The sequence below is a fragment of the Callospermophilus lateralis genome, chromosome 4, assembly GCF_048772815.1.
Source record: "Callospermophilus lateralis isolate mCalLat2 chromosome 4, mCalLat2.hap1, whole genome shotgun sequence".
NCBI classification, from domain to species: domain Eukaryota; kingdom Metazoa; phylum Chordata; class Mammalia; order Rodentia; family Sciuridae; genus Callospermophilus; species Callospermophilus lateralis.
Genome location: NC_135308.1, coordinates 34,473,130 through 34,761,487, shown reverse-complemented (window position 1 = coordinate 34,761,487; position 288,358 = coordinate 34,473,130). Strand labels below are relative to the sequence as shown.

The 288,358-nt window shown below is 40.7% G+C and overlaps 1 protein-coding gene and 1 pseudogene across 1 annotated transcript; both read left to right on the top strand.

The window, feature by feature from the left end:
* The first annotated feature begins 161,366 nt into the window (after window positions 1–161,366).
* Enpp6 (ectonucleotide pyrophosphatase/phosphodiesterase 6) lies at window positions 161,367–264,169 on the top strand. Its single transcript, XM_076855261.1, has 8 exons — window positions 161,367–161,616; window positions 203,800–203,979; window positions 227,172–227,283; window positions 237,897–238,038; window positions 238,928–239,107; window positions 242,658–242,795; window positions 258,249–258,372; window positions 263,961–264,169. Exons 1-8 carry the CDS (start codon window positions 161,376–161,378, stop codon window positions 264,167–264,169), a joined length of 1,326 nt encoding a protein of 441 aa, XP_076711376.1. The 5' UTR covers window positions 161,367–161,375.
* Window positions 264,170–285,191: 21,022 nt separating this feature from the next.
* Window positions 285,192–286,001, top strand: LOC143398193 (thymocyte nuclear protein 1 pseudogene; annotated as a pseudogene).
* Window positions 286,002–288,358: the final 2,357 nt, after the last annotated feature.

The following is a 288,358-nucleotide window of genomic DNA, read 5'->3' as shown; positions in this document are numbered from 1 at the left end:
CAGGGGCACTTAACCACTGAGCCACATCCCCTATTTTGTATTTTATTTTGAGACAGAGTCTCACTGAGTTGCTTTAGCGCCTTGCCATTGCTGAGGCTGGCTTTGAACTCGTGATTCTTCTGTCTCAGCCTCTCAAGCCACTGGGATTACAGGTATGCGCCACCATGCCCGTCTCTGTGTGATTTTTAAAAAATCTTTTTTTTATAATGATTGAGATATAATTTATATACAGTACAAATAACTTTCTAAACATAATAATTTTATGTTTTTTGTCAAAAGTACAGCCATGTAAAAAAATCACCTCAATCATTAATTAGAACATTTCCCTCCTTCCAAAGATTCCTCTTATGTCTCTTTGTCCCTTCCTCTAGTCCCAGACTCTGGCATTCACTTATCAGCTTTCTGTTTTTAAGTTTTGCTTAATCCAAGATATCACACAAATGGAATTATATAATATGTAGCCTTTTTGGTCTGGCTTCTTTTCCTTCACCTAATGTATTGGATATCCATCTGCGTGGTCTCATGTATCTTCAGGTCATTTTCAATTACTGTATTATTCCATTATATGGACATGTTCATTCATCCATTGAAGGAAATTAGAGTTGTTTTCAGATTAGGGTGATGATGAATAAGCCATTGAAACATTTGCATTCTAGTTTTGTGTAAACATAGCTTTTATTTAATTTGGGTAAATATATAGGCGTGAGATTGCTGGGCATATGGTAAATGAATCTTACGGACTCAATATGAGGACACAGCAAGAAGGTGGCCATCTGCCACCCAGGAAGAAAGCCCTCATCAGAAACCACCCTGATCAGAACTCCAGCTTCCAGAATTGTGAGAAATACATGCCTGATATTTAAGCCAATCCGTGCGCAGTACTTTATTATAGCAGCTCCAACTTACTGAGAGGGTGTTTAACTTTATCTAAAAAGACCTGCAAACTCTTTCCCAAAGTATGGCACCCTTTCACACTCCACCCAGTGTGCATGAGTTCCCAGCATCCTCATTAACACTTGGTGTTGCCTGTTTATTTTTCTTTTTCAAGTTATCCACTCTAAGAGGTATGTTCTATTTTTAATTTGCACTTCCCTAATTACTAGTGATGTTGATCTTTTTATGTTTAATAGAGCTTTAAACCAATCTAAACAGATTTCTTTACCACAGAACTATTCAGAGTCTTTATTAATAACACAGTGTGAATCCCTGAGGGACAGATCCTGGGAACTATTTTCCCATGGTCAAATAAAGATTATAAGACTAGAATTCCAGTGACTTAATTTTGGCAAATGATGACATCCATGATTGAAAGGGTCCAGAATATGCCAACCCCAAATCTGCCACTTTAGCATGAAGATTATTTTAGGGTGAAAACAATTGAAAATTGGCAGATGCAGGAAAAGTTCTTTGTTCTCTTTTTCTGATTTCTGACAGCAGAGCATAAATGTTCTATCCCCAGTCACTGGACATACAGGGGAGAGGAAAAACTTTTCCTCCCTGCATGATGAAAAACTTAACTCTTCCGGAGAGCTTTTCATCTGTTCTCAGTTAACGCACTCAATATTATTCCTTCCTGTGTTTATTCATAACAGAAACATTTTTGGACTACCTCTAAGCCTTTGCTCATGTCATTCCACCTGTGTCGAATACCCTTCCGTTCCCTTTCTTGTCCCTTACCCTACTCAGCTTCTCCAGTCTAGTTCATGCCTCTTCTGACCCACAGTGCTCTGATTTCTCTCATCTCCCAGTGACTAGGCCACTCATGGACGCTCATGGTCAGACCCTGCCTAGCTTTTCTTCTGCATTTTTCCAAAGTGGCTTTGCTCTATTTTCTAATTAGATAGTGGAAGGCCCTACCACCCTGGACTTTTTGTAAAATCCCTCAATGCATTGAGCTTTGTGCATAGCTACGGCTTATACACACTTGTTGAATTCATATCAAGTAAATCAACAGGCATTTATATTCAGCTGGCTTAAATGTTAGCTCTCCATTTAGCCAGAAACCAAAAACAAATGTCAAAAAGAGAGCTTTGTTTGTGGTTCTTGGCTAATTGGGAAGAAGACATTTAATTGAAAATATAGAGCCCAATGCTAGGTCTCCAGGAATTTGTAAGTGAAACTGTAAACTTATGGTCAAGCCTACCATCAAAACCCTCAAACCACTTCTTCTTTGACATGTGGTTCATGAAATCCATAAGAAATGAGATCATCCAGCCAACGACATTGGATGGCACCTGTGATTGGAAGGAAGTGATGCACTTGGCATTCAGACTTCATACTTCCCTCCTCTCCCTGGCTCTCTCATCTGCCTCAGCAAACTTCCCTTACTGAGCTCCTTAACCAAAGGGACTAGCTGGGCCGGGCAAATGTTGAGTCAAGAGTGCTCAGGTGCCAGGCATGGTGTCGCATACCTATAATCCCAGCAGCTCGGGAGGCTGAGAAAGTAAGGTCACAAGTTCAAAGCCAGCCTCAGCAATAGCCAGACACTAAACAACTCAGTGAGGTCCTGTCTCTAAATAAAATACAAAAAGGGCTGGAGATGTGACTCAGCGGTTGAGAGCCTCTGAGTTCAATCCCCAGTATACCCTACTCCCCGAAAAAAAAAGAGCGCTTAGGTGTCCCAAGGTGACTGTCAACGGTCGTAACAGCTGCTCGCCACATCTTGGACTTTTTGGGAGCACCTCAGCCCTGCAGCAGCATTGGACCAGGTAGAACAAAATAGATGGTAGCTAGAAATCAATCAGTGGGAACATGATGCACACAGTTTCACAGTCTTCTAAAGCTTCCTGTCATTTATTTGTTCAAAATACAGAAGGAGCACCTACTATGTGTTGAGCACTAGAGGAATTCCTGGGAAATTCAGATAAGAATATAACATAGTTTGGATTCAAGGTACTTATATACTTGATGGGAGGCAGGTATGTAAATAAAACTTGTAGCAGAACTCCAGATATATGCCATGTTTCCTGGGGTATAGCTTGGTGGTGTGAAGGGTAGGTCAAAATAACAGCTACTCATCATCACAGATTTGTACTGCTTTGACTCCCTCTGCTAGAGCTTAAATGTCCCCTAAAAACCCATATGTTAAGGGGTTGGTTCCCAAGATTGTACTATTGAGAGGTGAGGGAACCTTTAGGATGTGGACCTTTATGTTATTTGGGGCACCCCCCCAAAAAAAGATTGGAGGGTCCTGTTTTTTTTCCACTCTCTCTCTTGCTTTCTGGTCATGAGGTGAGCAGTTTTGCTCTGCCATATGTTACCACCATGATTACTGCCAAAAAGCAGTGGGCTACTCAATCATGGACTATCTCCTTTTAAGGCACATGCCCCAGTGACCTAAGGACCTCTCACTGGGTCCCACCCTGGGGACCGAGCCTTTAACACATGGGCCTTTGGGGTATATTCAATATCCAAACTGTAGCACTGACCTACAGAATCTTGGAGCATGATAAAATAATTGTTGCTTCATACCACTAAGTATTAGGACAGTTTATTATGCAAAAATAGCTCAATGAAACTGCAGTCTCTTTTCAGTTAATCACCTCAAATTCAGTGTTATATTCTGTACTTCTATGTGGTGGTGTGTTAGGCTTGGGGTTCCGGAAGGGGAGATTCATTTAGTGCCTAGCAGTGATGACAGAGGTATAGTACCTACAGCCATTCTCTGTCTTCTCTGGCATTTCAGGAGTGCTTACCATGAAGCTATGGATGCTTAAACTACTACAAGTCCTTGACTTGCTTGGGTTTCTTCTAAGACCCTAGGAACGTCTTTCAAGTGTGTTCAAATGGTCATAACACGTATAAAATTTGTAAAAGTAAGATATTTAAACAACAAGTGAAGACTGCTGCCTTTTTCTGCTCTGACTTCCTCTCTGTTTCTATTTTCCTTTTGTTGGTCTTGGGAGTGGTCCTCTTTTTTTTTTTTTTTTAATTTGCTTTCATGGAGTATGGATGGAAATAGATTTAGTTTGGGTTAAATGGGATATATTTATGTGGTTTTCAGACAATTTGACGGAGTTATGAATAGCCATCATGATGAGGAACAACTTCCAGGAATACTCCCTGAGACCACAGAACTGATTTACCCAGTGTCAAGACATAAATGTGCAGGGCCAGAGAACACATGGCAGTTTGCACTGGCCCTGGAAGAAATGGAGAGTGGGGGAGAAATAGTGTTTGAAATGTGTGCAGCCAGAAGCCAGTCTGTGGGAAATTCTTCCCTTCATCAAAGTAAATAGAGAATTTAGTTCTCAATGATGCCTATTCAAAAGTGTAGTTCTTTCCCATCAAGAATAACCTTGGCAATGAGGAATATGCTATTTTAAGCCCATCATGTTTATTTTTTAGCTGTAAATAGAGTTTTTTATGAAACAGAATTCGTCAGACTAACTGTTTTTTGGAGACAACCTGTAACAGTTCTGTGAAGGGTGAATGCGTCTATAACAAGCCCTGTATGAAAGAAAGACCATAAAGGTTTTCCCAAACAAGAAAGCAATTTACATATTTATAGGACACTATCCATAACGAACTTGTGAAACTGAAAGAAACTTTCCCAAGCTTCTCAATAATAAAAATTTTTTTTGATCAACTATATAGAGAAAAGTCAGCATTATAATTCTATTATTTCCATTAAAAATGTCATAAAACAGGTAGCTAATAAATGTATGGAAATTCTTGAAAAGAAGTGTTTTAAGCAGTTAATGAAAAATCATAAGTTTCTGGATTTTATAATGTTTGTGTTACTTGTTTAAAAAAGATATATATTGTTTTATGTTCTTCGAAATTCATACCTACTTTTTAAAAAAAATATTTATTTAGTTGTAGATGAACACACAGTATCTTTATTTATTTCTATGTGGTGCTGAGGATTGAACCCAGTGCCTCACATATGCGAGGCAAGAGCTTGACTACTGAGCTACAGCCCCAGCCCTCATACCTACTTTTATATTTATAATCTTCTATCCTTTTCCTTAGTGGTCCCACAAATCTTAAATCCAGTCTATCTCTTTCTCTCTTGAATTTCTTTCTTTCTTTCTTTCTTTTTTAATACCAGGAATTGAACTCAGGAGCACTTAACCACTGAGCCACATCCCCAACACATTTTATTTTTTTCTTATGAGACAGTGTCTCTCTAAGTTGCTTTGGGCCTTGCTAATTTGCTGAGGCTGGCTTTGAACTTGTGATCCTCCTGCCTCAGCCTCCAGAGCTGCTGGGATTACAGGCACATACCACCACATCTGGCTATCTGGAATTTCGATTAGTTCCTCTTCTATTTCTTCATCCCAAAGATTTGAGTGGTAAGAAAGAGCTTCTTTTTTTTTTTTTTTTTTGGATTGATACAGCAGGAATGGGAGCCGTTTATTGTAGGACAACATAGGTATTTATACATTTTGCACAGCTTATCTTAATTAGCATAAAGTAGAAACAGCAGTCAACCAATCAGGAATCTCCACACTTAATGGCTCGCTGGCGTTACTTTACAAACCACTCCCTCTGGCATCTTGCCAGGTGCCATCCAGACTTGTTTACAGACTCTAACATTTCCCCCTTTTGTTTAATTTAAATAACGACCATAGTGGTTTTTATACAAACACCATAAATAATCTGCTACAAGTAGAAGGGGAGGATACAAAATGCCACAATACCAAGCCAATTGATGGCTCCATGCAAGAAGCCCTTGGAAAAATTATACCAGCAATGACACCATTTGCAAAGATACCAAGTTACAATTTGTTGTAAATTACAGTTTGTTGTCTCAGTCCAGATAAAGCAGTGTCTCAATAGATTAACTCACAGTCCAGGTAAAGCACAGTCCAGGTAAGTTCTGCAGGCAGCTAGCTTGATCCAAAGTCTCGTCCGGTTCTCAGCAACACTGGAAATTCTTCCACCTTCATCTTTACTTGCACTGGGATGAAGGCAGGAACTCCGGCAATGATGTTAAAGAAAATCCTGTAGTATTTCAGCAGGCGCTAAGAAAACAACTGTATCAATCTTCTCCATTTTCTCAAAATGGCCATTTTTCCTCTCGCCCTATCTATGGACGAGCAGATTTGCTCCCGTCCTATCTATGGATGGGCAGCTTTTTTTTTACCCCCGAGTGTCCCGGGGCTCCCCGTACGGGTCACCATCTGCCGCAGTCCGGCTGCAGCAAAATAACCGGGTGGTGACGAACAACTTGTGTGGATTGATACAGCAGGAATGGGAGCCCAAGAAAGAGCTTCTTACTTAGGCTCTTTCCAAGCTATTAACCACAGCAGGTTTGTTCCAGGCTTTCTCTGGATTTGGTCTTTTGAAGCTCAGAACATGAATGAGTTTTAATGTAGAGGGAAGCCATGCTGTTGGAAAAGGACTCTTGCCTGTCAGTTCTTTAGTAGAGAAGTGGGCAACACATAGGTCTGGAAAGACTTTAAAGAAGCCAATTAAGACAACTATTTCCTCGTGTTTTGGAACAAAAAGGATAACCATCTTTGTATCTCATCTTCAAATCATTCCATGCACTCCTGACAAAGAAATTCTGACAATGTGATCTCTTGAGAATAGGGAACAAATTGGCTTTCTTTAACAGAAAGAACTAGGGAATAGGATTATTTGATGAATTTTCCAAAACTATAGTGTCATCAATATCTTTCAGGAACTGAAGGATGATGTTAAATTATAGGAAGATTTTTCAAAATCCTGAGAACAGGAAGAACATGCTGGATTACCTCAGCTCCAGCTGCAATGAAGTTAGGTAAATGAGGAAAAGGTCCACAAGCTCAGAGCTTGCAGTTAACATCCATTTTTTTTTTTATGATTCTCATTACACCCCATAGCCTGCACTGGTAGGGATCAAATCCTGTGGATATTATTGGGAAGGATAAAAGAAATTGAAAAGGGGTAGCATTTCCCACATGAAGTCACTAGCACATAAAATCCCTACTCCTGAATGCTGCCAGAATGGCCCCAATGATTTTAGGGAAGAGGAAGAAATTCCTGTGATCAAATGGCTGGAAGATCTTCCAAGGGAGGGCAGATGATTTTATAGCTCCAAATTGTTAATGGTGTGAAGGGACTGAATAATGAAAGTGAAGAATTTTATGATATATGGAAAATTGTCAGCAAATTCTTGAAGCTTAAAGAAAGGGAGTTTTGTGATCAGTGGTAGACACAGAGATGGGTAGACTTTGGGCCTGGACACAGTGTGAAATAATAAATGGCTATGGGTGTAAATAAAGAAGGAAATTGTACATAAATTTTTTTTCTCTCTTCTCAAAGATTCCTTAGATGCCTCAGAGGAACAGAAAGTTCAAAGTGATGCTGAAATTTTGCTGTGTCTCAGGTGGTAATTGTACATTTGGGCTAGATGTGTTATTCAGAAAAGTGATAGAGCCTGTCTTGGGATATAGAGAGACCTCAGCCACTGATGAACTCTGTGGACTTAACCTTTCTGGATTTCAGTTTCCCAATCTGTACCATAGACATGAGAATCCTTTTCTTCACAAATGTCAGGATTAAATAAGATAATACCTGTAGAACATGACAAGTTGCAAACACTAACGAATTCGTGGCATATCTTATGAATTCATTTGTGTCTATAAATTATTAAACCCTTGGTTACATATAAAATAACATTTGTAGTTTTGCAGATAAGCATGTTCATCTGAAGTAAATGAAACATTTTCAGAGAGTTTGTTATTTTGACTTATTTATTGTGTTTGAAAGGCCCTTCATGTAATTCCATCTCTCTGCTTCCTCTGGAAGTGGTTGAAAATCTGAAATAGATGGCATTGAGATCCACTTCGTAGGACTGAGATCGCTCTATCATATTTGTAAAATTACTTTTTGCCAACAAATGTCAGCCGTGGAATTTTCCTTATTAAAAACTCATTCCAGGCTTCCTTGGAATTCTTAAATAGCTCAGCAAGTATTTGAGACCTAATATAAGCAAGGAAACCATTTGTTTAGGAAGAGATAAACCACCTTAAATGTGTACACTCACAAAACAGCCATTGAATGCTCTTGCCACTTTAGTATTTTGGAGGTCATCCTTGTTAATCAAATGCTACACAAAAAGTCCTTTCTCTGAAATCAACCTCCAGGAACGGATTAACACCAATTCTGAGAGATTCCATTTGTTCTGTTTATAGTCCTTGAGCAATGTCAGAACACTGCGTTCCCTTTCCTATAACTGCGTAACAGCGACACTGCCACGGTTTCAGTACCCCATGCCAGGGTTTCCTTCTGGCTGACATTGTTTGCAAACAACTCTGAGATCTCCAGGTAGGGCTGGTACAGAGACAAGAGCAAACCTGAACACAAGTTTTTCTGCTGTCGTTTGCTATGGGCTTACTTAATCTGAGTCTTTGTTTGTTATTGCTTTTTGTTCTGTAAAATGGAAATAATAGTATTATGGTCTTTGTAGATTCATTGCATGGATTGAATAAGACCATGTGTGTAAAGCATTCAGCACAATACCTGGCAATATTAGATACCACAATAAGTGAGGTCATTATTTTAATAAGAGCAGTAAAGGAATGTGCATTGAACTTTTCTTTGCTATAATCTTCAACACCGAAAATCTCTGTTTGTGCCTAAAGTCTTCAAAGACACACACACAAATGTTTCACTGGAGAATATGCTCCTCTGAGGTGGATTCTTGGCTGTAGAAACTTTCTGAAAATCTGTGGTTTGGCAAAAAGACTATTGGAGTGACAAGTTGGTCACTCTCTGAGTCAATGCTGCTTTTGTAACATCTTTGGAGAAATAAAAGGGATACATACATTATTGATTTATTTTTTATTTTTTAAATATTTATTTTTTAGGTGTAGTTGGACACAATACCTTTATTTAATTTATTTTTATGTGGTGCTGAGGATTGAACCCAAGATCTCACACGTGCTAAGCGAGCGCTTTACTGCTGAGCTACAACCCCAGTCCCACATTATTGGTTTATTGACTGTGAAGGAGCAGATATGGGAGATGAAGATAAGTGGCTTCTGTTTTGATGATGACGTGAACACTTACAAGAATCCAAATCATCATTCGTGTCTTTGCAACTTATCCTAAACATGGCTGAAAAGGAGAAGTTATGACCACAGATTATATTTGTTGATATGCAGTTATATATGATGAACACTTACTCTTCATCAATGTATCTTCTTCAAATTTTCTGCACATGTTTCATGGTTGCACAGAGTATTCTTAGAGGGCTTACTTGGGTAGGTCTTTTTAAGAAGGGATTGATGGGTAGATTGTTGCCTTGTGTTGAGCTGAGGAACTGGTGGTACTCGTGGCATGGAGAAAGGAGAATACATTTGAGAGTTACAGGATTCTGGACTCAGGTTCTCAGCTCAGATGCTCATCATTCACCTTGAACGAGCTTACCAACCTTGCTGAGGTACCTCATTTAAAAATGATAATGTCTACCTTGCAGAGCCGATGTTGCTATTAAAAAATTTTTTTTAATTATACTGTACTTCACACAGTGCCTGGTGTAATAGGATAACAATAAATGGTAGTTTATATTGCCATTACTTAAAAAATAATCTAAATTTGCATGAAAGGAGGATGACGGGTCCATAGAGCAGGCCAATTCATTGTGTAAATGAACATTCTCTAAACACACTTGCTTTTCCTCCACATTAAGTACACCCATTATATCATAACTAGCTGTCCACAGGGGGAAAAGGACAAGTTGAATTTATTACTAAGTGAAATTATAGCTAGGGCCTAGTCCATAGCAAATCTTCTTGATGCCTGGTGCCAATGTCCCAGAGCTGCCCAAGGGGTACTGCTAATGTTAATGGGTTCATCTATCATTGAGAACTAAGGAACACAATTCTCTTACATAAAGTCCTTTGGCGTTTGGTGGACCTCTTTGGGTAAATGAGCCCTGGAAACACAAAGGGTCATAATGTTCCTGTACTCAGTGTGAGCCAGGCAGGCATAACCTCATTCATCTTTTCCATGTATGCATGGAAGGCACCATCTCTTAATTCTGTAGAACTCCTCCAATCTAACTGTAATACAGAACAAGACAGCTATGCAGGTCTTGTGGATCTGGTAGGAGTTGGCTTGATTTAATAATTGATGGCATCTATCCCAAAGCTTGGGTGGGCAGAATTTAGTGTAAATGATAAGTGTGGCCACGTGGGTTTATTATTCACCAAAGAACACTGCTCCCTTTCTGTGTTGCTGGAAAGTGGCTGCTCAGCCAGGGAGGGCAGTGGCCGGAACCACTCCCATCTAATTTGAGCCAGATGGCTTGGTTCTAGCTACTGGAAGGTGGGCAGAAGCGATGTACAACTCTTTTGAGCCTGTCCCATAAAACTTGGCCCTTGTTGACCTGTGATTCTTTGCGTTCACCATCCTGTGCTTTTGCTGGGTGTCAGTGCCATTGGTGGCATTGGGAGTCACACTTTAGGGTGGCATCACCTCTCTCAGCTGGGGTCTTCACAGGATTTTGCGGAGTGGAGCTTTTCTTCATCTTGTACTGTTTGGACATGACACGAATGGAAAATATATTTGGATAGTGTTTTGTCTCTGAGGTTTGAGAGTAAATGTGCAATAACAGTTAATACTACCTTAATACAAGATTATTGTAAATGACTTTTTCCAGCATGTCAGCCCAGGTATGATGGAGATCTGGCTATGTAGTGACCAAATAATTGAGGGTGTCTGGTAGGTGATTACACTAAGTAAGACCAAGCACCCTCAAACCAAGACCCAGTACCTGTTTACACATTTCAGGATATAAAGGGAGCTTGATATTTTAAATATAAGGGTGGGTCCTTGGAATGTGTAGTAGATTTTTAATGCAGAATAAATTCTACTCCTCAGAAGGAAAATCTATCTATCTATTTTTTTGGTACCAGGGATTTAAATCAGGGGCACTTGACCACTGAGCCACATCCCCAGCCTTATTTTCTATTTTATTTAGAGACAGAATCTCACTGAGTTGCTTAGTGCCTCGCTTTTGCTGAGGCAGGCTTTGAACCTGCAATCCTCCCATCTCAGCCTCCCCAGCTGCTGGGATTACAGGCGTGTGCACCTGGCAGAAAATCCACTTATTACATATTTTAAAAGTTTTTTTTTTCCTTGGGGGTGTCTTTATCCCAATGAACATTTTTGATGTTAACTGCTCAGTAGTAAATAATAAATACTCAATAAATAATTATTGATGAATTAATTTAATCGGAGAAGAAACATCAAGGACTCTATTTTGTCATTACAGTTTAGATAATATTCTTTGGACAGGTTAAGCAAAGGAAAAAAATAATTCAAAAATTATTTTTGATTAATTGGGTTCCCAAAGGTCTTGTACAGTGACCCAGAGACTACGTCACTGACAGATAATATGACAAAATTGACCTAGCTTTTTTTTTTTTTTTTTTCATTCTAACCCCTCCATACAAGGAAATATCCTTGAATGAGGACTTCTCTTCCACACTTGAGCCACTTTGGTGGGGATTATTTCCCTTTCCTTCATCAGTCTTTCTTATAGATTTAGGAAGTTTGCCAAGTTCCTCACATTTTAGCCACATAAGGCAGAACTCACCGGAAGTGTGCACTTCCCTTTTCTTCCCAGCAAGAATTACTACACCCAAGCACCAGGAAGTCCTGTCTCACTGACAGCTGTGCAGAGTCGGTGTGTGTGCGTGTGTATGTGTGTGCACACGCGTGCGCTACACTGTGACTTAAAAGACTAATGCATAAAACCACAGAGAAGGCTTTTCACAGGGCTGTCCCTCACCTCCTTGATAAGTGTCCTATGGAGGCCACTCTTGCCAGAATTGGTGGTGGTCTTCCCTGGGCTCGGGGCAGTTCACTCTGGGGGATGTGGCAAGTAGATAAGTGCCTTTTCTCAGTGATCTCTAGGCACCAAAATTCGGCTCACTTTTCTCTTGTAGAAACGTGGTTTGTTCCCAGAGAATATTTTTTCTTGCTTATAGTAAAATAATGCTCTTAGAATTGATTTTGTCATATTTCCTCTCATTTATTACTGTGTCTGAGACTCTGGAGAAGCCACTAATGGTCTTCTAGTCATCCCAGATGCTCATTTATCTGTTAACATAATGGCTGTAGTCATAACTCTAAAAAAAAAAAAAAAACCTTCCCAGACAATGAATTCAGTGAAAATATGTCTGCTGCTTATAAATAAAAATCAGAGGAGGCCATTGTTTGGAGGCTAAGCTCCAGTACTAGACCCCAACAGACCAGGCTAAAAGTCAAAATGGAGTCACACACACTATATTTCATATCACCAACTGAAACTCACCTGTTTATTTGACCTTCCAAGGAATCAAGATTACAGAGATAACTGACAAATTTCCGGAACAGTACAGTTTCAATTGGCATGATAACAGAATTCCCTCTGCCCTAATCCTCACACACACACAAAAAGATAAACTAAAGCAACCTGATATTAACCAACCAGTGGTTTGATTTTTTTTTTATTGTCTAATCTCCCATTCCCCACCTTACAAGGGAGTAACTTGGAGTGACAGATCGTAGTCCATAAAAGTGTGCAATTGTTTTATGTCAATTTAAAAAAATGAAAAAGAGAGAAATGACCCGTCCACTTTTTTGTTTGTTTTTTGTTTGCTTTTTGTTTTTATTTTCTTCAGCCCTTTTCTCAGTATAAAACCAATCCCCTCTGCTCTGTAGGTTGGAACTCTAACTCTATTTTATGAATGACATTTTGCCAGACTCTACAATTAAAAAAAATAAAGCCAATTAAGATGGTTAAACCAAACTGTTGTTGTTTTGTACTTTGGTACTGCTCCTACCTGGTGCCTCAGTCACTATTGCTGCATGAGAAGTGACTTCTAAATTTAGAGGCTTAAAGCGACAATCTTATTTATGCTCATGGAATCTGTGGGTTTAATCATTGGACCGTAGGAATGACTTGTTTTGTTCCATATTTGTGACCTTGATAGCTGGGAGTAACACAGCAGTTGGGGTATATTAAAGACTCCTTCCCTCACTTATCTGGTGCCTGACTGGACCATTGGAAGATGAGGGCTGATGACTGGAGCCCCTACCCAGAGTCTCTCCATGTGGTGTGATTTCCTCACAGTATGGCGGCCTCGGGGCACCTGGACCTTTAACATGGAAGCTCCGTGATCCAAGTGCAAGGGCTCCAGCAAACAAACAGAAAGTCGATGTCCTTTTATGACCTAGAAGATATGGAACATCGTTTCTAGAATCTTTCAATTATGTTACCTTGTATCACAAAAGGAATATTGCAGATGTGATTAAGTTAAAAATTGGAGATGAAGAGATGATTCTAGATGAACCAGGTGGTTTTGGTGTAACCTAAGGGTCCATTAAGTGAAACAAGCAGGAGAGCTCAAATGATATGATGTACAAAGATCTGGCCAGCTGTTGTTGGATTTGAAAGGTGGAAGGGAACCGAGGAACTAAAGCAGTCACTAGAAGTTGGAAAATATAAGAAGGAAAATAACCTGCCTAGGCCTTGGTTTTAGTCCAGTAAAAATGAGCGCAGGTTTCTGACATTGGGACTAAGGTAACACATTTGTGTTGTTTTAAGCCACCAACTTTATGGTAATTTGTTACAGCAACATTAGAAAACTAATGCAAAGAGTAAAGTTAAGTGATACAAGAAACCAGAAAAAGTGTCAGAGGTCAATATAAGGCAGAAATTGCCAAATACTGGAGTTTCTATTGTCCCTCCATCTGTTCATCCATTCCATCCCCCACACCCTAAGTTTCACTTCTGCAAAATCAAGTATGAATAATGATTAAGATGAATGGAAAATTAAGACTGAGGAATAGTACTCAAAATTTAAGAAATTTATAACCAGAGCACTAACAAAAACAAAAATGCTAATAAAAAAAATATCAGTACAGTTAACTTTCCACTGGCATTTCATCTACGTCAGTTGGTCCATTCTTTGAAGTTTTATACTCTGGCTCATCCTGTCTCCTTGATAATGGAATGTTCTTTGGGATATTTTTTTTTAATAGTGACCTACTTCATTAAAATTAAAAAATGTAATCCCTAAAGTAGCCTGCTTGGTCATTCATTTCTTTTTATATACCAGGAGATGCATCTTTGCATATTCTCCATTTTCACTAACAACTTCTGCAGATGTAGTGGAAAGTCCATCTTCTTGAAGTCATGAAACTAGCTCCTATTTGCATTAATAGATGATACTTTGGCTGGCTGGCCAGACTTTTTTTTTTTTTTTTAAATTTAAAGATTTAAATGCCATGCCAAAGCTTTCAATTTAATTTTGAAAAGTCTAATTTTTCCTTATTTCAAAATATTAGTGTGCTTGGAAAAATTGAGTAAGAGCAAACTATAATTGGTAGAAGTAATGAGAACTGTGAGTTCAAACAAGGGTGAATGTGATCTTGAGTTCAAGAATGAAAAAGGAAAAAAAAAAAAAAGAAAGAATACAGCCGTGGAGGATTACCTTCAAGGTGAGAGAAGAAAACATGGAAGCCCATACAACATGGTGGGCTGTGGTGTTAGGTGGGCTGGTGAGATGTGTTGGGCCTGGATACCACTGGCTGGTGCAATCATGATGGCCTGAGGTAGTAATTCACACACATGCCTGGCTGCTGCTCTCATGGTTTTGGACTCTGGGCATTTAAAACCTTCTCCCCAAAAGGCAGTAATGCCCCTGGGCTCAACCTACAAAAACTGCTGCTTCCTCGCTTAGCCTTCCAGCTGCCTTATCCCTGTAATTTACCCTTTAACGCATCCTCCTGAGTTTTTGTGGCATTGGGACTCCTGGAGGTAGTTCCAGAGATGCATCCTTCAATGACTTTAATGCTCTGCCTCTCACAGGACACTGAGAGGGAAAAGGCCTCATTAACATAGCACCAAGAAGATAGGTGGATTTTCAAATCCATACCCTGGCCCCATAGATACAGGGCCTTCTCTATATTAATGTGTGCAATGAATTTCTACCTGCTTTTCAACCTCAGATTTACTCTTTAAAAAAAATGATTTTTTTTAGTTTGATGTATTTGATGTATTTATTTTTTGATGTATTTATTCGATGTATTTATTTTTATGTGGTGCCAAGGATCGAACTTACTGCCTCACACATACTAGGCAAGTGCTCTACTACTAAGTTACAACACGAGCCTTCAGATTTGCTTTCTTTCTTTTTTTTAATATTTATTTTTTAGTTGTAGTTGGACACAACACTTTTATTTTATTCACTTATTTTTATGGGGTGCTAAGGATTGAACCCAGGGCCTCAGATTTACTCTAAAACCCCTCTTATTCTCATCATCCATCACCAATTAGTTTTTTCCCTGTCTGCTTCCCTCTCCTTCTCTTCCCCCTGTTTGTTTCTGAGTCTCTTTTTTTCCTCTCCCTTCAAATTTACCTTCTACATATGAAGGTGACACTCCTGGAGGGAAGGAACTTGTGTGTGCACTCTGTGGCTCCCTAGCTCCTCCCGGCTGTGCACATTGAAGACACTTTGTGCTGTGCTTCTGTCCTTGCCATTTGCTGCACCTGTCCTCGCACGCACTCTTGCTCCTGGACTCAGGGATGACCTTGGACCCTTGTTGAAGACCTTGGACCCTTGTTCCAGAAGCACCATGTGGAAATCACTTTATTTTCAGGTTTTCTCCTGCTGCCTGATGTTCACTTAGAAATAAACTCTGTGATCAGTTGTGCCCAGGCTAGACCACGCCCAGCACTGCATGCCATGTTGTTGGAAGAAACAAATCCTCCTGAGGGTGAAAGGATAGCCACAGAGACAATCAGGGAAACTGAGGCCCCATAATGTGGAAAAAAAGGGTGGGATGCTGGAAGACCTGTAAATGCTGTTTTTCTGCAGACAATGGGGAGCCCTTTCATTTCTGCATAACAAGAAAGATATTGACAGTGTGTCAGTGTTCATTGAAATTTCCCCAAGAAGAGAGAGCTCTGGGAAGGTGGGACTAAAAAAGAAATAAAAGCTGCAGCGTGCTCTATCGCCGTTACAAAAAGATTCAGAAAGAGATTTGGGAATCAGGTAGGCATGTGCAATTTTTTTCCACTCACTCATTTAAGAAATAATCATGAAAAATGAGTTACATGCTATGGATTAGTAAGTGCTGATCAAATTCAATATATAAGTGAATTGGATTTAAATTACTCATTAAGGAGCTCTACCAAGGGCAATTATGAGTTCTTTGAAAGGCTTTACAAAAGAGGAGCAATTAAACTTGGTTTTAATGGGGAGTTTGTTCGAGGCAAGAGGAGTAAGGAATCGAGAAGGTAACTTCTCTTTTCTCCCTCAGCTCCAGCTCCATGAAGCAGCTCTGGCAGGTGCAAATATTTACTTGGTAGTTGGTTTCAGCAAATCATTGTGCTGCCACACCCAACCTGCTTCCAAGGTATCAGATTTTATGCTGGGGCGGTGAGAATGATATCTGGCCTTTGTGTTTTAAAGGAGTGGCATGAATTACAGTGGACCTTGACCTTCAATTAACACCATAATCTTCATAATCCACTGAACTCCAGTCATGCTACTGGATTAGCAATCCTATAGGGCAGTGTTTTTCTGTGTGCCTTGTATTTAAGGACAATCCTTTAGAGAAAAAAAACCTTGGAAGCTGACATAATATAACATGGTAGGCAGGCAGTGGAGAGAAAAAGATAAGGTTGTTTATGCAACTTTGCAACTTCTAACATGAAGGGAGGGAAGACTGAAACCAGAATTACAGTCAGCAAAGAAATACCCAGTTCACTGTGGCCAGGGGGTGGGGAGACTAACGAGGAGGGGATTGAGGACATGAGTGTGCATAAAGTAACAATGTGGGGTGCATTGCTTCTCTAAGACTAGATGTCTCATTTTATTTTTTTGTATGGAGTGAATATTTATATTCAGAGAAACAGTTTATCTAGCGAAGCACAGGACTACCAATTGAAGTCTTTTAATAGACTTCCCAGCCCCTGGGTGTCAGATGGCTCCACTGCCGACCTCACATTGATGTCTGAGTCACAGGGCCTTGTCTCTGGGTAAAAGGCTTTGGGAAACAGTGAGGCCAGTTGCAGAATTATTTAAAAAGTCAGTCATCAGTACAATTCCTGACTGCTACCAGGAAATGACCTGAAAAATATAAATAAATATTTGTTTCAGATGTTGAAACAAATCTCTTGCTGAAGAGTAGTCTGGAAAAGTTCATTCACTGAAGGTGTCAAAATGTGCTTTCTCTGTGAAGGACCTCCTCCCAGCTGCTCTGAGTTCTAAGAGTTACCAGGCCACACCCAGGGACTTCTATCAGGCGAGGCAGCCTCCAGAGAGGGAAGCTGTTGCTTTGATAATTTTGTGGAAGCAGAGACATTGGTGAGAGGTTCTTTTGTAATGCCAGATTCATGGGACCCCAGTAGAACTCCAGGAGCCAAATCTGATGCAATCACACAAGAGTCTTTATTGCAAGCTTGAGCCTGGAATCGTGACCTTTCTGACACAGTGGTCCCAAGGAGTGAGTGCCGGTCCTTTGTTCAGTGAGATTTTATAGGTTTTTCGGGGGGATACTCTATGTGTCACAAGATCACACAGCAAATCATTTCACACTGCGGGAAAATCAAACAACAACTCATATCATTGATTAGCACATTCATTGGCGGGAACAAGTTGGTTAGTATAAGAGGGGGATTCATTTGAACTGATTGGTTTAAGCCATGAGGGGTGGACGTGCTGAACGACATGGTTTCCCAACATGTTATCAACCACCATAAACTACTGGGGGGTCATCTGTCATCCCGGGTATTTTCCCTGTTTCATGCTGATGGGTGGTTGCTAGGGGGTTGCTATGGGTCCTCATCTAGCTTAACTGAGTCAGGGACACCTGGCACCGCAGATCTCTCCTGTTACTTACAGACAAACAACTGAGCAGGGTGGCTATGTGCCTGGGAAGCTCTGTGGGTTTTTCCAAGAACAGTCCTTGAGGTAGAAGCTGTTTTCTCAAAAATGGAGTCACATCAGTTTGTCACTTTGGCCCAGAGAGCAATTCTTTTACATATAACTCACGTCCAGGAGCAAGCAGCACATATAATTCAAGTCCAGGAGCAAGATCCAAGGACAGTAGCAACCCCACTGGGCTGTACTTTCTTGAGGAATGTATCACTAGGTAAATGGACATAGCAGCAACATATAGGACTGGAGGTGATACGGCCGGTTACCAGTTACCTTGAGGAGTCCTGCTTCCTCAAATGTTGAAGTATAACACCGGAGAAGCACGCAGAGGCAAGCGGCAGGCATAAAGTAGAAAGTAAGAGGCTTTATTTGAAGGATAGTAGAACAGACTTCTCCCCCGGTGGAAGAAAGGGACCCAAGAGGTGGGAACCGTGGGATGAGGAAGTGCCATCCCATCTAAAGTTTTCTTTGTCCTTTTACATTCCTCTCTGTTACCTTGTTCATTTCCCCTCATCCTGCACATGTAATGGGGTGAGGGGGGTGCCAGTGGGAAGGTCTGGGAGGAGTGATGGGGCAAGAAGGGGGCCCAGGGAGAATTAATCAGCAATTCCCCCTTTATTGACAATTCAGGATGGGCAGTGGAGGCCTGGCTTTGGCGACATTAACATTTCAATCTCCCAGGGGCAGTTTCCCATTTCCTCTATCTGACTCGATTGAACTCCATTTTCTCCATCAGACCTGAGTTAGCTAGCTACACTACCTGTCTTTAAATCTGGCTTCAGAGGTGTGAGTCTCAAACCCAGTCTCAGGCAGCATATTTCCCAGCAGTGGAAGACACCACTGACTTTGGTGGGTTAGCTGCCCCGGGAAGATTCTAGCTCTGGTGGTCTGAAGTGTCTGAATATTCACGTAACTGGTAATGACATTGGGTCCAGTGCACCATGAGACACTGGGAGTTCAGATTATTAAGATTTAGATATTGGCCAAATGTTTATCTGTGAATTTTATTTTTAAGTTATGACTTCCTTTCTGCATACTGCAGAAAATGTACAAGATAGAGGAGGAGGAGGAGGAGTAGGAGTCGGAGTTGCTCTCCAGAAGATGTTTCCCAGGTTATTGGGTAAATTCTTCAGTAATAGAAATATGGAATCACAGAGAAGGACAGAGGGCTCTCAGGCCCAGAGACAGAAGGTCATGCACTTGCCACCCATCTCCACCCATTTGGAGTTGAAGACTCCAGAACTGTGGGGAAATCTATTCTCTGCAGCAGTGTTTGTTGTTCCACAGTGAAGAGAAGAGCTAACATTGAAGACAGGAAAGCAATATTTTGAAATGTCTATGGAGTTCATTCAGAGTTAGAACCAATCCATTTTTTAAAATATTTAATTGATTTTTATTTTTTAAATACATGACAGCAGAATGCATTACAATTCTTATTACACATATAGAGCACAATTTTTCATATTTGTTTGTAAAGTGTGTTCACACCAATTCGTGTCTTCATACCTGTACTTTGGATAATAATGATCATCACATTCAACCATCATTAATTACCCCATACTCCCTCCCTTTCCCTCCTACCCCTCTGCCCTATCTAGAGTTCGTTTATTCCTCCCATTCTCCCCCTGCCTACCCCATTATGGGTCAGTCCACCTTATATCAGAGAAAACATTCGGCATTTGTTTTTGGGGGATTGGTTTTTAAGAAATCGCCACTGAGGTGTATTAATTCAAGCTTTTGAATGATCTCTATGCACATGTTGTATAATAGATGGATCGCAGAGCACCCCTATTGCTTTTCTTTTCACTTGCTAAAAAAAAAGTGAATTAATTTTGAAATACCAAAAACCAGCACCAAATTCCTCATTGAGAAGAAATTCCTTGGTTTTACCTGCTTTCTATATTTTTTTTTTCCACAAAGTGGTATTAAAAACACTTTTCTAAAAGTGATATTCAACTGGAATAGTTTTTTCTATGACCTTAGATCCTCTTTCTCCCTTTCTCTCTATACCGCCCCCCTTTTTGAGTTCCCTTTGATGTAAATGCTTTGACCATTGGGCTCTTTCACAGAAGTAGGTTAGGAGGACAAAATGTGGAGGCAGAAGGAATTTTTAGCTAGCAGTTTCCCAATAGTACCCTCCCAGTTTCCCAATAGTTCCCTCCTTCTCTGCCTTCACCTCCGCCTCTTCCTCCCTCCTTTTCAGAAGAGAAGGAGGAGGAGGAAAGCAAGGTTTGGAGGATAAGGACATAACTCCAAGATGAAGGCAGAAAATACTGTCTGATGGCACCCCATTTTAAAACTCTGAGATTTTAGAAAATGGCAATATATTTATTGCTTACTTTCATTTTGTTCCTTGTCACTGACTTGTTAATGTTTTGTAGTTGCTCAAAATGTAGCTCACATATCCCAAGGTGAGCCCATAAAATTGTCCTCAGCGCTCATATTTTTCCAAAAACACTGGAGATTTGTTTATAAAAAGGTTAATATGTTTTTTCAGTTGGTCAGGGGCTATTTATAGATCAATCCCTGGGTACACAGTGATGTAGTTGGTCTCTAGGAATACCATTAAAGAGCAGGCGAGGGTTCCGCCTTACGATACTTATAACCTCTTGGAAAGGAAGGTCTTGTGTGTGATGAAAGGAGCTTTCTCAGAGGAGAGTTAATCCTACAAATTGGAGTGCATGTAGGAAAAATGGGCCCACCTGGGGGAATCAGTAGAAAATTAGGCTGGAACCAAAAATTCAAACTTATACTGCCTTCTTGGGAAAAAAAAAAAAAATGGAAGTAGCTCAGTCCTCTCTCAACTTCTGAGAGATGTTAGCAGTGAAGTAAAAAACAACTGGGACAAGTACATTGTCATCCCAGCCCCAGGGCTCTCCTCCCTGCTTCTACACCCTGTGTCCAAAGAAATTGTCTAACCCTTGTCCCATTACCTGGCACTCCTCCTGATCTTAGTTACTTAACATCTTAATTCCAACAATAGATCAGAAAGAAAGGGACTTTGGCTGAGGATCACAAGTTCAAAGCCAGCCTCATCAAAACTGAGATACTAAGCAACTCAGTGAGATTCTGTGTCTAAATAAAATTAAAAAAATAGGGCTGGGGGTGTGGCTCAGTGGTCAAGTGCCCTGAGGTCAATCCCTGCTACTGCCCCTGCCCCTGCAAAAAGAAGGATAGACAATTTTTGAGGAGACACTGGGAGAATCTTTTGAGACCATTTAAGGAAGACAAGGAGTTTTTGTATCTGTTGCATGAGATGCCCTGTGTAATATATGCAGTGCACTTGGTATTTAATTAAGCACTTTCAAGTAGACAGTCAGGAGACAAGATAGAAGCAGGAGACTAGAAATATCCCACCAGTATTTTATGAAGTTGACTGTGAAATACAAGTTTTTTTTTTTTGCCAGAATTTATATATCATGTGCCAAACCCAAAGAGGAAAAGAGTAAAAGGCCAGAAGGAAGAGGGTTTTGATCATCGGATGGTTAAATGTGGTGTGATAGTGTTCTATTAGAAGTTTTGAAACATTCAACCCATGTTCACTTCACTTCAAACAGACCCAAATGGAAAACATCTGGAGATACACATATGCAGCAGTACTATGGGAAACATCTGTGCACAAGTCACACTTTGTGCTGGTTAGTTAGCTGCCTGTTGGCTTCCCCAGTGTATTCCCACTCTCCCTGCCCTTCTCCGGAAGGGTTGGAAGCCTGCAAACTACATTTCCCATAATTCCCAGATGGCTGTCTACCAATGGCAGAGGCTGGTGAGAGATAGAAAGAAGGTGGAGGGGAGCAACCTATTTTTATTTCTTCATCTGTTGAAGTCTTTGGCCGTGGCTGCAGCAGCAGTGAGGGTGAGTGAATGTGAGTTTCTGCTCAGGTAGGAGAATTTTCATAGCCCGGAGGCTGGGGTGCTCCTGCAGCCTCTATAACACAGCATTCCCTGGCTCTGGGTCTGGCTGCATCAGCATCTGTAACAGGCAACTATTGATTCAAGTTCAGCTTCCTGGATTCCTGAAAGTTTCCAACACAGCGGTGGGGCAGTGGGTATCCCAGCAACCTCAGCAATCACGGATTCTGGATAACAGCATTTCTTCTTTGGTTCGGTAGTAGTTTGGTAGTAGCTTCCTGCGATTACTAATCTCTCAGTGATTTCTGCTCCCCCTTTGTTCTCCTTCAGAACTTTTAACACATTTGAAGCCAATTTCCTATGTTAACTTCCCTCTACTGAAATTCCTAGAGCATTTCTGTTTTTCTGATTGGACACTGGCCAATGTACCACATAAACTAGACAAAAAGAAGTGAAGGAAAATAAAATTAAACATTTAGTGTGTTTAGTCTCTTCCCCTGTTTAGGGGTAAGCAACTCTTTACCCCACAAGTTCTAGAAAAAACTCAGTTCCTTGTCATGTACTCTGGAGACTCCTTCAAGGAAAAGGGGGCAGGCGACACTGCAAATATTCTAGACAAGAGACTTTCCCTTCAGATAGCCCTGTTCATAATCTTAATCTATAATGACATTTTAAAAAAAGGACTTTTCACCAACTATCTTTTATATGTTAGGCATTTAAAATATTATTTTATTTAGTCCATAATAATCCTCGAAGTCTTATCACTCTCATTTCATATTCAAGGAAAATAAAGTATTTTGATAGTGGTGTACTTCATCTGGTGGGGTCCAAGAACAAAATTTCAACATCCAATTTCAATTGAATTTTTAAGATCTCGTTGACTTTATTAATGATTCACAAACCCAGCAGCATTCAGTCTATAAAATAGACAGGAACTCTGTGGGGGTAGATAACAGTGAGATTTTGTGAGGTAGTTTGCACAGGAACCAGGAAACAGCGTTGTACAAAAGTAGATTGATTGGTTAACATCAGGTTACTTCAGGTTAATTCCCTTGTATGGGTTGAAGCAGAGGGAACCTCTTTATCATGTCAGCTCAGATTGACTGAGCTCCTTTTGATGGGTTGCTGTGAATTTCCTCTTTTTTTTTTTTTTTTTTTTAAGCTGGGGATTTTCCTGGTTTTAAAGTTTCAGTTTGATTATGTGACATTTAACACAAGCGACTCTGGTCTGGTTTGGTCTGTTGGGACCTAGCATAGGAGCTCAAAAGAATGGCTTCCTCTCCCTCTCCCAGCATGCATCCTTTTTGCACTGAGACTTAGCTATTCCTCCCAGGCAGTGGTGCAGTCTATTCTTTACTTTCTGGAATCTAAGATGACTTACTCTGGTCTGTAAAATGTGCTGGAAAAGATAAAATGGTTTCTACAGGTCAAACTCGAAAGGTCTGGCAGGTTTTGCCTTCTTCCACGTGGAACACTGCTGTAATGTCCCTGAATGCAGTAGATCTAACCTGTTGGAGGGTGAGAGGTCGTATGGAAAAGACACAAGATGCCTCAGCCAGCCGCCAGTACCAACCTCCAGAGGTTGGAGTGTGACTATCCTTGAGCTTCTAGTCCAACAGCCTTTCACTGAAAGCAACTGCAGGCCAGGCAAAACTGGAAAAGGAACCACCCAGCTAACCTACAGAGTTGTGCAAGATAGGAAATCATTGTCTTAAGCCACTAAGTCCACTGTGCAGCAGTATATAGTTGATAAAGTGGTTGTTTGCTGGGGATATTTTTTTTTTTGCATTCACATTCATTCTACTTCTGCTTGTCAATAGTTTCCCAAATCCCTTTTATTTTATTTTATTTTATTTTATTTTATTGTCTTTGCTAATAAGATGCTCATCTTCCCTAGTCAAAGAGCAGGCACAGGACTCAAAGTGGTCCAACTGGATGCTCTGTCTCTGGAATTTGATTTATGATCAGAGGAAGGAGAATTCCAGGTGAGAGTATAGATTGACTACCCCTTAGCTGAAATACTTGGGCTTTGGGAAGTATTTCAGATGTTAGACTGTTTTCAGATCCTGGAATATTTGTATACTTATAATGAGATATCTTGGGGATGGGATACAAATCTAAATGTGAAATTCATTTGTTTGATATTTACCATATACCCATAGCCTGAAGATAATTTTATATAGAATTTTGAATGAGTTTTCACATGAAAACAAGTTTCATGATGTGGAATTTTCCACTTGCAATGTCAATGGTCAAAAATATTCCAGAGTTTGGAGCATTTTGGATTTTCAGATTAGGGTGCTCAACCTGCCTTAAGATCTGGATCTGCTGTATGGAGATTCCTTAAAAAACTTGGAATAGAACAACCATTTGACCCAGTTATCCCACTCCGTAGTCTATACCCAAAAGACTTAAAATCAGCATACTACAGTGACGCAGCCTCATCCATATTTACAGCAATTCAACTCACGTTAGTCAAGCTATGAAAACAACCTATGTCCTTCAACAGATGAATGGATAAAGAAAATGTGTTATATAAACTTGATGGAATATTACTCGGCCATAAAGAAGAATGAAATTATAGCACTTACCAGTAAATGAATGGAACTGGAGAATATCATGCTAAGTGAAATAAGCCAATCCTGCCCACCCCCCAAAAAAGGCTTAATGTTCTCTCTGATTTGTGGATGCTAACCCAAAAACAGGTTGATTGGGAAAGGGAATAATAGAAATTGGACTAGACAAAGGCAAATGAAGGGAAGGGAGGGGGGAAGAGAATAGGAAAGACAATAGAATTAATGGTCATAACTTTCCTAGCCTTGTATTTATATATTTGTATACACGATCAGGGTAACTCCTTATCATGTACAACCAGAAAGAGGGATCCTAAATAGAATAAAGTATACTTTCTGTATGTATATTCTGCCAAAATATGTTCTACTGTCATGTATAACTAAAAATAAAAATAAAAAAGAACACATGGGGGCGGGTGGCGGAAAGACCTGGTTTCTGCAATGGAGATCCATTGGAGAGGCTGGTTCTCATTATGTTACAAATCTCATTCTGTGGCACTCCTTTTGGTCCTGTTAGCTGTCTCATTTTCTTTTCTTTTCTTTTTCCCTTTCTGTAAGTTCCCTTTTGGCTCAAGTTAGCTTGTATCGGTTTCTGGTGCAGCACTACATCTTGAACCCAGCTGCCCCACCCATGTTCTACCCATCCCTGTTGCTTCCCTAATCCTTTCTAATCCAGTTTCTGCATTCATGTTAGCATCTCAAAATGTCTGACCTTTCTTAATAGGTACTCAGAAAAGTCTATAATCAAGCTGGGAGCTGCAACTTGGTATCAATACTGGGTATGTTAATTAGGTCTTTGTGCTGTGACCCAAAGACCTGAGAAGAACAACTTAAGAGGAGGAAGTTTATTTTGAGCTCAGGGTTTCGGTAGTTCAGTCCATGGTGGATGACCCCATTGCTCTGGGCCCCAGGTGAGGCAAAACATCTTGGACAAACTTGAGACAGAGGAAAGCTACTCAGCTCATGGCCACAGGGAAGTAGAGAGAGGGAGGGGGTGGGGGCTCCGGGAGATGAACTCATTCAGGGCATGCCCCTAGTGACCCATTTTCTCCAATCACAGCCCATCTGCCTACAGCTCCCACCCAGTCAAAATAGGATGGACTAATTAGGTTATAGCTCATGTAATCTAATCATTTCACCTCTGAATATTCTTGCATTAACACAAGAGCTTTTGGGGGGATACTTCATATTCAAACCAGACCACTGGGTCTCTCATCCAATAATCATGTTGGCAGTAACCAGGGAAGGAAGTTTTCCAACTAGAGAAATGATATATTGAGCAAGAAGTAGTGAATTTTTTTAGGTTTATTGGAGTATAATTGATATACAATTGAAATGTACAATATTTAAGGGAACATATTTCTTTTTTTTTTTTTTTTGGTACCTGGGATTGAACTCAGAGGCACTTGCCCACTGAGCCACATCCCCAGACCCAGTTTGTATTTTATTTAGAGACAGGGTCTCACTGAGTTGCTTAACATCTTGCTTTTGCTGAGCCTGGCTTTGAACTCACGATCCTCCTAGTCTCAGCCTCCCTAGTTGGTGGGATTACAGGTGTGAGCTACCACGCCTGCTAAGTGAACATATTTCAAAGTTTCGATTTAATAAGTTTTCTCATGTACACCCATGAAAACACTACCACACATAAGATACGGAGCATCTCTATGAACCCACAGGTTTCCTTCTCTCCCATTAGGGTTTGGTTCTTAAATAACCCTGAAGGCTCCTGTGTGGAAGGCTTGATTTCCAGCCTGTGGCACTATTGGGAGGTGGTGGCACCTATAGGGGGTGGGGCCTAATGGAAGAAGTGGGGCCATTGGGGTGTGTCATCAAGGGGGGTATAGGGACCAGGGGCCCATTTCTTTCTCTTTGCTTCCTAGCCACCATGATGAGTTGATCAGGTTTTCTCTGCTGGGTGCTTCCTGTCATGATGCACTGTGCTTCCACAGGCCCAAATCAATGTGGCCGAGCAACCATGGACTAAAACCCTGCAACCATGAGTCAAATTCAACCTTTTACCTCCTTTGAAATTTACCTCAGATATTTATGACACAGACAGTAATCTGACTAAAATGTGACCCTTTGTAATCCCTTCCTCTCTTTTGTCCCACAGGTAATACCTGCTTATATCAATTTATATTTTCTAAAATTTTATGTAAGTGAAAAACTACATGAAAACCTTTTTTTCTCCAGCCTATTTCACTTAGCATAGTTATTTTGAGATTCATCCATGTGGTTGCATGTATCAATATTTCACTTCTTTCTGTTCCTGGGCAGTATTCCTTGGTATATGTACACCATGGTTTGTTTATTCATTCACCTGTTAAAGGATGTTTAGGTTGTTCTCTGTTCTGGGATATTACAAAGTGATAAGCATTCATGCACAAGCCTTCATATGGATACGTTTCCATTTCTCTTGGCTTATTATCTAGGAGAATGACTAGATCATAAAATAAATGTGTATCTAAATGCTTAGGAAATGGCCAAAGAGTTTTTATAAAATAGTTATGCTATTTACATTCTTTTTTTCCTACATTTTTATTGGTACATTATAATTTTACATAATGGTGGAATTCATTGTTATGTATTTGTACAGGCACACAATATAGCAATATAATCATTCCCTGGTATTTCCCTGTTCTCTCTCCTACTCCTTCTCTCTGGTCCCTTTCCTCAACTCTGTAGATCTCCCTTTGATTTTCATGACACCCCCACATTTCTTTTCCCTTTTCCTTTCTAGCTTCCACATATGAGAGAAAACATACAGCTCTTGATTTTCTGAGTTTGGCTTATTTCACTTAACAGAAGGTTCTCAAGTTCTATCCATTTTCCTGCAACTGACGTACTTTAATTTTTCTTTATGGCTGAAGAAAATTCCATTGTGTATATATGCCACATTTTCTTTGTTCATTCTTCTCTTGATGGAAACCTAGGTTGGTTCCATAGTTTAGCTATTGTAATATTGTGAATTCATACATATGTGTATGTGTGTGTGTGTGTGTGTGTATATATCCACACATATATGTGTATATATATGTATAAAATAGATTAAAAGATAAATACAGATATATAATCTTTAATTCTATTAAGGGATATATATATATATATATATATATATATATATATATATATATATATTTCTTAATTCTTTAGGATAAATATCAAGGAGTGGTATAGCTGGGTCATTCCTAGTTTTTTGAGAAAACTGCATACTGATTTCCATAGTGGTTGTAGTAATTTATAGTCCCACCAATATTGTAAAAGTGTTTCTTTTTCCTCCACATGCTTTCCAGCACTTTTGTTTTGTACTTTTTTTTTTTTTGGTACTGAGGATTGAACTCAGGGCCTTGTGCATGCGAGGCAAGCACTCTACTGACTAAGCTATATCCCCAGTCCCTGTTTTCTATTTTTAATGGCTGTAATTCTCAATGGAGTGAAATGAAATTTCAGTGTAGTTTTGATTTCCATTTCCCCAATTGCTAACAATGTTAAACATTTTTTCATATATTTGTTAACCATTTGTATTTCTTCTTTTGAGAAGTGCTGTTTAATTAATTTGCCCATTTATTACCTGAGTTATTTGTTTGTTGTGTCTGTTTGTTTTTGACTTCTTGATATATTTTGGATATTAGTCTTCTGTCAGAAGAGTAGATAGCAAAGTTTTCTCCCATTCTGTAGGTTCTCTTTATACTTTCAATTATTTCCTTTACTTTTCAGAAAATTTTAAATTTTGATTCTATCCCATTTTCTAACTCCTGGCATCATTTCCTGAACTTCAGAGGTCCTATTGAGAAATTTGTTGCCTGAGCCTGTATGTTGGAATATTGACCCTATGCTTTGTTCTAGGAGTTGCATAGTTTCTGGTCTAATTCCTAGATCTTTGATCCATTGAGTTGATTTTTGTGCAGAGTGAGAGATAAGGATCTCATCATGTTCTTCAACATATGTATAACCAGTTTTCCCAGCACCATTGGTTAAAAAGTCTGTCTTTTATCCAATATATGTTTTCAGTACCTTTGTCAAGGATAAGATGACTGTATCTGTGTGGTTTATCTCAGTGTCTTGTATTCCATACTATTGATCTATGTGTCCGTTTTTATGCCAGTAACCTGCAGTTTTTGTTATTATAGCTCTGAGTATAATTTGGAGTCAGGTATTATGATGCGTCCAGCATTGCTATTTTGACTGAAAATTGCTTTGGCTATTCTGGGTCTTTTATTTTTCCAAATGAATTTTAGGACTATTTTTCTGATTTCTGTAAAGAAAATCATTGGTATTTTGATGGGTATCACATTGAATCTGTATATTGCTTTTGGTAGTTTGGTGTTTTAACAATATTAATTCTACCTTTCCGTGAATCAGAGGTCTTTTCATTTTCATGTGTCTTCTTCAATACCTTTCTTCAGTCTTCTATAGTTTTCATTGTAGAAATCTTTCACCTCCTTGGTTAGATTTATTCTTAGGATTTCTTCTCTTTCTTTCTTTCCTTTCTTTCTTTCTTTTTTTTTTTTTTTTTTTTGAGGGACTATTGTGAATGGGATTGTTTTCCTGTATTCTTCTTGGCAGATTATTTATTGGTATATAGGACAGCTATTGTTTTTGTATGTTGATTTTGTAACCTGCCATTTTGGTGAATTTGTTTGTTATAGGAGTCTTCTGGTTGAAATTTTTGGGTCTCCTAAGTATAGGACCACACCACCTGCAAATAGTGATAATTTGACTTCTCGTGTTCCTATTTTTATCTCTTTTATTTCCTTTTCTTGCTTAATTGATCTGGCTAGAATTTCTAGCATTATATTGAATAGGAGTTATGAGAGTGGGCATCCTTGTTTTGTTTCAGATTTTAAAGGAAATGCTTTCAGTTTTTCACATTCAATATGATTTTGGCTTTGGGTTTGTTGGATGTAGCCTTTATGATGTTCAGGTAGGTTCCTTGTATCCTTTTATCATGATTGGGTGCTGAATTTTGTCTAAAGGTTTTCTGTGCATGGTCTACTCTATTTGGGAGACTTTCAACTGAACATTTTGTTTGATTTATTGTGTCTTTCATTTCTGTTTGGTTATTTTTTTGGTATTTCTATCTTTTTTTTCTAAAATTTTTTTAGTTGTTAATGGACCTTTATTTTATTCATTTATCTATATGCAGTGCTGAGAATCAAACCCAGTGCTCACACTTGCAAGGCAAATGCTCTACCACTGAGCCATAATACCAGCCTCAGTATTTCTATCTTAATATTAATTTTTTCATTCACATTCTCTTCTGAATTCTTTCATTAATTTAATTATTTTTTCTGTTTTCTCTTGGAATTCATTGGTCATTTTGTAACCATTCTTTTGAATTTTTTATCTGATATTTTTTTCCACTTCAATATCTTTGGAGTCAGTTATCTAGTGAATTAACTTTAGGAGACATTGTGTTACCTTGATTTTTCATATTTTTTATATTCATGTTTTAGGTTTTATGTGTCTGCTGAGAGGGATTTCTCTTCCACTATTATGTGCTGGCCTTTGTAGGGCACAGACTTCTGTTGCCAAAGTGTCATAGAATGATCTAGATTGAGATCCTTTATAGAAGCAATATGCACAGTCTTTGTTGTAATTCTCTCTTTTTACTATGTAAGAGTGAATGTCCATGAGTGCAAACTGAGGGTCCCCCATGTGTTCCTACTTGGGGCCTGGCCATTAGCTGTCATTAGTTTGGGGTTCTTGTCTCTATATTCTTTGCAATTACATATTGCTAAAGTTTGAGTGTGATTAATTTGTGTGTGGAGCAAGTTGTGCTGTCTGTTGCCTGGGATTAGTTCAGCAGCAGAGTCCCTTGCTTGTGAACTTGGAGTGTTCTTGTAGATTTCCCAGCACCTCATACTAAAGGGGGAAATGAATAATAGCAACAACCAAAGCAAATGATATATAGCATTAGAGTAAATACCAGTGCCTATTATGACATTTACAACACTGATTACCCAAAGAATAGAAATGGAGGGGTCAGTAACTGCCAAAAGTAAAAGCCAATAAATAGCCACGAACTAGATCTGGCATTGAAATAAACAGCAGGTGTCAACTATGCCAGTACTAATAACTGCAACAAGATGAATAATGGGGACAGGAGTTATAGAAACCAAATAATTCTAAGTATTGTAAAAACACATTTCATAAGATGAATGAAAATGTGCCAGGAAGGTAAAGGAAAGTTTAGAATGTTCAAAACGTCGACAAAGAATGCCGAAGAGATGTAGCAAGCGATGACTATAAAGAAGGAAGAGAAAAAAATAAAATAGAAAATTCAAAGTAAAGGGAAAGAGAGAAGAGAATTTGATTGTTAGGGGAGAAGGAGACAAAAAGAAACAAGAAAAACAAAACAAAAGTAAACAAACAAACCTGAACCCTGAAATGATAAGAAAAAATATCTATAATAAAAAATGTTAAAATGGGGGGGGGAGGGAATATGCATATGAATACTTAATGAGAAATAGAAGAATTGTCTCTACTGAGGTGGTCATAACTGTTAGTGAGGATGGATGATCACTGTGCCCAACTGTCCCTCTTTCCTTTTCGCTCTTGGCTAGGCACCAAAAGAAAGAGGAGGGGGCGTGGGTAGAGGGAGACAGAGACAGACAGATGCACATAGAGTGAGTTAGTTGGGGATTGTTCATCTTTTACTCTTTTTGGGTTGCTCATCGCACAGCCAGCGGGAGTGGCCTTAACTGAAGCAGACTGAAATATCTCCCAGCTTCCCTTCTCACCTGTATAAGGTAGGATAAAGTGTGAAGTATCTAGATTGAAAGTGTTGTCTAGACAGACCAGTAAATTCCAGAATGGGGCTGCAGCAGAATTCTTAGACAGGAGTTCTAGCAGCAAGAGCTTAGGTCTAGTCAGGCCTTAGGGACATTGCTGGGTACTGTCTTCTTTGGAGAGAAGAGATCAACACATGCCTATGGCCAGGCAGATGCTGTCCTCTGCTGGGAGTCTGGATCTCATGAAACCTTCTACAAATTCTATCCATGGGTGTTCGCAAGCCAGCCATGGCCTGAGTGTGTGAGCTATGCACATTTGTGCGTATGAGGGCTCCCTGATTGGACAGTGCGATGTATGTGTGCCTTTGAGCTCCATCTGCCTGTGATCCCACACAGCACCTGAGATGGGTGTGACTCTTCAAGATGTCAATCAAACTGCTGACCAAGACATCACCAAGCAAGACTCCACCCTCTGAAATCCAACCCCTTGTTCTCTCTAGTTTCACCCCTTTGCCTTATTTGGATGGAATATTCTATCAAAAAGCTTTTCCCAATAAAAACCAGGGTTGGGGCGTTCTCTCTCTCTCTCTCTCTCTCTCTCTCTCTCGCCTGCCTCTCTTGCCTTTCTCTTGCCTCCCTTTTGGGAGGTGAGCCCGAGGAGCCATCACTGCACCCCAAAAAAGGTATTTTCTGTGTTTGTGTGTTGTTTTTTTTTTTCATTGCCAGCCAATTCACACCGAGTGAACCTGATCCAGTCGCGTGTCACAGCACATGGAGTAGGAAACCAACCTTCCACACGTCCCACACACTCGGCTGCCCAGGAATACGGCCTTCCCAGGCTTAGTCCCTCAGTATCTTCACATCCACCTGTTCAGTTTCCTGACTCTCATTAGCTGGCCATGTGGGCTGCCAGACTCACAGGGGAGTTGAGTTGCAGTTCCCTCCATATTTCTGACAGGATCCCCCTGGGTGCCATCTTCTCTGTGCCTGATTCACTCATGCTCTACTAGGTGCACCTTGGGCCATAGGGTAGGCCCTCCACGGACAGTATGGCAATATTTGCTATGATCTCCTGGGGTCCCACAGCAGTGAGCTACATATGGCCTCCTCAGGATGGCTCCCTATCTCAGCTCTCCATTTGCCATTTGAGAAATACAGAGCACTTCTCAAACACCAGCTCCCTGTGCAGCCTCTGGATCAGCTAATTCAGGCTGCTTTTCTGTGCCAACTTCGTCTGTTGTGTTTCTCTCCTACTTGTATTATCCCAGCCCTCTGCGGTGAAGCAGCACCACTGCGGCTGCTACTGCTGGCCTGGCTCCAATGTACTTTTTCTTGTTCCTTTTTCAATGTGCTCAAATTTCCAAGTCTCTAAGAAACTCTGACTGTCTGATATTGAATTGCAGTGAATTCTTTCTGTCACTCACCTTGCTGAGAACCAGAATTCCCACTGCTTGAATCCAAAGTCTTGGGGCCACTGGAAATGCAGCCTTCCTCAAATCCATCATCTTGAATCAATCCCCTACATTCTGACAGGTGGTGGATGAGGATTACAGTTCCTCCACCTTCTCACCCAAACTTGGTGTGCTCAGTCTTTTTAATTTTGACATTCTAATAAGATATAATGGTATTCCATTGTGACCTTAATTTGACATTACCATAATGATAAATACCGTTCCAAGTTTTTTAATGTAATTATTACAATTTATATAGCTTCTTTGGTGAAGTGTCAGAATATTTTGACTATTTAAAAACTGAATTTTTTTCTTATTATTGATTTTTTAAAAAGCAGTTTTTAGTTGTAGATGGACGCAGTATCTTTATTTTTATGTAGTGTATTGATTTTTTAAAAAATATTTTTTAGTTGTAGTTGGACATAGTATCTTTATTTATTTTATGTGGATTGAACCCAGTGCCTCACACATATAAGGCAAATGCTCTATCAATGAGCTACAGTCCCAGCCCTTATTATTGAGTTTTGAGTGTTCTTTACATACGTATTGGGCATAATCCCATTATCAGACATGTTCTTTGTGAACATTTTCTCCTACTCTGAACTTTTTTCTCCTAACAGTGTCTTTTTTTTAATTTTTAATTTTTTTAGTTGCAGTTGGACACAATACCTTCTTTTTATTTATTTTTATGTGGTGCTGAGGATGGAGCCCAGGGCCTCGCACGTGGTAGGCAAGTGCTCTACCTCTGAGTCACAATCCCAGCCCCTAACAGTGTCTTTTGGAGAGCAGGTGATTTGAAGTTTGAAGTCAAATTCATCAATTTATGCTTTTAGTGAAGCGCACTTTGGGTGGTATATTTAAAGAGACATAACACAGGATACAAAGGTTTTCTGCTAGAAGTTCTTTTTTTTTTAATATAATTGAATTTATGTCGACATCTTAATTCTTTTTTTTTTTTAGTTGTAGATGGATACAATACCTTTATTTTATTCATTTAGTTTGTTTATGTGATGCTAGGGATTAAACCCAGTGCCTCATGCTTGCTCTACCACTGAACCACATCCCCAGCCCTCTTCTAGAAGTTTTAGTTATAGATTTTACATTTAGGTGTATGATCCCTCTTGAGTTCATTCACAAGGAATGAGGGCTTTTTACATATAAATTCTGAATTAGTGTCAGCATTATTTGATGTGATGAAGGAATAGAAGGATAGAAAAGTTTATTCTTTCTCCCTTGACTTGAGTTTGCATTTGCATCTGTATAAGAAAATTGGTCATTTATATATGTGTGAGTCTACTTCTGGACTCTTTCTTCTGCTCCATTGAGCTACTTGCATGTTTCTGGTACCAGGGACTGAACTTAGGGGCACTCGACCACTGAGCCACATCCCCAGCCTTATTTTGTATTTTATTTAAAGATAGGGTCTCACTGACTTGCTTAGCACCTCACTTTTGCTGAGACTGGCTTTGAACTCGATCCTCCTGCCTCAACCTCCCAAGCTGCTGGAATTACAGGCTTGTGCCATCACACCTGGCAAAAATTACAGCATATTGATTATTGTACCTTTCTAATAAGTCTTGAAATCATGTCATCTTAGTTCTTCAAATTTTTTTTTGAAACATGTTTTAGCTATTTAGGATTCTTTACATCTCCATAAAAGTCTTATTCTTATTAATTTCTGCCTGAGATCTTTTTTTTGCGGGGGAACTAACCCATGGCCTTGTGCATGTAAGGCAAGCACTGTACTGAGCTATATCCCCAGCCAGGGAGCTGAGATTTTGATTAGGATTGCATTGTATCTCTGGACCAATTTACAGAAAAGTGACATAACAATATTAGCTCTTCCTCCCATGATGAATGCAGCACATTACTTACTTTTGTTTAGGTCTTCTTTAATTTTCCTCAGCAATGTTTTGAAGTCTTTCAGAGTTTCATCAGCTGTATTCTTAAGGTTTTTTTATTCTATTGTAAAAAGTATCGTTTCTTCAGTTTCAATATCCATTGTTTCATTGCTAAGATATAAAAATGCAACTGATTTTTGTATATTGATTTTATATACTTCAATATCACGAAATTAATTCAATAGTTCTAGTAATTTTGTGTGTGTGTGTGTGTGTGTGTGTGTGTGTGTGTGTGTGTGAATTCCACTGGGTAATCTATATAGACAGTCATATTGTCTGTAAATAAAGACAGTCACCTTTATCTTGTCCTGGATCTTAAGATAGGAAGGGTGGAGTTTCATTCTTAGGCATTATCTGTGGTATTAGTTTTAGCCATTTTACAGATGCCTTTTTTTTAGATTGAGGAAGTTCCCTTCTATGTTTAGTTTGCTGAGGGTTGTTTGTTTTGTTTTTCTTAAAATCAGAAATGAATGCTTAATTTTGTCAAATGCCTTTTCTACATTCATAGAGATCATTCTATGTTTTTTGTTTTTTCCAGTTATTCTTATTCTACTAAACTAATATTACCTTGATATCAAAGCCAAAGACATTACAAGAGAACAACAGATCTGTTGTTCCATTTGGTCAATGTTGTGATTTGTTATTATTTTTATGTATTGGACTTGATTTACTAAAATTTTGCTTAGAATATTTGCATCTATGTTCATTGGGAATATTGATCTGTTGTTCTCTTATAATGTCTTTGGCTTTGATACCAAGGTAATATTAGTTTAGTAGAATAAGTTAAAAACTATTTCTTCCTATTCTAATTTTTGGTCAAGTTTTTGTTGAATTGATATTACAGGTTGATTGTTCCTAATCAGGAAATTCAGAACATGAGTACTACAAAATCTGAAATTGTGAGTGCCAATATGACATCAGGAAAGAAAAATTTCACACCTGACCTCATAGACAGGTCACAATCAAAAGGCAGGTATACTAAAAATATTGTTGAAATTACCTTCAGGCTACACTATAAAGTGTATATGAAACGGAAATGAATTTCATATGTAATCCTAAGGCTGTCCCCAAGTTATTTTATTTCATAGATTCAGATGCTAAAATGCTGAAATCTGAAATACTTCTGGTCCCAAGCATTTTGAACAATGGATATTCAACCTGTATTTCCTCTATGAATGTGTAAAAGAAATGATCACTGAAGCCACGTTGGTCTGATGCTTTCTTTATGGGAAGGTGTTTTTTGTTGTTGTTTGTTTGGTTTGTTTTTGTTTTTGTTTTTGTACCAAAGATTGACCCAGGGGCACTTAACCACTGAATTACATCCCCAGCCTTTTCAGTTATTTTTCTATTGAGACTGGGTTTCACTAATTGCTTATAGCCTTGCTAAGTTGCTGAGGTTGGCTTTGAATTCATGATTCTCCTGCCTCAGCCTCCCGGGCTGCTGGGATTCTAGGTGTGTGCCACCATGCCTGGCAATGGGAAGGTTTTAATTATTGAACTGGTCTTCAAAATAAGGATCAGGTCCTGGTTCCCCTGGTATGGAAGATTAAACATCCGAGAAATGCCAAGGCAAGAAAACAAGTTTTATTTAAAGGATAGAACAGAGAGAAAGAGACTCCTGCAGAGAGAAGAAGGTTCAGAGCTGGAGTTGGAGGCAGTTGGGCTGTCTAACTCATTTTATAGATTTCAGGTTTGGTTTCTTCTTATGACTACATGCCCAAAAGTCAGGAAGAGAGCCTTCCAGGGGGTGATTGCTTGGGTTGTAAAGTTAGAGCCTTCCCCTCCCCACCCCAGGCTGTTAGCAATCCAGCTGGGGAGTGTTATCTATCCATTTCCTTTCATTGATAATCAGCTACCTGTCCTTTGCCCTGACCTCATTATGATTTATTTAATAATTATTTTTTATTGGTATTTTTCTTCTAAGTGAAGGACTATCTTTAATATCACTTGTAATGCAAGTCTGTTGTTGATGTGTGTCTCAAAATGTGATTATTTCACTTTTGTGTTTGGAAGATATTTTCACTGGATATATATTTTTTTTATTGATCTAGAATTTTGAATTTTCGATCAAAATTTTCTTTCTCTTGCATCGTTCTGATAAGAAATATAATTTCATCCTTTTTTCTGCTGTCCATATATGTCTTTTTTTCTGGTGCCTAAAAAAAAATTTTTTTTAAATCCAGAGGCAGTGGCACATGCCCTTAATCCTAGCAGCTTGGGAGACTGAGGCAGGAGGATCACAAATTCATATCCAGCCTCAGCAACTTAGCAAGACTCTGTCTCTAAATAAATATTGTAAAAAGGGCTGGGGATGCAGCCCAGTGGTTAAGTGCCCCTAGGTTTAATCCCCCTCCTCCCAAAAAAAAGAATCATTACAGGTTTTCAGAACTGATTATGATATACATTGCTGAAATTTTCTTTGTGTTTTTTTTTTATGTTTGAGTCCTTTTGAACTTCTTGGATCTATGTGTTTATAATTTCCATTAAATTTCTATCAAAATATTTTATCTGTCAAAATATTTTCTATGTCAACCTTCTCTCTTCTCTTTCAGGGATTTCAATTATGTAACTTTTATACCACTGGAGGTTGTCACAAAGCTTGTTGATGTTCTCTTTGTTTTTAAAATTCCCTGTTCTTCTTTGTGTTCCCTTTTGGCTAATTCATGTAGCAGTGCTTTCAAGTTTACCTTTTTCTTGTGCAAAGACTAACCTGTATTAATCCTATACCAAGTATTTTTTTAAATTTAAATTTTGTAGTTTTCATCTCTATATGACTTGGGGTCTTTTCTATATCTCCCCTGTCTCTCTACCTCTTGAACATGTGAAATACATGTATGGCAACTGTTTTTATGTCCTTTTCTGTTTGTTTTACCATCTGCATTAGTTCCGATTTGATTTCAATTTATTGATAATTTATTTGCTTCATTGTGCCTCATATTTTCCTGCTTCTTTTCATGGTGACCAATTTTTATTTGCTTCTGATCCCTGTGAATCTTATCTTGTTGGGTCCTGCATATTTTTGCAATCCTGTAAGCATTCTTGAGCTTTGTTCTGGGATACAGTTAAGTAACTTGGCAGCACTTGGATACATAAAATTTTAGTTTCTAAGGTCTTAAAGTCTGTTTTTAAGATTTGTTAGGTGGGACTAGAGCAATGCTCAATCTAAGTCTAATTAATGTTTTACTACTGAGTTAAAACATCTCTGTGTACTCTACCCATTGCTTCACCAATCTTTTGTTGTCTGAAATCTGGCTGGTAGAAATAAATACTATTTCTAGCTCTGTGTAAATGTCACAGGAGAGCGGGGAGCTGAAACTCCAACCAAGCCTTGGTTATTGTGTTCTGACAAAAGTCAGACACCAAAATCTATGCAAGAGAACTTTTTTTTTTTTTGGTGATGCTGGGAATTGATGTGCATGCAAGGCAAGCATTCTACCATCTGAGCTGTATTCCCAGCCCCCTCAAGAGAACTTTATTATAAGTGAAAGTAAAGTAAAAGAAAAGTAAGGCTCAAGCAGAGAGCACTCTTAAAAGAGAGTGGGCTGCCTCTGAGCAGAGAACTACAAAGGAGACAATGCCGTCTCCAAATTTATTACTGTATGGTATTTACCAGGAGAACTGGGGACCACCTTCTGTACTCTTTGCCAGTCAGGTGTTTAACTCGTCCTTCATGTTGGGTAGTGGGAGTTTTTGACTTTATGGTCTTCTCTGGAATTGTCATGGGCCCTACCTATTTAGGGGGGCTACATCTACAAGTCAATCCCATGTTAATGTGGGTACTGGGGTCAGTAACTGGTCAGAAGTTACCTTAGTGCCACTGAAGGAATCTTCCTTCCCAGACAACTGGAGATGCTTATAGCCATAATTGCTAACTTCACACCAACCTCAATGGACCCTGTCAAAGGTTAGTCCCATTAATCCTTTTCTCTTGATGTGTTTTACAAATAGCTCCCTTGCTTTTGTTTGTTTTCTACAAATCAACTGCCATCATTTGATTTCTTAAAATAGCTTGGGGGGGTTGAGGTTGTGGCTCAGTGGTAGAGTACTTGCCTAGCATGTGTGAGGCACTGGGTTCGAATCTCAGCACCACATAAAAATAAATAAATGTTCATTGACAACCCCATAAAAATATTTTTAAAAAAAGGTAGTTTAAGGAAGAACTGTAAGCAAAATTAACCAACATGGTTTCAGCACCACTATGAAAACACAAATAACCAGGTGGAAGCATACCTTAAACAATCAGCGAGCTTTCCTGTGTTCTGCAGTGGAGTCAATCAGGCAGTGAAGGGGCTCATTTTCTGGGTAGAAAAGTGGCCACTGGTTACAGAAGGAGTCTGAGTTTTATAGTTTACAATGAGAGTGGTTTAATTATTGGAGACTGAAGCAGGACGTGTTGGTTTGGAGAGTCAGGAAAGAAGTTGTAAAAAGCCCCAAACTCATTGTCACTGGGAAAAGTTCAGAAACTCAGATATTCATTGCTCATCTTCTTTCTCCGGGATTCATGGTTTCCCAGAGTTTCATATTTGCTTTTCTCCTTCCAGGACTCATTGGCCATAGGCTATAAGCCTCCTTCCTTCAGGACCACTGTGGTTGGGACGGGATGAATGTTTGCTTTTGTTGGAGATGCTGGGGGATGAACCTGGGAAGGGATGCTTTCTTTTCCTGGGAGCACATTGTTACTGGGAAAGTTTTACTGGGAGAGGATTAATGATTGCCTTCTTCCTCCCTCTTTCTCTGGGTCAGACAGTTTTGGGGGCTGCCATTTCCCTGTCCTGAGGGTTGTCATTCGCCTCTGCAGAACTCTAGAATTCTGTGTGTGCAAATCTCTCCTCTCTGGTAACTGCTTATGGGTTCTGATTTGTTTGTTTTCCCCAACTCTCATCTCCATCTCCTCATCTCAGGGAGGTCACTGGGACTTACCTGGGTTCTCCCTTCCTGTATCTTAATCTTGAAACTGTCTCAAGGTAGAAAACTTGGCCATTGTAGGAATCCTATCCTTTGTGCCCCATTTTTTGAAGATATTATTTTCCTTTACTGCACAATATGTAGAATCTTAAAAATCCTTATTTAATATAGTTTTTTCTTTCTCCCAAGCAGGAGAGTAAACCTAGTATGTTACTCCATCTTGGAGGGATATGGAAGGTGTTAAAGGAAAAGCTATTATCATGCTTGTTAAAATGGTAAGGAAGAACTTTGTTCAGGATTAGTGCAATAGATGTCAAGCTGATCAAGAGACTAGGTGGGCTTAACTCTAAATACAGTAAAGAGATCTGGAGATTTGTAGACAATAAGAAGAGTAGCAGGGGAAGTGTTAGCAGATGAAAAATTACTGAGAGGAGATAATCAAGTTTGGGGATATTTTTCTCAACTGACTTAGCAGGATTCTTGCTATAACCAGACCAAGCTAGCTGAAGTCAGGCCCAAAGACAAGTCCTGTTGAAACCAGGGCTCAGAGGGGTTTGTCTAAGGTTTGGTCAAGGTGAGTCTTTGATATTCCCTCTCTTGTTCAAGGAAAAATAAGGCCCATTTTTTTTTAATTCCTCCTCTTCTTTGGAACAACATGAATCCCTTTCTCATTCAGCTGTCTTTCATTCACTGAGGATCAACTGAACTGAGACTTGGTAATAGGGCATCAGGTCAGGAAAGAGTCTAGATATTGGGCTTAAATTCTCTTTGCATGGTAGAGTGAGGACAGCAGTAGCAATTCGCTGGATTTCCTGATTTGCCATTTGAATGTCTTTGGTTAAAGAAGAGACATCAGTGTCACGATCATGGTTCTTCCTCAGAGCAGGGAACAGAAGTATCCAGCTTCATCTTCAGGGCTTCTAAAGATAATCTCAGTGAGGTTCTGGGCATTTAGGTTTTAGTTCTCAGTGGTGCCAAATCAGGAGAGGGGGAGAAATTTTGTAAATGTTAGTCTAGAAAATTGTAGCCAGATAGTAATGAATAAGAATATCAATGCTCAGTCTTATTCAAACACAGGAATCACACCTGAAGGCTAACCAGTAGAAATATTAATGAGCACCATCAAGGCCTATTTCAAATCTAAAAGACCCTGAGGCTCACCTTTGGGAACACCTCCAGCTAGCTCCTTTGTCCTGGAGGTGGAAAATGGAAGGTGGAGGTGAACCTGGATGAAAGTCACAGGAAGGCAACAGCCTTGATACCTTTTCAATGCCTATTTTACATACATTTTGCTCCATACTCTACTCAGAACCATATATAAGCCCCTAAGCACCAGCTTTGGGAGAATTCTATTTCTTCTCACTTAAATAAATCCTGGCAGGGAATCGTGTCATCTCAAAACTCTGGAGATATATAATATATAATTTTATATATATATATATATATATATATATATATATATATATATATATATATATATATTTTTTTTTAAACCAGGGATTGAACTCAGGGGCACTTGACCACTGGGTCACATCCCCAACCCTTTTTATTTAGAGACAGGGTCTCACTGAGTTGCTTAGCACCTCACCATTGCAGAGGTTGGCTTTGAACTCACAATCCTCCTGCCTCAGCCTCAGAGTTGCTGGGATTACAGGCGGGTGCCACTGCACCTGGCCCATCATTTTATTTGGCTTGATTATTATTATTACTATTATTATTTTGGTCCTGGGGATTGAACTCAGGAGTGCTTAACCACTGAGCCACATCCCCACCTATTTTATGTTTTATTTGGAGACAGGGTCTCATTGAGTTGCTTAGTGCCTTGCTGTTGCTGAGCCTGGCTTTGAACTTTTAATCCTCCTGTCTCAGCTGTAAGGTCAGGCACCAGTGACCAGAAGGAGGCAGATTAAAAGCTGCTGAACAAGGCTGTATTGAGATTCGCTCCCGGATGAGAACTTCCAGTCCAACAGAGTGAGTCCGGAGGAATAGCATCTAGGCTCAGCTGGACTGGAATTTTATTGGGCTTAGGGCAGTAAGATAAAGATTGGGATAGGAAAGGGAGGTTTTTAGAGTCCTTTGTACTCCTGGGGTTGGTCTGGGGATCTTGCTGAGATCCATGTGCTTCCAGGTCAGGAGATCCCGCTGATGGACAGGTGGTTATGAGGCGCCTGATTGGTTGTTCTTTCTTGTGTGTGGGTTGCCTGGTGCTTTGTTCCCTTAGCCACCTCAAACCGACCTAACATCCCAGCCTTTTTGATGATATAGGGCGCAAAATTCCATCTGACCACTTCCTGCTGGTTAGGGGTGAAGAATCTCATTCCTGTAAAGGGATCAGGGAGGGTTTTAGGTGGAGGCAGAGTCTCTGGAGCTGGAGGAGTTGGACATGAGTCATAGGTCTCTGTCTTGGGCATCAGGGGCTGGTAGTCTTGAAGAAGTAGTTGATTGACAGACTTGTTGGTGAATTTATGTATTTCATCTTGCAGGAACTTCTGTAGGCCATTTAACAGACATGGTCCTATTAGGAGAAACATAAAGAGGACTAATAGGGGTCCTGCGACGGGGAGGAGCCAAGGTCATACTTTCTGAACATTTCCCATGGAGACGGGAAACTGTTGGCCTAGTTGCTGTCTCCTCTTTTCTAGCTGTTCTTGTAGTTGTTTGATCTTGTCCTTCACTACACCCAGGAATGACTGTGTTTTGGTTTAACTGTTTTTGCTAGGTGATCAAGCTGGTCAAAATTGACTTTGTTTCGATTGTTAAGAGTCAGCTGAGTTCCCAAGGGGTCACTTATAGGGGAACTTAAGAGTAGCTTCTTAGCTCTGCTAGTGCCATTTGTGTCTTGGGCATCAGGGGCTGGTAGTCTTGAAGAAGTAGTTGATTGACAGAATAGTAGGATGGGTCCAGGTCTTGCTTGACCATGTGGCTTCCCTTGGAAGCATCAGGGGTATCTCCCTTCTCCAATGACCCTCCTATTCATTGCAGGTGCACTAATTGGCTTTTCATTCTCCAATGGTCTCATTAATCTCCCTGATGGGGAGGTTTTGTGGCCCAGAGTTGCAAAGATCTTTAGAGAAGTTTCCTGTTCCCTAGATTCAGACTGACTCAGAAGGCCAGAGCCAAATATTGTTTTTTGGCCCTTTTAATTTAATAATTTTAAGTCTTGATCTTAAACATCTAGCAAGTCAGCCTCACCAGTCTTAAATTAAGAGTACTGGGCTTTAACTCTGGCCTACTTTGGAGTCATTCTGACACGTTGTAAGATGAGAAGCAGAGTCTTATCTCAGGTAAGGTGGGGCTCTATTAACTTAAAAATACATTTAAATTGTACCCCAGTGTGTAGAACTTTATATTAATCTTATTGATAACAGGTCCAGTTATAGAACATTAAATGATATAAATAAATATCCAATATGTTATTCTTATAAGCCTAAAATTACCATGCAACTTTTTGGAGAACACTAGCTCTTTAAAAGCTTCTACCTTAAAGACTTGTATACCTGGAAAATATGAACACATTTAATATACAAAGAAGAGTAACAGCATCACAATTACATTAATTATTACATGATTGTTATAATATTGCAAAATAACAGTTGTTGTTTAACCACAGTTGTATAGTCCTCAATTCCTTTAAGATTACTTGCTCAAAAAACTTAATAAACAAAATGTTATGAATACACTAATATTTTAAGAAATTCCTGTCCTTTTAACATAGATTAAACTTTGGTTTATATCAGTACATTAACATTTAACCTCAGGGGAAAAACCTTACATATATAACCAATTTACACAGACCTTCTTTATCACTTACTTAAACCCTCTTATTTACTTAATCACATAGACTTTCTTATCCAGAAACTCTTTTTGTTTTTCTTTCTATTAAATATTGTTTCCATGCCTAGAACTGTCTAATTTCTTTTTCCCAGTCTGTTAACTCCTTTTTTAAAAATTCACATTTTGGAACAATTTTTATAAATTTTTGAATTTAGGCAAATCATTCCATTTTAATAAAAATATTTGTTATTTGTACTACAAAATGCCACAGTCTGGCTGGGCACAATTCAGGAGCCACTTGTCAAAAGAAACTAACTTTATTTTTAGAACCACACACGCCAAACAAAACAGCTCCTCAGGAAAAACCCTCAGAGCCCAACTGCCACCACCGGCTTCCCACAAGCCACTCCCCCAACCACCAGCCTCTCCACCTCCCACAATCCTCTGCTCTTGAGGCCGATTGGCTGGGTCATGTGGGCAGAGCCAAAAAAGTCCCCCAATGAGCAGCTCCGTGGCTTGAAAGGGCAGGGAAACAGCCCAATGAGCATCACGGCAGAGGAGCCAATCAGCTAGATGTTGCTGGGGCCGCTGTGAGCCAATCATCAGCTGGCAGTCTGAAAGTTTGCTGGGGCCCCTTCGGCTGTGGCTCTCAACAACAAAATAAGAGTTAATCACATCTGTTTACCATTTCATGAAAACATAAACAATGTTTAAGTATACAGAATTATACCTGTTGGGACTTTAAACTCTTAGTGACCTTGTTTTCAGTTTCAGTTCAGCAAAGCAACTTTAAAGATCATTTTCACCAGATATCAGATAGGGGTCTGAGGGCCCTCCTCAGCTCATTTGAGCTCCTGGTTAGCTGGTAAGGGGGCCTGGTGGGACTGGGTGTCGGCGCTGACAAGAGAAGAGAGGAGTGAGTGCGAGGAGGGATCCATTGAGGGGGGAGGGGAAAGGGTTGTATCAGTAGAAGAGATGACTGCAGGAGAGGAGGAGGGAGAGGAGGGGGAGAGGGATGGAGGGAGAGGGTCCTGGAGAAGGGGAGGAGGAGCTGTGGTAGAAGGGGGAGGTGCAGGTGTGAGAGGGGAGGAGGGAGAGGATTGGTATGGGTGGGGAGGGGCTGAGTGCAGCTCAGGTGGATCTGAGAATGAGGAAGGAATGTAAGAGAACAAAGGGAAAGGGATTTGGGATTTTCCCTACAAGGAAGACTTGAGCAGCAGAACAGGTAGAGCAGAGGGTGGGAGGGAGCATATATACCAAAAAGCCGGAACATAAGGGACTTTGCCCACTTCCCTGTCCAGCGACAGAAATTGTCCAAATCAGTGAGGATTTAAAATCAAAAGTTCCTTCTGGGGGCCATTTTGACCCATTGCCTATGTCACACTGGGGCCAGGCCACAGTGGAGTAAATGACCAGGCACTTATGGTGTAGGTCATGAGTGAGTCCTAATTTGGCAAAATTTGAATATAGGCAACTCAAAGGAGTTTTGGGGTCTAAGGAGGATTTGGTGTTTCCCATGACCTTCCAGAGTTGGTGGAAGCAGAAAAAGGCATCCCAAATTCTGATCGCACTCACCCGAGGAGTGGATGAGGGCCGGGTGGGGGTTGAGGTATATAAGCTATGGAGGCCCAAACAGATCAGAATGGCTCACATGAGGACATCTCCACAGTTCCCAGGGCGGAAGGGGTAGGGGGTGTCTATGGCACGCATGTGACTTATGGATAGACACCCCCACACACACACTGATGGAGAGGGGCTAAAAGGTCAGGGGAAATGAGGGAACTTACCCCACTCCTGTCAGCCTGGATGAAAGGAGAGGAAAAGAAGGAGCAGCTTAGAAATTTCCTGTCCATTTGAAGGGGAGGGTGGACCTCAACCCCAGATGTAAGGTGTGGGGGAGGCCTGGTGCTTTGTTCCCTTAGCCACATCAAACCAACCTCACATCAGCCTCCCAAGCCACTGGGATTACAGGCATGTGCCACCATGCCTGGCTCTAAATTTTTCTCTTGAGTTCTACAAAATATCCTAGTTTCTGGGCCTACCAGGAAGCAGCTTGCTGATGTGTCTTTGGCCTGGGAACTCTTAAGGCTGCTTTTCCCCAGGGGGCTTCAGTAGCACCTTGCTCCACAGAGTCAACCCGACTTCCTTAGCACTGTTTATATCTGATTTTATACATCCTTCTCATACAGGACATTCCAGCCAAAGCCTTGGTTACATAAACAATTTTTCCAATTATGTCCTGTTTCAAAGAAGACAGATCCTTATTGAAATCATGAAATTAATTATATTGCCATGGAAATAAGAATACCCAATAATCGGTTTTGAATTCTGGAAGAATTGGGAAGGGAGGAAAAGATAAAATGTTTCATTTTTGCCTCTGAAAATATAATCTATTAAATTGTTACATATTATAGATAAGAGGCATGAGGAACGTGTTCCTTATATCTATAAGCTGAAAACTCAGTCCTTGTCCTCGATGTCAATCCAATTGTGAGGACACGGTTTTGAGAAAAAGGAAAAAGAAGGTTTATTTTGCTTTGCTAGCAGAGGAGAAACACGGGGGACTCCCATCCCAAAGGCTGTGATTCTGCCCATCATCAAGAACGGGGGGGGGGGGGGGGGGGGGGGGGGGGGCTTTTAAAGAGGTGAGACAAAGGCTACTCTGTTGGAGTTGTCATTCACTTGTTAATTTGGGAGATAGTCATTTCTGAGATCTTCTGGTACCATCCCCAAAGTCTGGATTACTTTGTTCCTATGGTGGGTGTGTACTCAAGCATAGACACAGCTACCTAAAATGGTGAAGAAAGGTAATCCTGTTTCCCCTGAGATTTAGGGAAGAGCAGGGAGAGAGGAAGAGAAAGAAACAAGTCCATTTAAGAATAAGCTGCAGTGGCAGAGCAGCAAGGGCTATATTCAAAGGATAAAGTAGACCACTGTTACAATAACACAGAACATTAAAGAACCAGCCATGTTCCAAACAAAAAGTCATAAAAATTATGAATCTTCTTTGATTCCTTCAGTTGTGTGTGATGAATTCTTTGGACCTATAGTTTCTCAACTAGAGTTCTAAAAATCCTTACGCAGCCCAGCAGTCAAGGACTGAGTTACATAAGCAATGTTATCAGAAGTTTATATTCTGTATTGTTTGCCATAGTTCCTTCCAGGGGTCTCTGAGACAGACCCCTTTTCTTAAAGATGAATTGCTCTGCACTGTAGCTAAATTGCAAGGACTTTCAAAGAATCAGAATGAAACAAAAACTACTTGTGGATGGCAAAAGGCTTGAAATGGTCCTACATCTAACAAGAGTCATTTGACAAGAGATTTTTTTTTTAATTTATATGGTATATAATACTTTTAAATATTAACTGGAAATATGATGGATGGAATTACACCTTGATATATCATGGGCAGCAAGAGTATTGACAAAGTGCCAGGAAGTTAAGACAGACTCTGAAATACTTAGGTAACAATGGTCCACTTCACCTTTTGAATGTAGCCCTGCTTGCTCTGAGGCTTATTTTTAAAAGGGACATTGTTTTTTCCCTCTCTTCTCCTTCTCCCCTTCCCTAACAGGATTAGGGAGATAGGATTATCTTTTCTTCCCCAAACTAATTTGTCCTTGAGTACACCCACCATAGGAATGAAGTAATCCAGACTTTGAGGATGGTACCGGAAGATCTCAGAAATGGCTATGTCCCAAATTAACAAGTTAATGACAATTCGAATAGAGAACACATGGAATATAGCCTTCAAATCACCTCTTTTTTAAAAGCCCCGTGTTCCTGCTGATGGGTAGAACTATAGCCCCTAGGACTGGAGTCCCCTGAGTTTCTTCTTTGGTGACAAAGCAATAAAACTTCTTTTTCCTTTTTTCTCAAAACCATGTCCTCATTATTGGATTGGTGTCAGGGACAAGGACTAAGCTTTAGGTAACACTTATATTAAAAATATTTGTACATACAAGGCTGGGGTGTAGTTCAGTGGTACAGCACTTGCCTAACATGCATGAGGCCCTGGACCCTAGCACCACCAAAAAGAAATTTTGCCCATACAAACATGACCTAGGGGAAGGGGAACTATCTCTGCTTTTGACAATCCTTTTTATACAATTCAACATATCAAGTAAATTCAATTATTCTAAAATATTCTTTTTACAAAATGAAAAGACAAAATCCTTTAAATCCTTTCAGATTTTCCAAGAACCCTTTGGAAACTCCCAACATCAGCTCTAGATCCATAGATTTCATTTAGGACTTGACTTTGGGAAAGTGAAATTTAAAAAAAAAAACGTCAAAAGGCTTCAACACTTGAATAAATAAGGCCCTAGATCACTATGAACCGATACTTAGCCAAATTTTTGACCAGAGTGACAATAAATCATTTCAAAAGTATTTATACGAGATGATGCAACACAAGGTCACTTGATGCTTTGGCTATATGTTTTGTGGCTTTGAAACTTATATTTTCTTTTCTTTTCTTTTCCCTAAACTTCTTCTCCCTGATCTTATTTTTCCTGGTCTTTTCTTTCCTAATCTCATTTTCTCTGAATCACCTTTTTAAAAACTTGCTGCTCCCTGTGATGGGTAGAATCATAGCCTTTGGGACAGGAGTCCCCTTTGTTTCTCCTTTGCTAACAAAGTAATACACCTTCTTTTTTGTTTTTCTCAAAACCATGTCCTCCTTATTGGATTGGCACTGGGGACAAGGACAGAGCTTTTGGCAACAGTAACATCATTATAAAAGAGATCTTAGTTCTTTTAAAAAGTGCTATAACTCTGTTCTCCTCATAACAATCAAATTGAGTACAAGAAATTACTGATAAGACAGAATATTTCCTTGGTGGATGACTTAAAAGATAAGTAAAGACCTCTTATAATCTCTTATTAAGAGCAGACAAATAATCCAACAAAAAAAATTGTCATTTTAACAGGACATCAAATTTGTTTTTCATCAGTGTAGCTTTTTAATTTCAAATTTGGGGATGGGGTACCAGGGATTGAACCCAGGAGTGCTTAACCACTGAGCCACATCCCCAACCCTTTTTAATATTTTACTTAGAGACAGGGTCTCGCTGAGTTTCTTAAGGCCTCACTAAGTTGCTGAGGCTGGCCTGGAACTTGGTGATCTTTCTGCCTCAGCCTCCGGAGCCACTAGGATTATAAGTGTGAGCCAAAGTTCAAATTTAAAAAAACCCTGAAGGTGAACACGACCAACGTTGGCCATACAAGAAAAGAATTCCTTTTCCAAGATTCCTTTTTGCAGGCTTCTGCAATTTCTTATGTCTTTTGAGCGTTTGTCTCAAGTTTTTCCTCTTTATCTCTGTGGAACAATCAGTCCTTTTACTTTAGGACAAAATTACTCCCTTTTCCCTTAATAAGAACACATTCACATTCCTTGAATTCTTGACATGGGAAATTGTTTCTGTTCACCAGAATTATGTCTCCTGCATTTCTTTTTCCTTTTCTCTGTCTTTTTGGTACAGGGGATTGAACCCAGGGCGCTAAACTACTGAGCCACATCACCAGCCCTTTTTTATTTTTGAGACAGAGTCTTGCTAAGTTTCTTAGAGCCTTGCTAAGTTGATGAAGCTGGCTTTGAACTTGAGATCCAACTGCCTCAGCTTTTCGAGTTGCTGGGATTACTCCTGCATTTATTTTCATTTATTATTATATTTCTTATTTATATTTCATTTATTAATTATAATTTTTACCATAGTGATCCTCCACAGAGGATTCTGCTAGGTCAAAATAATTTTGCTATGCCCATTTAGGAAGAATCTCCCCACCTGTGACAACTAATCACTCTGGTTAAAGTTTTCAACACATGTAAGCAGAAGGTAAATAATTTTGAATTGCAATTCACAAATGTCAGAGTCTAGGATTCTCTAACAGACTAGCAACTTGTACCAACTCACAATTTTATATGTATATGCTTCCTCCTAGTACAATTTTTCAACAGGACAAAAAGGAATACACTTATTAACAGACTCAAATATTTTTAGCCTCTCTGAACTGTATACAATTGAGAAGCCAAAATAACTTAAACTTATGCTCAGTTTTTTAAAAAATATTTTATTGTTTAGTTGTAGGTGGATACAATATCTTTATTTTATTTTTATGTGGTGCTGAGGATTAAACTCAGGGCCTCGCACCTGCTAGGTGAGTGCTCTACCGCTGAGCCACAACCCCAGCCCTTGTGCTCAGTTTTAAAAGCATGAAATAAACTTATGCTTGATGTCATAACTGTTTCTCTTATCCACAAATCATTAATGACTATCTAGATATCTAACATATCTTAGCATAACTCTAAGGTTTTAAGTTAGCAAAAAAGAGTCAGGAAATTAGTTTTGCACAATTGTGCTTTTGTTGAATTTCTAAATTTTATAATCTTAAACATCTAGTAGATATGGTATTAACTATATGTTAATTTTGCCTTCTACTTTATATTTATTTCTTTATCTGAATTTTGTTTCTGGCAGTTGAAATAAGCTAAGATTACCTGCTCAATCCCTCCGGGTGTTTTAGGGGGGAATGCACCCCACCCAGACCTATTAGGGTCGTGGTGGACCCCGGGCGCTCTGCTAGGATACCCCTGGGAATCGACTGCCTGGGACGTAGGATTAATTCTCTCTTTCTAACGCCTCTGTCTCGCTTCACTCTTATCTCCCGTGGACGGGTTAGCGTAATTGCTACAGCCCGTCTCACCTGAGTCCGGAACTCTGTTCCTCCTGTTCCTGACTGTTTTCGTTCCAGTCAAAAAACTTTCCTGACGTCATGTTGCCTGCCGCCCCGGCCCTATTTGGGTCTCACAGATTGCACTTCACTGGTGACAACCGGGTAGTGCCCTCTGTATTTCCTCGGGGGTCGGTCATTTTGGGGATACCCACTTGATCCGCCGTTTGCCCCAAGCTTACAGGAAGCTCTTTCTGGCCCGGGTTCTCTCTCTCTCTCTCTTACTCTTTCTCTGACTCCCATCTTGCCCTTCCAGCATGGGAAATTCCTTGTCCCTCCTTGCCGATTCTCCCTTGCGGTGCCTCTTAGATAATTTGAAAACCCTGAGCCTGGCCCCTGATATTAAACTGAAAAGGCTCATAAAATTCTGTACCCAGGACTGGCCTACATACCCCTTAGACACCAAAACATTTGGCCCACGGGTGGGTCTCTGGATCCCAATTTACTCTGGGATCTTTTTAATTACTGTGAGCAATCAAAGAAGTGGAACGAGATTCCCTATGTGGAGGCTTTTTCCTTGCTTCGATCTCATCCAAATCTCTGCACCCGATGCAAGCCTCAGCATCTACTCCTTGCTCTCAAGCCTTCTTCCTCCTCTTCTTCTCCACTCTCTGCCTCCACACCTTCTCCTCCTCCTTCCTCTTCTCTGCTCTCCGGCTTCACTTTCAATCCTGCTGATGAACTGCCTCCATACTGCTTTCCCCTGCCCTCAGCCCCTCTTTCCCGACTTTTCCCACCTCCTACTTCCTCGTCTTCTACATCTGTGGCTTCTTCTTTGGACACTTCTCCTCTTCGTCCTCCCGACACTTCCAGACAAACTCCTCCCACTTCCTTTCCTTCCACCTTGGTCCCTCCACTTCAGTTTAGTCCACCCGCCACCCATTCAGCCACCCGTTCACGCACTAATACAGCACCTAACTCACAAGTCCCCACATCTCATCACCTGACTCAAACTTCACATGTTGTGGTCCCCCTTCGGGAGGTCGCCAGGCCGGACGGGATTTTAAGGGTTTATGTTCCTTTTTCTATGCTTGACCTTTCTCAAGTAGAAAAAAAATTGGGATCTTACAATGCAAACTCTGTCTCTTATATTAAAGAATTTTAATACTTAACTCAAGCCTATAGCTTCACCTTTCATGATCTCTAGATGATTCTGTCCAATAGTGTCCTCCCTGAGGAAAGGAGAAGGGTCTGGGACCAGGCTAGGGCCTATGCAGACCAAGTTCATCAGACTAATGCCCACCATCCCTTAGGGGCTCAGGCAGTTCCAGACCAAGACCCCCATTGGGATTATAATGACCCCCAAGACCTGGGACGTAGGGACCACCTTATTACCTTTCTGATAGCTCATCCAGGAGAAAATTGAAAACGCCTCGGCCTTCCTAGACCGACTAACAAAGGCTCTCCTTCAGTACCCTCATTTGGACCCTGAATCCCCAGATGGGAGGTGACTTCTTATGACCTATTTTTCCTCACAAAGCTACCCCCGACATCCGGGAAAAGCTAAAAAATTAGAGAGGGGACCCTTGACTCCTCAGACCAAGGTGTTGGCCATGGCCTTCAAGGTCTACCACAACAGAGATGAAAGACCAAAACGCCCAAAATGCCAGATGTTGGCCCAGGTGTTACAGCTCCTTCCAACCTGTGGAAAGGGGGAGACACCCACCCCCACATTGAGGACCCCCTGGGCCCTGCTTTAAGTGTGGTGATGAAGGACATTGGGTTAGAGCTTGCCCTAACCCCAGGGCACCACCCAGACCATGCCCCAAATGCAGACGTCCTGGCCACTGGGGATCGGACTGCCCCAATTCCCGGAGAGGAGCTGAGGTCAGTCACCCCGCCAGGGACTTGCTGGGCCTAGCAGCCGAGGATTGACGGGGCCCTGGGTCTTCTGTCCCGACCTATTCAATCACCAGGCAGGAGCCCAGGGTGGTTATCCGAGTGGATGGGCGTCCCATAAACTTTTGGTAGATACTGGGGCCACATTCTCAGTTCTGAGAGAGTTTGGGGGAACTACCCATCCCTCCGAATCTCCTATTGTCGGGGTAGGAGGTCAAACCATCATCCCGCGCGGAACTCCCCTCACGTGCTCCTTATCTGAGTTCTCCTTTTCACACCATTTTTTGGTTAGGCCTCAGTGTCTGGTGCCCTTGCTGGGAAGGGCTATGTTATCCATCTTGAAGGCCTCCATAACCTTACCCTATTGTCCTCCCTTACTTATATCTTCATCGTGGCTTTACTCCCTGACGAAGAAGAGACTTTACCCCCCTTGTGTCTGGTGTGGAGACCCCAGCGACCACCAGAACACACATTTTCCCCTCCCCTGTAAAATGGTAGATCTAATTGTATGGGACACTGAAACCCCGTCCCCTGCAAATTGCTCTCCTGTGGAAGTGCATCTTAAAGACCCTAACCACTTCCCAAACCAGGTCCAATACCCACTGCCAACTGCCAGTCTTAAAGGCCTAAAGCCAATCATTCAGAGCTTACGAAGAAAGGGGTTCCTCCGTCCCACACACTCTCCATTCAGTACCCCAATTTTAGCAGTAAAAAAGCCTAATGGAACAAACGTTTGGTGCAGGATTTAAGGTTAATAAATTCTTCAACCAGGCCCATACATCCCCTGGTTCCAAACCCGTATACTATCTTTCCTTCATTCCTGCAAACTCCACTGCTGAGAGCCATAGCCGAGTAGGAATGACGCATGGCATTTTTGGTTGAAAGGTGACGCCAGCAAGCCATTGAGATGATAATGATTATGATAAGATGTGCATTCAATTGGAGATTAGACCCCTGCTGTCCGCCTCTACATTGGAGCTCTCGCGGGGACTCCTGGAGAGTTCCCATTGGTTGGGGAAGTGCGGTAGGAGGGATTTCCAGAGGAGGGATTTCTGGTGGGTGTGGTGTGTCCCGGGAGAAGGCCGCGTGTGTGGTGTTCGTGGGAGTTTTGGAAATAAAGTTTGTTTCTGCTTGAGTGGCTCTTGATTTTGTGCCCAGCCAGACTGTGGCACTCCACCTGTTTTTCAGTTATTGATCTTAAAGATGCCTTCTTTTTGATTCCACTATCTGTCTCTTCCCAAGACATATTTGCCTTCACCTGGACTGATCCAGAAACTAGACATTCCCAACAGTTAACCTGGACTGTCCTGCCCCAGGGGTTTTGAGACAGCCCACATATTTTTGGACAAGTCCTCGCTGGAGATCTTGAGGATTTTTTCCCTGTATGCCCTGACTCAACCCTTCTACAATATGTTGATGACCTCCTCCTCTGTAGTCCCTCATTAGAAACCTCAAAGTTGGACACAGCTACCCTTCTGAATTTTCTTGCTCACTGAGGATATAGAGTTTCTCCGTAAAAGGTGCAGCTCTCTCTCTCTCTGAGGTTGTTTACTTAGGGTTCCACATTTCCCCAGGAAAGAAAGCTATCACAACCGATAGAAAAGGCCTTATTGAAAGCTTCCAGTACCAAAAACCAAAGAGGAGATTCTCTCGTTTCTGGGTCTGGCAGGCTATGTTAGGGCATGGGTACCAAATTACCCATTACTTGCCAGACCATTATATGATCTAGCAAAGGGGAACAAGCATGAGCCCTTGTTACTTTCAGCAGCACCACATTTCAGAACCCTCCAGAAGGTCCTCTTACAAGCACCTGCTCTGCACCTGCCAGATGTTAATAGGCCTTTTACTCTCTATGTTCATGAAAACAAAGGGCAAGACTTGGGGGTGCTGGGACAAATGTATGGGCCCACCTTTGCTCCAGTGGCATACCTTTTGAAACAGTTAGATCCAACTGTCCAGGGATGGGCTCCTTGTCTCCTCGCCCTAGTGGCCTCCTATGTTTTATTAAAGGAATCACAAAAGCTTACCTTTGTCACCTCCCCTCATCACCTCAAGGACTTGCTAACATTCAAAGGACTGCAAACTCTCCCTCCCTGTCGAATTCTCTCTCTCTTGGTCTCTTTCCTCTATGACTCCTCCGTGTCTTTCCAAACCTGCGCCCCTCTCAACCTGGCAACTCTGTTACCCGTTCAGGCTCAAGGTCAAACACAGTCCCCAATACATAAATACAGGGAAACTCTAGAAAACTTCCTCCCATGCCCAATTAATATCACTGAGGGACCTCTAGACCACCCTGATTATACCTGGTTCACTGATGGCAGCTCCTTTATGCATGAGGGGATCAGAAAAGCTGGATATGCCATAGTGTCCCTATCATGAGTAATAGAAGCCAATCTCCTGCCTGTAAATACCACCAACCAACAGGCTAATCTGGTAGCTGCAACTCGAGCCTGCGAATTGGCAGCAGGGAAAAATCTTATGCTTTATACTGATTCCAAATATGTTTTCCACATTCTTTTATCTCATGCAGCAATTTGGAAGGAGAGAGGTCTACTGAACTCAAAGGGCACCTCTATAACCAACCCCACATACATCACCCAGCTACTACAAGCCTCCCAGCTTCCTAAAAAACTTGGACTTGTCCATTGCAGATCACATCAAAATGACTCCTCCCCGGTCACACAGGGGAATTCAAAAGCAGATCAGGCAGCCAGGTCAGCCGCCCTTTCAGACCTCACTGGATCTCTCATTGCCACGTGCTCTCCATCATTACTAAATAACGGAGACCCACCTAAACATGCCCTCTTTACTTACCTCCACTCCATTTTCCACACCAGTCTGCAGACTCTCAAAGCCTTTCTCCACTCTTTCTTTACTCTGACTCCCCAGGATAAAGAAGTGATACAGCAAGTCACAGCCTCATGCCAGATATGCCAAAGAGTGAATTCCAATACATCTTTAAAGCCTGGAACCTTCCCTTCTCATCAGGCTAGGGGCCATATTCCCAGGGCAGATTGGCAAATCGAATTAACCATCATGCCCAGAGTAAAAAACTTCAAATACATACTAGTTTTAATAGACACATTCTCGGGTTGGGTAGAGGCCTTCCCCACCTCAAATAAGCAGGCTACCACAGCGGCTAACATCCTCCTAACGGAAGTAATCCTCGGTTTGGGATGCATGCTTCAATCCAATCTGACAACGGGCCTAAGTTTGTCTCTCAAGTAACCCAGAATGTGGCAAAGACATTGTGCATCCCATGGCACCTTCATTGTCCCTATCGCCCCCAAGCCTTAGGTAAGGTTGAGCGAGCCAACCGCACAATGAAAGACATCATAACGAAACTATCTTTAGAGACTCATTTAGATTGGGTTAAACTCCTCCCTCTTGCCCTACTACGCATGAGGGCTTTACCAAAAAAGCCATCCCTTGCCTGCCCCTTTGAGATAATGTATGGTCATCCCCTTCTCCCCCGGAATCTCACCAGAGCCTTGGCCCCTCCCCGACCAATATGCTCTTCCCCTCCTCTTCCTTATATGCTCTGAGCTATGGAAGCAACACGATTTGTTGCTTTCAGATCCAGAGAACTCAGCTGCCTCCTTTCCGCTCAAACCAGGAGAATGGGTCTACTCTTCTTCCCCAGGGGAAAGAACCCTCCTAACCCCAAAATGGGAAGGGCCACTACAGATAGTCCTGTGTACACCCAATGCTGCAAAAGTCCAACAGGAAGGAAAGAAACTAACCCCCTGGATTCACATTTCTAGGCTAAAACCGGTGGCACGTCCCCCAGAGGACAATCCCACCACAGCTCCCAACCTTGCAGGACCCCCACAATCGCCCAGATTTACCTATGAGATATCCCCAGATAACCCTCTCAAGCTCCGTTTTTCACAGTCACGCACCAGCCTTCATCCCATTCTGGAGAAGAACATACATAAGAATGGGCCTCCTGATAGGATCTAGGAACCCACAGCAACACAGTATACCCACACCCTTTTTAGAAATCAGCAATTGGCACAACAATCCTATTGGGACCTCTTCACAAACCCCATCAACTGCTGCATTCTCCTGATACTGGGACCTCTAGTTGGTCTTTTTATTCTGTGCCTTCCTTCCTGGCATTTTAAAATTCCTTCAAGGACAAATTAACAAAATCTCTAACCAAACTCTCAATCAGCTCCTCCTCAGGGATTACCAGCTACTTGCCAACTAGCTGGATGACATGCACATCTAGTCATCCCAAGAAACCTCCACCAAGTGCTAAAAGATGAAGATATCGAAAGACAACTCCACTGAAGGGCCATCTCTACCCCACCATACAAAATAATAATAATAATAATAATAATAATAATAATAATCCCTGGGTTTCAGCTTTATATGTTCTAATCTGCCTTCTCCTGGGCATAGGATTTTTCTACCAGCCCTACAGACTGGATGACATGCCAGAAATTAATGCTGGTTTTTTTTCATAGTTGCAGGGCACGTTCATGACTTCTCCCCAGAGGAAATCCATGTCTTCAGTGCATGGATATGGGGCCTCCTGGCTCATCTCCAACCAACTGACCTCCCTCCCTCCCTCTAAATGACGCCCCTACTCAGCAGGAAGTAGCCAGATCGAGTACGACACCCCCAAACCAAAACAAAAAAGAGAGGAATGTTGGTAAAAATGGCACCCATAGTGCTTCTCTTCCAGGAACTCGGGTCCATGACGCACTGAATGGTGCACGAACCATCACCTCCAATCCCTGTGAATGGCGCGAACTTTGGTGCACCTCCAATCCCTGAAGTGGCACAAACTCTTGGCCAATGAAGAAGTAACAGCCCACTCGCCTTGCTCCTCCTCATCCTGTGTTAAGCCCATAAATATCAACACCCTGTTTGTGCTCGCTGTCTTACTCTTACTCTCTTGCTCTCCCTCTCTCTCTTACTCTCCCCTCTCTCTCTGCCCCCTCTTCTTTCTCTCTCTCCCCCTCTCTCTTCCCCCTCTCTTCTCTCTCTCTCTGTCTCTGTCTCTCTCTCTGTCTCTCTCTCTCTCTCTCTCTCTCTCTCTCCCTCCCCTCTTCTCTTCTGCAACTGGCCTCTATGGTCCTGCTATTAAAATCTCGGACAGGTAAACTGTTGTTTTGGCTTGTTGGGTTTATGGAGCTTTTTCCACTGCCCTTTACAGAGATGCTTGTTGTTCAAGGTGTGGCATTGAATTAATAATTAATCCAATTCAAGTTGTGGCACCATATTGTTTTTTTATTTTATTTTTTAAGAGAGAGAGAGAGAGAGGAGAGAGAGAGAAATTTTAATATTTTATTTTTTAGTTTTTGGCAGACACAACATCTTTGTTCATATGTGGTGTTGAGGATCGAACCCGGGCCGCACGCATGCCAGGCGAGCGCGCTACCACTTGAGCCACATCCCCAGCCCCACCATATTGTTAAAGAAGAAATTATTCTGATGGTTGTTTAAAGGATAAGGAAGGTTTTATTCAGGATTATTTTGAGTGGGTGTCAAACTATTGCATTAGAAGAATGAGATTGCACTCAACTCCAAACACTACAGCAAAGATACCGGGTATTTATGACTAGGGAACACCATGAGGATTTGGGGGCATCTGTAGGTGGAAATTTTTTAAGAATAGTCATTACCAAGAAAATAATCAAATGGAAGGAAATTCTTGTTAAACTGACTTAGGATTCATGCTGAGGGCAGACTGGAGTGATCAAATGTCACAGGTAGGGGGGTTCTTATTAAATAGTCATAGCAAAATTCTTGTGACAACAGATTAGATAGGTTGAGCCCTAAGGATGAGGCCTGGTTCAAAAGAGGACTCAGAGGGGCCAGTCTAAAGCCTAGTCAATGAGACAGTCTTTGCCAAAGGAGACCCCCTCCCCCATATAAGGTCTTTATGATGGTATTTTGGCTGATATTGATAATGATAATATTGTGTGCTTTTCCTAATACATTAAAAAGCATCAGAGCATTTAAGAGTTATGGAGAGAAAATTTTGGAATTGGAATTCCTGCTTGAGGTAAAAATATACTTATGGTCTGAAAGTGCCAGACCACAAAAGTTCATGTGATGAAAACTCTGTCCTGAAATTCACATGTTGATGGAGCTTGGAAGTGAGGCCTTTGGGTCATAATCAGCATTAGATGAGGTTATGAGGGTAGGCTCCACTCCCCCCTCTCCAATGACATTGGTTTACAAGAAGAGGAAGAGAGCTGAGCTAGCGTGCTTGCTACGCAATGCCCTCCACCATGTTATGATGCAGCAAGAAGACCCTCATCAGATGCACCAGCTGCCAGAGCCATGCCCTTAGACTTCCCAGCCTCCAGATCCATGAGCTAAAAAAATATTTTTTTTGGGGGGATGGGTACTAGGGATTGAACTCAGAGTCACTGTACCACTGAGCTACATCCCCAGCCCTATTTTGTATTTTATTAGAGACAGGGTCTCACTGAGTTGCTTAGCACCTCACCTTTGCTGAGGCTGGCTTTGAACTCATGATTCTCATGTCAGCTTCCAGAGCCACTGAGATTACAGGCATGCGCCATGAGCTAAGTAATTCTTTATAAATTATCCATGCTGTGGAAATCAGGTACAGCAACAGAAAAATACACTAAAACACTTGCTTAACTTCTAACTATGAGCCTGTGACAGAACTGAACCTAACTCTAGTTATTATCATCTGGTGAATAGGGTTGATCCAATGCACAGGTATGGTGGTTTGACCATGGGCATATTCTGACCAAGATTCTAGACTTCAGGGAGAGAAAAGAAAAAAAGAGGGCTTCTGAAGGTCTGAAACCCAGTTGAAGGCTTGATCCCCAGTCTGAGCTCTGGCTAGGAAAAATAAAAAGATCATGACAACAATATTATAATGTCTGCAATTAACTTTTAAAAACTTCTTTGGCATAGAGGGTGGGATACATTTCTCTGTTTTTTTTACTGATACCTGGGGGCATTTAATTAATATTAAAAAACAAGATATTTCTTTACTCTTTTAATATCTTTATGTGCTACTGCACTGTGTGATATGCAGATGCTATCTGCTCCCATGAATACTTTTTCCCCATCTTTATCCCCAGTAAACACCAACAACTTTGTTACTTAGCATAATGGATTCTAGAAGTAATTTTCATTGGTGAAATGAGAGATATTCAAAATATGCAAATTCATTGGAAGTTCTGCCTTTGCATAAACAAGATATTATGATCTAGGAAGCTAATTGATAATATGGGCCCTTCCAACTGTCCCTGGTTTGGGATTTGCAACAGGACCAGTATCTGCAACTTAAGGGTTCTTATGCTTGACTCTGACTAGACATTCAGCTAAATCTTGCTGTTAGAATATTGTCACATCTGCCTTAAGCAACTCTGTTATGCAAGGTGTTTATCAGAGTGCCAACAGAGAAGAGAAACATCCCTTCACTGAGTTTACAGAACTGGTTGAACAACTTTTTTGTCCCTATTGGCTTCTAAATGTTTATATAATCAGTTCAGTCTGAGAACTGCTTTCATTGTAACATACCACCTGGTCATGAAGGAGAGGAAACCTATAGCCCTCGCCACATCTATTGCCAGCCCCCAAAGGTCACATGTGAGTGTTTGTGTATGCCTTTATTTAGTGGGATTTTCACGATTCCCTGAGTCTTGATAAAGTATGAGGCCACTGTTAAGGACCCTATTGTAGCAGAAGTATTCTTTGCTATCTTTATATGACTCCCTGAATTTCTGCACATTGGTACTTTACCATTAAAACCAAGTAAACTTGGTTCTTTGCTGAGAAGGACTTACAGCACTAGCTATATGGTATCAGGTAGGGATCAATTAAAACCAAGCACTCTGACACTCAGAAGCCATTTAAAAAAATGTGTGTTTGTGTTTTTAGGTTAATATGTGAGGCTTTCATGTCAAAAGACACAGAAAACTTCCTCCACTTCAACTTCATTTTGCACTGAAGCTGTTATTTCATTTCTTTATTCTTTTTTTAAAAATTTCTTTATTCCTTTAATATCTTTATGTGCTACTGCACTGTGTGATATGCAGATGCTATCTATCTTCTCCCAATCTTATTTCTTTGTACGATGCACACAACCCAGACCCACTCTGAACTTCTTTGTTGGTCAACATTTATTTTGCCAAGTAAGAAAATGCTCAGTTTTTTTTTTTTTTGATACCAGGGATTGAACTGAAGGTTACTTGACCACTGAGCCACATCCCCAGGCCTATTTTGTATTTTATTTAGAGACAGGGTCTCACTGAGTTGTTTAGTGCCTCGTTGATGAGGCTGGCTTTGAACTTGAGATCCTCCTGCCTCAGCCTCCAAGGCTGCTGGGATTACAGGCCTGCGGCACCAAGCCCACCTAGAAAATGCTTAGTTCTGTTTGCACTATGAGATTCCATTTGGGAACCCCACAAATAAAATAACACCTTTAGAAATTCTTAGGTTCAGTTAAATTGCAGACCTCTAAAAATAGTATTTCCTGTCTAATTTTAATGTAACACAATGAGCATCTGAGAGTCAACACATTATTATAGGATCATTGTGTGTGTGTGTGTGTGTGTGTGTGTGTGTGTGTGTGGTGCTGAGGATTGAACCCAGGGCCTTATACATGCAAGGCAAGTACTCTACCAACTGTGCTTTATCCCTAGCCTGGATCAGTGGCTTTGGACATTTCACTATCACTCTAAATTCCTCACTTCAGTCCAGTCCTCATACCCTCATTACTGAGGGGGCTTCCTTAATTGAGTCATCAGGGTAACTTCCAGGCTATCTTGAAAGGCAGAAGGAAGTTAGGGAATATCGTCATTGCTGTTTCTCTAATGTACTTTAAAAAATCATTCATTGAGCAAAAATTTAATATGTGCCAATTCCTTATGATCATTATTGTTGATGTTTTTAAAACGTAAAAATAACATGAGGTTCCACCCTTAAGAAGTTTGCAACCTCTTTGAAAATTCAAATATAAAAGTTAAATGACAGCTATACATGGATAACACTTATATTATTTATTTTAAAATAAGATTGAGAGCACTTACCTTAATTGAGCATCTACTATGTTCTAGGAACTGGCATAGGCATTTCCATTTACTTTCCTGATTGAACCATCATGTGACATGAGGACTTCCTACCTACATTTAACAAAGGAAAGCTCTAGTCTTGGGATGGCTCAATAATGATAATGAGCAAAGCCTGTCCAAGGAAGGGGGCATGACCCTTGTCCTTGGAAAGACCCACAGAGCACTCCTAGACACATACCCACCCTGCTGAGTGGTTTATCTACAAATAAAACAGGAGAGATCTGCTGCACCAGATGTCCCTGACTCAGTCAGGCTAGGTGAGGACCCATAGCACCCCCCTAACAACCACCAATCAGCGTGAGACAGGGAAAATACCTGGGATGCCAAATGACCCCCCAGTAGTTCATGGTGGTTGATAACATGTTGGGAAACCATGTAGTTCAGCACATACTCCCCTCATAGCTTAAACCAATTAGTTCAAACGAATCCTCCTCTTGTACTAACCAATCACCCCTACCCAACTTGTTCCCGCCAGTGAATGTGCTAATCATGTTTTAGAGTTGTTTTATGATTTTCCCACGGTGTGTGATGATTTGCTAAGAGATGCTGTGATGTATGTGAAGTCCCTGCCTTCCCCAAAGAGTGTATAAAACTGCTGCAAACCCTGGGCTCGGGGCCTCTCAGCGTCACCAGTTGCTGTGTGCGCGCGGAGGACCGAGCTAGCTCGCAATAAACACCTCTTTGCTGCTTACATCGATCTTGGTCTCTGGTGGTCTTTTGGGGGTCCTGAATTCAAGCATAACAGACTTGCCTCCTCAAAATATGGCCACTTGGCATATTCAGTATTTTAAGCTTGATGTTTAGTTTCAAGTCATTGTCTTTGTCAACTTGTCAATGTGAAACTTGCGTTTTTCTGATATGTACTCATAAACACCATATAAATGTCTGTAAGAGTAATGGTAGAGAATGCTGGAGGTACCTTGTGGCTACAATGAAAAGTCATTTTGGAAAAAAAAACAACAAAATTAACAAATCTATTTAATTTTTTCCACTTTTGACCTTGAACTAAGCTTTGTAACCACTCTGTGGAAACAAAACCATCATAAATATACCATCACAAAATTGCCCCGTGTCAAGTGCTTCCACAGAGGTGTTACTTGGCCACAAAGTTTTCAGAAAGGGCCTTTGCTCTTCCTCAGTGGCAAAATAAAGGTTTCCATGGGAGGGTGGCTACCTCTTCTTGAAAGCTGGGATACGGGCTGGGGGCTGGGGGTGAGGAGCATTGATGAGTTGAACGTAAAAGCCTTCATACTTCCCCAGCTCAGAGTGGTGTTGTTCAGGAAAGCCAAGGAGATGGGAGGATTCATCAAACTAGAATGATGCTTTTTTTTTTTTTTCATACAAACTTGTCAATATTTATTTTTAGTCAAAAGATTCCTAGATTTTGAGTCAAACTCTGAGTGAGAAGCCCCTTATCTAGTTATTAGAGGAGAGGAAAAATATGTTTTCCTAACCCATTCTAGGTCCATGGCTGAAGCTACTATCACAAAAGACAGATTAATAAGAGCAAGGTGTGCAAATTCTTTGAACACAACTTTTACAAGACATGGGGCCTTCATAAGGAAATAAAAATCCAAAGAAACAGTTACATCTATTTTTTTAATAGTAGGTTTGATGAAGAGTAGACTATTATGAAAAAAAAATGTGATAAACAAAGATGTATTATCCAGGGCTGGGGTTGTGGCTCAGTGGTAGAGGGCTTGCCTCACACACATGAGGCACTGGGTTCCATCCTCAGCACCACATAAAAAATAAATAAATAAAATAAAGATGTTGTGTTCATCTACAACTAAAAATATATGTATTAAAAAAAGATGTATGATCTAATGGCAATAAACTGTGCAGAAAACTAGCAAGGCTGCTGGCTCAGATTCTTGTCTGTGATTCTTTTAAAAAATTTTTTAGTTGTAGTTGGACACAATATCTTTATTTATTTATATGTGGTACTGAGGATTGAACCCAGGGCCTCACACATGCTAGGCAAGTGCTCTACCAGAGCCACAACCTTAGTCCTATTTTTGTATTTTATTAGGGATAGGATCTCACTGAATTGCTTGGCACCTGGATGAATTGCTGAGGCTGGCTTTAAACTCAACGGTGCTCCTGCCTCAGCTTCCCGAGCCACTGGGATTACAGGCCTGCGCCACCACACCCTGTGCCATTGCTCTTTTTAAAGTACATTGGAGAAATGTGGTGGTGATATTCCCTAATTTCCTTCTGCCTCTGGAGATAGCCTGGAAGTTACTCTAATACTCAATTAAGGAAGCCCTCTCAGTAGTTTGGGTGTGCGTGAGGAGTGGGCCGAAGTGATGCAGTTAGAGAGCAACCAAGAAATGTTTGGAGAATTTGGAGAGTTCCCTCTCTGTACTCCAAGACAGAAATCAGAACACACATGTTGCTTTTGTTTATCACCTAGTCAGGAATTGGGCTGCAACTCTGTCCTTTGTCTGAACACCCTGGCAGGTGACCAGGAAGAGAGGAACAAGAACACAGATTCTTCAGGCTTTCATGATCCCTTCTGTGATCACTACAGTGGGAACCCAGAGTCTGGAAAATCCTGGGGCTGTGCGTGCAGAGGCATGCGCACATAGGACTCCTCCTTGGCCCTGGCTGGAACAACAAGCAACAGTTATACCTCCAGAGGTCCACAGGACTGCACTTGAGCCAGACAGAATGTCTTGTCCCTGGGGCCATTTTAAGATTAAGACAGCAAGGTTCTGTCTTCAGGAGCATCCGGTCTGTTTTGTTTGGATCAATTGGTCACCTGGAGTGTTGTGCAATCCAGTTTATTCTGGATGAGAGAAGGATTGTTTTTCTCTTAATCTTTTCAATATAGCTTCCTCCCTTCACTAAACAGGAGGTTGGGACAATATGGAGGCTTTAAATACTTCAGTAAGGTCAAGCCCTCCAAGTCAGAAAGCTCTCAATATTTCGGAAGCTTTTTCCACTCTTTTCCATTTATCCCGTCATCTCTTTAAAAGGTGGTTCTCTCTCAGTTCCATTGTCGCATTGTTTTTGTTGCCCAGCCTGGGTTTGGCCAACAATTTTCAATTCAGCGACTGTCAACCATTCATTTATCCACTTATTCAATGACACCAGCATCTGCTGTGTTCTTGTTATGTGCCAGTAACTGGATTTTATAGATGAGCACACTGAAGCTCAGAGAAGAAATAACTTGTCCAATGCCAATAGCTTCTAAGAAGTGGAGCTGGTATTTGAAGGAAGCTTCTCAGAATTTGAGCCCCATTCTTTAAAAAAAAAAAATTTTTTTTAGTTATACATGGACACAACATCTTTATTTTATTTATTTATTTTTATGTGGTGCTGAGGATCGAACTCAGTGCCTCACATGTGTGAGGCAAGCACTCTACCACTGAGCCACAACCCCAGCCCTGCCCTTATATTTGTAAAGAGGAAGAACTTTTTACTTCCACCCCTCCTAGTTCAGTGGTTGGGCACCATGTAAATCAAACTAACCAAAACAATTAGTAAGAGGGCAATAAAACAAAACAAACAACTGTAATTATGTATGTAAGTGCAGAAGTTCCCAAAGAAATGTGAGTCAAAGCAGTGTTGGCGATGTTGGCTTATCAGCCCTGGTAGGCTAGAGGAAAGGGCGTCTTGAACGTCTGGGTGGGGAGGTGAGAGGAAGGTTAAATAAGGGCTGTTGACTCAGGCTCAATATACAGATAAGTAGCATCTCAGATGTTGAAAGCAGTCTCTAGAATATTTCTCCTTCAGTACAGGACAGGGAAATACCCTCACAAAAGGAAATTTATCTCCTGTTTTTAGACAGAACAGGGGAAAGCCAAGAGCTAACTTCCTTTGGCTCAAAACAGACCATGTGCTGAAGTGGCATATTTGGGGTGGCAAACTCTAGTACCCTTCATATCCAAGAAGCTTGAGTCTGTAGCGCTATTTTTTGGATATTACTATATATCACCTCCATTACTTTTTTTTTTTTTTTAAGAGTGTAAGCTACTTAAAGGAAGGAGAAGTAGATTTTGAGTTTTACTTAGAACCCAAGATATCTCATGTGCTTTACATGCATTCTCCCCAGAATACTTGAAGGTCATATTAAAATCTCAGTTTCATAGATGAAGAAATTGAGGCCCAGAGATGTTCATCAGTTTACTAGAATCATTCTGCACATACGTAGCAGACGACCCAGGATCTGTCCCTAGGTCTCCCTAGATCTGTGGGTTCTCTGGATAAGGTTCTCCCTCACAGAACCAATAAGATGTATGCATGTGTTGTGTTTATGTATAGAGAAGGAGAGAGAGAGAGAGAGAGAGAGAGAGAGAGAGAGAGAGAGAGAGAGAGAGAGGATTTTTAAAGAGATTGGTTCTCATGATCCTGGTGGCCGGCAGTGTCACTGTACTGGGGCCCAAGGAGGCTTCCAGGAGTGGAGGAGATCTCTACTCAGACTTTCCAGGTTCTTGAACACATTGCAGAAAAGAATTTAAGGATGCACTGGGTATGAGTAGCAGAGCAAGAGATTTATTCCAAAGGGAAAGTACGCACTCCATAATGGGAATGCAGGTGATCTGGGGTTTTAAAATAGAGGAGGGACAGTAGCTAAGGAGCTCCAGGGCTGAATGGAGGCGGAGTCAGGGCAGGTGATACGCAGGCAGTTTCATGCCAGTTTTCCTCATGCTTGCATGTGAGCCTTGCATGGTCTAATCATGCTACTTCCTATATCACAGTTCTCATTAACATCCTATATATCCACCCAGGGGTATGAATCTTACCATGGTAATGAGTCATTTCTCCATCACCAGGACCCCTAAAGGAGCAGTTCCTCTAGCTGCCTTGTGGTTTTCTTGCAATTTTGTTGCTTTTTATCAGCCAATCAACAAGCTGCTGCTGAGGAGGTGGGCATGCGGATACCCGCGGGCATGAACTGCTCGCAGGTTGTTCTACATTCCAACAGCGTATAGATATTTCTTTTTTTGTGATCTCTTGTTCTCTCTGTATTCCTAAGTGTCTATCTTAGCAAGTCCAAAATCTATAGGGTGAACCAGCAACTGGAGACCCAGGGAAGGAAACGATGCAGCAGTTCAATCTGAAAACTGTCTTCTGTGGAATTCCCTTTCTCAGGGGCCACTCACATTCTGGAGGGCAATCTGTTAAAACATCTACCAATTTAAATATTAATCTCATCCAAAATTATTCTCACAAGACACATCCGGAATGATATCTGACTATATATCTGGGCACCATAACCCAGTCAAATTGACATAAATTAACCATCACCATGAGTGAGTAGCAAATTTTACCTTTCCTTCTTTTTCATCACATCAAGGTTCTTCTCAACATAGGTTAATTGGTGAACTTGAGTCCATTTCAAGTCATGCACAACGATCTAGGGAAAAGCCTCCTCATCTTACATGAGGTGTATAATCAATGCTGCTTAAGAGTCTTAAATCTTTCTGGATTTTCTATCTCCTGAAATTTAAAACACAAAACTGATAAGAGTGGTTACAAAGAATGTTAGACATTCTCTCCTAACTTCAGATGGCTTTAGGAACTTTTTGGTCAGTTTTGGAAGACAATTTAATACAAGGAAGTAGATGAGATGAGAAAAGAGGTTGAGCTTTTATTAAGCAAAGCCACTTTATCCTTACTTTATGAAATAAGACAAAATGAATATAAAATTAGATTGGCCATGAAGTAGAAATTGAGACCATGTACAATGAAGTTTCCCTAAAGTTGCAGTTCTATTTGGCCTTCTATTCTAATTCTGGATTTTTTAAAAATGTTTCAAGTTTTTTTTAAAGAAAAATTTATTCTAATTTGTTATATATGACATTAGAATGCATTTTCATTCATATTCCACATATATAGCCCAATTTTTCAAATCTCTTGTTGTACATAACGTAGAGTCACACCATTTGTGTCTTCATACGTGTATTTAGAGTAGTGATGTCCATCTCATGGAATGTTTTTGATTAAAGCCAAAAAATGAAGGGCTGGAGGTATAGCTCAGTGGTAGAGCACTTGCCTAGCATGCAAAAGGCCATGAGTTTGATCCTTAATACCACAAATGCAAAAATAAACAAATAAAAACACACCACCAAATAAAAACTTATTTTCTCAAAATGTGTTTTCCTGATTTTGGGAGCTTTTCTCAGCGTGGCTGGGATTAGAAACAGAGTGTAAGGTTGGCAAAATGATCAAGGACAGTTATCCACCGAAAGGAGAAGAATCTGCAAGTGATCTGTGATGGGAAAGCCTTGAGAGTATTTTCCTGTCTATTTTTGAGCAAAAGATGCATAGGTGAGCTGGGTGTCCTGGCACCTGACTGGAACCCCAGCTACTCAGGAGGCTGAGGCAGGAGAGTAGCAAGTTGAAGACCAAAAATGTTTTGGGGTATAGTGGTAGAGCACTTGTCTTGTACACTTGAGGCTCTGGGTTTGATCCCCAATGCAAAAAACAAAAAAATACCACCTAAATGGGCTTTATGGCCCAAGGTATCCCAAATTTTTATTTATATTAAATTTTTTACTTTTTATTGTGGTAAATTAGGCAAAAAACATAAAATTATCATTTATCATTTTAGATGTATAATACAGTAGTAGTTACTGCACAACCATCACCATCATGTATTTCTAGAACATGTTCATCACCCCAAACAGAAACTCTGCGTCAGTTAGGGATGTCTTCCTCTCCCCTCACTCCTGGTAATCTCTATGAATTTGCCAATTCTAGATACTGCCTCTAAGTGGAATCAGACAGCACTTGTCCTTTGGTGTTTGGTCTCTTTCACTCATCACGGTTCATCCATATTGTAGCATGTGTCACAAGCCCATTCCTTTTTATGAATGAGTAAAGTTCCATTGCATGAGTATACCATGCTCTGTGCATTCATTTCTTGATCTTTTTATTTGACCAACTTGTCACTGAGAGAAAAAAAAAAAAAAGCATGTTCCCAATGGGTGATAAAGTAGATATTCCCTTCTGTTGAATAAGATGTGGTTGGTAAATATTAGTGTGAGATTGTTAACTAATAACACGTGGGTGGCATTCCATTGAGTGGCACAAGAACCTAATAAAAATCATTCTGCACCCTGGATTTCCAGATTAAGTTAATTTCCCTTGTGCCCAGACCTGGAGAAAGCACACTATGTCCTAAATTTTTGTAAGGTGGGATATTTTTCATCTTGTTAAATGTTTGCAACTGATTTCATTTTGGGGCATTGGAGTTTTTTTGTTTTTTAATAAAAAAAAATCGACACAAAATGTTTTCTTTAAAAGTCAGGTAGTGAGTTGGAGCTTTAATACAACTGTGAGACAGCATGATGTGGAAGAGAAGGTGTACTGTTTTCTAATTCTGGAATGTGTATTATAGTTCTGACAGGAATAGAGATCTGTCCTTGTCTGCTCTTCTGGTTTTGTTCTATATTTTGCTATAGATTTCCTTAAACCTCTTCATCATGTATGCATTAATTAATTAATTAATTAATATGGCAAAGAATAGTAATCAGTAATTATCATTAATAAGTTAAGGGCATATTGCAAATGATTTCTAATAAAACAAATAATCATCACCAATATGTAGTAGTTTATTATAGGCAATTATTTAATGATTAATGATGAAAGAAGTGGATTCATTTTAGTCATATCTGTTTGTGATTATCTAAAAGGCCTCCTACCAGATATTACCGATTCACCTTCTGGCCTTGTTTGTTCCCTTGGCATCCTAAGAAACCAGCCTCTTAATCCTGAAAACATTGATGAGAGTTCTAGCCACACTACAGAGGTACAGGATGAATATTCCAGGAGGATGTTTATTTTCGACGACTGTGTAAGTAATCACTGTTAGTCATCTCTAGAAACTTTGTGCATTCTCAGCACTAGTTAATAACTAACTTTGTGTGAGAATTAGAATAGGGTGTTTTCACCACTGTTAGGCCATTTTATCTTCCCATGGACTAAGGTAGCTCAGACAAGGGAGGAAATGAGCCTCAGAGAATTTAAACTGCAGACAAGGAGCCTGAACCAAATCTTCACCCCATAAATCCTGCCTCTTTCCTTCTACTCTGAGTAGTCCCTGGAGGCTCAGAGTATGGCTTTGCAAAGGAGCAGCAGGTGGGGTTTCGAAAAATATAGCTGAATTCGCTAATGAAAAGTTCTTCGGAAGTCAGTAGCCAATCAGATTCCATTCAAGAGGAAGTGCAGACATACTCCTCCACGTGGGCAGAATTAACACCTCTAACTAACGTGGTGCTTTGGGCTCCATACATGTGCACTCCCAGTACGAATTGCTGAGTTCTGTTACTGGAAGTGATTATCTTGTGGTAAGCTGGATATTAAGGTCATGGTCCATATGTTCAGGCTGGGTTTTCTTTGATGTGCATAGACTTTCCTGAATTATACCAAGTGGATAGGACACCAGAATTCAGAAAGTAGACCACAGGCAGGCTGGAGAAGGGATCCTGGGGTTTCTTCTGAGCTTTACTTTCTGAGTCTGAAGTTTGAGGAGTTGAATGATGCTTAAAAACATGGTGGTGGTATTCTAGGTGGTAAGAGTTAGGTAAGACTTCAGAGTCTTGGAGGAAGCCTAAGAATCCTACACTGGAGATTAGAAAGATTTATTTTCTCAAAGTCAAGCAAAAATAGAAAAACAAAATCTCCATACAAAAAAGTTTTGCTTTGGCCAGGTGCAGTGGCACATGCCTGTAATCCCAGAGGCTCGGGAGACTGAGGCAGGAGGATCCAGAGTTCAAAGCCAGCCTCAGCAAAAGCGAGGTGCTAAGCAACTCAGTGAGATCCTGTCTCTAAATAAAATACAGAATAGGGCTGGGGATGTGGCTCAGTGATTAAGTGCCCCTGAGTTCAATCCCCCGTACCAAAAAAAAAAAAAAAAAAAAAAGTTTTGCTTTGGGAACAACACATAACAGTTACAATCTGGGGCACACATGTAGTGAGGTGTAGCCCCTGGTGTGTCTGAGGAACAAAGGAAAAGTTGGGGTTCTACCGGGGGAGAAAGAAAAGCTCCTTAAGAAGTTTTGAAAGAAAGCTGGTGTGGTGATATGCAAACCCTGGGAGCTGACTGCATGCTACTAGGTAAAAGTAGTTTCAAATTCATAACAGGCTGTTTCGTTGGACTGGTCTTTTGAGAGACTGTGTCAAGCAAGTATTCTCGAGTAAGTGGTTATCTGTCCGGGTGCTGTTAGGTGTCCTCATAATATTTTCTGTTATCAGCAAAATCATGCATGAGAGCCCTCCATTCCCTGGCTTCACTGGTTGGGGTTTGACACAAGTGACTCTAGTTTAAATCTAAAAACTCTCAGTTAAGACAGAAAATTCAGAGTTCTCTGTGTGCTCATGTTACTATCCCATAACATTAGAAATGTTTCTGTTAGGGCTGGGGTTTTGGCTCAGAGGTAAAGCGCTTGCCTAGCATGAGTGAGGCATTGGGTTCCATCCTCAGCATCATCAGGCCAGAATTTTTTAAATGAGAGAGGGGAGTCTCTCCCTAGAACCCAAGCTAGTCCAATAGACCGCAGGGGTCAGGAATTTATGACAGAGTCCACCTGCCCCTGTTGACATTGGAGGGAACATGGAACCTCCCAAAGTGGGTACCCGTTCAAGGTTCTTTGAATATTTCAAGGTCAAAGGAGAAAGATAAGCTGTGTCCCTATGCAAAAAGAATTTGAACATCTGCTGCCTCTTTTCATAGCCATTTCATTTTTGTGCCCAGAATGTGTCAGAGGTTCTAGTCTTATGGAAATCCCCCACCCTTCCCACTCTCATTTAGTCTATGGTTACCTGGGTCTGAAGTTTTAGTATTTGTCTCTTATACTCCAACTTGAAGTCAATCCAAACACCAGAACAGGTGACATGATGTCTTTAGGTGCTCAAATCTTAAATTGTGTTTAAAAAAATTTGTGTGTGTGTGTGTGGGGGATTTCTAGAAAATTGACTCCAAAAAGAACTGTAAGCAAGAGTTTTCTAAAAGAGATTAAACTTATGTTTTTCTTTGGGGTGAACAGTTCCCACTTGACTGGGTCTTTACCATTAACCAGATGTACATCATGTGTGCTTGTGATGGGTCTTGTTTTTGTCACTTTTTTCTTCTTTTTTTGGTATTTTTAAAAATTTATTTACTCTAATTTGTTATACATGATAGCAGAATGCATTTTAATTCATAGTGCACATATACAGCACAATTTTTCATGTCTCTGGTTGTTCACAAAGTAGAGTCACACCATTTGTGTGTTCATACATGTACTTGGAGTAATGATGTCCATCTCATTCCACCATCTTTTCTACCTCCATGCTCCCTCCCCTTTGCCCTATTTAAAGTTCCTCCATTCCTCCCATGCTCCCTGGATCCCATCCCCATTATGGATTAGCATTCATATATCAGAGAAAACATTTGGCCTTTGTTTTTTTGGGATTGGCTTATTTCACTTAGCTTAATATTCTCCAACTCCATCCATTTACCCACAAATGCCATGATTTTAAATTCTCTTTTAATGCTGAGGAATATTCCACGCTGTATATATAACACATTTTCTTCTTTGTCCATTCATCTACTGAAGTGCATCTAGTTGGCTCCACAATTTAGCTATTGCAAATTGTGCTGCTATAAACATTGATGTGTCTGTGTCCCCGTAGTATTCTGTTTTTAAGTCCTTTGGGTATAAACCAAGGAGTGGGATAGCTGGGTCAAATGGTGGGTCCATTCCCAGTTTTCCAAGGAATCTCCGTACTATTTTCCAAATTGGCTGCACCAATTTGCTGTCCCACCAGCAAAGTGTGAGTGTGCCTTTCTCCCCCCATCCTCACCAACACTTCTTGTTGTTTGTATTCTTGGTAGCTGCCATTCTGACTGGAGTGAGATGAAATCTTAGAGTAGTTTTGATTTGCATTTTTCTAATTGCTAGAAATGTTGAACTTTTTTTCATATATTTGTTTTTGCCACTTTTAATGGCACTGATAGTAGGTGGTGCAGAAGGGAAGAGATGATTCCTAGCTCCTTAGGGATTCAGAGCAAGTAGTACTACATCCTGCTGTACTATCTGGACCTCTCCTACTGGTTCCTCTTGTTGTGAAGCTATTTCATCCCTTGAGCATTGTTTAGAAGATCTGGAAAGATAAGAATAGCATTCTGCAGGAAGGCCAAATGGGATCGTCACCTCATGCTAGAGGAGGGAATGGCACCAGAATAGATTGAGACCCAGCTAGGGTCTAAGGTTACCATTCTAGGGTCCACTGAATAAGTATGATCCCACTAATTCATATAGCTGCAGGGGCCATTAAAGTAATATAAGTGATTAAAAGAAACTGGATAGGATTCTGGCAAACTTCAGAACATAGGCTCCATTTAGAGGAAAGACCATCTGCTCTTTTGAGCTTGAACTGACGGCTGACATAGATTTATAGGCTGAATGGGTTGTGCTATTCAACTTTTCAAGAGAAAATGGAAATCTTGCATTTCTATGTGAAATAATATGTCAGTTGGAATATTGGTAACTATTTATGTGTTTTAAAGCCACATGACCCAAATGGAATGTGTCTGTGTGCCTGGTGTGCAGCCTTTGGACTACTATGTTCAGACGGAATTATCAATCTGGGGTTAGGAAGCACGACCACATACCTATGGGGAAGGCATGGGGACTTCCCTGAATGGAGTGATGATATTTCCCACTGAAAAATACTTCTGAGAAGGGGTCAGTCCTGAAACAGGCAATTAGGAACCAAGAGGCAGGGTTTACAGCTTGTGAGGGAAACTCCTTCTTTCTCTGAGTGTCTGGCAGGTGGCCTGGACAGTGGGGGGTGTTATGCCCAGAACTCCCTGTGAGGTAGGCCTGGGATGCCCCTGCCCCGGGAGCAGGTCAGGAGCTTGGCTTTAGCAGCTCCACAAGGGCTCTGTCAGCCTCTGTTTGATTTTCCTTTCTCAAACTTCAGCAATGTCTTATTAAAAGTCAGAGCCCAGTGTCTGCGGTAGCCTAGGAAGGGAATGCAGTGGAGCAGAGTGGGAGGAGGAGAGCATGTGACCCTATCTCAGGGTCCAAGTGGGGCAATGGCCACCTTTGGAGTGGCAGCAGCTGAGTCACAGCCGTGCAGCTGGGGAAGAGGATGAAGAACCCAGTGCTCAGATTCACGAGAAAACTATTTCTGAACACATGTGACATAGCTCAGGGAGACCCCCCCCCCCGAGATAACTGAAAGATGCTTTGAGAGGTTTCATCTCCTATGAGGGCAGATGGGGGATGTCACTGCTTGCAGTTCGAGCATTGATGGGAACTTGGCCCTTTGCTGAACCTCAGGTGGTGGAAGCTAGGTCCTCTGCCTGGAGCTTTAGAGTCTACATAGAGATCCACTAATGTCAACTCATGGAATCTTTAATAATAACCTTGAGGAGAAGTATTGTAGGTGTTATGATAGCCATTAGACAGACATGGAATCTATGCCTCAGAATTTAGGCAACTTGGCCAAGGTCACACAGCATGTAAGACAAAGAACCAGGATACAAAGCTGGGTCTACGGAATGTAAATCCAAAGTCTTTCTCCTAGCACCAGGGATGAGGCAGGAGATGGGCCACTCCAGCCCCCTGTTATAAGTTCAATTGTGTCCCTTCCAAAAGATATGTTGAAGTACCTATCAACGTGACCTTGTTTGGAAATAGGATCTTGGAGTTGTAATCAATTTAAGATGAGATCACTAAAGAGGGCCTTAATCCAATAAGTCCTTGTAAGAACAGGGAAATTTGGACACAGACACATGCAGAGAGAACACCACCATGTGGAGACATAGGCAGAAAAGATGGAGACATGAAGATAGACCGGAGGGTATAGCTACAGGTCAAGGAACTCCTGCGGCTACCAGAAGCTGGAGCTGGGGAGGAAGGATCCTTCCCTCCAGGCTTTGGAGGGAGCATAACCCTGCCAACACTTTGATTTTAGACTTCTGGTTTCTAGAACTTTGAGAATAAATTTTTGTCGCTTTAAGCCCTCCAAGTAGCCGTACTTTGTACGGCAGCCCTAAGAGACACATTTCTACAAATGCAGGCAGAAATAGAGATGCCAGTAGGCAGCAGGTACAGGAAGTCGGTGTGAGCATGCTCAGGCTTTGGCCTTGGCCTTGGCCTTCCCCTTTGATGTCTTGTTTTGGAGTGGGTGATACAGGGAGGGCCAGTACACAGCATACTGTGTGAAGGCAACTGTTCTTACTAATGCTTAACCCTAATTCTCACTCCACCTGGTTCATGACTTCCATTCTGCAGGCTATGCCAGGTCAAGGTCACTGGGAAGTGTGTCAAATCCCCCCCTCCTAGTTCTGCCAAATACTTCCACGGAGTTGTGATTTCACTGGGCTTTGAACTCTTAGCATTTCCCCTTTCTACTGAAGCTTAAATATCAATTCAGTTAAACCACATCTACATTCGTTTTGTACTTTACCGAATTTTCTTTTTAGTGGTTATAATTTTATTAAACAGATTATGTGCATTAGTTTTTTCTCTTTAAATGCCTTCTTTTTTTCTTCTTCTTCTTCTTTTTTTTTTTTTTTTAAGAGCAATTTTAGGTTTGTTGTAGAGTTGAGCAGAAAGTACGGGGAGTTCCCGTATACACATAGCCTCCCCCACTATCAACAAGTGGCATCACAGGAGTCCTTTTGTTATAAAAGATGAACCTACATTGGCACATCATCATCACCCAAAGTCCACGGTCCCCTCTGGGGTTCATTCCTTTTTTGGGTGCAAGGGGAGTGCAGGGGATTTAACCCAGGGCCTCATGTACCATGGAGCTCCATCTTCAGCCCCCACCGTTCTTTGTACAGCATGATGTTGCACACCTGTTTTTCTCTTAAACCTCTCCAAGCTCTGTGATTGTTGGGAAGAAGTATGATCACTCTTCTGCTCATGAAGGAACTTAAGGAAACAGCTAATAAGAAATAGGACTGAAACCCAGTTCTTATAATTCTAAATCCAGTGGTAGTGTTTTGTTTTTATTTTACAATGATGGATGCTACCTTTTAAACTTGTGTTCTGTACCTGCCACCAACACACACACACACACACACACACACACACACACACACACACACATATCCCTGGAGTGGCTGTAGCCAACAATTGTTAGATGTTCTGTGAAATTCTGACACATCATGGGGGCTTACTAGCTATTTAGTACATTGAAGGCAAATCTTCTGGCCAACACCCTGCACTCCTGTCTAATTCACAGATTTATCCCAGGCAACATTCACCAAATTTTCTTATAAAGTCCCAATTCATTCTCTCTCCATTCCTTCCAAATCTCCTGTGCCTTTGAATACAAGGCATGCTGAATTTACTCAAATGTCCTGGTAGATGGGCAGGAATGAGATTTCAACAGTTTCTGCAGCAAAGCAGATTCCCAGGGCCACTGGGTTGGCCAGGTGGGCACTGCCCACACTCTGTCTTTGATCCTGAGAAGTGCCCCTCTAGGTATGGGGCAAACACCTCCCATGCTGAGATGCAGATTCTACTGCAGTGAAACAGGATTCTGGGTGCCTATCGCATCAGCAATAACAGCTGCCCAAAGGTCTAAGAGAGGAAGTAAAAGACAAGCCCATCAAAGCCCACCCAAAACAGCAGGGAAATTCCATGCTCTCAGTTTCTAGTTCTTCTCATAGTGGTAGGTAGCCTGTTCTGTGGTAAGCCAACAGTTCTGCAGCTGTCCTGCTGTGCCCCTAAAGGATGACCCATAGAGGCGTGTGCTGACTGATGCAAATGTCAACACCAGCCCCTATCATCAGCTAAAGGTCAGCAAATGAGTTCTCTTGACATTTGGGGTCTGCAAGGGGGCAAATGAGGACTGTAAGCACCTGCAGTGCCAAGACACACCCATCTAATGGACATCGACGGGACCAAGTGGAGATTCCAGAACAGTGTTTCAGGATGCAGAAGCTTCTCTGAAGGATGCAGAGGCATCTGGGCATTTTGCTGGCCTATTTAGTATGTGCACACTCATCCTCTGTCCTGCAGACTGAATTATGGTTGCCTGTCCTGCAAGATGAATTATGTTTGCTTGCTTTTCCTTCCTATATTGAACTCAGCATCCAGGGCAACCACACATCCTCTGAGAGGCAATAAAAATAATGAGACCAAGAGGTCTGGGCCAAAACACATTGTTACTTTGAGCAGACTGCAAAATGTGTTTCGTGCAGAGGTGGGAACACCTGGGATGGAGGAGCCCCTCCTCAGTCCCCTATCCCCTTTGGGATAGCCTCTGTCTCCTGGGATCCTGTCTTGCCCTCTGATTCTCCCTGGATCTTATAACTTTACGCTCTTTTGCTTTAACCGAGCTGAGAAATATGAATGGGGACAGAAACAGATGTCCTTGGCATTTCCCCCAGTGTCGCAGAACTACATGCTTCAAGCTGGTGGTTTTGAGGAATGATGACAAACATGTGGTTTTCCCCAACTTCCAAGAATTAGAGGCAGATTCTAGGAGGGTTGGGATGGCCTGGACTTAAAAAATAGCACGTGGCTGCACATCTGCTAAAGAGATATCACTGGACAAAAGGACAAAATAGGGGCTGGTCTGTGGGCATTTCCTCTATTCTAAGTAAAGGCCTTACCAAGCAAAACCCAATTCTGGGGCTGTTCACCATCCTTGAGGTCAAGGACTGGTAAGGAAAAATTTCTCCCAACTTCTAAAGTCCACAGTGATCCTGGCAGTGATACATACCCTTCATGCCAGTTTAGCCTCACTTGGCTAGGCAGAAATTTCTAGAATTTAAGCCTAACCATCCATCCCCTCCCCCCTGCACCACTATTAAATTCATTCACTGATTTCCAGACTCAACAGGTCAAAACAAGACCCCTCATCTAGCTTATCTCTACACGAAATTACTTACTGTTCCATATATAGTCCATTGGGCTTTGTTCCTCTATTGTTTCCAATTCTCTTTTCCGCTTGACTAACTTGTACTTCAAGATTCAGGCTTTGGGAGATTTCTGGATGGCTGCCCAGCACTCCCCACCACGTCTGAGTTAGGGACTTGGAACCACTGTGGCCTGACCTTCCAGCTCTGTGACCTGACATTAATTTTCTTCTTTGTGTTCTCATTACACTATGAGATAACTTAAAGTGCAGGAACCAGGTCTCCTCTTTGTTCCCTGGAGCACAAATTTTTCTTTTAAGGAACATGCACTGAACTTGAATTATATCCCAGTGACTATGCTAAGCCTTGTGGATGTGGCATCAAAGAATAAAGAAATAAAGATAATAGTTGCCGGTCTTTCTTCTCCTGCCTGCCTGCCTGCCTGTTTTAGCTTAAACAACAGGCTCACAGTTTGGGATGCTGGAAGTCCCAGCTGGATGTGATAGCAGGGTTGGCTCCTCGAGGGGGCTGTGAGGAAGGCCCTGCTCCACCCCTCCCCTTTAGCTTCTGGTGGTTGTGGCAATCTCTGACATTCCTTGTCCTGTGGAAGCATCACCTCATCTCTGGGTGTCTGTGTCCAAATCCCCCTTTGTAGAGGGACACCAGTTAGGTTGGACCAGAGCCCATCCTGATGACCTCATTTTAACTCAATTAGGGTCTGTAAAACCTTTTATCTCCAAATAAGGTCATGTTCTGGGGGGTAGGATTTCAACCCATGAGTTTAGGGGGATGGGATTCAATTCATGACCTCACCAAGAGGAAGCCTGCGATTTCATTGGGGCTGGAGGCTACGCAGAACAAAGGCGGCTGGCCACACAGTGGCTTACCTGGGAGGCGTGCCTCGTCTAGACCTGGTGGTCAGCAAAGTGGCTTGAATATGACTGACTTCTGACACCAGAGGGACAAGTCAGAATTCCTCAAAGGATGAAAAGGGAAGAGGAGGGAAAGCCCGTTTGCAGCCCAGGGAACAGCATGAGAAGAAGTCCTGGGGCAGGAGAAGCTTAAAGAGCTGGAAAATGGTCAGAGCAGAGAGCAGGAGTGGGGGCTTCTCAGGAGAGGACGGGAAGAACGGTTTTCAAGGGGGCTGCTTTTGTGCCATGATGAGGAAAATTGGACTTTGTCCTGGAGGCAGAATCATTGCAGGGTTTTGAGCAGTGGAGTAACTTAATTAGTATCAGCCTTCAAGAAACTCACAGTCTTGCAAGAAAAACAGGCCTGTGAACAATTAAACAGTACGGAACAGTGATGGCCATGCCTGATGCTCACGGGGTACAGAGGAGACACAGAGGCCTGAGGGACTCATGTCCTCAGCCAAGCAGGAGCAAGCCCGATGAGGTGCCGTCAGGAACCTCTGGGGAGTGGTCTTGGTTTAAGTCCCCCTGCCTTAGGCAGAGGGGGACGGCAAGCTGCTCCTGAGGCTGCTCCCTCTCAGAAGGGCTGGGGGACGGTGACCGTAGACACTGGGGACATACATCCTTCAGGGTTCCTTGGTATAAACAAGGAGGTGATGTGTTGGTTTGTTGTCATTGCTGTCCCTGTGACTGACAGGATGTGGAAGTGAACCCAGCCACATGGCATGTTCTGATTGTCACAAAAGACAGCCATGATGATGTCCTGTGGGGTCTCCCTACACGTGGAAGATGGGGAAGGGCATTTGTCCCCCAAATCCAGGTCATGAAGTTATCACGTGAGGAAAAACAATGGTCAGAGGGCTGCGGTCTGAGGACGGAGAGGACGCTGGGGAGGAGAGCCAGAGGAAGCCAGGGCTGGGGTTCCGTGGCGGTGACCCCTCTATGGAGCCCCCAGGAGGGTCGCCTGAGTGAGGCTGGAGGGAGTGTGACTAGGTGAGTCCAGAGGCATGTCTGGGGTGGGACATTTAATCGATTGCGCAATCCTAAGAATGAGTGCCTCCTTGTGGCCTGGGGACAGGCAGGCTGGATTTGCCAGTCACCAGACAGACCCGGGTGCCAGCTGGAGAAAGCAATAGCGCGGGCTGATTCACCCATGCCCGGCCGTGAGCGCCGTTCAAAGCCCCGTGGGATAGGTTTTCACAGCTCTTGTGTCATGGCGGCCTCTTAGCAGCCTAGGAGATGGGTGTGGCAGGGATTAGTGAGAAAACAGCCCAGGGAGCCTCCCGTGGTGGCAGAGCTGCCTGGCACAGGGCTGAACTCTCCATGACCTCAAGCTCTCTGCTGGGGAATCGTCGTCATCCCCTACGCCTGTCAGAATGAAGGGGATGAGTTATGGAAATGAGATGGACACAACTGATGAGTTACTATCAATTGAACCTGAAAAATATAAAGTGGGCCAAGTAGATGGGTAAAATAGGAGGGAGGGTGTCCCTGGTGGAGGACTTAGGAACAATGAATATCGGGATGTACACATAGCAGCGTGATTGGCTCTTAAAAGTGCAGTGTGAAGCCAGGTGCTGTGGTGCATGCCTGTAATCCCCAGCTACTTGGGAGGCTGAAGTAGGAGGCTTATGTGTTAGAGACCAGCCTTGGCAACTAAGACCCTGTCTCAAAATTTAAAAATTAATAAATAAAAGGGCTGGGGCTGTAGCTTAGTGGTAGAGCACATCTGGGTTCAGTCCCCAGGGCCACACACACACGCACACATACGTACACACAAAATGAAGTGTGAAGATAAGAAACAGCTAGGGGATGTATGATGCAATATTCTTTAGGTAAATTAAAAAAATATGTGCGTTAAACCACAATATTTTTAAAGAATTGACATAACCAAAAATACAGAATTAGATCCATACCAATGGTTACCAATGGGGAGGTGAGAGGGGCAAATGTTAATAAATAAATAAGCCCATCACTGATGATAATACGACTCCTGTCTTCAGCCCTGACAGAGATATGAAAACCCTAAGCAAATTAACAAACAAAAATCAAGATAACCTTCCTCAAAAATACCATGGTGGTATATGAACTCTGTACTGTGTGTCTTTGGCTTGGTTGACAATGAGAAAAGGCTAACCTTATACTTTTTCTTTTGTCTATTACCTTCAGAGTCATTGTCCTTGCTGTTTCCTTAATGGAGATTTACAACGTCCATCCATCCATGGAAGCATCCACGAACCTATTTATGCATCCATCCATGTATCTATCCATGCATTGATGCATCCATTCATACACTCATCCATTCATGCATCCATTCACAAATCCATCCCATCCATCCATCCATCCATCCGTCTACTCACAAACTTTCCTCAAGTGTTCCTAAATGCAAGGTCCTCTCCTAGGTTAGGAGGGGACAGAGATAAAGACACTATCACCTCCACCTCCTCCTTGACATTTGTAATTCATCTAAGGATGAGGTTTCAGGAGCTTCATCAGCTTGTATTTTAGAGCTTCACTGTATATACAGTTTGCCAAACAGCACTAAGAATGACATCCTTATTATCTCTTTTAGTCACAATGGGGAGAAGGCAAGAGAAGTAACAACTGGAATTAGACAAGTCACAATGTTTGATTTTGTGAGTTAAAAGTCAAAACACCCAAGAAATGTCCACTGATAAATAATAATAGCAACCCCCCACCTTTATATATTGGTTGTTTTGTATCATTTTTTCCCTGGTCAATTCATTTATCTTTTTTAAAGAACAAGATTTTGATTTTGATTGATTGATTCTCTATATTTTTCTTTCCCCTGGTTTATTGGTTTTTCACTCTGTTTTAAAATTCACAAATATTTTCTCCTTCAATGCCTAATCTTTTATTATGTCCTTTCTTCTGCATTAGGTTTCACTTGCCTTTTGTTTTTTTAATGTGTATTTTTTATTATTAGTTGTTCAAAACATTACAAAGCTCTTGACATATCATATTTCATACATTTGATTCAAGTGGGTTATGAACCCCCATTTTTACCCCATATACAGATTGCAGAATCACATCGGTTACACATCCACTGTTTTACATACTGCCATACTAGTGTATGTTGTGTTCTGCTGCCCTTCCTATCCTCTACTATCCCCCCCTCCCCTCCCCTCCCCTCCCATCTTCTCTCTCTACCCCATCTACTGTAATTCATTTCTCTCCCTTGTTTTTTTCCCCTTTCCCCTCACTTCCTCTTATATATAATTTTGTATAACAATGAGGGTCTCCTTCCTTTACCATGTAATTTCCCTTCGCTCTCCCTTTCCCTCCCACCTTTTGTCCCTGTTTAATGGTGATCTTCTTCTCCCTGTTCTGTTCTTAGTTGCCCTCCTAATATCAAAGAAGACATTTGGCATTTGTTTTTTAGGGATTGGCTGGCTTCACTTAGCATAATCTGCTCTAATGCCATCCATTTCCCTGAAAATACCATGATTTTGTCATTTTTTAGTGCTGAGTAATACTCCATTGTGTATAAATGCCACATTTTTTAAATCCATTAATCTATTGAAGGGCATCTAGGTTGGTTCCACAGTCTAGCTATTGTGAATTGTGCTGCTATGAACATCAATGTAGCTGTATCCCTATAATACACTCTTTTAAGGTCTTTGGGGAATAGACCGAGAAGGGGGATAGCTGGGTCAAATGGTGGTTCCATTCCCAGCTTTCTGAGGTATCTTCATACTGCTTTCCAAATTGGCCGCACCAATTTGCAGTCCCACCAGCAATGTACAAGTGTACCCTTTTCCCCACATCCTCGCCAGCACTTGTTGTTGTTGGACTTCATAATGGCTGCCAATCTTACTGGAGTGAGATGGTATCTTAGGGTGGTTTTAATTTCCATTTCTCTGACTGCTAGAGATGGTGAGCATTTTTTCATGTACTTGTTGATTGATTGTATTCCTCCTCTGAGAAGTGTCTGTTCAGGTCTTTGGCCCATTTGTTGATTGGGTTATTTGTTTTCTTATTGTTTAATTTTTTGAGTTCTTTGTATACTCTGGATATTAGGGCTCTATCTGAAGTGTGAGGAGTAAAAATTTGTTCCCAGGATGTAGGCTCCCTATTTACCTCTCTTATTGTTTCTCTTGCTGAGAAAAAACTTTTTAGTTTGAGTAAGTCCCATTTGTTGATTCTAGTTATTAACTCTTGTGCTATGGATGTCCTATTAAGGAATTTGGAGCCCGACCCCACAATGTGTAGATTAGAGGCAACTTTTTCTTCTATTAATCGCAGAATCTCTGTTTTGATATCAAGCTCCTTGATCCATTTTGAGTTAACTTTTGTGCATGGCAAGAGAAAGGGATTCAGACTCATTTTGTTGTATATGGATTTTCAGTTTTCCCAGCACCATTTGTTGAAGATGCTATCTTTCTCCATTGCATGCTTTTAGTACCTTTGTCAAATATAAGATAGTTGTAATTTTGTGGATTGGTCTCTGTGTCCTCTATTCTGTACCATTGGTCCACCCGCCTGTTTTGGTACCAGTACCATGCTGTTTTTGTTACTATTGCTCTGTAGTATAGTTTGAAGTCTGGTATCGCTATACCGCCTGTTTCACTCTTCCTGCTTAGAATTGCTTTAGCTATTCTGGGTCTTTTATTTTTCCAGATGAATTTCATGATTGCTTTATCTATTTCTATAAGAAATGCCTTTGGGATTTTGATTGACATTGCATTAAACCTATAGAAAACTTTTGGTAATATCGCCATTTTGATGATGTTAGTTAGTTCTTCCTATCCATGAACAGGGTATATTTTTCCATCTTCTAAGGTCTTCTTCTATTTCTCTCTTTAGGGTTCTGTAGTTTTCATTGTATAAATCTTTCACCTCTTTTGTTAGGTTGATTCCCAAGTATTTTTTTTTTTTTTTGAGGATATTGTGAATGGGGTGGGTTTCCTCATTTCCATTTCAGAAGATTTGTTGCTGATATACAGGAATGCCTTTGATTTATGCATGTTGATTTTATATCCTGCCACTTTGCTGAATTAATTTATTAGTTCTAGTAGTTTCTATGTAGAACCTTTTGGGTCTGCTAGGTATAGGATCATGTCATCCGCAAATAGTGATAATTTAAGTTCTTCTTTTCCTATTTTTATGCCTTTAATTTCTTTCGTGTGTCTAATTGCTCTGGCCAGTATTTCAAGAACTATATTGAATAGAAGTGGTGAGAGAGGGCATCCCTATCTTGTTCCAGATTTTAGAGGGAATGCCTTCAATTTTTCTCCATTCAGCATGATGCTAGCCTGAGGCTTAGCATAGATAGCTTTTACAATGTTGAGGTAAGTTCCTGTTATCCCTAGTTTTTCTAGTGTTTTAAACATAAAGGGATGCTGTACTTTGTCGAATGTTTTTTTCTGCGTTTATCTTTTGTTTTGATTGTTTCATTCCTTTATTTAGGTGGATAGTGACAATCTGGATTTGATACCTTTCTTCTATTTTAAAGTAAGACTTAAGTGCTAAAATTTCCCTCTAAATATTGCTTTTGTACATCCCACACATCTTAATATGTTGTATTTTCTTTTTCATTTGTTTCAAAATACTATTTTAAATAATTCTAATTTCCCTTTGATTTCTTCCTTGAATCCTAGGTTATTTAGAAATGTCTTATATAGTTTCCAACAATTTGGAGATTTTCTTCATATCTTTCTAATGCTGACTTCTAATTCAATTACATTCTGTTTAGTTCAGTGAACATAATATATGATTTTAATAGTTTTGATACTTGTATTGAGACTTTTATTACATGCAGAACATGACCTATCACGGTTTAAGTTCAGCATTTTCATAAAAGAACATGTATTTTGTTGCAGCTGGGTAGAGTGATCAAAATTGTCATTCAGATTCAGTTGGTTGATATTGTTGTTCAAGTCTTTTCTTGTTTGTTTTTTTGCTCCTTATCCTATCAATTGTTGATGGAGAGTTGTAGATATTGCTGACAGTAGTTATGGATTTGTTTATCTTTGCTGTTCTCTCCGTTTTATTTCATGTTTCTTAAAGTTCTGATGGTAGGTGCATAAAAGTTTAATATTCTTACAGCCTCTTTATTAATTGATCTCTTAATCATTATAAAATGACCTTCTTTATGTCTCAAAGTATCCTTGTTCTGAAATTTGTTCTGTATGATATTAAAATATTCATACTGTTTTTCTTTTAATTAGTATTATTATGGTGCATTATTTCTTATGTTTTAAAACTATTTGTTTCTTTATATTTAAATATTCTTCTTATGGACAGCATGTTGTTGGCTCTTACTTTTTTATGCAATCTGACGATCTCTGACATTTATTGTGGTATTTAAACCATTTACATTTAATTTTATTTTTTATTATTGGCTTTAAATCTACCATGTTCTTATTTGCTTTCTCTTTCAGATGTTACTTTTTTTGCTCTTTTTATTTAGTGTTTTCTCTACATAATTTTTATCTCTAACAAATTACAGCCTAACTTAGAATAATGTTCTGTGACTTCATAAATATTATAACATCAGCTTGGAATATATTGATCTTCTTGGATTTGTAGTTTCATAGTTTTCGTCAAATTGAGAAAACTCTGGGCCATTATTTTTAAAAATATTTTTCCTGTTTCACTTCATCTTTTAAGACTCTACTAACACACATATTAGGCTGTTAACAGTGGTCTCACAACTCCAATTGCTTTGGTCATTTCTACTCTAGTTGTTTTTCCTGTGTCTTATTTTGTGTAGTTTCTTGGCTCTGTTTTAAAATTCACAAATATTTTCTCCTTCAATGCCTAATCTTTTGTTAATCGCATTCACTATATTTTCCATTTCATACATTGTAAAATTCACTCTCAATAGTTCAAATTCAGTCATTTTTAATTTTTATTTTTCTTCCATTATAGGAATTGAACCTAGGATCTTGCACTTGCTAGGCAACTTCTGTGCCAGTGAGCTACATCACCATCCCTTTTTAAAAAAATATTCTTTTTGAGCCAGATGGAGTGGTGCACGCCTGTAATCCCAGTGGCTCAGGAGACTGAGGCAAGAGGATTATAAGTTCAAAGCTAATGTTGGCAAAAGCGAGGTGCTAAGCAACTCAGTGAGACCCTATCTCTAAATAAAATACAAAATAGGGCTGGGGATGTGGCTCAGTGGTTGAGTATCCCTGAGTTCAATCTGTAGTACCCACCCCCCCCAAGAAAAATATATATATAAATATTTTCATTTTGAGAAAGGTTCTTACTAAGTTGCCCAGGCTGTTCTGTTGCAATCCTCCTGCCTTAGCCTCCCAACTAGAATTACAGGTGTACACCACCATGCCTGGCTCAAATTCAGTCCTTTCAATTTCTTCCATATCTCTCTTTATTATGTTTATTCTTTCCTCTGCCCTCTAATTTGTCATGTAGCTATAGTGACCACTAATATTCTTCTCTATTAACTGTATTATTCATATTATTTCTGTGTGCTTTTTATGACTTTTCTCCTTATTATGCAGCATATTCTCTTGCTTCTTTAACAACTGGTAATCTTAGATACCAGGCATTTTGGATTTTACTTAGGTGCTAAATATATTTATGTTTTTCTAAATATTCTTGAGCTTTGTTCTGGGATGCAATTTAGTTACTTGGAAACAGTTTGATTTTTTTATTTTCAGCTTTTACAGGGAGAACAGAATCGCTTTTAATACAGGACTAATCCTTCCCTTCAGTCCAGGGCTGACTCTTCTGAGAACTCTTATGAATTCTAAGGTTTTCCCACCTCTGGCTCTGTTGAGCCCCAGGGTTCCTAATGTTCCTTTTAGGCAGTTTTTTCCGCAGACTTGGGTTTCACTTGAGGAACACACTCTGGTTAGCAGTCAATCAGTGTCAAGGGCGACCCTCTGTGTAGTGCTCTCCTCTCTAGAACCTTACCCAGCAAGCTCTAACTCCTGCCATAGCTCAACTCCCAGAGCCTGGTGGGCTCACCCGGGGTTCCTCCTCCCTGTATTATACCTTGGACTCACTTTCCTGGCAGTGAGTTGGCTCAGTCCTAGGATTTGCCCCATCTCTGAGAGCACTACCCTACGATGCTTGATATTCAATACCTGAAAGCCACTCTTGTATATATTTTGTCCAGTGTTTTAGTAATTGTAGGCAGAGGGGCATATCTGGTTCCTGTTCATAGTGGGCATAAGTCATTTCCCAGCTATGATTCTAGGCACCACCTCTGTGTGCTCTAACCTCTGAGTGCTTGTATATATGAAAAGATCTTCTTTTGTTGTAACAGAGAATGATATCTTGGCTGCATTACAATTCTTGGGCTGCAGTCCTTTTAGCATTCTATAATGCTTCCTAGTTTTCCTTGAGATAGTGTCGTGGAAAGGAAGTCAAATGTCAGCTAACTTTTCTCTTAGTATATCAATATGTTCTAAATGTCAAGATGTTTTTAATACATATAAATAGGTACATATTGCCCTTGAAATTCAGAATTTTTAAAAACTAGGATATGATTGCTCCTGACTGAAATGTATTAAATTTTTTCAAACTATAGATTCAGTCTTTCTTCAGGCAAAGTGTAATTCCCCTCTACTTTATTTAATCATTACATCTCTTCCATACACACCGTTTCCTTCTAGAAATTCCAGTACAGGCTCACAATTGCTTATTTGAAGTTTTTCTTGTTGATGTGTGTTTATTTTGTGTTTTTTTTTTAATTTCCAACAAACACATTTTATGATATGAAATTATTTATAGTCATTAAAAATATTAATGTGAGGATCCAAGATGGTGAACTGAAGGAAGGCTGCATTTCTTGTTGCTCTGTGATTCGGGATTCAAGCAGAGGAAATACTGTTTCTCTACAAGGCAGCTGGAACTGACCACTGATCCCCTGCTGTATACCCCCATTCATTCAGTGTGATCGCTCACTTCTATCAACATATATCCCACCTTTTGAGCCCACTACTGCCTATTGTCTGCCATTTGCCCATTTGTCCACCTGTTGTCTGCCCATTGCCCACTGCTTCATGGTCCACCCATGGATTGCCCGCTGTTAGTCTGAGGACTGCCTGCAGACCAACATTATTTAATTATTTAATTAACATTATTTGCCTGCTGCCCCCTGCTACCTGGAAGTCCATTGTCACATTACCTGCAGGTTTGGTTATAAGCGGCCACTGCCATCTTGGGAAACCGGCCAGGTCCTGCAGGTTTGCTGCTGCCACCACCATTATCTCGGGGTGGAGCCACCTCAGTCTGGGGACACTAGCCAGGGCCTAGAGATATATTGTTGGGGTACTTGCAGGTCTGGTTGCACCTGAAGTCTTTCTTCTGGGTGTGCTAGTGCCCACCATCTGGCTACCTCTTTGCAGGGTGGCTCCTTTGTGTGAACACATCCCTGGTGGTCTCCCTGCAAGTTGAAACAGCATTGAGATCTTGGGACTGCAGCAAAGCGTTCTGTGGAATGTGAAGCTCAGGTCCATCAGATTGCAGCTAGGCTTGTGTGGGCCAGTCTGGGTCTAGCAAGCCTGTGGAAAGCTGGAGACTAGGGACAGTTCCCCATGGGGAGCACAGGTTGGAGAAACTGGAGAAAACCAGGCTCTCTCTAGTTCAGTGAATCTTGAAGTGCAGGAGGATGGAAGGGGCTGGCTAAAAGGGTGGGAAGACTAGAAGAAGGTGTGAGAGCATCTTGTTATTGGCTCACCCACCCAACCAGTCTGGCACTCACAGGACTGGAGCTACCACCAAACTTCAAACAACCCCACCTATTGGCAGAGAAAGGAAGCTGAGAAAATTTGAAAAACCAACGGAAGCTATCTTTCCATTGAGACTTTCTTTTTATTGTTCTTTTCCCCTTGATCTCACTTCTCTACCATCTTTGAATCCAAATATTTTTCATGCAATCAATTTATTGAGGAATGAGAAATCTGAATAGTGTATTACAATTTTGTTGTGTATCCTTATATTTTAATTTAAAAAATTTGTAGATTTGGGCCTAATTTTTCTTCTATTAGACATAAATTCTCTCTCTGTTCTAATGCCTAAGTCTTTGATCCACTTTGAGTTGAATTTTGTGCAGGGTGAGAGATAGAGGTTTTATTTCATTTTGCTACATATAGATTTCCGTTTTTCCCAGCACCATTTATTAAATAAATATTAAATATCCACTGTATGTTTTTGGTGCCTTTGTCTAGTATGAGATAATTGTATTTATATGGATTTGTCTCTGTGTCTTCTATTTTGTACCATTGGTCTACATGTCTATTTTGGTGCCAATACCATGCCATTTTTGTTACTGCTGCTCTGTAGTATGGTTTGAAGTCTAGTATTGTGATGCCTCCTGCTTTGCTCTTCTTGCTAAGGATTGTTTTGGCTATTCTGGGTCTCTTGTTTTTCCAAATGAAATTTCATGGTTGCTTTCTCTAGTTCTATGAAGAATGTCATTAGGATTTTAATCAGTATAACATTTCTGATAGTATGGCCATTTTGACAATATTCTACTTATGTAGGAGCATGGGAGGTCTTTCTATCTTCTAAAGTCTTCTTCAATTTCTTTCTATAGTGTTCTGTAGAGGTCTTTCGCCTCTCTTGTTAGATTGATTCCTAAGTATTTTATTTTTGGGGGGCTATTGTGAATAGGATAGGTTTCCTGATTTCTCTTGCAGTGGATTCATTGATTTTGTATAGAAATGCATTTGATTTATGGGTACTGATTTTTATATCCTGCTACTTTGCTGAATTCATTTATTAGTTCTAGAAGTTTTCTGGTGAATTTTTTTGGATATTCTAATTGTAGAATCATGTCATTGTCAAGTAGTGATAGATTGAGTTCTTCTTTTCCTATTTGTATCCCTTTAATTTCTTTCATCTCTCTGATTGCTCTGGCTAGAGTTTCAAGGACTATGTTGAATAGAAGTGTTGAAAGAGAGCATCCTTGTCTTGTTCCAGTTTTTAGAGTGAATGCTTTTAATTTTTCTCTGTTTAGAATAATGTTGGCCTTGGGCTTAGCATAGATAGCTTTTATAATGTTGAGGTATGTTCCTACTATACCTAGTTTTTCTAGTGTTTTGAACATGAATGGATGCTGTATTTTGTCAAATGCTTTTTTTTTTTTTTTGTATCTATTGAGACAATCATTTAACTCTTGTCTTTGAGTCTATTGATATGGTATATATATTATTGATTTCTGTATGTTGAACTAACCTAGCTTCCCTGGGATGACCCCCACTTGATCCTGGTATACTATTTTTTTATGTGTTTTTGTATGTGATTTGCCAGGATTTTAATTTTGGTTCCAGGGATTGAACTCAGGGGCACTCGGCCATTAAGCCACATCCCCCACCTATTTTGTATTTTATTTAGAGACAGGGTCTCACTGAGTTGCTTAGTGCCTTGATTTTGCTGAGGCTGGTTTTGAACTCATGATCCTCCTGTCTCAGGCTCCCGAGCTGCTGGGGTTACAGGTGTGCACCACTGCGCCCAGCTTGATTTGCCAGAATTTTATTGAGAATTCTTGAGTCTACATTCATCAGGGATATTGGTCTGAAGTTTTCTTTCCTTGATGTGTCTTTGTCTGGTTTGGGTATCCGGGTGAAACTAACCTCATAGAATGAGTTTGAAAGGGTTCTTTTTTATTTCATGGAATGATTTCAGGAGTATTGGTATTAGTTCTTCTTTGAAGGTCTTGGTAGAACTCACTGAGAATCCATCTGGTCCTGGGCTTTTCTTGGTTGGCAGGCTTTTGATGGCATCTTCTATTTCATTGCTTGAAATTGATCTGTTTAAATTGTGTAGGTCCTCCTGATTAAGTTTGGATATATCATATGCCTAAAAATTTTTCAATGTATTCAAGATTTTCTATTTTATTGGAGTATAAATTTTCAAAAGAGTTTCTAATTATCTTGTGTATTTCAATAGTGTCCATCATATTTCTTTTTTCATCACAAATTTTAATAATTACAGTTTTCTCTCTCTTCTTCTCTTTGTTAGCATGGCTAAAGGTTTATCAATTTTATTTATTTTTTCAAAGAACAAACTTTTCATTCTGTCAATTTCTTCAATTTTTTCTTTTGTTTCAATTTCATTGATTTCAGATTTGATTTTAATTATTTCCTGTCTTCTACTATTTTGGTGTTGATTTGTTCTTTTTATAAGGCTTTTCGATGTAATATTAGGTCATTTGTTTGTTGATTTTTTAATGTTTTAATGAATGAGCTCAATGCAATGAACTTTCCTATTAGCACTGCCTTCATAGTGTCCCAGAGATTTTGATATGTTGTATCAGTGCTCTCATTTACCTCTGAGAATATTTTTGTCTCCTCCCTGATGTCTTCTGTTATCTGTTATTCATTCAATAGCATATTATTTAGTCTTTAGGTGTTGCAGTAGTTTCTATTTTTTATTTTATCATTGATTTCTAATTTCATTCCATTATGATCTGATAGAATGCAGGGTAGTCTCTCTCTCTCTCTCTCTCTCTCTCTCTCTCTCTCTCTCTTTTAGGATCTGAGTTCCTTAACAAGATGCCTAGAATGCAAGAAGTAAAATTAAGAATCAATAAATGAAACAGATCCAATCTAAAAAGTTTCTTCTCAGCAAAGGAAACAAAGGAAACAGAATGGGAAAACATCTTTACCACATGCACCTCAGATAGAGCACTAATCTTCAGGGTACACGAAGAACTCAACAAACTTAACACCAAAAAAAAATCCAATCAATAATTGGGCTGAAGAATTAAACAGACACTTCACAGAAGAAGAAATACAGTTGATCAACAAATACATAGAAAAATGCTCATCATCTCCAGCAATTAGAGAAATGCAAATCAAAACTACTCTAAGATTTCATCTCACTCCTGTCAGAATGGCAATTATCAAAAATACAAGCAATAATAAGTGTTGGCGAGGATGTGGGGGAAAGGTACACTCATACATTGCTGGTGGGACTGCAACCACTTTGGAAAGCAGTATGGAGATTCCTTTGGAAACTTAGAATGGGACTACCATTTGACCCAGCTATCCCACTCCTCAGTTTATACTTTAGTTTACATCCAAAGGACTTACGATCAGCATTCTTCAGTGATGCAGCCACATCAATGTTTATAGCAGCTCAATTCACAATAGCTGAACTATGGAACCAACTGAGATGCCCTTCACCAACAACAACAAAAAAATGTGGTACATATACACAATGGAATATTGCTCAGCCTTAAAGAAAAATGAAATTATGGCCTTTGCAGGTAAATGGATGGAACTAGAGACCATCATGCTAAATGAAATAAGCCAATCCCCAAAGACCAAAGGCCGAATATTTTCTCTGATAAGTGGATGTTGATCCATTGTGGGGGGGGAGTGGGGAGAGAAGAATGAAGGAACTTTGGATTGTTCACAGGGGAGTGAGAGGAGGGGTGAGGATGGGAAGGACCATAGAATGAGACAGCCATTATTACCCTATTTACATGTATGATTCCACTCCTAGTGTGACTCTGCACCGTGTACAACCAGAGGAAGGAGAAGTTATGCTCTATTAGTGTACGATGTGTCAAAATGCAACCTACTGTCATGAATAACTAATTAGAACCAATTGAAAAAATAGAAGGGAGACAAGTAGAATAGAAAAATGGGATGGGGGAGGGAGGGAAGGGAAAGAGGGGTACTGAGGAATGAAATTGATCAAGCTATACTGTTTTATTGTGAGCACGGATGAATATAACAAATAAAAAAACTAAAAAAAAAAAAAAGATGTCAGTGTGAATGTTTATATGTTGCGCTTTTGAAAAACTAGAACATTGCATTTCAGGATGTTTCCTATGTACTCCCAGGGATATTATATAGTATATGCAGCATATAATATGTACAATATACAGTATAATTTCTAAAAGCTGAAAAAAATCTAGATTCCAAAACTCTTCTCATTCTACTGGTTTCAGATAAGAGATTCTGAACTTGTAATCTCATATTTATTTCCCTAAATATATCCGCAGAGCTTAACTTTTCCCTCAGTATAACTCAACCTTTGGATTTTTCCTCTAAACTTTCATATTCTTCTCCACTAGATCTTCCGAACTTCACAAGGTCTCAAATTTTTTATCATCATTGAATTTTCAAAATGGTCTCCACATCCTGAATATTATTGTGCTTGGTAGTGAAAATAACCAGAATTTGTAGAAAGTTATATTATTTTCCTATTGCACTGTAAAAAATTACCACAAACTTAGTGGCATAAAGCAACACAAATTAATCATCTTATAGTTCTGGAGACCGGAGTGTCAGAAATGAGACTTACGGGGCTAAAGTTAAAGTATTGGTGGGTGGATGTCTTCTGGTGGCTCCAAGGGACATTCCTTGCTTCTCCTGATTTTAGAGGCTATGAACATTCCTTGGCTTGTGGCTGCTTCACACCAGTTTCTGCCTGTGGGGTCCATATTCCTTATTCCAATCTCCTGCCGCTCTCTAATAAGAATCCTTGAGATGATACCAGGCTCCCCTGGATAATCCAGGATGGTCTCCTCATCTGAACAGTCATGATTTCCTCACACCTTCAAAGTCCCTTTTGTCACACGAGGTAACATTCACAGGTTCCAGAGATTAGAATAGATCATTTAAAATGTAAAGGCGTCAGACTGTGTCCTCCCACATTCCACATTGAAATCCTAGCTTGCAGGACACCCCAGTAACTCAGTGGTAGAGTGCTTGCCTGGCAGGCATGGGGCTCTGGGTTTGATCCCCAGGACTGGAGGGGAAAAAACAAAACCATCCTAACCCCCAAAGTGAGAGTGTTAGGAGACGGAACTTCAGAGAGGATGAATTCTCCCCTCAGCTCTCATGAATGGGATCAGTGTCTTAGTTGCTTAAGTCAGGTGAGGACACAGAGAGATGTTTCTCTATGAGCCAGGAAGAGAGCTCTCACTAGACACTAACTCTACATGCCTTGAATTTGCACTCTGCAGCCTCTAGTACTGTGAGAAATCAGTGGTGTTTAAGCCAAGCATTTTATGGTATTGTGTTACAGCTGTCAAAATGGACTAAGATAGGGCTGGGGTTGTGGCTCAGTGGTAGTGTTCTCGTCTGGCATGTGAAAGGCACTGGGATCAATCCTCAGCACCACATAAAAATAAATAAATAAATGTATTGTGTCCATCTACACCTAATTTTTTAAAAAAAATACATATTTAAAAAAATGGACTAAGATGGTAGGTTTTATTGTACTCAGGTATGGCAAGAACAACTGGTCAGGATGCCATGCGATTGCAGTCAAAAAGATTATTTCTCACAGTTCCCAAGAGGAGGGTTCACACCATACTGGGTAAGACCACATGGGGGAAGTACCAGGATTGGTCAGGAGGTAGAGGGAGTGAGAAGAAGACACAGAAAGAGGCTTCATTTCTGGGGCAAGTGGTAAGGCAGGGTAAATGGGCCAGTTTCAATGATTTTTTCAGTGGGGGGCCAGACATCGCAATGCACATCTGTAATCCCAGGTACTCAGGAGGCTGAGGCAGGAGAATTGCAAGTTGAGGATCAGCCTGGGAAACTTAGAAAGACCCTGTCTCAAAATTTAAAAGGAGCTGAGAATGTACCTCAATGGCAGAAGGGTTGCCCATCCTGGGAGAGGCCCTCAGATCAATCCCCAGTAGAATCAAAAGAAAAAACCCACAATAACAAAAATATTTCAATGAGCTCTGGGGCATTAGGACTGCTCATATTGTTTGGTATCTGGCTCTGAGGTGCTTAGGGTAGGGGGTGATGGTTCTCCAAGTCAGAGCTGGATAAAGGTGGTGGCTGGGGTATAGCATTTGAATTGATTATTTTGCACATAAAAAGCACACTTGCAGATTAGTACTTCACTTTCTCTAGAAATTAGCAGCCCTGGGAAAGGTAGTCCTTTCAGAATTAGTAAAGGCTTCAAAATGTCAAAACACCAGAAAATCAAACACCAAAAATCAAAAGCGGTGTAATTAGAACAACATGGACGTCTTTGGGAGGGCATTATTCAAGCTGCCACAAAGTCCAGTGTTCAGCTGGATTCTGCACACTGTGCTCACCATTCCCTAAATGCTATCTCAAACCCTCACAACCATCCTGTGTGTGTGATATCCAATGTCTATTATATTCAGTTTACAGTTGAGAAGTTTGAGGTTCAGAGATGTTAAATGACTTACAGGTGTCCCACAATATCTAAGACACAGAGATAAAATGTAACGTCAGGTCTGCCCGATGAAAGTTCATTCTCCTTCAATAACTGTTGATATTCCCATTTCACAGATTGTAACCATCTATCAATCCATGAAGACATCCCTATTCAAGTTAAGGAGGCATCAGTGACTTAGTGAATTCTTCCCTCAGCTCCACAGTCTTGTAGTTAACTCAGAAATCTGGGCCCATGCGAACTATCTGCCCTCACTTCATGGAAAAAAAAAAGCCATCTCTCCAGTGCTGAGAATATAAACACAAGCATAGAATACGGTGAAACTTGTGACAGGAAGTCACCTACTGTATTGAAGAAAGGAGACCTTTGCTATATTTCTTTATATTTCTTTGTTGGGGAAATACTGAGATCATGATGGGCTTTTCTCTGGGGGCTGAGGTACACTCTTTGATTTCTTTGGAAAGGGAATGGTTGTTTTTCTACTCTGAAGTCATTTCTGTCATCTGGTCTGAAAATACCCAAGAAAAGTCACTAGTTAGCTATAGAAACTACTGACTCATTTTCTCTAGCAAACACTGCTGGGAGACTTGTTTTCTGCTTCCTCTCTGCAGCCACAGTAACTGTCTTTGGGGAATCCATGGTTGCCAGATTTTTCAACTGTAGGAAGGTTTTTTTTTCTTTTAAAAAACCTGATGCCCTATCTAGGAAAAACAAGAAAAGTCTTCTGAGCTATACTGGATTCCTTTATAACTATAGTGTTTCAGAAGAAATCTGTATGACCTCATGTGCCCTTCCCTCTTCTTTGGAAAGCGTAACACACACAGAGATCGATCTCTATTCTGAGATGGAGAAATACTGATTAGAGATAGTATGGATAAAATGTTTGTTGTTCCCAGGATCCATACGTGGGCAAATCCAGTTAGTTTTCATAACTGCCTTATAAGTCGGTGTTAATATGATTGTTATTGTACAGTGAGAGAGTTCAAATTTAGCAAGTTGAGTTTGCATAGCAATAAGGGTGGAGCTGGGGCTTGGGCCTGCTGGGAATGATCCTAAGTTAGAGAGGTGGCTGCAAATCTCCCTGACAGCTCACCTGGAGTTTAGTACACACATTTCCCACTGTGTGGGCTTATTCCTTACCAACCAGCTTTCTAGTTGTAGAGGTCAAACCCAAAATAGGTGAGTGAGCTTTTGCTTAGAAAATACAGACTCTCAAGAAACTAGTAAAAACCAAGGCAAATTTTCTCTAATGGGAACAAAGGGAGGATCCTTGGCCAAAAGAAGAAGTAAAAGAGAGATGTGTAAGGCCCTGATTCCTGCTAGCAGGAGAGCTGAGACAGTGATGGGCCTTTCTCAGGCCTCCAAGTCCTGTGTTTTCTCTGAGCTGGGTATAACCCTGGAGGGTGGCCAGACATTCATAACCTGATGACCTGGCATATCTCACCTACTGATCCTTATCTGGATAATTATACTCAAACATTCGAAATCTGCTACTTTATCAGGATGCTGTATCAGCCACCTTTATAAATTAGGAGTCAATGGGGAAACTGTTATGGTTTGGATGTTAAATGTTCCTGTAAGGGTGCAAGTGTTAAAGACTTGGTCCCCAGACATATTGGGAGGTGGTGGAACTTTTAGGAGGTAGAACCTAGTGGAAGAAGTTAGGTTGGGGACATACCCTTGAATGGGACATTGGGACCTCAGCCCCTTCCTCTCTCTTTTTGCTGCCTGGTGGCCATGAGGTGAACAGAGTTTCTCCACCATAAGCTCTTCACCATGATGTTTGCCTTGCCATAGGCCCCAAAGCAATGGAACCAACCAACCATGGACTGAAACCTCTGAGTCCATAAGCCAAAATAAAACTTTCCTCCTTTAAGTTGATTTTCCCAGGTATTTTGTCATAGCAACAGAAAGTTGACTAACAGTGAGTCCAGAGCAGGACAGACTTCTTATAAAGTTTTATTTGTTTGAGAGGGTGCAGTCCCCAAAGTGGATTTTCCCAGGGGCCCCTTCATGGCAGTACACAGTGAGGAATTAGTCACTGAACTATTTATACCTTACTGAACCCTCTGATGTAGGAAATGCAAACAAACACAAGATACCATCTTTAATCAGAGTGGCAAAGGTCAAAAGCTTGGTCATCTAAAGTGTGGGAGAGGTTGTGGTGATCAATGTACTCTTGCTTGCTCTCTGGTGAGGGCATTATTGTGGTCATGTTGGTAGGCAATTTGGCAGTATCCAACAATTCTCTTTTTCTGAGTCTCCCCAAAGAACCACTGGTACCTGTACATGAAAAGAAGATCTAATGCATCACAGTTTGTGTTAGCAAAAAACTAAGAACATCCCAAGTACCCAGCCATAGGGAAACAGCTCAACAAACTGTGATTTGTCCTTATTGTGAACTCCTGTGTAGTAGTTACTGAGAAGGATGCGGATCTTCATGTGCTAGCTTGGAAACTTCTCCCAGATTGGAAATATCTTCTGCCAAGTGAAGTATATCATATTAACCTCTGTGAACCACGTCTAGCCCTACAGATGAAAATTATTCAGCATGTATATTTTATTTAGATGCTGAAAATATATGCATGCACATTTTAAAAAGGTACACATTCAACAATAATGATAGCTAGTAACTAGATTGTAGATGGTTAGCAAGGACTTTAGTCTCATATCTTACTTTTTTTTTTTTTTTTTTTTGATACCAGGGATTGAACCCAGAGGTGTTTAATCACTGAGCCACAACCTCAGCCCTTTTTTATATTTTATTTAGAGACAAGGTCTTGTTGAATTGCTTAGGGCCTCACTATGTTGTTGAGGCTGGCTTTGAATACATAATCCTCCATGACTCCCGAGCTGCTGGGATTACAGACGTGTGCCACCATGTCCAGCTCATCTGTTGGATTTTAAGTATTTTCATGAAAAACGCATGATCATTTATAACACATGTAATTGAAAAAATATTCAAAAGGATGATTTCAAAGATTTTGCTAAACTAATACTTATCAAAGCATTCTTTCGGAAATAACCCAATTTTCCAAAAATAGAAATTAGTTAAATCAATTATAAGAGATCTCATGATGGATTAAAACACAAGTATCAAAGTAATATATAGAAGTCTACTAAACAACAAAGAATTGTGCACAACAATTCTCAATGGAGACAAGCAGATTATCAAACCGTGTGTACATTATTAAATACACATCAACCCATGAGATGGCAAGTCCCCAAATCCAAACATTCTACCTAAAAGTCTTTTTAAAGGTTGAGTACCAAAGTCAACAGTATTGATGATGATGATCCCACTGAGATGATGGGATAACTGAGGGCCAGAAGAACTGGGGCAGAAGGAAGCCTCACCTGGCAGCTGGGTCAAAAACAGATGCTGGGGCTCAGAAAATGGTACCCCATTATCTGCTGCTTTGGATTAAAAATGAGGGCCCTTGGCATGCAGCAAATGTGATGGTGGGGTCATTCTCTGAAGTTGTCCTACCTGGAGTCTGGAAGAACTTTGTTGCTGGCCATTGTCTGTTCTCCAGGTTTAGTCCCTCTCCCTGCAAAAACAAAACAAAACAAAACAAAACACTTTCTATCCCCATAAAATTGCCTATAGCTTTCCCCTATTTCCCTTTCCCTGTGAAGAGGATAGTAAAACTTTAACCATTGGGCTTCTCCTCTGAGTTTTATTATACAGGTTAATAAATGGAGTAATCCCTTTCCTGCCCATCATAAACGGTAGGAAAGGAATTAATCCATTTTTCTATCCTGTTAGGATTTGGATCTTAAATGTCTCCTGAAGGCCATGTGCAAAATGTTGGTCACTGCTATGTGGCACTATTGGGAAGTGATAGATGCTTTAGGAGGTGAGGCACAGTAGAAGGATGTTAGGTCATTGGAGGAATGACCTTAAAGGGAATATTGGGATCCCAGTCCCTTTATCTCTCTCTCTCTCTCTCTGTCTCTCTCTCTCTCTATCTCTCTGTGTGTGTGTGTTTCTTGTCCACCATGAAATGAATGGACGTACTTACTCTGCCATGACGTACTTACTGCCTTGCCACAGGCCAAAGCAACAGTAGCAAGCAACTGTGGACTGAAACCTAAAACCATGAACGAAAATAAACTTTTCTTTTTAAAAATTGATTTATCTCAGGTGTTTTATTGCAGCAATGGAGAACTAAAGCATACCTCTGTAGTGGCAAAGTACCAATGATGCTGCTGAGGGTGAAGCCTGTCTTCATCTCTTCTTGTTCTGGATCCTTCTGGAGTTATAAGTACAGTTTCAAACCAGAGTTGGCTCAGCTCTCCCCAGGGAGTCTGATCCACTTTATTATCTGTTGCTAATCTAGAGGAAGTCTGGTCCCTCCCTCTAATGGCTTGATCAGAGACTTGGTCAGGAAGAGGACAGTGGCTTCCTGCCTCTCTCCAGACTAGAATGTGGAACCTGCATCCACACAGGACACCTTTGCTTTGCTGGGCAGTCACGTGCATCCAAGGCTCAAGTCTTCATTTCCGATATGGGAACAAAGCCCAGTACCACCTTCTGAGAACAAGGCTAGGTTGTCATTATCCTTTCCTTGGACTTTTTGAAACTGCTTCACATTCATTGAATCGTAAATAATGTCATACTCACCTGGCAAGTGTCCCCCCTTGAGAGTCAAGAGCTAACGTTAGAAGTCGTAGAATTCTTCAAAAAGAAAACCTTTAATGGAGTAGATTAAATATTATAGAAAAGAAACAGAGAGAAAGGAGAGAGCACAGAAAAAGGGAGAGGGTGGGAAAAAAAGTTGGAGAAGTTTCCAGAGAGATTTCTGTGATTACCAAGGACAATGCTTTTTCTTTCAAACTGCAATCACAGTTCTTTTCCGTCTCCCATAGCACTAGAACTTGTGTGAGTTTGAGCCCTTCCATGTGGTAAGAGTGGAAAGGGAAAGAGGGCAAGTTGTAAGCCCAGATGAAAAGTGACTGGAGTCCTAAGCATTAGGCCATCATTTTTAAATAATTAAAAATAATAAAAAATAATAAGCGGGTGCAGGTGCATCTTGTGATCCCAGCAACTTGGGGGACTGAGGCAGGAGGATTGCAAGTTCAAAGCCAGCCCTAGCCACTTAGTGAGGCCTTAAGCAATTTAGCAAAACCCTGTCTCAAAAAAAAAATAAATAAATAAGTAAAATAAAATAAAAGGCTGGAGATGTAGCTCAGTGGTAAAGTGCCACAGGGTTCAATCCCTGGTACAAAAAACAAAAGCAAAAACATCAAAACAAATTGAAATAAGCAAGCAACCAACAAATACAATTGAGTTTGAGGATAGAGAACAGAGAAGAGGAATTTAAAAAGGGAGGAGAGCCTTCTAATGCTGGAGGCTCAAATCAAGTGCCCAGAGCAATTCTAGAACCGTGTGTCTGTGAGCTTAATTCTCTTCCTCGGTCATTGATTTTCCCTGAATTGTGTTTCAGTACCTCTTCCCCACCTGCTTTTATGGCTGCATGAAATCTTAGTCATCAGAGCAGAGGACAGACAATGTGAAGTCCCTTGTTTGTTTCGCAACACACAGGCCCTTGTGTGTCTGGAGAGGAAGCTTGGACTGGGCAGGCTGGGCTTCCAGGCAGCTCCTTTCCCAGGGTGCCTGCTAGATCTGCAGGCACACCCCGCTCAGGTGGAAAAACTGGGCCAACCTGTACACCAGCTTCAGAGAACTGAGTAACATTCCGCTTTGCTTCTGCGGTCAGGCCTGCAAACACATTTCAAAGCTTTTCTGGGTGATTTGTCAATGGATTTACTTAATTTCCAGCCTGATCCTCAGATTGTGTCAGTGTGTTTGAGCAACGCTGACGCCAAGTGTTTGACTCTGTAGAACTGAAAATAAGATCCTGGAGGGAGGAGAAATGGGAGATCCCACACTGAACAGCTCTCCTGTTGGTCTTGGTTAGCGAAGACACTTGACAGGCCCAGTAATTCAAAGTTTGATTGATGATGAGGTAGGCCGCCCTTTCTTGGTACACTAAAAATCAAGTGTGTATTTTGGGCAGGTCTGTTCATATAGATAAGACTATTTAGGAACTATTTGATTCTAGAAATTAACATTCAACTAATCGAAGTCACAAAATTCAAAAAATGAAAGCTGCTTCTTCAAGTATTTAAGTCTAACTTCTAAATCCTATTTTTTAAATTGAGTAGTAAAATACATTCTCAGCAATCATTAAAAACAAAACAAAACAAACAAACAAACAAAACCCTATATATTAAAAGATGGGCTAGCTGATGTGCTGGTACATGTCTGTAATCCCAGCTACTTGGGAGGCTGAGGCAGGAGAATGTTTGATGCCAGCCTGGGCAACTTATTGAGACCATGTCTCGAAATAAAAATTTTGAAAAGGAGCTAAGGATGTAATTCCATGGTAAAGCACTCTTCGGTTCAATTTCCAGTACTGCAAGAAGAAAACAAACAAACAAAAAAAATGCACTTAAAATACTTCAGTGAGCTAATTAAGTTTATTATGGTATCCTTTCAAATATGGAATTCTATTTGTAAATTTATTATATTCAGATTTCCTTTTAAGCATATATGATTAAAAAGCCTGTCAGAATACTTAGATAACATTTAATATTATATAAAATAAATATATAAATGCAGCAGTTTAAATTGCTGAAATAATCTGATTTTGTTTTCAAAGAAAAAAAAAAGCCCATTACTTCAGATTTAATATCCTAAGTGTAAATGACTCAAAACATTTCACATTGGAATCCTAAAATTCACTGAAGCAAGTTATCTTCAACAACATAAATATATTACATTTCTAATAAGCACAGATTATCCTGAAATTATACACACTAACCATAATAATGTGGACTTAATTTACATATTAACCCAAGTCTTTCTGGTATTAAAAGATGCTCAACCTATTTGAAAACTCTTAGGTTAACCCACCCAAGTTGGCTATATCTCCTGTCTTGATCTTTGAAGGTGACTCAGTCCACTGGGATCATGGTACTGATCCTTACTCAGTACCCTTTACCTGTGATACACATAAGACTAATTTATAGCCACCATTCTAGAAATTTCATGTTCTCCAAATGGTCTGGTTTAACAGTCCACACCTCTGAGTTTAAAATATTTGATTATTTAAAAATTCCTCAACCTAGACCAAGATTGTCATTAACTTCCTTTTCAACTTAGGCTGCATTTGCATTTCTTTGCCTTGTTCGTATATGTATGCTATTCCCAACTAAATTATAATGCACTGATTTCTAATCACTTAGAATTTTTATTTTAAATTTGCTGAACCTTCTCTGTTGGACTTACTTATATTTTAAATCATATAATCAGGGTTTTTTTTTTGTTGTTTTTTGTTTGCAAACCTAAAAAGAAAGTAAATGTAAAATAAATTGGCTAAGGCACTTCTAAAACTTCTTCATATTCAGAGTCTAACTCCTCTAGATTTTGAGGTACATGCTTTTCAAAAAGTTAGAAAACAAGGCAAATCTAGAAGGAACACGTGCCAAAGATTAATAAGGGAACCAACACAAGTGTAAAGCTGATTCAGAGGAGAGTTAGAGGAATCAGGGAGACATGGACAATGAAAGAATAGGTTGGGATAAGATTCAGTTAGAAACCAAACTGGTTAATGTCCTATGGGGCCAGTTGGGGTTCTCTTTTCTGTTAAGCAAAAATCATTTGCATTTGCCAGATAAAAATCTCTTAAGTTAACATGTAACTTCACAAAATGTGAACCTTCACCCAGAAGCTGATAGCAAATCAAACAAACATACATTCCATTAGACAATTCAGTAGTTTTTATGACTTTAAAAGGGATACTACTGCTCTCCCTTTTCATTTCTGAATTTTTGGACCTTTTCTTAACATTGATATCAAAAACATCAGTGATGTAGCACTTCTTAAAATAATCCACTGAAGAACCCAAATCACTGGTTCTAGGCTCTCAAGTTGGCTTCCCTCATATGTAAAACCAGCCAACTTTGGGCTCCACCTTCAGGAGTGCTGTGGAACACATCTGGCTCACCACCTCTCCCACCTCCCCTCACAACCATTTGGTTCCTATGACTTAAAAGTGTCTTATGCTATTACTTCTAGGACTTTCTTCCAAGTCATTGTAAACGTTACCGGCAGTTTTATCTAGCATTTTTGGGCAATGACAACTGTATCATCCCTGCTTTTTGGAATCATGTATGTCATGATTAAATAATGATTGTAAGAGGCTGCTGATTTTTAAGGTGCCCTCAATTTTAGAGATGTCAGATTGTGGGGGGAAATATGTGTTTTGAAATTGATAAAACATGGCACCTCACAGATGTTACATTGCAAAATTAAATTGCAAGTCTCATCTAGTGTTGACACATATGTAACATATTTTTTTTTTTTTTTGGTTCTTCATAAAGGTTAATTCCCCTTCCTTTATCTCAATACTAAAATTTAAGTGACTTATTACAAGCATATTTTCTTCCTGCAGGAGTATGGAGCCCTGGAGAAGAATCAGTTTTTGCAAGGGCTTTCCAATTGCCTAGTTCTTCCCCTCTTTCTTGGTTTTGTGAGCCATTTCTGACAGGACCAAAGGATATTCTAATGTCTTTCTGCTGCCATAGAATCTTTAAAATGTGAATCAGAATCCTCTTGGATTTGTGTGCAATTGTGTGTCCATGAACACTCTACAGTTCAGAGTAACATTCAACTGACCTCACTAGCTGCAAAATAGTACTTATGCCTGCTTCCCTACCTTTTTCATGTCTTGGCACACATAAAAAATGACAAATTTGAGAAAAATATATATATATTTCTTAAAACATGAAGCAAAATTGCCAACTTGTGTCTTTTTACATCTGGCTGACAGAAAAGACATAACTAAATACAATGCTTTAAAAATGATAAAAAAAGAAAAGAAAAGAAAGAAAAAAGAAAATGACACATTTATCTGGTCACTGGGGTTGGTGCAGAAGTCCCCAAGGCTGCCCAGATTTTCCTTCCTAGGCTTCAAGGAGACTGCTGCAGACAAGAAACTGGGGGTGGCTTTTGGAGCCATGGGAATTACTAGACCAAGAGAAGTCTGCCTTCTAGAAGGACTGGGTAATCTTTGGTACAGCATGGTTGAGGGAAAGCCCCAGGCTGATATAGTCAAGGATCTGGGCCTCCGTGGTTTTCAGGGGCCTTGAGAATATCAAGAAACTGACAAGGGGAGACTGGCCCGGGGCCAATTTGATAGCAAAGAAGAAATGAAGGACTATTTCTAGGACATCGCCATTTACATGAGCACTGTGAGGCTGCTCTGCTATTTTGAGACCTCCTCTCCTACTTCCTGCCCCAGAAAATCCCAACTACATGCTGAGTATGGATGACATGCCCATGAATGGTATATGGCTATGACAGATGGGGGTTCAGCCTGCTAGAAATGCAGAAGAATGTGTCGGCCCAAACATGGGGCTCAGAGCCTGGAGGACCACTGTGGAGGAGTGGGCTGCCCTAGTGTCTCAGCACACAGCAAGGCCGGGCGAGATGCTGAGACAATTCCTGGAGCCTATGAGAAGCTTGACTCCCTGTGTCCCAAGACCTAGGCAACACATTTTGTTTTGTGCCCTGAAACCTGACATCAACATTAAGTTGATCCCAGTGCTCAATCCTAAGGCCAGGTCACTGGGCCAGTGGCTGGAGCAGCACAGGTGGGACTTTGCCCAGCAAAGTGATCCTGTCTGCCTTGCAAGTCAGTCTGGGGGCCTGGGAGGCACAGAGAATGACAGTGTTCCTTTCCTGTGTTACAAGTTTAAAAAAAAAAAAAAAGCATATTTTGTGAAAACAAAAGACAAGTTCTTACAAAAAAAACATAAAAGACCTCACTGCCCAGGAGGCTAAGCCACCCAAAACGACCTGACCTGCCAAACCAAAAGGGAGAGACAGGGTCCCTACCTGGAACCCTCTGCAGTACAATGCTGTTTAGCTGTTTTCTCATTGGTTGGAAACCTCTGTCTCTGGTTATAGGCCTAAGTGTGCAGCAAAATGAAACCTTAGAACGAGAAATAAAGCAGGTCATGCTCTGGCAGAAGAACAGTATAATTTCTATCTATTGGAAGAAATCAGTAACCAATCTTTTGAAATCAGTAGTCGGAATTCAACTGCAGCATGGCCACAAAACTGCTCACATTCTACCCAGATGGGCACAGAGAGTGTTTACTTTGCTTCTCTCTCACTGTTCTGATTTTCCTCATGAGCATACACCCACCGAGTAATAGGAAAAATAAACTAGACTGTGTTTAGTATGATCTGGTAAAATTGGTCTGTTTGCAATAATATAAACCGTTCCAGGCTAGGACGAGTACTCGGTCCCTGCAGCTGTAATGTGCACGCTCTCAGATTTCATTGCTTGCCCTCTCCTTTTCAAGATTGCCTGTATTCTGGATAAAGTGGCCATTGTAATTCATCCTCCAAAACAGAGACTTTGATTTTCCAATTTTTAAAAACACGTGCCTAGAATAACAAACAATGCATATAAAAATAATACACACAGTACTTTCCCTGTCCCCAGTCTGTACCCAGGTGACTCCTGCTAGCAGTATCTTTCCAAACATGTTCTCTGCAGATGTACAAACATAAAGGAACTTTAAGCACAGGTGCCTTCTTTCTAATTGTTATAGGGAATTCCAATTTGCATTTTATTCTATAATTTTTTGGGGTGGGGGGTACTGGGGATTGAACTCAGGGGCACACTGAGCCACATCCCCAGCCTTATTTTTAATTTTATTTAGAGACAGGGTCTCACTGAGTTGCTTAGCATGTTGCTGTTGCTGAGGCTGGCTTTGAACTTGCGATCCTCCTGTCTCAGCCTCCCGAGTTGCTGGGATTATAGGTGTGCACCATGCATCTGGTTATTTTGTAATTTTAAAAAAATTATTTTACTACTTTAGTTTTGAGACATCGTCTCACTCTGTTGCCTTGATTGGCTTCATATTCCTAGGCTTAAACAACTCTGCTTCAGTCTCCCAAGTACCTGAGATCACAGGCACACACCGCCATTACCTGGCTTCTATAATATTTATTTTATAATGACTCCAGGACATGTTTGAGAGAGAAAGGGAGTGTTACTAATAATTGTGCTGGGAAAACAGACATGAACTGGTGGTGGTGCTCACCCTAGCTATGGAGAAGAGGTGTGGCTGTGGCAACCTCACAGCCGAAGAGACAATTTGGTCCATTTTGTGTCTTCTATTTACTCTCTAGTCTGTGCAACAGACTGGCTGAGCTCGGCTACTTCCTATCCTCTGGGAGCACTACTGGTCTCATTGAGCCTTTTGGGGTGATGTGCTGCAGCCCCTGCTGGAGACTGGGAGCCACATTTTTTTCCATTTGTTTTAAAAAATCTTGATGTCTAGATTCACCACAGCTTTTTAAAGCCAGGTGAGATCTCCGCTGGCTGACGGCATGCTCAGCATGGCTGTGAACTCATTTTGTGGCACAAGGGAACAGTGGGGACTCCAGTGTGCCACAGGCAGGCCCTGGATGTCCAGCAGCATTGTTTCATTCATCAGTTGACCATTTGCCCTGAGCACCTCTGCATTACCTTGTGCCATTTGAATATGGTACTGACTGAGCTGATGGTTGGTGTTTCCAGGGGACCTGGAATTTCCCCTTCCTCAGACTGCCAACTCGGCGGTTCCCACGTTTCCTTTATTGATCTGGGTGTTTCCAAAGCCCTTACCTTCTGCTCAAGAGCTGGGAGAGAGAGAGAGAAATAAAAAATAGAAGAAGAAGAGGAAAGGGGGAGGGGGAGGAGGAGGAAGAGGAAGAGGGGAGGAAGAAGATCCTTGATTTTGCCCTCTGTAGTCTGTCCTCCCTTTCCTCCTGCAGCCTCTCTGTTCCTGAAGGGACTGGCTGCAGGATTCCTATTTTCTCCATGTCTCAGCAATCTTCTCCTTAAAGATTGCAGTCTACTGGCCCAGTTGTCATTGAGAGACCTACGGATTTGCTCTCTATGTGATTTGGGTCCGTTTGATGTGGGTCCATGACCTGGGTCATCTAATTGGTTGTTTTAACCTACAAAATTTGGAGGGGGGGGGGGAAATCTCTCTCAAAAACCAAAAACAAAACAAAACAAAAAAACACTTTCAAAATCTCCTTTTACTGTAGACACATACAAAAATCAAGCTCAATGGTCCACATTAAGCAAAGACATCATGGCGATGGCACATACCTACCTTTCCTCTGAGGCACTCAAACCCATGCTGTGAAAGGGCAGGAGGCCTTGGTAGCTACTGCATATAGCATCAAAAGCCCAGGTATTTCCCAGACCTACCCATACTCTGGTTGATTTTTTTTTTTTTTTTTTTTTTTTTTTTGCCTTTGTGCTCAGGACAAGGTAAGAGGGAAAGAAAAGTGAGAAAGGGGGCTCCCACCACCCACATAACTGCTACTGTTCCAGCTCATCAAAACAAGAGTTTAAAACAGTTGCTGGAAAGTACCTTGAATGATTACTTTGTAGAAAAAGTAGCAGAGAGAAAAACCTGCAATGAGGGTTGATACCAGCGGAGTCACACCTTACTGGTCTTGCCCTTGTCTTCTCTTTCTCTTGCTTTTCCCACTTGCTGGGGGTCAGGTCTCATTTCCCCAGAATTTTCCTTCTTCTCCCAGTGTTTTAGGGAACCAAGACTCTCTGGTTGGTGCTCCTGGCACCCTCAACAGGAAACAACAGGCTGGTGGGTCAGGGACCGGGTGAAGAGCACAGAATTTCAGAGAAAGCAGGCCTGGGTCTGAATCCCAGTTTAGCTAAATGTTGTGAACTGTGGCAATTTAATTATTTTGAAGCTTAGTTTCCCCACTCATCAAATTCTCATCTACTTAATGGGCTGCTCATGACTCATGCTCTCTGCCTTTGGAGTTGGTTTAATGCTTCTTTTGGATACAAAATTACATAAAGATGGGTCATAAAGTGGGGGGAAAAAGTCCCAGACTTCCCCAGAACTAATATATAATCGCAATTCATTTCTTATGCAACCTCTGTTTGTCTGGCATGGTGCTAGGAAAAATATAAAAATGTGAAATGATAAAATATTACTTTAGAGCATAAGGATATGTTTGATGTCATAACTCCAATAATCACACATTACAAAGCAACCTCCTTTAGTTTAGGGACTAAAGAGCACTTTAGAAAACATCCTGGCCCAATCCACAAGGAAGAATTTGGCTCAAATGCTAGGATCATGCCCTCAACAGTTTCTACCAACTCAAATAACATTATAACAAAACCTAAGATACTTGAATTTTGTTGTGACCACTTTAAAGCATTCAACGTTCTGGGTACTGTGCAGAGCTTGGGAAGAAACACTAAGCTCTCTGGAAATTTCCCATCTCCGATGGAAACTCCCAGTTGACATTTTGTATATACTACAGATACATGAAGTGGTTCTGAAGAACAGGCAGCAAAGACAGGAGTGAAGAAGCCAGCCCTGAAAAATTCCTCCTCTGGCCCTGCATGGTAGCGGATGCCTACAATCTCAGTGACTCAGGAGGCTGAAGCAGGAGGATCTCAATTTTAAGACCAGCCTCAGCAATTTAGCAAGATCCTGTCTCAAAATCAAAAATAAAAAGGGCAGGGGAAATACAGCTCAGTGGTAGAGCACTACTGGGTTCAATTCTAACCACCATAAAATAAGATAAAATAAAATAAAATCCCTCCTCGGCAAGGAAGACCACAAGCCAAGAGCCCTGCAGTTCTGCTCCGCTTCCTTCATGACTAGAGGCCTCTTTTCCAGTGGTGAGCCCTGACCCCTACAGCAACTGTGCCCAAGGGCTGTGTCCTGGAGCACAGGGCCCAGAGTTCTCAGAGTTCCTAGGAACATTTCCTTTTTCTGTGATACCGTGTTTTCAGGCTCTGAAAAGTGTTTCTTTCCCCAATCCCTTAATGAACACTTCTGTGAGATCTGGAGCATGGGCTATCTCAGTGATCTGGAATGTCCATCTGGTCCAAATGTTTTTGTAGTTCATGCCTCAGCTCAGCTCAGGCCACTCCTACTTTTACTCTTGGAAACCGGAAATGGGAAGAATCCGGTCATAGAAGAAGTAGAGGCCAGGCGGGTGGGGGTGAGTGGAGGCAAGATACAGTGGTTGCTGGAACAAGCGTTGGTTGGATCAGTGAGGGTGGGGTGGGCGGTGGAGTGCAGTGACAGTCACTGAGGGGCAGCTCTGCCTGCCCCAGTGACTAGTGTCAAAAAAACAAAACAAAAGGCAAACAAAACCCAAAACGTAAAACCAAAGGGGAGCGGGGGACCAAAAATCAAAGTGATTAGAACAGATTATCAATAACGTACTGATGCGATAGGGAATAGTGTCTAGCCTGAACTCAACTTTGATTTGTACAAGGGTGACTGAATATTTTAAAGGGAGAAGGAGGAAATATGCAGGAGGGTAAGCAAGGGTACAGTAGAGTCAAAAAAAAAAAAATGACAAGTTACGAAAAGCAAGAAAAGGGGTGTCGGTTCATATGAAAACCATCTGTCTTTGTTAATTGGTGGTTATTGAAGTTGGGCTTCTACTTTGTCCGCAGAGGCTGGATGACGGGTGTTGGTTGGTGTAAACAGTAAGTGATTTTGGCAGCCTTGAGTTTTCTTATGAAGGCACTTTAAGGGAGATTGGGTTGTCTTAGGAATGTGGCCTTGAACTGTTAGAAACCATGTTGGGGTTTGTTCACATCTTAATAGGCCAAACTTGAGGCCTAGTTGAGAAGAGGGCTCAGAGGAGCCTGATTAGAGTTGGGTCAAAAAAGTCTTTGTCCCTGGCCTGAGGTGGCCTCTCCCTGACACGTATCTTCAGTAGTGACCCTCCATGTGAAACTCCCTTTGATTCCGGGGCCAGGTTCACTAAGCATGTACTCAGGGTGGTGCCAGGCCCCCTGACCTCATGATTAACCGTCCTTGCCAGGGAAGAACTTGGAAGGAGAGTGATGGTTTAATTTGAGTCCTACCCTGGACGCTCAGGGAGGGGAGGTGCCAGTCCATGCAGCCGTGGAAACAGCCAGCCCTGGGGGTGGGAATGTGGTCACCTTCCAGTTCTGTCACTCAGTGTGGGCAGGTGATTCACTCCTTCGTTTCCTCATCTATGAAATGAGAGAAAGGCCTTTCTCCTTGGACTGGTGAAGTAGGATCATTCTGTGAAGTCAACAGCACTTAATAAGAGTTTCATAGATATTCATTTCTTGCCTCTTTGGAGCAAAGTACAGGAAGTGCCTGATTTCATAAACTGGTCAAAGACCCAAATTCCCCTTGTGCTGTTGGTTGTTTGTAACTTAGAAATATATTATATTTAGATTCCCTAGACCACTCACACTCATTTCTGTTAAATATAGAGGGTTCACTATGTGCTTATAGCAAAAAGCACAGGAACAAAACATCTTTGCCTGCTTGTCTCAACGTGCAAGGTTTCTACAAGTGAAAGAAAGGTCTGTTCTGTGAGGGGACCCGTGGGGACAACTCTTCTGAGACTGCAAAACCCAAGCACCTGTGCTCTGCCCTTGTCCCCCACACCTGGAGTTTTCTCTGAATATGAAGACAACAAATTCACGTCAGGCAGACTTAAGTTCCTGTCCTGACTCCACTTGGGAATTTTGTGGTTTGGGGCAAGACGTTTAATCTAGCTAGGCCTCAGTTCCCTGCTCTGTGAAATGAGCCAATAACACTACATTTTTCAGAGAGTTATTAGGAGGATTAAATGAGAAAATGCTTGGAAAGTGCTTGATGGAGCCTCTGGTTGGGTACTAGACCAGGTGTTCATCTCCACAGTCCGTGTTGAGGAACCCTTTGGAAAACTCAAGACCTAACACGTGACCGTGGTGGTTTGGCTGCCTCTCGTCCACTTGGGTCCTGACCCTGCCACAAGGTACCCAGTTCAGAAACAGGAGGCAGGGGAGGCTGTCACACCCCAACCTCGTGACAGTTACAGATTGGGGCAGGATGGTGGCATTTCTGCAGCTTATATAGACAGAGCAGTTGTGGAACTAGAAGAAACCGAACTCCAGAAATACTGGCCTTCCTGGCCACATGTGAAGTTTCTCTTTGGAAAATTTCCAGAAGCTGCAGTGGGCCCCAATTTCTCCTTGGATCCCAAAGAAGACTAGCTGTGACTGAGAAGTGAATAGGACCCAGAATATTGATTCACAAAACAAACTCTCTATATTTATATGTATTTCATCACAGTGAATGCTTATTGTTGGAGGAGGGGTGAGGTTCTCGAAAACACTCACTTACTCAGCGTTGCCATCCCTATGAGATCAGGAGATCCCGTAGGTGTGGACCCACAACTCTAGGTGGGCATTAGAAATGCTTTCATGGTGCCCTTGATGGTGCTGGGGATGGTGGCACACATCTATAATCCCAGCCACTCTGGCCTCTGAGGTAGGAGGATCACAAGTTCTACACCGGCCTCAGCAACTTAGCGAGATCCTATCTAAAAATAAAGATGACAGGGGAGGAGGCTCAGTGGTAAAGCACCCCTGGGGGCACACACACACACACACAATGAGCCTATGTACCCAAAACGGTCAGCCTCCTCATTCATTCATTGATTCACCAAACAACCTCCCACTCTGCTTAGCACAGCAGAGAACAAAACAGAAAGACCCTTGCCTGCCCCATATGCGTGACCTTTGGGGGACACAGACACGCACCTATCTTTCAGGAATATTTCCAGAGTATGGGATACAGAAAGGAGTCAAGAAAAAGTGAAAGTAGGTAAGGAAAATAAAAGGAGAGCAGAAAGAGAAGAGTAAGAGGCAATGAAGCTCATGTCAGCCCAGAGGAGTGTGCCATGTCTTCAGGATGCTGCTGGTTGTTACCATGGTTACTGGCCCTTGATAGCCAGTTCCCTCTGAAGTTGAAAGCCTATTTTCTTATTTTTGTGTCATTCATATGTGACAGCCCCAAAGCCTCTCTGTGTGTTGACTAAAACCCACTAGTGTGCCTCTAATACTGAGGAAATGACCCAGAAATCCTCACACTTGGATCTCACGTCAAGATTGGGCTTACTTATACAAAATTCACATATTTTACACACACAAAAATGTAGGGACTTCATTGGATACTGAAGAGAATGTATCAGAATATGGTTGCAAGCCCTGTTCATGGGAAATGGGGGAAATCAGAGGTATGGGGAAGATTGAAGGTCATGAAAAATCTGAAACATGAACATTGACAGGACAGACTTAGGTGGGATGCTCCAATAAGATGTCCAGGTTGACAAGAAGTCTTGAGCCTGTGGGCATTGCGTGTCCAGTATTTCTAAGCAAAACATGGGTACCTGTGATAAAAATGAACTTGCTCCATTTTCCATCTTCCTAAGGGTCAGCTCCAGCCACCTGACCTCCAAGAAGTCTCTCCATGTCACGCACAGAGCACCAAGTAGATGCCTTCATCTCTCTCAACATGTGCATTATTTCCTGAACTTCTTATGGATGATGGTGAGGACTTCCTCCTTCCGTTGTAGGAAAGCCAACCTGGATAGGAAAGAGCTCAATTCCAGAGGCTCCTCTTGCAGGTGTCCTTCCCAGCCTCTTTCCCTGCCCACCCCGCTGCATTTCACACTTCCCACCTGGGTGTGCCCCATGTTCTCCCCAATCCAGCAGCCACCACACTTGGTTTCACTGAGTGCTGGCATCATCTAGGCCATCTCAGCACAAATAAGGAAAAAGAAAAGTATCCTTTCCTGCTGATTTCAATTGGTATTTTTAATAGAGATTATTTAATAAACAAGAAGGAAAAATGAAACAAAATTCAAAAGCATCAATGTGAATATCTATCTGATAAGCACCTAAAATCTTCACAGAAGAACTTGGGTGTAAGGCATGATCCCCAGGCTATTGGAAACCGGACTCAGCTCTTCACCTCTTAGAGAAATTTAACTGGCACTCATTGAGCTTCCTTTCAGAACCTGATTGGAAATGGAAGGGATGGAGATGGTGGTTTCCAGGTCATCTTTACTGCTTTGGGGTTACACCATAGTTTTGATCCCTCTGTCCTGGTTCTGCCCACCGGTTGGAAGACCACCCCATTGCACCTAACCTGCTATCTTATGCTATGTTCCCCAACCCAACACAGAATGTAGGTAGGTAGGTAGACTGATTTAATGGACAGATGGATGGTGTATGGATGGATGAATGGTGGATGGACAATGGTTATGGTTGGATATAAGGTATCCCCCAAGAGCTCTGTGTTAAGGCAGGAATATTCAGAAGTCAAATTATTGGATTATAAGAGCTATAACCTAATCAGTCCATCCTGGTTTGAATGGACGAGGTGGGTGGTAGTTGTATGGTGGGGTCATGGCTGGAGGAGGTATGTCATTGGGAGTGTGCTCTGGAAGAGGTTTTTCCCCTACGGTCCCTTTCCTTATCTTCTGTTTCCTAGATGCCATAATCAGAGCAGTGCTCCTCCACCCCATCCTTCCACCATATTGTTTTGTCATACCTTGGGCCTAGATCAATGGAGACAGCCCACCATGGACTGAGCCTCTGAATCTGTGAATCAAAATAAACTTTTCCTCCTCCAAGTTGTTCTTATTGCGTATTTTGATCAGAGTGTCAGAAAGATGACTAACCAATAGATAAGAAGAAGTGTAGCTGTTTGAATGCTCCTAGTAATAATTCAGTAGAGACTATGGAGAAAGTGTGAGGAATTGCTAGTGTGACGTCCTTGAGAAGGTAAGAGGCCAGGGGTTCAGCTCACCAGTGAGGCAGTAGCTTAGGCAGGAACATGTACAGAGGAGAGGGATAAGGATGGGCTGATTGACGTGTTGGTGGAGATTTTATTCTCATAACTTCTAATTTTATGGTGAAATGATAAACCACATAGGAGTCATAGTGGAGGAGGTACTGCTGTTTGGGAAGAAAGAAAGTGTGAATTCAGGGTGTGGAATTGGCTGACTTAAAGAGATGGTACAAAAAATTCCCATTTGAGACTTAAGGTCATGGATTAAAGTGAGACCATCAGCATGACTTGGGATTTCCTCCAGGTCCATCCCATTACAGAGTGGGCAGCTGGAATGAGTCAGGGTTACAGTTTTGCCTGGGGAATGACAAAGCAAGAGCAGGGACAAGGGAGATTAAGTTTTTTTTTTTTTTTTTTTTTGGTACTAAGGGGATTATAATGAACCCCTCCCCCCAGGAGATTAAGGGCTGAGGAGGGATGGAAGGACAGCATAGAGATGGGACGGTCAGTGAATGGAAAGACTTGAGTGGGTCAGAGAATTGAGTTAGGGTTTTAGAGGAAGAGAATGGGAAAGAAAAAGAGTGGTGATTCAAGAGTCGGGCATATGTCATGGGGTTATAGAGTGAGGGCAGCTATTGGTTATGGTGTGATCATGGCTCAGGGTGTGATCATGGCTCATGGTGTGATCATGGCTCAGGGTGTGATCATGGCTCAGGGTATGATCATGAAATGGCTAAGGCAGGGGATAGAGTGTGGTCATTAGATAAACAAGTTCCACACACTGAGAGGACAGGTCGGGAAGAATTATTGAAATCAGTGGTTGCTAAATGCAACCTTCTACCTGCTACCAATAAGGTTTTATTGGAACAGATGTGCCCATACATTTATATATTTTCTGTGCTTGTTTTCATGCCACAGTGACCATATTGAAAGCAGAACATTCTAACATCTGGCCCTTAACTGAAAAAGTTTGCCCACCTCTGACCTAAGTGGACATTGCATATTGTTTATAGTTTTAAGTGAACAAACAATGTTCTATGTCAACAACAACAAAACGAAAACCAAAGTAATTTCTAAAACAAATATTCATGGTGCGATGGCTATACACCCTTGAAACAATGAAAACAAATTTTTCCAATAGTACAGAACAGTCTGTTCAGCTTTATGGTGACAAGATACAGAATAAACAGCAATTTAATTTGAATTATATGCTAAGAGTTTCATAAATAGTCACAAAATATCATCCTGTTTTTATCATAAGATGTGAGAGCTGCCTACTCTCTCTTCTGAACCTACCTATGTATCATCAAAAGCTGAATTAGGGGGCTGGAGTTGTGGCCCAGCAATAGTACACTTGCCTGGCCTGTGTGAGGCACTGGGTTCGATTTTCAGCACCACATATAAATAAATAAAATAAACGTCTATCAACAACTAAATACACACACACACACACAAACACACACACACACATATAATTTTGAAAAAGCTGAATTAGGAATAACATGGGTTTTTTGTTTGTTTGTTTGTTTGTTTAAGATGGACACAATACCTTTATTTTGTTTATTTTTATGTGATTACAGGGATCAAACCCAATCCCTAGCGCATGCTAGGAAAGCACTCTACCACCGAGCCACAACCCCAGCCCAGGAATAACATGTTATTAATTTTCACTTCCGTATCGGTGGAGAGTCCCAGTTGTGGGATGTCATTCAAATTGAGTCAACTCTGGACATAACAAAATAGTCTCTGATCAACCTACAGATGTTGTATCATTTCAGAGAACATCAGCTCCACTCACAGAGGCAGGAAACTAGCTTTTCAAGAGATATTCCCAAGTTCCTTTGTCTAAATTGGGTCCTTATGTTCCCTAACCCTTCAACCTGCTCATTTCTTCATTGCAATTGTAAAATTGGGCAAGTTGGAGCATTTTCACATACTATCAAAATTTTCAGTCACATTTCCAATTTTTGTAGATATTCAGAATTTTAGATATAATTTTTATTAGTAGTATTCTTTCAGTATATAATTTTTTCTTTCAAATATTACATGCATTTCATTTGTTTCCTATTTTGGAATTCATTTAAAGCAACTTTTTAATACACTTCTATAATTAAATTACTGCTACTGACTCCTTTTGATCCTGCCTTACCCATTCTTGACTCGCTTCTTGTTGGATAGGAGTTGAGTGATATTTTTGTGGATAAGGATATGTGAATAGTACATTTTCTTAAGTCATGCAAATGTCATATCTTTTCATTGTTTTCTCCCATGAATAACATTGGCCTACTGCAGAATTTTTGAGTCATGCTTATTATGCTTCAAAACTCTTATCTAGAGTTCCAAGTGTCTTTTAGAAATTACTGATATGGGACAAAAATTGAAGGCAACACAGATGGTGCATTTATCTCTAAGCAATTTCAAAATTTTCTGATTATTGAAAGGGACATCAGCAGAATAGAGGAAAGGGACCAGTGGATGGGAGGAAGGGTGGAAGGGGAGAAGTGCTGGGGATGAATATTGGTCAAGTTATATTGTTGTATTGTGTGCATGTATAAATATGTAACAACAAATCCCCATTATATTCATCTCTAATGCACCAACAAAAATGTGAAATGTGGAAAAAAGAAAAAAAAATCAGTGTTCCCTGGAGAATTGACTCATGATTTATTCCAGGACTGAAGTTGGAATAAGTCAACCTTGTGGAGCCAGGTGTGGTGGCATATATCTGTAATCCCAGTTACTCAAGAGGATTGCAAGTTTAAGAGCAGCATGGGCAATTTAGTGTGACCCCATCTCAAAAAATCAGAAGGGACTGGGGATATAGCTCAATGATAGAGGGCCTCTGGGTACAACCACCAGTACCAGAAAACCACTTTGAAAAGTTTGGAATCTTGGAGGCAATCCTAAAGACCCAATATTTGCATACAAGATAACACCTAGGGCTGGGGTTGTGGCTCAGAGGTAGAGTGCTTGCCTAGCATGTGTGAGGCACTGGGTTCGATCCTCAGCACGGGGTTCGATCCTCAGCACCACATAAAAATAAAATATACTGTGTCCACTTATAACTAAAAACTAAGGGCCTGGGGCTGGGGCTGGGGCTCAGCAGTAGAGCTCTTCCCTAGCATGTGCGAGGCCCTGGGTTCGATTCTCAGCACCACATAAAAATAAATTTAAAAAAATAACAACAAAGGTATTGTGTCTAACTACAACTAAAAAATATAATAATAATTATTATAATAAAGATAATACCTACATACCAATAGACACCTACAGATTTAGATATAATAACATTTATCATATTTGGAGCATTTTTAGTAAGGGAAATTGTATCATATTCAAAAAAATTTTACTATTTACTTTATAAATATAAGCATTTATAAAGCCAATAGCCATATTTTGGACATTAATTAATTTCTCTGGATAGAGCGTATTTGAACTTCTAGACTTGGGCATTGTCCGTATCAGTAAATAGTTCTCATATCTCTGACTGTTGTTTTTATTCAGTTGCTCTAGTTTCTTCTTCAGAGACGCCCATCTTATCCACAAGGTAGTTCTGTCTTCTCTGTCATCTTCTTTGTCCTCCCTGTCATCGTTGTTCCCTTTTCTTCCCTTTTCTTTACGTCCTGCGAGAGTCTCTCAACTTGCCCTTGACATTACATTTTTCTGTTTCTGCTGCCTCAGGTCTGCCCCCCACTACCTCCAACGGGTCCTTGTTTTGCTATTGCCTTGCCAGACTTTCTTATTATCCTTCCACAATCTGCTGTGTCATTCAAGCCAGAAACCCCAAGTCACGTGGTCCTTCATGTGCTCCTCTAGTCCATCACGGTTACAGTTGTTTCAGTCTCCAACATGCCCATTTATCTCCATCACTGAAAGATGGCACCGTCTTCTCTTTCTCTCCTTTTGCTTCTTCCACTGTCCCTTCTAGTCTGCTCTCATTACAGTAGGTGGAATAATTAATATGTCTATATACTAAACTATGTATGTAAATGTTTGTCATAAGTGTGTAGAAATACACATACACACAGATGCAGACACTCACACACATATGCCTCCTTGATTTCTTTTTGTATTTCAAACTCAAAGTACAGCCAGGTGCCATGGTGCACACCTGTAATCCTAGCCACTTGGGAGACTGAGGCAGGATCACAAGTTTGAGGCCAGGCTCAGCAATTTAACAAGGCCCTAAGCAAATAGGCGAGACCCTGTCTCAAAATAGAAATTAAAAAGGACTTGGGATGGAGCTTAGTGGTGAAGCACTAAGGGTTCTATATTTCCCCCCGCCAAAAAAAAAATCCAAGGTACTTTGGCTGTAAAATTCTACATGAACTGACCATTGTCATTTACTAGGTACAGTGATCTTTTTCCAGTTCTCCTAATACGCAGACCTCTTCTCACCTTAAGGCATGATGCCTCCTCTGCCAGTAATATTATTTACTTGTTCTTTCCATAGCTGGCTTAGAGTAAACAAGATCCCTGACAGAATTCTTCCCTTCCTACTTTTTCTAATACACTTGGTCCACATTATCTATGGGGTCCACATCCAGATTCGACCAACTATGGATCAAAAATACTGGAAAAAATATTGTATCTGTACTCAACATATACAAACGTTTTTCTTGTCATGATTCTCTAAACAATACAATATCCCAATTGCTGACATAGCATTTACGTTGCATATCATAAGCAATCTAGAGACGATTTAAAGAATATAGGAGGATGTGCAGTTATGTGTAAATAGTACACTAGTTTATAAAGGACTCGAGCATTTGCAGATTTTGGTGACTTTTTTGTTGTTGTTTAGTTTTGTTTGTTTTCTAAGTTTCTCTGTCTCTGGATAAATGCAGATTAAAAGGGGAATGGAAGATGGGTGGATGGCACAAAAAGGAACTAGAAGCTCAGAGTAACTCCCTGTGACTTTCTGGTTGATTCAGATCCTATGTCCCAGAATGAGGCCACTATGGCGGGCGGTGGGGTGGGGAGCAGGAAGTGTGGTCTCCAACTATCTCCAGCCTTTTTTTAGGTGGTCTCAGTTTCCTGGAATAAAACCTGTATAAACCAGGCATGGTGTCACATGCCTGTAACGCTACTACTCTGGATGGTGAGACAGTAGGATCCCAGATTGAAGGCCAGCCTGGGCAACTGAGCAAGAAACAAAAAATGAAAAGCTCTGGAGATCTAATTCAGTGATAAAATTTCCCCGATTCAAAAGGAAAAGAAAGAAACTTGAATAAGCCCGTTGGCCTCTTTTTATGTTTTCCATTCTCATTATTCATCAAATCTAGTTTTGGTGATGATGAGAATTTTGGTTTCTGTTTCTTTTTTTTTTTTTTCCTGGAGTCTGAGGTAAGAAAGTTGCAGTTAGGGTTGCTATTCATATCTCATTAAAAACCAAAGTGTATTTTTTACATTAGACACTGAGATGATTTTCCTGAAACAGCATAAATAATGACCATTCAATATTGTGCATTTTCCTTAATCAGCTGTAAATTAGAAGTTAGCACTAAAGGAAATTAGAAGAGCACTTATAGTATTTCTTCCTCTTAGCTATAAATTTAATCTCCCTCCTTTTTTTTTTTTTTTTTACTATTGAACAGGAATGGGTTACAGAAACAGAAAAGGTGTGTGTGGAATGCATCAAAAAGAGGATTTTTTTTTTTTTTTTAGTATTATTATGGGCAAAACAGAACCAAAGAAGTTATAAAGATGTATGTATCACTCAGTAAAGGCAGAAAGAATTTTAAATATAAATTTAAGAAACATTTTAATATATAAATTACATATTTATATGTAAACATATAATATGTACATTCTATAATATAAAAATGTAATATTTCGATATTAAACTGTATGTATACAATTACACATAAATGTATTAAATGTACTTTACTGTTTAATATATTTTAAATATATGAAAAACATTTAGGATATATTTAAACTTCACTCTGTTGCTGAAATAATCATATAACTCTTGTGGTTCTGTTTTAAGCACGTGCGCACGCGTCCACACGCAGACACACACACACACACACACACACACACACACACACGGCATCGTCATCCTATTTACTTTTAAGACAATAATCTAGGGATCAAAATTGAAAGCTTTAACTCCTGGTGGCACTACAAGCTGTAGACTGTAGATTGACACAAAATCTGGACGGGAGCCATGCATTTGGTGAGCAAATCCTTGAATAAGCCCATTGATATTTTAAAGCTAAAGCCATTTCAGCTGAAAGCAGATTCAGGGAGAAGGGATTAAGGTTGGATTTTGGAAGCAGAGCCCCACCTAGTGGCCCTTCACTTGATGGCTTGTAACACTGAGTTTGAAGAACCCTTTGGTTTCAGGGGGAACATCGCTCCTTCATTTGTTCCCCCTGCTTTTATTTTGTTGACATGTGCCTGGGTTAGATTTCAGCCTCTATCGTGCCCTGGGTCAGGAACGCTTGTATGTGGGTATTAGGTATTCATGTGTCATCGGATAGAATGTTCAGGACTCATCTTTCTGTGCGAGGGTTATCACAGGCGGCTGGAGATCCTGTAGATCTAGTATGAAGGAGGAGGGAGACTGCAAGCTTGGCACCCATCATTTCCCAAGGGTCCTTATTGCACAAGCCTGGCTTGCCGGGAGGCCAAATTGTGTGACTGGCCTGGGACTTAGAAGAATTCCAAGCACAGATCTGCTTGGACAGCTCCAACTCCACCTTAGTGATGGGGTGCCACATCTTCTACGCAGGGCTGAGAGGATGGCAGATGTGGCCTGGTGGGAGGGTTCCTGGAAGAAATTCCCAAAGGAGGAGGAAACTCAATCCATAAAATGCACTTGTTGTGCAAGAACAATGAGAGACTACGTTTTAAATCCATCAAATGGACAAAGATTTCATGAGAATCATCCTCCACCTTGTGCACGGGTGTTCATGAGATGTGCAGGCTGATGGGACAAACAGGTGGACTTTTAGGTGGGTAATTTGGCAATACGAGGAGCTTTGAAAATGATCATTACTCTTTTCTTAGAATTTCAATATAAAGACAGAAGTGAGGACACAGACTATACAAAGATACTCACTCAAGCTTCCATTCTGTTAGAGAAAAGCTGGAAGTAACCTAAATGTTTAGCTTTAGGAAAGGGGTTTAATACTGTGTCTCCCAAGGTCCAGGTGTGAAAGGCTTGGTACCAGCCTATGGCACTATTGGACAGTGGTAGGACTTCAAGAGGCAAGGCCCAGAAGAAGGAATTTGGTTCACTGGGGACACGTCTGTGAAGGGGATACTGAGACCCCACCTTTTCTTCTTCCTCTTTGTTTCCTAGCTGCCGAGTGGTGAGCTGTTAACTTTTTCCATTCACTCTCTGCCATGGTGTTCTGCCTTGCCATGGGCCTAAAAGAAACAGGTCAAAAGATCTGGACTGAAAGAAACCTCTAAACTGTGAACCAAAATAAACCTTTCTTCCCTATTAAGTTGATTATCTCAGGTACATTGTCACAGCAATGCAAAGCTGAGTGATACTCTCTTAGTCTGATTTCTGTTTGTTGCTATAACTGAATACCCAGACTGAGAATAGAAGTTTATTTAGCTCATGATTCTAGAGGCTGGGAAGTCTAATATCAAGATGCTAGCATCTGGTGAAGGCCTTCTTGCTTCATCATAATATGGCAGAGGGTATCACATGGCAAGACAGAACAAATACATTGGCTTAGGTCTCTCTTCTTTTTTCTTGTTATAAAGCTACTCTATTGACATTATTGGGAGTGCCACTGTCATGCCCTTATTTAATCCTAATTACTTCCCCAAAGGTTCCACCACCAAATGTTATTAATATATAAAGTTAGATATTAAATTACCAATTCATGAACTTTTGGGAGATATATTCATACTACAGCAGTGACCATGTTTGATGCCTCTATCTGAGCTCCTAGGAATCCATGTAAATCACTGATTGAATGTGCTGCTTTTTAAAAATATATATATATTTTTTAGTTGTAGGTCAAAAACAATATCTTTATTTATTTTTATGTGGTGCTGAGGATCGAACCCTGTGCCTCACCTGTGGAAGGCAATTGCTCTACCACTGAGCCCCAGCTCCAGCCCTGAATAGGCTGCTTTGCTTTGAAATAGACACATGGTGTCTGATGCGGGGATAAATGCCCCACCCCCAAGTCCCTGGCAGACCTTGGCAGGACATCATAATACCCTGCTGTGGAGCTTGAGGGCATGCTCCGAATCCTTCTCATCACAGGCCATCAGCGTTCCCTCTTCTGGCACACTTGGTCTTTCTTGGAGAATCCACCAAGCCGCCTTTAAGTTGAGTGGGTCTCCACGTCTGGGGATCAGATCATTAACAATGCCTGTTTTGGATTAGGCTCTGTGTGCGTTTTCTGCCTGTGGGTAGTCTGCCTTCAACAAAGCTATTCAAGCTTCTGCCAGTCAAAGGTTAATACCCTGGAAGGCGAAAATCTACTTTAAAATTGCTAGTGAAAGGTGGGCCGGGCAGCAGGAATATAGAATTGGCTTATGTAGCAGCCTGGGTTTCCATAGAAACAAGATGCAGTTGAATCAAACCCATGAGTAAACTTTTCCACACTGGTTTCAAAGCCTGGAATGAGGCTGGAAAAGGGTATTTAACAACAATGCAGACGAAGTGAGAATTTCAACAGCAAAACCCTCCAAAAAGACAGCCAAAGCAAATGGAAGTGACTCTCTCCTCCCCCCCCCCCCGACAAAAAAAAGTGTGGGAGCCCCAGCTCCTGCCATGTGTGTCACACCACCAAGGTGGCACATCTGCAAAATAGTCCAGCTTGTGGAATAAAAGTTACCGTAATTCATTCTGGAAACATACCACCCTTAAGAAATCCTTAATGAGCTTGGTGGTTGTAATTTTGGGGTCTTTAGGGTTTAATGAAATACAGTATCACACTTTGCAGGCCCAAAGCCTCCCATTTACTGGTGACCCAGTTAAGAATGCTGGAGGTGTGAAGTTGCCCCGGTGGAAAGGCCCAGGGTAGCCTTCTGTGCGCTGTACCCAGGGAGCTGCAGCCCCTGAATTAGCGCCTTTGTTCTCCAAAGCCCATCTGGGGTGTGGGGGCACTTCTGCTCTCCCGTCCCTTCAGCAGCACCCTGTAAATGTGGGAGCCTGGGATGGCCACCCTCGGGGTGAAGCAGGAGAAGCCAAAATGAAGTTTCGTCTAAAGGGTGGGCTGGGGGTAGTTGGGGCCACACTTCCGGCTCCCCTGCCCCACTCCTCATAGTGGTAAGGACTGGAATCCCATCCTGCCCCGCGACTGGAAGAGCTTTATGCTCTTGTGGAATTCATTACAATTCTTATTACACGTATAGAGCACAATTTTTCATATCTCTGGTTGTATATATAGTATGTTCACACCAATTCGTGTCTTCATACATGTACTTTGGATAATGATGACCATCACATTCCACCATCATTGCTAATCCCCTGCCCCTCCCTTCCCCTCCAACCCCTCTGCCCTATCTGGAGTTCCTCTATTCCTCCCATGCTCTCTCTCCCTACCCTACTATGAATCAGCCTCCTTATATCAGAGAAAACATTAGGCATTTGTTTTTTGGGGGGATTGGCTAACTTCACTTAGCATTATCTCCTCCAACTCCATCCATTTACCTGCAAATGCCATGATTTTATTCTCTTTAATGCTAAGTAATGTTCAATGTGTATAAATGCCACATTTTAAAATCCATTCATCTACTGAAGGGCATCTAGGTTGGTTCCATGATTTAGCTATTGTGAATTGTGCAGAATGTCAGCTATTATGCATACAAACAACAGTAAGTGTTGGCAAGGATGTAGGGATAAAGGTACATTTATATACTGCTGGTGGGACTGCAAATTGGGGCAGCCAATATGGAAAGAAGTATGGAGATTCCTTGGAAATTTGGGAATGGAACCACCATTTGACCCAGCTATCCCTCTCCTCGGTCTATACCCAAAGGACTTAAAAACAGCATACTACAGGGACACAGCCACATCAATGTTTACAGTAGAACCACAATTTCTAAGGAGAAACTCTACTTATGAAAGAGAAGACAGAAGTAGCACTAGGGCACAGGAACAGCTTTGATTTAGGGCCAATTGTGGGTCCACAGTTTTCTGGTGGCTATGGTTGGAATGTCTGTCCCCTCCAAAACTCATGTGGAGGTTTAAATGCCTTTGCAATAGTATTAGAGGTGGGACCTTGAAGAGGTGGTCAGGCCTCCAGGGCTCCACAGTCATAGGTGGGATTGGTGTCACCATAAAAGAGTGAATTCAGCCTCCTCCTGCCTTCTACCATGGGATAACACAGCAAGAAGGACTTTGCCAGATGCCAGCACCTTGACATTGGACTTCCCGGTCTGCAGAACCAAGAACCAGCACGCAACACATTTCTGTTCCTTCCATAATCCAGTCTCAGGTATCTGTGAGGGTAGCACAAAAGAGACTGGACACTGGTCAGTCTGGACTTCTTCACCAACTCCTACTTCTTTCTCTGCGTTGAAGACTTCACTTTCCTCATATCTGGGCTTACGCAGCTTCTTGAATTTGGCATTGGTGATATATTAGAGGATTTTTACACCACTGTTATCAATTTTGGTGGAGGCAAGAATGAGAAATTTCTGGCATGTTCTATACTTAGGAACTCAAATGAGGACGAGTGGTCCAGCCACTGCTCAGCTGCTTTGGGAGGACTAGCCTCTCACCTCTGTGGTGCCCAGTGAGCATCATCAGAATGGTTCCCTGAGCGATGTTAGCTCACAGTTTCCTAGTGCACTGACCAAAAGGTGTGTGTGCGTGTGTGTGTGCGCCAAGGTTCAACACCTTTCAAGTTGCATCCTTAGTAGGCAGGTATCTAGGCATTTTGCGATGACCCAGGTCACTCTTCTTGTCACCACCCACTGGTTTCATGACAGATAAGCAAGAACCTTCTTGTCCCAGTATGAGGCCTTTCTGGACTACAAGTAGGTCAGGAATGTCCTCAATCCCTCTGGAAGGGCTGGGTCTCAGCTGCAGAGGAGCCTCCGCTTCTCAGTCTCCTGGCTTTGAGGTGACTTTCTTACCCTCACGACTGGTATCGGCCTTCTGGGCTCCAGCTTCCTTCTCAGTATCCAGCTTCTCAGCTTTGTCAGCCTGGGTTGTGAAACGGAGAAGAAGCTGGGTCTTGTGTTGATGAAGCTCCTTGTGGAACAGATGTGGATGCAGATGCCCAAGTGTCCCTGTTGGCTCATCAGTTGCTTGAAAGGCTAAGAATACACAGACTCGTCGAAGGTGAAGCTGGAAGGGATCAATGAGATTTTGTAAACCAACCCCCTTATTCCATGACAGAAGAAGGGCATCAGCAAGCTCATAGGCTCACCGGCTGGCTGGCCTTACAAAGGGCAGCAGGACCTTCCCTCCCAGCATGGAGGGAAAGCAGGGCTGAGGAGATGCCCATGGGGCGGGGTGGGAGGGTGTCCATGGTATTAAATCTGAATCTTGGACAGATCTGAATCTTCTGAGTTCATGGAATGAGCAAGGGCTTGCTGGTCGGTCATTTAAGATTAGCAAGAATAAACTCAAGGCCTGTTGGAATTCACATTTTTTTCCCAGGATGCCAATTAGGACAAACAATAATTTCTTACGGCTGTCATAACAAACTACTACCAACTGAGTGGCTTACAGCAACACATTTTTTTTTTTTTTAATTTTACAGATCAAGATGTCAGACCTATGACATGGGTTCCCAGCAGAGAGCGTGATGGCCAAAGTCGTTCACTGAGGTTGGCATTGGAGGTGTTGGCAGGGCTGCGAACGTTTCTGGGTAGAGGTGAATTTTTCTTGTGCCGCCTGCATCCCGTGGCTCACAACCCTCATCCTTCTGCTGCAAACCCGCAGTGGCAGTTCAAGTTCTTCTACTTCTTTGTAGGATGCATTACTCTGACCTCCTCTTCTACTTCCACTTTCACATTTTGAGGCTCTTGTGATATCAGCTGGGCACACCAACACTCCAGAAAAATCTCCCTGGGAAATTTAGTCCTATCTGCTACTTTAATTGTGCTTGACCGTGTAATCTACCTCAAACACAGGTTCCAGGGATTTGGATGAGGACATATTTGGGGGACTATTATTCTGCTACCGCAGAGCACTTTGTCAGGAGCAGTCTGTACATGTTTGATATTTCTATCCTTGACTTTTTTTTAAAGTTTTTTTAAAAACTTTTATTGCAGCATATTGCTCTCATTATTCTTTTTTATTAGTTATTATTTTTATCCTTGATCTTTGGAGATTCAAAGATCCTTGTTTTTGCCAAGTGTGGTGGTATATGCCTATAATCCCAGTAATTTGGGAGGCTGAGGCAGGAGGATCATAAGTTTGAGGCCAGCCTCAGCAACTTAGCAACACCCTGTCTCAAAATAAAAAGGGCTGGGAGTGTAGCTCAGGGGTAGAGGGCTTCTGGGTTTAATCCCCAGTATCACACAGATGAAACAAAAGATTCTTGGTTTCACCTATTTGGTAGCAATAAAGAGGGTTCATGAAATATCATCATTTGCCATTGTACTTCAGTATGATGGTGCCAAACCAGTAACTTCTGAGCATGTGAGTGCAGCCAGCTTCACAGGAGTGACATCTCAGCACTCCTTAGTTGGTTCCATTTAATGATACTCAGATTTTTTCTCACAGTAACCCCCTGATATCATGATTCTCAGACTTACATTTAGGAAACATAAAACTATATGCTATAATTACATCCCCATATTCAAGGATTATTTATATATTCCCCCCCCCTCCAAAAAAAAAAAAATCAAGATTTATATCCTTGGTGATCCAGTTTCTCTTGCCTGCTTCTGCCCTTTGGCCACTAGAGGGAGACAACTCTGAAGAATGGAGGCCACTCTCCTGTTTGCTTTTTGAGTATAGATAGGTCAAAGTCCTCCTTATGCTTAAAAATGATATCCAGGACCCACCTAATAGGTCAACAGTGAAGGGGAGATTTTCTGTCCTCATCTCCTATGCCAATCTCAGTGAATGACTTTGACCATCTCCTGCTCGCTATTCCATCCATAGGAGCCCCTGTCATTCAAAGCCAGGTTTTTTTTTTTTGTTTGTTTGTTTGTTTTGTTTTGTTTTGTTTTTTTGGTGCTGGGAATTGAACTCAGGTGCACTCAAACACTGGGCCACATCCCCAGCCCTATTTTGTATTTTATTTACAGTCAGGGTCTCACTGAGTTGCTTAGTGCCTCGCTAAGTTGCTGAGGCTGTCAAAGCCAGGTTTTTGTTTTGTTTTGTTTTAAACCAACCATTGGCACCATAACATTTAAAAAACTTCTCTGACTTTTCTCCTGGAAGGCTAACCTTGTAAAAATAAAGCCTGATAATTTAGGCGTGGGGGTGGTGCCTGCTTATAATCTCAGTGATTTGGGAGGCTGAGGCAGGAGGATCACAACTTTGAGGCCAGCTTCAGCAACTTAGTGAGACCCAATCTCAAAATAAAAAGAACTGGGAATGTAGCTCAGTGTTAAAGTGCATCTAGGTTCAATCTCTAATACTGAAAAAAAAAAATCCCCCCAAATGGTGAGAATTGATACTATATAAAAATGTAGAATCCCAAAGATTTTATAAGTGCTCTCAGAGAAGATATAAAACAAGGACAGTGGCTGACCCAGATCAAACCTGTTCCAACCATACCTCATCCAACCCACATAGCTCTGAAATGGGAACAAGGTGCATTCTCTCTGTTAGAGATTTCTGGCTTTCCTGACACAAGGTTTGCTCTCAAGATCTTATAATTTAAAATATGCAATTTCTGTAGTGAAGAGGTTACTTTCCACACACTAAAAGGTTTAATATGACAACTATGGTAGCCCAACTGAGGCGCTGTGGAGAGAAGTCAGTCTCAGAAGCCCAACAGCCAACTTGGGAACACAGGGATTATGGACAGCGTTTGGTAAGAGTCAAGTGGAGAGGCTTTAGCTGCATGCCATGTATGGCATATTCTCAACACCCGGGGGTTTATTGGATGAAACCCATGCCCTCCTTTGCCTCCTTCTTTTACATTTATATGAAGATTCTGATTGGTCCCTGGAATCATTGCCACAAAAACCACAGTTACTAATGGGAAGGTGCCATGTTCCTTATGTGTGTTGAGGAGATAAAAGGATCTCAAACTATGATGGTAATTCATAAAACATCTTAGAGAAACCAGGCTTGTGATTTTTTTTTTACTCATACTTTTTGGAAATAGGAAACAGGATAGATAAATATAAAAGTGAATGGGGATCAAAGTGAAGCCAGATTTAAAATGAGGTAGTCAGTGTAGTTAGGTAAATCGGGTCTAATATCCAGTAAGATCTAAAATGGAGGCCATGCTGAGAATGAATTCCGGGAATTGCAGGACAACTCATGGAATGTTAATGAAGTCCTGAGAAAATCCCTAGGCCCAAAGTCCATCCCAAAGAAATATTAATGAAGTCCTTCCAGCCCAGATTACTTCTTTGGCTTTGGCCCACCTGTGTCCCACCCCTCTGGCCTTCCAACCTACAGAACTATAAAAAGGGGAAACAACCACACTTCCACGGATTCCACCTCTTGGGTCCCCTTCTTCCTCCGGGAGAAGTCTTTTCTGCTGTCCTTTAGTACACTTCTAATTTCTACTCTGACCTTGCCTCGGCATGCTTCTCTGGTGTTATTCTTCAACATTGGGGAAGCAAGGACTCGTCACCCATCAACAGCGGTAACAAAAGTACCATCGCAAATTTAAAACTCTGCATTTTTACCCTGTGGGTGGTTATAGGAAAATCACATCCACATTTCTTTGTCATACCAAAGAGATGTCAACGTAGAGTGGCTTTGTCTTGGTTCACTTTCTGCTGCTGTAACTGAATACCACAGACTGCGTAATTTATAAGGAAAAGAAGTTTATTTAACTGGGCTTCTGAAGGCTAGGGGTTCAAAATCAAATAGCCTTCTGGTGAGGTATTCTTCCTCACCCCAGGAAGTATAGGACATCAATGGCAGGAGAGGTGCATGAGAGAGACAAAGTCCAATAGGCTTTTTATAAACAGAAGTGCTCTGAGAAATCCTGCTAACCCATGAACCCCTTAATCCACAATTGGATTAAGTCATTTATGAGGCCAGAACCCCCACAACCTAATCACCTTTTAAAGGTCTCACTTGGTTTCATCTGTTAAAACTTCAGAATAGGGATTAAATTTCACAAGTTTTGGTCAGGATATTCAAACCATAGCAGGCTTAAATAAAACCCTTCATTTTTCTTTCTCCCATGCAAACTTTCAAAGGTAGAGACTGGTTTGGGAATGGCAGAATGATCTCGCATCACAAAAACATTCAGGGATCCAGGCTGGTGGATTCCTGCCATACAGCTTCCATCTCTGGATCCTGATCTTGTTCCCATAGGAAGAAAGGAAAAGGAACTGCAGAGGAAATAGTTCTGTCTTTAGGAAGATGCAGCTTCCCCTTCTATCCCAAATACAGTCACACAGCCTCTCTTGCCTGCAAGAAAGATGGAGAAGTAAGGTCTCAAGCTAAGAAGCAATATGTCCAGTTAAAACTCAGAAGAAGGACAGTTTAAAATCCCTGCTACAATCCACCTTTCTGGCCACAGACTTCATTCACACCCTTCTTCACTAAATAAATACTCTCTCCCCAAGGGAAAGAATCACAACCCCAACTAGAGTGTGTGTAATCATTTCCGCAGGTTCAATTGGGATTCCTTGTGGTCCAACCAACTTTCAACCCAAAGACGAGCTGTGCACCTGCCCACCTCCTTCCACTATACCATGATCCAAGAGGCGTAAGATCACTACAGGGAAAACATGCATTCAGGAAATGGCAGAAGGAGAAACACCCAGCAGGTGCTTATCAGCAGTTACAGGTGTAATCTTGTCCTGGATGCAGTGGGTTTGGCAGGACCCCCTGGCGTTTCCAGCTGACCTCTGGCAGAAGCTCCCAGGCAGGGTGCTCATTCTCTGAACCCTGGTTCTTGCCTCCCGAATGTCCTGTCTTGTCCATTCTCCTCTTTGGCCACCTTGGAAGCCCAGGTGATATGAACACCTTTGTCAGGCTGTACAGGGCTCACTGTCCACTTCCTGCTGGTGCACATTCAAGGGCCTGGGAAATGACTTTTGGATTGGAATGGACACAGGCTTTGGCAGACCAGTCTTATATAACTTCTTTGCCAAATGAATTCTCTTAAAAACATATAAATATTTCCATCTCTTTCATCTTTATGAGGAAAGTCAAGGATCTTAACCGACCTATAGTCATTTACCTTCAGATTCTGGTCTTTTAATGATTGTCCTCAGACTTAGCTCACTTATCTCTCATTCCCAAATGGCATATACCTCGAGGCCATCACTAGCCAATGAGTGTCCCCTGGAAGAAAAAAAAAGAAACCCTTAATTTCTTTTCTCCCAGAAAGCTTATTGCTACTGAGATGACCTTGCTTTTAGGCCTTTATTCTGTAAGGATTTTGATGGACATTTCCCAGCCAATTTTTATATGACATGGATTTTTACTTACTATTGTTTACTTTATTATAGTAACTTTGTTTTGTCTGACCTCTAATACTTAATTTCTAGCACTATTAGAAATTATTACTTTTTTCTTTTTCTTTTTTTAACATTATTTTTTTAAAGAGAGAGAGAGAGAGAGAGAGAGAGAGAATTTTTTTTTTAATATTTATTTTTTTTTTTAGTTTTCGGCGGACACAACATCGTTGTTTGTACATGGTGCTGAGGATCGAACCTGGGCGGCACGCATGCCAGGTAGCTCGTACTGCTTGAGCCACATCCCCAGCCTGACTTTTTTCTTTTTCTTTTCCTTTTTTTTTTTTTTTTACTACTGGGGATTGAATCCAGGTCACCCTACTACTGAGCCACACTCCCAGCCCTTTTTTAAATTTTGAGAAAGGATCTTGCCAGGTTGCCCAGGCTGGCTCTGAAATTGAGATCCTCCTGCCTCAGCCTCCAGAGTCTCTGGAATTACAGTTGTATGCCACTGTGCCCAGCTAGTATCTAGTATTCTTCAGTCAACTTTTGCAGGTCATGTTTTCTACAAATTTGGCAGTTTCTTATTTTCAATTTTTTTGACATTAAGTTTTTTGATCGTGTAGGATCTGAAATTATGTTTGTCTCTTCATTCTATCATCATTTATTTGTGAATATGCTTTTTCTCTCATTTTCATTGAATTTGACAACTTTTGGTTTTGTTGGCATTCTATTTTATATCCACTTTTTTTAAGAGAGAGAGAGAGAGAGAGAGAGAGAGAGAGAGAGGGATTTTTTTTAAAGAAAGAGTGAGAGAGAGGAGAGAGAGGAAGAGAGAATTTTTTTAATATTTATTTTTTAGTATTTGGCGGACACAACATCTTTGTCTGTATGTGGTGCTGAGGCTCGAACCCGGGCTGCACGCATGCCAGGCGAGCATGCTACTGCTTGAGCCACATCCCTAGCCCTATATTCACTTTCTATTTCTAAAATTTTACCTTTCATTTGCATTTATCATCTGTTACTTTTATTGGGTTTATGCTATTGTTCTAGTTTTAATTTCTCAAGTTGCATCCTTAGCTCTATTTCAGTTTTCTTATTTTATAATATAAATATGTACTTGAAGTTATAAATGTCTCTCTAAATGAAACTTTTGCTGAACCTCGCAACCTTTTATTATGTAGTATCAAAGTACCATTCCACTCTAAATATTTTCTAACTCTTATTATGATTTCTTTTTTTATCCATGAATGATTTAGTGCTTTTGTAATTGCTAAACATATGTGATACACACACACACACACACACACACACAAAATATTAAATTTTCTTTCTACTGTTGATTTAAATTTAATTAGATTGTGGCCAGAAAATATGGATTGTCTGGGACCAAATTTGAAATTTATTGAGTTCTTTGATGGTCCATTTTACAGAAACATTCCATGTGTGATTGGAAAGAATAAGAATCCTCTGCTTCTGGTGCCATATTCAACATCTGCACTAGATGATTCCTGTGGATTGTGCTGTTCAAGGGTTCATCTTTAATGGTGTTGACCTAACAGTTACATTGAGAGATGTTTTGATATCCCCCACTGTAATGGTAAATTTTTCAATTTCTCCTGTTAGTTTTGGCTTCATCGCTTTTAAGACTATATTACTAAGTTATCAGAAGGTTGAAATGGATCCATTTTCCCAGTAGATCAAACTTTTCAAGATATGGCTTCTCTTTCTCTCTACTTATTATTTTCCCTGAAACTTTGCTTTGTCTTAGAGCCCACCTGTTGATTTTTGATTAGGCTCTATGGGATATGGCTTTTCCTATTTATATTTCCTATTTGTACTTTCAGTGTTACCATGACCTTACACTTTAAATGACATTCTTATAAATAGCATGTGGTTAAATTTTTGAAGTCCAGTTTAATACTTTTTGTCTTTAAAGAGAGAATTTAGTGCTATTGTTGCTTGATAATACACCTAGATTTATTTCCCCTATCATGTTTTGCTCTTATGGTTGTTCGACTTTTTCTGTTTTTCTTTCTTTTTGCATTATTTTAGAGTACTTTTTTCACTTAGCTTTCTTCCCTGTTACTTTTAAAGTTATGCACATAAAATACATACAGATAAAATTGAGTGCAAAGTATTCAGCGTGAAGAAATGACCTTAGGTCTGTTTCATTGTATTTGAAATTATTGTAGTGTGTTTATTTATTTATTTTTTATTTTGATATTTGGTTATTTTGTGATACTGGGGCTTGAACCCAGGTGCGCACTCCCTCTGAACTATACCCCTAACCCATTTTACCTTATTTTGGAGACGGGATCTTGCTAAATTGCTCAGGCTGACCTCCAACTTGCCATTCTCCTGTCTCAGCATCCCGAGTTGCTGGGATTATAGGTGTGCAACACTACATCTAGTTTTTTTTCTATTTTTAATCCCTTGAAATCTTATTATCTATATTGTTTCAGCTGATGTTTCTTTTGCTTTAGCCCCATATTCACCATTTTCTTTGTTTCTCATCCCTCCTCACAATTCAAACCTTCTAATTGGGCTAATCTGCCTTAGGCACAAAACATGTCCTTTAGAATTTTCATGGATGAGGGTCTGTGAGACAAACTCTCTGTATTCACTTGTCTAAAATTGATTTGTCTTTTTTATTTTTTGGGGGGGGGTACCGGGGATCAACTCAGGGGCGCTTCACCACTGAGCCATATCCCCAGCCCTATTTTGTATTTTATTTAGAGACAGGGTCTCACTGAGCTGCTTAGTGCCTCGCTATTGCAGAGGCTGGCTTTGAACTCGAGATCCTCCTGAGTCACTGGGATTGCAGGCATGCACCACTGTACCTGGCTTGTTTTTATTCTTGGATTGTTTTCCCTGAACACACAGCTCTAGGCTGATCATTACTTTTGGTTTAGCACACTGGAGGTATTGCTCCAGCGTCTTCTGCCTTCCTTCGATGCTGTTGAGAAATAATAATTTTTGTTCTGATTGGGTAGTATCTCATTTCACTTGATTTGCTTTTTCATCTTTGTTGTTCTGCAGTTTCACTAAGATCTGCCTGGATGAGTATTACCACTTATTTATCCAGTTTGGAATTTATTGGGCTTCCTAAATAAGAGGACTATTCCTCATCTCTTCTGGAAAATTCTCAATTACTATCTCTTCAGTTTGTCCCATTTTTTCCTCTATCTTAAGAATTATGCTTAAACGTTTGTTAGCTGTTATCACTTGTCCCCCAAGTCTCCTAAATTTCTTTCATAATTTCTTCTTTGTCTTTTTGCACTGTATTCTGTATAATTTTTTCAGAAATATCTTCTAATTCATTAATGCTTTGCTCACTTTGTCTATTTATTTATTTAGGTTCTGGGGGTTGAACTCAGAGGTGTTTTACCATTGAATTACATCCTGAGACTTTTTATTTTTTAATTGTTTTATTGTGGAGTGAGGGGATTACCAGGGATTGAATTTAGGGACACTTGACCACTGAGCCACATTCCCAGCCCCATTTTTTGTATTTATTTAGAGACCGGGTCTCATTGATTTGCTTAGGCCTCACTTTTGCAGAGGCTGGCTTTGAACTCGTGATTCTCTTGTCTCAGTCTCCTGAGCCACTGGGATTTCAGGCATATGCTTATTTATTTATTTATTTATTTATTTTTAATATTTTGAGACAAGATATCACTGAGTTGCTTAGGGCTTCATTAAATTACTGAGGCTGGCCTTGAACTTTCGATCCTTCTGCTTCAGCCTCCTGACTTGCTGGGGTTACAGGTGTGTGCCACTGTTCCTAGCTCGCCTGATCTTTTCTTAAAAGTCACTCTCAGTTTGAAATTGGGCTCAATTTGCATTTCAATTCTGGAATTTCTATTTAGTTCTTTTTCATATGTGCTACTGTTTTATATAATTTCTCATTCCCTACTCATATTTCTAATTCCCTCTTTTATTCCATAAGCATATCAAACATATTTGTTTCATGGTGAGTAATTGGCAGTTCCAACATTTGAATCTCCTGTTATCTCTGCACTCCTTTTTCTTCAGCAGAAACCAAGACATGGTGACTTTGCCATTTATAGCTACTACATTTCCTTCCTATTTTATGTTTTAAATGTTAACTCCAACATACTCCTTTGACAAATTATTTGTCTGAAAAAAGCAACACTGAGAAATTTCTATTGGTTTTAAAAGAATTTTCACATTTTTAGTTCTTTTGTAATTATTAAATAATCTACATGTATATGATGATTTCTACTCATGCAGCAAAGACATTAAAAACATCATTAGGCCCTTTGTATAAGAGCACAGCAGCCACGATTCAGATTGCTCATTCTTGACATCCGTGCTGAGACTGCTTCCTTGGTTGTATTTTGAAGATAAAGTTTCTTTGTTACCTTGGATCACAGTTTAAATTAGATTAACTTCCCTCCTTTCTCTGATTCATATGATGAGATGATTGCTTAAAGATGGCAATTCTCCTACTGTCCTGATTTTGACAAAAGGTACCATTCTGTCATCTCTGGCAGAATCTCGGGATTCATCCAAAACCCTTTCCTCTCCCTTACCACCCACATGTTCCATTAATCATCAAGCCCTGCTGACTTCTTTAGAAAGTTACAGCATGTTTCTGTTCTACAGAAAATCAGAGAGCACGATGCAAATAACTCACCCTCGGGTTGGTGGAAGTGTAATATTTTGTTTCATATATTCATTTTGGGTGTTTTATGTTTTTAAACAAGTAGAACATTATCTACACGATTGTAGCCCCCTGTTTTGATTTTGGTATTTATAATTTCCATGGTGTTATTATTATATTAATGAATCAATAGTATGTTATTAGTATTATTATTATAAGGAGCATTGTGCTACATGTTTATATATTCATATTTTATATTTTATATATCCATCTGCAGCTTATTTATCTCATTCAACATTGTTCTTGAGATCTGTGTCAAAACCAGATCTTTAAATCTAAATCCCTCTTTTAAATAGTTATATTCCATTTTATGACTATTAATGTCATTTATTGACTGTTGATACTCTTGCTAATTGACATTTAGGTTGTTTCTAATTTTTTGCTATTATAAACACTGCTGCCATAAATATCCACGAACCCATGTACATATGTACACCGGAGTCCTGAAAAATAAGTACAGGTGTGCTCGGTATTTATCTCCTCTACTGTTGGGTAGGACTCAAGACATCAGGAATGTCTAGCTCCAGGCTTGAGCAGCTTTCTCCACATAGTTAGCGAGTGGGGTCAACCATTTGTATAATATCTCCTATGGTGTCAGAAACCATATTATAAAAGGGCTTGCTTTGGGCTGGGGCTGTAGCTCAGTGGCAAAGCACTTGCCTAGTACATGTGAGGCACTGGATTCGATCCTCAGCACCACACAAAAATTAACAAATAAAATAAAGGCATTCTGTCCATCTACAACTACAAAAAAAAAAAAAAATAAGAAAAGGGCTTGCTTTGTATAAATTAACCTGTTTCATAATCATGGTAATCCCAGGGGCAAGATATGATCATTATCCCTATTTAACACACAAGGAAGCACAGAAAGTAGTCAAGTAACTTGATCAGGGTAAACCATGAGTAAGTGGCAGAAGCAGTGACCAGTTTCTCTGCTGTCCAGTGAAGGCTGCAGTGTTCCCTAGGTAAGCACCTGGGAGTGGAAGTGCCAGACCAGGGCAGGTGTACCTTCAGGTTTTCTAGATAATCCTGCATTGTTCTTCAGAAGGTCTACATTCATTTACAACCCCACCAGACAGGTGAGAAAATGCTATGTCTTTGTTATATTTCATTTTCCTTCATTTACTGTGAGATTGGACATCTTTTCATGCGATTTCTAGCTACTCTTATCTTCTTACTCTGTTCCTTGACTGTTCATATCCATGGCTCTTTCTCATTTTTTCTTTCTTATTGATTTCTGGGATTCCATTATGCATTCTGGATATCAATTCTCTGTTTTGTTTTTTTGTATGTATTTCTTCTCAGTCATCAAGAAGAACTGAACTATACAGTTCAAACAAAATGGTAGGGGCATATTAATTTTAAATTTACCTTTTTTAGTAAGAAAGAATACCTATAAGCCATGTTCTATTTCTAAGATTGATGCAGATCAATTGATTGATTGATTTTGGGTACCAGGGATTGAACCTTGGGGCACTATTACTGAGCTACATCCCCAATCCTTTTATTTTTTTCATCTTTTAAATTTTGAAATAGGGTCTCATTAAATTGCCCAGGTTGGCCTCAAACATGTGATCCCTCTGCCTCAGTCTCTAGGTTGCTGGGATTATAGGCATGCACCACTGCATCTGGCTCTGCAGTTTTATTATACTGACCGAGTACATTAGAACATCATTGCCAGACATCAAAGACTAAAGATTCATCTTCCCAAAGTGGGTGAATGTAACCAGCCCCCCATGAAAATCTTGAATATCTTCAAGGGAGTAGCTTTTATACAGCCTCCAAAGTATCCTATAACAAAATTGGGTTGGTTGGTTGGTTGGTTGGTTTTGGTTAAAGATTTTAAGGTATTTGTCAATGGAACAACAAAGACAAATATTTTGACATTACAGACAATTTCTGCCTATTTCAGTAAGGACACTTAGAAACATTAGAAACATCATGACCAGATGCAAAGTAAGTGTAGATTTAATTCTTAAGGTAGTGGGATACATACATTTGAAATAACCTTCTCTCTTACCTCTTGAACAAGGGGTAGTTGTAACTCCATTGTTTTATATTCTTAAAAAGGCTTATATCTCCTCAAGTTTCAAACTGATTACCAGATTTGTGGTTTCAATTTTTTTTTTAACTTTTGATTTTGAAAACATCTTAGACTGACTTAAAATTTGCAAAAATCATGCAGAATGTTTCTATAAACCCTTCACCCAATTTCCTCTGATGTTAACATGGTACATAACTACAGTCTGGTTATCAAAACTAAGAAATTGGTACAGTACTAGTAACCAAGTTACAGACTTTATTTGGACTTACTAATTTTTCCTGAATGCCTGTTTTTATTCCAGGGTCACCCCCAGGATCTTGCATTACATTTCAACTCTGTCACTAGAGTTGCCTTGATTTGTGGCAGTTTCTTGCTTTTCCCTTGATTTCTGTGACATTGACAGTTTTAAGGAATACAGGCCAGGAATATCCTGCCTCTGGTTTTGTCTGATGTTTCCCCATGAGTACCCTGGGGATGTTAGAAGACCTCCAAACCACATACCTTTCTCATCTCACTATGTCCACATGACAATCCAGGGCATATAAATCTTTTTCCATCGGTGAATGTCATATTTTCCAGGTTTCTCCACTGAGAAGTCACTATTGTTCCCTTTTCAACTCCATTCTTTAGCAGCAAGTCCCTCTGTCCACCCTTCCTTGAGGGGAAGGATTTAAGTTCCTGCTTCTGGGGTGAAACATCTACTTAAGTTATTTGGAATTTTTAGGGGGAAGATTTGTTATTTGCCCCCCATTTGCATATGCATGCATTCATTCTGTTATTTGTTTATTTATTTATACAAACGTGGACTTGTTCATTTATTTGATAGGTTGGTTTCTATTCCAATATCACAGCATTTATTTTATGTTCTAAATTGCTCCACCATTGGTCACTGAGAGCTCTTTCTGGTTGGCTCCCTGTCCCTGTGTCATGTTCTGTATTATTATTATTATTATTATTATTATTATTATTATTATTATTTTTAACATGGCCTCCCTTTCTGGTTGTCCCAGTGAGTTTAGCACCCATCAGAAAAGCTACCAGCAACAGTTATTTCTGTAGAGTTTTAATGGTGATGTTTCTACTTCTTCCCCTCAATTCAATCAAGATAGAAGAAAGATATTTAGGGGTATTATTTTCTTCTTTGACACATGCTGTGATTCTTCTTCCAATTTTCAAAAATTGAATGGATAGCCCCAAACATAAGGCTGTAAAAGAGGCCTGGGTTTTTATTTCAGCTCCAGGACTTTGACATCTTCCTTGTTTTTAGAATTTTCTGAACCTTCATGTCCTTTGTGTTAAAGATGTATGAGAACCCACCTAAAAAGACAAACTTAAAACCGATCCCATACTCACAACACTTCTGACACCAGATGTGTGTTTTTTCCCCTCCTCTATAGCAAACAATTCACCATTTCACCGTGGACAACAATTCAGTGTCCTACAGTTTAATTCAATTTAATGCTATCTACCCAGAGTTAGCACAGACCCCACAGGTTAAGGCTCAGTCCCATGAACCTGGCCACACTTGAGATAGCAATTAAAGTCTCAGGTTACCTCTCATAGTTATGACCGACTGGCTATCAATCAAGGGTTTCTTCTGAGATAGATGGGCTCCTGGAGGAAGAAAAAAAGAGCTGCTCAGCTCATGGCAGGGTCAGAAAACAGGGTCCCTCCCAGTGACCCACCTCCCCCATCCCCGCCCCATCTGCCTACAATTACCACCCAGTCCGTCCCTTCAAATCAAGATGCACTGATTAGGTTACAGCTCTCATAATCAAATCATTTTACTTCTTAATATTCCTGCATATGGAGGGGATACTTCATATCCAAATCCTAACAGTCCCCATACTGAGTTTCTCATTATACAAACTTATATTTTGTTGAAAGGAGTTTATTATGAATGACATACCACTGTCACTTTGGAAATTCCCAAAAGTTTTAGAAACCTTGTGCCAGGAACTGGGGACAAAGATCAAATATATATTTCTTATTAGATAACAATATTGCATTATGTTACAAAATTATAAAAAGCTCTAGATAAACCATTCATGTACAGTTCTTACTATTAAAGGTGGATGTTATTATTCTTGCTTCCACCAGCACTATTGTTGCTTCTACATCTCTTCTCTCTCTCTCTCTCTCTCTCTCTCAACCCAATTCTATTCCAGATCTATTGTCTCAAATTTTGGTGGGGTGGGAGGGTCTCAGATCTTATCCATACAGATGGTCTCTGACTTAACAATGGTTCAACTTTTGACTTTTTGAGGGTACAAATGTGACATGCATTCATTGGTCTTTTCCCAGGTTAGTGATATGCTGCATAATACTCAGAACTGGGCAGCAGCAATGAGCCAAGGCTCCCCATCAACCACACACTCACAAGTGCAAATAACAATACTCTACAGTGGACTGACTGTGTTATTAAGTTATTATTTATGTCATGAAGTTAGGTGTATTAAATGCATTTTTTTTTGTACCAGGGATTGAACCCAGGGGCACTTAACCACTGAGTCACATTCCTAGCCCTTTTTTGTATTTTTATTAAAGACAGAGTCTCACCGAGTTGTTTAGGATCTTAAGAAGTTGCTGAGGTTGGCTTTGAACTTGTGATCCTCCTGCCTCAACCGTGAAACTGCTGAGATTACAGGCATGCAGCACCACACCTGGATTCTGAATGCATTTTGGGGGGATACTAGGGACTGAACTCAAGGGCACTTAATCACTGAGCTACATCCCCAGCTCTATTTTATATTTTATTTAGAGACAGGGCCTCACTGAGTTGCTTAGCACCTTGCTTTTGATAAGGCTATCAAAACTTTCCATCCTCCTACCTTAGCCTCTGGAGCCACTTAGATTATAGGCATGCACCACCAGGCCTGGCCTCTTAAATGCATTTTGACTGAATGATATTTTCAACTTATGATGAATTTATTGGGACCTAACCTCCTCATAAGTCAAGAAGCATCCGCATATGATTTCTCTAATGGAATGCATAGTGGAAAAAATGCACACAATAAAAAGGACCTTTGTGTTTCAAAGGAACCTTCTGCTCTGAGTTGTAATTACCTTAATGTTAGAGATAAATGAGGAAGATAGCCACTTGAGTATGTGGAAGGTTAGGGTAGTATCAGTGATTTGCTGAGCTAAACAACATAGTCTGATAATGGATCTACGTTTCTCAGATCCATCTCTACCTTTTGTGATGCCTGGCTAGACAGGCACTGGCAGGGAAGAAAAGCTCTGTCTGTGGCTGAGTGCCCAGACCACCATTCTCTGGGGACCCTCCAGCTCCTAAGGCTCAGGAAGGAGCATCTGTCCTGCTGGGGCTTTCTAGGGTCCTGCCCCCTAGTGACAGTGATTACAGAAGCTGGGTAACTCCATGGACATTTCCTTTGTCCTGGAGTCCTGGCTTCCAGTCACACCAGAGTCCCACTGTTGAAAGATGCCTTTATTGAGGGGCTGGTCCCACGGGATGCAATGTTGATAGACTGGATTGTTCAGATCTCTTTTTCTCCTCTTTTCCTCTGATCATACTTGCTTGAAGCAACTCTGGGGTTGTTTTCCTTTCTTTCTCAAGTATATCTTCCAAGAGAATTCTCTCTCTGTCTCTCTCTCTGTCTCTCTCTGTCTCTCTCTCTCTCTCTCACACACACACACACACACACACACACACACACAGAGTGAGAGAGAGAGAGACAGAGACAGAGACTGAGAATCAGAGGCAGAGAGGAAATCTTCAAGTCAGTCAACATATAATCCCTCTCTGTCACTTTTTTTTTTTTTAACCAGATACTTAGATCAACTGATTGGCTAGACATAGTCTCAACTATCAGTTAATAGATCCTTCATTTTATTTTTTCAAGGAAGTATTCCTTCTCTGGAACTGCTAAACCAGCTCCATCAATTAGAACTAGGTTTCATGTCTTTTAAGAAAAAAACTCAAATATGGTTTAAATAAGAAGGAACTTTCTTTCTCGAGTAAAAGAAACCTTGAGGTGGGCAGTCCAGGGCTGGTAAAGTGGCTCTGTGGTCATCAGAGCATTGGAATTCTTCTATTTTTTTCTGCTCATTGTCTTAGTGTTTTTTTGTTTTTTGTTTTTTTATCTTGAAGATCATGTTATGGTCCAAGTACCTCCAGCCACTGGAGCTTTAATTTTTGCAAATTACAGCCAAGGAGGAGGTGAAAAAAGATCAGACTGGACACATTCCCAAGAAGAGTCAAAATTTTAAAAAAGTTTTCTTAGAAGCTACACCCAATGACTTTTACTCATATCTTATCAATCACCCTTGGTAATTTTTCCCTACATTTTGAATTGGTGCATTATAATTGTACATAATAGTGGGATTTGTTGTTTTATATTCATATGTGCACACAATATAACGATATTATTTACCTTTATTTAGCCTTATAATTCCCCTTTCCTTCCTCTTCTTACTCTCCTGTCCCCTTCCTCTGTTCTCTCTGATTCCCCTTTTCCCCACATCTGTTTTTCCTTTTTCATCTCTAACTTCCACATATGAGAAAGACAGTGGAATCAATCAGACATAACTTTCCTGTGTTCACATATGAATGTACGACCAGTGTAACTCCACAATATCTACAACCACAAAAATGGCTTCCTAATTAATACAAGTTATATCCTATGTATCTATGTCAAAATATACCCTACTGTCATGTGTAAAGAAAAAGAACATTTTAAAAAACATTTATTGTTTAGTTGTAGTTAGACACACTACCTTTATTTCACTTATTTATTTTTATGTGGTGCTGAGGATCAAACCCAGGGTCTCCTATGTACAAGGCGAGTGCTTTACTGCTGAGCCACAACCCCAGCCCCTAAAAAGAACAAATTTTAAAAATAAGAAAGAAAACACAAACATATGATTCTTGACTTTCTGAATCTGGCTTATTTTGCCTAAAATAATGTTCTCAAGTTCCATCATTTTTCTGTAAATGATATAATTTTATTTTTCTTTATGACTGAATAAAACTCCATTGTGTGTGTGTGTGTGTGTGTGTGTGTGTGTGTGTGTATTATATATATATAATTTTCTTTCTCCATTCATCCACTGATGAACACCTAGGCTGGTTCCATAGTTTGGCTGTTGTGAATTGCACTGCTATAAGCATGGGTATTCATGTATCACTGGAGTACGATGACCTTAAGATAAACACTGAGGTGGGTATAGCTGAGTCATAGGGTAGTTCCATGTCTAGTCTTTGGAGGAAACTCCATACTGATCTCCACACTATTTGTACTAATTTACAATTCCACAAACAGAGTAAAAAATGTTCCTTTTTCTCCTCAACCTCGCCAGCATTTGTTACCGTTTTTATTCTTGAAAAGGCCTTAGTTTTAAAAGAAGCAGCGATATCACTTTGTTAGCAAGAGAAAAGTCATGAAAAGTCACCATCCAGGTGAAGAAATAAAACATCCTCAGTGTTTTAGAAACTTGCTTCCTTCACTTTCCCAGTCACAAACTTCACAAAGTTTACCACGACCATAACTTTTATTGTAATCATGATTTTCTTTATAGTTTATTAACTATGTATTTGTTCTTAAATTTTAAGGTTTAAGTGTGCTTGTTTGGGCTTTATATAAGTGGTATCACATAATAATTTAGGAAGTGATGGTTGTGTTAGTAAGAAAGGGGAGAGAAGAGACATCAGCTTGGTGATAACAATCTCTGCTATCCCACAGAACCCAGAGTTAAAGGTTTTCCAAGCCCTGGTTTCACTATTGAGCTTCATGGTTTTTCTAGATTCTGAGAAAATGTAGTCTACTTTATAGTGTAAGCCTCCCTGAACTTTCTAGGAGAAAGTATTACCATTTTCACCATCTCTGTCACTAGAGGAATGTCAAGTATTCTTGGTGGCACTTCCTCACTGAGATCACGAACTGTCTTCATTAGTGTTTCTGGGGGAGTATGAGTCCACACAGAGTCTGAGACAAGACATTGGCTGACAGCATCGCCACCTGAAACACCATTCACTGCTATTGTTGAGACTATAGGGTGCAAGTGGCTAAACTGATCCAGGCACCCACGGATGGGTCTTCTTTGCCTCCCTCACTGTAGGATACTGCCGGGACTCCCTGCTACCTAATGGGCATGCCATGTACTATAGCCACACCTCACAATGCAGTTGGGTGAATGAAAAAAATCTGATTCTGTCATCACTGTTTGCCAGAGTGGAGATTTGACAGAATCTTTTGATGAAATTGAATGCCTATTTGACTTATGTGGAGATAGCTTTATGATGACATCAAACAGAGCTCATTCAAGCAGATATCTTGATTTATATCCATCTTGTCTCCATCTAAGCACTTCGAAATTTTTTTTTGGAGGGGGTGGGGGAAGCATTAGGATTGAATACAGGAGTGCTTAACCATTGAGCTACATCCAGCCATTTTTATTTTATTTTTAAAATTTTGAGACAGGTTCTTGCTAAAGTTGCTGAGGCTGACCTCAAACTCATGATCCTCCAGTCTCAGTCTACCAAGTTGCAGGGATTATAGGCATGCACCACTGCAGCCAGCAGAATCTTGAAACTTAGGCAAGGAGAACATGCTGGACACTTGTTGAGGATTTACACTGCCTTAACCAGAGATGAAAATTTGTTTAGGAATTATTTTTCTTTTACTTTTGATAAAGTGGAATTAAAGCAGTCTTACTAATAAGGGTACAACTTCACTAGCCCACTTCTATCTTGCAAAGTTGTTGCCTCAATTTTTATTTTCAAATTGTTCCTTTTATTTGTTCAATCATTGCTCTGCCCCAGGACCTTGTTATTTTTCACCTAGATCATTAAAATCACATCTTTATTGTCTCCTGCCTGTTTTGTGCCTTTAAATCTACCCTTCACACACTTGTGGAAGTGATTTACCTAGAATAAGACATTTAGAAAAAACCAGAGCCTGGGTTTGGCTCTATAGTGAAGGGAGTTTTATAAACAGCAAACCTGACATATTCTTTACAATATGGAAATTGGATTTTGTGGGGAGAGTTGGACAGATGATTTAAGCATGCAAGTATCTTGCATGGGAGGAATACCATTTTTTCCCCCGTCTTTTGCTTTTTTTTTTTTTTTTTTTGAAATGCCAATGTTTCTATTTCAACAGAAAATTAATATATGGTAAAATTTTATTGATCTAAAGTATACAGTTTAATGATTTTTTGATAGATTACATAGACATTTTTATATGCACAATTATTTTGTCTGCAAATACTTTTTTTCTTCTTTCTGATGTTTACACTTTGTGTTTCTTTTTCTTGCCCTTTTTGCATTGACTAGTACATCTAGTACAGTGTTGAATAAAATGGCAGAAGTGAACATCTTTGCTTTACCTTTTTGAACATCTTTTGCTTACAAGAAAAATTCAGTGTTTCACAATTTCCTATGTTACTTGACTTGGTCCCATTGTGGATCTTTAAATAGCCCTATAAATTTGATGCTAGCCCTTCTCAACTTCATTCCAAGAGCATGCCTGCTCATCCAGGAAACTACTGGAAAGCACACCAACTTGTGACTCTGGAAAGAGACCTGAAGGTCTCATTTTTATCTGGAGATCCTGAAACAATCTCACATCTCAGTTCTATCCCATATCAATCATGGCTTAAGGCAATGCAACCAGCCCAGGGACCCATCCAGCAATCCCACAGGAGCCCTGTCAGTGTATATGATAATGGCTCCACAATTTAATCCTGAAGCTAACTTTTATCCTGGGCTAATTTTATACCCAATGTCCTGGAGAGTGAGTTCACTAAACCAGATAGGATCCGTATCCATTCCCACTTCCGTTAACAGACTCACCAGTGGTAGTCTCCACTGTGGATCCAGAAACAGTCAGAAGACCAGGATCCAACCTCACTTAACAGCAGTCCTATCAGCCAGAGACTGAACAGAAAACTTCAAATTCTTGAACCCAGTATATAAAACCTCCAAGAGGGGTTTTCTTCTTCAAGTGCACAGATACCAGTGCAAGGCTACATAGATAACCAAGAATTAGGCAAGTGTGACAATATTGAAGGAAGCTAATAAAGACCAAAGAAATGGAGGTGTACAAATTGCCTGGAAAATAATTCAAAACAACAGTTTTAAAGAATCTTAAATAGATGCAAAAATATAGACAAACAACTAAATGATATTAAGAAAATGAGAATGAATAATATTAGAAGTTTAATAAAGAAATAGAAACCATACAAAGAGAACAAGAAAGAAATACTGGAGCCGAAGAATACAAAGATGAAATTGAAAAACTAGAGAATCATGCAGAAGAAAGAATTAGCAAAATCAAAGCTAGGTCATTGAACATTAACCAGTTATAGGAAAAGTAACAGACTGAAAAGAGTGAAGAAAATAGAAGGGACCTATGGTATGCCAACAGATGCATGATTTTATGAATTATTGGAAGTATAGAAGGAAAGGAGTAAGAAAAAGGGGCAGAAAAACCTATTTCAAGAAATACTGTCTGATGTTAGCTGTAGGTTTTCTGTAGATGTTCTTTATCAACTTGAGGAAATTATTAATTATTCCCATTTTTCTGAGAGGTTTTTTTTTTTTCTTTTTTGTATGATGAGTGACTCTTTAATTTTATTAAATGCTCTTGAGGTGGTTGGGCATGATGGTGCATACCTATATTCTCAGCTACTCTGGAGGTTGAGGCATGAGGATCACAAGTTCAGGGCTAACCTGGGCACCTTAGTGAGACACTGTCTCAAAATAAAATAAAAAGGACTGAAGATGCAGTTCAGTGTCAGAGCACTTTCTGAGCATGCTCAAATCTTGGATTTGATCCCCTGTACTTGTACCCCTCCCCCTCCAAAAAAGTGCTGATGCGGTGATCATATCTTTTCTCTTTGATTCTGTTAATGTGGCAAATTGGAAGGACTTATTCATATATATATATATATATATATATATATATATATATATGTGTGTGTGTGTGTGTGTGTGTGTGTGTGTGTGTGTGTATGTATGTATGTGTTTGTGTGTGTGTGTGTGTGTATATATATATATATATATATATATTTGTGGATGGGCTTTTATTTTTATCTTTTAAATATTTTTATTTTTAGGTGTAGATGGACACAACACAATGCCTTTATTTTTATGTGGTGCTGAGGATGGAACCCGGGTCCCACCCTTGCTATGCGAGTGCTCTACTGCTGAGCCACAATCCCAGCCCTGGGCTTTTATTTTTATTTGCTTTTTTTGTATGTGGTGCTGGGAATTGAATGTAGTGCCTCACATATATGAGGCAAGCGTGCCACCACTGAGCTACAACTCCACCCAGGACTTTTTAAATAGTAAACCAAACTTGCTTTATAAACCCCATTTTGTCAACATACATTATTACCTTTATTATATTTTGTCTTTAACTTTATAATATAATATTTTGTTAGGTTTTTGCATGTAAATGTGTGAGGGATATTGGTCTTTTATTTCCATTTTTTCTAATACTATAAGAATTTTCCTTTAGAGATTTTTGGTCATATAAAATAAGCCAGGAAGTGTTTTGCTCTCCATTATTTTCTAAAGGAGTTGATGTTCCTTGAGTTCCCCGAATATAATTTTTCAGTGAAACTACTTGGGCTTGGTGCTTATGTATAAAAATATTCTTGATAACAAATGCAACTTTTTAGTAGATATAGAGGTATTAAGATTTTAAATTTTTTCTTGTATAAGTTTAGATAAGTTGTGCATTTCATAAAAATTTTCATAATAGGGGCTGGGGCTGGGGCTCAGTGGTAGCTCACTTGTCTGGAGTGTGTGAGGCACTGGGTTTGATTCTCAACACCACATAAAATAAATAAAATAAAGGTCTATCAACAACTAAAAAAATAAAATAAATTTTCATTTGACATGAATTATAAAATTTATTGACATAGAATTATTCACAATATTTCTTTATTGTCTTTCAATGTATGTAGAATCTATAAGTGCTATATTCTTTTTTCCCTAAGGTTGTTAATTTGTGTTTCCTTTTAATCAGTCTTTTTAGGGTTGATTAATTTTATTAACCTTTTTTCAGAGAGCCGCTTTTAGCTTTACTAATTTTCTCTGTTCTGTTTCACTTTTATTTTATTGACTTGTCTTCTCTTTGTTTTCCTTTATCTTCAGTCCAATATGGGCTTACTTCTAGTTGCTGGACATGTCTATTCTATTTATGCATTTCAGACTGGAGAAATAACCACAGGATAGGTTTGGGTCCTCACTGAGCCCACTGAGAGATGGACTTGGGCTAAAGATCCATCGATCATCTGACTTCTATAAGGCCCTATTCCAATTGAAGGATTATGGGGTTTCTCCTGTCTAGGGATCAGTTGTCCGTTCATAGTCAGAATCCTGAAAGTTTTGATTGATTCCCTTCCTCAGTGCATAATCATCCAGGTAAAGGATCTTTGGGGAAGATTGGGAGAAAGGTTAACAGTATACATTTTTGACATTGTGGAAAATTGTCCTTACACAAGGGGACAGTCTTCCATTTAAGGATTAAATATACAAATACTAATATATATGAATATATGAATGTGAATATGAACATATATGGATATATATGAATAATATAGGTAAATATGTATATGAACATATATATGAATAATGGAGCACATTGCCCTCTGCGAGATGAGGGGAGTAGATCTACACCCCCCACTTCATTATGGGAGTAGGTTTCTGGGGAATGGGGAGTAGGTCCCAGTATCCTTTACCCAGTGAGAGGAGTCAATCCCTGTGTTTTCCACCTGGTGTGGGGAGAGCACGTATCCACCACCTGATCAGGTGAGTAAATCCCTATACCCTCAATCTGATGTACTCCCATTCTAGAATATTCCAGTACAATCCCTGACATACAAAGCTAGAGAAAACTAACATAAATGTATTTATGAATATATGTATAAATATATGTGAATGTATATATAAATATATATGGTTACATATGAATAGATATGAATATACATGGTAACATACTTATGAATATGTATATACGAGTATGTGTATATGAATACAATATGTATATCAATATGAATATGTGTATGTGAATATGAATATGTGAATGTGTATATAAGTATGAATATGTATGTTAATACTCATGTGGATGTGCATATAAACATGAATATGTGACTATGATATGAATATGTACATGACTATGCATGTTTGTGAATGTAAATATCAACACGTATGTGAATATGCACATTACTATGAATATAAATAGGTATATGAATATAAATAGGTTTATGATATGTATATGAATATATATATCAAATAGATCCCAGTGCCTTCCATTCAGTATGGGGAATGGATCATCATACCCTCCAGTAGATGAGGGGAGTAGATCTCCTTGCCCTCAGTACTGTAATGATAGTAGAAAAAAGTGTCCTCCACCTGATCAGGGGAGTTAATCTTTGTACCCTTCATCTGATGAATTCCTAACCCCAAACATTCTGGATCAACACCTGAAGTACAAACTGGAGAAGAAATACACATATGAACAACAACAACAACAACAACAACAACAAAAAAATATATATATATATATATATGAATATATGAATGTATATAAGAATACTTGCATTTAAAACATGTATGAATATATGAATTTATATATAAATATATATGAATATGAAAGATATGTGTATATAAATACATAAATATGAATATATAAAAGTGAATATGTGCATGAATATATGAATATAAATATGAAAATAAACATCAATATGAATGTTTACCATATGTATATAAACATGTGTATACATATGTATATAAACATGAATATATAGTTGGGTATGTATATATAAATGAATATGAACATATACATGAATACATATTATGAATATGTATGTGAAGAGGTGTATAAATATGAATATGTATACGAATACAAGTATGAATATGTATATGAATAGTAGATTAATACAAATATGAATATGAGTACAAATATGAGAAACAAATTTATACTTATATTAATCATATAGGAATATATATATATATATGAAATAGATATCATTGCCTTTTGCTCATTATGGAGAATTTATCAGTGGGCCATCTGCCAGATGAGAGGAGTAGATCTCCACACCCTCACCCTATGATGGGAGTACATTTCATTATGCAAATACATATGGGAATATATATGAATACTATGTGAACATATATATGAATATATACATGAATAATTAGATCCTATTGCTTATGCTTAGGTGGGGAATGGACCACAGTGCCCTCCACTAGATGAGGTGAGTAAATCTCCATGTCCTCCACACCAAGAGGGGAGTGGGTCCCTGAAGGCAGAGTAGGTTACTGTCTTTCACCCCACGAGGTGGGTAAATCCCCATGCCCTTTGCACGGTGAGGGGAGTAGAACCATGTGTCCTCCACTTGATCAGGGGAATTAACACCTTACCCTCTGTCTGATGAATTCCCATTACAGAATATTCCAATTCATTCCATGAAGTACGAAATAGGTGAAGACATATATAAATATATATTTCAACATATACATGAATATATCTTTGAATATGTATATAAATATATGAATAAATATTTTAATATATATGTGACTATATGTGAATATATATACAAATTTATATATAAATATATAAATATAAATATATATATATATATATATATATATATATATATATATATATATATATATATGAACTAGATACCAGTTCCTTCTGCTCAGATTGGGGAATGGATCACTGTGCCCTCAGGTAGATGAAGAGAGTAGAATTCCATGCCCTCTGCACCAATAGGGGAGAAGTTCCCCTGTTGGGGGGAGTAGCTCCCTGTGTTTGTGACCACTTGAGGGATGTAGATCTCCATGCCCTACATCTGGTGAGGGGAGTATAGAACCACATATCCTCCACCTGATCAAGGGAGTTAATCCCTGTACCATCATCTGATGATTTCCCATTCCAGAACATTGCAGTTCAACTCTCGAAGTATGAAAAAGGAGAAGATAAATATACATATATGAGCATATATATGAATATGAACATGAACATGACTATGTTCATGAATATTTTCATGAATGTGAATGTGAATATGAATATGTATATGATTATATATATGAATCTCTGTCATATATGTGCATGTGTGTGTATATATATATATACACACAAATATGAATATGAGAAGTGTATATTTCCATGCCCTTCACCCCATGAAGGAAGTAGGTACCCCTGCCCTTCACTACCTTAGGGGAGAAGAACTCGTGCCCTCCACATGATGAGGGTAATAGAACCATGTATACTCCACTAGTCAGGTCATCTATAGATTCATCTATAGCACTTTCCCCAGTTTGATACTTTTAGGGTATGAATGGAGTATTCTGGAGTGGGATATAATCAGATGGAGGGTATACGAATTAACTTTCCTGATCAGTGAGGATACATGATTCCAGTCACCAGATGAAGGGTATGAGGATCTACTCCCCTCACAGGGAGAACTACACAAGGACCTACTCCCCTATGGGAACCAACAGCCGTCATGATGCTGAAGGCAAGGAAGTCTACATCTTTTGAAGGGAGGGGTGATCCATTCCCCACATGAACAAAAGGCACTGGATCTAACTCATATTCATATTCCTTTATAATTGTATACATATTTATTTGTATAATTATATACATATTTACATTAATGTGCATGTACACATTCACATTCCTATTTATATACATGCACATATTCATACACATGTTCAAATTCATATTCATGTATATGAACATAGTTATATTTTTCATGCACATATTCATATTCACACACATACTCATATGCACACACATATAAATATTCATGTTTACATTCATAAACATGCTCATATTCATATACATGTTCAAATTCATATTAATATGCATGTGCATATTAGTGTACATATTCATATTTACAAATTCATATTAATATTAATGTGCATATCCATATACATACATATTCATACAAATATTCCTAAACATATTCATATACATATTAAAGCTTTCTCCAATTTATACTTGGAGGGTAGAACTGGTAGAATCTGGAATGGGAAATCATCAGCAGGACTATACAGAGATTAACCCCTCTGATCAGATGGATTATACATGGATCTATCCCCCACACCATGTGGAGGTCATGGGGTCTGCACCCTTAAGGTGTGAAGGACACAGGTACCTATTTCCCCTAAGGGAAACTACTCACATCCCTTGTTGGAGAGTATGGAGATCTACTCCCCAATGAAGGGGAGAGCACAGTGTTTCATTCCCCATTCTGAGCTGTAGGAACTCAGATATATTTCATCATCCAGAGATTTATCTACAGATTCATCTATAGTTGTGAATATACTTTTGAATATGCAGATGAATATGCTTTGAAGATGCATGTGAATTTGCATATGAATATGCATGTAAATCTGTGAATCTGTGAATATATGAACATATATGTGTATATACATGAATATATGTGAATATATGCATATATATATAAATATATGTGTATATTAGAAACCAGTGCCTTCAGCTCAGAATGGGGAATGGATCACCATGCCCTCCATTAGATTAGGGGAGTTGATCTCCATGCCCTCCACCCTATGAGGGGAGTAGGTCCCAAATAAGGTAGTATGTCCCCACGTCCTTCACATGGCAATGGGAATGATTCACATGCCCTCCACCTGCTGTTGAGAGTAGAAATATATATCCCCCAACTGATCAGGGGAGTTAATTCCCGTAACCTTCATCTGATAATCACCCATTACAGAACATTCCAGTTCAATTGCCAAAATACAAAAGTGGAGAATATATTACATGATTGTATCTATGACTACATATATATGAATATGCATGTGCTAGTAATATGTATATATGTATATAAATATGTATATTCATATACATATGAATATGGATGTGTGTGGATATCAATATGAATATGTATGAGTATGTATATGATTTATGTTCAAGAATATGAATATATCATAAATATGAATATATATTTATATGATATGTACCTGAAAAAGTAAATAAAATATATATGAATATATATGTATAAATTATTTCCCAATGCCTTCCTTTCAATATGAGGAATACTCACTATGCCCTCTGCTAAATTAGAGCAGAGGACCTTCATGCCCTCCGCCTTTAATGAAATCAGGTTCCTGCGGGGGCATATGTCCCCTTGGGGAGTAAATCCCCATGCTCTCCACCTGGTGAGGATAGTAGAACCTTGTATCCTCTAGGTGGTCAGGGGAGTTTATCCTAGTACCCTTTGTCTGATGAGTTCTCATTCCAGGATACTCTCCTTCAACCACTGTTTTAGTCAGCTTTTTTGCTGTGATTAAAAGGGCTCAACCAGAACAATTGTAGAGGAGGAGAAGTTTATTCGAGGACTCACAGTTTCAGAGGTCTTAGTCCATAGAACACAAGTTCGTTCCTAGGGTTCAAGGTGAGGCAGAACATCACAGTGGAAGAGTGTGGTGAAAAGCAGCAGCTAACATGATGATCATGTTAAAAAAAAAAAAAAAAAAGCAGAGAGAGAGAGAGTCTACTCTCCAGATACAAAATATATACCTTATATCTCCATCCCCAAAGAGCCACCTCTTCCAGCCTACCTCACTGTTACAATCAGTTAATCCTATCAGGGATTAGATTAAGGGTATATCCCAATCATTTCTCCTCCAAACCTCCTTGCATTATCTCACATCTGAGCTCTTGGGGAACACCACATCAGACACCGTAACATTCTGCCCACTGTCCCCCAAAATGCACAGTCATCTAACAATACAAAATACATTTAGTCCATTCCCAAGAGTCCTCCTAGTCTCAATGGTTCTGATATTTCTTAGAGTTCAAGTTCAAAGTCTTCTCTGAGGCAAGGCAATCTCACATTGTGAGCTCCTGTAAATTTAAAACCAATTTATAAGTATCCAATATATAATGGTACAGAGTAAACATTTCCATTCACAAAAATAGGGGCATAGAAAAAAGGGATAGGACCAATGCAAGACTGAAATCCAGCTGGGCAAACAAGTCTGTAGCTCCATGCCCAGCATCTGGGGCACATGGCATGGTGGTATTTTGTACAAGGGGATTATGTAGCTCCACCCATGTGGCCTTGTTGGTTGCAGCCCCAAGTGGCCCTTCTGTTGGCTTGTCTCTGCTCAATTCCTGCAGCTTTCCTAGGATAATGTCCCATGTTATTGGCATTTCTTAGTCTCAGGGGTCTACACCACAGAAAATTTTGACTTTCTCCTCACATCTCCATACTTTGACTTCTCAGGGGATGCCTGCAGGGACTCCAACCCTGATGCAATTTGCCTGGCCTCCCAGGCCTTCCTCTGAAATTTTGGTGGAAGTCTCCATGAACCCCTAACTCCAGCATCCTGCATTCCTGCAGAATGAGCACCTCATGGTTGATGCCAAGGTCTGCTGCCATCTCGAGCAGTAGCCAAGCCTATAAGAACTCTAGCTGCAGTAGCCTCTGAATGTCTGGGTGGCAGAGCACATTGAAAAAACTTCCTAGGCCCCCTTCTCAAGAGAATTTCCACTTTTACTCCTTTTGCCTGAGATGGTTGTGGACTTACCAGTTTCTGATCTGCTTTCTGCTCCTGAATATCACAATAAACTTGACTAAAAACTCCCAGCAATGTCCATGCCACTGCCTGAATGTTCTGCTGTCTAGAAATTGGATTAAGAAGTCCATCACTTTTAAAATCAGCCTCACAGAAAGTCTAAGACATGGGCAAAATGCAGACAACTTCTCAACCAGAATATAATACAAATGGCCTCTAGTCCACTTATTGATAGTGTCCTCCTTCTCCTCTAAACCTTCTTGAGCCCTGTTTTCACTGTCCACGATCCTACTGGCATTCTGGTCTTCTGAGCTCCCACCATAATTGGTCATTAAGCTCCATTTATAATAATTACACTGCTAAACATCTCAAAATTCCTCCCACCAATTCCATAAAGCTCAAAAAACTTCTGAACTACATGGTCAGCAACGACCCCACTTCTTGGTGCCAATTTCTGTTTTAGTCAGCTTTTTCGCTGCTGTGACTAAAGGACCCAACCAGAACAACTGTAGAGGAGCAAAGGTTTATTGAGGGCTCAATGTTTCAGAGGTCTTAGTCCATAGAAGGTTGGGGCTTGAGGTGAGGCTGAACATCATGGTGGAAGAGTATGGTGGAGTAAAGCAGCTCACATGGTAACCAGGAAGCAGAGAGAGAGGTCTTCACTTGCCAGATACAAATATATACCCAAAAGCTATGCTCCCAATTCCCACCTCCTCCAGCCACATCCTTCCATTTCAGTTCCCTCTAAGTTAATCCCTAACAGGGGATTAATCATTGATCAGATTAAGGCTCACAAACCAATTGTTTCTCCTCTAAACCTCCTTGCATTGACTCACATGTAAGCTTTTGGTGGACACTTCACATCCAAACTATAACAAAACCACTGTAGTTTGAAACTGGAAGAGACATTATATACATGAATATATATATATATATATATATATATATATATATATATACACACACATAAATATATATATACACATAAATATATATGAATATACCTGTGAATTAGTGAATTGATATATGAATATATGTGTGAATTTGTATGTGAAAATATATGGGAATATTGCATGAATATATGAATATATGAGTGTATATGAATATATAATATGTATGAATATACACAAATAAATATATGAATGTATATATGAACATATGTTTATGAGTATACATATGAAATAGATCTTAGTTCCATCCACTTAATATGAGGAATTTATTACCATGCCCTCTGTGAGGAATGGAGGAGATTTCAATGTCCTCTGCCCCGTGAGTGAGTAGAGTTGCTCCCTTGAGGGGAATAGATCCCCTGTTCTTCATCCCTTGAGGGATGTAGGTCCCCATGCCCTGCACCTGGTGAGGGGAGTAGTCCCATGTATCCTCCACTTGATCAGGGGAGTTAATCCCTGTAACCTCCATTTGATAATTTCCCATTACACAACATTCCACTTCAATCCCCTAAGTACAAAAAAGGAGAAGACATATATATGAATATATACAAATATAAATATATGTGTGAATATGAATATGTATATGTGTATATAAATATGTGAATATGAATATATAAAAATATGTATGAGTATGAATGAGTATGTCTACAGTATGTGTATGAATATGTATATGACTATGAATGCCTACATGAATACATATGTGAATATGTATATGAAAATACATATGAATATATATATGTGTGTGTTTGTGTGTGTATATCTATATCTATCTATCTGTAGTGTGTGTGTGTGTGTGTGTGTGTGTGTGTGTGTATAAAATAGATCCCAGTGCCTTCCACTCGGTATGGAGAATGGATCACTGTGCCCTCCTCTTGATGCAGGGAGCAGATTTACATGCTTTTTTTCATTTGAGGAGAGTACTTCCCCTTGGGGAAAGTAGGTCTCTGTGTCCTTAACCCCTTGAGGTGCATAGTCTCATGCCCTCCACTTGTTGAAGGGCATAGAACCATTTATTCTGCACTTGATCAAGGGATTTAATCCCTGTACCCTCCATCTGATCACTTCCCATTCTAGAACATTCCAGTTCAATCCCCAAAGTATGAAACAGGATACACACACACACACACACACTCACACACACACTCACTCACACACACACACACAAATACTTAGATCCCAGTCCATTCTGCTCAGTATGGGGAATGGATCACCATGCCCTTTGCTAGATAAGGTGAGTGAGGTGATTAGATCTTCAGGCCCTATGCACCAAGAGGGGTGTAAGACCAAGTGGTGGGGAGTAGATACCTGTGTCCTTCATCCCGTGAGAGAAGTAACTAGCTCCCCATGACCTCCACCTGGTGAGTGGAGTAGAACCATGTATCCTCCACTTAATCATGGAAATTATACCTCTACTATTCATCTGATGAGTTCCTATTCCAGAACATTCCAGTTCAACCCCCAAAGTACAAAACTGGAGAAGATATAGAGACCTATATGATATCTATAGATAGACAGATAGATAGGTATATGAGTAGATATATGAAATAGATCTCAGTGCCTTCCATTCAGTGGAAGGAATGGCTCACCATGCCCTCTGTTAGGCGGAGGAGTAGATTTCCATGACCTCTGTCCCATGAGAAGAGTAATTCCCCTTGGGGGGCGGGTATGTCTCTCTGTCCTTCATCCCTTGAGAGGTGTATATCCATGTCCTCCACATTTTGAGGGCAGCTGAACCATATATCCTCCACCTAATTGGGGGAATTATTCTCTGTACCCTCCATCTGTTAAGTTCTCATTCCAGAACATTCCAGTTAAACCCCCAAAATATAAAACTGGAGAAGATATATATATATATACATGAAGATATATATATATATATATGAATTTATATATGCATGTATATATGAATATATGATATATACATGACCATAATATGAATGTATATATGAATATGAATGTGAATATATATGAAAATGAATATGAGTATGTAGATGAATATTATATGAATATGAATACAGATTGTATATGAATGTGAATGTGAATATATACAGGAATGTGAATATGTATATGAATACAAATATAAATACAAATTTGAATATGGGTATGAATATATATTGTACATTATACAAATATGTATATGAATATATAAATGAATTAAATACCAGTGCCTTCTGCTCAGTATGGGGAATGGATCACTATGCCCTGTGCTAGATGAGGGGATTAGATCTCTTCACCTTTCCTCCTGTTATGGGAGTAGGTCCCTTTGTGAGGAGTAGGTCCCTTGTGTCCTTCACCATGTGAGGGGAGCAGATCCCCATGCCCTTCACCTGGTGAGGGTAGTACAACAATGGATCTTTCACATGATAAAGGAAGTTTATCCTTATACTCTCCATCTGATGATCCCCATTCCAGAATATTCCAGTCAACTCCCAAAATATAAAACTGGAGAAGACATATATGCACGTAACACATATATGAATAGGAAGATGAATATATAGTAAATATGAATATGAATATATAAACAAACATATGAATATATAGAAATATATAGAGAATGAAATTATATTAATATATAAGAATATACATGAATATATATGAATGCATATATATGAATACAGAATAAACATATGACCATATAAATATATTAATATATTTGAATGGACATATGAATAATATGAATAAACATGTAAATACTCCTACTACGTGAGTACATATAGGAATGATTATATTAACATATATGAATACTTACATGAATACAAATATGAATATAAACATCAATATATGTGAATATATAAATAAATATATGAATATGCATATGAATGCTAATGACTATATGATATATATTAATGAATGGATATATGTGAATGTACGAATATACATGAGTACATGTATGAATATATATAAATACATATGTGAAACATATCTCAGCGCCTTTGGCTCAATATGGGGAATAGGTCACAGGGCTCTCCACTAGATGCAGGAGTAGATTTCCATGCCCTCTACACTTTGAAGGAAGTAGAACATGTTGGGGGAGTAGGTTCCCATGCCCTTCACCACATAAGGGTAGTAGAACCATGTATCCTCTACCTGATCAGGGTGTTAATTCCTGTACCCTTCATCTGATGAGTACTCATTCCAGAACATTCCAGCTGAACCCCAGAAGTATGAAACTGGAAAAGATATATATATGTGTATGTGTGTGTGTGTTTAAAATAAATATATAACTTTATTTTATTTATTTATTTTTTATGTGGTGCTGAGGCTCGAACCCAGGGCCTTGTATGTGTGAGGCAAGTGCTCTACTGCTGAGTCATAACCCCTGCCCATATATATATATATATATCTTTATAAAGAATATCTCTATATATCTTTATAAAGATGGGCAGCCAGCACCGGCCAGGGTAGTTTCCTGCTCAGAAGGTGCAAGTCACCTGAGAAAAAGAAAGTCTGAAATAACTACTAAAAAATAGAGACAGAGCCAGAAATTAGATTAAGAGAAACGCCTGACAGGTCTTCCAGTCCTGATAGGAGCTGGAACAGAATGACAAAAAATGGCTCCAGTTCTTTATTTAAGGGAGAGTACATCAGAGGCAGGGATAAAGTTCCAGCGGGAGGATTCTCGCTTCTCAGTGTAGCAGAGGTCTTGCAGTACACAGGTTGATGGAGTTGGGTAGGAAGAACATGTATTAGGCAGTCTCAAACAAGCAGGGTTGCCACTGAGAGTTCTTCTTACCAGGTTTTCCTGCCCAATGGCTTCTACATCATTCTAGTTCATTCACAGTTCACGGATGGCTCTTGGCAAATACATATATGTATATATGATTATATATGAAAACAAATAAATGTATATATGCATATGTATATGATTATGAATGTATGCAAATATGTACATGAATATGTACATAAATGTGAATCAGATGATGTATATGAATATATGTGAATATACATAAATATGAATGACTATGAATATTTATACATGAATATGAATATAAATATGAATACCAATATATATGGATACACATATAAATAAATATATGAATATAAATATATATTTTCCAATTTCCTCTGCTCAGTATGGGAATGGATCACCTGGCTCTCTGCTAGAGGCGGGATGTAGATCTGCATGCCTTCTGCCCCTTTATGGAAGTAGGTTCCCCTTGTGGTAGCAGGCACCTGTGTCCTTCACTCCATGAGGGGAGTAGATCCCCATGCCCTCCAAATGGTGAGATGTCTAAAACTATGTATTCTATACCTGTTCAAGAGAGTTAATCCCTGGACCCTTCATTTGATGAGTTCCCATTCCAGAAAATTCAAGTTCAACACCTGAAACATGAAACTGGACAAGATATAGATATATATATATGTGTGTGTGTGTGTGTGTGTGTGTGTGTGTGTGAATATATATATGAATATGTAGTCCCCAGTACCCTCTAGTCAGTATGGGGATTGGGTCACTTTGCCCTCTGCTAGTCGTGGGAGTAGATCTCCACACCTTCACCTCATGATGGTAGTAGATCCTCGTGGAGGGAGCAGGTCCCTGTGTCCTTCACCCAGTGATGAGAGTAGAACCCTGTGCCCTCTACCTGGTGTGGGGAGAAGAACCATATGTTCTCCACCTGATCAGGGACAGAGTTAATCCCTGTGCCTTCCATTTCACCATTCCCATTCCATAATATTCCAGTTCAAACCCTGAAGTACAAAACTGGAAGCTATATATATATGAACCTACAGACCTCCAGCTTGCAAGACAATGGAACTTCTAAGCCTCGGTAATCCTATGAGCCAATTTCTTGAGCCTCTTCTTGTGCATGTACCTATCTATTTCTATCGCATTGGTTCTGTCTCTGGAGAAACCTAACTTAACACACATTCCTGTATCAGGATTTGCATCAGTGCATTCCTGAGAGATTATGCATGTCTCTAGCAAGACTTGAAATAGCTTTCAGGACAAAGGTGATTCTGACTATAAGATAATATTGTTATATTTGCACTGAGTGAAACCCCTGTGGTCAGTGACCTAAAGAGTATTGTCAACCCTTGAAAATTATTTAGCAATAAGCACTCAAAATAATAGATGCTGATAAACATTTCCAAGTGAGGAAATCAAAACAATAAGACCTCAAGCAATTAATATTAACCAAATTTTGATCAATTGCTCTTACCTATTGTCTTTTGACTTTTATTTCTAACCTTTTCTAAATCACAAGGTACAAACCAGGTGTCTGACTATAAGCAATACTAGGATTTACTTGGTTTGAATTCCATCTCACATCTCTTTTTCTATATGTATGTATATTAGAGATGTTTATTTAGCAATAATTTGTTGATCTAAAACTTTAGAGAAACTAACCATGATCATAAAAAAATTGATCATGAATATCAACATAAAACAATATAGCTCACACAAGCAATGGCTTCACATAGCAGCAATATTAATGGGGCCTTGGCAAACTGTCTAGGGAGTGGTCTGCAACATTCTAAATTGGAACATGTTGGTTCAGACTTGTCATCTTCAATACTCGGTGGAGCATTCAGAGAGCTGTATTTTGGATGTACCCCTGCTAGTGTCAGAGCAAAGAGAATGGTCCTTTGTTACTGGAGTTCTAAGTCAGAGGCCTGACTTTGAGGATTCAACAATCAGATCCAGCTACTCATCTCAAAAAACAAACAGAAAGGATAATGGTGAAAAGCATGAAAGGAACTTTAATCAGTGTAACTATACTGGGAAAGACAAAGGGACCGGAGACCTTAGCTCTGCCTTTGAGGTACTGACACTGAGGTTTCATAGACAAGGGGATGAAGACAAGGATTGGGGGTTTGAAAGGCTGAAGACTTTCCACAGTTACCAAAGCAGGTGATCTTTATTGAGTGTGGCCCGTCCATCATTAGCTCAGGATTGGTTGGACTGGGCCTTGTGGGCAATAGAAAGTTGCTGTTGTCTGGTGCGGGGGAGGGAGAGCTTCACTCTTCAGAAGATGTTTATCAATCAGACTTACTGGTGGAATCCAAGGTGATTCCGAGGAAGGGAGACAGCTGTGAAATGGAGGCAGAGATTTTATCCTGCTTTTAGTTACCCCTAAACATTTACAGGCAATAATTTATAAAGGAGGAGTCTAAGCCCTTGTTGAACTTTTATGTTCATCTTTAAAATTCGGAGCATTTATCTCTCCTGAAGTTAGCCCAAGAGTCACCCCAAAAGCAAATCATCTGGATTTGCAATATGATTATAGCTCTTGGTTCAGGTTCCAGAAAATGCCTGAACTACTCAGAACCAGTGGAGTATGTGTAGCTAGATCTGTGTTTCCTTGAGTCTTGCTCACTATGGAAATAAGTTACTCTTTTAGTTCTTCTTCTTCTTCTTCTCCTTCTCCTTCTTCTTAGTGTTGGGGATTGAATCTAGAGCCCTGTGTATGCAAGCACTCTACCAACTGAGCTATATCCCTAACCCTCTTTTTTTTTTTTTTTTTTTCAGTATGGGTTGAACCCAGGGAACTTCTAACACTGAACAATATCCTCAGCTCTTTTAATTAATTAATTAATTAATTAATTTTATTTTGAGACGGGGTCTTAGGAAGTTGCCTGGGCTGGTCTCAAGCTTGTGATCCTTCTGCCTCAGCCCCCAGATTATAGGCAGTTACCACTGCTGCTGGCTAAAATTCTTCTTTTAATGTGTGGGAGGCTTGGTGTCTAGATAGCTCATCAGTTCATTAGTACATCTTTCCTTTCCTTCTTTTTCGGTATAGAACAATAATAATATCCTAAATTTCAAGTAAATAGCATGATAGCATGTTTTCAAACTAATAAGCATTTAGAATAAATTCTTCTTTTTTTTTCTTGGTACTGGGAATGAAACCAGGGGTGCTTAACCACTGAGCTAACTCCCTGGCCCTTTCTATGTTTATTTTGGGACAGGGTCTCTTTCAGTTGCCCAGGCTAGCCTCAAACTTGTGAGCCTTCTGCTTCAGCCTCCCCAGTTCCTGGGATTACAGGCATTTACCACCATCCCCAATTATTTTTTTAATAAGGATTTTTTAAAAAAAAAATTAAATTGTAGAAAGCATTAACTTTTATTGGAAAAACAAAGTCTAATTTTATTCAAGTCAGCTGAGATGGAAACAGTAATCTGGCTCCAATGTTTGCTTTTTTGCAGCATGACTTAGAAAGTGACATGGTACCATGTAGGGGCTTGACTTTAAACATGGCAAAACAAGAGGAGGAGGAAAGGCACAGGCAGAGGGCAGAAGTGGAAGAGGCACTATAGGATTGATCATAATGAGAGTGGCCTGCGTCTGATTGTCTTGAGTCCTTGTAAAGCTTTGCCTGAACCCTGACACATTTCATTAGGACCCAAGCAGCATTTTAACACTAATAATAATTTCTAACATATAGTAAGTCCTTATTCTGCCCTTACGTATCTTATCAGCCTTTACATGAATCATCTCATTTAATTTTATACCAGGAAATGGAATACTCTAGGAACCCCCAAAATCTGGATACTGGTGCTAACTCTGGCCCTTGCCCACTTGCGCCTGACCTCCTTGGCTGGGACCCATTTTCTCCTCTGCCTAGTATTCCTACCCGAATCCTGCTGGGCTATTTCTACCTCTGCTTTTCCATTTCAAACTCCTGTCCTCCAGCTCATTACCTCATTTTTACTCTTTTAGGACAACGCTGCCTAGACCAACCTGCCAGGAATGAACTCCTATTGTTCAGCTCTGTAACCTTCTCTTGCTCTACTGCTCTTGTGTGAAACACTTCCTTCTACAAATGGGTTCAGGCGCCAGCAATTTATTTGTAATTGAAAAAAAAAATAACAATAGCACTGCATATAGATGTATATGAAGAGAAAATAAGTAGTTGAGACCTTAACAAATAATTTGTTTTTTAAATGCCACAGCTTCAGCAACAGTACTGGAAAGTTCACAAATAGGTCCACCTAAATTTATTGTCTTTATTTACTTGGTAAGTTAAGAGGCTTGAATTCCTAAATTGTAAGTGAAGCAGACAGAACGTTTAAATCAGGCAGAGATGGTGGGAGGACAGCAAATTAAAAGATTGTCCTTTCCTTGGCTCCTCCCTTTGGTTAGCGCAACCGTGTAGTGTTCACTTTGTCATCTTCTAAAATTCCTCCTCTCGGTGCCCGTATGTGTTTCTGGAACATTCACCAAAAACAATGACTGCATTCCCTCCTCGGGTGCTAATTCTGGGTTGTTTGGGAACCCAGCTTATCTGATGGGAGTTGGGTCTCTAGACTTTGTTGGGTGAGCAGGGATGTTTTTAAAAGGGGTTGCTGTCCCTTTAAATTTTGAAAGTGAACTTGGCTCAGGAAGGCCAGCAGCTAGCTCAAGGTCCAGCCCCTAGAAGAGAGAATAGCTACAGATTCTCCATCCTCAGTCTTTGCAAGGGGACGGCTGTGCCGGGCTCTGGCAGGCTCCTGGCAGCATGGCAGTGAAGCTGGGGTCCCTTCTGCTGGTCCTTGGGCTCAGCCTGGCTCAGCCAGCCTCTGCCCGCCGGAAGCTCCTGGTGTTTCTACTGGATGGTTTTCGCTGGGACTACATCAGCGATGAGGCTCTGGAATCATTGCCTGGTTTCCAAGAGATTGTGAGCAGAGGAGTAAAAGTGGATTACCTGACTCCTGACTTTCCTACCCTCTCCTATCCCAATTACTACACCCTGATGACTGGTGAGTACTGTGTCACCCTCTTGGAGGGAGGGGAGGTCTAGAGTCAAGCAGGACACCAAAGATAGACAAGAATCTGTTCTTGGTTAAGATACGCCCCCCCACGGTTGTATTTCACCCCCCCCCCCCCCCAAATTCTCCCAAGGACCTGTTTGGGATCCTCAGGGTGGAAAAGAGAACTATAGCAATCAACGATATGGGGCGATTTAAAAAGTGATTATTTGTTAACACAAATCAAAGTTCTAGCTAACCCTGAGTTTCTAAGTTCAAGTGCAAGAAATGGGCAGGTCTCTATGTGCCAATGCCAAATTCCTTCTGTCCTTTGCTCTGTGCCTGTCATCCTTGAGTTATGTTAGCTGGTTTACCAACAGGTTAGACTGTGAAATAACCCATGAGACTCCTCAGAGGAAAGTCCTAGAGTTCCTGGGAGACTTGGAAGCGTTTTTAGGTCACACCCTTTGGTGTTACTTAGCAATGCCATTTCTTCCTCTTTTGCCTTTTTTGGGTCAGGTGAAATGACATAGAGACCAAAAGAATTGTAGAGTTGAGATTCCTCCCTTTCAACCTCCAGCATCTATAAAAAGCAAGCAAGCCAACAAATGCAACCTTGAGAAAACAAACAAAAATCCAGCTAACCCAGACTGCCTGGGCTGGGGAAGGTGGATTTGCCTTGGGTCATGTTTAGGCAGCCTCCGTCTGGAATTGCCCGAGCTCCAAATGTGTCAATGAACCAATCCTCTGTCCGTGCAAAAGTATGTGTAGCCCTCTTTCTGCTCATGTAGTGGGACCCCCCAGCTTCTGGTTTGTTTTTCAGCTAATCTTTTTAAGGGCCAGCAAGAGGTTCTCAGAAAGAATTTAGCAAACTATCCAGGGAGGTTTTTAAGAATGCACTGTTATTACTGGTTATGCAGAACTTAACTATGTGCTTGGAACCCAGGGAGAACTTTGTAAATTATGTTAACAGAAAGGGAGGAGAAGGCTGAAATGTCTTTATAGCTTTCAACAGAACACCAAAGCCAAAGGAGTCTGGAGATATGGATTGATATCCTGAGCTAGGTACTCAGAACTCAAGGAGAACCTAAGAAATGATGCTAACAGAAAGGGGATGGCAATTCTGGAATATCTGACTTTGCATGTAGGTATTATATACACGTTTGCATAAAAATGATATACACTGATGCCCCAAATTAAAGGGAAGCCATCCTATGGAGAATTAGAGATGAAGACATGGGAAAAGAGAAAGAGATCAGACTGTGCACCAGGAAAGAATTTATTTATTGTTTTTTTTTTTTTTTTAATTTCTCCCAATAGACAAACAACGAGTCTCTAAGATAAACATAATTAACAAAAGCCTCTCTGGTCCTCACTTGGCGAGCTTCTCCCCTTGTGGGGAAGCAGTTTGCAGGCTGCTGGGTCACACATAGATGTAATTGTATGTCCCAACCCGACTTCAGTTCCATGCAGGGAGTTTCACACACCCAGACCGCCCCCACTCCAGTTGTCCATCAGAGCCTTGTTGGGAGGCGGGATTCATAAACTGCCACGTGCAGCTTTTCTCAATTGCAATGGAAAATGAACAGAATGCAGTTGAGACAGGCAGACTCCAGTAAGAAAGAAAAGACCATCACAACGCCTCAGAGAAACCAAGCCCGTGACACGGCCTTTTGTGATTTAGATCTACGTTCCTGATATTGGCACAAGGAATAATTTGCACAAAGTCTCTGTCACACTGAGACACCTTCTTCTCAGGCTTTGGATATTTTCCATTGTCTATTGAGGAGAGAAGAGCCCTTGCTTGGGACAGTTTCCATGAGTGTCTGACAAAGATCTACCCCTTCACTTTCAAACCGGGGGCTGACTTGGGGAGGCCACAAGCTCTCTGTACATGTTATGTCTACATATTTTTAAATGGAAAATATGCATTATCTGATTTGAAAGTCGGCTTGGTATATAAATTGACTTGTCCACTTTTTGTAGAAGTAATATGGTACACAGATTTGTCTAGCTGGCTCGTGTTTACTACGTACAAATGTCTTTGGGTGTGATTTGTCTTGTACCTGCTGAGCAAACTCACAGTTTTGAGGCAGAATTTACAGGCAAGAAGATGGCAGGGCCTGAAACTAAAATCATCTCCACCATCCTGGAACAGACTCGGGAATCAATTTTAAATTCTTTCCCCCCAATAACCATACTTATTTTTCTACCTGATGTTGAAAAACTCCTTTTTCTAAAAAAATAAAATATAAGGAAGAATATATCCTTTGGGAATTGTACTTAAACATATGGTTTGAGCATTTGAGCATTTTATGAATCAACCAAATTGTTATACTAGATCTTTTTGGTACCAAAAGATATGCTGTTTTCAAGTTCTGCAGAATTCACAAGAGAGGATATGGTCACACTTCATTACATGAACCACTGTGCGTTCTCTTTGCTACAGGATGAGGAGTGATGGGTTACTGGGGTGGGGAAATGCTGGCCTTGGAGCTAGGAGAACTTGCTTGGAGTCTTTGCAAGGAAGACTTCTGTAGGACATTACACTGCTCTGGGCCTCTGTTTCCATAGCTGTAAAATAAAATGGAATGAATTGCTCAGGTCCTAATCAGGCCAGAATTCTATATGCTACTGGATGCAGACATTAAAAGTAAGAAATGCATAGGGAACTTTAAAAAGTTAGGGCTGGTCCCTTTCTGTGCTTTGGATGTGATTTATTTTCCAAGGATTCATGTGTTGGAGGCTTGGTCCTTTGTGTGGTGATGCTGGGAAATTGTGTGGAACCTTGAAGAGGTGGAGCCTCCTGGGAGGTCTTAAATTATTGGGAGACCAGCCCTCAGAAGGAATGAAGGTAGCTCTGTGGGATCTGTGAGTTCTGGTGAGAGCAAGTTGTTTACAAAAGCCTGAACCTGACCCCTGACTGTTCTCTGGCTTCCTGTTTGGAGATGTGATTTCTTCCTCCCACATGGTGCCATGATGCCATTTGCCATTAGGCCCTCACTAGAGGCCAAACCAATAGAGCCACTCAATCTGGGGCTTCTAGTCTCCAGAACTATAAAGTAAATAAATATCTTTTCTTTATACAGTTACCTAATCTCAGGTATTTTTCTATAACAAAAAACAAAAACAAAACCATCAGACTAATCCATTATTCTTGGGAGGCCAGAGGCCTTTTGTATAAATTTATCAAATGGCTGAAACTTCCTTGAGAGGGAGAATTTCATAGGGAAGTTATGTGGATGGTGATGGGAAACCAGCAATCGTACTTGTAAGGAACCTTGGAAAACATCCATCTTAGTCACTGACATGAAACCATTAGCTGTTTTCCTCAAAATATGTTTATATTAAGACTAATGTGAACAAAATCTCCAATAGTGATCAAGAAGATTCATCAAGCAATTGATTGCTGAGGACATCGAATCATCAAACAAGGCCTTCAAATTGAGGAGGGAGAAGAAATAGATACCTACTAAGACTCTAAATAGAATGACAAGGTGAAAAATGAATTTCTGTTGTTGAAGCCACTCAGTCTGTGGTGTGCAAACTCGAGCATGAAGGATCAAGGAGTAGTTTCCCCAAATGCTATAGAGAAAGGAGAAGAGGAGAGCATCTTTGGACATCAGTGTAGCATGAGGAAGCATTTTGGGTGTGGGATCTATGCTGGGATAAACAAGCACAAATATGGTACAAATTAGGTCTTTTTTTTTTTTTTTTAAAGAGAGAGTGAGAGAGGGAGAGACAGAGAGAATTTTCAATATTTATTTTTTAGTTTTCGGCGGACACAACAACATCTTTGTTTGCATGTGGTGCTGAGGTTCGAACCCGGGCCGCACGCATGCCAGGCGAGTGCGCTACCGCTTGAGCCACATCCCCAGCCCCAAAATTAGGTCTTAATTTTATGCATAAGGTCTCTTTCTGATGAGCTGTGGGTGGATCAACTTAGTTTTAGCAAAAATAAAAACACAGTTTAGCCAGGCATGATGGTGCATGCCTGCATCCCAGTGGCTTGGGAGGCCGTGGCAGGAGGATGGTGAGTTCAAAGTCAGCCTTGGGCAATTGAGCAAGGCCTTCAGCAACTAAGTGAGACTTTTTCTCTAAAAACATAAAAAAAGGGCTGGAGATGTGGCTCAGTGGTTAAGTACCTCTGGGTTTCATCCTTGGTATGAAAAAGAGAAACCACAGTTTATATGCCATTGGAATGCTTTCTGTTTTAACTGTGGATCTTTTTGTAAAGTTATTCTCTCTTTGGGGGGTAAATTCATATTTGATTTAGTGAAGTTTAACATAAAATTGGTGGAGGATCCAGTCATGGGGAAGAGAAAAGGCTGCATATATTTGGAGGCAGCACAGCTTAGTATTGTTTTGCTAAGGCTGACGGCAGCATTTGTTTGACATTCTGAAACACTTCTGGTTAAGAAGTTGGAGGAAGTGGCCCATAAGTGTCCTGAATAGCAGGGAGAATTTTATCTTTACGGCAAACAATCTACCAGGACATGAACATATGCTGGAATAAATTTGGTATAAAATAATTCTCATCTCAACATTTTAAAACTAATAAATAAAAGGCATGGAGGTGGGGTGTTTTGAGACACCCCAGAATGTCAATTCAGAGCTGAAATGGGAGGGTAGGTATCTGGAGCCTGGTTCTCTTGCAGGCTTTGAGCTGTGACTTGTGCCTGCCTGGGGTGGCCAGAACGTTGTGCCTGTGACCTGAGACCCAGGACAGAGGTCTCCCCAGGACCAGTCCAGAAGGCAGGGAGAGCCTGAACAACGATTCTTTCTTTCTTTCTTTCTTTCTTTCTTTCTTTCTTTCTTTCTTTCTTTCTTTCTTTCTTTCTTTCTTTCTTTCTTTCTTTCTTTCTCTCTCTCTCTCTCTCTCTCTCTCTCTCTCTCTTTCTTTCTTTTTTCTTTCTTTCTTTCTTTCTTCTCTCTCTCTCTCTCTCTCTCTCTCTCTCTCTCTCTCTCTCTCTCTCTCTCCTCTCTCTCTCTCTCTCTCTCCTATGCTGGGAATCACACCCAGGGCCTAATGCATGCCAGGCAAATATTCTACCATTGAGCCACGACCCCAGCCTGAATTATGGTACTTTACTAATTCTGCATGGGCATCAAAGCAAAAACCAGGATGTTAATGGCTCAGACTTAATATTTGTGCAAGTGCATTTCCTATCATGCTCCTAGAAATTACTTGGGATGTAAAATCTTAGCAGATATCAAGGACCTAATTTTCTGGAGTACGAGACTACCAGGTATAAGTATGGTATGCTTTCCCCCTACTTTTAAGAAAATATCTGATTTAAATTAAAACCAGTCATCACTTGGACCAAAGGAAATCCATGTAGAAAGTACTGGACCAATCATTGTGTGAAAGAAGTCTATATCCCCAGCCTTCTGCAGAATTCAGTTTCAGGGAGAGGTGCCCGTAAACCCACCCACAGGACCAGGGGCTAGAGAGATGGTCTCTCTGGCTCCATCTCTTCTCCAAACCCAAGATCAGCATTGACACGGGGACCTTCACCACTGTGCATTAGCTTCTTTAGATTTAGATACCTCCTCAAATAAATGATCTATATTTGATGTGCCATAGAGGTGTGCTCTCTTCCTCGCCTCCCCTTCCCTCTTATTCCAAAGCCAGCCAGGCTTCTGTTTTTATGGTGACCTCCTAGTAAGACAGGGACCATCCTCTGATTTGATTTCCTTGCCCGGGACCAGCACTGGGCACAGGGCATGCTCCTCTTTCCTGAGAGCCCACCTAAGTTCCAGGACACCCTCCTCTTTCTCCGTTTCTTCTTATTTCAGCAAGAGGGTTAGGAGAACCTAACTATGGGCAAGGTTGCCTCGGCCAAGAGAGCAGACAATAGCAAAGCAAGGTCCCGTCTATGGGTTCCACCTCATCTTTCTAACCTTTCTTTCTCTTACAGCCCTAGTCAAGGTCAATTCCAAAGCCTCTACTTCTCCCACCTCCCACCTGTCCAAAACCTCCCCAGAAGCCTGGAGCCTCTCCCTGCTCTGGCTCTTCCACCTTCTGTGCTCTACAGTCTGTTCCCCATGGAAGTACCAGAACAATCCTCATAAAACCCGTGTCTGTTCATGTCCTTCCTCTGTTCAAATCCTCCAAGGGATTCTGTTCTCACTACAAGAAAATTTGAAAGTCTTTACAGATCTCTCCCCACACACTCACCCAGCTCCTTTCTGACCTTATTCTCGACCACTCTTCCCCAGGCTGCCTCACATTACACAATTTGGTGTCCTGCCGGGCCAAGGAGTGTCCCCCACTTCAGGACACTGAGCTCTCTGCTTCCTCTAGCTGAAATGCTTTTTCCCCAGAAAGATCCAAGATGTGCTTTTCTGACCACACAAACTAAAATAGCCTCTCATCACGACATCATGCTCTATTGTCTTACTTTCCCTGTTTTTCGTATGACACCAATTTGTTTGCTTATTCCTATCTTTTCCAAATCACATTTATTGTAGTAAGCCAGGCACAATGGGGCATGTCTGTCATCTCAGCTACTTGGGAGGCTGAGGCAGGAGGATCACAAACTCAAGGCCAGCCTGTTCAACCTAACAAGACCCTGTCTCAGATGAAGAAATAAAAAGAACTGGGGATGTGGTCAGTGGTAGAGCAACCCTGGGTTGGATCCCCGGTATCTCAAAAAAGAAACAAAAAACTAAAACACTTATTATTGTAAAGAAGCATTATAGTAATGATTCAAGCATTCAGAATTTCAGAGAAGTGGTTATCACTTTGATTTTAGCTACTCCTAAACTAATAAGGAGAAGAAAAAAAAAGCTAAAATTATGCTTTACTCATGTGAAAGCAATCAAGAACCACTTAGGTAAAGAGGTTGCCTTTTTTTGTGTGTGTGTGGTGCTTGGGGTTGAACCCAGGGCCTATGTGCATGCGAGGCAAGGACTGAGCCATAATCCCAGACCAGTGATTGCCTTTTATGTCAAATAATCTTTTTAAAAAATATTTATTTATTTTTTAGTTGTAGTTGGGCACAATATCTTCACTTTGTTTATTTTTATGTGGTGCTGAGGATCGAACCCGGGGCCTCATACGTGCTAGGCGAGCGCTCCACCCCTGAGCTACAACCAGCCCCCGCCCCCCCCCCCCCCGCCACTTTTTTAAATATTTACTTTTTAGTTGTAGCGGGGCCTTGGGTTCAAATAATCGTATATATCTCAAAATGTCTTTCAGTTTTGTTTTAAGTTTTGACTGTAAAGAGGCAGCAAGAGGGTTAGGAGAACCTAACTATGGGCAAGGTTGCCTCGGCCAAGAGAGCAGACAACAGCAAAGCAAGGAAGGAGGCAGATAGTTCAGAACCAATGCAAAGAACTTCGAGAGGGGAGCAAAGGCCTAGTTTTATGTGGTCCTGGCTGTCAGACGTAGGAATGGGACTGACTCATTAAAGGTCCTGCAGAGGCAGGCACTTTGGGGTTCTCAGCCTCCATCCCAGGTTGCCTATGTGGCAGTCTGTGCAGGCAGGCATCATGAGAAGCTCCTCAGACATTTGAAAACATGAGGTGCTGTTATGGGCTGGCTTCCGTGCACCCTGAAATTCCCATTAGCATGTTAACCCTAATATCTCAGAATGTGACTGGATTAGGAGAGAGGGTCTCTAATGAAGTAAAATGAGGTCATTCGGGTGGGCTGTAACCCCATATCATTGGTATCTTTATAGGAAAAAGAGATTGGACACAGACCATGTGACACTAGGCGGCCCATGGAGGAACGAAGGGCTTCAGATGGGCCATTTCCATCCCCGTATAGAGACTGACCTAGAGTTCCTGGTGATTTCTGCCCTGAAATCCAGGCAGTCATGGTATTTCAGTTTCCCAAGGCTGCCGTGACAAAGGACTACCAATTGGGTGGCTTATGACAAGAGAAATTTATTCTGAGTATTCTGTGGGCTACAAGTCTGAAATCAGGGTGTCAGCAGCACCATGCTCTCTTGGAAGGCTCCAGGATGAATGTGGTTCATACTTTTCTCTTAGCTTCTAGGTTGCTGCCAATCTTTGGTGTTCCTCGGCTTATAGATGTGTCACCGCAATCTCTGCTTTCATTGTCACGTGGCTTTCTTCCTGTGTGCCTCTTTCTGTACATTTTCCCCTCTTCATTGAGGACTCCAGACATATTGATTTGGTTCCACTCTAATGACTCATCTCAATTATGTCTGCAAAGACCTTATTTCTGAATGGGGTCACATTGGTAGCTACCGAGGACTAGAACTTGACCATACCTTTTTGGGACAAAACAGTTCAACCCAGAACACATGGTGTAGTGGAAAGAGTTATGGATTTGCTACAGAAAGCCCAGTTTAATCTAGTTTGCCACTTTTTAACTTTCAGGACTTGAACAGCTTCTTTCAAGTGTTAATATTTTTTATTAGTACGATGGAGAAAGCCGAACTCACCCAATAGACTTGTATAAAATTATTATTCAGGGGCTGGGGTTGTGGTTCAAAGGACTCAGTGCTTGCCTGGCACGTGTGAGGCACTGGATTATATCTTCAGCACCACATAAAAATAAATAAGCAAAATAAAGGTATTGTGTCCGCCTACAACTAAAAAATACTTTTTAAAAATTTATTTAAATAGTAAAAAAATAAAATAAAATTATTATTCCTAAAACTATGCATGTTACACATGTAATCAGTAAGTTTAGATAAGCAATTTGAGACTGTATCTGAGACTTAGAATAATTTAGTTCTCCCTCACATAAATGGCCTTTGGTAATCAACTCTATACCACTTTCTCTTCATTCTGGGACCCAGGCTGGAAATAAGCAACTGCAAATGAGACACACAGCCCACATGAAGAAGCAAAAGGGTAATGGCAGAACACTATACTAGAGTTTAAAAACTTCTGCTCCCAGTTGGTTCAAATCACACCTGCTCACATTTCATTGGCCAAAGAAAATCACTTTGCCAAGCCTGATGCCAAAAATTCAGGCGTGTACAATTCTTCCCAGAGAGAGGGCCAAGATTTATTTATTTTTAACTAGAGTGTAGTGTGTCACAGACACTAAACTGATATTAGTTGCATTTTGTAAGAAACTTGTAGGTCTTGTTGTCCTTAAAAAATTTAGATGGGTGGCAAAAAGATTTTCAAAACACTTGAAATATCAAATAGCAATTTAAGGGTGAAGTGATAATAGATCAATAGAAGAGATATTTCAAAGCTGGGTGTTATATAATTTAAATGAATGGCGTAGAGAGAATCTGCATCTGAGAAAGGAGGTGAGTTTTAAGGGTATCGACCATTTTGATGGAGGAAGTAGATCTCGAATTAACTCTTGAAAATGATTGGAGAGATGTTTAGTAGATGCATTTTGAGTCAAATATTAAAACAAATAATAAACAAATCAATACAGACTGTGATGATATTGGGGACGTAGCACAGGCAAAGTAAGAGAAGTGTATCTTAACAAGTCAGAAGAGTTGTTAAACCCATTCACCATTTGGGTGTGGGCTGGCGGGCTACGGAGAGATGAGTTTATAAAACAGCAACAACAATAACGACAGCAACAAAAAGAATGAAAAAAATAAACATGATGGAAGACTTTGAAAGCTGAACCAAGGACAGTTCAAGTTCCTCCTGCCCTCCTCTTCCACTTCAAACACTCCAGCATGTTTTTGGAGGGAAGAGGAAGGGTTGAATTTGAAGAGCACCTTTGAGTTAGGACTTGCTGATTGACAGAGGAGTGAATATGAAAGAAATAAAAGGGGGCTTGAAACCTTCCCCAGACTACAAGATATGCAGAAGCTTGAAGAAGTGGGAAAGTTTGAAGGGTTATTTGTTTCAGTGAGATTTCTTTTTTATTTTAATTTATTTTGGTACTGGGATTGAACCTAGGGGCGCTTAACCACTGAACCACATCCCCAGCCCTTTTTAATATTTTCTTTAGAGACAGAGTCTTGCTGAGTTGCTCAGGGCCTCACTAAGTTGCTGAGGCTGGCTTTGAATTCGTGATCCTCTTGCATCAGCTTCCATAGCTGTTGGGATCACAAGTGTACACCACCAGGCCCAGCCTCAGTAAGATTTATTTGAGAAAATAAATTTTCATCAGAATATATTTCAAGTTGAGTAAGATATTCATCAGGAGTTAGCCCTTGAGGGGAATAGAGAGTCTTTTAAAGGAGAATTCCAGAAACATGTAGAATCACCATGAAAAGGAGTGAAATTGATCCTCAGGTCCCAAAGGACCACAGTCTGTGCACTTCCTACCTCTCTGTTTGTCACACAGCTGGTAGAGAATATTTCTCACAGATACACAATTAAAATGTGGCTTCTCATCTGCATGAACTTTTGTTTAAATTTTTACACTTACTTCCCAGAGATACCTAGGCAGCCTTCCATTTCCCTACTGAAAACCACAGTCTCTATAATGAGCCCTGAATTAGCTGCCTAAGGGAGCCGGCTGAGGAGGGGAACAGAAGCCATAAAGAGCTCTAACCAGATCAGGCCCCGAGAAAAAGATGTGTTGTAAGTATTTACAAAAATAATGTCTCTTGGCACATCATTATTTCAGCTCCTATCAACAGACCTCTCTACACTGAAGTGCCACTTTTCAAAAAGTGTGTTTCTCTTGGCCTCCACGGCGACAACAGGGCGTTCTTATTACATGGTGTTCAGCTGCTAGAAACTCCCTCCCTGAAGCCAGGAGTGGTGAGGGTAGTGGGTAAAGCTTTAAAATGTGGTGAAAATCTTTGATTCTAATAGCAGCAAACTCTTTTGCAGAAGGTTCCCCCACATGGGGCCTCTGTGGTTTACAGACCCTGGCCGATCACTCCCTGATCCTCCTTGTCCTGCCCAACCACTGATGGATAGGACCACAGGCCTCCTTCCAAAGCTTCCAGGAGTTTGGTTGAACCACGCTGTACTCTGGACTGCTTCATCCTGAATACTACGCCCCAGATGAGTTGAAGCCATTTGAAATTAATTCAGAGGGAGCCTGACTCAGCACGTTAATGGTTCCTTCAGAGACTTTTTAAACGACACCTACTCACATTTCAGAGTCCCCTTTTGTGAATAGGGCCTTTGTGTTCACAGACTAACCAGGGAGGACCTGGTGCAGGTCTGGGGCTCCTGCAGGTCCTGTGTGTAGCATTTGGCTCTGGGTGGATACTTGGCTTGATCTTAACCAACTCCTATTTCCAGCCCTTTTGCTAACAAGGAGAAGAGATCCAACAGACAGGTCTAGAAGTCATGTGTGTGCAGACTCAGGGAGACAAGGAGCCGAAGGCGTTAAGGGACCTTTGTTTTGGAATACTGCAGATACTTTACTCCTAGAGGAAAGTAACTCCCCCCAGGTATTGTCAAGAGTAAGCTCTTTGGGGCTGCTCTTTTGATGCCCGATCAGAGAGGTCCTTGTGAGAATGTACTTGTCTGCAGCGGAACGCCCCAGCCTGTGCGCTGGTCCATGAATGGGTTGGGCCAATCACCTTCTGCTGTGAGTGGCCTTGTGCATTCATTCCATGGTGTTCAACCGAAGGGTCTGGTGAAGCCAGTTGGGAAGCACTGGTAGAGCACAGAGGGTCTAGGAATGAGAGTCCAAGGACCGGGTTCCTTCTCTCAACTCCGCGACTGTCAGCTGGGTCTTTGGATAAATCACATCATCTTCCTAGTCTGAAGATCTTGTTGCTTTAAAATTAGACTATTGGGGGGCTGGGGATGTAGCTCGTGTAGCCCGGGTTCGATCCTCAGCACCATATACAAACAAAGATGTTGTGTCCGCTGAAAACTAAAAAATAAATATTAAAATTTAAAAAAAAATTAGACTTTTGGGCAGGTGAAGCCCTAGAGTTAATTATGCATTATTGAGTACCAGCGGTGTGCTGGGGATATTCTAGGTGTTGAGAATATAGTAGTGAGGTTCCAAGGAGATTTTTTTTTAAGTTTTTTTTTTTATTCCTTTATTTTATTCATTTATTTGTATGTGGTGTTGAGGATTGAACCCAGGGTTTCGCATGTTCAAGGCAAGCGCTCTACCGCTGAGCCACAACCCCATCCCCCCAAGGAGATTTTGGGGGGCCACAGTAGGAGCGGAGGGAAAGGAAGTCTGGAAGGGACTCTCTGTGAGACTCTGAAAGCTTTGCCCCTCATGTGATCACAGCAACTCCAATTTGACCTGTTTGATACATATGAAGACAGTTGGTCGGCAGTAAATTGCACTGGGTGATGATGGTCTATGACAAGGACTAGCCTGAAGACGTTTGGGAAGTCCTCCTGTGACACCCACAGAGTTTGCCAAAGCAGCCCCTGTGCCTTAGTCTCTTCTTCCAGATTCGGCACACAAATCAAACAAATTAGCTTGCGGGCTCTGCAGCTCATGTCTGGCTTTCCCTGAAAAATCGTCTGTATGTATAAAGATTTGGCTTTCACAGGTGAACTTGAGAAAACATTCTGCTTTATGGTTGAGGGCAAAAAAAAAAAAAAAAAAAGAACTTGAACAAAGATAGTTTTTTGGGGAGAAAACCTCAAATACTGTACTCTTTAGTCACTCACTAGCAGACCTCAGGTCTACCCCGGAATATGCTCCCCAGCCCCCTCCAGCCTCCACCTTGTAACCCAGACTAATGAAAACATCAGGTTCACCCCGCCCTGACTTTGGGAACTTGAGCACCGTCCTTCCCTCTCCGGGCACTGTTTTTCTCTTTTGTAAAGTAGATGGCCTAGAAGACACCCCATCCCTGAGCCTGTGGTGGAGGCTGGCAACCTTTGACACTGGGGTTGGAGCTTGTGAAGGTGTGACAGCCTCAGAGAACACACCAAGGTCTACACCCTTGACTGCAGCAGCCCCTAGAAAAGGCTGCCACATCACTCGGCCTGAGATGGCCCAGCAGTGACGAGCACGTGATCAGTCATTGTGAAAACTTTTCACCCCTGTCCTTTGGTCTTTGGTCACAAATGCTCCACGGTGTGGAGGCAGCCTCTCTCCCTCCTTTTGTCCAACCAGCCTCCACTAGGAGGCCGGGGAGGCAGTGATCTGTTCCTGACACGTGTCAGAGCCCTAAGAAGATTTTGCCCGTTGGAGGGAAACCTATACCGTTAAAGAAACCAGCAGTTATGGTCATCCATTGAGGTGGCAACTGTACGGATGAGAGACAAAGATGGCACAGAGATGTCCCATTATCTTTTTGAACACTATGAATTATTTATTTGAAATAGTACATTGAAAATGTACCTGTCTCCCATGGAACTTGCTCATCTCTAGTTAAGCAGATATTTTTATTCAACATTGATTGAGCACACCCCCCCGCGAACTTGTGGACTTAGGGGAAATGGTTTCCTGTTGAAGGTCCTCTGAGAGACGTTTCCCAGCCTTGTGGACACAAGGCAAAGGTTTGTGGCTTGGTGTGTGTTTTTCTCAGTCTGTAGCGCAGGCTCAGGAGACCGAGGCGGAGGCTGCCATCCTCATCCTCCTTTGAACATCACCATCATAGCACTGCCCCTCTGAAGAGCAGGACCAAAGAAAGCCTGAGGCTCCACTTTGTCTGCAGCCTCTGAAGGGCTTCCATCCTCTAGATGGGTCCCTTGGGCAAGCCTGGCTGGTCCACACGGCAATCTGCTTGCTGTTGGTCTACTGTCCCTCAAGGGCATCAGTAGAGGGCAGGCAATCTCCACATCTGTCTCTTGCTCAGAAGAGACTTGATTCATGTTTGTTGAACTTTCTTGGCTCAGTTTCAGTAACTGGACATCTGTCCAGGGCCCAGGTGGAAGCTTAGGCTGGGCTGGGGGGGAGGATTTTGCTGCTGAGCCCCATTAGCTGACTGAAGTTCCACTCTTCCAGAAAACTACCTTGTTGTATCCATAGACCCAATTTAGTCTGTGGATCCTGCATTGTTGGAGTCCTCAGGCCTCTAGGCTTCCTCCTCTCATCTCCACACTGGGGCAAGCTTCTCATGGGCCAAAAGTGACACCATTGCCATGTTCAGCCTGTTATCCTGGACTTCTCAGCACACTGGACTATCCCTGGCTTTTGCTGGGCTCTGTGGGTAGATCTAATTTGAGCTTCCAGTTATTCCCAGACTGGCCCATTCCCCTGCAGCAGAGCCAGCTGGCCTCACCCCAAACCACGATACCCTTCGCTGTACATTTCTGAGTACGACTTTCATAGTCCATTTTAGCATGCCTTTGTGTATGTAAAATATAACGCTGAAACTATGTGAATGAGCTTGGGAATGTGTAACAAAATCCACTCTATCGCAGTCCCAAGTTTCCCAAGAGGCTTCGAGAATTAACAAAATGTAAAAAGCAGAAGATGCCTGAGAAATACTACCAGTGCTTGTGTTTTATTGTGCAGAACAGGACACCGAGGCCTGGGATTCCAGTCCAAGAGCCAGCTAAGAGTAGGACCACACCAGTGCCGTTCTCTGAGTTGGGGCCAGCAGTTGGCTGATTACCCTCCATGATTGGGGCTGGAGGCCCAGGCACTCTTTCCCAGTACCTACAGCCTACTTTCCTGGATTGACTTCTTTGCCTAAGCTTTCAACTTTGTTCTGAGCACTCTGACCTTCCTTCCTTCCTTCCTTCCTTCCTTCCTTCCTTCCTTCCTTCCTTCCTTCCTTCCTTCCTTCCTTCCTTCCTTCAATCTGATCTTTTGTGACTGGGCTTCTCCAGGTTGCTCTTGCCTCTTTCCTAATCCCCATTAACATATACCAAAATGCACAAGCCAAAATGGAAGTGTGATTCCAAGCACTGTGTGTGTGTGTGTGTGTGTGTGTGTGTGTGTGTGTGTAGATTTCATAAAAAACCTGGTCAAGGAGGAGGTGGAGTCACCCAGAAGGCTGTATATGGAGTTTGGACTCAGCCATCCTCCCGACTTCCTCATGCTGTGGATGGTAATTGTAGGCTGGCTGCAGTTCCTTAAGCTCCTTACATAATCTCACCAAGTTCTGATAGAACAGATAAGACAACAACATTCCAGAGAATTTGCTCTCAGTCTCTGTTGAGATGTGTTATAGCAGCTAGCTAAAAACTAAGAGTCAAAGAAAACAAGAGTGACCTCGGTTACCCAATTCTCAACCACCTGTTTGTTCTTTTGAACTCATTAACCAATTGTGTAGGTATTTGGGAAATTCACTCCAGGACATTCCCTTAGTGGACATTAGATTAACGCCTAACTTTCCAACAGGGGGATCACCAGGGTCCTGATAGCCAGTTGGGAATCCCCCAGTGGAATTGGGCCTTTAAAGTAAGACCTCTCCCCTCTCCATTTGACTCCCCTGATTCTGTTCCAGGCCTCCCTGCAACTCTCAGGCCTTTCCTTTGCTGACACTGCCTATCACCTCCCATCATCTCCCAAACCCAAGACCCAGCTTTCCTCCACCTAACTTTTTCTTTTAAGCCTAAGTAAGATGTCCTTCCTCCAAAGGCTTTGACCAAGAGCTAGTAACATTTCAGAGTTGGATAGGGCCTTGAAATATTATTTTCATCCATTGACTAACTCCTTTTCTGCTTTCTGGCTGAACCCTGGGTTTTGGTAACTATCACCATCTAGTGTTCACATATATTCATATGGTGCATTCATATAGGAATATTATCCATTTAAGTATGTATTGACCATCTGCTATGTAAGAACTGCTGTTCTCAAAATGGCCTGTGTTCTTGGACAAACTTGCAATTAAGTTGGAGCAATAAATATGTAGTTTTTTTTTTTTTTTTGGGGGGGGGGAGTACCAGGGATTGAACTCAGGGGTACTTGACCACTGAGCCACATCCCCAGCACTATTTTTAGAATCAGGGTCTCACTGAGTTGCTTAGCACCTTGCTTTTGCTGGCTTTGAACTTGTGATCCTCCTGTCTCAGCCTCCCAAGCCACTGGGATTACAGGTGTGCGCCACCATGTGTGGCTTAATATGTGTTTTAATAATCATAATCATAGGACAGACTAGAACAGACATGGGGAAAACGGAGATTGTTTATTGTATGTGGTAAAGAGGGAAGTTTTCTGAGGTGATATTTATTTGAGTAAAGCTGAGGATTAAGGCAGGTTGAAACCTGGAGTAAAGTTCTCACAAATTAGCAATAAAACTCAAGTCAAAGTGTGGAGATGGGAATGATTGGGAGAGTTTGGGTACCACAGGTGGGCTGAGATGATTATTCAGATGTTTCTGAGCAGTGTGGGTTTGAGGCTCAAGGGAGACCACTCAAGTCTAGGATGAGACTGGTAGTCTGGGAGTCAAGTCTCCAGAGTCAGAATTTGAATGTGAGTTCAAGAATTTAACAGGCCCTATAGAGAGAGAACTAGTAGGGCTGATTGGATTGGGAGGATTAGAGAGAAAATCATCTCAGGATCAGACAAGAATTTAAGATAGTCTTAGGGTAAGACTATTAATCTGTATGTAATATTTCTTATACACCCAAGTTTGTGAACTTGGGTGTATAAGAAATATTACATTTCTCTCTCTTTAAATAAACCTAAATCTATGAATGGTTCTTAATTAATTAATTAATTAATTTATTTATTTATTTTTATTTATTTTAACTAGTTATACATGACAGTAGAATGCACTTATATACTTTGATATATCATACATAGATGAGATATAATTTCTCATTTTTCTGAGTATACATATTTGTAGACTCTTATTGGTCATATAGTCACATATATACTTAAAGTAATAATGTCTGTTTCATTCTACCATCTTTCTTATCCCCACATCTCCTGCCTTCCCCTCCATTCACTTCCCTCTACCTAATCTAAGGTAATGCTAGTCTTTTTTTTTTTTCATTACAATTCTTAATACACATATATACCACAATTTTTGTATCTCTGTATATAAATTATGTTGACACCCAATTCAAGTCTTCTTACATGTACTTTGTAAAAGCATTCTTCTAAGTGAGACGGCCAGACACTTGTAAAACTTCAACAACAAATTCTGTGTGACTCTACTTATAGGAAATTACCTAGAATAGTCAAATTCACAGAGAACTAAAGAAAAAGTGTTGTTACTAGGGCCTGGGTCAGGGAAGGGATGGAGAGTTACTGTTTACTGGATCCAGAGTTTTCAGTTTGGGATGAAAAAAAAAGTTCTGGAGTTTGATAGTGGTGATGGTCATACAAAAATGTGAATATAAAAATACCCCTGAAATGTAGAGTTAAAATGGTGTGAGTGGGGCTGGGGCTGGGGCTTAGTGGTGGAGCGCTTGCCTAGCATGTATGAGGCACTGGGTTCCATCCTTAGCACCACATAAATAAATGAATAAATAAATGTCCATTGACAACTAAAAAATATTTTTAAAAAATGGTGCAAATGGAATATGTTATGTTTATATATATTTGTACAATAAAAAAATAAATAAACCTAAAGTGGACTGACCCCCATCCCAATGGGCTGAGTGGAAATTCAGTTTTAGTTTCTTTTGGGTTGTACGGGGGGGGGCTTCTCTTCTTCCCCGAAGGTTATGCAAAGGTCCTTGGGTTGTATGCTGTTCCAAATACTTAGGGCAATGGCCCTGGTCATTGATCCACATTGGTGGTCACGTGGTTCCCCAAAATGGGCTCTATTGCTTTGGGCTAGAAAACCCTGTGTGTCCCCATTTTATAGCTCACAGACTCAATCCTCCTCATGGAATTCTTCCACCAACCAATTCATCATTTCCCACTCTTGCTGTACCAGCCAATTCTTTCTTTGTTCCCACTAGTCTGGGAAGGAAACTTTCTACCTGGGTCAGCTTCATGGGTGTGTGACCTGTGCAGAACACACCTGTGCTTACAAGGATACTGTGCTTGGTTTAATGCTCTGCTGCCACCATTTTGAAGTTTTCAATGGACAATAAATCCCGCATTTTCACTTTGTACCAGGTCCTAAAAATTTTGTAGCCTGTCTTTCCTTCATCCTTTCCTGGTTTCTGTCAAAGGCATATACCTTTCTCCCCTCTCCTTCAGAAAAACCACCACCTGATGTGCTCAAATGAGCTCAAACATTAGCTATTGTTTGCGAAATGATAATATCTTCAAAGACCAAAGGAACTGGATACCTGCCTGACCCATGACCAAGGGGAATATATAGGGAGAAAATATGCTATCTAATATTTCAGTACAATATCTCAATATAGCATCTAATTCAGTACTTCATATTCTTATATCTTTGGCACTTGCAAGCATTCAGATGGTGATTTCTCTATCAGCCATGAAGTCTTAAAGATAGATTTAGGAGTCATGCTCATAGAAGTGGAGAATTATGTGAGTATATGAGCCCCATTGTGAAGACAACAGTGAGAGAAGAGAAAGAGGTCAATATGGAAACACAGTGCTGACATTTAGGGAGTACTATATGGAAGAAGAGACGTCAAAGGAGACAAGGAAGATGTGAAGACTTATCAAAGATCATTCTACCAAAGGCCTAAAATGAAACTTAGGATTCCAGCAGTGTCAAAGTGATCAAGGGAAAATAAAGTTTCCAACAGAAGGTCACTATTATTAAAAAAAAAAAAAAAGTTAAAGAAAATAAGAAATGAAAAAGAAAGTCATTAGGTTATAGACTTTTTATTAGCAGCAGGTTTATGAGATCACTAGGGTGAGACAGTGATTTGGATGTAAATTCTGCATTAAGAGGAGTTGGGGGTTGCTATTTGCCTGTGTAGCTGGGAATCTGGTGGATCTTAGGCATCAATATGCTAATTAGGTCTTATATATGGATCTACATAGTTGTGATCTCAGTTGACCTGTAAAAAATTGATTAATAGCTTTATTGAGGTGTAATGCACATAACACAAGATTTATCCATTTTAAGAGTATAATTCAATGATTTTAGTATATTTTCAGAGCTGTGCAACCATCCTCAGGATATAAGCTTAAAATATCTTCATCTTCCACAAGGGAAACCTCATATCCAATAGTTACTTCCCATTCCTATTCCCAGCCTTAAGCAACAACTAATTCTATTGCTATAGATTTGCCTTTGCTGAATGTCACCAGCCTCCATGGCTTGTGTGTGGGTCACCGTGCATCAAAACCCAGTGGATAAAACATATGGTTTCTGGGAATGACCAGTGGACATTTTCCCTGGTCAATTGCCCAGGGACATTGTGAATTTCTATCCCGCTCTGCCATGTCTCAGACAGCACCTGAGATGAGTGTGACCTGCCAAGATGCCAATCAACCTGCTGACTGCAAGACATGGAACCAAGACTCCGCCCTCGAAACCTTATCCCTGCCTTTGGTGTACTTACCCCTTGAATAAGCCACCAGAGCCATCTTTCCTTTGTCTAGTTCCAGCTCTTGCGTGGACTGGATGCTTCACTTTTGTAAATATATTTCTGACTCTTAGTCTTTTGTTCTTCACTAATTATTTTAGACTTTACATTTTCAGGCAGTTTACACCCTCCTTGGCAAGAAGAAGAATCCCCCAATGAGATGCAGCCATTGCTCTGGTTAGCTGGATATTTCCTAAAAACAGAATCTGTCTATCTATCTATCTATCTATCTATCTATCTATCTATCTATCTATCTATTCTTCTGTGTCTGGTTTCTTTCACTAAACACAATACTTTTGAGATTCGTCCAAGTTGAATCAGTATGTCATTCTGTTTTATTCCAAGAAGTCTTTCATTGTGTGAATAGACCACACTTTATCCATACATCAGTTGTTCAACATTTGAGTTGCTTCCACTTTTGGGCTATTGCCAATAATGCTGTGGTACACATTTGTGTACAGGGTCTGTGTGTGGACATATATTCTCATTTCTCTTGGGGAGATGGGATGGAATTCCTAGGTCATACAGAAATTCTCGGTTCAGCATTTTGAGAAATTGCCAAACTGTTTCAAAATGGCTGCACCATTTTACATTCTCACCAGCAATGTGTAAGGGTTCTGATTTTTCCACATTTGCCTCAACACTTACTTTATTTTTTATTATAACTACTCTGGTGGGGGTATCCAGTGTCATTTAATTGTGGTTTTGATTTGAATTTCCCTAATGACTAACAATGTTGGGGGCATCTTTTCATGTGATATTTGATAACTTTCCCCAAAGAAGTTATGTCTCTTCAAATCCTTTTAACCATTTGTAAAAGTGGGTTGGCTTTTTATTTTTAGTACTAGGCATTCTTTATATATTCTGGATATAAATTCTTTATGAGATATACGATTTGCAACCCAGGCTGTGGGTTGTCTTTTCACTTTCTTGATGGAGTGCTTGAAGTACAAAAGCATTAATGTTAATGAAATCCTATTTATCAATTTTTCTATTATCAGTTGCAGTTCTTCTGTCATATCTAAGAAATAATTGCCTAAGCCAATATCACAAAGATTTATACCTATGTTTTCTTCTAAGAGTTTTATACTTTTAGCTATGGTTAGGTTTGTGACTCATTTTGAGTTATTTTTTTGTGCATAGTGTGAGGTATTTGCCCCCGTACCATTTATGGAAAAGTCTATTATTTCCCCAGTGAATTTTTTGAAATTTGGGGGTTTTCAATTTTATTTCACTGACATTGATATATCTATATCTATATCTATATCTATATCTATATCTATATCTATATCTATCCCTCCTTCCTTGTGCAGGATCATATTGCCATGAATACCATAGCTTTGCAGTAAGTTTTGAGATCGGGATGTATAAATTTTCCAACTTTATTCTTTTCGAAGATTGTTCTGGCTATTTTAAGTTATTTGTCTCTTCTTATGAAATTTAGGACCAGCTTGTCAATTTATGCAGAAAAGTCAGCTGAGATTTTGATAGGGGTTGTATTGAATCTATAGATCAATTGGGAGAGTATTAACATTTTAATAATATTGTCTTTTGATTCATGAACATAGGATATATATCTTTCCAATTATTTTTATTTTCCTTCCAGTTTATATCAACAATGCTTTGTAGTTTTCTATGTATCAGTCTTGCACATTTTTGTTCAATATTTCTGAGTACTTTTTTTCCTTTTGAAGTTGTGAATGAAATTATTGTCATAATATTTATATATTTATTTTCATAGTGGGTACTACACCACTGAGCTAAATCCCCAGTCCTTTAAAATTTTTTTTTTCTTTTTTAAATTTTGAGATAGTATCTTGCTAAGTTGCTGAGGCTAATCTTAAACTTGAGATCCTTCTGCCTCAGCCTCCGGGATTATAGGAGTGCACCACTGTGACTGGTCCTAATTTCATTTTTACAGTATATAAAACACAACTTTTAAAAAATGTTCATTTTTTAATCCTGATATTTTTCCAAATGTTGAAATTTAATTTAAAATTTAAAAACTAGTCTAAGTAATTGTATTAATTTTTATGGATTTCTTAGGATTTTCTGCATCCAAGAACATACAAGATCCTGTTTTCTGCAAAAGAATGCAATTACTTTTCCTTTCTAATCTTAATGTCGATAATTCATCTTTATGCCGATCTCCAGAGTTAGATAAGAACATTATACAGATGAGGGAATTTCACTCCAGAGAGGTTATCTTCGTTGTCTGAGATCACTTAGCCAAGAAGTGAGTACTTGAGGACCAGAGCAGAGGTCCTGCCTCCAGCCCCACCCCTCTGCATGTTTACCAGGCTACCTCCGAGTGGTAGAGGCTGAATCCGGGAGACAATGGAAGGCCTATATTCCTGCAGTGCTCCTATTGTCTTCCTTGGTTACAAGAAGCCAGGGAGCAGAATGTACATTTCCCAAACATCTCCTGTATTTTTGCGCTGTGCTCAGTGCTACCCACCTTCAAATGTGATCCTCAAAAACCCTGCAAGGCAGTCACAGTTGTTCTCAGTTGACAGATGAGAACTTAAATTACTTGTTCAAGATCACAGAACTCATCAATGGAAGAACTGAAAAGCCTGGGCTCCTTTCATGACCTTGTGCTGCCTCCTCCCTCCTGCTTCCAAGGAAGGGCTGCTCAGGGCAGCGCTGTCCTGTGCAGCCGTCTGTGCCTCGGGCGGTGATCCTGCCACACGCACATCCCTGGTGCGCGAGTCTCGGCCTTTCCAGGCTTCCTCCAGACTGAGCAACCTCATGGCTAACTATTTTTTAAACCCTCCTTTGTGTGTTTCAATGGACAATGTGAACAATAAGCGCTTCTGGGGTTGAATATAAAAGAGAGGATTCAACCTCAGACACTTAGCTACTTATATCACATCGCCAAGGCTACACAGTTGTGAGAGACGGTTTGAACAGGGCTCTTTTGATAAGCCACATCTGGGATGCTGACCCAGACCACCAAGAGGCAGCTCTGGTGTGGTTGCTCCTGATTGTACTTGGTTATGGGGACTGGATGCAAGGGTGGTCCTTACATCCCTCCCAACCTGCCTCTTGCTCCCTGACACTTTTGTAGGAACTCAGTAAATGTCTTTTTTTGCTTTTGCTTTAAAGTTACTTGTACGTGTTTTATACTAAATAGTTAACCGTGTCCTTCCCCACCCCATCCCCTAAGAGAAAGAGAATTCCTGCTGCCAATCTATCAAGGGTGATGATTTTAGTCTTAACAGCAGATGAAAAATCCAAATGAAAGTGACAAAGGTCACCTCAGAGCTGGCTTTACAGTTCTCTTCACCCTCTTCTCCCCAGTGCCAGACCACACCCAACCAAGGATAGGTAATAAGATCCCAAAGCAGGAATGGGTGTCATTAAGTCTTTTACAAATACTATCAAATATTACAAGAGGCAAGTAGACACTGAATGAATTCTTACAGTTTACCTTTTCAGGAAATTCCAGATTGGTGAGTAGCTCAGCACTCTGAAGGCTTAAAACAACTTCTTCTGTATTGCCCAAGAGATTTTAGGTTTGGGAGTTTAAGCCAATTATAACCCAGAGTCTGGAAAAGTCCTCAGAAAGAGCAGCTCCCCCAGGCGACTTGGTGTGAGGTAGAAGGTATCCTGTGTTAGCTGAGCTACTTCCAGGTGGTTTCGTGGTCAGCAGGAGAATATGAATTTTTTAATAACATGAAATAAAAAGGCAATGCTTCTGCCAAAACAAGATTACTTTGTATTTGACTTAGCCATGTTTTATACGCTCTTAGTTCATTGCCAAATCCAACCCTTCAACCCGTCTCTGGAACTGCCTTCCTATCTACATTCCCATGCAGATCCTGGGCTGCTCACCTCTTCTGTCTCTTGAAGATCTTCCTATGAGGAAAGCTGTGGCATCTGAACGTAAGGGGCTCCAGTTCGAGTCTGGGCTAAAGAGATAGCTGAATTTTGTTTTTTCAGAAAAAAAGCATTTTGGACTTAAGCTTCTTTTCTAAACTAATGAGGGGACTGAGGACTCCAAGGAGTGAATTCAAATGTTATTGCAGAACCCTCTTTTGGTTCGACTCTTTGGATCACTCCTGTCTGTTTCCTCTTGCATCTTTCTGATTTTTGCTTCTGTCCACAGAAAGGCAGGGCTGCTGCTTGCCCCTATGCCCTTCGTCCAGCCATTGCCACTGAACTGAACCAGAACTCAGCGTAGGGTAGCAAAGGACATCTGTGTTTCTACAATTATTTTTAAAGCACGAATTCAGTTCTCCTTAAGACTCAAAGTTATGATTTAAAAAGAGGGAAAATGACCTGGTTTGAGGTAGGATTTTGGAGGGGAGGGTTAGCAACCTAGTCCAGAAATTTCTATTTAGAATCACCTCCTTCACTACCAATGTCCCTGAGGGTCAAAGTTTAATTCTTTTTGGGAAATAGCTAATGGACTCCATCCTTCTCTGGTCCACAAAAGAGTAACCCCTACCTAGAGTCATGGCAGTCAAGGAGAGCTGCAGAGATAAGAAATCCCCTGGTGTAGACACAAGGAACCATTTATTACAGGAACTCCCAACCATTCCCCTAGCTTAGCCCTGCTCTCTCGGCAGCTGAGAGAGAGCCTCTGAGTTCTGTGACTCAGCCCTGACACAGACTGACAGATCAGAGCCGAGGGGCTACCCTGGGGGGTCACAAATGGAAAGTTCAGGATATTAAATTTTAAGAGAATGGCAAATATATTTGCTTGCTTAATGACCTTTTCTGTCATTTTACCTCCTAACCATCTTTTTAGATCTATTTAATTTCAAATCTAAGTGCTAATAAGGCCAGAGTTTAACTTGTACCTGGAAACTGGTCCCTCTTCTGGTTGATTACAACAGATGAAATGCAAAAATAGCTGTGAGTAGCCGTTCAGCACTCTGAAGGCTTCAAACAATTTAACAATGAACCTCACATTTGTGGGTTTATGAGGTCTCAATTTGAAATAATCTTCGCCTGTTTTATTGGCAATACGTTTTCTTGATTTTCTTCTCCTGGGAATTTCTCCTTAAACTAAACAGATCCTAAATTTTCAGAGCTTGGGGACAATTTGACATCAGCTCTCACATGTGGCTTCTTCTGAACTCGCTTTACCTCTTCCATTGAGACACCCTTCCGTGGATCCACGGAGGCTATTCCTAGTAACCTCCAGCTAACGCAGAGTAGCAACATGGAAACTTCCAGTCAAGTGCCCACCCGCAATGCAAGTAGCGCATGGTTCCCAGAACTTTAGATAATACTGGGGAAGGGGGTCATGAAACAGCAGCTGGTGAAGAAATTACCTTCTTTGCTTGGAACACAAACCTAGGACAATGTTTGATTTTGATAAATAGAGTGGATTTGGTGTTTTTTTTTTTAAATGTTTGCTTTCTAAGTCTTGGAATTTACCCCACAGAAGCCAATCTCAGGTAATATTTTCTTAAGGAGACACCACTAGGAAAGACTTCAGACACGATGTAAACCAAGACTTGACTTCTAGAATTGAAACATAAACACAAGAATATGAGCAAAAGACCCCTGGGTTTGTTCAACCGATGGTCATGTTACATTCTCTCCTGGTTTGGTCTTCTAGAAGAGTATGCCCCTTTAAAGTTAGCATAAAGGGACTTGTAACAAGATATTTTTGCTTCCATAAACGATCTATTATTGATTCTAGCATCCAATAATCAATCTTATTTTCATTAAAGAATGAGTGTTCCATGAGAGGAGGGACTTTATCTTGTCCCAAGCTGTATCCCAGCTCCTGGATGAGTCCTGGCTTGTGCATTCATGAAACAATATTTTCAGAGTGTTTTCTGTGTGGACATAATAGGCATATCAGTGTTCATCATTCATTCATTGATTCAAAAAATATCTACTGTCTTCTGAATCCTGGAGATTCAAATGAACAAAGCAAAGTTTTTACTCTCTTGAAACTTAATTCTTACACAATGCTACAGACAGATAAATAGTCACAGATAATTAATGTCAGGTGGTTATACAGTCCCAGGATCTATTTTCTCTTTTTTGCTGTACTTGGGGGTTGAACCCAGGGACTCAGGTAACACTCTACCATTGAGCTACCTTCTCATTCTTTTTTTTTTTTTTAAGACAGGTCTTACTAAGTTTCCCAGGTTGGCCTTGAGTTTACAATCCTCCTGCCTCAGCCTCCCACGTAGCTAGATAGTAGGCGTGAGCCACCATGCCCAGCCCAGGTGATATTACATTCTATAGAAAAAGTTAGAGAAAGTAAAGGGCACAAAGAGTGATCAGAAAGTGCTGCTTTATAAAGGGTGGTCTGGAAATGCCTTTCTGATAAGATGTACTTTGAGCAGAGACCTGAAGAGAGTAAGGGAGTTGGCCACGTAGATATCTGAGAACAAAGCATGCCACTTGGAGGGGAGCAGAAATGGTAAAGTCACATGCTTGGGATTGTTGGAAGAACAGCCAGGAGCCAGCCTAGCTACAGAAGAAAGGAGAGTGGCCGATGAGGTCCTAGAGATAACAAGCAGTATGGTGGCCATGACAATGTGCTTCCCAGATCTTCTGCTACAGGAAAGAGAGTTAATGGACAGTCCCCTCTGTTGCCCCACTGAGTTCACCGTGTTGGTGCCAAAGCCTCACTTCTCCCAGGCTTAACTGAGCAGCGACTGAAGAATGTGGGGGTCTAGTGCAGACCCACTCCTCTAATCAGTGACTTTGGCTCGAGGATCTCCATCAGTCAGACTGGAATTTCCCTAGAATTCCAGATGCCCTCTCTAGACATTCTCTTCCTTCCCCAACTCCTTTCACAAATGTCAGCTCTCCACAAATGTGATTTTCCTGCCTGCTCCTGCTTCCTCCACTTTATCTGCAGCAGGTGCAATCAAGGTCCTGCACGTGTCTCACAAGGCCAAGGCCCAGATTCTGCCTTTTTGCCCTCTTGTTTCTCCTGAGGCAACTGCTTTCAGGGTTTGGGCAGAAAAGAGGATGTGTTGATAATTCTGTCCTAGACTTTGATGTTTTCATAGCCCTGTGCTAATCCTCATGACTAAAGATTCTCATTCACTTTGAAAAAGGTTCAGTGAACTCTAGCAGTTTTTTCTACAGACCCCGCCAACCTGAGAATGAGTGCCCAGGGTAACAGCACTCATCACGCCTAGCTCGAGGCCCTATCCTGTAGGCACTTAGAGCTCTGATACTTGGCAAAGTCTTCAGCTTCCCGCAGCTCAGTGCAGAGGGAGATGTGATCTCCATGGCCCCATAAAGAGGCTGCATGGAAACTGCTTAAAAGCCCTACCCCACATCTCCTGCTCCCCTAATGGCCTTGAGCAGGGCTTTTAACTTCTCTGGGCTTCCATCTGCTCACCCATAAAAAATAAAGATAAATGATGTACTAATTATACACGATGAGAGAATTCAACAAATAATGCTGAGAACACACTCTGTATCCTAGTTGGTGTAGACTTAGTATTTGAAAGCTGTTAGCTGTGATGGTGAAGATAATGCTTGGAAAGGCCTTGGTTGGATGGCCAAGGCTGCTGCTACAGGCAGATTCCTAGCTCCACTGCTTACCAACTGCGTGACCTTGGGATCGACTCAAGGTCTCAAGTCTCTGTTCAATGGCGACAGTAACGGCATGTGGCTTCATAAGACTGTTTTGTATGGACTGGTTTTTCCAACTATCTTTCTCCTCCTTCATCTCTTACCCCCGACTCCTGCATATACACCTCCTTCTTTAGTGGACATCTGATTCTGTCCCACTGAGGGACAAGATGACATTAGTGTGAGGTGATGGGTGACAGCAGATTTGGTCCAGGTCTTCCAATCCCATGCTCTTTTTTCATTTGCTATCCTGCTTCTTTCCACCTTTTGGGGTGGGAATTTAGACCATCCTTGCTATAAGAAGGACTCCTTCTTGTCAACACTTCAGCACAAGAGCTCATCTCGAGTTTTCCAGTCGTTAGTAGGGCTTCCATTGAGAGAGAATGTCTAGTTTCTTCACATATTGACAACTTACAGATTCCCATCCTAGTGAGGGCTTTGCTTTTCTCTCAATGATGTGATAAATTGCCCTCCTCTGCAATGGTGGCCCCCAAAGAAGGCTTTTCTGCCATTTGACAGAACCCCTGACATCAACTCAATAGAGCTTTAGAAGAGAAGACAGCAGGGAAGGTGTGATTTCTCCATTAATGGAAATAATAGCTTCCTTCAATTCACTAATTATTATGCAATTAATTTACATAGATTAGCTCTCTAATCATCCCTGTGAGAGGAAAAAATAGCATGCGACATGTTTTCCTCACTGATTTTTAAGGGGGAGTGGATTCTAGTTTGCTGAGGCAGGGAGATGGGTGTGGGTTTGCAGATTTGGAAAGTGGAATCGGGACAGCATTGAAGACCTCTACCAAAGAAAAGAGAAGCTGAGAGGTTTGGGGGACCTCGGGGAATTGGGGATTGATCTAGAGGGCAAGGAGCCAGCAACCACAGGTGAGAATTGTGGGGTGAAGGGTCCTAGGAACCGCGAGGCCAAGAGAAGAGACTGGGAAACTATGTGTAATGGGGGATTTAGAGTCACGGCTGTTTCCAGTGGATTCTTAGGAAATCTTCAGGAAAGTGGACATCGCTCACTGGTGCTTTTGTGTGAGTCAGTCACTTCCAGTCAGTGCACTGAAGTGGTGCTTTCTGATTCAAAGTCATCATGGGGGGGAACGAGACAGCAAGCAGAGTTAGCAAGGGCATGGCTTACGATGCAGAAACTGGGAGCCCCTCAAGGTGATTGGTGGCACCGGGGTTTGATATGGAGCTCCGTTGATTCAAGGCCTGTGCATTTATATACTTTGCTAAATGGTCCAAAGTGCACTGTGATCCAAACATTTCCCCTTGAGTGTCCCCTGGTTAGATCTCAGAACACATACAGCAATAAACGCAAGCATATAGGCTCTATTTTTAAGATAATATTTTAGGAATGGGGATTTAACTCAGTGGTAGAGCACTTGGTCTTCATGTGGAAGACCCTGTGTTCAATCCAGGGTCTATTATTCAATTGAATAATATTTTAAGATACTTTTAGGGTGCAAGTTAAATGTAAATTGGCTCTAATCCTGGCTCTGTCAATTACTGTTAGGGGAAGCTTAGAAAACTTAGAAATTTACTTCACCTGAGCCTTGGTTCTTTAATATGTAAAATGTCTGCTAATAATGTGAGCATATAATGAAGTCATTCTGCAAATCTCTCAGCACAGTACTTGGCACATAGTAAAAGTTGCTGTTCTTATATGGTTATTATTATGTTTGCAAATACTTGCATATTTCATTAGCTTGGCATAGAATTAAAGCATGAAGATCTAATCTGTTTTGGAGTTGATCAGTTGATTGGTTGATTGATACTCTTATTTATTTTAAAAAAGAAAATGATTAGGCCCTCTTCTTTGTGCTGGGGATTGAATTGAGGGGCACTCGACTGAGCCACATTCCTAGGCCTACTTTTGTATTTTATTTAGAGACAGGGTCTCACTGAGTTGCTTAGCACCTCACTTTTGCTGAGGCTGTCTTTGAACTCGAGATCCTGCTGTCTCAGCCTTCTTAGTCGCTCAGGTTACAGGCATGTGCCTGATTAGGCCCTCTTCTGGGAGCTTCTACTATTCAGTAGAGCTGGTTCTTTAGATTTTTCCCTTTCTTGCCTAACTCATCCTAATTTCTAACTCAGTTAAATTTTCACCAGAGTCTGAACCTTCTCATCTCTTTTCCTCTGAGTTATGATGATTATAATCTGCAGGATCCCCAGACTTGATCCACTAAGTGTCCTCCATGGAGTGGATCACCAACCAGTCCCTCACTTCTTCTTTGTCCTGTCCTTCTGGAATTTTCCACATATAGCCTGGGGTGACATTTCTCACACTGTAAAAGCCCAGAAGGTTGGGATCACCCCCTGCTAACCTTAGTACTGTGTCTTGACCACAACAGACACCCAGAAACGGGTGAATGTTTAAACCAGAGTGCCTCCAAAGCCCTTTTCAATTTGACTCTGTGATTTGAGTAGAAGATTCCCACTGCCACTTGCCAACACCCAAGTAAGAAAACTGCTTTCTACTTCCTTAGACATTTTCAGACTCTTTAGATTTAGCCACCCCTTTGGGAGAATGATGGAATCCCAGAGTACAGTGCTAAGCCCCAGCTAGGCGTAGACAGAAAATGCATAATGAAGACAACACCTCGGGCCTTCTTGTCATATAATTCATATTTCCAGCCCAAGTACTTCTGCCTCAACTGCCTGAGAAAGCTTGGAGATGGAAACCTGCATCCCTAAATAGTCTAAATGCACTGGATAGTGGTTACATCCCCAGCCCCCACCTACCTCTCCAATATTAGCTGCCATTTCCCATCTCTGCCAGACCACCCTCCTCCTGTCCTGCAAAGGTGCCGAGTTGCATGTCTCTTCTGTCTGCCAAGAATACTCTTGTCCTACCAGGATTCAGCATGTCTGCCTCTCTGTCATCATCTTTGCTGCAACTCAAGTGTCACCTCACTCCTCTCTGTAGCCTTCCCGGGTCCCCAGACCCAAGGCAGCACCTCAGGCATGTACCCCAGCCCTCTGTTTCACCCTCCTCATACCATTCTCTACATTTCTACTAACTTCCATGTTTATTAATTGTCTTCTCCTATCAGCAACCAAACCACTTGAGGGCAGGAATTCTGTCTGTCTTGCTCCCTGCTCCATCCTAGCACCTAAAACTGTTCCTGATATACAAGAGGTCTAAAAAAAAATTAGATATTTCTTAACAAGCTATATGAACAAGTCTTCAAATAACCCTCTATACCAATATATCTATTTATTTTACCTAGGCAAGCAGTAGAGTTCAAATACTCTGAATTTCTTCTTTTTAAAATGACTTAGATGAAACTATGGTAAATGATCATCATTTGGGATGTGTGTGTTTTATAACACTTACTCCTTAATGAATTCATTTTTTCACCGCTGTAGATGATACATTCCAAAGAGAGATGCTATAAAAATCCCCTACCTGCTCCTTTTACAGTGTACCACTGATGCTCACCCATCAAGTGGTGTGCCCCCTTTATGCATAGACGACCTTTATGATGATAGATATAGTAAAAGTGATGCTCTGTGATTTTTGGATCTAGATCATAGAGATATGCCAGGTATTTTCTCCTTGTTCTCTTGGGCTGCTTCACCTTGGAAGCTGTCTTCCATACTGAGCAGCCAGGTGGAGAGGCCACATGTAGGTATAGCAGCTAATGGCCCAGCTAAGGTCCCCTCCAGCTTCCAGAGCAATGGCCTGCAGACACTTCCAGTCCTCTGTCATCCCCAGCCTTTGAGCTGCCCTATTAGTAGAGAAGAGCTTCACCTTCTAGCCCTTGCCCATATCACAGATGTGTGAGCTCAGTAAATGACTGTTGTTATTTTAAGCTATTAAGGTTTGAGGTTGTTTACCACACAGCAATAGGCCACGGAGGCACGCCCTTACTTTGGTGTGGGAGATACACAGTTTATAGAAATCCCCAAAGGAATTTTCCTATCTCCAGAAAAAAGCTTCACTTACAAGGGAGAGATTCTTCGACCCTTCTAGAAGGATCAAATGTAGGCAATGATCTCCAGTGGATTGTAAAACCATCGGGTAAAGATTGGTGGGAAACTTTCTATGAAGGATTAGGGTGACACAGTCTGAACCCACTGACCTATCTTACTGGGCAATTTTTTGGGGGGTACCAGGGATTAAACCCAGGAGCACTTAATCACTGAGCCACATTCCCCAACCCATTTGTTATTTTTAATTTTGAGACAGGGTGTCACTAAGTTGCTTAGAGCCTTGCTAAATTGCTCAGGCTGGCTTTGAATGTGCAATCCTGCTTTAGCTTCCTGAGCCATTATTGGGTTATTTTTAAAAGGATGAGGGGACAGTGAACAGGGAGCAGAATCAGATAATACTAAGGAATGATGATGGTGCACTTTGTGAAGTGTGATAACAACAGACTATATTTTTGTGAAAAGTCCCTCAGTGTTGGAGATAGACACAGAGGTATTTGTGATTTAAATGAGGTCTGGGATTTGCTTTAAAAAAATATGATGGGGTGGGGAGAAGGACATATAAAAACTATCTAGAAGGACAAAGGGTACCAGGTTCTTTTTTGATATTTATCCTTCTGTTGTGTATACTTGAAAATTTCCGTAATAGAGAATTTTAAAGCTCCATCTAAGCTCTTTTGCAGAAGTCAACTTAGGTTAATGGCACTTTTAACACAAATTAAGGTGTGAGATTTGCCTGGGGTGAGTGGGCTTTGGAGGAAGGAACAAGCCAGACTGCAGAGGCCTGGAGCTCAGAGCTGTTCACAGTTGAAGGCCAGGGCCTTGGTCTCCAGTGGATTTAAATGGCTCCTCAACAGCCAGAAGCCAGGCCAGGTGCTGTGAGCTCAGAAAGAAGAGGCAAAACTGCCAGAGATGGTCACTGAGCTTTTGTGATAGCTGCAGGCAGATGAGGCCAGGATGAGGTAATGGGGCAAGGGACTGGATTCTAGCATGTGCTGCTTCAGGATGTGAGAAGACTCTGGTGGCTCTTGCTAATGGAACAGAAGTCACAGCTGGTTAATGATGAACAGAACTGAAGACGTCAGTTCCAGGACTCCCTCTGCACCTCCGTCCCTGCTGCTTCCTTCCTGTTGCCATCATTACTGCCTGGGCTCCCCTCTCCAGGGAGCATGTCTTTATACTGGGGATGCTTCTTTCCAGCTTGGCCACAAGGAGGATGGAGTCATCCAGCGTAAGGAACGTAAAGGCGGGGCTTGGACTCACATGGGCTTGGACTCACATGGGCTTGGACTCACATGGGCTGGACCCTGGAGCAATCCTCACCCTGGGCCCATCCTCTGCCTCCTTACTATAGCCAGAGAAATCGGGTCATATAAGTTGCTGAGTGAGCCTGGTGTGGGGTGGAAGTAGAATTTCCAAGGAACAGCAGTAGCTGCTCTTAGAAGGACAAAAGGGTACCAGAAGTTAGATGTCTGCTGCAGTGGATAATTACAAATCGGAGTATAAAAAAAAATTCATTGATTTTAACCCAAAGAGAAATGAGGATGTGTGTGTGGGGGGGGGGGGGCGATAATAAAAAACCAAATAAGAAGCAAAAGCCCTAAAAATGGGAAACAAAGCAAGGATTAGGATGGAGGTGAGTGGAGTATGAGAATGAGGATGTGCAAGCTCAACACTACACTCAAAACTAGTACAGTCCAGACATGACCAGGGATCCTCATTTCACAGGTGGAAGGGTTCAGTTTGCTGCTGTGACTAAAGGGGGCCATTCTGATGTCGTGGCCGCCTGCCCCTGGCCCGGCCACTGTATTTATTCTTGACATGTTGAGCGTATTCACAAACACCTTTAAGAATTCTGGGATCCCTGTGGAGTCTTCAAAGGGGGAAACATGCATCCTGGACTCAAGGTTGACCCAGCCCCGCGCCAGGGAGAGGTGGCGAGTGGTGAGATTATTTTAATCGCCAGTAGAGGGCAGTGCAGGCCAGGCATGTCCCAGGCTCAGGAAGGGCTCTTTCCGGATGGTCCTGAACCTTATGGTCAATTTCTTCTAAGTCTAGGATGTGCTCCTTTGCAACCTTTCTAGCTTCCTTGCCCCTGACCAAGGCAGATTCCGAGTAGTGCTTCTTTGCTTTTCCTACAAGGGAATTTGAGAATTTGCCTTAGGAGATGGTGTGTAAATAGCATGTGAGAAATACACCGCCCAGCCTCATCCTCCCTAGAAACCATCAAAAAGTGCATACTATTTGATAAGGCTGTCCTTTAAAGGGGATATAGACGTTGGTGTGTATTTCCAAGGGATTGTGATGCCCCCGGACACCATGCTAAGGTTTCACCTACCTGAAATCATTTAACTGGGCTGGAAGGTATGATGACAGTCATTTTTCAAGTGGGAAAACTGGGTTGGAGGTGTAGTTAAGTGACAGAGTGCTTACCGAGCATCTGTGAGGCCTGAGGTTGATTCCCAGCACCCTAAAAATAAAAAAGGAATAATCTTTCTCAAATGAGGAAGCTGAGCACTGGTGAATGGCAGATATAGAATTCCAATGCCCAAATATTGGGCTTCAATATTTGCTTTACTATGAGGCTGGGGTTATGGATCAGTGGTAGAACACTTGCCTAGCATGTGTGAGGCGCTGGGTTCAATTCTCAGTACCACATACAAATAAATACAATAAAGTCCATCAACAACTAAAAAATATTTTTAAAATATATTTGTTCTACTGGGCCGCATGCTTCTCACAGGTCATGAAATCCTGCCAGTTCTCATTTTACCTGATGCTTCTATTTTTTTAACTCAAAAAGCTTTACCTTTTCCAGTGGCGTCTACTGCTTTCGACTGGGAAACTATCAATACATCACAAAGATACTTCTCACACCTAGCAAAGTGATGAAGTGCTCATTTGGGTTACTTTTTTATCCCTGAGGCAAATTATCTTCCAACACATTTTACATATGCTGAGAGCACCCAAGGAGGTTGATATACACAAATCATTAAGGGAAGTGCAGCGTCTACTCCAAGTACATCCATTTATGTACTGATTGCTGCTGATCATTGATTGGGGCATGTGGCTGTGGCCACAGTGACAATGTTATCTACAGTAATGTCTTTAATTCTCATGCCTTGGGAAGCTGGTCTCACCTTATGGGTACTTCTGGCCCAAGCCTATGAACTCAGACAGGCCAGCATCATACCTACGTCACACATTCTAGTAACAACAAACAGAACCAACCACACTGACAAAAATGAGTTTTCTTTAAAAATATATAGGGTGCAGCAGTAACTGGAACAACAATTAAAGCTCTACATGTTTATGTTAGAAAAAGTATTTTAAAACTAAATAATCCATAGATTTTTCAATGATGAAGAAATTTGCCTTAAGATTCCCAGAATTACCCTTCCAGCTGAAGGAAAAACAACAAAAAAGGCCCAAAATATATGAATGTTGTCTCCCCACCTCTGCCAAATTGAAAAGCTTCATGATTCACAGTGAACTGGGTAGTGTCTTGCTTCTGTAGTGACAATTAACTAACAATTAACATCTAGCTAACCAAGTCGAAGCACCGTTCTGGTCATGCCAATCTGGATACCAATGGCAAATAAGCACACACACAAAAAAAAAAACAACCAAACAACAACAACAACAAACCTAGGGGACACTCAATCTCACAGTGAGATTTTAGGATGCTTAAAATAATAATTTAAAAAAGCATTAAATGTGAACAAGTGCTACAGTCTGAATATTTATATCTCTTCAAAATGTCCATATCCCAGTTCATGGTGACAGGAGGTGAAGCCTTTGGTTGCAGATGAAGTCTGGAGGACAAAACCCTCATAAATAGGATCAGTGAGTGTCCTTACAAAAAAGACTGGAGAGAGACCTCTTGCCCCTTTCCCCATGTGAACTGGAAGTGACAAAGTTGCCTGTGAGGGCACAAACCCTCATCAGATGGTGAATCTGCTGTTCCTTGATTTTGGACTTCCCAGCCTTCCTAACTGTGAGAAATGAAGTTCTGCTGTTTACAAGCTAAAAGAGAAAAGGAGAAGGAGGAGGAGAATGGGGATGGACTGTGTGCTTTCTTCCACTTCTTATCAAAACAAAGGAGAGGAGGGTTTGGGTCCATTGGTTGGTTCACACTGGATGCAGCCATTGAAGTTACTGTTTCTCCACACTCCTACACTGCTGGGGTTGATCATTCTCTATCAATTTCTGCCATTCGTGGGATCTACCATTTGGTATCTGGTCCCATTGCCATTCCAGATTCTACAGCAGTTGAAAATCTTGATTGGAGAATGTGGCTTGGATCCAAGACCTAATTGCACTTCTTTTCTACAGAATTAAACTCCCTATCCTTACCCACCTCTTGCCTTGGTCACAGGGAGGAGGAGGACTCCAACAGTCCTTCTGCCCTTGGTGTAAAAAGAATTCCAGTCCTGGGTGATTTTATGGGAAAAGAATGGCAAAGGGGCTCCCCCCAGCTGCAGCCAGCCAGTAGTGGAGGGGCTGGAGCCTGGTTGCTTGTTTATGTGTTTTTTTGCCAGTCACCAACTACATTAGTGTGAGGCCCACAGCCAACCATATGTCCCTGTGTGAGAGAGTGAGAGGTGGGGAAGATGGAAGCTTCATGACAGCAGGAGGACCAAGGCGCTTCCAATGTTAGCTAAATTCCATGTGTGCACATAGAAACACTCAAAATAAGAAATTTCTCCTTCCAGACATCTACCATCTTTCAAAAAGCCCCCCCCCCAAAAAAAAGCCCCTCAATAAAATGGAATGTGTCTCCAAAGAAATTCCATTTTACATGTACTCATTAATTCTTCTCCAACTTTGCATTGAGGTGAGGATGGATCAGATTATCTGGAAACTTCTTTGAGCTTTGACAGAAGTGAGCTTTCCAAAAGTAAAGTAGCTCAAATCAAAACTTATCTTTTTGTCTTTACTCAGGGGAGTGATTTTTGCTTCTTTTCCTGTATTCTAGGTGTTAAGGAATTGCACCCGGTTAGTAGGTGCTGCAGAAAAATAAAACTTAAAAAAAATTTTTTTAAGTCCAATGACCTCAAAATTATGAGCATTAAAGTCTCTAATCAAAAATATGTCCCCTTTTAACATTTTGGGGTTATTTTTGCTGCACTCCCTCCACTTCACACTATAATCAAAGCCTGTTACCTCGGTCTTGCAATATTTGTGACTCAGAGTCTAAACATGACTGTGTCTGGCACATACATCAGTAGTTGCTTTTAAAGATGTGCAAATTGTGAGCTTTTTCTTTCTACTTAATCTTGCATCTTCCATTTGAAACAACTTCTTCCACACACCAAAATCCACATTTGAACAAGTTAAGAAAATAAAAAAAGAAATATAAGAAAATAAAATGTATTTCCCAACAGAGTTCATCTGCAAAGCAGACTTCAATTTGTAAGTTAAATACGTTGAGCAATGTTTTACTAATTCTTTCACATCTCTTGAGTAGAAAGTAATTGTTTGGAAGTTCACTTATCAAAACAGGGGTTAAACTAATCCTCAGATGTTTCAAACGCTCAAGGGAAAGTACTAAGAGGAGTCTGGTAGTGTCGAAGTCTGACTTGTTTAACATTCTCAGGCTGCCTGACTCCGATTTGGGTGTACCAAGATATTTCTTAGAGCCATGTCAGTTTGAGTTGATGTACATATGTTCGGTCTGAGATCCCAGATTTCAGAACTCTTAGAGCCTCTCTTTACACAGCTGGACTCTTTCTAGAAAAAAGGAGAGGTAGCTACATGTTACCTTTGTCTGACTGCCATCTCTCCTGCAGAGATATCTGTGGTCATATCATGCATGATCACTGTTAGCAAGAGCTATGAGTATGGCTGGCATTCTGGAGATCTGTGCACTTCCATGGGATGACTTTGCTGAGAGTCTCAGAATTAGGCCTGATTTATGATATGATTGCTACTAAAATGACCAAGGCCTGGCGAGACCCTGTGATGGGAGAAGGTGCAAGTGATGCCTAGGGTATGGAGGCTGAGTCAAGAGAGACCCAGCTCAGCTTGGCGGCTCTGCTCTCTACTAGCTCCATGGTCCTGGCCTCATCACTTAGCCACTTAGACCCTTTCTTCTTCTGTCTGCAAAGAGGACAAATCCCAGTGTTATGTTGAAGACTACAGTGCAAACCTGAAGTACCTAGCTCAGGTGGCTGAGGACAGATGGCTATTCTTTCACCCTTCTGGGGTCTAATTCAGCCTCTGATCCATGCATGGATTACCCAAAGTGCTTTCCAAGTAGGCTCCTCCCTTGGGATATTACCACCTTGTCCCCTGATTCATTCTGTCCTTGGGAGTGTCTACTCTGCAGACTGCATTAGTATACATAACAACTATGACGGTTCCCTTTTTCCGTGAGCTTCTTAAATGCTGAGAATTATCCTTGGAGGACATGTTTCAAGACCCCCAGTGGATGCCCATAATCATTAACAATGATTGAAAAATACATGATATGATTTTTCCTGAACATATACTTATGACGAAGATTGATTTATAATTTAGGTGCAATGAGAGATTAACAATAATAATTAATAAGAACAATTATGACAAAAAGGACAACTATAATAAAAGTTATGGGAATGGGTTCCTCAAAATACCTTATTGCACTGTTGTGACCTTTCTTCTTCTTCTTGTGATGATGTGAGGTGATACACCGCTTATGTGATGAGATCAAGTGAAGTGATTGGCTTAAGAATTGTGATGTAGAATTAGGCCACTATAGATCAAGCTTCTAGCCCAGGGACCTTAGGAGGACAAACCAAATTCAAACCACAGAAATGAGGAAAGGAGGTGTGACATGAAGGATGAACATGTCCCTGAGGAGGTGACACCAGCAAAAGCTTCACATTAAGGAACTCTTGAGGGTATTTCATGACATGGAGAACACAGAGGATAAAAAGTGTTTAGATAAGGGTAGAACAATTCACCAAGGTGTAGGGAAAAAGTCCACTCCTGTTAACCATCTCGGAGGACAAGCAAGTGCTGTTCAAATCATCTTTTCTAAGTTTTTTTTTTCTAACCCTAACCCTAACCCTAACTCATTAATTCTCAATGTTTCTAATATTTTAAATTACAATATACTAGTAAATGATCATATTATTGTTTTCTTCATCTCCCTATACAGTTGTAGCTGACAGAGAACTTTAGATAGTTTTTAAAAAAAATTTTAATGGTCATGGAACAATTGTAATTTCCCCCACTGATTATTAAGATAACTTTGCATGGTTTGCAGGGTCATTTTTACGGTTCCATAGTACCATGCAAGGGAGGGCTGCTTATCTGTATGTTTCACAATAACTGTTATCATGACCATTACTCAGATAAGGAAATTGAAGTTTTAGAGGGTCCAAGCTACTTGACCAAGATCAGGCAGATAGTAAATAGAAGGGCTTATAATGGAACCTGTGCAGTCTGACTCCAAAGTCTGTTTCCCAAACCACTATGCCATATCGTTGTCCATACCAGGCTGCAAGCTAGTCAAACACAAAGACCAGATCTTTTGATCTTTACTGCCTAGCATGTGAATGACTTGATAACTTCACTGTATTCATTCATTTTTGGTCACAGTAACAAAATACCCAAGGCTGCAGAACTTATAAAGAGGTGTATTTGGCTCAGGATTCTGGTGACACAAGGTCTAACTTGGCACCAGCATCCTGATAAGAGACTCCTGATGGCATCACAACATGGTGGAGAAGCAGAAAGTGAAAGAGCCCTTATGCAGAAGGGGCCAATCATGTGGGGTGATCTCTCTTTATAAAAATCTGTCCCCTCAAGAACTAACTGGTCCTGGGAGAACCACGTGATCCCCTTCCAAGGGTGGTGCCCTATGGCCTAATGACCTCCCACTTGACCCCACTTTTTAAAGGTTCCACTACCTCCCAACACCTCCACACTGGGGACCCAGATTCCAGTATATCAGCATTCGGAGGACGCACCCTACCCAAGCCATAGGATGCATGTTGAATGAAATTTAAAAATAAAAAAAATAAATGAAGAAATCAACTACAAAAGGAATTAACACATTAAATAAAAATAATGAGAAAAGCTGAAAGACATGAAAAGGAAATAAATAAAGGAAAATTATTTATGATTCTTGTTAAAGATGGTAAGCCAGACTCTACTCAAGGGGAAATCATCGTGATAGTTCTAGGAACCCACTGCAAAATGGGATCTTGTAGTGGGAAGAGAAATTGGACTAGATTCCAAAAAAACAAATAAGGAAGAGTGGGGATGTATAGCCAAGGAGCATGTCGGGGGTGAGGGACTTCTTGCTGGAAGCAGGTGGGCAGTAAGATTGAGGGTGGTCAGAACCTGATGGTGGAGGATTTTCCCTAAGCTGCCTTATCGGGATTCTTGCTCAAACTGAACTCCACAAGGTCAGAGAGGGAAGCCCAAGGTCAGGTCTAGTCAAGGAGGGGGTTCAAAGGAGTCTGATTCATCTTAGGGAAGTCTTTATGACCATCAGTTATAGATAAAATGATCCTCTGCTTTCTCATGGGATGGAAAGACAGACATTTACGGTGCTTTGGAATATAACATGGTGCAGAGGATTATGAACACTTGCTAAAAACTTCTGGTGAGGGGCATTACATCAGAACACACTCGAATAAGACTTTAGGGAGTAAAAAATGAAAGCATCATTTCCTGTTTTTTTTCATACACCTGTTCTAGGTGTGGGAGTTATTCTGTGAACCCCTTAGTGGAAGGCAAGCACAGATGTTAAAGGCCTACAGAGTTGTCCTGGAGGAGAAACAGAAATAGACGTTCCTTACATCATACCTGAAAACTCACCTGAAATTTGTGCTTTGTGAGGAAGTCAGGAAAAGTGTCTACTAAAGCCTTGAGCCGAGGGTCCAAATAAACAAACTATTGCAAAGCTCTGTTTGGAAAGCAAAAACCACTGAAAAATCAAGAGTTGCAGTTGTACAAAAATAGATATGGGTCAGGCAGGAATATGGAGATGAGCGCTTGTGGGCTGCAGAAGCGAGTACATTGTGTTTTGTTTTGTTCTGTTCTGTTCTTTCAGTCATCACTTCTACCCAGGGTGTGTGTGTGTGTGTGTGTGTGTAAACCAGTCTGCATAAGAGCAGGCTTAGACTGTTACAGACACAAACTGCCAACCTCACTATATTCATGGAAGGAAGGTCAGTTCAGTTGGAAGAGACAGCGGGGGCAGATGGGATGAGAGGCATGAAGCTTCCTACTGGCTGCCAAAACAAAGGGATCCCCGTGGGACAGGGACCGCATCTGTGATTCAGCCTTTGAAGAATGCACCCTCCTGTTTCAACTCAAGGCCAATCCACAAGAAGAAACCAACTCTCTCAGAGGAGTCTGAGGTGACTTTCTTATTGAAAGAAAGACTCCACCCTACAAAAATTCTCTAGGAGAATGTTCTCTCCCTTTCTCCCCCAATCCACATGCAAATGCAATCTATTCATAAACAGTTCTATGATTCACAGGAGGCTCCTCATTTTTACCTAAAGAGCAGAGAGAATTCGGATACTTTGGGGTTCAGAATGCTGAGTAGAAGATTGAAAAGAAGAGGAACATTTTTCCAAATGATATCGTGTGGGGTTTTGGAGATCTATAAGTACTTTAGCAATTATTTTTGGTTGGTTTCTCCTTCTTTGAATGTAGCACTTTGTGAAAAACTATATCACACAAGGCCCCCACTTTTATTTGGGTTTCATCTATGTCACCTGAAATGGTCCAAACAGTTCAAACTTGAAAGCAGAGACGGCTCTACCCCTCCCCATTGTTCCCATGTCTGATGTACCTTGCCCTTCAAGTCTTCTGCTGCTGGTTTATTTAGGACTCTTCTTTGGTCACTGACCTCTGTAATGCTTTTCTCACCACTTCCAACTTTGCACCCTTTAAGTTTCTGTGCACAGCAGCTCCCGGTGAGATATACCCTCCCTGCACTTGGGAGGACGATAGAGAGTACCTACAGGGAAAGACGGAAGGAGACATTTTCCAATGAATATCATCATGATTACCTTGCCCTGTGAGAGGTGAGGAGGCATCATTAGGATGATAAAAGTTTTTGATATGGAGAGTATTATGGTGAATAAAAGACATCAATAAGGACCCTTACCCGTGAGAGGGGCTTCCTTAACATTATTAGACTTTCAAATACTAAAAGTGATAACAGAGCTGAACCAGTAAGAAATATGTCTGCACTTAAAGAGTTAGTTAATAAAAATAAAATAAAATGAAATTTAAAAGAGTTATCCTCAGCAACATGGGTGAGGATGACCCTGATTCTCAGGTTAAGGATTCAACTTGGTCTGCTTCCTAGGTCTCAGGAGGCCTATCTCTTATGCAGAAGACTGTCTCTTGAGCGTTAAATCACAAGCCACTTGAAAATAGGGACCATTTATTCAGATTTGAATCTCTTTACCTACCACAGCTACAGTTTATGGGTAAAAACCATTTTGTTTGGATCTTTGGGCTTTGCATTCAAAGCATGGTTTGTGGAGTAACTTGCTTTCTGTGATGAAATAAAATGTTTTTCCTTTATGTTATTTTTGGTGTGCAGATTTTCAAAATTGTAGTTTTGTGGTTATTATTTTTGTTTAAAAATATGGGGGGGGCAAGAAGAAACAACAACAGCAAACAAATAAAAAAAGCCACTTTGATTAAGCATAGTTAGGGAGCTTGGGGAGAGTGTTTCATCCTGGTGCCAAATGACGCTCACTAAAATTGCAGCAATTTTTGATGCACTTGCCAATGTTTGTGTTATTTTTACTTTAAAGATGCAACAGATTGCTCCAAAATAAATAATTTAAGCCTAATGTTTCAAAAGAGTCCAAGTGCTTGCGTCTTTCACTTCTGGCTTCTCTTCTGGGACCGAGGGTGCCCAGCAGGACCAACCCTCGTTTCTATAGAACACTCCATTTGGAGGGCTGTTTTCTTGCTTTGTTTTCCAAAGTTGAACCTATTTTTTTACTCTTCTGTTCCAAATGTCATAGGTTGTGTGATTGTTCAGCACTGAAGAAATAACTCCTCTTATCCAAGAAAGGAGAAAGATCGCTGATCTTGTGGGAGGGGTGTGGAAGGGAGACAGGAAAGGCTCTGGAATGAGAACCTAACCCAAGTCTCACAGGAATCTGTTTCTATACTGATTCAGATTTAGATGTCTAGTCACGAACAGAAGGCCAAGCTCAACACACGCCGTCCTCGGTGTGACTTCAAACAGCTCAGACTTGACAGGTTAGCTTCACTCACAGTGGCCCTACCCTCAGTCGACTAGTGGGAATGTCACAGGATTATTTGCCTTTATGGCATAGTCTAAGAAGAAGTATCTATAATTTAAAAAAAAAATCAAAGCCAATTATTATGCTCCTCTCTATTTTCTCAATGAGCAGGGGTAGCTTTTATAACAAGAAACAACGATGAAAATGAAAAGACCCAGAATGATAAACTGACAGCGTTGCCTTCTCATTAATGTAGGGCGCCATTGTGAGGTCCATCAGATGACGGGGAATTACATGTGGGATCCCAAAACCAACAAGTCATTTGACATCGGTGTCAACAGAGACAGCCTGATGCCTCTTTGGTGGAATGGATCAGAACCTCTGTGGGTCACTCTGATTAAGGCCAAAAGGAAGGTTTACATGTACTACTGGCCAGGTGAGTGTTGATCTTCAGGTCTTACCTATCTTCCAAATCAAAACATCACTGAGTCTCTGAGAGAAAGCATTACAGTCTTTTTGTTGGAGAACAAAGCCACGGTTTGAAAAATGAGATGTTTACTTATTAAATATATCTTATAAGCACATTTCGTTAAATTTTGGTTTTGTGCTTTGAAACATTAGACCAGACACAAGGTCATTGTCTTCCCAGTGGTGGGATTCACTCTTTTGGTTGGCGATTGATTCCTTTGGCTCAGTAGTACTGCTTCAATATATTATAGCTATTTTTCACTTGCAAAATTTTGGATATATAGGAGAGATTGATTATTGTCTCATTGACCTTAACAAAATAACTTGGTGTGTACCATTTCTAAAGATGTTTGAAGCCCCCTACAACACAGAAAAGAGAATTCAAACCACTCACAACTTTTTGTTAGTGCATTAGATGAAGTCCCTTTGTGTTAAGACTCTTCCTGCACATCTTAAGTCATTAAGAGACTAAGTTATCCTAAATTATTTTACTGCAATGAGGTAAGTGGTCATGAAAACTACCTTGGCTACAGTGAGAAGTCCTTGGGAGTCTCTCATCCTTCACCTTTTATTAAGGATGAGAGGATTTAGAGCTAACAAAATAATCAACTCACGGTCGTCTTCCCAGTGCTGGGATTCACTCTTTTGGTAGGCAATTGGTCATTAGAAAATTTTCCATGCAAATGGCTGTGGACACTTTTACCTAATTCTTAATGCTGTAATACTTCCATTATGGGCAAAGTTATCAAGGGAGGCCTAGAAGAAATTAAGGGATAAATAAAAAGCAGCCTGATGAGGCTGCTTTTTATTTATCCCTTAAATAAAAAAGTAACTGAGGGCAGCATCAGCTGAAAGAATTGTAGGAGTGCGGTGGTTTATGGGAGAGGGTGGAGTGTGACTGATTATGGGAAAGGCTAGCTGGCAGGGATAGGAGAGAGTGGTACAAAGAATGAGTAAGCACAGGCTGAATCACAGATGGCCCACACTAAGGGTGTGGGCCCTCAGCAGGTGTTTGGAGGATGCTGTCTGGAGGTGGACGCCGGAGAACTGCTCAGGACACTCAAGGGTGTGCCAGCTCCGGGAGGAGCACAGAACATAGACAGATGGAGCCCACAGAAAGCAGCCCCACAACCAGGGTGTGGTAGGAATCTTGAAGCTGCCACAGAGCAGTGACAGGCATCCATAGGTGGGCTCATGAAGCTGGAACCGGCTGTGGAAAGCTAAAACTGGGCAGAAGAACAAACCCAGGCTTGCTTTGCCAGTGAAGACAGTTTCTGGGGGACACCTGGGATTCTACCCATAGCAGTCACCTGGGCAGACATGAGAAGCTTTTGAGAAAGGGAAAGATTTAGGAGGACTCTCTTATCTCAAATGGAGACTCAGTTTCTCAAGGAATTGGATATTAGATGAAGGAAGCCAATAAATGCATGGGCCATTCTTATATGACTCTTAACCAGAGGTTAAGTTCATGGTAAGCCCATTGTGATGAGGTCTAAAACCAAAAGATTTTGCTGCACCTGTGAGATCATTCTCAGAAGAGTGATTATTCACAAATACAAGAGGCCACCTGCATAGGCATAGGAGAGAGAATAGGTTGGACATATGGCCTTAGGGACCACCTTAAAACCAATCTAAGAACATCAAGATGAATATCTCTACAAAACCATAAGGACCACCTTCCATATCTGGTTAGTTTCACTTTACCTTGAAACTTAAGTTCTTCTTGTTCTAAAGATCCCCTTTCCAATAACCCCCCTCCACCAATACCCCACATGCGTCGTGCACACATGATCTGCTGTTGGTATACTTTTGCATAGCTACAGGTGACAATACTATGGCAAGACGATGGGAAATCCTGAAGAGGGGCAGTTGCCATAGCTCAGACTTCTCTCTGCTGTCTTTCAGAGCATTATGCTTTCTATCATTTTGGAGAATCTGAATGTATATATCAACGAGTATCTAATAAATCTCAAAGCTAATTTGCATGTAAAAAATCTCATTGCTTCTCCAAAATGGCTCCTTAAGGGCAAGGAGCCAACCACTTCTTCTGATTCACAGTTCAACAGCTAATGGGATATGACAAAAAATGCCTTCAGATCAGTTATAGTGTTAAGTAATCAAGAGGAAAGAAGCTAAAAAGATAGCTTCCCAGAATTTCCTCCGTGACTTAAATGAAGATAAGCTAAAGATCTAGCCATGAGTTGAAGTCTCGATAAAAATGAAGTCTCCATAAAGAGCCTTTTGTTCCTTGGATATGGTCTAGGCCTTCAAACTGGTTACCAAAGCAGAGGCTCTCTGAGAGTGTTGTACAGTCCAGCCAGCATTGCCCTGGAATCTTCCATACTTATTGGCTATTGGCTGAGGGATCCATGGTCACTGCTGTCCTTTCTCTCTCAGCCCTGGTCCCCTCCAGCCTCATCCAATAGCCTGCCTGGGAGTGTGCCCATTTGTCTCTGTAAGATTAAGTCAAGAGCAATGGTATCTTTTCTCAAAGGAACTTGGTTTTATTTTTTTTCTTCAATCCTCCTCTTCCTTCTCTATTCCCCACAGGACATTGTACAGACCTCTAGATGAGGCCTGGGAAATCTTCGCTGCTCCAGCGAGCTGTGTTATGACACCGAGTCTCGCCATTAAGTCAATATTTAGAAGTGCAATTTAGAAATGGCAGTAGTTCAAGTCATCCTGTCAGGTAGATGAAGCAGCAGACTGAAAAATTAATCAGTTGTGAAGAGTTCAGCCTGCCCCACCTCAAATCTTGAGACATTTAATATTGTCCACAGACCCTTCGGAGCCCCACCCAATGGTACCATTGAGCTACACAGGGAAAAATGTACCTCGGGAAATGATCCCAGGCCTTAAACTGCATAACTTGGACCCAAAGGATAAGACCTAAGTATGTGTTGTTCACTAACTTTATTCTTCAGTACACCGCTTCCAGTTTGATGTGGAAGGAAATTTTTTTTTTTTGTTTTTGAGAGACAAAAGAAGAGCTTCAAATATCCAGTTCTTAACTGAAGGGCAACTTAAAGCAAGAGAAGATGCCCTTGAGGAAGGAGGAGATATCAGGGAATTGGTGAATTAATTAATTGCTGTGGAAAGAATTTGAGCACCTTGGACCATCAGTGCTGGCAGTTCTAAAGTTTATTGTCTCACCTCTCACAAAGCACAAAAAGAGGGTGGGGATTAAAAACAGCCACCTTTTAAGAGTCTGTGGTTAAATTCTTTGATCTTCCAATTTTATATCTTTCATCATGCATTTTGGAGTGTTAACTCCCTACAGACAAGTAGTTAGGAAGACTTGGACGCAAACACTCATATGCCCTGTGGGAAGGTGTTGGGTGTGGGTCTATGCTCTTCCATTGGCCTCTTCCTGTCTTGTGCAGGTGTTGAGACCAGTAAGACACCCTCTATGGAAAGAAACACATATTGCCATCTGTCTTCCATCCATCATTTTCTAGAGATGGGCTGGGTGGGAAGTTAATAGGTGGGTATCTAACTCATCTCCTATCAAGTTCAGGTTGTTATAATCAAGGAGACTTTACCTAGACAAAGAAGAGGCACATCTTAGCTATTGGTCAAGAATTATGGATCATCTACAGCTTTTTCCTCTTTCCAGCAATAGTGGATCCTTGCTATGCTTCTATCAGGCTGACCTTAGGTCCATATTCTCAAGCACAGGGAAACATAACCCAAAAACCATCATACAAAGCTATGAGCCAACATTATACATAAGTCTTTGCCTCTGTGCACATGACACCAAACCTTTGTGCTGGATTTTTTGTAAGGCAGATATTTGACAAAAAAGAGATCTTAATAGCCATTATATTTCTCAATAGTATCACCAGCTTGACATTAGACTTTGAGACTTATGTAAGAACTAGAAGGAAACTCACTATATATTTGGTTGGTTCCAACACTTGTGAATTAAAAACTTCTGTAGGGAATTCTCAGGGCTGGGGATGTAGCTCAATGGTAGAGCACTTGCTTAACACATGTTAGATCTCCAGCACCTCAAAAAGAAAACCTATAGTTCTCCATTCCATAAAATACTCCAGTGTATACTACATTTGATATTTTGTGCTCATGTAATGCAAGACACTATCATGATTAGGATTGACAAGTAATTTTTTACACAGTGGCACACATATACCTATGATATTTGATTAATTTTGTTTTTATATGATGTGAAATGTGTTTTTAAAAAACCCATCAAACTTTCAAACCTAAGCTGCTATAATTAATGTTGTCTGTCAAGGACAGGCTTGGGTCAAAATTCTATAAGATTCCTGGGGTTGAAATCCCACTGCATCATTTGCTTTGGTAGTAACTTTGCCAAGTTCTGCATCACTGATGCTATCTGTCTGTGTCAGCAAGAAAAAGATTATGAATTCACATTTCAAGTGTGAGATTATCTTAAAAAAAAAAAAAAGATCTTCAAAAGCCTTCTGCAGGATTTCTAGGCGTCAACTAATTCTGCTGCAGAGAAATTGAGGCGATGTTGCCTCCCTAGACTGCTGACTGCAGAAGCGATTTCTCCAACACATCCAGTCTCCTCTTGCAAAAGAGTATCTTGGTCAAAAGAGCTCATAGTCTCTCAGCAGTGTCCATTAAGTTGACTAGAAAGTATTGGAGAGAAATTCAGGGATGAATTTTCTGTTCTTCATAAATCATGACCAATCTATTCTCAAAACATCTTGGAGGAACTTTAGATTGGGCAGAGGGGAGGGAGGGGAGAGGAGGCAGTGGGTGGAGGAAAATAGTTGCATGAGATGGACATTATTACCCTATGTACGGATATGAGTGCATGAATGGTATGACTCTACATCAAGCCCAATCAGAAAAATGAAAAGTGGTGCTCCATTTGTGTAAAAAAGAAAAAAAAGATCTTTCAAGGGTGTGACTCAAAACCGTGGCGTGAGCTCTCAGAAGATAACCTGGAGCTAAACCAGATACAGGCTCCCCTCACACTGCACCCCTCCTCCTGAGAACTTACCATACAGAGATGGAGACAGATAATAATCTAACACTTACCCAAATAAATGTAAAAGTACAATTATGGAAAGGATAATAGTCAAAAGTATATTATATTATGACATCATATAATAAGGGGTCTGGTTTGATCTGCGAGATTGTTATAAGTTTCCCTGGAAAATGATGTGAGTTAACATCTGAGAGGGTGGTGAGACGGAGGTAAGGGGGGGAATGGGCCTCCGATTGCTGGTCTTCTAGGCCTGGCATGTGTTAAGGTCCTAGCAGATATGAGACTGGATTGGAGACATATTTAGGAATTAATTTGCCAGGACCTGGTGATGGATTGGTTTGGGGATTAAGGGATTGGACAGTGAAAGGTAGGACACTTGATTTCTGGTTTACAGAACTATGTGGATGATAGTTCTGTGCTAAAATTGGGAAAACTGAAAGAGGTTCAGTTTGGAAGCAAAAGAACACTGCCTCTGAGTTGATCTTGAGGTGTTGAGTCAGTGGGTCTGGGGCTCAGAGAGGAGAGGAAATGACAGAATCACACTCCATCTCAAAATGTACTCTAGCTGCTTCTCCTGAGAAGCAGGAGAGAAAAACCAGGAGAGTTTTGAAAAATATCGTGAAAGAAAGTGACGTCCGATGTCACTCCATAAGGCAGTATCACTCTCATCTGAGAGGGAGGTGAATGTCACGGCGATAGTGACACCAGGTGAAATCTGTTGACACTCATTGTTACAGAGACCAAAAGAATATGATTTCAAGAGGAGAGTGGTCATCATCAGTGTTTAACATCACTGACCATGATGAGGACTGCAAAGAGAGGATTGGATTTATCAACTGAGACGTCACTGGCAAACTCTGAACATTGTAGGTGTTAAATTTCTCCACCACTTTCCAAATTAGATGAAAGAAACACCCATAATCATAACTCCAGGATGTCCTTTAATTTCACTCTGTTGCAGTGGAGTCTTGACTTCAGTTGTGACAATGATGATTGTGTATCATCTACTACTGGTTTTGAAGAAAGCAATGTAAAAATAATAAAATGTGCCTGATTTTCTTTCTACAAAGACAATTTTCAATCAAACAGGGAAAATTGCGAAAAGTGTCTCTTTTTATTCCAATCAGTGAATCTTCTTAGGAGTTTTTAATATTCAGTTTAAAACAAGGCACATTTCCTCAGGAAGGAGAAATAGACATTTACCCCACAAGGTACATGATGTGGCTATAATAGACATTAGAATGGATCATATTAGATTCTATACATTATAGGTTATATATATATTTTTATATAATAAATAAATTTTATGTATAATAAATCTATATATTATGTATTATACTACATATATATGTATGTCTATCTATATTATCATATAACATAATTCACGTGTCATATCAATTATATTATTATAGATTTTAGTAGTGTATTGAGTGAACACATGAACATATTCCTAGGAATATTTACAGTACAAGTAAAAGTCATGTATTAAGAGTCAAAGATAAGTTCAAATTTCCAAACATTCTCAAGGTTTCCAGACATCACTAGTCAACCTCTGGGAACATGTACATTCACATTGTATTAGATATTACAAGTAATCTAAATGTAATGTAAAGTATGCAGGAGAGTGTGTATAGGTGTATGGCATGTATACTATGCCATTTTACATGAGGGACTCAAGCATGTGCCTTGGTATCCTCAGGGGGGTTCCTGGAGCCAATCTCTTGAGGATACCCAGGATTGACTGTATGGAAAGAAACTAAGCAGTTTTGATCAAATTGGTGTGTTAATCAAACTATTTTCAGCAAATTGCTTTGTTCCTAATTTATTTCAACTCAACTGCATATTACTCCATATATTCTTAGACAAATAGCTTGTTTTCTGGGGATCTACAAAGAAGAATCGTTCTCTTCACTGGAGAACTTCTACAGGGGGTTTTCAGCTTGCATTCAACTCCCCTAGCTTCTCAGTCATGCCTCAGGGGCTTTTGTGTTGCAGAGACCAGAAGGGTTTGCCAAAAGGGTTTCCTCTAAAAAAGAAATTTGGAAATCAACTGGCTATGCTTTTCATTGATTTGTTTATTCCATGACCACTTTTGGGGGGTGGCCTGTATTCCAGATACATGGGACAAAGATGCAATTTGCCATACCCCAGACAAGAGAATTCTGGGATAGGCCATGACAGCCAGTAAGGACAGGAAATGGGATTCCCAGGGAAGAGATGGACAGAGGGAGTCAGGTACCAAGTCCAAGGAGAAGGGAGGAGAACACAACCGGATGATGTCTCAGGGTTTGGGGGCAGAAACCAGTGGTCAAAGTGAACTGTGTATATGACCAATGCAGAGGTGAAAGTTCTTGTCCCCAACGGCATGACCACTGATGGCTAGTCCAGCAGAGCTGACTTCCAGGTTACTTACCCAAAGATTGCAGAGAGGTGGCACAGCACTCCCTCCCTACCCCAGGAGCCACCATTCCAGTAGTAGTCACTCATTGCTCATCTGGTCCCATGGGAGGAATACAGTCCCTGACCCTGGGCCAGACATTTTTCCTGATTTCAAATTAACTAGAAACTACCAAGATTAAAACCTACCTTTGGCCTCATTAAGCAGAGACTCAGCCTGGGGGACACATGCTTCCCCTCTCACCTTGGTTTCCTATTAGTCACTTTATGCCCAATGGGTCATGTTTGGTTGAGTTTTCAGAATCCGCTCTAATGGATGAGCTGCCTGTCATCTAATTTATCTTCTGCAGCTTGCTCTCCCCTCTGTACACAAGGCCAGTCTCCAGGGGTATCCTGTGCTCCAACTAACCCACCTCCCTCCTCCAGAAGATAGCTACTGCCATAGGTCTCCTTCCCCCCCAGGGGCCCAGGCCAACCCTGGGGAAAGGGTCTCTGAGATCAAAGGCCGTGCTTTCCCCCCAAGGCCTTGTTCCCACAAGCTCCTGCTCCTCAGATGTATTTTCCTGGAAAAGGTTACGTGTTTCTATGAGAGTTAATTGGCTTAGCTGTTTTAATAAGCTCTCTGGAGACATGTATTCGACAGTTGCACACCTGTCTCACATCACATAAAATGCAGCTCACAGGAGTTATTGTTCCAAGATGTGTCAAAGTTGGCAAGCAAGAGTTACACTTGGAAGGCGAGACCTGTGCTCGAGGAAAGTTCAGAGAAATGTGATTTTTATGGGCTCGACTTGGTGGTCCTTGGAGAGTGTCGCCAGGAAGCAAGGGACATTCAGGAAAAGAGTGTAAACCATGGGAAAGTACCAGAGCTGGAAGATCTGATGGCTAGCAGACAGGGAGACCTTGGGACATTCACTTTTCCTATCTGAGGCTTTTTTTTTTTTTTTTTTTTTAATCTCGAATGCAAAAGAATGCGGTTTGATACAGGCTGCTGGGTATGGCTGTGAAACTGTTAATTGCACAAGGATGCCACAAGTATGGGGGCATTGTGCACATCATAGACATTATAGATTTGTCTATTTGTTTTGTCAATTTTGGGATCCACGGCAATGCAGTGAAAAAATAAGTGTATTGAAAATTTTTCTGATGGATGGAAGTTAATTGTTTTGAAAAAGAAATGCCTTTAAAGTTTATTTCTTGCACAAAGGTACATGGGCATAATGGCGGCTCTTGTTGGTTGTCCTTTGATTCCCTCCAACTCTCTATTTCCTGCTCAGGATATATTTATATATAAAGAGACAGCATTAGGTAGGAATATCCAGCAGAAAAGTTTTTCTAGACAAAGACAAGAGTAGGTCCCGAGAAAGGAACCCTACTTAAGGCAATTCTCTTGGAATTTTCCTGGGAATGATGAGGAAACAAAAGGAAGTGTAGAAAGAACATGTCCTCAAAGGTATCCTGAAGCCCAAATCTGACTCCCTGGCCATTGTCTTGGCTGATCATGTCCTCACAACCCTGAGACAGAGATTCAGAAACCTGTGCCTTCCTCAGTCATGCTGGGGGGACCTGTAATGACCTCAGTGGACCAAAACCCACAGTCTGTGAAGCCACAAAAATGGCTGGGGGCAGCAGTCTAGAGGTTGAGCCGTCCTCGCTCACATTCACAGATTGAGACTGTGGTAGGTCCAGGAAAGGGGCCCACAGACTCCTAATAAAAGAGCTGCCTCATGGACCCACACAATCCTTGCCGTTGGCTGATTTCTACCAGAAAAACTAAAGAAAACAAAACAGAGCACCCACTCGGATTTATTAGGAAGAATTAACTTGGTTCTAAAACCACCAATTCAATTTGCTCTGTATCCCACTACACTGTCCCTGTCATTTCTTGCTGACTTTCCTTTACCATTTATTCATTCTGGGTTTTAATATTAGCAATAAGGTGAAATGCTTTTCCATTTGAGATCTCACCTAGGAGAGATCATTCTGGACCCACAGAGCAGACAGATGCACTTAACCCCAGTCTTTGTCTAATTAGGTTCTGATCCAGCTCCTTCCCAGGGGTGCAGGGAGATCCATAACTTCCCTCCAAATTAATGGTGTCTGCAGGATTTGCATTCAGACAATATCTGACGTGTTCGGATACGATTTCTCACCCCACTGTCTGGCACTCCAAATAGATAGTAAGCTACAGTGTCCAATTGGTTCCGCTGTGAAGGTTCTTTTTTCTCTCTGCTCTGCTTATAGAACTTGAGTTGTGAGATGACCCCAAAAAGTCAGTCATATATCATTTCTCACATCCAATTCCCAACAACACCTTGTACTCTGTTGCTTTTTGGACCTTACAGTTTCTGTAGAACAGAGATACTACTGCCTCCTGTTCCGCTTCAGAGTTCTTCAAAGTGAATTCTCAAGGATTTCTAGGAGCAAAAATAATTGAAAGGGTATAGTTTTAAGACCTTCAACTTTCATATTTATTTCATATTTATTGCTAAAATTATCCTAACTGAAAATATGTCCTTTTCCTATCTTACATAAGAAAGAATATCTTTTACCCCTCAAGAATCTCATAAAGGTACATTTCTGCCATCATTGATATAAAAGAACATAAAAGCCTCCAGCACCAAAATATTGGTGTAAATGTTTCAAAAATGAACCAATCTAGTGAAAAATATCAAAACTTCTCAAATATCAGGTACTTTCTAATGTTTGCTCTTAAGTTATTTAATAACAATTTAATTTAGTTGTCATCTGAAATATTATTTTAAAATTTATGATAGATCATTGTGTGAATTTTGGCTTTCACAGAACTGAATGACACTGGTACAAATACTTCTCTTTCCATTTACTTATTTATGTGAACACCTTTCTTAACACATTTAACAAACAGAAGTAGAATTGATTCTGAACTTGTTTCATTCTGGAGTCAGTCATTTATCCATGGATGTATAAATTAATTTTTGTGTGTGTGTGGTGCTGGGGATTGAACTCCGGGCCTTGTGCATGTGAGGCAAGCACTCTCCCAACTGAGCTATAGCCCAGCCCAATGGATTAATTTTTAAAAGTGTCTCTGTTTCTTTCATTAACAGGCAACTTCTTACAAAATACATATTTTTTATATTTTAAAATTACTTGTTAAAATTTGGGATTCTACTTGGTACAGTGACAGGTTAAGTTGCTTTAGAACAATTTATCTTCCTATGAACCAGAAAAGCTTCTGGACTACGTATATGCATGTATATGTATGATAGATGACAGATATATGAAGATCTAGAGAAAGAGCTATATTTGGAATTAATACCATGTCTCTACTACAGTAAAATCCTGACATCGAAAGCAGCAGTTGGGAGCTAAGAAACTGAACCATGGTTTCAGCAGTCTTAGGATAAAGAAAGGACAAAAATTTGAGTTCAGGCCCACCAAGGAGAAGAGACCCAGTGAATGTCCCACACTTTCAGCTGGGACAATAAAGGACAACATCTAAGAGCAAGAATGAGCAAAAAGTAGATAAGTGGGGAAGTCTTCATAAAGACAAGGCTGAGTTTTGAATCATCTTAATCTCTGGTTAAATCCATTCTGGCTAGAGGTTGCCTACCCCTATCCTAAGTGCCCACCATAAGCAAAAGCATATGTTTTCTAGGAGAAGATAAACGATATGTGAGATATGAAATAATATCCACACTTTTTCATATACAACATGCAGCATTCAATAAAAAATAACCAGAATATAGAAAATAAATCCTTACCAAAAGCATCAAGAGAGAAATTAAGCAGACAATAGACTCAAATGACCAGATATCAGACATGTACTTTAGAAAAAGTATGAAAAAAGAACTCAAGGGTGAAATGGAGACTTGAACTAGTAAATTAGACTCTCTTTCTAAAAAAAAAAAAAAAAGGAATTCTAAGACTGAAGACAGCTATCTAGCTTAAATGTGAAAAGGAAAAAAGATCAAAAGGCAAAAAAGAATGGAAGAGATGTATGAGACTGAAAAGATCACAGGAGGAGAGAATGGACAGAAGATAAAGAATAAGAATTTTCCAAAACTAACCAGTAATATCAAACCATAGATTGAAGCGGTGCTAGGAAACTCAGGAAAGAATATCATGAATTTCAGAACTGCTGAAAACCAAAGACAATGAGAAAATCTTAAAAGCAACCAGAGGAAATTGTTCAAAGGGGCAAATGATGAGAAAAGACAACCAAATTTCCAGCAGAAATACTGGAACCCAGGAGGACAATGGAATAATATCCTCAAAGCAATAAAAGAAAACAATTATCAAGTTAAAATTTATATCCAATGAAAATATCCTTCAAAAGTGAAGGTATAATAAAGTCTTTTTCTAGGGATAGAAAACTGAGGATTTATTGCCTGCATGTCTGAAATAATGGAAAAACAAAATTCTTCAGGCAAAAGGAAAATGGTCACAGTTGGAAGCAAAGAAATGGAGGAAGGAATGAGGAAGAACAGAAAAGGTAAATATGTGGGTAAACATGCACTAAGAATAATGATGATAAAGATTTCTTGAATTAAAATACAAGGCAACAGAAGTACAGAAGATGAGAGAAATATAAAATTTATTCAAAAGTTAAATTGTTCTATCATCCTTACATTGTCTGGAAAGTCATGGAAGTAGAAATTTGTGTTAGATTTTAATAGACCAATGTTTCAATTTTTTATCAGTCTCTAGGGCACTTTGCAAAAAAGAAATCAATCAAAATGTATAAATAACAAGTTTTTGGAGGAAAAATATGATACAAGACCACATAACTAAATGGTTGATTTAAATGTAAAGGTATCAGTTAATATATTAAATGTAAATTTTTATTAATATTTTTATTAACTATCCCAATTAATCTGAATGATTACATTTACATAAAGTTCAAAGGAGTCAATACTAATGCCGAGTGCTAGACTAGTCTTTACCCTTGGGAGAACAGGACTATAAGGGGTCATGGGACCCCTGTGTCTGATGGTAACATTCTGTTTCCTGATCTGAGTGCTGAATTAATTAAACTTATGATTTATTCATTCTTTTATGCTGTTTTAAACTTTAATAGAATTTATATTAAAAACAACTATCAACACACGGGATTAAAATAAAAATTAATACAGGCTGCTCATGAAAGATAAACATTAAATCTAACTACACACAAAGTAATATCATCTTTGAAACATACCCCATACAAACACCAAAGAAGAGCTGCTATAGCCATATTAGAATCAGACAATACAGACACTAAATCTAGAAGATTTTTAAGTTAAAGACATTTCATGTTGATGTAAAGTTCAATCCACCAAGAAGATGTAACAATTCTAAATTATAAAATTCTTAGTTATACATTCTAAAAACAAATAGAGCAAAATCTGGACAAACTAAAAGGAGATATAGATAAACAAACAATGCTAGTAGGGGATGATCTTACCCCATTTTTTTTTAAGCTGGTAGAATAAGAGAACAAAAATTGGAAGATAGAGAATTTTTACAACATAATTACCAAGCTTAGCTAATTGATATTACTAGAATGCTACATCCAGCAATTGCTGAAGACACATTATTTTCAAATGCACATGATCATTTATCAAAAATGACATGCTAGCCATCATGCACTTGTCAACAAATTGGAAAAGTTTGACATCATACAGAATGTGTCTCTGATTATACTGCAATTAACTATAATCAATAATAAAATTAATTTTAAGTCTTCACATATTTTGAAAATAACCAGAGACTTTTAAATATCCCACGGTTCAAAGGAAAACTATGGAAATTGAGAAAACATCCTAGCTGAGGGATACAGAAAATACTACATATGATATAGTAGGATAAGTGGGATCAAACCGAAGTCATGCTTACCAGGAAGTAATAGTCATGGATGCATGTTTTAGATAAGAGGGCTGAAAAACATGACCCTGAGCCTCCAGCTCAAACCAAATTAAATTCCCCCAAAATAGAAATAAGGAAGTAATGAAGATATGAGCAGAAATGAATAAAATAGAAACAAACATACAATAAAGCCATATTTATACTTTTTATTTTGTTTTCTTTTGTTTTGGTACTAGGGATCAAACTCAGGGACACTCTACCACTGAGCTACATCCTCAGCCCTTTTTTATTTTGAGACAAGGTCTCCACTAAGTTGCTGAGGCTGGCTTTGAACTTGCGATCTTCCTGCTTCAGCCTCCCCAGTTGTTGGGATTATAGGTTGGTGCCACTGCACCAGGGTCACGTTTATTCTTTAAAAAAGTAAAATGAATGAAACTGAGAAAACTTATCATCAAGAAATAAAGAGAGAAGTCACAAATAATCAATAGTAAGATGGAAAAGAGGGAAGATCAATATGTTGTGTCAATGTATTTGAAAAATATAAATAAAATCGACACATTTCTGTGAAGGAGCATCATCTAATCCATTGAGGGCCCAAACAGAACAAAACGCAGAGAGGAAAGAGGAACTCCCTCTTCCTGCCTGATTGCTTCAGCAGGACACAATCTCCTGCTCTCAGTGTTCATGGTTCTCAGGCCTTTCAACTGGGACCAGATGACAGCCATCAACTTTGCTGGTGGTCCAACTTACAAATGGCAGATGGAGAGATTCTTAAGTCTCCATAATCGTAAAAGCCAACTCCTCATAATAAATCTCTTCTAATACATAGGTCTCCTATTGGTTCTGTTTCTCCAGAAACCCCTAACTACACCCCCTAACATGGAAAATGGTTAATTTTAAAAAATAAACAAATTCAAATGTTGGTCTGTTAGTTATGTGGATCATAAGGGGCTTATGGGAGCAAATTGATATATAAGTTAAAATCTCCTTGGCATTATCTAATAAAGCTCAACACACATGGACCCCAAGTCTAGCAAATCTACTTATACATATATCCCACCAGAAATGTGTACCTAGATCCACCAAAGAACACACACAAAAGTGTTTATGTTAGCATTATCTGTACCATTTAAGAACCGGCAACAACCTATATGTCCAGCAACTATATAACAGACAAGTAGTAATATATTCATACAGCAGAGTTTTTGTTCTAATTGATATATTAGGAGGGAGTTGGAAAGTGATCACTAAAAATAAGTTCTTGGTGTACAACCAGAGATATGAAAATTGTGCTCTATATGTGTAATATGAATTGTAGTGTATTCTGCTGTCATATATAACAAACAAAAAATTTTTTAAAGTTTTTGGTTTCTTGTTACAAAAGGAATTAAATTGTTTTGGAACAGTATGGTTAATTTGGATAAGCAATGGTAAAAATAGAAAAGTCAGCTATGATTATTTTGTGTCAGAAACACTTGTTGCAAATAATAGAGAATGTGCTAAGAGTAGAATTTATTTGTATTATGTAAGATGTACTTTATGGTGGTTCAGGTGCTTAACAACATTATTTTTAAAACCCAGAGTTTTCTATCCTGCTGCTTTGTTTTAGCACGAAGCTAAAGGCCTGTAGCTCCATAGTTCCAAGATGGCTGCCTCAGGTCCAGAGATCAAGGGAAGTTCAGCACTACTTCAGTTACCACTGCTCCTAAAAAGAGTCTAACAACCAGTTACCCAAATTTTGTTCTTTCTTACATTTTGCCATTTATTTCCCCTCATTTTTTAAATATGTAAACATGCTTTAACTATTTACAAAAAGAAATTCATCCTTTATATATTAATTTTAGTCTTTTTTTCCACTTAAAATAATATGTCAATGAATACAAATGACATTTTTTAAAAAATGATTGCATGTTGGTATAAACAGATATACCATAATTTAAACACACTTCTCTTACCAAAGTTTATATGGTCCTCAATCTTATAAGTGACATTATAGTAAAAATGCTTGCATATGCAACTTTGTTTTGTTAGAGTATGTTCCTGAAAAGTGGTCTTAGTATTTTGCTAGGCAAAGCGTGTATATGATAAAACTCATCTGAATACTGCCTAACAACTTCAGTCTCAATGCAGAGTGACTCAGGGTATATATTTCATATAGGAAACCCACTTATCCACAGTTGAGTGACATGTGATCAGCTTTGGTCTGAAAATACTAAATGGAAAATTCCAGAAATAAACAATGTGCACCATTCTGAACAGCATGATAAAAATCTCACATTGTCCTGTTCTGTCCTGCCCGGGATGTGAATCATCCCTTTGTCTAGTGTATCCACACTGTGAATATTACCTGCTGGTGAGTCATTTGGAAGTTGCCTTGGTTATCAGACCCACTAACATGGCATCACAATGCTTGTGTTCAGGTAACTCTTATTTTACTTAATAATGGCCCCAAAGTATGAGAATAGTGACATTGTCCGTTTCAGACATGCCAAAGAGAAACCATAAGGGGCATTCTTTAAATGACAAGGTGCAATACCATATTTTGAGAGAGGGAGAAAGACCACATTTACATAACTTTTCCTGGAGTATACTGTTGAAGTTGTTCCATTATTAGCTATTATTTTATTGTGCCTAATTTATGAATTAAACTTTATCACAGGCACACATGTGTGAAAGAAAACACAGCACAATCATTCACAGATTAATAACAGAGATAAAGTCTTGAGAAATATGTTGTTAGTTCATTTCTTCATCGTGTGAACCTCATAGTGACTGACACAAACTAAGATGACCACTACATCACCAGACAATGTAATATTATGGGACCACCATCACATATGCCACCTGTTGTTGACCAATATGGCGTATGATTATATAAGGGGTTCCATGTTATCCCACTGGGGGTCCTTGAATATTTCCCCAGGGGGGGATAATGACTGACCAGCAGGTAATGTTTTGGTTTTTTTTTTCAAACTCACATCTTGATCTATAGTGGAGAATAAAATAAATTTATGGATTGCTAATCAGCAAAAAAAAAATTTTAGAGAAATGTGCATACAACAGACTAAAATGGAATAAGAATGTATTTGAACAGATTGCTCATAGTCTGTTGAAGCTTTTGCTTCTGTTGTATGTGTGTTTCTGTACTGTGTTGTGGAGCAATATCAATATTTTGCCACAGTTACAGAAAAAAATTTTTTAAGTGTTCTAACAGAAGAAATCTCAGACATGCCTCCTGACTTCCAGAATTTATTTCTTATTTTGATTTCTTTTTTGATAAAAAAAATCGTGTAACAGTAATAAGTTACAGTGGCAAAGATGACATTCCTGACTTGCTTCTGACTAAAATATAAATGCATCCCTCGAAGTTTTGAAATGTAGAATTTTTACTGTTAATAACTAGCCTGTCAATGAAGTTTACATTTCCTTTTACATCACTTTACATAAAAGTTTTCTTTTTAATTTATGAGTCATTGGATTTCTTTTTACTAAATTGTTATGATTACGTTTCAAATTTTATTACCTATGGTCACATAATATGCATTGTAGCCTCTAAAATTTCTGCTTTGGGGAAATTGAGATTTTATTTACAGACCAGAATATGATCAGTTTTTCTTAAGGTATGTTCGAAAAAAATGCACAATCTATACTAATGAGATAAAATTTCCAAATCGATCAAATCCATCCTATCAATACTAACATTCAAATCTTCTCTATTTCTAATTATTCTTTTTTTAAAGTATGATAAAAATCTGTTTATTTACTAGTTTGGGGTCATAGGAATATGTAGTGAAAAAAGATACAAATATCACTACCTTTTTCTTCATAAATTGAAACAATAACAAAAGCATTGAGTAGTATTTTATGGCATGAATATATATATTTCTAGTTTACCCATTCCTCATATTATCTCATTAAATATTTAGACATACTGTATACACTACCTGAGACTCATCAAAATTATTCTTTATATCTTGAATTGTCATTAAAATCTTCCACCAAGATTGCAGTCTTGCACTTGATACCTTTAGATATTAAGATGTCTTGGTGTGGGAATGTATGTTATACAGACAATTGCATACATTCGTAACTGTTAATTTGGACTGTATCTGTTTGCAAGCTATTGGTACACTTTGGTTATTTTAAAACTAATATATTTGGTTTCCTTCTTTTTTATGCTTTCAACATTAGTGCTTCCTGAATGTTTCTTTTTTTGTTTTTATTTACCTTGATACTTGATCAATTTTATACTTTACTTTTTTATTTTAGTTACTTAACTTTTCTTTAGTATATTCAAATCTTTAAGTCAATGTCTAGAAATGAGACATTATATATTAGTCATCCCTTCCCTTTATCAATGATGAAAATGCTTATCCTCCTTACCTGGCACTCTCTCTTCCAATATTTGTTGAAATAATTTGGAACTTTAGATTTAGATTGTTACATTTACAATGTTAAATATGCACCTTATTTTTAATAAATATTTTAAAATAGCTAATTTGATTTTTTTTGCTTGGGTGTCACTCTATTTTATTATTTCATTGTATCTCAAAGTCTCACCTTATTCATTCTTGGGATTTTAAATTTTGACTTATATCTTCATTATCTGAGTAAATCTTAGTGCCATGGAAAGCATAATTTTTTCTTTTGCATGTCTGAAGTTACCAGGTGCTGTTTTATAATAATATCTATAGCTTTGGAGTCAGACAGACCTGGATTCAAATCTTGGCTTTTTCTGGTGCTTGCTCCATGACAATAAACAAATCGTCTCCCATCTCTGACTCAGTTCCTTAGATGTAAAATGAAGGTAATATCAACTATACTATAGATGATGCCAAGAAAAATATGTAAGCACCAGCATTTTGCCTGGTATATTGTACCCAGTCAATACAGACCATTAGTATTATTAATCTTGGTTCAATTATTTTTTACATCTTAATACAATATTATGCACATTATAATACTTAATTAAATTAAGATTTTTCAGGTATGATTTACATACAATAAAATGGACAAATTGCACGGATACAGTCTGATGTACTTTAGAAATTGCATGCACCCTTGTAACTACTATCCAAATCAAGTTATAGAACTTTTCCTTAATCATTCCTCCTTCCAGTTAATCACTCCTGATCCCCAGAGGCTAATACTTTCTGTTTTTCATAGAAAAATTAGGTTTGCTCTTGCTCAGGCTTCACCTAAATGGAACAATACCATATAGACTCTTTTTGTGTCTGTTCAATATAATGTTTTTGAGATACACTATTTTGTGGCATGTAACAGAAGTTTTTTTTTTTTTTAAGCGTTGAGTAGTATTTTATGTCATGAAATATGTAAATTTTTCTTTCCATTCTCCTATTTAAGGATATTTGTACTATTTTTAGTTTGAAGCTATTTTCAAATATTTATTTATTTATTAGGACTGGAGATTGAATTCAGGGGTACTGTACCACTGAGCTAAGTTCCTTTTTTTTAGACTGGGTCTTACTAAGTTGACCAGGTTGACCTCCAACTGCAATTCTCCTACTTTAGCCTCCCTAGTTGCTAGAATTATAGTTTACTATTAGCATTCTTTTTTTTTCCTATGAGCATTCTTGTATAAGCCTTTTTATAGAACGTTTTTGTTTCTCTTGTATAAATTAGTAAGGGTTGAAATTCAGGACTTAAAAGGCAGATGTATATTTGGCTTTATAAGAAACCATTGAATAATTTTACAAAGTGGTTATATCAATTTTCTGTCCCACCAACAATTTATAAAAATTTCTCATCTTCAAAGCAATTTTTCATTTTATTGAAATCAACTTTGATATATAACCACATTTACTGGTTTGTACTTAGTATTCCATGTCCCCTTTTAATGTCCCCTTTAAAAACCAGACTACATACTTATATTTAAATTTTTTTTTCTTGTAGATGGTATATATTTGGATCTTTTTAAATCTAGTTTGATGATTTCTGTCTTTTAAATAGTATTTGGTTTATTTGCATTTGATGTAATTATCAATATGGTTTGGTTTAAGCCTACCAACTTTGTATTATTTTTTTGTGTGTGTCTTAGCTGTTTTTATTCCTGTTTCTCCTTTCCTGTCTTCTTTTCCGCTAATTGAACACTTTTAGAATAGTATTATATTCTCTCTGTTGAATTTAGATTTTGAAGCCTTTTTTTTCTTAATAGTTACTCTAGATATTCCAACATCCTTAAGTCTAACTTGATATAATGTGTATTGCTTTACAAATAATGTTATAGTTTCAAATTTTTAGTGTCATTTGTACACATATACATTATTTATTTCTCCTATTATTATATATTTTAGTTACACATATTTTAAATCCTTTACTATATTATTAATTCTGCTGTAAAGAATCAATAATAATTTAAGAAATTTCTTTTATGTTTGACTTTTCTGCTGAATATTTGTGTTATCTGTGGGTCTGATTCTGTTGACTATTTTTTCCTTTTAAATATGGGACACATTTTCTGCTTCTTAGCATTTCTCATGATTTCATTTTATGCTGGATATCATGTAAAAAAGGACAGTAGAGAGTGTGGTAAATCATATTTTCCTCAGAAAATTGCATATTCTTTCCTATGTTAGCCCTTTAGAGTGGTACCTAAGCCAACCTAATCTGCAATTGAGTTGGATCTGGGCTTTTAAAAACTTTTAGCACATTCACTTTGCCATCAGCTTCACATGGGAAGAAAGATAAGGATTATCCCTATAGTAGGTCTTAGAATTTTCCCATTGGAGAAGTCTATGCCTTACATGAGAAGTTATGCTGCCAATATTTCAGATCACTAAGGATTCCAGAATTATCCACAATATGCTACAAGTTGGAAGATCTCTCTCGCCACGCTGAAGTTCTGCCCTTAGTCTATGTTGAGCTGCTGCTTTGCATTCAATGAAGAGTTTATGTATCTAGGAGAAATTTCTCTACATTCTCCTACCCTGCCTTCAGCCGTTAGCAGGTCCTTGAATAAATTATAATCAATTGCAGACACCTTGTTTATTGTGCTTCCCCTTAATGCACTTTGCAGATATTGTGTTCTTTATCAATTGAAGGTTTGTGGCAACCATGCATTGAGCTAGTCTATTGGCACTATTCTTCCAACAGCTCGAGTGATTGTTACCATTTTTTAGCCATGAACAATTGTTAAATTAAGGTATGTAGTTTTTTTTTTTTTCAGACATAATGCTATACTGTGGACTTTGTAGTTGTATTAGGGTTAGGTCCTGCAAGTTTCTGGTCACAACATTTTTGTCATTTTATTTTTAAGACATCATATTTAACACACATTATTGATTTGTCTCATTGAACTCACACTGTTTTAGTCAGCTTTTTCACTGCTGTGACTAAAGAACCCGACTAGTGCAATTATAGAGGAGGAAGAGTACATTTGAGGGCTCACAGTTTCAGAGGTCTTGGTCCATAAAAGGCCGACTCCATTTCTCTGGGCTCAGGTGAGGCTGAACATCATGGTGGCAAAGAGTGGCAGAGGGAAGCAGCTCATGTCACTGGGATCAGGAAGCAGAGAGAGAGACTCCACTCTCCAGATACAAAATATATACCCCACAGCCACGCCCCCAGTTAACCTCTTCCTCCAGCTACACCCACCTGCTTCCAGTCCCTACAAAGTTAATCCCATCAGGGATTAATTCACTGGTTGGTTTAAGACTCTCACAATCCAATCATTTCTCCTCTGAACCTTCTTGCATTGTCTCATACATGAGCTTTGGGGGGATACCTAACATCCAAACCATAACAGTAGTTTACAGTATAGTATAAACATAATATTTATATGCACAACAACTCTTGTGACTTGCCTTAATGTGATAGTTGCTTTATTGGGGTGGTCTGGAACCAAATTTGTAATATCTCTGAAGTACACCTGTATGATTTTTGAAATTAGAGAATTGCATAACAATGTAACAACATCTCTACTTTGCCACATATTGTTTCTACATTTACTACAGAATTTCACTTACAATTAATCAATTTTAAAAAAAAACAGTTTTTATCTTACTTTAGCCACAGAAAGAATACATTTCTCAGGTAAACTGTATTAATATGCCATTGTTAAGTACAAATACTTTTTTTTTTTTTTTGGTACTGGGGATTGAACTCAGGGGCACTTGATCACTGAGCCACATCCCCAGCCCTATTTTGTATTTTATTTAGAGACAGAGTCTCACTGAATTGCTTAGTGCCTCACCATTGCTGAAGCTGGCTTTGAACTCACAATCCTCCTGTCTCAGCCTCCCGAGCCGCTGGGGTTACAGGCGTACACCACCGTGCCAGGCTCAGATTTATTTTAATCAGATAAAAGGATTAGGAGAACATGTAGTAACAAAAATATTTAATATTAATTATACAAAAACATTTATGGCTTGGTATTAATGTGCAAATACCAAAAGAACAGCCTGTTTCTTTTTCTGTAAATCATGGTCAAAATTCCATTACTTAAAAATTCCCATGCCTGTATATGAGAGATGCCAGAAGCAGACACCTGGTCACCTGGGGTCATATTGTATGAGGCTCTTAAACTAGTAAATAATATGCAGTGTCTTATTGGATCCCTGGCACCAAGCACAGGGTGGACATAGAATAAATAGCTTTGAAAGAGCAGTCAAAAGTTTACAAATAACCTTTGACAGATGAAACACAGGTGTCTAAGATGATATAAGCAGTCCAGATTCTACTGGCATTTCTTAAAATAATAAATATTTTCTTGGAAGCTGTGAGCAGGATTCATTCCTGGGTCATGCAGCCTATTTGTCCCATTTAAACACGTCTTGGAAAAGAGAGGATCCTGCCTTCTTGTTCTCTATTAGGTGTCCTAAATGGCCCTTGTCCTTCTGGAACCCAAGATATCAGGCAGAGAGGATGGAGTTTGGTTTTGCAGGGTTATGGCGGTGAAAGGATTCTTCAGGATGCTTCATGTGACGGTTTAAAGGTTCTCTGGACCTCAGCTCATGGTGCTCTCCTTGTCTGCCTTTCCCCTCCCAGTCCCACTCCCAGTCGCCATCATCTTGGTGACCTCTACAAGATGTAGGCCCACACAGGGATGCAAGAAAGGTTTTCTGGAGGAGCAATCCCTGAAGTAAATGCCCTTCACCTGAGTTCCCACAACACCCTGAAAATGTGCACCTCACTTTAGACTTCACGTGTGGCCCTGTTTCCTGTCTGCCTTCTCCCACCAGATTAGACTGTCCAGGAAGGAGACGCTGGCTGATCCCTTTTGTTTCCACTATGTGTGAACATAGTTACTAGTTTGTAGTGGGGCCAAATAAATATTTAGCCAACTAATATAAACTCCGACTGGCTCACCCCGTTCTTGCTCTGTGTTCTGATGATAGGATTGGAATCTCATCCAAGAGTCTGGGGCAGAAAAGCTGACCCCTCTCATAGTTGAATTGCCTTTGGGTCTTGGGAGAAGCAAGGTCATGACTCAGAATCCCTGCTTGAACTCTTATTTTTTGCTTGCTAATCCAGTGGAGTGCCTCTAAGTCCACTTAGACTTTGTATAATATCCCAAGATAGTCGTATTGATATTTTACAATTCTCCAACTAATCAGATACAACCCAACACTTGGTTCTGGAATAGAAAAATGTACACTGGAAGACCTCATAGTCATAATAATGATCTCTAGGAATAAAGTTTTAATTGAGAAATTTCTGTACATTAATTAATTTCTGCTTTCTTTCCGTTATCCAGGTTTTACTGGTCCCTGTTTTGGTACATCAGTGTTACATAGGAATGGCATTTAAGAACCTCTGATCCAATTAAGCAAAATTATATTTAAATGCATCACCTGTCAGAAAATAAGTTATTTTAGTTCATAAAAATGTACAAACATTTTATTTTGACTAATGATGTTTGCTTCCCCAAAAAGGCTCACACTCCACTTCAGTTATTGAAGAGAGTAACCATTTGCCATCTTTTTCCTTCTTCTTAGGCTGTGAGGTTGAGATTCTTGGTGTCAGACCTACTTACTGCCTAGAATATAAAAATGTCCCAACGGACATCAATTTTGCCAATGCAGTCAGTGATGCTCTTGACTCACTCAAGTAAGTATCCCCAATTCTTAGCCATACCATTGTTCTTCATTTCTAAGACCAATAATGGATCCCAAAGTGAATGAAGAGAGCCTGGCATAGGTGAAATAATGTCTCGCAGAGTTGGTGAACCTTTGACAAGGTGACTCTTAACTGCTAGCAGGGTATACTGGTGAACTAGGAATTTCAGGCAGGACACTCTTTGGAAACATTGAATTCAGAGCAAAAAAATTCCCAGGGGTTTGAGACCTTCTTTTTTATGTTGTTGGATAACAGAGAAGCAATATAAATGTCAGCACTTTTCTAATCATGATTTAATGAACAATTGTACTTGAAAGATATCAATAAGTATTTGGCAAAAGGGGAGCATATGTGGTCCAATAAGTTTGGGAAAAATTGCCTTTTCTACCTTCTTCTTGAAATGTACAAAGCACATTACCATATTAAAGTCCAGAACCTTTTTTCCCCTGCTCCCACGTGGAACAATGACACAGGGTTTTACACACGAGTCTATGAACTGATCAACAACATAGGTCAGGACAAAGATCTCAAGTGAGTACAGATGTCACTGGAAGTGGTGATCAAGATGTTAGGCTAGCTGGGAGTCTGCATTAGAAATCAGCAACCCACCAAGAGGCTTAGGATGTCTTCAGCTAGAGTTGAGGTCACCTAGGCTGCTGAGTGGGTTTCCTGAGTAGGGTCAAAGTAGCAGACTCACAGAAATCAATGTGTAGGGAACAGGGCAGGACCTACATCCTCCCAAAAGAAAGAGCATGACTTGCAATGGGGGACACCAGGAGAGATAACATACACTAAGTGCATATATAGATCACTGGCACTAACTACATGCATTGACCATATCTTCAGATGGCCTCAGACACAGAGGTAACCCAATATGGATCCCATTCTCTCATTGTCCCTTCTGCCTGAACAATCATGGTGAGCTGCAGTTAGCCCTACAGAGCTATCAAAGGAGGAAACAAGACCTCTGATTTTGCTGATTCTTGGAATATCCCACTTCCATGAAACTTATCAAGAGGGGCCTTAAAGTTTCATGCTCTGATTGATAGGGCACATAAAGTTTCATGCTCTGATTGATAGGTCGGAGAGGAAACAGTTTTAAAATACTCAAAAATGGAAAAGTAATACATTTAAAAGGCTTTAATTTTTTTTTCTGGCAGGGAGAAGGAAGAGGAAGAGTAGGGGGAAGTAACCTTTCAATAAATGTTCTTCATGTGGTTTATAAATCATGTGTGTTATATGATCCTGCCTCTTACCTGCTATATTTTCTTTTTCTTGCCCACTAGGGCTGAAAAAAATCACACACACAATGAGCTGGAATATTGTTCTGCAGCCTAGTTTGTGCAAGTATACATAGCAGATGAGCAGAGCTGGGACTGTGGAGTAGTTCTCTATCTAACCAGTGCTGTTTCCAACATATCCAAAATGCTAGCCATCTCTACAGCCTATTGCCATGCCAAATATGAAAATGTGGATCATAGTTGTCATACAAATACCTCCAAATAACAGTCTGTTTGGCAGTGTGATCTCTTCCACATTCATCTTAGTTTTGCTGCTGAGTGGACTGTGTGTACAACCCAGTGGTTCACAGGAAGGAGAGCAGGAAGCACACAACCAGGAGAATCCTGGGTCAGCTGACAAACTGGTCAATGTAAACAGACTCCCCTGTCCTCAGGAATAAGGAAGGAAAGAGTGGAGGAAGAAGTTCTGGGCTCTAGTTCCTCTAAAGGAGTGCTGTCTTTAATTTTGTTTTGCTTTTCGTTTTCAAGCAATGTGGCAAAGCTCTAGAATGCTGGGGAACTGCATCCTTACTTTGAAAGTAGGGAGGATTTTGCTTTTGATGCCGGTGCTTGTGTGTGAGTGTGTATGTGTGTATTTGGCAAAGTTACTGGGATCCCCTAGAGAGAAAAAGCTACAAAGAACTGGAGGTGCAGGGAGGTTGTCCCAGGCTAGGCTTCCACCTGGGATGGAGGCCTGGTGCTACTATAATCACTCAGAAATCTGTAGCATTCATGTTGTAGTCTCCAAACCCAGCCTTGAGCTCCATGGAATGTCATTCACATAGCCTACAATTGGAACAATGCCCGTGGACAATGAAGGACTTGGAAGGATTGACCAGACCAATGGAATTGTTTAATAGCATCTTCCTCCTGCCAAAGTTAACAGGGTCACCAGGAACAGCCCCTTTGAATAGTCGGTGGAAAGATGAAGACACATCATCGGTAAAATTAGACCATACTTGAAATGACCAAGAAAAGGCAAGAAAAATAGTAGGTCAGATGACACTCCTTATGGAAAGCAGTAAGGTGAGGAAGGCCCTCCTCCAGAGAGAGGAAGCACTTTCCTCTGCCACCCTATGCAACAGAACTTTTCTCATCACCTTCTTGCAAAGCAGACTGAAGGACCGACAGTTGTGGGTTAATATTTTTCTTTTTTCTGCTTAATTTTTTTATACATGATAGCGGAATGCAATACAATTCATGTTACACATATAGAGCACAATTTTTCATATCTCTGGTTGTATACAATGTATATTCACACCAATTCGTGTCTTCATACCTGTACTTGGGATAATGATGACCATCACATTCCACCATCATTCCTAACCCAATACCTGCTCCCCTCCCCTTCCACCCCTCTGCCCTATCTGGAGTTCATCTATTCCTCCCATGTTCCCGCTCCTAGTCCCACTATGAATCAGCCTCCTTATATCAGAGAAAACATTCAGCATTTGTTTTTTGGGGATTGGCTAACTTCACTTAGCATTATCTCCTCCAACTCCATTCATTTACCTGCAAATGCCATGATTTTATTTTCTTTTATTGCTCAGTAATATTCATTGTGTATATATGCCACATTATTTTATCCATTCATCCATTGAAGAGCATCTAGGTTGGTGCCACAGTTTAGCTGTTGTAAATTGTGCTGCTATAAACATTGATGTGGCTGTGTCCCTGTAGTATGCTGTTTTTAAGTCCTTTGGGTATAGACCGAGGAGAGGAATATCTGGGTCAAATTGTGGTTCCATTCCCAATATTCCAAGAAATCTCCATACTGTTTTCCATATTGGCTGCACCAATTTGCAGTCCCACCAACAATGTATGAATGTACCTTTTCCCCCACATCCTCGCCAACACTTATTGTTGTTTGTCTTCATAATAACTGCCCTTCTGACTGGAGTGAGAGGAAATCTTAGAGTAGTTTTGATTTGTATGCCTCTAATTACTTGCAATGATGAACATTATTTTCATATATTTGTTGATTGATTGTATATCATCTTCTGAGAAGTGTCTGTTCAGGTCCTTGGCCCATTTATTGATTAAAAAAAAAACAAAAACACCTAATCTCTGTTTTCTCAGGAGTGAAGTAGGTGATAGCCCCATCCAATCTAGGACAGTTGAGAACAATCAAAACCACTCTGCATGTAGCAGCTTGTGCATGCAATAACATGGCTCAAAGAAATCATTAATTTTCATGGTAGGTAGAGTTGTATAATTATTTTCTGTGTTAGTCAGTTTTTTCACTGCTGTTACAAAATTGTAACAAAAACAATTGTGGAGGAAGAAAAGTTTCAGAGGTCTCAGTCCATAGAAAGCTGACTCCATTCCTCAAGGCTTGAGATGAGACAGAACACAATGGTGGGAGAGTGTGGCAGAGGGAAGCAGAGAAAGAGATCTCCACTTGCCAGATGCAAATATATACCCCAAAGCCACACCCTTAATGCCCCACCTCCTCCTGCCTCCAACTACCACTCAATTAATCAAATCAGGAGATTAATGCACTGATTGGGTTAAGGCTCCAATAACCCAATCATTTCTCCTCTGAACCTTCTTGCATTGACTTCCATGTGAGCTTTTGGGGGACACCTCACATCCAAACATTAAATTTATCCTTCCATCAGAAAGCCCTGAGTGGAGGAGTATGTCTAAACCACCACAGCTCAACTCTTGGTGTCTGTTCAAATGATAACTCAAATTTCTAACTATAATTTGGAGAATACTTAAGAATTTTCGCACCTAAGTGTCCAAACATACTCCCACGTTACTCCAGGTCAGTCCTGCTCATACAGTGTCGCTGTCCATTTTGCAGAGAATGGGACACGGGATAGGTAGGTAGGCTTTGAGAGAAGAAGGAAAAGCTGTTAAGATCTTGAACATGGAGTCCTACCCAGGGCCATTTCAGCAGAGGGTCCAGGTGGGTCAAGAAGCTGCCATGTCTGTGCAGGAAGCAGCAAATCCTCACCCTGTTTCACCTGGGCGTTGCCCTCCATGCTCAGAAGCTGTGTTTATCCCAGTAGTATCCTTGTGAGATGTTCCCTTTGAACTTAGAAAATTTTTTAGCACAGAGGAAAGGGGAAGGGGAATAAGTTGACATTTTTAAATATCCATTTGCTAGCATAGAATCTAAGGGCTTTACTTCCATTACCCCATTTTGTTCTCATCCACCATATTATATAGGTGTTGTTCTCCCCTCTTACAAAAGAGGCCACCCACTTGGAAGGTTGAACCCCTTGCCTTGGATCTCACATGCTATGAGGTCTGTGACTGAGCACACAGCTCTTTCCATTGGGGCTTAGAACTGTCTCCTGGGGCCTCTCCCTCCATTCTCCAACCGTGTCTATACCTGCACCTGTAAGATGCCCTGAAACAGAGTCATACAAGTAAAGAATCACCTCTTTGCCTCTTTGGGGCCATCTTAAGCCTCGGGCCCTGGCAAGGCTCAAGTGGAGCAGGGCCTTTTGCAGTCTGTTTAGCACTTTATGCACTCAGCAGCATGTAACCCTGGCGACTGGTGCCCTGCCATTACACATTGGGACTCAGCACGCAGCACCCCTGCACACACAGTCATCTCGCCTGCCAAAAAAAGAAAGCAGCCTGTGATCCACATCCTTTAATCCATCCTCCTGGAAGTTCTGTTGGCAAGATATTCATGGTTCAGTTGGCAGAAAAAGGTGCACCATGCTAAAGTCGAAATAAGCCCTCAATAACTCATGGGGTGGGCGCAGGAGTGAGGGGAGATGGCCACAGTGAGCCTTGGCTGCATGTAGGGGCCAGGCAGCCACTTCCAGGCTGGTCCTGGCACGCTGATCACACAGCCTCACCAAAGGGTCGGTCAGGAAACAACTGGCTACGGGAATGGCGGCCACAGCTGATGTCCCTGCAGGCTCCAGCCTATTGCCAACATCTCCAAAAGAGTTCCTCCAGGATCCCAGCCCCTCAGTGGCTGCTGGTGTGAATCAAATAGATGAATGATAAGAGAGTTCATCCCTGAGGTCACAAGGAAGCTGGCTCAAATGTCCTGGCCTGGGTCCCTCCTGTCTGGACTGAGAATGAAGGGGCAAGAACGCAGAGGGAGGCCCAGGCTGGACAGAGACTCTGTTCTCCACCCTGTTCAGCCCACATACCTAGAAAAAGGAGACCAATACATCTGGAAGGGAGAGAAATGGGGGGCATTTCTTTCCCCTTCTCTCCCTTTTGCGATGCTTCAACCACTTGATGAATATCAGCTCATTTAATACCCAATTGAGGTATTGGATAGGCTTTTCAGATGGGGAAACTGAGGCTTAGGGATGTTTTACCATTCACCTGAGAACTTCTAGTTGGTGAACCCAGATGTGTGCCGTTTCAGTACCCCCAACAAAAGGTAATTTTTTGCCAAGTGCAGTGATGCATACTGTAATCCCAGTGGCTTGGGAGTCTGAGGCAGGAGGATGGCAAGTTCAAAACCAGCCTCAGCAATTTAGTGAGGTCCTAAGCAACATAGCAAGACCCTGTCTCTAAATAAAATATAAAAAGGGCTGGGGATGTGGTTCAGTGGTTCCGTGCCCCTGGGTTCAATCCCCAGTACAAAAAAAAAGTAATTTTTCAAAATTAAACATTGTCACATGGGCTCACTGCATCTTTGGGAATTATGCCAGGGTTCAAGTTAATTTGCCTGAGGGAGTCAGGTGGCTGACAAGGCTGGTGAGAAAGAGAACAAGAGAAACAGATACACAGTTGAAGACAAAGGATGGTGGGATATGATTATTGTTGGAAGCAGAAATGTTTAATAACACAGAAGATGATAAAACTATAATTTGGGGGGACTGCTTTCTATATCAGAACAAAATCACTTTCATCTGATCAGTTTCCTACCAGTCCAAGGCTAAATTGACACAATCTGAATGCTAATCAGTAGTTAAATCTGATTCTTAAGCAAGCTCATTGGTAGTGCTCTAACATGATACTAAAGAGACAGGTAGCCATTTTGGAAATCTGATTTCCAAATTTTGAATCATTTTCCTTAACAGTCAATAACTAAACATTTCTGTAAATTGCTTCCACTTCTCTCTCCCTATTTTTTTTTCTCTTTCTAAACCACTTCAGTAAGGAAGATGGACGTGATATTTTGAACTTTTTACTACGTTGCAAAGACATTTGGACAGAATCCCAAGGTGATGGGAAACATAGGTGTCCCTGAAACCCCAGGGCTAAGAGCCCCTCATGGCTTTCAGGGAACTGGGCTGATGGCCACATGTCCTTCTGGCATAGTTCCTGGACCTTAGAGCTGTAAATGGCCAAGAGCAGACCTGCAGGCGTTTCCACCCATCTCTCTTCACCCAACCAATCTGTTACAAATGAGCTGACCTGTGATGGAGACCAGACCCATGTGGAAAACAGCTGGCTACTAAGAATTTATCTGCTCAGCTCCAAACAGGCAAGAGCTCTCTGCCCTTGGAGACTGAGGTCCCTAATGAATCAATGAAACTTGAACATAGAAACCTTTCACATGTGTAATCCCTGAATTGCAAGCATCCCAAATCAAGTGTTCCTGGCATCTGGGGTTGACAGCTTTCTGACACAGAGCCATCAGGTAAATTGTGGTACTTACTAGCTTTCTGATGGCATGGAGATTTATGAATATGGTAAATAGCCTTTGAGAAGCCAGCCCAGGGACTGCTACACTAAGGCAAATTGTTAAAATGAAGAGAACTAGAAGTTTTTCACTGAACCTTAATGGCACAGTAAACCTTGTTTGCGAAAGTTCCTAATGGTAATAAGTCACTACTGAATTAAATATGATTTTCCTGTGTATAAGCCCCATGCTGGATGAAATGTAGACACCTAACTGATGATTCCCTGGGTGAATCAGCATGTGTGGAATGCTCAAGATGCAAATGCAGAAAGCAAACAAATGCTGAGGCTTATCTGCAGGACAGATTTTGTGGAAACCCCCACTAGGTTCAAATAGCGGTGGAGGAAGGGCCCTCAGCCCTATCAGTCCAATGAACATGGGCCTCAAACAAATTTCAGCATATGGATGAAAATGCCATTCCCCAGTACAGACTTTTACCCACCACCTACATGCTGCATGGTGGGACCCTAAACTGACTTTTTGTACTCAAGTGCGTACAGAGGCAGAGAGAGTTTGGATTAGTCATTCACACATTGGCGAGTATGAATAATGAGAATACCATTTGCAAGAAACACCCAAATAATAAGCCTAACCCCCACACCCATTGTGGAGGAGTTATGGTAATGGGGTTTATTAATGAGAGCCCCATTTGTTTTGTTCTAAAAAGAGAAAAGAACATTTCGCCAGGCATTTTACTTAACTTGAAACAAATGCATCCTCAAAACCTTTAATAAAATATATCCCAGAGTGCCCAGGAGAATAGTACAGCAACAATAAAGAGTGCATGATCTATTGAAGGAAGATACCAGGCAGGACATACTTGGGAATTTGCTCCCAGGTTTAGAGGGTGGAGTAGAGGTGGATGTCCAAAGACCCAGTTTGCTGAATTAAAAGCATCTGACTTTGGAGGTAGAAGATTTGCATTTCCTGTTCTAGAGGCATCTTAGAGACCTGTGAGGCCTTCCGTAACTTCTAGAACCTGCTTGGCACATTTCTTCATCTATACAGTCTGTAAATGCCTTTCTGTAAGATCGTTTTCCCCTCATCCTAGACTTTGGAGGCATCGTCAACCCATAGACAAAGAGTGCTGTGCATTGAGAAGCCAAGTGACACAACTTCACTGTGAGGCTTTTGTCCCATTCCATGCCCAGCTTTCTAGGGTTGGTGGCAAGAGCCATTTCCAAAAGACCACATGGGCTCAGCAAATGTTGGTGTGGGATGTTGAGTTCTTTCTGAGCATTCTGTGGTTGTATTCTGGGGATTTGAGTTTGATTCCTGGCTCTATCCCTTACTAGCTTTAGGATATAGGTGATTATGAACTCTCCAAACCTGTTTAGGGTTGTTCTGAGGATTCCACAAGGCAAAGTTTGTCAAGGACCACGGCATAGTGCCTGAGCAGAGTTGCTCCCATTTATTGAGCGCTTACTGTTACACATTTGAATGACAGTTCCAGAGCTCCTACTGTTTGCCAAATGCTAGGCAAGAGGTGAGACACAAAGGAGAATGAATCATCATGCTTAGAGTGAAGGATCTTGACAATTTAGAGAGAGAAGAGGACACATAAATGGGCAAGTACAGCACATTGTGGAATTCACAGCCCAAAAGTGAATTGAGGGTACCCTGGAGCAAACAGGAAAGGGCCCCCCAAGCTCACCTCAGGTCCCTAGGGGAAGCCCTCTGGAGGAGGCCACATGTCCTCTAGGTCTGAAGGAGGAGCAGCGCTGTTTGACTCTGGTCAGGCAAACCTGAACTTTGATGAGACTGTTCCCCTCCCTGTGAATGGCAAAGTCCAAGGCCCAGCAGGCTCTGAGGATAGGTTCTGTCACTCCCTCTGTTCCAAGTGTTGGGGAAGGCGAATCAGGGAAAGCACAACACCTGTGTGCATGTGCGTGTGTGTGTGTGTGTTTCCCAAGAAATAAGCAAAGAGTATTCATTATCATCTCTTGTAAATCACAAGCAGAAAATCAGCTCTTTCCCATTGCTTCACCTTTTATCAGTATTTCATTTATTTATTTATTTCTGGTACTAGGGATTGAACTCAGGGGCACTCAACCACTGAGCCACATCATCAGCCCTATTTTGTATTTTATTTAGAGACAGGGTGTCACTGAGTTGCTTAGTGTCTCTCTGTTGCCGAGGCTGGCTTTGAACTCGTGACCTTCCTGCCTCAGCCTCTGAGCTGATGGGATTACAGGCATGCACCACCAGACCTGATCTTCGTCAGTTCTCACTACCACCATTATCATCATCATCATAGTCATCATCATCATTGCTCTGTTCTATTTAAAGCAATGTATTGGGGGTGGGAGATAGGGCCAAGCCAGAGCTAGGGTCTGGAGTCTCAGTGGAAAGTCTCAGTGGAAGGAGGGAGGTCTTCCTCTTTCTTCCTCACTCCCCCACCTCCCACTTCCATTTGTATTTCTAACTTCCAGTCATTCTTGGCCCACCATTGACTCAGGGTTCACTGTCTTGGATTTTAACCATCGGTGCTCCAGCCAAGAGGGAAAAGAATCTGGGGGACCATGAAAATGTGGTTACTGTTAGAAACTCTGTGTCCTCCTTGGAGCTGACCTTTCATGTATCCCACAGAACAAGCATCCTGGGGGTGTCTGCTGATGCCAGACCCTGAGGACTCACCTGTTTGCATCCCCCAAGGTTGCTGTGGTAATGTCACTCTTACTCTTGCCAGTCAGTTAGACCTACAAGCAAGGGTTTTATTTGGAAACTTCTTTAGAGGTTTGTAATAATTGAAGGTAGTAATTTAAACTATTGCTTCCAGTGTTTCTGACCTTCCAATGACAGCAGGAGGTGAGGGTGAGCTGTAAGGACTGTTCTCTGCCTGCTACCACATCTTCCAGCTCTTTAGGATGTGACGAGCAATGTCATATGCCGGGACATGAGGTGACCATGCTCTCTGACTTTTGTCACCAAGGTCTCAAGACCTCTCCTAGGTCTATACCCAAAGGACTTAAAAACAGCTTACTACAGGGACACAGCCACATCAATGTTTATAGCAGCACAATTCACAATAGCTAAACTGTGGAACCAACCTAGATGCCCTTCAGTAGATGAATGGATAAAAAAAAATGTGGCATTTATACACAATAGAATATTACTCAACACTAAAAGAGAATAAAATTATGGCATTTGCAGGTAAATGGATGGAGTTAGAGAAGATAATGCTAAGTGAAGTTAGCCAATCCCAAAAAACCAAATGCTAATTTTTTTTTTTAATATAAGGAGGCTGATTCATAGTGGGATAGGGAGAGGGAGCATAGGAGGAATAGAGGAACTCTAGATAGGGCAGAGGGGTGGGAGGGGAAGGGAGGGGACATGGGGTTATTAATGATGGTGGAATGTGATGATCATTATTACCCAAAGGACATGTAGGAAGACCCGAATTGGTGTGACTATACTATATATACAACCAGAGGCATGAAAAATTGTGCTCTATATGTGTAATAAGAATTGTAATGCATTCTGCTGTCATTTATAAATAAAAATTACATTAAAAATGCAAAGTTAAAAAAAAATAAGACTGTCAAGTCTTGGTTGGGTCTTCTTCTGCCTTGCTCATTTTGAGGTCTGGGCTTTGCCTGACCCACAGGGCAGGGTTTTGGAGGTGCTACACCTTCACAGAGGGGTGTTATGATGGGGGGCAGCCGGCAGTGGCCGCCTTCCCTCACCTGTGCTTGCCCTGTTCTCTCCAGGAGTGGCCGAGCCGACCTGGCAGCCATATACCACGAGCGCATTGATGTGGAAGGCCACCACTATGGTCCTTCATCGCCTCAGAGGAAAGACGCCCTCAAGGCTGTGGACACTGTCCTGAAGTACATGATCCTGTGGATCCAGGTGACTTAAAGCAGGGACAGCTGGCCTGGCACTCTCCTGTCACTCTCTAGTCTCCGTGGCTGTCACCCCCTCAACATCTTCCTTCTTACCTGGCCATCCCAGGCTCTCCCTTCTTCACGCCACTCCCCCTGAGGTACCCAGAGACCCTTCCACAGCGGGCCAGTGGGGTTGAAGTGACCAGGATGAGCATTCTCACCTGGCTTGGCCAGAGAGCTAGCCCTGTTCTTCAGAACCTGCACGAGGGTGGTAACCAGCCAGGCGGGGACACGGGAGCCACACCTGGGTTCAAAACACCTGTTTTGTTTTCATTCTTGTTTGTTTTTGGTTTTCTTTCTTTTCTATTTATTAAAAAAATATCTGTAATGTGAGCAGATGATTATTCTCATATTACCACACGAGTTCGTTGAAAGAGTGAGTCAAAATAAAAACAGTGTATACCTTAAAAAGCTAGAAGTCTGTTCTTATTTTTCAGCATGTATTTGGATGGGGGCTGTGCTCTCTCCTCTCCACTAAAGTGTTCTGCCATGATTTTGAACTGCGTCTCATCAGGATAAACCGGTGGATGATTAAATTTGGAATTGAGGAAATATCCCTTTTCCTATAAATTGTAGCTTGTTTGTTTGTTTAATTATTGTACTGGAGATGGAACTCTCTACCACTGAACTACATCCTCAGCCCTTTTCATTTTTAATTTTGAGACAGGGTCTCACTAAGTTCCCGAGGCTGGCCTCAGATTTGTGATCCTCCTGCTTCAGCCTCCTGAGTTGCTGGGGTTACAGGCATGTGCCACTGCACCCAGCTAATTTGTAATTTAAAAGCCTCTACATGAGACTTGTGTGTGTAAGAGCCTCTCTAGGTGCTGTGGTGACTGCCTTTGCCCACCCCACAGGAGCGGGGCCTGCAGGACGACCTGAATGTCATCATTTTCTCAGATCATGGAATGACAGACATCTTCTGGATGGACAAAGTGATTGAGCTGAGCGAGTACATCAGCCTGAATGACCTGCAGCAAGTGAAGGACCGGGGGCCTGTTGTGAGCCTGTGGCCCGCCCCTGGGAAGCACTCTGAGGCAAGAATACCGTCATGGGGGGAGGGGTGGCAGATGCATCCTAATTTGCCCCAAGGTGCTTTATCTTCTCCTATAATTTTTTAATTTAATTTTTTTGGGGGTGGGGGTACAGGGGATTAACCAAGGAGCGCTTAACCACTGAGCCTCATTCCAAGCCCTTTTTTGAGATGGGGTCTTGCTAAGTTGCTTCGGTCCTTGCTAAATTGCTGAGACTGGCATTCAATTTGCTTTTTTTTTTTTTTTTTGTGGTGCTGGGGATTGAACCCAGGGCCTTGTGTATGTGAGGCAAGCACTCTACCCACTGAGCTATGTCCCCAGTCCTCTCCTATAGTTTTAATGTTGAAATATATTTTAGCATTAGGTGCTTAGACTGTGAAGGCAGGTGACCTAGTTTGCCATTCACTCACCAAGTGACCAAGTGGTTCATTTTCCCTGGCTCTATCCCTCTCTAGAATGGTATCTACCCCAGTGGTTTCTCTGTAATGATATCTACTTTATAAAAGTCAAATAAATTCAAGGATGTGCAGTACTCAGCCAGGCGACCAGCGCACGTGGCAAGCCCTGATTAAGGCGATTTTATTATTGGCTAAAAAGCATTATTTCTTAGGTAAATAAGGGCACTCTCTGAGGCAGACAGAATGCTCTTTCTCTGGAAAAAAAAAAAAAAAGCTATTTTCAGCAGGATGGACACAGTGGAGATATGGAGATATGAACATGCTGAACCACAGAGGGAGGCCCCGTGTGCAGAGGCTCACTCTCTCAGAGCCACAGCGCTGGAGTCCAAAGGCCAGCTCCACCAGCATCTGAGCACCAGGCAAAACACTTACCCAGGCGCTCTGTTGCTTTTCTGTATGTCATCGTGACAACATCGTCACTACTACTGAGAGTGCTCGGGAGCTCACAGAAGTGTGCTGGCCCCTTGCAGTGATGCTGCCTGGGTCTCTTATTATGATCCCTGTCAGTGGAATGTCCTCAAGAGGGTGGTTGAGACTCCACAGTGTGCTGACGGGGGACAAAGCTCGGCCGCTACCTTCCTGGAAAACCTTGAGGCGATTAGACCTTGAGGCGATTAGACCACTTTCTCAAAACAATGATGGTGCCTGGAAGTCGGTGGGAAGCCATTTGGAGAAAATGGAGAAGTGTCACCTTTGACTTACCAACTTGACTCTCCAGCTGCTGGTATCTCCCCGTACAGGCTAGGGAGCTTCTGCCCAGGCCCAGATAAAACTGATCGGGACCAGGGAGAAGCTGTCTTTCTCAGGGAAGGTGAGGCCACTTGCTGGTTAAGGTTGTCAACCATAGGGAGCCAGGAAGAGGCCCTGGGGCCACTGGCTCGTCCATCTTGTGGCCCGAGGCTATTGGTGCTGAATACTTAGTCTCATTGGAGGGAGACAGTTGGCAACAATGTCAGGACTCCCCAGGCTCGTGCCATTTCCCTGTCCCCGGGGTGGGGGGGGTGCATCTTTCTTCTCAGGCTCTGTGGTCAGAGAATGAAGGCGCTGGCTATGTTTACACAATGTCCCCACGAATTCCCTAAATATGCCATCGGAAAGGGTATTTTTCACATGGGCAGGTTCTTGAGAGGAGTTCTGTTTTCTTGGTGAGGAAGATCATCTTTGTCTCCAATTGGCACTTAGGAGAGTGCCATCTCCACAACACTCGGCACCAGCAGCCTACAAGCTGGGAAGAGCTTTGGCGAATGTGATGTTTAAGTCAAGTGACCTTTAGCCTGCAAGCAGTCTATAGCAGTCGCTAGATTGCTCAAAAGTGGGGGCCGTGTTTGGGTAACCTTTTGTCAGGTGACCGGCACGAGAGTTTGCAAGGCCTCTTGTGTGTCTCCAGATTTTCATTTACTCCTTCTGCATGTGAATCCTACTTTCCTGAAGAACTCTGGGTTTTCTTAAGTATCATAGCTTAACTTGTGGGCTCATCAGAAACCCTCTGCTAAACATCCTAAAGACTAATTCTTTTTCACACTTGAGTTGATAAACTCAATTTTATATTCAGCAATACAGAGGAATGTATGCCCGGTTTGGCTAAAGACCAGCAAGTCAACATCAGCCAGTTGATTTTAATGTTAACTATAAATATTTAAGCTGCTGCTAAATATTGAACAGATGTACCAAGTTTATGTTTTTGTTATGAAATCATCGATGTAGTTAACAAACAATTACTAGTATTTTTTTATTTATATATGACAGCGGAATGCATCACAATTCTTATTACACATATAGAGCACAATTTTTCATATCCCTGGTTGTATACACAGTATATTCACACCAATTTGTGTCTTCATACCTGTACTTTGGGTAATAATTATCATCACATTCCACCATCATGAATAACCCCATACCCTCTCCCTTCCCCTCCCACCCCTCCGCCCTATCTAGAGTTCATCTATTCCTCCCATGCTCTCCCTCCTTACCCCACTATGAGTCAGCCTCCTTATATCAGAGAAAACATTGGGCATTTGGTTTTTTGGGAATGGCCAACTTCACTTAGCATTATCTTCTCTTACTCCATCCATTTACCTGCAAATGCCATGATTTTATTCTCTTTTATTGCTGAGTAAAATTCCATTGTATATATATGCCACATTTTTTTTTATCCATTCATCTATTGAAGGGCATCTAGGTTGGTTCCACAGTTTAGTTCAACTTTTAAGATTTTTAAGATTCATGTACTTTTAAGATTCATGTGTAGGTAGGATATGCTCCTTAGGTCAGGTTAAAGAGTGCATGCTTTTTCTTTGATCTTTAGGGTATTTAACATTAAGATAATTTCTCATTTGTCTTTCAATTTTATTGTACAAAATTTTGACATCAATAAATTTTTGCAAAGTGCTCACTAGTTGTTGAGTGTATAAAAAGGATTATCATAATGTGTACAACATACAAAGAATGCTATTGTAACAGTTTCCTTATATTCACTGAATATTTAAGAAGTACAACATTACCGTTATTGGTGACCTCACTTTCATGTCCTTCTGAAACCTATCACCTTTTCTAGTCTCAGAAGAAATCACTTTCCTAAATTTTAAGTTACCATTTTTGCAATTCTCTTTATTGTTTTGCCGTATGTATTGTTTGTTTTTATAGGTTACTTGAACTTTATATAATAAGAATGGTATTGCCTGTATTTTTCTGCAACTTGCGTAATTTTCCTGAAACTGAGATCCCTTTTTCTTTGTAGCAGTATTCCATTCATCTGTGTAGAATTCTACCACAAACCTCAGCAGTCTTTCTTTATCCCTTCCACTGTGGCTGGGCATCTGGGCTCTTCTGTAGGTTTATAGGTCCAGGCACATGAGGGTTTATCTATCCCTAGGGATGAACTTCTTAGGTCAGAGGGGACATGGATCTTCAGCCTTACGAGATAAGGTCAGCCTATTTTCAAAGCTATATAAAACCCTCTCATTTTCACATAGTCAAATCTACCAGATGTTTGGTAATATCTCTGCTTGGTCTTTAAAATAGATTCTCCCATTCCATAGATTCAATATATTGAAGAAAGAGAATGCAAAACTGGTTGTTCTCTGTTTTCTTTGCAGATATATGACAAACTGAGCCAAGTGGAACACATGACCGTGTATGAGAAGGAAGCCATACCAAACAGGTTCTATTACAAGAGAGGGAAATTTGTCTCTCCTTTGACTTTAGTGGCCGATGAAGGGTGGTTCATAGCAGAGGTAATTATAAAACACACCACACTTTGTTCATGCTACAAATTCTGCTCTGACACATAAGAGATGTCTCCACCGAGGTATCGTTCCTGGCATTCTTTCCTTCCTCGGGGAATCAAAAGCCTCCATCAGGTGACTTTGTGGACGCAAACTGCAGATGCAAACCCAGGGTCACGGTTTAGACTCCGTGGCACCAGTCTTGCTGGAGTTTAACAAACAGGCCTTAACTCAATTATTGCCGCTTTCCATGTAACCTGTTCTGTTTAAAGCGGAACAATTACTGTGAACCCAAGCAATCGCTTTGGGGCAGTAGAAAGCGGAGAGAAGCTCATTGCTTTCACCTTTAAGAGAAATGTTTGGCAGACGGGACTGTGCAGAGCCAGGTCCCCCAGATGCCAGCTTGATTTCACAGGGATGAGCTTGTATTTTTGGCTCCAACCCTAGTCGCCTGGTGCCTGAATGACTCCAACAGCCTCTTCCCGATCTGCCCGATTCCAGGCTCACCAGGGTCTCTCATCAGCTTATGCAGTGGGGACCTGACCTGCAGGGGAAACTGAGGTCACATCATGTTCAGGATCAATTCCTGAAGAGGACGTGGGTTATTTTAGATATGAACTTGATGGCAGGTTGCATTTAGATCAGATGACAGAGTGGAAAATAATCCCATGAGAGTGGTTGTTGAGACCCGTGATGATGAGACCTGACACTGGAAATAACCCAGAAGAGAGGGAGACAGAGCAGGGGGTGACCAGGGGAAAAATATGGACTGGGTGAGTGAGTGGAAGTCCAGGGGCCTGCGGGTGGAAAAACGGGGGATCTGGGACATAAACTTCAGTTATTCAGGACCAAGTCTCCTGTGCTGCCAGGTAAAGAGGAGCCCCTAGTCCTGGAGGAACTGAGAACACAGCAGATCTCGATAGAAACTTTGGCCCCACAGTGTCCCTTCCTATGCTAGGTGATTTAGAAGGTCTCTCAGAGCGTTCCTGTGCCCACTAACACTGTCTCCCGAAGACCCAAAGCAGTTCTCCTCACTTTGTCTCACTGTTAGGAGTTCACCTGAAGGAAAGCTGTGGAGACCCCAGCGTGGTCTTTTATGGTGGTTTCTAGGGTTGTGCATTTAATACCCATGCACTGGGCCACCTGGGTTGATGCCTAGAGTGTGACTTGATTGATAAACAAGCAACAGAGCTCACTTTTGCAACTTCTTTTATTTTATAAAAATTCCAGTGGAGTAGCTTTGAATTTTAAAAGTAAATAAACCGTGAGGATCAATTCACAGTTTGCTTCTACTCATGTCTTAGCCTGAATATGTGAATCTACTGTTTACTTTCTCTTATTTAGCTGAAACCAAATACCCTGAAAGTTTATGGTAGAGAGGGAGACTGGAAGAAAGCAGGGTGATTTGGATAGTTTGGTGGAAAACAGGATGAGGTAGGGGAGTGCAAAGCCAGAGCTTCCCATGGAGATGCTGGACGACAGTGAGGTACCACTTACGTCCACGGGAACAGCTTTGGATCCCTCTAGTAGCAGTGGGGAGGGGCTGGTGGAGTGCTCTAGCTAGGAGTGGAAGTCCAGTGACCTGGTCATGGAAAAAAGGGAGGTTCCTTCTAGGTTGGCAAGGGTTCTGTCTGGGAAGTAACTATGGTATCTCAGTAGCAGCTCATCCAGCAAGAAGATGTAGCTCTTTCCAATGAGTGACTAAAGTATCACAATGGGGGAGACCTAAGTGTATTGATTAAGATGCCCTTGGTTGTAAGTCATAGGCTGTTTGAATAATGGCTGAAGTAACAAAGATTTATTCTTTTGCTTAACTGAAAGTCTAGAGGTAGGCCGTTCCAAGATTGTTTAATTCAGACACCCAAGTCAGGTCCATGACAATTCTTCTGATTTTCCTTTCCAGGCCACAAAATGGCTGCTGCAGCTCCAAGCATCACACTCCCTCAGAACATCACAAAGCAGGAAAGAAAGGGTGTAGCTTCTCTTTGCATGTCTCCTACTTTTATCAGGGAACAAAATAATAGACCCCAGAACCAGGGATAGAAGCAGGTTTTGTGGGTCTTTGAAAACGTTGGAATTTGTGTGAGGAGAACATTCTCTTGAAAAATACATTACGTATAGTTAAAATGCACTAATAATAAAAACAAGAAAAAGTATACATAGTTATGAACACAAAATTAGGTATAGGGACTTAGAAGAAGCTCACTCGCCTGAGAGACTCTAATGCTTAAATTTCTTGAACTGCACTGCAAAACAGAAGTTCAGAAACCACTAGCAACTTCCCCCCTCCGTCTTATCAGTCATCAATGGATAGTGTGGGTAGAAAATTTCTGCCCTGGGCCAGCTTTGGTTCTGGGTTCTGGAACTGTGCTGTGTTGCAGACCAGGTGGCCACAGTTACTAAACAAAAGAGAGGCAGAAGCTGGGGATTAGGCAGACATGGCCCCCAAAACAAAGAAGAGCAAAGAAGTGAGAGAAGAGCTGGAGCGACTGACACCCTGCTTCAGGACTCACCCCATATCCTGCTGAGAGTTTACTCCCTGCAGGAAACTAGTAAATCAGAATCCTCTGAGAGTGAGGCCCCATGGTCATTGCACATATTATACGTTACTTTTCTAAGTATTGCACACACACACACACACACACACACACACACTCATGTATTCATTTGAGTAAATAAAAACTAAGAGTCAGTCATCAGGGACTCACCACAGCACAGAGGGGAAGCTCTGGCAATGACCAGAGCAGCGTTTAAATCATTATTTTCAGAAGGGAGATTGGAGGTGATTACAAAGATATGTGAAATAGAAAGTTAAAAAAAAAAAAAAAAGAAGAAATCAGAAGTAAGATAAGTAGTAGGATATGAGAAAATAAGATTCATCATGTATAATTAATTTAAAAAAATCAGATTTGCTCTCAAAGATTATTGTCAACTCGCTAATACAGAAACTCTCAATGGTACTCACACACTTTTAATTAGCAAAGATGAGAACCCCCTGTGCCTGGGTCAGTAGAATCTTTAGTTGACTCTCTGTGCAAAGTTTCAGTGACATGTACATAAAGCTATTTTACATTTTGCAGATAAAAATAGAGATCACTGATTTTTTTAAACTTTGGCCAATAATAACAAGAATGATAATCTCTGACTTATTTCTCCTCTCTCTCTCTCTCTCTCTCTCTCTCTCTCTCTCTCTCTCTCTCTCTCTCTTTCTCTTTCTTCTTTTTTTAGTAACAGGGATTGAACCCAGAGTGCTTAACTTCTGAGCCACATCACCAGTCCTTTTTATTTTGAGACTGTGACTCACTAAGTTCCTTACAACCTCACTAAGTTGCTGAGGCTGACTTTGAACTTGTGATCCTTGTGCCTCAGCCTCCCAAGCAGCTTGGATTACAGGCATGTGCCAGTTTGTCATAATCACCATCTTGAATTTAGTACCTTCTTGTTGCTTTTTAACTTTTCTTTGCAATGCTGGGAATTGAACTCAGGGCCTTGTGCGTGCCAAGACAGCACTCTACCACTGAGCCACATCCATACCCCCTCCTGGCTACTTGCTGTAATTCTCTCAGTGACTCTGCATTGAGGATATTGCTAGTTATGCAAATAACTTATCACAACATAACATGAAATGGAATGCAAACATGGCTCAGTGCTTCCCAGCAGCAAAGAAGAAAGTACAACCAATGTCAGTAATGTCACTTACAGGGTCTGTAACATAGGAACTCCGATGTTTCTCTGCAAAATCATGATTGCCCCTGAGTCCCAAGGGCAATGTAGACCTCTTTTGGTCCCTCCTTTTTCTATGTTAGTTTCCTAAATTGAAGTCTTAATCATTTAACTTCTCTTCTTGAATTTATGCCTTTATATTTTAAGACATCATATGCAAAAATTACAATTTCTGATTCTAATTTAAAATGATATTGGGAACATATTTATTTGTTTTCTGAAAATTCTTAAATGCCCAGCTCACAGTGGCACAGACCTGTAATCCCAGCAGCTGTGGAGGCTGAGGCAGGAGGTTTGCAAGTTCAGTCTCAGCAACTTAGTGAGGACCTAAGCAACTTAGCGAGACACTGTCTTTAAATGAAATGTTAAAAAGGGCTGGGGATGTGGCTCAGTGGTTGAGAACCCCAGGGTTCAATCCCCAGTACCAAAAAACAAAACACACACACACACACACACACACACACACACATGCACAAGTACCCATTCTCTCCTTATTGGCTTAGACTTTGCTTCTGCCCAGTTCTAGTGTTTATTATACTTTCTTGACTATGGTGAATTGAAAACTCTATTCTGTGTCCTGCTCTGTGCCAGGGCTGTTAATCTCTCATATTCCTATTTACAAAATGTGTCCCTAAACTGTACAGAATGTTGTGTTTTGCTCTGCAGCCCACTCCACAATGCACTGGATGATGCTCTTGTGCTGGATTCTACTTTATGTTTGCAGGAGGGAGACATTCTCAGCCCTGCAAGCAATCTCACTAAGTCTGAGCTTGGAGAGCAGGGTCTGTTTTCAACATGATTCAGAAAACAGCTGAGTCAGGACAAATCGATGCTAGGCAGGAGCCAATGCCATTCCCCTTTCTCTTTCCTCCTACACCTGCCGTCCCATAAACACGTAAGATTTGGCTTCTTTGGTAAAAATGCCCATCCCATATATACACCAACTTTCTGCCACCGATTTAAGTTTGGCAGACCCTAAGGCAGCCAACCAGGGAGAACTGACCCAAGTTCATTTCTTTCTATGGTTGCTTAAAAAAAGTAAAAAATAAAAAGAGGGGAAGCAGAATTAATTTGTCATCTGAAATTGCACCAATATCCAGTGTGACTACCAATGTTGCTGTAGAATACACACCCCCTGCCCAGCGACTCCCAGCTGGCTTCTACGCCTGCATGTTCTAATACGCAGACTGGACTGCCTGCTGCCCTCAGCCCTTTCTCTGGCCTCCCTTCCTGAAACCACAGAAATCTGAAGGTGTCCGTGTTCCCGGAGAACTAAATGTGGAGAAGCAAACAACAGGCCGTCGAGGAAGTCAAGCCCAAGCCTGTCCCACCAGCCCAGCTCTTTCCTTCAAGGATAGGAAATAAGGCTCCTAACACCTGCCCCACCTCCTTGAGCTCCCTAAGACCTGGCACTGTCCCCTGGAAAGCCTTTTCCTTGCTTCTTCCTTCCAGGGAATGGAAGTCACCTTTTCCCAGGAGGACTGGCTCCACTGTCTCTCATACTTCACCAAGGTTTCCAGTGAGCCATCTTGCCACTTCTTCCCTTAGGAAGTCCTTGGAAATGGGCTGGGCAGAGGAGTGGGCTGTCACGATGTCTGTGGCTCTGCAGATCCAGTGAGGAGCAAATTCCCTTGACATAGGGGATAGTTAGGGACAGCAGAGCAAAATGCAAAGTGCAGGAATACCACAGTAGTTTCCACAAACTCAAGCATCCTCTTCCATCCTCCTCCATGAAGGCCATGTGCCTAAACGATCATTTGTCTATCAAACTTGACACATATGTGTTGAGTGTCCACTGCTTGGAATGCACAGTGCAAAGGTATAATTCCATACTGGGAGGGGGGGCTCATGGGAGTCCCTGCCTGCCTGATACAGCTTAGCAAAGGAGCCAAATATCAAATAAGTGTGCATGCCATTGCAGTACAGAAGTGTGCAATTACAAAATGTGTTGAGTGCTCAGTGTATAAAAGAGCACATGAAAGAAAGTATCTGGGAGAAGAGGGAACCTAATTTATGTGACAGGGCAGGAAGGCTTCTGTGAGAAAGAGACTTTGCAGCTGAAACTTGAAGGAGGAGTTGAAGTTGACAGCCAGGAAGGGGTTGCTCTCCAGGCTGAGGGAAGGGATATAACCATAGCTCATGGGAAAAGCAGAGATAATGAACCAAGTCTTTAGTTGTGAGTAGTTCCACAAAAATTCTTAGTTTTCATACATTGACCCATTAAACGAAGACTATCAATTTTATCTCATATACCTTTAATTAGTACTACCATATGTTGTAAAATAATTTTTCTTTGTTATGCCTGGACCATTAGAAACTTGAATGCACCTTCAACTTCCCTCAACAGGTTTTCCATGATGTCTGCATTAAGCTATCTTGCATTTTGCAGATAGTAAATATATGGAGAAATTTTTATTTTCAACATATCCATCAACAACAGCAATAACAATAATTGCTATCTTTGTCACTGTCCACAAGCGACAAACCAGGATTTGAATCCGTGACGACTAAGTACTCAGTCAGTCCAGTTCTCCAGAGACCCTGCAAACATTTCCCCCAAATGGTCCATGTATTTCTGATCTCCTGTTGCATCAGACTCTCCCTGCTGTTTCCCTGTGGGGTCTAGAAGTGCATCTCAGCTTGTTCACACTAACAGAACACCATCCTTTATTTGTTTGTTTGTTTGTTTGTTTGTTTGTTTATTCCTGTTCATGTCACATTGCAGAAACCTTTAGAGTTGCTTGACAGCCCACTTTGCTTCCTCTTTGTCTTTCTGGTCCCAGGTCTCTCCTTTCTTATCACCATCATGGGTAATTTGCACATACTTAAATCAACATTCTCATGTTTGTGAAAATAATTCTTCCCATGCAAGACCTAAGCGTTGAGAGTTGAACGGTCAAGAAGGGTAATCCTGCTCTGCCGACATAACTTCAGTCAGCCCAACGAGTAGTCAGTAGCAACCCCGGGATGCCCTCTCCCTACCTCTGACCTGTCCTTCAAAGCCCAACTCAGATACCATCTCTTCCTCTAAATGTCCATTGAGTCCCTGATTCAGTCTATCTTAGAATTTTCCTACGACTCTTAGTCGTCACTCCATCTGGTGCTATTTGTCTACTTCTGGACTCCCCCCTTATGGGGTAGAAGTTCCTCAAGGACCCAGCCTTGGATCTTGAGCTTGGCTTCTCCTCGTGGAACCTCATATACGGTAGAATCTCTGTACATGTTGGTAGATTGAAGAGATTAATGAATATCAAGACAGTAAATTTTTGGTTACTGTTGACAGGTTGTTCACTTTGTAGGTTTATAAATCAGTTACTGAGTAGACAGAGGAGAAAGCTAAGTCAGGTCTTTAACTTGGGCTATTAGTAGACCTGGAAGAGATTTTACCAGGGAAAAGGTGTTGAAACCACCAATGGTAGTTCTTCTAGCTTCAGATGGCCTGATGCTGCAGCCTAAGAGCAGGACATATCAGCTCTCCCAGGTTTCCTAGAAGCTTTCAAGAGCTGATTTCTTTCTTTTCTTTTCTTTTTTTCCTAAATTGGCACATTAGAATTATACATAATAGTAGGATTCATTATGCCATATTTGTACATGCACATAATTTGATCAACCTCATTCCCCAGTACCTTCTTCCAGGGCTAATTCTTGTGTGGCCTCTCCTGGGCAGTGTCCATCTCATGCCAGTGAGATCATAAACACAGGATGGGACCAGAGCCTGGTGGGAGACTGTGAACCATGGTGCTTCACTGTTGATCTTCTGGATTCCTCTCTGGGTTGAAAGAAATGCAGCAAGTTGAGGCCCCAGCTTCTACAGGAGGCCAATGTTTTTCTCTGGAGGAAAGATTTATTTTGAAAACTGGCAAAGGATATGAAATGCCAGGCTCAATTCTAAAGCCTGTGGTTGAACTGCAGTTAGGCCTGGGCCCAAAATATTTGGGGAAATCAAGACAGTCTGGAAAGCATGACTTCTGAGCTTTAGTGGCAGCTGGAGTGGTATTGTCCAGGCCCAACTAACTGAGCGTCAGGAAGTCAGATGGGGAGTGCTGGAGGCAGCTTGCTCTCTGGTGGTGATTAGGGTCGCCTGTGAAAGCTGTCTGGGAGCTCATGCATGCCCTCCTCCCCCTTGGCACACGTCAATGAATGCATCCTGTAAAAGAAGAAAAGAAAAAAGGACCCCCGCATCCACTTACTGCTTCTCTCCGGTACTTTGCTCTACTCTAACGACTTCTGCTGATTTTGGTCCCTGCTGATTTTTGCTGTCTGATATTTTCCATGTCAAGGATCAAGCTGTTTGTGGTAAGGGGCTCTCCAGGGTCAGGCCAGGGGCCTGAGGCTGAGCAATTAAATTCAGTTTTAGAAACACAGAGACAGGAAAACTGTTAGAGGGACATCTCTTGGTAGTGGCATGGGGCACTAAGGTTCTTAACCACTACGGCCAAGGGACTCAAAAGGTTCCCACGACAGGAAGCCCCTCTGGAGGTTAATTTAAAATAGCCATGCTGCAAAACCTTTTAGGTCATTGATCGTTTTTACAATCAACTTTGAAAATTCTTTGTTCGGGATTTCAATATCTGCGTGTTTGGTTACCAGGGGTTACAAGCATATGGAAGTGTCTTGTTTGCTTATTTCCTCAGGGTTGCTGAGACCCTATTTTTATGCATCTATTGAGATGGTTACCTCTTCCTCTTTTACATTGTGGGGTCCTCTAATGAGTAGCTCTTGCCTTATCATAAGTGCAGGGCTGGGGGTATATTTTTAGCTTCAACAATACGATAGCGTAACAAGTGTCAAGTTCAACCCCCCAGGACCAATTTGAAAAGAGAAACTGCCAGAAACAGTGGTGGTTTAAGAGCAAACTATATATCAACAAGTGCTACAAAAGTCATGACTACTAATAATTTTTATGAATTTATTAACTAAAGAGAAAAGTGGGTGAGAAATAGTATAGAATAGGCTGAAAAATTTAAGCATTAAGGATAAGCGACTAAATTAAATTGGAAGAAAAGATTTTAAAACAACAACAACAACAAAACAGAATAAAAGAGAAAGCAAAAAAAGACGAGATAAAGAAATAAGTTGAAAGAGAGGGGAACAGGCTGTAGATAGGAGAGAGGAAACGAGATCTCAAGAAGAGTTCCAATTAATTGACAAAATACGTAAAATTAGAGAACTTGCAAAACCCCAAATTTGGAGGGACACTGGGAATCAGTTTCTGCCACGCAGCTAATACAAACAATTGTCACACAGAGATCCAGCTTTCTTCTTGCTGAGGTTCTTGAAATGGTGACCTTTCTTTCTGGGGTTTCCATTTTGGAATCTCCCCACTATTAGGAGATTTGTGTGACAAATACTGTGCTGTTTGTTGGTTTTCAGCTCTGACCCTGAACAGCCAGACTTGTTAGGATTGTCCGCATGGTGAGCTCCACCTCCTCCTTACCCGGTGGCCTCTGTTGCTGGGGTGTTGTGTAGCTCAGTGCAGACTTTACCTGCAGAATGGCTTTGTTAGTGTGACTAGGGGTGGCAGCGTAAGTCTGCTGGCCAGCCCTCCCAGTTGGGCCACCAGATCCATCTGGATTGTGTCACATCCCTCATTCCAAAACGCTGGGGGGGGAGGTATGCAGGATGTATCATATCTTCCAGATCTTTCCAGGCATAGGAGAGGTGGTGTGGGGCCCTTGGTAGGATGTAAGTGGGATCCTAGTTTTCACCCAACCCTGATCCATCCCAGTTCCACCTCCTGTCAGTCAGGTTCTTGATCCCAGAGACCAAACTGCTAATTTGAAATGAAAGCACTCTTTGCTCTTCTCTACTCTGCAGACTGCAAGACCTGCAGCCATGACTCTGGTGACCACCCTGAGCTTCTCCCAGTCTGTGTTACAGTCTCACCTGATGTGCTGCATGGGTATCCACTCAGCCAGTGAAAATTAAAGTCTAAGTGGCTGTTTGGTCTCGGATATTCGAGAAGCAAGCATACCAAGAACAAGAGAAAGAAAAATGTAAAAATTAGAAAAATAGCAAAATATGAAAAGCCAAGGAACACTGCAGGGTTTTCCAGGCTCCCACTCAGGAAGTCCAAACAAAGAGTCTTTTTAAGCTGTCAACGCTTCCCCCACTTTCACTACTCCACCCCACCCCCATCCAAGAGAGTGCTAGGATTTTTCTCCTGCTCTGGCTCAGATTGCCATGTCTGAGTTTATTTTCTGCTCAGATTGCAAATTTGTTGGACAGCAGCATCTGTTTATCTTAAACTTGGTGGGAGAATTTCTTTTGGCTTGTTGGAAGGGAGCTTCCCCTCTCCCGCTGAGCCACTGCCTGCCCGTCACTGACGCCATCTAGGCCTTTTACTAATCTCTTTCTATTCTAGAGACTAATATTTTTGGTTTTCACCTGGCTGCTAGCTCTCCGAGTTGCCAATCAGCATTCTCCCACAGTCTTCTGCCTCAATGTGCTGCTGCTCAACTACTGTTATAATTCAGTCTCAGGGAGCTGCTAGGGTGTCGTGGGTTCCTCTGATCCACCATTTTCCTCCCCCTTTCCTTCACCTACTGATTTTTCTTTAACACTAAAGATGAGTGAAACAAAGAGCTAGTACTAGAAACTATAATTCATATCTCATAATGATCCCTCTCCCATTCCAAATTAAAACAAGCTATGATAGGCATTATCATGGTGCCCAGGTAATGGTGTGAAGGCACCAAAACAAAAGAAACCAAGTCCAAAACATAACAACTCCACCATCTTTCACAAGGTGTTCTCATGGGGAGCTTTCTATTTGTGGTTCCTTCGCATTCAAAATGAGTTGAGTGGCCACCAAGGAAGGTCCTGGCATTGCATCCACCATGCATGGCGAGGGATCCTGAGAGGTGCTCAGGAGTGCAGAACAGATGGCCTGGGTGAGGACTCTTTTTAAATTCCTAAGAGAGGGTTCACGCAGAGTGACTAACTTGTTCTGGCTTGCCTGGGGCTGCCTGAGTTTTAAAACTGAAGGTCTGGTACCCCTGCAGCCCCTCAGTGTCCAACTGGGACAGCTGGTCACCCTTCTGGATGAGCACATCCTCGGGTAGAGCAGCAGAAAACCCCCAGTTCCTCTTCCTTCTCCCTAATGTCTGCCTTCTTCTGATCTTCTTTTCCCATGTGCAGCTATGCAAGGTCCCCTCCCTTCTCACGACCTCCTCAGGGACAGGCCTTCCCAGAACAGAGCTCCCAAGGGGCCTGTCCCTGTGGAGTCTTGGGACATCCTCATCCTCTCCATGAGTGCCTCATGTGTGTCTTGTCCTATGGCCCTTCCCCTCCCTCACCCCACTCAACACACACACATGCATGCACACTCACATAGACACACTCACATACACTCACAACAAACTCATGTACACAAATACACGTTCTACTCACTCATGTTCACACATATCCGTACACTCTCATACACATAAACACACTCATACACGTGTACTCATAGCCCCCCCACATTCATTAAACACTTGTATGTGCTCTCACATACACAGTCTCACATGCTCACATACATGAGCAGAGCCCCATCCCGCTGGGTGATTCTCCCCACAGGTGTCTTCCTGCTTCTACCCTACTGAAGGCCTCCTGAATCCCTGAACCCCCTCATTGTCTCCAGCTCAAGGCACCCATTTCTGGTCTTGTCCTGGCTGGCTCAGGAAGCAAAACCAGTGCCAAGTGCAAGCCCCCTCCCTCGATGGTAAAGAAGGAGTTGTTGCCCTCCTGCCTGCACCTCACCCCACGTGCCTCCACCCCCTAAAGCCTAGCAGAGCACCTGGCACAGATCCAGAGCTCAGTGCACATCCCAATGCTGGCTAGAGCACCCCAATCATTCCTCCCCCATGAGTTTATTAGTGGGGTACCACCCTCTTCTAGGACAAGCTGTTAGAAGGAGGGGTGTTTCCTCTAACCCTGGGAATTAGCTGTCCCCAGGACCATGAGCCTGGCTACCTGAGTGATCCAACTTGATGACACTCACCTCCGGTTTCCCCTCTACACACATCCCTTTGGCCTTCTGGAGGGTGTGGGCACTTTCACTGGAAGTCACTAGGTGGCACTAGGTGGCACTAGGTGGCAGTCCACAGGTCTGGCACAGTCTGGACAGCCTGAGGACCCACAGGGTAGGGGTTCCCACTCTGGAGGCTGAGAGGTGTGTGACACACTTCACTGGCATAGCACCATATGTGTGCCTTGAAAAGATAACATGGGAAACAATATAAGGAATATGAGAGCCATTTGGAGAAGGAAGGAAATCATCAGTGCACTCTTTTGAACCTAATGTAACATATAATGTACATATGCATGAGATATACTCCATCCAATCACTTAGATGAAATATTACCTTCTCATAGAACCAGTTTATTATTATTTTTCTGTATCAGGAAAAAGAGCCTTTTGCTGGGGTAACTTGTCACATTAGTAAAATCGAGTGGATTTGCCTCTGACAGACAGATCTCCAATCACCTTCAGGGGTGAGGTTTTCATTGTTGTTTTGCATTTATTTGTGTCATGAATAACTGCAATTTTTAGGCTGTAAGTTTTGTTTTTTTTTTCTTGGTACCAGGGATGGAACTAAGGAGTGCTTAACCACTGAGCCACATCTCCAGCCCTTTTTTGTATTTTATTTACAGTCAGGGTCCCACTGAGTTGCTTAGTACCTCACTAAGTTGCTGAGGCTGGCCCTGAACTCATGATCCTCCTGCCTCAGCTTCCCAAACCACTGGGATTATCGGTGTGCACCACCTCATTCAGCTAGACTGTAATCTTTTAATCAGGCAAACGATCCTCATACCCTTGACCAACCCCTGTGTTTTGGGGGTACATACCTACTATGGGGTTCATTATTAGTAAGGTCATCAATAACAAAAATGTTCTACTTAGTGCTTCGGGAGTCAATGCTGTGGCCTTGTGGGCTGTGAGGAGGGAAGCAACACATTAAGTTAGCTGACAAAGCTAAATTGGGATGTGTTGTGATCCTTACCATAGATAGATAAAGAACAGTATAAAGTTAGAAATGCAGTAAGTTCATAAAGCATGTCCATGGAAAAATACAAGCTACAGCTGGAGAAGGAGGGACAAGGGATGATGGAAATTCAGGAAATGGAGAGTCAATGAAATAGTGCAATTTGGAAAGCAGAAATGCTAAGGAGCGATTTATGGGGTGAGACCGGATGGGTGTGCAATGTGATATGACAGCTAAATAAGCAATGGAGGGTTCAGCTTTTGTAACCAGAATGCCTCGCCACAGCCAGTGGCATCTGGTGACCATATTGTAGCAATTTGTTGAGCACCTACTGTGTGTTGGGCACTTAGCATATGGTCATGCCGTACTCCAAAACCCTGGTAATGTGGGTATTATCAACCCTGTATACAGCAAGCAAAGTGAAACTCAGAGAAGATAAGTAGCTTGTCAGGGTTACAGAGCTAGAGAGCAGAAACTGGAATTGAACCCCACAGCCAATCCAATCCCAAAATCTCATCTCTGTACTTTGTACCTGGTCACACACAGTGGATGAATCCATAGGGAACAGGGGGACACTTCACCTCACTGTCCAGTTCCAGCAGGAGCAGGGCAATGGCTTCTATCTGTAAACTCTGGAAGGTACACAGGACTGGGAGACAAGCCTGGGTTCAAACCCAGCACTCCCCTTCACTAGCTGTGTGACTCCAAGAGTATCACTTAAACTCTCTGTGCCATAGTTCCTTCAAATAGTTCCTGCAAATGGGGATAGTACTGTCATCTACACTGAGATATTGTGACAACTAAGTGAACATCAGGGTTGGCTCCTGGTGAACTGTATGGCTCACTCAGTACATGATACTACTAGTACTAATCTTATAAGTCAGCCTAGAAATTGCTAATAGTTTTGTTGTTTTGATTCAACTTGTCATCAAAACCAACTGATCAATCTCCTGCATTTGAAATATTTGTAATATTAAACCCTGCTCAGCAGGAAGATGATTGGAATATCAGGAATGAATAGTTAGTTACTCTGCAACAAAATGGCCAGGGTTGCGTTCAACAGACTGCACCTCCTCAGGGTTCACAGTAAGCACCTGCAGTCTAAGAACATCGGGTTCTTAAGGTGACAGGGAAGTGATGGTTCTGGAACCCATCCTGAATGAAGAATGACTGAGAGAAGTGAAGGGACACAGGCCTGCCTCAGAGGACCTTGGGCGTCATTTCTGGATGTTTGACTAAATGCAGGAGAAGAGGCTCTGTGCTATTCCTGAGGTGGAGCCAGAAGGAAAGAAGGATGGGGTGAAGGGGCAAAGGGACAGTAGTGAGTGAGCCCCTGAGGGTTTCAGTGGCTTTGCTAGCAATGTATACACTGTTTTCCAGCAACACTTCAGCCTCACCTGGGTATCTTACCATGCAATTCAGTGCTGACACTAATACCCAGAGTTACAGTAGGCCTCACAGGTGAGGGGGCTCAGTCCCACAGGATTTCAGACACTCTGTTCAAGTCCTGGCTCCCTGGCTGCCAGCACTTGAGTCTGATTTGGCTACAAATTCAAGGATTCTATTTAGCCATAAGGAAGAATGAAATTATGTCATTTGCAGGAAAATGGATAGAACCTGAAAGCATGATGTTAAATGAAATAAACTACATGGAGAAAGTCATACTTTTCTCTCATATGTGCAAGATAGAGAGAAATAAGCAGGGGAATGGTGGGGGAGATCTCATGAAAACAGAAGAAAGACCAGTAGCATAAAGGAAAGGGACCAAGGGAGAAAGTGGGGGGAGGGAGGGGAGATATTGGGGATCTAGTGACCCAATTCTGCCATTACATGTGCACATGCGTGAATGTGTAACAAGGAATTCCACTATTATGTGTAATAATAATATTGCAATAAAAAAGTTTAAAAGAAACAAATTCAAGGGTTCTCACAACCCTACTTGTCAGGTTCGATAATTCACTGGAATAAATTACAGGACTCAGGAACGTGTTACACTTGTAATTACAGTATTATCATAAAGGAAGAATCAGATGGAGGAGATGCCGATAATAAAGCATAAAAAGTGGGGGTCACAGAGCTTCCATGCCCTGCAGGCTGCCTGGAACACGTTACCCCAGGGTTTTGTAGGGGATGCCATGTGTAGGCATGAGTGAGTGGCTAAATCATTGATCACATGAGTCAATCCAGACTCCAGCACCCACCCTTTCCCTCCCCAGGGAGACGGCACAAGGCTGAGAGTCCTGACCTTCTCATCACAAGTTTCATTCCTCTGATGATCAGTCCTAATCCCAAAGCTATTTATCGTCCCCCAACCCCACAACTCATCTTACTAGCATAGACTCTGATATAGGAGGAAGGGTTTCATTATGAATAACATAAAGCACTCTTATGATTCAGGAAATTCCAAGGGTTTTAGGAGCTCTATGTCAGGAACCTAGGACAAAAACCAAATATATATTTTATTATACCACAGACACACTTTAACCTCCCTTCTGTCCCTAAAATGCTGGATTTAGTAGTTCTCAAACTGATTACAAGGTGCAGTTCAGTTCCATGTAAGAAAATACCTTCCAGCTGAAGTTCTGCAGCAGTTTAAGAGGCTGCAGCCAAAGGTGTGAGCTACCTGCATCAGGGGGTGATGCCATTGAGGCTGATGACCCAAGCTGGGGTGCCGAGGAGGGAATGTCCACACTGTGGGGCAGTCTGGCCTGATGCCCAATCATCACAATTGTGGTGACACAGTATAACGTCATTGTCTTGCTCGATTTCAGAGTCGAGAGGTGCTTCCGTTTTGGATGAACAGCACAGGCAGGCGGGAAGGCTGGCAGCATGGATGGCACGGCTATGACAACGAGCTCATGGACATGAGAGGCATCTTCCTGGCCTTTGGACCTGGTAGGCAAGGACATGACCCAATCCTCTTAGCTGTTCCCAGAGAGGTGCTCTAACAGGGACTCTTCACCGGGTGATCTCTTTATGGACCCTCTTTATGAGCCAAGCTGAGCAAACCCAGCCGGTCTCCATGAAACATCTTTTGCTGGCTTCCTTTCAAATGCTTCTTGGGTTTGGCAGTTGTGGCCAAATACTTTTCCTTGTAAATTTTAAATCCTGAGTGCAATGAAGAAAATGTATTCCACATGTTTGTGATTCATTTTTTACTTAATTCATCAAAACGTTGCTTCACAGCTATCTGAAGTCCAGGAAAGCTTACGGGATACCATGTTGCTGACAGCTGTGTTTCCAAGTTGATGCAATTGCTTCGTGTGCTCTGACCTTTACATGGTCCCTCCCTGTCTAGAGCACCCACCCCTGTGGGTTAATTCAGTTTAGGGCCCAACCAGAAGCTGGGATGTGTGCAAGGGCAGGCTCAGAAATGACCTTGGGATTGACTCTGAGAATGAGCCAGAATGACTAAGGAAGTCTTGGATGGAAGTAAATTTGCTGAACCTTCTTTAATCAGATTGTATTCCAAAGTGCTGGAGGAAAGGGAAGATGGAGAGGGCCTATTTGGTCATTTGATTTAATTGATAGGACACTGTAAATTCACACTTTGGAAAAGTTTACCAAATACTCTAACTACACATTACTATTGAACACCTCATTCTTTCAAAATAAAAAAGGAAAAAAAGCACTCAATAGCCACCAACCATCCAGTTGATTAGTTCATAATCTACTCTTCTTCCTTACTACTGTCCATCTCTCCTCTCTAAATATAATTACCCTAATGTTTATATCCAAAGTGCCTTTTTTTTGGTCCCAGGGATTGAACCCAGGGATGCACTGAGCCAAATACCAGCATATATGTATATGTATATATATATATATATATATATATATATATATATATATATACACACACACACACACACATACATACATATATATATTATATGCTATATATAATATGTATATATATATTTACATTTAAAAATATTTTTTAGTTGTAGATGGATACAATATCTTTATTTTATTTATTTACTTTTATGGTGCTGAGAATCTAATCCACTACCTCATGCCTGTGAGGCAAGCACTCTACCTCTGAGCCACAACCCCAGTTCCTGGACTGAAACATTTTTTATCAACATCTAGAAAAAGGCATCTGGGACCAGGCACAGTGGTGTGTGCCTGAAATCCTAGCAGTTTGGGAGGCTGAGGCAGATGGATCACAAGTTCAAAGCCAGCCTCTGCAACTTAGTGAGGCCCCAAACAAATTTAGACCTTGCCTCCAAATTTACAAAAAAGAAAAAAATTATCTATATGCATATATAATATATATATTTAATATATAATTAATATATATAATATATAATTAATATATATAATTAATATATTATATTAATATTATCATATATATAATTAATCCCTGGTGCCTGGTCCCAGATGCCTTTTTCTAGATGTTGATCAAAATGTTTCAGTGCAGGGACTAGGGTTGTGGCTCAGTGGTAGAGCACTTGCCTCACACACATGAGGTACTGGGTTGGATTCTCAGCACCACATAAAAGCAGATAAATAAAATAAAGATATTGTATCCATCTACAACTAAAAAAATATTTTAAAAATGTTTCAATCCAATAAAGTCCGCATGTCCCTTTCCATTTGTAGGTTGAACAACCCATCTGCACACTCTGCTCTTCACTGTAACAAAACCAAGGGCAAGTCAACTTCCCCATGTCCCTTGGTCTGCTTTGGATCACTCTACTTGCCACAAAATCTCTGTCAAGAACAATGAGGTGTCAGTTTCTGCCACCTCCAGGAAAGCCTCTGGGAGTCTGAGTCTGGGGTATACATTGGTCCAAATTCTTTACCTCATGTGATGCAAGTTCCCAAGTCTCAAAGTGGGCATAAGAACCAGCAGCAGCAAACATACATAGAGCACTAGCTGCGTCCATGGTGCTGGCCTAAGAATTCACAGGTCGTCTGAGCACGTTGCCATTGACCAGTGAAAGTTATCAGGTGCCCCCTGTTAACCATGCCCTGGGTCGTCTTGCAGAGCTCTGAAGTTAAAGCAATTAAGAATGGAGACTTGAAGCCTGGGGTCAACTGTGGATCCATAGGAGACGGTCCAAGGCTTTTGACTTCATAGGGGAAAACACCAGTAAGCAGGGCTTTCAATCAATAGAATTGCCTCCTCCTTCACTAGAAGAGGGAAGTAATTTCGTGAATGCAAAACACTTGTCCATTGAAGGAGTATATGTGAGCAAGAGTCTTACACATATTTTAAAGCAGAACCAAATCCAGCCCCAAACCCAAATTTCTACGTGAAGTACCCAAAGCTGCGTTAAATTCAATGGGGAGAGTTTGTCCATTAACCAAGACCTTCACTATATGCTCCTTTAAAACTAAAAGCCCTCAATCTTACCAACAGAAAGACAACCCCTGATGAAAATGGACTGAGCTAATTGCAGAAGGCTTCTAGGCTGATATAGCCTTGAGAGCCTCCCACAAACTGTCACATTTCTGGCTCCAAGTCTCATGAAAGATTAAACAGCTTTGCACATGGACTGTTTACTCAGAAGGAAATTTAGGAGTGAGGCCTTTAATAGCTATCTAGCTGCACTTGGAGATAAAGGTGCATCCCTCCTGATTAATTGTCTGTGCTTCTTGCTTAGGGAGGGAGCTGGGCATTGCTGCGGCTGCCCCGATAACCAGCCTTAGAAGTGAGTAAATCTGGCCCAGCAAAGAGAAAGGGAAGTAATTCTGAAGATAGCTTCTCTGGTTAATCCCGGTTTCTAATTTGAACAGCCTAATCTTGTCCTAGAGAACTTTGCATTCAAGATAAGACAGCAGGAAGGCAATTCAGACAGCCACCATGAGCAGGGAGCCTCATCCAAGGTGGCCAGGCACAGCATAAGCTTGCAGATCCTTCTCTCTTCGGGAGATACCTTTTATATCCAGAAGTATGTAAACCCATGGGAATAACATGGAGTCCCATTCTAGGTTCAGAATGCCATCTTGAGCCAGTAGAGTTTATAGGGGCTCTCCGAAACTGGACTGGACATTGTTCAGCTATTCAAGAATTTTCTAGAAACTTTCAATCTAGCCTGGATCATCTCTACACTTGGGCCCCAAAGTTCCATCCCCAAAGAACAAGGAAAACATAAACTAAATAGGAAAGAAAACCCAATTCTTTTTCCTGCTTATGTGCACAGGATTTAGTTTTGTACTTTGAAGGGAAAATAGAAAAGATAATCTATCCTAACACTTTTGTCAGAAGAGGCTGAGTTTGATTTTTTTTTTTTCTGTGAAGTGTTAAAAAAAAAAAAGTGGATTTTTGAAAGGCTAGGGAAGGACACTCTCCCACATGTGACATACCACGAGTGATGGGGAGTGTGATTGTCACATCCAGGTCACATGGTGAATCAGAAGGAGAGAGAAGAGTGGCTTCCATACCACTGGGACAAATGTTCCATTGATTTCTCAAGCTGCAGTGGATTCTTCTGATAGGGAAGTGCAGTCACCAACCTTATCTATTTAAAGAGGGTGCTGAAGTAGCCCCTTCATTTCTCCTTCAGGCGGGTTCTTAATTTTTTTGAAACCAGTTTTGACTTTGAAGTAATGCTGACCCTTATCCTTCCTGCTCCAAAAATACTCAACAAACAAACAAGAAAAAAAAAAAAAAAACTGAACCCTCTAAATAAGTTTTTCTCTCTCGCTTTTTTTTTTTTTTTTTTTGTACCAGCAATTGAACCTAGGGGCACTTAACCACTGAGCCACAGCTCTTTTTATTTTGTTATTATTTGTTTGAGACAGTGTCTTGCAAAGTTGCTGAGGGCCTCACTAAATTACTGAGGCTGGTTTTGACCTCATGATCCTCCTGCTTCAGCCTCCCAAGCCGCTGGGATTACAGGCAGGCACCACATGCCTAGCCTTCTAAATAATTTATAAGGCAAACATTTTCAATCCAAGGTTTTCCCTTGCTGGAAATTTATTATACATGTTGATTGATAACAATGGTTGCCATTTATTAAGCACCTGCAGTGTGTCTAGACCTAGGATCTGGGTACCACTTCCTGTTGAAGCCTTGCACCTCTCTACACTTAATTTAATCTTAATTCTCCAAAGTAAGGAAAACCCAACACATCAGAAGTTGCCCTGGATCTGATACACCGTGTGACAGAGTTTTCTGTATATAACTTTCTTTCATGTTTGTAATCCCAGGAGCAGAGGTTGGTGTTGGTGCTTCAAGAATATGTTGCTATTGTTGTTTGTTTCCTTTTTAAGTAGCCTATGTGATCATTTTAGCAAAGCAATTATAAAGGTTATTTTCTGAGATAGAAACTTGACTTTGTAGTCCCACCAAACAACCTATTTCCTTTAAAGATCTTGAGCCGAAAGCACTGGCTTGTATTCATTAATCAAATTTCTTCTGTGAATTTAGCCCTGATGGAGCTTCGGGTAAAACAAAGTTGCTTGTTATTACTAAATCTTATTTTCACTCTTCAAATTGAAAAGTGGTAAAAAAATTTTTTTAAATTTGTTCTTTTTAGAGATACATAACAGTAGAATGTATTTTGACATATTATACATACATGGAGTATAACTTATTCTAACTAGGATCCCGTTCTTGGCCAGTACATGTGGAGTTTCACTGGCCATGTGTTCATATATGAACACAGTAAATTATGTCTGATTCATTCTACTGTCTTTCCTATTCCCATCCTGCTCCCTTCCTTTCATTCCCCTTTGATGGACAAGTGCTTTGTATTCAGCACCTCATTTACCTCCCGAGGAGAAGGAGAAGGAGATCTCGATTAAAATCCCTCCAATGGCTTATGGCTTATCGAGTCACCTTAAGTGCATCTTAATGACCATGCTGTGAATGACCGGTCTTGCTCTTTACACTCTAGAATTTCAGCCCAAGTTTGGGGTAGGTTCTGAGTAGAGGCACAGAATTAGATCTTCTAAACATACTTAGAAAAATCTTGTCATTCCTGGTGAGCTGGCAACACCAAGGATATGATACAGCTTCTCATTCCATCAAGAGGGACCTTTATGTGGCAGGAAAATGGAGAAACATTCTTGAGTTGCTATGCAGCAGATACTGGCACCCTGGCTCTCAGTCCAGCCAGATAGATGTTCCAGAACATATGTGTTCAATTTAAGGGGAGCCCAGGAAGACAATCTATCTTCTCTGGCCACAGTGGCTCTGCAGGGCTCTGTAGAAATAGTGCAGCTTCAGCTGGGCCTTCTGCCCCTGCAGGAAAGATATGTTGTCACAAAGGAAGCACAGTTAGGCACAAAGAAAATCTGTTGACTTGTCTTTTAAAGAGTTCATCTATGAGCCATCGAAAGCTATGTTATTTTTTTTTTTCATGACCTAGAGCTTTTCACATTCACATTCACTTGGCCACACCCATTGATGGAGAGGATTTTGCAGTCTCCAAATTGCCTGGAGTCTAAGTAGATTTCTTCCATATTTGATTCAGCTCCTTTCAGTTAGATTACCAACCATGATGACCCACTTGTTTTCCTTTTCCTTTCAGATTTCAAATCCAACTTCAGAGCTGCTCCAATCAGATCTGTGGACGTCTACAATGTCATGTGCAGCATGGCTGGCATCTCCCCGCTGCCCAACAATGGGTCCTGGTCCAGGGTGGTATGCATGCTGAAGGACCCGGCCAGCTCAGCCTCCTCTGTCCAGCCAAACAGCTGTGCACTGGCCTTGATTCTCTTCTTCCTGTTTGCATATTGATCATGTTGTCCGTCCCAAAAATGCTGTCAGCAAAGTGTGCCTCCAAGGTGGAATGTTTCTCAGTTTCTGTGTGAATAATAGCTTCATTAACACAATCAAGGCCATGTACACTGTAAATATATTGTTCTAGGATACTTCTACCCATAAATGTCCATACTTTTTTTTTAAAAAAAAGTTCTAAATTTTGTTTTTCCCCAAAGTAGGCAAATCTTATATTTTCATTTGTCTAGATTTATGCAGTTTTCTCCTTTATTTTTGAATGATTCTTCAAGATGAGCTACTTGAGTAGCTCAGCACTGGTGTGTCCTGAAGCAACCAAACTTGGAGTGGATAGTCGGTGATCATCCTGGGTCCCTCTCTGTCCTGCCTTGCACAAAATTGCTTCTCAGACCAGGCCCTTATTTGTTCCCTGTACACACTCAGGAGCCATCCTTGAGGTCTGTGACCACAATCCTGTACTGACCCTTCCACTCCAGAAAAGAGAAGTTCTATATGAAAGCAATGTCTGCTGTTTCTGACCCAGCTCATAGTTTTGCCATCTTATACAAAGTCCCAGGAAGGACATATCCTAGCAGGGATCATCCGTGAACCAACAAAAAAACCACTGAGGACTGGAGAACTCATAGAACAAGGTGAAAAGACCTGGGTCCCCTCCCAAAGTCTTAGTGCTCAATACCTTCTCCCTTCCCTTGAAGGGAAGAAAAGCTAGGAACAGATATGCACTTCTGTCAGATTTATCACACAGAATATCATGGTATGAAGCCTTGGGAATAGCAGACCCTCGAGCTAAAGGAGTGATAGATTGCCTGCCCACCCATCTGCCCATATGACAACTTCTTCAAACACCACCACTCTTTGGCTCCTGATTTGGGGCGTAGACAGCAATATCTGGCATGCCAATTCAGAGCAGGCAAAGGAATGGGTGCCTTACTGATGAGAATATGAACATGCTAGCAGAAATCTTACTTCATTGCTTGGACTGATGACACGTTAAACATAAGCTCCATGCACCAGTAGCCCTGAAGCAATACTTGCTTAACAGCTGCAAAAGGAAATCCTTGAATTACATGGAGTCCCAAAGGAAATGGTGGGGTTCAGGAATGGGGAGAGCCTGACGGAGCTGGATCCCAGTCCCTGACCAACTAGCCATTTGAGTAAGAAACAAACATCAAACTGAAGGTCAAAGTGCCACTTCAGAGACCCGAGTTCTTTAGAAATGCTTGGCACCAGCCCCTGAGCCTGAGTGGATATATTTTTAGTTTAGTGCCTAAGTTTGCTGTAGGAGATCTTCAAAGGTCATCTGTATTTTTAAATGATTAGACTCTCGTGTAGCCCCCATATATGATGGTTTGGCTTAATGATTTTTGACCTGATGATGACATGGAAGCAGTACATATTCAGTAGAAATTTCCCTTAGAATGTTGAACTTTAATTTTTTCCAGGCTAGTGAGATGCCGTATGAGACTGCCTATAATGCTGAGTGGCAGCTCCAGGCAGCCATGAGGTCATGGGGGTCAATAACTGATACCATGAGGTTCAGCAGGTTTGATGTGTTAAATGCATTTTTTAAACTCATTGATGTTTTTAACTTATGATGGGTTTATCAGAGAGTGACCCATCTTAAGTAGAGGAGAATCTGTATATGAATCCCAGTATTGCTTTTAAAATGTTTCCCCTGAGATGAAACACATCTGCACGTGAGACTCTGTCAGGAGGCCCACACCTCACGGCTCCTCAAGATAAATACCTTAGAAGGGCTTCCTTCTCCTGAGGAGATTCATGATTCATGGCATGGAGAAGCCTCCTCATCTTATCATGAGAGCAATGGATCACTACTTTGAAATACTGAGTTTTTCCTCACAAAAGATTTCTAAGGATTTATGAAAGGTGTTTTTAAAGCTCCAGCAAACATTGACTCAGTCGGAAAGGAGGCAAATCAGCCTTTGTTGTGTGGCTGAAAGCAAATAGTACTCTCAGAACATGGGGCTGGTGGTGGAGACAGACATCTATTGTTCAAAATTGGCTTCCTCTGTAAAGGAAGGTGGTCTGTTGAATTCTATGGAGCCCACTTCCTGCCCTGGGAAGGAAGGATCTCTCAAAGGTATCCAAGCAATTAAATAAAAGTACATCTTCAAAATCAAGAGGGATAAACACGTACACAGTCTTGCCTTTCCTGTTCCATTCTTTCCTTTCTTTCCTGTACTCACCCTTAATAACTTCAAGGCACAAAACAAAATTTCAGCTATTTTTCTGAAAAATTATAATTTCTCAGTAAATAATGTTGCACAAATTAAAGAAAATAAGATACCAAAGGAATCATGAATACTGATAAATAATTTTAAAAATTCAGAATCTGAATTTTTTTTAAAAACTTTTTTTTTGCCTAATAATGTGTACATTTGAATGGCTGAATTATTGGTTCAAATTTGTTTCCTTTATTTTTGCTTTAAATTTGCATTATTTTTCCCCAGGAAAATTTCACCTTTCTAAATATGTTTTGTTCCGTTGGCGTAAAATCTGCTAGGAATAGGTATAGACGCTTCCCTCCCTGGATTATTTCCCAACTTTTCTGCTAATTCCAGGAGGAAGATAATTGGGTTAACCCACCAAGGATAAATGAAAGGAATTTTCCTTAAACTATAGATGATGTGAAGGGAAACTTTCTCCACCCACGCATCTGATCTCCAGAACTTGATTCCATAAGTTCTAAAGTTCTATAAGATTCCAAGTTCTAAAGACCTAATCATAAACCAGAAGAGCCCAGGGAATTCCTTCTAACATAGGAGTCCTGAATTATAAAAACTGAGTTCTCTTCCCTTTTAGAGGGACCTTAGAAATCCATATCAGATCTGAGATCAGTGATAGACAATACTTTGCAAACTTTCTCGCCTTTCAAGCTTCATCTGACCTACCATAACAGTTACAGGCTCGGAAGACCTGGAATAGGGCTCAGACAACACTTTTTCAATCACATTGATCCAAGGTTGGGTTTTCACGGAAGATAGATGAGTTCTGACTTGATCCTGACAGACCTGAGTCCCCCCAAAGCTCTTTGATAATTCGTGAGTTTCTCCAGGACCATTGGGCTGACATTGGCCACTTACCTCAATTGATCAGGTGTCTAGCCTCCCCTAAACCAAAGTAGATGTATGTGTCAGGCCCTGTAGTGGAGGGAAAAACCAAAAGACCAAAGTGGCTTCTCCACACCCCACTCCTTGTGGCTCTAAGATTCCTGACGGTGCTATCAAACAAACTTGGACATTGTTCAAGACACACAGGTATCTTACACGTTTTCCAACAAAGTATTTCGCATTTATGTAAATATCAAGAGATTTCCAAATGTGATTGTGTGTTCTATCTTTTTAAGCAATTTGTGAAAGACCAAAGTCAGCTTCTGTAAACGGCTTGCTAGAAAAAAGAGGGAGGCAATAGCCTTGACAGACTGGTTTTAAAACATTTGAAACTTTGTCTCAGGTATATGCTGTGGAAAATAAACTGCGTTGCTTTGAAATCATGAAGCAGCACCTAGTATAGTGCCTTAAATGTTTAACAAATGTCCCATAAATACGTGTTGAATGAAAAAAAGAATAAATGTCATTAGGGAGACCCGTTCCTCTCTATTTTCCTGTAGCTCCCTTCATTAAATGAATTTTCCACCTTTAGCTTGCTTTCTTTTCTTATTAACTCAACTGACATATAATCATACCTTAATTCATAGACCAAACATATTTTATCCCAGGCTTATAAATTAGATGGAAGGAAGAAAAGGAGAGAGGGGATTTGATATCAAGTATCTCAACTTTACAAAAATGTAATAGCTTTGAGCTGGGCATGGTGGAGCAGGCCTATGATCCCAGTAGCTCGGGAGGCAGAGACAGGAATATCACAAGTTCAAAGCCAGCCTCAGCAATGATGAGGCGCTGAACAACTCAGTGAGATCGTGTCTCTAAATAATTACAAAATAGGGTTGGGGTTGTGACTCAGTGGTTGAGTGCCCCTGAGTTCAACCCCAGTACCAAAAAAAAAATAATGATAGTTTTGAGACTAAAATCATATATCATACAATGCATCCATTTAAAGTGGGCAATTCAAGTGAATTTTCACATATTCACAGCTGTGCAACTGTCGCATAAACACTTTTAGAAACTTTTTATCATCCCAACTCCCCACACCCTCTTAAGCAACCACTAAACTACTTTCTGTCTCAACAGATTTGCCTATTCTGGATATTTCATAAAAATGAAATAACATAATATATTGTCCTTTATGGAGGACTTGTTTCACTCAGCATAACCTTTTCAAGATTATAGCTTGAATCCATACATCAGTTCTTCTATTTATAAATAATATTTATTGTATGGATATGCTGCAATTTATTTAACTGTGCATCCTTGGATGAACATTTTGTTTTTTCTCACTTTTTATATATTACAAATAACGCTTCTCTGAATACTCATGTGCATGTGTTTATGTCACATTTTCATTTCTCTTGGTAATGCACCTAGGTGTGGAATTTCTGAGTCATGACAACTTCATGTTCAACTTCTGAGGAACTACAATTTTCCAAATTGGCTTCCCCATTATGCATTCCACCAATAATATATGAAGATTCCAATTTCTCTGCGTTCTTGTCAATACTTGTGATTATCTTTAGTTCTTTTTTTAAATTTTGATTTGTTATATGTGACAGAATGCATTATAATTCATATTACACATATAGAGCACAATTTTTCAGTTTGAATCCATCCCATTTATTGATTCTTAATTTTAATTCTTGCACTATAGGAGTCTTATTAAAGTAGGGGCCTAATCCTACATGATGGAAATTTGGGCCTACTTTTTCTTCTAGTAAGTGCAGTGTCTCTGTTTAATTCCTAGGTCCTTGATCCACTTTGAGTTGAGTTTTGTGCATGGTGAGAGATTGGGGTTTAATTTCATTTTGTTGCATATGGATTTCCAGTTTTCCCAGCACCATTTGTTGAAGAGGCTATCTTTTCTCCAATGTATGTTTTTGGTGCCTTTGTCTAATATAAGATAACTTTTTGTTATGTGGGTTTGTCTCTGTGTCCTCTATTCTGTATCATTGGTCTACAAGTCTATTTTGGTGCTAATACAATGCTGTTCTTGTTACTATTGCTCTGTAGTATAGTTTAAGTTCTTGAATAGTTATCCCACCTGCTTCACTGCTTCACTGCTTGCTAAGGGTTGCTTTAACTATTCTGGGTCTCTTATTTTTACAGATGAATTTCATGACTGCTTTTTCTATTTCTATGAGGAAAGTCATTGGGATTTTGATTGGAATTGCATTAAATATGTGTAGTGCTTTTAGTAGTATGGTCATTTAGACAATATTAATTCTGCCAAGAACAAGATAGATCTTTTCATCTTCTAAGGTTGTCTTTCTTTCTTTAGCATTCTGTAGTTTTCATTGTAGAGGTCTTTCACCTCTTTCATTAAGTTGATCCCTAAGTTTTTTTGTTTGTTGGTTGGTTTTTTTAGGGTATTGTAAATGGGGTAGTTTTCCTCATTTCCCTTTCAGAGGATTTGTCACTGATGTACAGAAATGCCTTTGATTTATGGGTGTTGACTTTATATCCTGCTACTTTGTTGAATTCATTTACTTGTTCTAGAAGTTTTCTGGTGGAATTTTTTGGGTCTTCTAGGAGTAGAATTATATGGTCAGCAGTTAATGCTATTTTTGAGTTCTTCTTTTCCTATCTGTATCCCTTTAATTTCTTTTTTTCTGAACATGAAGGGGTGCTGTATTTTGTCAAATGCTTTTTCTGCGTCTATTTAGATGATCATATGATTCTTTAAGTCTATTGATGTGATGAATTACATTTACTGATTTCCGTATGTTGAACCAACCTTGCATCCCTGGGATGAACTCCACTTGGTTGGGGTGCATGATCTTTTTGATATATTTTTGTATTCAATTTGCTAGAATTTTATTGAGAATTTTTGCATCTATGATCATTAGAGATATTGGTCTGAAGTTTTCTTTCTTTGAGATGTCTTTTCCTGGTTTGGGAATTAGGGTGATATTGGTCTCATAGAATGAGTTTGGAAGTGTCCCCTCTTTTTCTATTTCATGAAATAATTTGAGGAGTATTGGTATTAGTTCTTCTTTAAAGGTCCTGTAGAACTCGGCTGTGGATCCATCTAGTCCTGGGCTTTTCTTGGTTGGTAGGCTTCTGACGGCATCTTCTATTTCATCATTTGAAATTGATCTGTTTAAATTGTGTATATCAACCTGATTCAATTTGGGCAAATCATATGACGCTAGAAATTTGTTGATGCCTTCAATATTTTCTATTTTATTGAAGTACAAGTTTTCAAAATAATTTCTAATTATCCTATGTATTTCTGTAGTGTCTGTTGTGATATTTTCTTTTTTTAACCACATATATTAGTAATTTGAGTTTTCTCTCTCCCCTTCATTAGCCTGGCTAAGTGTTTGTCAATTTTATTTATTTTTTCAAAGAACCAACTTTTTATTTTATCCTTTTTTTCAATTCATTCTTTTGTTTCAATTTCATTGATTTCAGCTCTGATTTTAATTATTTACTGTCTCCTACTGTTTTGGTGTTGATTTGGTCTTCTTTTTCTAGGGCTTTGAGATGTAACGTTAGGTCATTTATTTGTTGACTTTTTCTTCTTTTAAGGAATGAACTCCATGCAATGAACTTTCCTCTTAGTTACTGCCTTGATAGTATCCCAGTTGTATCAGTGTTCTCATTTACTTCTAAGAATTTTTTAATCTCCTCCTTGATGTTTTGCAATCCATTGTTCATTCAGTAGCATATTATTTAGTCTCCAGGTGTTTGAGTAGCTTTTATTTCTTATTTTATCATTGATTTCTAATTTCATTCCATTATGATCTGATAGAATGCAGGGTAGTATCTCTACTTTTTTGTATTTGTTTAAAGTTGCTTTGTGGCATAATACATGTCCAATTTAGAGAAGGATCTGTGTGCTGCTGAGAAGAAAGTGTATTTGCTTGTTGAAAGATGAAATATTCTATGTCTCAGTTAAGTCTAAATTATTGATTGTATTATTGAGTTCTATAGTTTCTTTGTTCAGCTTTTGTTTGGATGATCTATCCAGTGGTGAAAGAGGTGTGTTAAAGTCACCCAGAATTATCATGTTGTCGTCTGTTTGACTTTTGAACTTGAGAAGAGTTTGTTTAATGAATGTAGATGTTCCATAGTTTGGGACATATATATTCATAATTTTATGTCTTGTTGGTGTATGGTTCCCTTGAGCAGTATGAAGGGTCTTTCTTTATCCCTTTTGATTAACTTTAACTTGAAGTCTACTTTATTTGATATGAGGATGGAAACCCTGCTTGTTTCTGCAGTCCATGTGATTGGTATGATTTTTTCCAACCTTTCACCTCCAGTCTGTGGATGTCTTTCCCTATGAGATGAGTCTCCTAGAGGCAGCATATTGTTGGGTCTTTTTTTTTTTTTTATTCCAATCTGGCAGCCTATATATTTTGATTGGTGAGTTTAGGCCATTCAGGATTATTATTGAGTTATGATTTGTATTCCCAGCCATTTTTGTTTATTTTTGGTATTTACCTTGAGTTGGTTTCTCTTTTGATTAGTTTTTCCCTTAGTGTAATACCTCCCTCTGCTGATTTTTATTGTTTTTCATTTCCTCTTCATGGAATATTTTGCCAAGGATGTTCTGTAGTGCAGGCTTTCTAGTTGTAAATTCTTTTAACTTTTGTTTATCATGGAAGATTTTTATTTCATCATCAAATCTGAAGCTTAATTTTGCTGGATATAAGATTCTTGGTTTGCATCCATTTTCTTTCAGAGCTTGGTATACATTGTTTCAGGATCCCCTGGCTTTGAGGGTCTGGATTGTGAAATCTGTTGAGATAAGAATTTGTCTCCTCCTTTTTGTGATCTGATTCCTCTCTCTGGCAGTCTTTAAGATTCTATTCTTATTCTGTATGCTAGGGATTTTCATTATAATGTCCCTTGGTGTAGATCTGTTGTAATTTTGTACATTTGGTGTATTTGATTTTCCAATTAATTCTTCATGTTTGGGAAATTTTCTGATATTACCTCATTGAAGAGACTGTGCATCCTTTGGTTTGAAACTCTGTGCCTTCCTCTATCCCAATAACTCTTAGATTTGGTCTTTTGATGCTGTCCTATAATTCTTGGATATTCTGATCATGGCTTCTTACCATCTTCACTATGTGGTCAACTTTATTTTTCAGATTGTATACTTTGTCTTCATTATCTGATGTTCTGTCTTCTAAGTGATCTAGTCTGTTGGTGATGCTTTCTATTGAGTTTTTTTATTTGGTTTATTGTTTCCTTCATTTCAAGGATTTCTGATTTTTTTTTTTTTTTTAGAATCTCTATCTCTTTCTTGAAGTAATCTTTTGCTACCTGTATTCGCTCCCTTATACCTTTGTTGGTGTGATCAATGGTTGCCTAAATTTGCTGAATGATCTCTTTGTTGGAATGATCAATTTTTTCCTGTATCTGCTCATTCAGGTCATTTTTTTAATTCACAGATCATTTTAATTATGAACATTCTGAACTCTTTGTCTGACATTTCACCAACTTCCCTGTCCATGGGTTCTGTTATTACAGTGTCCTGGTTTGTTTGGGGCACTTTCCTTCCATGTTTTTTCATGTTGTCTATGTGTCTTCCTTTCTTGCAGAGTGGATCTGAGTTATTACAGTTTCTACCCTATAATCTTGTAGTATCTGTGCAGATTATCTGTACCTCACCTTGGTGTTGGACTTCCAGACCCTGCCAGTGTCCCATGATGAATGCTACTGCAACTAAAAGTGGTGGTGGCAATAGCAGAGGTAACTCGAGATAGCAGTGGAGGTGACCCAAGATGGACACAACGTCTTTCAGAGATGGGGCTGAAAGGGTAGGCCTTACACTGGCTTTGGGATGCCTGCTCCTAGATGCAGCTGCTTCTAGGCCCTGTCTGTTGGTGCAAGGTAGAGGCTACTGCATGGGGAAGTCTATGGCAATGGTTGCAGTAACCAAGATGCAAGTGGTTAGGCCTGGGCTCCCAGGTGTGTGAGGGGGTGGACCTGGGCCTATTCTGGGCCTGGGCTCCCACGCAGGTCAGTAAAGGAGAATCTGGGCTGGGGCTGAGCTCCAGTGGGGGTCTGCTTGCAGTGGGATGGACTCAGGCCTACCCCATTATCTTTCATTCTTGATTATAGCCATCCTAATGAGTGTGAAGTGGCATCTCACTGTGGTTTCCTTTATATGTGTTTCCCTGATGATGAATCGTGTTGAACATTTTTTTTTATGTGCATATTGGTCATTGGTACATCTTCACTGGAGAAACGTCCATTCAAATCCTTCGCCTGTTTTATATTGGGTTATTTGCCCTTTTATGATTGAGATGTATGTCAGTCAGCTTTTTGTCACTAAGACAAATACTTGAGAAAAACTACTTAAAAGAGGAAAGATTTATTTTGGCTCATGGTTTCAGAGGTTTTCAGCCTATGATTGGCTGGCTTCATTGCTTTGGGCCTTTGGTCAGGCTGACTGTCAAGGCAGAGGAGGCACGGTGGGACGAATCTGTTCACCTTATGAGGTCAGGAAACAGAGAGGGGGTGGGGGTGGGGAAGAGGCCAGGCAAAGATCCATTCCTTCAAGCAGGTTACACCTCCTACAGTTTCCACCACCTCCAATCATGCCATCAAATTATTAATCCACTGATGAGGTCAGAGCTCTCTGATCCAATTACTTCCCAAATCCCCACCTCTGAACACTGCTGTTTTGGAGACCAAGCTGTAAGCATACTTTATATATTCTGGAAACATGTCCCTTATCAGGTATATGATTCCCCCCCCCCTATTTTGTGGGTTTTCTTTTCACTTTCTTGATGACATCCTTTGAGACACAAAAGCTTTAAATTTTTGATAAAGTCCAACTTCTTTTTTCTTTGGTTATGTGTGTGTGTGTGTGTGTGTGTGTGTGTGTGTGTTGTTTTTTTGTTTTGTTTTGTTTTCATACCTAAGAAGTCTTTGCCTAACCCAAGATCATGTAGATTTCCTCCTGTAGTTCTTCTAAGAGTGCTTTAATTTTAACTCTCACATTTCAGTCTGTGGCCCACTTTGAGTTAATTTTTGTGTAAGGTGTGAGGAACCAACTTTTTTCTTTTCTAGGTGGATATCCAGTCTCCCAACGTTATTTTGTTGCAAAGCATATTTATGTCTTAGAAAAATGTTTAAGTAATTCTGTTGAACTGATACACTTACTTTCTTAAAAGGTCCAAATTACTTCAGATGTTTAAATGTTTTTACTTCTGATTATACAACACTGGTTATGGAACTCTTAAATAAATAAATGTCCAATCAATTCAAGGAGAAGTATCTGCTATAGAAGGTGGACATCAGTGTTGTTCCTGAAAACAGCTCATACCAACTGGAAGCATCTACAAATACCCTACCAGATGGAGCCTGAACTGTCTTCCAGTTGTGCCTAGACCAGAGACCCCATTTCAGCCATGATCTCTGGGATTGCCAGAGTCTAGTTCTACCCAACTTCACCTCTCAAATTTACCCAGTCTCTCCCAGAGTAACCTTATGGTTTCACCAAAGAAATCAATACAGGCCCATGTGCCTCTTTTTTATAGTACTGAGCCAGAAGATCTGTCTTACCGTTAGGCATCCACATTCGATTGCATTTTCTAGAGATCCTTTAGGCTCAATTTTCTTTCTTCCACTGAGGGACTTTCTAAAATGCAAGTCAGATAGGCCATCCCCCTGCTCCAGACCCTTCAGTGACCATCCATCGTCTAAACACTTTCAACATGGTTAGCCAGGCCTCCCATGGCTCTTCTGCCTGTGGAAGGAAGGCATGTCTATGCAACTTGCATTTTATTGCATTTTCTTCGCACTTTTATTCACCCCTCCTCCACCTCACCCCCCATCTCCACTTTTCAAAGTCTCTGCCTCATCATTTTAATCTAATCTCCAGTTTTTCCCATCTAACCTCATTTTTGCTTAATTACTTCACTTTTGTTTCCCTTTAGTACTGCGAAATGTCATACCTCACAATTATCTTTATGTCTATTTCCTTGTATTCATAAACATTTTATTTTGCATCGGTTTGTTTGGCATGCTAAACATGCACACGATTACATTTTTCTTCTCTGTTTCATTAGATTATAGTTTCCTTGGAGAAGCACAAAGTGCTCTCTCTTTTTTTCTCTCTCTCCCATTCCTTTTTAGAATGCTGAGATTGAAGGACCCTAAAAGTTGATATCCTTACACCCTAGTTTTGGAACCCATTGAGGTAGACACAGGGTTTACTGGATAAGAAGTGAAATATCACCTTTATTTCAATATGGCTTATAAATATTGGAAAATATGGATTATAATTCCACACTGCTGAATTGCACAGGCTTGCCCCAAGGCCCTGCCCCTGTAAGACTCAGAGCACAGAGGAGCAAAGCTTTGGGTGCCCAGGTAGCCCCTCGAAGAGAAGGGAAAAGGAAGGAGTTTTTACCAAACAAACCAATCAGGTAAATCATTTCTCCCCTGGGAAGACAAAGTGATGGGTCACAGAGAAAGGGTAGAGTTGGAACTGTAGTAATTGTCCCTGTAAATGAAGGACGGAGCATCTTTATAGCCTGGGACTTTGTCCGCAGCACACAACTGAAAGGCCTAGATGGTACATGATCAAGAAGTAGCTCAAGTAGCTCCTGTCACTGTGAGTCATGCTGTGGAGAGCCACAGAAAGCTGATGGATGTGGAAAATGCCAAGAGTTGACCACAGGATCACTCTGGAGAACAAGAATGCAGCATAACGCTCTCAGGCTGTAACAGCCGGGGCTTTACCAAGCAAAAGTTTCAACTGGGCACGAAGGATCACTGGGGACCTGGATTTGATCATTGAAACGTGGTATTTTATTTCTGCATTCACTGTGCTTATCTGCTTCTTACACCACAGTAATTGAAGGTAAGTAGAGTAAAGCATCTCATGGGGACTTTTGTCCCTTCGCACACATCTTATCTCTTCAATTTAGCCTTTTGGTGAGATATGTATGGTGACCACTTGTGGAACTTTGCCCTGAGTCCTAAATTTAAATGCACTGGTCACGGGTTTCTTTAATTCTTTCTCAAGTCTTAGAATTAAGGATTTTTTTTTAAAAAAAAATGGTAGGCAAATGAATGTAAGTCTCATACAGATTGACGCAAGATAATATGAAACCACTTTTGATGTTTTTTTTCGGGAAGTCTAGTCATTTTTTAAGGTTATGTGATGTGTACAACCTCGGATCAGGAGTTATTAAAGGGAGATGGGGAGTCTATTCACCACACAAGTAGAAAACACCAGTTTATGGTACGTTGGATAATAGTCAGAGATAATAGGTGCATATCTTTTGGCATACCAAACTTTACCAGCAGGTTACTATGTCTCAAAGTCCTAAAAGATATGATGGGGTGACAGTTGAGAAACTGGATGAAAATTTTTTTATTGTATCCATAACATTAGCCATGGTGTTTATATTTTGTAAGCAGAAGCAGGATCCTCAAGAATCCCTCCTTAGTTTTGGTACATTGTTCAAATGAAAATCCATAGAAGGATGTGGAGTAACTCCCAGTTATTTGGGGGTTATACCAGGCAACTTTCTTTTTTGCTTCATGTAGAAATGGTCCATCCAGAAGAAATTCAACATGTTAGGAATAAACAAACAAAAAAGCACAAGGCAATGCCTTCATTATGTACTGAAAAGTATGTCCTCCCCCAAAACGTCCTTTCAACCCATGAATGTGAGTTTATTTGGAAATAGGGTTTGTACAGATGTATCAAGTCAAGGTGGTCATACTGGATTAGGGGGGACCCTGATTCAGCAACGGGTATAATTATAACAAGAGGAGAATTTGGTCTCGGAGTCTCAGAGAAGGAGGCAGGAAAGCGCCAGACAGGTAGGAGTGATGTGGCCATAAGCAGGAAAGCCATGAACTGACAGCACCACCACCAGAAGTTACAAAGGGAAGAGAAGAGGAAGGAGTCTTCACTGGAGATGCCAAAGGGATCATGGGCCTTCCAACACTTTGGTTTCAGATTTCTGGCCTCAGGAGTCGTGAGAAGACAAATTTATGTTGTGGTGACTGGTCCGAGTAGCCAGAGAAAATTAATAGTCTTCCAACTGCTTTTTGAGTTGATCCAGCTCAATAGAGGTTCCCAAACTTCCTACCAAGTATCATGCTATCTCCTGGGGATACACAGACAGGGGGAAACTAGGAAAATGGTCCTAGTGTAATTTCCTCATAGAAATTACACTAGGACCATTGCATTCTTCCATTTTGGGGTAGTGCTATGATTTGAATATGAGGTGTTCCCCAAAAGATCACACGTGAAACAATGTGAGAAGGTTAAGAGAGGAAATGATTGTGTTGTGAGAGCCTTAAACCAATCATGAATTAATCTCCTGATGGGATTAATTGAGTGGTAGCTGAAGGCAGGTGGGGTGTGGCTGGAGGAGGTGGGGTATTGGGGGCATGGTTTCGGGGTATATATTTGTATTTGGAAAATGGAGACCTCTCTCTCTGCTTTCTGATCTTCGTGTGAGCTGCTTCCCTCTGCCACACTCTTCCGCCATGACGTTCCACCTCACCTTGAGCTCTGAGGAGTGGAGCCTGCTATCTGTAGGCCGGGACCTCTGAAACTGTGAGCCTCTAAAACTTTTCCTCCTCTCCAACCGTGCTCATCAGGTCTTTCCGTCACCGTGGCAGAAAAGCTGAGTAAAACAGGTAGACTTGAATTCTCATTTCTGTGAGACTAAATGTTCCATTTGCCAAGAGAAATGCCAGCAGAGAACTTGAAAGAGAGCAGAAGGAACACAATGTAAGAAAGCACCACTCGAAAGCCCAGGGGCTGAGGCGGGAAGCTCAGCCACAGGGTCCAGTGATGCCCCATGCCCTGCCTCCTTTAGGATCTTGCTCCTGGCTGTTCAGCCCTCTCCAGTCTGCTCTTTGCCTTGCCTGGATAATTCTGTCTCTGCAAAAGCAAATATGATCATATGGCTCACTTACTTAAAAACCACCCTTTGCCTCTTTCATTTGTAGAGATATTCGATTCCAAATTCTGCCTTTGACCCATTCCTATGGTCTGATTTCTCCCCGTTTGTCTTCATGCTCCGTATCCCATTCCACAGCTCACCCCACCTCCCACAGCCCCATGCGCCATTCTCAACTCTCTGGCATTGTCCTTAGGTCTGGATATTCCTTCCCACTTTCTGTCCAGCACTTTTATCCATCCATCATCCCCTCGATTCTCTGTGAAGATGTTATGCTTTCTTATTCTTTTCATTGTGATGTTTATTACAAAGCAAGCCGCACTGTAGTATACTAATTTATTTTTTTACAATTAGGCTGTATGCGAAACAGAATGCCAAAATAGTGACATTTTACTTTATTCTCATAGGAGTTGAGAGTAGAATGGAAGTTACCAGAAGCTGGTGAGAGGAGGGGCAAGGAAGATGGGGGCGGGGCCAATCAACGGGTACTAAGTTACAGTTAGCACAAGAAATTCTGGTGTGCTATTGCATCAAAGGGTGACTATAGATGGTCATAATGTACTGTACATTTCAAAAAGCTATAAGAAAAGATTTTGAGAGTTTTCACCGTATAGAAATGATAAATGTTTGAGGAGATATGTTTAACCTGATTTAAACATTATGCGGAATGTACATGTATCAACATTACATGGTATCCCATTAATATGCACAATTTTTATGTTTATGTAAAAATAGTTGGTAATTATCCATTGAATAAATGAATGAATGGTTGAATAAAGTGAAAATGTTGGATTGCTCTGGCCAGAAGTTCATCTGAGTTTGGACAGAGTTTCCTCATAGTAGCAATGTGTTGGAAGAACCAGATGCAGAAAATGTTTTGAAGAAAGTAGCAGGATTTGAGAAATGACTAGCTGTGTGACACGGAATCCACAGGGCAGGGGTTTCTTTTCTGGTGTTTCAGCAACCCCTCTCATTAGTCATGTAAAAGGAAATGGAGCAATGAAGAGAAAAGGAAAAAAAAAGATAAATGATCTCTGCCTTCACCATATTTAATTCAACTTTTCAACAAGACTCCCGTACAAGCCTGTACTGTCATTTCCCTGATTCCCGGGAAGAGACCATGGAAAGGAGCCCAGAGTCCTGCACATCCAAGCCTTAGCATATGGAGGGGAAGAGTGGAGATCACAGCCTCCTTCCTTCCCAGGCCCCAGGGGTGGATTTGCCTTGGATGCCTTTCAGCAGCAGGAGGGAGCAGGGATGGCTTCCCTGCACCTCCCCTGTCTCCCCTGCCGCTCTGCTGGCTAGGAAGGTCTGACCCCAGGGTGATGTCAGCAGGAAGAGCAGGGGGCTGAGCTTCCACTCGATGGTTGAGCGAAGAGAGGCAGAGCATGGGGCATCACTGGACCCTGTGGCTGAGCTTCCTGCCTCAGCCCCTGGACTTTTGAGTGGTGCTTTCTTACATTGTGTTCCTTCTGCTCTCTCACAAGTTCTCTTTTCTTTTAGTGAATGAAACATTTAGTCTCACAGAAATGAGAATTCAAGTCTACCTGTTTTAATCAGCTTTTTTTTTTTGCCACTGTGACATTGTCAACGGACAATTACCAACTATTTTTACATAAACATAAAAAGTATGCATATTAATGGGATACCCTGCAATGTTTTGATACATTACTCCTTCTCTCCCCAGTTGGACAGAATTGGTGGGAAGCAGAGGGGCTGTGGGTCCCAAAAAAAGAAGACAAGAAAGCCATTCCACTACCTTTAACCCCAAGGATAAGAGGAAGTCTGGAAGCTCATCACAACACAGCCTATTGCCCCCCACCCCCCACCCCACCCCTGCCAAATACGAGGGATTTGGAGACACAACTCCAGTGAATCCTAACCAGTAGTTCCCAGGAAGACCTCAGAATTTGCATAAGTGGTAGATGGTTTGTGAAAGATTGGGGCATTCCAGGATCTGGGCTGCTCTGAAATGCTAAAACTAGGAACCATTTGGTGCCTGGTGTTATGAAATGCACTTTACACACAGTTTCTCCTGTTCACCACAAACAGCTGAGGAGCCCAGAGAGTGAGCGACCTACCTAAGGTTGCACAGCTAGGAAAGAGAGACCCAGGTCAGTGTTGGCTCTGGGTGTGGAGGGAATCACAGCAGCAGGTCCCTAACCTGCTGCAGCCCCTCCAGCCTCCACCAACACTCCCTCAAGTTGCCGCCCAAATACACAAGAGAAGTGCTGCTGTCTGAATGGTAGTGCCTCCCCGTCCGCCCCAATTTACATGTTGGAACCTAATCATCTACATGATAGAATTAAGAGGTGGAGCCTTCCAGAAGTGGTCCAGTGTTGAGCACTCACCTCATGAGTGGGACTAGTGCCCTTTTAAAGGAGGTACAGGAGAAGAACTCCTTTGACATATTCTGCCATGTGAGTGTACAAAGAAGATGCCATCTCTAAGGAATAGAGGCACCTCACCAGGCACCAAAGCTGCTGCACCCTGAGCCTGAACTTCCCGGCCTCCAGAACCCTGAGTAATAAATCTCTATTGTTTATAAATTATCCAGCCCAATGGGCCAAAACAAGAGGTCAAAGCAGAGGACTTGCTTTGCAGACAGCTTCAGACTCTTAGCATACTGTGCCCCAAGCTGTCACTCCATGGATCTCCACATTATTAGGGGGTACTTCAAAGGCCCTACCCATCACATGGTTTCTGTATAAGGTCCTAAAGAGGAGGACCTTGGCCCTGCGTAAAAAGGAGTCTCTATGGTATTGTGTAATAATCATAACTAATTCAATTTTCTCTTTCTTTTTGTGTTTATTTTGCGGTGCTGGGGATCAAACCAGAGACCTTGCATGTGTCAGGCAATTGCTCTACCAAATGAAAAATTTTGAACTTGAGTCATTGATTCTCAAAACTGACTGTCCAAAATTAACGGAGGAAATTATTTAAGGAGGAAATTATTTAAAAGTATTGATGCCCTGGCCCCACCCTGGAGATTCTGACTCAAAAGTCTGGAGGGGCCCAGATGTTGATATTTTCCTCAAATCTCCCCAGGTGATTCTAATGTCCAACTAGGAGCAAAAACACTTGAGAGAAAGAAAAACTAATAAAAGAAGAAAAATAGTAGTAGAAGTTAGGCCCTTCTAAGAATCCTAGGGGAACCTTTATGGTTTATGTAATTTTAATATTAGAATTTGTGAATATTATGATATTCTTTGTATTCTGAGTTGCAAAAACTCATCTCATGTGGTAGCTGGAGATTCTTTAGAGCTTTATAATATCAAAGTAACAGAAATCACTAGGACACAGCTCACATTTTGCAAGAGTGAAGAGCCAGGCATAGTCACTTGGAGATCCTTCTATGGATTGCTAAACCTAATCAGAAGTATCTATTGGATAAGCAGGAAACCACCCCAGGGGTGCAGCCAGATTAAAATATTTGGGACAGTAGATCTAGAAAGCCAACAGGCCTTGTTCTAGGCCACAAGGGGTGAAGCTACATGGGAACTGAAATTTGTCTTTGAGAGAAATTATCTCACCTAATTTACTCATCAATTTGAACTAAATAAAATCTAGGAGCAGGGGGTGTAGCTCAGTGGTAATGCTGAGCATGCATGAGACCCTAGGTCCAATTCCCAGGCTCCACTCCACAACAACCTAGCAATTAAATTAACATTGCTTAGAGTAAATTCTTTGGGGACCAGACAACTTAATGTTGGGAGATCTACTTGGAGTCAATAAAATTTTCTGAGCCAATGCTGGATAAAAACCTCAGACCCACACTTTGTAAGAAGCAGGACCCACTCAACACTGATAGTGCATAAGGGAGCCACCATTGCTGGGCTTCTCCAGGGGCTGAGGGGCTTTTCCCAGTAGTGCCTGGAGAGTTTATGTGACAGGGTCAGGGAGACCCTTCCACCAATTATTTTTAGGATATTTTGAGCTTAATCACAGAATCACCTGCCTGCTGTGGTAGAACATAAGCACTGTCTATTTCTTTCCCTATAAATGTGGAAGTTTCTTATCATAGCAAAAAGCAGTCGCCCAAATCAAGAATACTAATGAAATGCTATTTATCAAGTCTCTGGACTTTGGTAGGAGGGAGAAGATACACTCTTAAAGCTTGAGAGCAATGATGGAAACATACAAAGTTTGAACATCAGTGTGTGAAAAAATTTAAAAACATTGCTAAATTGGTCCCTAAACAACAAAAGAACAAAATAAAAAAAATAAATTATAGTAAATATGATAAATGGTGAAGTGCCTTAACTTTTTAAAAAATTCATATGAAGCAACATAGAAAATCATAAAAAAGACCCCAGTAAATAAATGGGTATAGGACACAGGTTACTATATATATAAATATTTAATAAACAGATTTTTAAAATAATATGAACTTACCAGTAATCAAACTTATAAATAAACAAGATACTACTCTATCTATAAAATTGGCAAAGTTTTTTTTTTTTTCAGCAGTCATAACAGGAGAAGCCAGAGTTGTTGCTCTAGGGGAAATCCAACCTGGAAAGACTCATCAGAGAATACTAACCCTGAAAATACTAAATTAGCATATACTTTCTGAAAACGATTTGGCAGTCTACACAAGAAAAGTATAAATAACTTTTTACCCAACATGGCTTTTAAAATGGTTTTCCCCTATTAACAAAGAAACTGTGCAAATGCATATTTAAAAGTGAAACAACAATGAAAAATTTATAATAAAAAATAGCAATTCTATGTTCCATTCCTTTCAGTTCTCTGGGCTTAATCTTCTAATTTTTTTTCTGATATTTATCTCCAAATTCTGTCCATATTTCAATATGCTTATGACGCTATTTCTTACATTTTTAGAATCTATCATCTTATATGCCCACTGCATCAGCCTTTTACTTTCACTATGATTATTTCAGAAGTTTTAGTAGGGTGGTTATCAGTGCTTCAAATACTATGATTGTGTCAATATTGTTCACTTTGCTATGATTATTTCCTCTCAACAGCCCTGTGTTTGCCTAAATTAAAAATTGTCCTGTTTTATTCATTCTCATAATTTTCTATATATTGATCTTTACTTACTTCCAAGTGCTCCTTCACATGCATCATACATGAATATGTGCAGTTATTTCTGTAATAATCTGAGATATGCCTTATTATATACGATATATACCTTATATTTTGTAAAGCTGTACATTAAAATATAACAGAGTTTATAGAAAAATAATATTGAAGCAGAACTCTCAAAACTGGTACAATTATGTAATCAAAGCAATAACAAAAATAATGATTGGTACCTTCAGAGATCAACTGGATAACACCAATGGGAAGCTCAGAATGAATGGAGTTTGCTTTAAGGACATGAAAATGAAATGGTGGCTTATGAATGGGCACTGAGATTTAGGTGAAAGTGGAATTCAGAGACCAGAAGGAAGAGCAACTGGCCATAAACCAAGAGACGTGCAAGATTAGAGATGTACCTGGTTGGGAGGGAGTCTTAAACTCAGATGCTCATTTAATTTCTTCCTAAAATACAGTTTTAAAAAGGTTTGGAGAGGGCTGAAATACTTGCTTAGCATGTTCTATACTTGATTCCCAGTGCTGCAAAAAAATAAAATAAAATAAAATTGAAAGAGATTTTTGGAAGGCAAGATGATGGCAGGAGATACATTTTTAAATTATTATTATTATCCTTGAATCCTACCTTTAAAATAATGGTCAGCAAAATCAATAAAACATGAACAACTTTACAACAAAACTAGTATCCTCAAGAACTCCAGGATACAAGTGGAACTTCTGTGAGTACTGGAAAAAAGTACCAATGGTCCTGAGGCCTGCATCATGCCAGTGTCCATGAGGGACAAAAGCATTGACCGAAACAAACAGAAGCAGACAAAAGCTAGGGGGCATTTGATGGACCTAGGGACAAAGGAGTCTCAAAACAGTCAACATGTGTGCACCAGGAGGCAGAAAGAATCTATTTGAAGATAACATATGAAACTGAGGGGGCTTTGGCCCCTCAGAAGAATGGGTCCCTGAGGCCCACGGTTACATCTCAAGGAGTGGGGCAGTCTAATTGTTCAGAACTCTTGACACTGACCAGCCATGGCTCAATTCTGGGGCAAGGCTCCCAGTTTAGAAGAGTTTGCCAATAGTTAGATCAAAATACAGTAAGCGAATAATAATAAAGATGAAGGAAGGAGAAAATCCAGAGAGGAGAATCAGAAAAGAAGCTGGTCTGGGTGGCACAGGCCTGTAATCCCAGCTGCTCTTAGAAGGCTGAGGCAGGAGGATCACGAGTTCAAAGCCAGCCTCCGCAAAAGCGATATACCAAGCAACTCAGTGAGACTCTAAATAAAACACAAAATAGGGCTGGGGATGTGGCTTAGTGGTCCAGTGCCCCTGAGTTCAAGCCCTGGAACCTCCCCTACCCCAAAAAAAAGAATATCAGAAAAGAGAACTGGGAATTTTTAGGAGAAAGCTACCATGTTTTTGAACAGTACATGAAAACAAGAGGAGATACTTTATAAAGTTAGAAATACTGTCTTGGGCCACATCTTCTAAATTTAGAAAAGCTAACTTTAAATAAATATGTGAAAAGCATCTGAAATCAAATCCCATCCTAAGTTAAAATGAAATGGAGAGTAGTGAAACAATCCCACAGACAAGGAAAACATGTCGGAAAGACCTGCTCATTAAGCAGATCAAAACTCTCCCCTATCTTTTCAAGAAGAGATAAGATACATAAGAAAGCAGTACTCTACAAGATGTGAAAGAACAACAAATGTCAAGTTATGGAAACTCAGAAAGAACTGAACTCAATAAAAAGTAAGAGCTAAAGAAAAATAATTTTCGTCCTCCCCGAAGCCCTGTGGATGCGCTGCTGGCCTTGGGCACCTGGTGGTTCATTTTGCAGAGCACAGGGCTGGTGTTGTGAGAGAATGATCAAGTGACTAAGACTGGGCTCAAGGGAAGACCTGGGAAGAGTTAAAGGGCAGGCTATTCAAAATGGAAATGGTGCATTTAACCAAGCGAGGGAAGGATTTAAGACCCGAAAGCACAATTATCAGCTCTTCACTTTGCACAGGTTTTGAAGGGCAGCGAGTTCCTTTTTGTATCTCCCTGTTGATTCTAGAACCCTCTGCATTTCAGCCCCCTGCAGTGAGAGACCATGCCAAGACCCTGGAGGAGACCAACCAGGGGCTGATAGCCCAGAAAAGAAAGGGCGATCAGAAAAAATGTACCAAATCTGAGAACTCAGGTGAGGTATCAGCTACAGTGGAGAACTCCAACCCTCAGAAGACTTCAGCTGGCTGACCAAGTCAGAGCCAGAACCCACTATAGAAAAGTGGAGATGTGAAGCTCAGCACTGAGGATCTCAAAGTATAGCCCAAGCAGATAGCATGCTGGGAGGTCTTCCTAACTACCAGGCACAAAACTTCCTTAGAGGCATGAAGCTGGGGGAAGAAGCCTTCTTCTACCATAGCAACTGCAAAAAACCAGGCATCATAGGGCTTATGAAGATTGTAAAGAAGGCTTACCCAGACCACATGCAATTTGAGAAAAACAGTCCCCATTAGGACCCATCTAGCAAAGAGGACAATCCAAAAATGGAATATGGTGGTTGTACAGTTTGTTCAGATAATGAAGCGGTTCGTCTCCCTGGTGGATCTTAAAACCTATCACCAACCTCACAAAGCTACTGGTGGCCCCTTAAAAGATATGGCTCTCTTTATTCGCCAGAGATTCTCACTCCAGCCCCTGACCCAAGAAGAGTTTGATTTTATTTTAAGCCCAGAGGGAAAGGAACGAAGTTAACTGAAACGGTATTTCTGGAATGACTAAGCCATTACTCTAAAGGTGGCAAGGTTTTATATGACAAAGGAAGGTGTGTGAAAGCTTCTATGTTATGTCCACCTGATCACGCACACAGATTTTTCCCCTACTTCTTTCAGTAAAACATTGAATGTCAAAAAGAGAGAAAAAAAAAAGAAATTGAATTTCAGAAATGAATTTTTCAGAATTGGAAAATGAGAATCAATCATCACAACAGACAATGCTTTAGTAGAAATAAAAGGTGTGAGGAGAGGACAATTTGAAAAATAAAAACAAATTCAGAGATAAGAGTAAATGACACATTCAGAAGATAAGCAAAGAACATCTAACACAGAAATACTAGAAATATAAGAAGATAACCAAAGCAAAGGAACTATTTTGATCAATAGCTATAAGCTATTTTTAAATGGGTTAGCTTTTTTCAAATGCTACTTTGATTTTTTTTAGCACTTTATGCGGTGGTTTGAATATTCAATCTTTGTGAACCTCCATCAAGCTAAAGGATTTCATCTGTATGTACAAAATTAGTTTGCAATCTTCATTTGTGTTTTTATTAGTGGCCTGTAGTTTTCCATAATTGTGGGATTCACTTTGACATATTCATGAATACATATATCACACTTTGCTCCAATCCCCAGCACTATCCCCTTTAACTCTTTTGGCAAGCTTATTTTAGTAGCCTGTTTTATGTCAATGCCATTTTTCCAACCACTGAGACAGTTTATAATAATTTACAGAGAAATATTTTTTTAAGTGCTGAAGAATAGTGATTATTTTCTGGAATATTTACAGGCGGCCTAACAATGTATTTACAGGTAGTATACACTATAGCACAAATTTCATCTCTAGAACAGGGCTTTCTAGGCCAAGTGCATATTTGGCCAAAGATGGCAATAATATCCAGAAATTCAAGGGTTACAGATACTTGGTAATCACATACAAAATTGAAGTAGAATGTGGACAAGAATATTCACAAAAATAATAGAATAATGGTTAAGTCCACAAAATTGATCTGCACAATTTTGATTCTCTTCCAGACAGACTTCAGTTTCTAGCATGGTTACAATTGAATATTGGGGTGTTATTGGTTTAGACCTCAAAGGTCAAGTCTTGTCTCAGAAGTCAGGCTAGATCCTCATCATCTGTGCTTACAATTAATATTGTTGGGTGCGTGTGTCCATCAGAAGCCCCGTGTCTACCCGTGTCTATTGAGAAGTCCTCTTCAGTGGTCTTCAAGTAAGGGTTCTCAGATTTCATGCTTTTTGTGCTATCATGTTGCCAACTTTGCCACGTCAAGTAGCCACCGACCGCTTCCATTGCTAAGAGCAAGAAGAGAAGGATGGCCTGCAGCAGAAATTCCTTTAGGAGGAACACTGACCTCTGATGTTATTGTGGTCACATTGATCCTTTGGCACTCTCATCATTTACCTCTGAGTTCTACCCACTGGGACAGGAATAAGTATCTTTCAGAAAGTGATTTTTAATTTGTGGTTCTGGCAGGCATAGATAGATTCACATCTCCCACTCTTCATGAAGAAGCACGTCATTCCCCCCGCTCCCCCCCATGGCTGTGTAAGTTCATGATAGACAATGGCGTCTTACAACTTGTTAACTAGAGTAAGTAACAATAACCCAGCGAAATTACTGGCATCATAGGACACTTTATTTTCTCCACTTACCCCATGGTGTAATCAAATATTGTTAGTGCAAGAAGATGAGCTAGAAAGTCAATAAAGCAAGGAAACTTTCCTAAAATTAGAAAAAAAAAAAAAAACCCAAAATGATATATTGGAAGAACACTCCATGTATTTGAGAATATCAACCCAAACAACTATACCAAGACCAAAATATACTGGATTTTAAGACAAAGAAAAAAAAATCCTCAGGCATCTAAGCAAAAAGAGGAAGTGATTTATAAGGAAAAGACTTTTCAAAAATAATACTTTATAGCAGGGGCTTGGGTTGTGGTTCAGCGGTAGAGCATTCGCCTCACACACGCAGGGCCCTGAGTTCGATCCTCAGCACCACATAAAAATAAACAAAACAGAGGTATTGTGTCCAACTACAACTAAACAATAAATATTTTTTAAAGATAATAGCAGAAGAGAACAGAGTTAACATATTTGAAATAAAAATGGAAAGAAAATGTAAGCCAAAGATTTTATATCCAGCAAAAATGACTTTCTCAAATATGCAAGGTACAAACTGCTCTCAGTATGAAAGAATTTAGATAATATTGTTCCCATGAGTCAGGCACAATGGCGCACGCCTGTAATCCCAGTGGCTAGGGAGGCTGAGACAGGAGGATCTCGAAAAAGCCAGCCTCAGCAAAGGTGAGA

Excerpts from the sequence above, each read along its gene's own strand:
- Enpp6 (XM_076855261.1), top strand. The coding sequence starts at position 161,376 with ATGGCAGTGAAGCTGGGGTCCCTTCTGCTGGTCCTTGGGCTCAGCCTG. Across the intron at positions 203,980-227,171 it reads TTACATGTACTACTGGCCAG|GCTGTGAGGTTGAGATTCTT; the intron begins GTGAGTGTTGAT and ends CCTTCTTCTTAG. Across the intron at positions 258,373-263,960 it reads CTTCCTGGCCTTTGGACCTG|ATTTCAAATCCAACTTCAGA; the intron begins GTAGGCAAGGAC and ends TTTTCCTTTCAG.